General features: G+C 39.1%; 3 protein-coding genes and 2 long non-coding RNA genes across 14 annotated transcripts in view; 3 read left to right on the forward strand and 2 right to left on the reverse strand.

Annotated features, from left to right (window-relative positions):
- ARID1B (AT-rich interaction domain 1B) overlaps positions 1-17,859 on the forward strand; it is a 323,681-nt gene extending 305,822 nt beyond the window's left edge. For all 4 annotated transcript variants that reach the window (XM_064413401.1, XM_064413402.1, XM_064413404.1 and 1 more), the window contains 7 exons: positions 1,996-2,134; positions 3,177-3,349; positions 4,970-5,120; positions 7,663-7,759; positions 11,004-11,793; positions 12,645-12,775; positions 14,775-17,859. In XM_064413401.1, coding sequence (XP_064269471.1) covers positions 1,996-2,134; positions 3,177-3,349; positions 4,970-5,120; positions 7,663-7,759; positions 11,004-11,793; positions 12,645-12,775; positions 14,775-16,487 — 3,194 coding nt within the window. In that variant the 3' untranslated portion in view covers positions 16,488-17,859. The remainder of the gene's footprint in view (positions 1-1,995; positions 2,135-3,176; positions 3,350-4,969; positions 5,121-7,662; positions 7,760-11,003; positions 11,794-12,644; positions 12,776-14,774) is intronic.
- Positions 17,860-27,969: 10,110 nt separating this feature from the next.
- LOC135298114 (uncharacterized) lies at positions 27,970-77,362 on the reverse strand. Its single transcript, XR_010360093.1, has 4 exons — positions 77,317-77,362; positions 76,515-76,565; positions 66,126-66,243; positions 27,970-28,103 (listed from the first exon to the last, which is right to left on the reverse strand). It is a non-coding gene; the product is annotated as an uncharacterized LOC135298114 (long non-coding RNA).
- A 28,225-nt stretch (positions 77,363-105,587) lies between these two features.
- On the reverse strand, positions 105,588-126,464 carry TMEM242 (transmembrane protein 242). 2 transcript variants are annotated; one of them, XM_064413413.1, is made up of 4 exons: positions 126,266-126,464; positions 124,374-124,474; positions 119,588-119,736; positions 105,588-106,796 (listed from the first exon to the last, which is right to left on the reverse strand). In XM_064413413.1, exons 1-4 carry the CDS (start codon positions 126,399-126,401, stop codon positions 106,793-106,795), a joined length of 390 nt encoding a protein of 129 aa, XP_064269483.1. In that variant the 5' UTR covers positions 126,402-126,464; the 3' UTR covers positions 105,588-106,792. The 2 variants fall into 2 exon arrangements, with proteins under 2 accessions (XP_064269483.1, XP_064269482.1); XM_064413412.1 differs by having other exon boundaries at positions 119,599-119,736; positions 126,266-126,449.
- Positions 126,465-126,685: 221 nt separating this feature from the next.
- LOC135296724 (uncharacterized) lies at positions 126,686-136,050 on the forward strand. Of its 2 annotated transcripts, none has more exons than XR_010358747.1 (4): positions 126,686-127,030; positions 127,724-127,804; positions 132,656-132,736; positions 133,490-136,050. It is a non-coding gene; the product is annotated as an uncharacterized LOC135296724 (long non-coding RNA). The 2 variants fall into 2 exon arrangements; XR_010358746.1 differs by having other exon boundaries at positions 126,686-126,834.
- A 9,899-nt stretch (positions 136,051-145,949) lies between these two features.
- ZDHHC14 (zinc finger DHHC-type palmitoyltransferase 14) lies at positions 145,950-240,414 on the forward strand. Of its 5 annotated transcripts, none has more exons than XM_064413410.1 (9): positions 145,950-148,058; positions 199,271-199,431; positions 208,256-208,414; positions 219,264-219,401; positions 222,910-222,958; positions 226,580-226,682; positions 228,390-228,499; positions 230,957-231,059; positions 239,211-240,414. In XM_064413410.1, exons 1-9 carry the CDS (start codon positions 147,808-147,810, stop codon positions 239,565-239,567), a joined length of 1,431 nt encoding a protein of 476 aa, XP_064269480.1. In that variant the 5' UTR covers positions 145,950-147,807; the 3' UTR covers positions 239,568-240,414. The 5 variants fall into 5 exon arrangements, with proteins under 5 accessions (XP_064269480.1, XP_064269479.1, XP_064269481.1 ...); XM_064413409.1 differs by having other exon boundaries at positions 145,951-148,058; positions 199,271-199,443; XM_064413411.1 differs by having other exon boundaries at positions 145,952-148,058; positions 199,271-199,443; positions 219,363-219,401; positions 239,166-240,414.
- Positions 240,415-243,793: the final 3,379 nt, after the last annotated feature.

A 243,793-nucleotide genomic window follows, 5' to 3' on the forward strand; every position in this document is an offset into this window, starting at 1 on the left:
TCTTAATAGCCCAGCATCAGAGAATATGCAGGGTTAGGCAATATCTGAATTTACAGTAAGTATATGTGTACACTAAGAAGTTTGCTTACATGTTTGTAATACAGCAGGATGGTATGTGACAATCTGTGGCATAACGCAGAAATGCTTTCAAGCTTTTTATAAGAATCTAGAATTGTGTTTAAAGCTCAAGGGCAGAAGAATGATCCTGACCTGCTTGGGGGTCATATATACAAAGAGTTCATTTTATGTGAATATGGTTGGTTTTTGTTTTATCATAGCACTAAACCTTTCAGCTAACTGTAGACTAATGTAACTAGTTGTTGCAAATGTTCTTGTTCCTGTATTAATGCAATCAAAGAGCTTTTCCTAACTTTTTTTTGAACCTCATTACTTTGTAAGCATAATTCAAAAATGCCTCAGAAAACTGAGGACAAGAACAATGTGGTTCACACAATGTGGATTTTACATATGCACTTGCGACTGAGACTGATTTCCAGATAGGGGAACATGTGTTACAGATATATATGAAACACATATATAAAAGGTGTTCTTCAGTTAAAAACAAGCTTTGCCTGTCAGGATGATGAGTGTTCTAGGATTCTGAGTCAATTATAGACTACTCTCTTTCATATACAGAAGAAAAACCCATACTGCTTGTTCCAATTTTCACTGTAACAGTAATTTATAAAGTTTTGTTAATTGGTTGTTGAACGTAGATAGGCAGGCACAATAAAACACTTACATGACAGTTCATAAAAATGAAGGACCTCTCAAGCCAAATCCATGTCCTACTCAGTGTGTTAGATTTGTGAATTTTTTCTGTTGGTAATTTTTTTCCAGTTGCATCTAAAGAATTGAATCCTGCAAGTTCTCCTTCCTTAGAATTTCTGCTGCAAGACCTGTCAGATCCAAGGCTTAGATGCTGTTACTAATCCTTACCACCTTCTAAATCATAAAACTGCTATGGAGAACTTTGGGCTCAGGGCATGTTTCTGTTCATTAGTCACATGAAAATAGTAGCTTTGGTGTCTGCTCTGGGAGACTGGTCTGGGTGTATTTTGCCATTAGCTTCACCATTACCAATATCTGATGTGTTAATTTAATGCCCTTACTGCTGCTCAGTCACATCAGAACACAGCAGTATAATGCTCTTCTACTTTTGTTACACCAAGAATATCAAGGTATTTACCTCCATTAATGAGGACACTAGTGCAGATACTCTTGCTTTCTGAGATCTTAACCAATAAGTTTTTGCAGATTAAACAGATTCTTTGCAGAATTGACCTGGTCTTGTTACATATACTTTACCATCTCTGACCCTAACATTTTGTTAAGATGCCCATTTCTATTTTTACAGTTCTTTTAAGACTGTTATCTGTAGCCTCCTGTTAAAATTCTACTTTCAGTTATTGTTTTCTTCTGATCCCAGATTGCCTTTTGCATTTCTTAAATACCATCTTTTGCCATGCAGTCTCAAAGATGACATGGGATTGCAGTGTGCTGCTAATCATTTGCTATGTTTCACCATGGAAATGTCTGCCTTTTAGTGCTAAATAAAACCATGAATTTATATTAATATAGCATTTTAAATTTATGATGAAAAGCTTCTGGCTGAAATACTTCTTATAAACGCATGTGTTGTGATAGTGATTATATGAGGAAGCTATGCCAAAGAACAACCTTCATTTACTCTGTTGTAAACTACAGACAATTAACTTTGTATCTCTGACCTCTGATTTAAATGATCCTTCATCTGGATGATTTCTACCCATGTTGCTTCAGGCAGCAGATTAAATTCATGGTTCTGGGAGAGATGATGGCTATTACTACACAGCATATCCTGATCTCAGAGGATTTTGGGGAAGGTATAAAGTACTGAGATGTATTAAGGTATACACAGGCTTCTGGAGGAAATAACCATTTTTTTCCCTTGATGATTATTATTTCACAGGAATTTGGCTGCTACCTTTTCATAATTACTTTTTTTTTTTCCAGCTAATTCTGGTTCCTTGCAAGGCCCACAGACTCCACAGTCCACTGGTAGTAATTCCATGACAGAAGTGCCAGGCGATTTGAAGCCCCCAACACCAGCATCCACACCTCATGGACAGATGACACCTATGCAGGGTGGCAGGTATGAAAAGGGCTTTGCATCGTTTTTTTTATTGCTCTAGTTCTACAACAGTTTAATCTGGTATTTCCTAACTGCTTTGGCACTCGTAGGATTTTGTGGTAAACCAGTCAGAGCCTGAAAAGTGGCAGAAAAGTATTTATTTTTGAAGGAGAGAGAGGGAAAGGGAGGAGGAAGTAGAGAGAGGTCCACTAGCTTTCTAAACACCAGAGAAGGATCAGACAAGCATCAGTGCAAAGAGGTGCATGTCAGTAGTGGGGAGGAAGGCAGAACCCAACAGCACCTACTTAGAACCACAACCTTCCTCTCCTCACTTACCCTGTACACCTCTGGTCAACAGATCCAGTCATGCTCAGGAAGGAGAGATGTGTGGTTTAAAGGTGTTACTGGAATTAAAATTGTGAAAAGCATATACAATAAGAGTGGCTGAGATAGCAGAGGGTTCAACTGGATGGACCAAGAGATCCCTTTCAGTCCTGTGTTCTGTAGGTCTCACAGACTGGCTTAATCTGAAGTGAAGCTGTCTCACCATTCATTAAGGAGCTTTAGTTCTCTGAAGTCCAGCAAAACAGTTTTTTATGACTTCAGCAGGAACATGACTGAGCTCTGAACTGTGTGCAGAGCCACTCCAAACTTAATTTACTTTGGTTCTTTTTTCTCCATCTGTAATGTTGCAGAAAGGATGGCAAGAACCTTCTTTAGTCATCTTAATTCAGATTGAGTTTTCTAGGTAAAAAAGAACAAAACAGCTTAGTGAAATTTCAGGAAGGTTTAGACTTCTATATGAGTAATAGGAATGCACAAATAATAGAATTAGATTAAAAACTATGATCTCTAAGGTAAGCAGACAAAGAATCTTGAGGAGAAAGTGGGTAGATTCTTTTAAATGATTGTCCATTGTGAAAATCTTTGCACCTTCTTTGGATGCATCCTGCACTGATCACTGGCACAGCATGGTGAGCTAATTGTATTGTAGTCTAGGCTGTTTTCACAGTTCTTACGAATACAGGATGATGTTAATGTTTCTTTCTTCTTAATCTGCTAGGAACAGCGCCGTCAGTGTGCATGATCCCTTTTCTGATGTGAGTGATTCAGCGTTCCCAAAGCGAAACTCCATGACGCCAAATGCACCATACCAGCAGGGAATAAACATGCCAGATATGATGGGAAGGATGCCATACGAGCCGAATAAAGATCCTTTCGGTGGAATGAGAAAAGGTATTTTGTTTCTGGGAGCTTACGTGTTCTTCCCCGTGTCTTATGTAATCAAGATTGTGTAGTCAGAATGAGCTTTTTCACTTTGGTGATTTTGCCGTTAGTGTCCTTGTAGCAAAAAGAGAGGTGCAGTGCAGTTGAGTTTCTGATCTGGTCATATTTTCCCCACTCAGAGTCATGCCCATTATTTTGGAATTAACAGAATCCTAAACATGTTTGTAGGAATAAATTTTGGGAAATGGCATAAATCATAGGGTTAGAATTTATATTTCTTGGGGTTGGTAAGGTACTCTGCAAATCAAGTGCTGGACTTCACTGTTAGAATGTGAAGTGGTGAAGCAACATGCCTGGTTGTAGTAGGACTGGTCTGGGAATTCACTGTGTGAAACTGAGCAAGCCTCCTAATGCTCTCTGTCTCCGTTTACATATTTCTCAGAATAGTAAAGCTAACTTTTTTCTTACTTGTGCAGTCCCTGACAAAAGGTGATAAACACACTCTGAATTTGTTTATTTTTAAAAAGCAGTGTCAGTCAATGTTAAAATTAATGTCAACATTGACTCTGGTCCTTTTGGATACTTAACCTACAGCTTGTTTTGTGGATATTGTAAAAAGATTTTAACATTAATCAATCTCGCATGCATCAGGTATAGGAAAGTAGGAGCAAAGAACACAGGCAGGGCTCACAATGGCTGTAAAGAGAAGAGCAGGTGGAGGAAATGAAGTGTAAATTAAAACTGAGCAAAAGGGAGATATGGCAAGAAGAGGCCCTGAAACTGAGGAAAGAGAGGTGTGATGAAGTGGGGAGATGCTTTAAAAGAGGTAGTTAATTGGATGTGATTTTTTTTTAAAGCCTTTCCTTTAAATCCTTTTGCCTGGACTGTGGACACTAACGTATAACACAGTTGAAGGAAGGGAAAACACTCTCTCCTTTAGATTCACTTTAGGTTTTATATCCATATGAGATTAAGTGGGTGTATTATACTTTCTCATACATTTCACTTCATTCTGTCAAAACAAAAATATCTCTGTTCAGTATCTACTAGGAGGGACTGAAGGCTAGAGTCTCTTCTATTTGCTTGGTGATTTATATTTGATAATAGTGCCTTTTCTTGGACCCATAGAATATGCCCATCCTACCTGAGAAGCTACATTAGGATCCAGTATCCTTTCCATAACAACATTATTGTATATGTGTGTATGAGGGTTTTATGGCAGGAAATAAAAGCTTGATTCTGACAGCTTTGTAGTTCAAACTAGCAGATTTGCTTTCATGTGTTTTGTGGGGCTTATGTTTGTGTTCATTTTTAGCATTGTTTTCAGTGAAAAGAACAAGAGTAAGTTCATCTTCGGCTGTGAAAACCAGAGGGAAGCAGCTGCCTCGTGCCTGATAGCTCAGTTCCATAGGAGATTTTTTTCCTCACTTGCTCCTTAATATTATACCCCTCATCTTGGTAGTGGTGGTGCTTCATGTGTTCTCATTAGACCCCAGAGAGCTTGTTAGACACCTGCTAATTCTCCTTGGCAGTGTTAGGGATCTGAACATTCTCCTAAAATATATCAGTGAAAAGAAAGAGAACTTCAAACACCCAGATTAATAAATTTAATTTCACTGACTGTTGCAGTGCCTGGAAGCAATGAGCCTTTCATGACCCCTGGACAAATGCCTAACAGTGGAATACAAGATATGTATAACCAGAGTCCATCTGGAGCAATGTCCAACATGAGCATGAGTCAGCGACAGCAGTTCTCTTATGGAAGTGGCTATGACAGGAGGTGAGTCAATCTTCAGGAAAAAGCAAAGCCCATTAGTGAAAATGATCCTCTCTCTTCCCTTTTCATTTTCCCATTCCACCTTGCAGAGAACATAGCAGCCTACATTTCCTACAGCATCTTACTAAATCACTGGGAGTCAAACCACTGGTAATGACTGAGTCTAGCTGTTCACAGAAATTAATAAGGAGGAATTGTCACACCTTAGAAATCACTCAGGCTGCAGCAGATCAGCTCGTGGGTGTCTTTGACAGCTGCCTTCAGCTGGCAGCTGGGCTGGGCTGTGATAGCATAAAGTAGCACTTGAGTTGGTCTCCTGGTCGTGTTTTCACCTAAACAGTTGCTGGCTGGCTTTTAATGAAAAACAAAATGCACAGTCTAAATGTGTCTGATTTGTGGTATGTGAGTGAATTGCCTTTGGAGAGTGTGGAGTCTGTTGTCAGAGCTGTAGCAGCATCAGTCTTGCTGTGTGTCCAACAGGATTCTCCTAAGTTTGTCCTTCAGTGAAGTACATGAAATAAATTTGGTCATATTTTGTTTATCTGGGGAAAGGCTTTGGAAACAAAAAGTGGTAAAATCACTGATGTCTAAGCATTGGTAGAGCAAACAGAATGTTCTGGGAATGTTTGGATTATATTAAGTATTCTGGCAGATTTTGCTGCTCTGGCCATACTCCTGCTTTTACTTTCAGTAGGCTATGTACTTAGCTTCTCTTTTCCTGATGGTAGACAGAGCAGTGCAGTGTGGGTCTTCAAAGTGTAAGGGCAAAGTAGTTTTCAGTCAGTAGTTTTAAATAGTAGATGTGTCAAGTAAAACAAATACCATCATGCTGTTCAGTAGGTCACATTGCTGGGGAGTTGGTGAGATTAAGGGCTCCAGTGGAAGGTGTTAAGTCAAGAGAATGTTTCCTTCAAAGGGCGTGATTTATTTTATTAGGTTGACAGTTTTGGAAAAGAAAATACTTTTTACAGAATGAGGTTTCTTTTGTCATTTTTTAGGTCAGATCATGGGCTGGGTACTGAAGTCAGTATGGTACCACCTGGTCAGGGCAACATGGTGCCTTCAAACAGTGGCCCAAGCATGTACTCTCCTAATTGTTACCCTGGCCAGCAAAGGTGAACACTGATTTCTCTGTTTGCAGTACCCACAGTAACCAGCTAACAGCTGGCAGCCCCTGTGAGAGCACGCAGGCAGAGCATGTGGCTTCTTGGTGTGTTACATCTGTTTTGCTCTCTTGTTTAGGCTTTTACCATTGGTTCAGTTTCTTGCAGGGGAGCAGAGGCTCGTGTGAGTGACTTGACTTTCTGTAGTGGTAGTATCAGATATTAGAAAAGGAGTGTACATCCTATCTTGTGTGTCTGCTGCACAGCACAGGACTAGAACATAGTTTACAGGCCCACGTTCTCCAGAGCAGCATTAAATGATACCACTTCTGAAGCTTCCACAATTTCACCTGGCTTGTGGTTATCCTGTGGCTAAAAAACTGAGCATTTAGAAAGTCTTCCCTTATGTATCATATATGGGTACCTTGCTGAATTTTGTCTTGCTGCATATCCTCTTGGACAGCTACAGACAAGGCCCCTCATTTACATTGTTCTTTTAGCTGGTATTAGGTAATTTCTCTCCATCCGTGTCATAATTTTAGGAGATACTGAATTGCTATTTCTTTCTTTCTGGTCATCTCTTCTTAAAAAAAAATTAGTTTTCTATGTTTGGAAAAATGAGGTCCCATTAGTTCTTTTAACATGTCAAGTTCCCAGTTCTCTGTTTCTGTACCTCTCCCTGATACATTACTTCTATAATTATCCTCTAATTGTTGATGTGTTCTCACTGATAGTGTACAGAGAGGAATTACTGACATATTAGCCTGCGATACAGTGCTATTTATCAGTCTTAATGCTTTCCAAGTACTTGATTTCAGCAACCTAAATTTCATTCATATGTGCTAAAAATACTGCACTGTAGTGCTCCTCAGAGGTCTTAAAGACCACAGGTAAGTTTCCAAGTGCAACACAACTTTGTCTCTTATTGTGTATGCTTCATTATGTAGCTTTAATTAAAAATTACACAAACATTACCAAAATTATGAGTACTGGTTTTACTCACTTTAAATTTATATATTCTTGAATAATCCAGAAAGTAGCTTGCTATTAGGCTGGCATTCTAAAACACAAGAATTTTTACCTGCAGCCTTTTAGCTCTACACCAGATACTTCCCCAGCAAGGATGGGCTTCCCATGTCTGCAGCTGCCTTTCTTACCTCTTTGCTGACCAAACCCTCTTCCCATTCCTGACTGCTCCCTCTACATCCCCCTGTTGTATCCTCATTGCTCCTCCTTTCTTTTATCTACTTTACCTCCTTCCTTCCACAACCAGCTCCAGCAGAGTTTACTACCTCAGGTCAGGACCATAACCAGATTGTACCTTCACCTTGTTTCCAGATGGCAGATACCTTTAAGGTGCAAGATTTTCAGAGGAATTTACTTTTCCTGGTGACTTGAAAACTCCAGCAGCTCTAAGTATTGATTTGAATGCTTTATTTTAGGCATGAACCATATGGGCAGCAGTATCCAGGACAAGGACCTCCCTCAGGACAGCCACCATATGGAGGACATCAACCTGGAATGTATCCACAGCAGCAGGTAGTAGAGGGGGAAATGGCTATCTCCATAACATTTGTTTAAAAAATTCACCCCAGGATTCTGTATACATGGAAAAATTCGTTTATACAGTGTATATCTTTTGGTACAGAGGAGCACTGTAATTCTGGTCAAAGTCACAGCCTGTATGGATAAGCAATATATGTGCAGCTGTAGGTAAATGTCTTCATTGCACTGGAAGAATGTAAATTCTAACAGATGTTCTGTGGCTTTGGATGTGCATCAAGTGATTGTCCCAAGTTAATAACCAGCAGACTGGGAAAGTATAAAGCATAGTTAAGTGAAGTGACAAATAGAAGTGAAGTAACAAGTGAAGGAACAAATAAAAAAGCTGTTTGGATGGCAGGTCCAAGGGCTTTAACTTAATGTCATGCAGCCAAGTGAACCCAACAGAGAACTGGAGCAAAGTAAAATGAGCAACACTCTCAATTATTTTCAGTGCTGTGCTGGGTCATATGAAATACCTATCTTTAATATAGATCAGAGCATATTCCAACATGATGTCTCTAGTAATAATATGGTACAAAAACATAGGAGAGAATGTTATTGGTGTTAAAAATAGTTTAAACGTTTGTACATTGCAGTCTCCCCAGCTCCTACAACTCAAAAATACAAATTATATTCATTAATAAATTTTTTTTTGTTACATGCATGATTAATACCTTGTGAGGAAAATCCCACATTAGAAGTCAATATCAAAACTCCACTGACTTCAACAGGATCAGTTTCATTCTGCATGTTATTAATTCAGTTCTAGTCATACAATACCTGAAGTTGGCTTCCAGAATAGAAAGCATTTCCTTATTATAAAAAAACTGAAATGTAAACTAGTTTTCAGCCAATTTCAGACAGTTCTTTTCAGTTTGGGATAGAGTTTTACTAGGAAATTGAGGTCAGGGGTTGGGAGTGCTGTGGGGAGAAACCAAAAGAGATCTTAGATTTCACTGTACTAAAAACATACATAAATTTAAATTTCAGAATTTTTTGCTTATCTCTTTGGTTCATAACATCTCAAAGACAGCATAATGGAAAAACTGTCTTGTTGTTTTTTTATGACGAGCATATGCTAGCAGTCTAGGTGATTTAGTGGGGGAATTGCAAAGATGTATAACAGAACAGTTTGTGATATTCCATGCTAATGTGTGCAGGGAATATGTTAACTACATGTTTGTTTAAGCGAGGAGACAGCTAGAATTGTAAAAATATATTTGGCCCTGTCCTTAGTGCTGTTTATATATTTTGTACAATGACTCTTGAATGCAAAATGCATTAATGCAGAAAAGCAGTGGAGAATGAAGGACAAGGATCCTGACCAGCCTCGGCCTCGCTCTCCCATCCCCTGGGGATTCCACTTCTTCATTTAGCTAAACATTCTGTTGCCAGTAGCTTATTTACAATTTCCTAAATCTTACTCTGTAGTGGTTCAGGAGGAATGTGAAAAATGACCCTTTCAAAGCATTATCTACAACCCTAAGGCTAGGGAATGACCTGCAAAGGAGGCGATTGCAGCATGAACCCCTGGGGCTAATAAAACACTCGGAGCCAGGTTTTCCAGTTCCTGTATGAATGCTTACATCCCAAGAGCTATCACGCAGCAGGTGCCCTGTGTTGGCAGCTTTTTGTCCACTGTGAGGTCTCAGAATTCCACATCTCAGTGGAGAGAGAAACATTGTGCAGTGTCAGTGTCCTGCTGAGCATGTCCACAGGAGGGAGGAGCTCAGGTGCATCACTGTCCTCTGCACTGGGGGCCACTGGGCACTGCATGTACCAGGGAGCTGGAGTGCTTTTAAAAAGGCTCATGCTTCATTCCCAAGTGTGAGCACTGAGTCACTGTGGCAAAACAAACACGACCTTCTTAGGTGTGGCTGCTGCCAAGTCATTTCTTAATGTATAAATTGGCCCCAAGGGTGGAATTCAGTACAGCAAGTAGTTCATATAAGGCTGGAAGTAGGTATGTCTCAGATAGCCAGAAAGCTCTATAGTAAGTTTAAAAAAAAATACTTTCATACAATACAGTAGTTGTGGTTTTATGTACACCAAAGTTGGAAGATGACTTTATGAATCCCAGAGCTGTTTTAACTTTCCCGTATTGAATACAGAGAGAATTTTATCTGATCTTAACTCTAGTACATTAGTATACATTGTAGAATGCTACTGAGTTTCCGGGGGAGCTGTAACTTTGAATTTGCCGTAGATCATATATTCAAAAATCACCCATTTAATTCACATTTTTTGCTTCAGAGCACTCACTGTGGTTTGAACTGTGGAACAAACTCCCACAGGAACTAAGGACCGCTGCAAACCTTAACACCTTCCCCTCAAAGAGCAACATGTCTTTTTTTTGTTCTGCCATCTTAAACATAAATACATTCAAGCTTGTATGGTTTAAAAACCACTCAGCTCTCCCCGAGGTAAAACAGCTTACCTCACACAACATTCCCCATTTGAGAGGGTGAGAAACAAAGAGGGAATAAACCATAGGTGGCAGCTGTTAGTTACATTGCTTAATTCATTACAGAACAGCAGGGTAAGAACCTGCATAAGCTAGAACAGAACGTTTGGATGTGACCATTTGCTGTAATAATCTCACAGTAAATTAAATGTGATTAGGATGATTTGGGAAGAGGATGGTTGCCCAAAGAGCACAATATTCCTTGGAATTACACAGACAAATGCAGCAGATTGTTTTCTCCTATTAATAAATTTATTGTCTGTAGCCTATGTCATATCGTAAGATTCACTGTTTCAGACTTGCATGTTTGCAGCATATCTTGTTGCTTTAACAGTTTATTCAGTGCTTGTCTCTTGAAAAGATTCACTGGGTGGTTTTGAATTTTTTTTAAGATTTTTCTTCTTAATAGACTAAGCATAAGAAAGGAGTGGAAATATTTCAGTTGGTGTTGCCTTTTCATACATGTCTGAGATGACCAGTGAAATGTAGTCTGACAGATGGGGAAGGAAAGGGAAAGGGGAAAAAAATAGAGCAAGCATAAGAAAATTTAGCCCAAGGATAAGCTTCCTTTTAGTATTCAGCTATAAGCATAGCAAAACAGAGGCTTAAAAAGGAAGCGCTGGCTCAAGCCTAACAGCGCTGTGTGCCCGACTCTGGAGTCGGCACGATCCCTCTAGAACTAAGCGCCTTCGGCTTTTTGAATGAGCTTTCATCCAGTGTATTTGTATTGTGTGTGGAGTAAAAGTGACACATCTTTCCAAAATTTTCTTTCAGAACTACAAGAGACACATGGATGGCATGTATGGGCCTCCAGCCAAGCGCCACGAAGGGGATATGTATAACATGCAGTATGGCAACCAGCAGCAGGAGATGTACAACCAGTACGGCAACGCTTACACAGGGCCTGACAGGAGGCCCATGCAGGGACAGTACCCGTATCCATATAACAGGGAAAGGATGCAGGGCCCAGGACAAATGCAGCAGCATGGAATACCTCCCCAGATGATTGGTGGCCCCATGCAGTCATCATCCTCCAGTGAAGGCCCTCAGCAGAACATGTGGCCAACACGAAATGATATGCCTTACCCTTACCAGAACAGGCAAGGTCCAGGAGGCCCCGCACAGGCCCCTCCGTATCCAGGGATGAATCGCACTGATGATATGATGGTACCTGACCAGAGGATAAACCACGAGAGTCAGTGGCCTTCTCATGTCAACCAACGGCAGCCTTCTTATATGTCATCCTCAGCCTCCATGCAGCCTATCACTAGACCTCCTCAGTCATCCTACCAGACACCACCCTCTATGCCAAACCACATCTCCAGAGCTCCAAGTCCAGCATCTTTCCAGCGCTCTTTGGAAAACCGTATGTCTCCAAGCAAGTCTCCTTTCCTACCCTCCATGAAGATGCAAAAGGTTATACCCACAGTTCCAGTGTCACAGGTCACAGGACCTCCACCCCAACCACCACCGATTAGGCGAGAGATTACCTTCCCCCCAGGCTCTGTAGAAGCCTCCCAACCAGTCTTAAAACCAAGACGAAAGATTACCTCAAAAGATATTGGTAAGCATCAAAAAAAAACAATATAAATTGTGATGAAAGGGACTTTGATTCTGGTTTTGGGTTTTTTTTACATTTTAAGACACTCTTGACAAATAGTGAACTTTGGTAAACTACGATGTGATTGTTTTCAATAAAAGTGTGATAACATGTGCATCAGCGAGGATGATGGGTAGCACTCATCCCAGACAATCTGACATGAAATGAAAGTAATATTTTATATGGAGACTTGAAGTCTTCACAAATGCATTAAAAATGAAGCTTGCCTCAGATTTCAAAATGAGATGTGTTAAAAGGTCCTTTAGAATGTCTGTTAAATCACCAGTACAGCATTTAGCTTAGCAAAGTTAAGCTAAATGTTTTTGTTCCATGGAAGCTCATGCTGTTCTGCTCTGAAGTTGCAGTGTCTGCTTTCCTTGAATGGTCCATTAAATCATTCCATAGTATTTTTCCTGTTTGTTTCTCCCCCACTTCTTAAAAAGATCCCCAAGTTTTTTCTTATCTTAAATTTTGGTTACATTTCATCCATTCAAGTTCTCATACTTCAGATTTCCACATTCCTGATAGAGTAGTCTACCTTTGTTTACTGATGAATTGGGTTTGTCCAGCTCTTTAAGTTTGTACGATTGTTTCAGGTTCAGCAGTGTCAGGAAGAATGGCCCTGCCCCAGACTAAGGCTTAGCAGCAGTTACAGAAAAATGAACAGAACTCAGCAGTAAAAATAGGGTCTTAATCAGTAGCCATTTAATTTAAATTTGCATCCTCAGAATATCACAGTTTACTCTTTCAGAACTCAGTAACAGTCTCCAAGGATGCACTAATAGTGTTTTACTTCTCCCCCTTTCTTTCTCCAGTAACTCCTGAGGCCTGGAGAGTGATGATGTCTCTTAAATCTGGTCTTTTGGCTGAAAGTACCTGGGCGCTAGACACTATTAATATTCTTCTGTATGATGACAGCACTGTTGCTACTTTCAACCTCTCTCAGGTAGGTGGGAAAGCATTATACTTCTCAACTTTCCAGGGAAAGAAAAGTGAAATAAGACACCTACAAAAATGCTGCTGGCTTTTCCAATTTATTCTAATTAACATAAATTTTAATATTGAAAAACTTGCGCTTGTTTATGATTGGCAACAGTGAGTAACAAGAGACAGATATAGGTCACACAGAGGAAATAAAGAAGCCTTGAAAAAGGATGTTTCTTGTTGAAAGGAGAATGTAGGAATATACGAATTTTAGCACTGCCAAAAGACTAATGTGTAAACTCACACACATGATAGTATAATCCCTCAAAACAGCAGTATGTTAGTAGTCTTTCTTAATCTGTGTTTCTGTAAAGACTTTGCAATACTATATTAAACTGGTTTTTGGTGACAACTTGTCCTCTTCTGTACTTCCCCGAGAGACCGTGGGATTTTAGTTAATTGCTTATTTTCTGTTCCATCTCCTCTTCCAGCGAATTGAGGTTTCACAGGAATACCAAATTAACAATTTAAAGGCTAAAATCCACTGTCTATCCATAGTATGCAATCAACACAGTATTTAACAGTGTGTGCTTTTGCCTCACTGCCTCCCAGCATTTTTCAGCTCTGCTCTAATACTTTCCTGTTAGGTGGTAGTAATAGATAGCATGCTGATAATTCACATCATCTAAAATTTGTACAAATTAAATATTCAGTTTCTTTCCTCCATTCATTCCTTGGTCACTAATAGTGTAACTCATCATTTTTAAATATAATGAATTTTTTTTTTAAATACAGACACAAATGGTACATTACATCCCACCTGACTTTAGAACTAGGGATATCTATAGCATGATTTATCTCACCCAGAAAAAGAGATCTAAAATAGGTCAGATGAATCATACCCTAGAAATGGCCTGTAAAAGACCATTGATTATAAAAGGAATCAAGACAATTAGGTTAGGTTGTGTGACTAGTGTGGGTGTTTGAAGTTAAAGGAGGTGAATCTCCTCTGAATTCTGACAGAAATTGTGTTAATACACCCTATGCAAATGGCACAGAATACCAGACATATTGTAAATACATATATTCTTTTGTTATGTTTGCTTTGGACTCTGTTTCCAGTGGCAGCCAGGACCATATGATGCCTGGTAACTCCTGTGGTTCTGATAAGCATCGCTTTGTTCTTAGTTCTTTGAGAAGCTGGCAATCATAAGAGAATATAGAATGGACAAAAGGCTACATTTTACTGAAAATACATCAGCCACAATTAAAAAAAAAAACCACATTAAAAGCCAGACAATTGAGCTGAATGCATCATAACAACTAAGAATTTTTAATAATAAAGCCACTAAGTGTAAATTAATACCAGTCTAACTACTGCCTTTCCATAAGAAAGTGATTACAAGTTAATTAAGAAGATTAAACCTAAATGAAAACTGTTTCTGAAGGGTGACTTACAGCACCAGACTCCAATAACAGTTTTAAACTACTGCCAGACAAAAAATGGATCTGTTCCAGTAGAGATGAGATATTAATCTAGGATATCAGTACCTGGACCATGAACTGCAGGTTCCTACGTGACAGTTGGTTTTAGAGACAAAGGAGGAAAGGAAAAATTGCAAACTTTAGGTATCTAATAAAAGTACAAATCAGAAAAAATTGCCGAGTTAGGAACTTCAGTACTCTTACAAAAAATGAAGAGTAATAGGCATTTCCAAGGGGACAGAACGGCTAAGCCAGATGTCTGCTGTGGCTTAAAGGAAACATTAATAAAGTTCTGTACCTCTCATAGCTGTTACAGCTGAAGCAAACAGAGCTGTGATAATTTGACATTATATACTGTTTGGACAGACTCTAGAAGAATTTCTTTTGATTAACTTCAGTCATGCAGGACCTAGCCACAAGTCCACAGCAGGATAAGAAAAATATTCACACATGAATCCATCAATGTTCCTAGTAAAATTCCATGCAGACAAAAATATTTATGTGATTTTTGTGTTCTTTCTTTCTTCTTCCCTCAGTTGTCTGGATTTCTTGAGCTTTTAGTAGAATATTTTAGAAAATGCCTGATTGACATTTTTGGAATCCTTATGGAATATGAAGTGGGAGATCCAGGCCACAAAGCACTTGATCACAAAGCAGCCAAGAAAGATGATAGTCAGTCTTTGGCAGAGGATACTGGAAAAGATGAGAATGACGAATGTATTGACTATTTTGATGAAGATGAGGAGGAGGGGGAGGATGAAAAGGTAGAAGGAGAAGAAAAGAGCATTGTTTTTTCTACTCCTGGTGCCATTGCTGATCCAAGTGAGAGGCCAAAACAAGCCAGTAAATTTGACAAGCTGCCAATAAAGATTGTAAAGAAAAATAATCTATTTGTTGTTGACCGATCTGACAAACTTGGACGCGTTCAGGAATTTGATAGTGGACTTCTCCACTGGCAGCTTGGTGGTGGTGACACAACTGAGCATATCCAGACTCACTTTGAAAGCAAGATGGAGATTCCACCACGCAGGAAAGCCCCTCCTCCCTTGAACTCTCCAAGCAAAAAGAAGGACCTCGAGGGGAAAGGTGAAACTGAGGAGCAACAAGAAAAGAGTATAACAGCAACCATTGATGATGTCCTCTCGGCTCGGCCAGGAGCACTACCTGAAGACTCAAACTCTGGTTCCCAAACAGAGAGCAGTAAATTTCCCTTCGGGATCCATCAAGCCAAAAGCCACCGGAATATTAAACTGCTAGAGGATGAGCCAAGGAGCCGGGATGAGACTCCTCTATGCACCATAACTCACTGGCAAGACTCCTTGGCCAAACGCTGCATCTGTGTGTCAAATATCGTCCGTAGCTTGTCTTTTGTGCCTGGCAATGACACCGAAATGTCCAAACATCCAGGCTTGGTGCTGATCCTGGGAAAGTTGATCCTTCTTCACCACGAGCATCCAGAAAGAAAGCGAGCGCCGCAGACTTACGAGAAAGAGGAAGAGGAGGACAAAGGGGTGGCCTGCAGCAAGGATGAGTGGTGGTGGGACTGCCTCGAGGTCTTGAGGGATAATACATTGGTCACATTAGCCAACATTTCTGGGCAGCTAGACTTGTCTGCTTACACAGAAAGCATCTGTTTGCCAATTTTGGATGGCTTGCTGCACTGGATGGTGTGCCCGTCTGCAGAGGCACAGGATCCTTTTCCAACCGTGGGGCCCAACTCAGTTCTTTCGCCTCAGAGACTTGTGCTGGAGACCCTGTGTAAGCTCAGTATCCAGGACAATAATGTGGACCTTATCTTGGCCACCCCCCCATTCAGCCGTCAGGAGAAACTCTACGCTACTTTAGTTAGGTACGTTGGGGACCGCAAAAACCCGGTCTGCCGAGAAATGTCCATGGCGCTCCTATCGAACCTTGCCCAGGGGGACACATTAGCAGCAAGGGCAATAGCTGTGCAGAAGGGAAGCATTGGAAACTTGATAAGCTTCCTGGAGGATGGGGTCACTATGGCCCAGTACCAGCAGAGCCAGCATAACCTCATGCACATGCAGCCTCCGCCTCTGGAGCCGCCTAGCGTAGACATGATGTGCAGGGCAGCCAAGGCCTTGCTGGCCATGGCGAGAGTGGACGAGAACCGCTCCGAGTTCCTTTTGCACGAGGGTCGTTTGCTGGATATCTCAATATCTGCTGTCCTGAACTCTCTGGTTGCATCTGTCATCTGTGATGTACTTTTTCAGATTGGGCAGTTATGACATAAGTGAGAAGCCAAGCATGTGTGAGTGGAGATTAGAGGGTCACATATAACTGGCTGTTTTCTGTTCTTGTTTATCCAATGTAGGAAGAAGGAAAAAAAAAGAATCTTTGCTCCTCTGCCCCATTCACTATTTACCAATTGGGAATTAAAGAAATTATTAATTTGAACAGTTATGAAATTAATATTTGCTGTCTATGTGTATAAGTACATCTTTTTATTTTATTTTTTTTAACCAAAGTTGCTGTCTAGTACATTCAAAGGTCACACTTTTTTTTTCCATAGATTATCCTTTTCAATGTTCTTTTCCATGTTTGTATTGCATATTTTTTGGGAAGCGAACTAGTGACTTTTTAAAAAAATGTTATGGCAAACCATTGTATGATGGGAAAAATCTCACCACTTTGAAACAAAAAGGTGAAAAATAACCAACATACCAAGTTCCTGTGTGTTTTATTTTTTCAGATAAGGAAAAAATAAAAAAAAACTTGTATACCATCACCCAAAGCTCTGTGCAATAGAAGATTCTAGTGATGTAGGTATAGGGGATCAAGGAGGGTGTCAGTCAGTAGTCAAAATCCAAAACAACACTGATTTCTCCTCAGGAGAAATGGTTACATTAGGCTAGGAGCAAAACAAAACAAAATAAGTCAAGTTAAAAGATTTTTAAACAAAACCTGAAGTTAAACATCAGTTGCTTCCTCACCAGAACTGTCTTGTCTACATCTTTTTTTTTTTTGACCTTCCACAATGACAGTTCTTCACGATTCCTTTAATCATTTTTTAAAATATTTTTTTATTGCCTAAGGGCCGTGATGTATATAGAAGTTGTACATGAAACATACCCTCATTTTTTTTTTTTTAGTACAAAGTTTTTAGTTTCTTTTTCATGATGTGGTATCTACAAAGTGATAGTAGAATTATTTTTTTTTTCTTTCATTTGGGCCATATCTCCAAAAAATAATAAAAAAAAAAAAGAAAAAAGAAAAAACCCAACACAGAAAACCAACAACTGAGGGTAATGTACAAGTTTCTGTATGTATAAAGTCATGCTCTATTTCGGGAGAGCAGCCGATCACAATTTGCTTTATAAATCAAGGTGTGGAAATGGTTACGTATGGATTGATTTAAGAAAATGGTTACCAGTCTACAGACAAAAAATATATACAGGAAAAAAAAAAAGGAAGAAACACAACTTCAAAGATTTTTCAGTGACAAGAATCTGCATTTGTATTTCAAGATAATGTAGTTAAAAAAGAAAAAACTTGATGTAAATTCCTCCTTTTCCTCCGGCTTAATGAATTTCATTTATTCAGTATAAAATCTTTATATGTTCCACATGTTAAGAATAAATGTACATTAAATCTTGTTAAGCACTGTGATGGGTGTTCTTGAATAGTGTTCTAGTTACAGTGTGGGATATCGGAAAGCAAACTAATTACAAGAAAGAGCAATAATGATTATTCTCTTTCCCCTTCTTTATTATTATGACCTTCAAAAATATTACGCTATTGTATCGCAGCAACTTGCTCTTCTTTTAGAAAAGCCTTCTCACGTCTCAGAGAAGCATTTTTAATTATTATATATAAAACCACGAAGCCTCAAAGGGGAAGACATGGCTGACAAGTGATAGTTCTGACTATGCAGGTACCCAGTCTCCGTGCTGTGTTTGGGGGACTGAAGGCAGATGTTAGAAAAAGTGACAAAAGATTTTGTTAAAGCAATAACCAACTGGAAAAAAATCTATCTGTATTCACTACCTGTAATTTTCTCTGTTGGTTAAAGGTGCAAATACCCCAGTGATGTGGGTATTTAGAATAAACACCCACCCACTTCTCGATACTGTATGTGTCATTGCATACTTACGTGGCCTCTTATGCTGGGAGTTCCCCGTTAAAGTGGATCAGGCTTTAATAGAGCACATCCATCGTTATAATTGGTGGGAGATGGCCATTTCCCTTTCGGGAATTATCTGCTTTCAGATACATCCACTCTCACCTGGTGATACCTTGTTGCTGAATATTGTTCAAGCACTAATTTTTGCTATTTTATCTTGGATCATTGACTTTGTTAGTGTGATCATAAAAAGCTAATAATAATCAATTTCCCTGGAATTGCCACATAATTACACTGTTAGTGGATATCCTCCTTCCCTCTCCAATAACAATACAGAGGTGCTTGAAAATTACAACCCCCTTTGGCATACTGCCCATTTTGTTCATATAGATTGCTATAACATTAATATATGTAAGAGAATTTCAGAGACGGGCAAAGTACATACAATTATAAACCAAGTTTGAAACGTGCCTCTCTAGTGTCACGAGAAGTCGTTTCTCTTTCTAGCTTCTCTTACTCAGTAATCTCTCTACTCCTACATCATCTGCTGCAGTGGTCTGTCTTCTTCTTGCACATCACTGCTTTTAGAAATGTCTGGTGAATTGTAACCCACTCTTTATCACAGAGAGAGGCATATTTCAGGGATGATTTTTACAGCCTTTTGCTGGGCAATGTGAAAGTAGAATGCCCTGCTAAACTTATTTCTTACTAATATTTTAATGCTTGATACTGCCCCATGGATACAAGCAGGCTGTTAAATAAAACCTCTGCTGAGTGCTACACACCCCTTTCTGATCAAGGACAGCAAAGGACATCTGTTCTCTTCCCTCTTCAGCTTTCAGACCCAGAGTCCTCTGGGGAAAACTACACCTGTGGCAAAACACTCTCAGCTGTCAGAGGCAGCATGTCAATGCTCCTCAGGACTGCTCCAAGCCTGCTTAAAGAACATGGCGGGAAGGAACACCAGCCAGCCACATAATGTCCACATGTGTATGACCATTCCTGCCACTTTTCCAGCTGGGCCAAGAACTAGCCAAGGAAACAGCAGTGGAAGGAAAAGGTTAACAGTAAGGACTCTGCCTGAACATAATTTTATTCTGTTACAGTAACAGTAAACAGTCTAAATCACTGGTTGGTATTACATCACATTTATCAGAAGAAAGGTGACACATAAGAGCTCCAGTTGCCCCTCTTGTCTTCATATGATTTCATCTTTGCCACAATGTTCTCTTAAGCCTTTGGAGATGACCTGCTCATGGGACTTGTGCACTGAGCATGTTCTGAGTGAGTCCTGACTAAGCATGAGCTGCTGTTGGCATTGTTCTTACAAGAGGTATTTTGGGTCTCAGTTTAGGAAGCAAATTCTACATTTTAATGCAGATGTGATCACTGTGATGAAGCTCAGAGTAGTACTAACAGGATGGACTATTTGAGTTATTTAAGGAAAAGCAGCCAGTTAGTATTTTAGGCACTAATCGACCACAAATACTTGACTAACTAACTGTATATATGTATATAAATCTACCTGATTCTTTGGCAGACCCAAGCAGTTAATTACTTTCAGGTTGAAAGAGCATCAATGTATCTTTACTGACCTTTAGAATCACTTCAGGAATTAAAGTCTATCCCCTTTGACAGGCAAAAAAATGGTTTTGTTTCTTGTTAATATAACTTCCTACACTATTCTTTCAGAAAACCCACAAAACAAAAACCAACACATGAAAATATCCTGCTCAGAAACTCCATGTTTTCAGCTACCCAAAATGAAAGACGGAAAAGAAAAATTCCTGTGTTCAAAAGCCTGTGGGCTTTCTCTTCCATCTTCTTTCGCTGTTTCACACCACAGTCTGTGCCCTCACCACCACAACATCATCACCTTTTGGCATGGATACATCTAGAAAAAAATTTACTTAATTAGAGGAATACTGTAGGAAAAGCATATACACACGTTACATGTTAATGACTTCTGTACAACACTTTAACAGTGCAGTGCAGGCTACGCCTCTTATTTTATGAATAATATGAAAATACCTCTTTCTAATAAAGAGGTGTAACTGAAAAAAACCTACCATCACCTCTACTGTTCTCCCCCATAGAAGAGAGAGGATTTTAAGCATTCATATAGTGCAGGGGCTCAAGCCAGTTTAAAACTGAGGTGGCACATAGTGAAGTCACCTTTCAAGAGGCTGTCAGTAGATTCCTCACTGTGCAGGCAGTAGTGGTGATGTACCTAAGCAAGAATAACACTACCACAGAAGTCAGTCTTTTTAACTAAGAGCAGTCTGAAATTTTGAGTCTGAGTACTCCAGAGAAAGATGGCTTTTATCACCTTTGGCCCAGAATTATCGAACATGTGGAAACCGTGCTCACAGGAAAAAAAACACAGTCCCTGCTGCATTTCCCAAGTTGTGAGGAAGTAACTGCAGGTAGAGAAAGAGGAGAAAATATAAACAAAAGCAACAGTAAACTGAAAAGGCAGGTACTACTCTTGTAGCAAAGTAGAATTCGGAGATCCAGAACATGGCCCCATGCCACTTTAATATTCCTCAGGATAATTTGTGAAATTTCAGGGTGCTCCCTACTTGTCTTCTCATTAAATCTTACAGTTCCCCATGGCAAAGTCCTTTCCATCCATCCCTCACAAAAATTAAAGATTACTGAGCATGAAGAGAGGAGAGAGGAAAATTAAGAGGGGGGAAAAAAAAGGTGAAAAGGCATGGTCATTTGGAGAAAGGCAGAACACAAAGTTGAAATAAAAGTTTATTATGTCCCTTACTCTATGCTTATGTCATTCCAGAGAAACAATTAAACCGAGCTAGGGGAATTTGGCATTTCATTGGTGGCTGGTATAAGTACGATGGAAGTAAAAAAAATCTTTTTTGTGGGAGCAAGGGAAGGAAAGTATCAGTCTCCAAGTGTAGACTGGTAAATTCAAGTTTTTCTTAATTGCATTTACCTTTCAAAACCTCAAGACAACAAGAATGGGGAAGGATTAATACTGTCTGCATTGTTAAATCCACCCTCAGTTGTTTATTTGTGCACTGTCAGAAATGGGTTTGCAAAGTCTGGCCATCCTTTCTGTGAGTGTCAGTAGCCCCAGATAAAGGAGACAGCTGTTCTGGACTGCATACCAAATACAGCCTGTCACGTGCCTCAACTACTCATTTTTGTACTTCTAATTACTAATTCTAACACAAGATAAAATGCATTACATTGCAATGCTGTTGTACAGTATAAGAAATTGTAGGTTTATACTTCACATTTAACTGGCATAAACAAATGAAGTATCAAGATCTTCATCTGATGCCCTCAACAGAGCTACATCTTCCCCTGCATTTGTTAATTTACTTGTTCTGTCATTACTTAGTATATATTGCATTTCCATTAATTAAGCATAGTTATTTACATTGAAAGGGTGATGCAGTGGAATTGCCTAGCTAGCAGAGCAAATCCCTAATGACTTGGGCATCTCTACAGTGTTTATTCAGGTCTGCAAAGAGACTCCTGAAGGACAAACATTCTGACTTTTGCTCCACTATAGAACATTTTTAAAAGGCAAGTTGATGTATTATCATGCCAGGAGAAAGATATGTTTACGTAACATGAAAAATACGTGCTAGATAAAGCTTATAGTACTCTATGATGCTATTCCACTTTACATGTAATTTGGTTACCTGTTCTACATATGCATCTGCAACTGAGAAGAAGAAAAACAACTAAATCATGTTTTACTATGAAATTATAACATAAAATTGCAAAATCAACTATTAAACTTCTTTCCCTCTAAGAGAATTTGGAAAGGAGCAATGTTCCACTGAATATGTTACCACCAGTGAAGCTTACAGTGGACTCCTTCAAGAAGATTCTCTTTTTGTTTTTTAGTATGAAAGATGAAGTTCTGTACATACTGAAACACAAAACCTGATAAATACTGCAATTTAACCATAAAGCTTCATCTGCAGAACTACCACTATGCATTTTATATGCAGTTAGGGAAGACAGACTTGTAACAACAAGTTATTTGTTATCAATATCCTGAGTCCACCTAAAAAATAAAAGTGATTTTCCACCCATTTGTATAGTCATGCATGTTTCACTGGCATGTGTCTCACAGTGCAGAAGAAGTTGTTCTTCTCTTTAGTTCCTTTTTTTTTTTTCCTAATATTTACTCCCTAAACCTCTCCTGTTGCTTCCTTCCTTTCCCCTATGCATTAGTACCAAATAGAGAGTCCTGATTTTTCAAATTACTGAATAGCCTAGGGTTTCTCTGTTATTGATACCTTCTAGTATACAGAGGGATTTCTTCATTGTGCTGAATTAAAAGTTCTTGAGACAGCAGCATCTCCCCAAAGGTTCTTATCCTGTAGGGAAAAGTGACTACAATGGCTCCCAGCCTTAATAGTGCAGATGTGGTCGAGATGTGCCAAGGACAGGTAAAGAAAAGAGCCTCGAGTTACACATTTGACATCCTACACCTTCAAAAGATGGGATTGTTATTTAGAGTAAGCGTGGTCAGGGATACCTCCCACTAACCCCAAGCCCCACCCAGCCTGGCCTGGGACGCTTTCAGTCATGGGGCACCCACAGCTTCTCTGGGCGAGCTCTTCTAGTGCCTCGCCACCCTCACAGTAAAGAACTTCTGCCTTATATCCAGCCTCAACCTGTTCTCTTTCAGCTTACAGCCACTGACCCATCCTAGCAGTAAACACACAAAAGTCTCTCTCCAGCTCTCTTACACCAGTCTCCAGTATCCTTTAGGTACTGGAAGACTTCTTTAATGTCTCAGCAGAGCATTTTCTTCTCCAGGCTAAACAGCGCCAACTCTCTCCGCAGGAGGGGTGCTCCAGCCCTCTGATCACCTTGGTGTCCCTGCTCTGAGCCCGCTCCAGCAGCTCCTGCCTTCCTGTGCTGGGAGCCGCGGAGCCGCACGCAGTCCGCCAGGCAGGAGAGGGACAAAGGGACAGTCATCTCCCTCGCCTCGCTGGCCGCTCCCCACCCCTCCTCCCGCGCCACAGCAGCCTCTCGTGTCCCGCTGCTTTCCCTGCGGCGCTGCCCCGGGCGCCGGGCAGGGCCGGCCCCGCCGCGCTCCCTGAGGGCCGGCCCGAGGGCGTGGGGCGGCCTGGGCGGCCGGGCTGCCTCCCACACGCACCCCGCTGCCAGCAGGCCGGCATTTCACTGCACACTGCTTCCCCCGCTTCCAGCGGCACAGGGTGCGCTTCCCTGCGGCCGGCCCTTCCAGCTGTAAGCACATCATTCAATTACCGTGAGCTTAAATTTATTGTTTGAAATGGCGCTTAGGTTTAATGCTTTTCCAATACTTCTTTCTCATTTGAAATCAATTAATAAAACTCTTTACACGTACTATTTAAATTAAATCTAATTCCAAGCCCTAGCAGAATCGATATTCGGCGGGTCGCTGCAATCCATCCCGCTCTGTGACACGGGGCAGGCAGGAGCGGCCTCCTCCCCTTCGGGCCGCCCCAGTGGCAGCCGGCTCCTGGGGACCCCGGCACCCACCCTGCTCTCGGGGTTCCTGCCGGCAGGATGAGCCCAAGAGTCTCTTTTTCCCAGCCCAGTGGTCAAAGAAAGAGTCAGAATTCCTTGGCTCTGGTTTTCAAGGTGGTTTGTTTTCTCTTTACCTTTTCCTGACCCGCAGAGGTCTGTCCAAGGCACACTGCCCACCCTTGGGGTGGTGTCAGCATTTTATACTAAAATCTACATGTACTTTATTTACCATTATTTTCCAATACGTATCACCTATCTTAGACTGTCTACTTCTACCCTAAACCAATCCAAAAGTGCTAACATCACACAGAAAATGGAGGCTAGGAAGAAGAGGGAAGAAGGACAAGACAACGCCCAAATCCCTCCATCTTGCCTCCTAGACCCCTGTACTAAAAATCCCCAAAATTCCACTTTTCACCCTCTGATAAATTCATTCTCATTCTACTTAAACTTTTGTGACTTGTAACTCTTCATACAAGGTTGGTAATTTGCTCCATGGGTTAAAATCAAAAACCCAAGTGTCTTTGGCTTCCTGCCAAGATCTCCGAGCCCCCTGCCAGGGGCTCGAGCCATCCAGGGCACCCAGAGGGATGTCCTGGGTTCCAACACCTGCCACCAAGTGCCACTGCGTCCCCTCGCACGCTAGTACTGAGGAGCCTTTGTCCCCCTTCTGGAATCAGGATCACCAGCTGAACACCGTCGGTGAGTTGCCCAAAAGTCAATCTGACTTTATGGTTTTACCTGGCTCTGGGAACAGGATTGAGGTAATTTTTGTTTGATGCACTCAAAATCACAGAATCACAGAATTGTCTGGTTTGGAAGGGACCTTGAAGGGCATCTAGCCCCAAAGGCCCTGCCAGGGACAGGGGAACCTTCCCCTAGACCACGTTGTTCAAAGCCCTATCCAACCTGGCCTGGAACATTTCCATGAATGGCACGTCTGCATCGTCTCTGGGTAATCTGTTCCAGTGCCTCACCACCTTCTCAGGAAGGAATTTCTCCCTAATATCGAATCTAGACCTGCCCTTTTTCAGTTTGAAGCCATTCCCCCTATTCTGTCCCTACATGCCCCTGTAAAAAGCCTCTCTCCATGTTTCTTGTAGACTGGGGAAGTGCATGTAAAAGTGCACACACACACACACACACACACACATATATATATATATTTAATTTTTTTCCAATTTCACAAGGAGGTGTTTGTATGAGAGCTCTATTTATGAGCACAGCTTTTGTCATCAGTTTTTGGGAACCAAGCAATTAGCATACTATATCAAACTTAAGCACATACAGATAAGCTTGTTCTAATTTAAAAAAAGAACTAAAAAAAGATCTTTCAGCTCATATTGAAAGAAATATGAGTACTAGTCATTCACTGAAAGGACCACTTTATCATTGTTAAGCTATTAAAAAAAATACAATCCATGCCTCATGTTTACAAGCATCTAGTAATATGCAGTATTGTAAGACCCTTCAGTGCCATGGGAATATATTAAAGACATACCTCTTCATTTTAACAGAAAAAGAAGTTGAAAAAATGTCTTTTGTTCCAAAATTCGTTGGCTGATAAAGAAAAAGTAGCTGGTACCATTTATTATGCAATACTCTAGATCAAACAATGATTTTGTTATAGTCAATTATGAAAAATGCAAGCAAAACAATCATTTAAGCATAAATTTTCATTTTCTAATTAGTTTGTAGGCAGTGGTGCTTACTAGTGTTGGTATCAGCATTATCAGCTGTAGATAAGTGAAAGTTAAAAACACATGGTATTGTTATATCTTCACATTTTTTGAAGAATCTTTTTGCAAGTTCTGTGCTTTTTGATTATTGAAAATAATCAAATATATAATAACTCATTCTTCCATTAACTATATAGCAACAAATGAAGTGCTGCAATATTTTGTTATTTCTGTGGTTTGAAGCATCTGGTGGCTGCACACTAAGATATTGAGCACATTTTGAGTTTTATTTTTTATTAGGAAGAAAACAACATAATTGTAGCAACACATAGCAGGTAAAATAATAGAAATATGAAATATTGCCAGTAAATAGATAAAAACTCCCTAATTTAAAAAAGGTCTCTATAAGACTTAGATCATTCAGACTTTCCATCCAGATTTCTTCCACAACAGCTTGTGTGAGAGATCATGAACTAGTTTGGGTCTGGCTTCATACCTCTCACTGTGATTCTGCTTAGATGTTTCCAACCAGTAAATCAGTCAGTAAATTCAAGTGGTTTGTTCTGAATGTTTCCCATAATGAAAATACATTTGAAAGCAATACATCTTTTTTGAAACTTCTCAATTGAAGTGGAAGTTCAGTCCCCAGTCGAGAAAACACAAATTTTAATTAAAGATTAAAAAGAAGAAATAAAGAAGTGTGTTGACTAGCTGTCGGCAGGGGTAGGAATAACAGAAGGGGATGAAGGACAGCATACTGGAGGAACTTCCAAATCTCCCTGCCACTGATACTCTCTAAGCAATGATAAATGTTACTTCTAGAAAAGAAAAGGCAAACGATCCTTACAATGCTCTCAGTATCACACTATTGCCAAGGCATCCACATTTTTCAAGGAGTTTCTCATGAGCTGTGTGAACAGTACAAGTCACAGTGGCATAACAGTAGGTAACCAGCCATACCTTTGCTTCACCTAGTTACAGCCTTAGGGAGCTCAGAGCTTTATATTTCCCTGGTGGCAAAAGCTCTTTGTCTTACTGGCACATTAACTCAGTCCTGGCCTGCCATTTGTTTTAGTCGAGCTGGCAACATTCATACAGCCTTGAAATCAATCCATAGCCTTTTTATGCTAAAATACATAACATGCCATTGCAATGCTTCTGATTCACTGCTGCCTTTTAGGCAGGCTGGAGGAGCTCACCTTGACAGCCAAAAGTTGCACAGAAACCTCTGTTTCCCTGCTGCCCACACTGGCCTGGAAGCTGCTGGCAGAGCTGGCTTTCCCCAGTGCTGCCCCAAGGCTGTAAGGTGGGGCTGGGCTCAGCACAGCTGTGAGACTGAGTGCAGGCAGGTGTCCATTAACAGAAAGAAGTGTTCCTGCAGGACCTGGGAGTGTCAGGGAGAATCTCTGGCAGCACAGGAGAGCATGGAAAACAGATGGAGTGAGAGCAATGCTGTACGTGCTTTTTCTGCACTGCTTACCTCCTCAAAGGACTTGTCCCACAAAGGCCGTGGGGACATGGGAAAGAAGCTTGCTAACACTTTTCTAAAAAAAGCTTTCACCTGGCTTGATCAGGTTTTTTAAAAGGTTAGCCTGACTAATCTGAATTAAACATCTTCCTCAGAAAATGTGTGATGCTTAAGAAATAGAAATTATTTGGAGGTACAGAGTGGGGCCTGGAAATTGTGAAGATTATAGAAGTTACATTGTGATAGGTTGTTGCTGATATTAAAGCCACCTATGACAGTGCAAGTACATGCTAAAGTCATGTAACATTAAGATGAACTTAAGCATATCTTTAGAGTTCAAAATATCCTTAAAGGACTTTTGTATCTCACAGAAACTTAATAAAACCAAAAAATTGGCTAGCATTTTTGTGGCAACCTCCTGCCCACAGGTAACAGCCGTGGCCACTCCATGCCTCCAAATACCTCAGTTTTAGAAAGTACTTTCCTGTTTTCTGAAGCTCATTTTAAATGATGCAACATCATGAAACAGCAAAGTTATGTCAGTATGGAGGTTTTCAATTTTTTTTATGCCTGTTTCTGTCCTTTCTGCAGACTCTTTAGAGAAGTTGTATCAAAAGTGTACAAAGCAGCCCTTAGTGTGGAATACTTGCTGCTGGCTTCTTAATTCTGTCTTATTTTTCATTGAAATTCAAACAAACAGAGCCTTCATTTGATAGGATACTTACCATACAAAATAATACTAAAATGAAGAGAGGAAAATCCTTTGAACCTCAACAGAGAGGTGAGAACTTGACATTATTTTTGTCTTTGGCTTGAAAAAAGTCTCCTTAAAAAGAGAAGGGAACGTCAAAGTAAACTTCAGTCCAATAGGCTTTATTTTTTTTTTGCAGCATAAAAATTACGTTTTCAAACTCTTTTTGTTCTCATCTGAGTAATACATTACAATGTTTAAATAACTAAATGTATAAATAATAAACATTTTGTAAATCTTCATCTGAAATAGTGATATTGAGGGAAACACTTTGAAGTGCAGATAATTCCCCTCATGGTCTCCTCCCCCCGAATCTTCTTCAGATCTTGCAGAACACTTTGCTGATTCCCCAGAGGCACGTTTGGTCCATTGAAGATTCTAGTTAAAGTAAAGAAAGATGTTTAAATCTTTTAACTGAGTTTTTGGAGTAGAATTAAATTAGAAGTGTACACCTTTCAGTTTCCCAAACTTTTACTGCTCTGTTATTTAAGCTTCAAAGTTCAGTTTACAGCAGAACTATTCATATTTCATATCTCAACTGAGGATCTCTTCCCTTATTTGGTTTTTAGTTCTCAGGCAAGTGGGAGACACAGATGCTATGAGCAGAGTGTATGTGTCTGCATTGTTTGTGAAAAACACCCTGAGGCAAGGCATTCAAGCCTGCCTGTTAGGTTAGCAGGCTCCTGCTTTGGAAAGCTCACCTGGAAACATATGAAAGGTGTTCAACCCTTTGGAAGGTCAACGGCTTTAAAACACTATGTATTTGGTATCTAAAAAGCTTTATGAAAATCTTCCCTTCACAGGGATCTAGGATCTCCTCAGCTACCCATGCTGAATGGCCTGTGCTTTCTCACACTCATACAAATATTACGCAAGAGTGAGCTTAATTATTTATTGTATTAGAAATAACTAAGAAGAGAAAGAAAGTAATTTTTATTTTAAAGTGTCAATTTAGGAAGCCTTTTAAAAATAGTGTTTATAGAAAATAGCAAATGCATAGCATGTTAGGATTACTGATTAGTTTAAAACAGTGAGTACAATAATCCATTCTTTTAATTAGTTTTCCAAATTGCTGGCAAAAATAACAGAGAGATGTTGTCTGTGGAGAGGTAAATGCTTCCTTATAATTGTTTTGGATTTCGCTCTAACCTTTAATGAATTTTTTCTTGTAATGACAAGTGCATTCTTTTTATTCCTGCACTAATGTTAGGGACGTTCAGATGAAAGAATGAGGCATCTGGGAGCTCAGCAGAGTTTTATTTTGACAAATGACCTCACTGACCACGTTGACGAACACCAACTGTACTGGTAAATGGCCGAGCCACAGATGTTCGTGTTTCATACAGCTCTGGCTCAAGCCTTCTCTGCCTCCCTACTGCCTGTTGCTGCCCCTTCCCTGCAGCTCTGCTGGGCACGGGTTTTGTGTGAGCTCTTGAAACAAAATGAGCCAGGGAAACTCACACAGCGTGTTTCCATGGGTTATTATCAGCCACCTTGGCTGATTTTGCCTGAATTCAATGGCCCAGGCTCTCGTACAAACTGCAGCAGCAGCACCAGACCAGCAGGGACACTTCCAGAGCAGGCAGCTGACCATATGCTGCCAGCCTTGGTGACCATGGAGTGTCTTGAGAGGGAAATGCATTGCCACCAGCCTTCCCCTCCCCTTTCCAGGAACATTTAAATACCATTCACAGTGCCTGCTTCCCACAGCAGAAATTCTCAGAATTGGAGACTGTGCAGCCCTTCTGCAAAGCAGTTGTGATTTGCTCCCTCCACTTTATTTCCAGTGAGTGCATTCAATGTGAAGACAACACCGAGTTAAATACTGTCCTAAGGATTCCTTTAGGCTTTTGCTAGTGGTTGCCACAGGCTACAGCCCTGCTGAGAGGTGGGTGTAAGAGCAGGTTGCCTCATGCCTTCCCACAGCTTTTGTGTGTGTGGGTGTGAGTGTGCACTGTGCATCCCACAGCTACATGTCATCAGGAGGGTAGGCAGGATTTTGCAGACAGGGACACAGGGGTCCAGGTAGCAGAGAAGGAGGAGCCCTGGGTGAGAGGAGTTTCTGCATCACCTGTAGAAGGAGAAAGATGAATAATGAAAGGGGCACTGGGTCAGTCAAGGAGGGATGTGGAAGCAGCAGTGAAGGTGTGACAGTATTTTGGTCTAAGAAGACAGATATTCCACTTCCTGGAAAACATGACTTAGAGTATGCTACCACATTACATGAATTGATGGAGCACCACACAGCACTCACTCTTCCTTGGAATGTTGATCCTTTGATCCCCCAAGTAGACTTACCCAATGTCTTGGGTAGGAGGAGGACAGAGATTGTGTCGCTGTGCAAGCTTGTGCTCTCCAGAACTGGTGCACCACTTGCTTTCTTGTTCTGTGGCTGCAGGCACCAGAGGTATCACCCTTATAAACCACAGTGCCTTCACACACATCTTGCAAGATGTGAGAAAGGATGCAGAACATGTGAAAGTGAATGACAGAGGGCAGTCCATCCCCAAGACTCACTTTTTGTAAAAATATGGGCTTCATTTTGAAAGTCTATGAGCAAGGAACATTTTGCTCTTAAAAATAAACAGATTCTCAAATTGCCTTGTGCTGTGCCAAATGATAGTGTAACCAATATTGGTCTTAAGGCAATTTCACTGAAATCATCATGAAGTTTCCCAAAATTGCTTTGCAATAAAGCAAATGGTACAGGGGAAAGTCTTCTGTTAGTCATTTGTACATTCACATAAGCATCAAATGAAAACCAGGGCTTTCCTGGTTTAAATACAGTGTTGTAAGTTTAGGGTTTGGTTTTTTTTTTCTTTCTAAATGTCTTCTGAAAAATGAATTTTCATCAGTAAGTAGTCCTCTCATATCAAAGAAAATGTGGGTTTGTGTATAAATGTTACCCCGCAGATTTCAGAGGCCTTTGAGTTTTTGTGGCTGGGGGAGAGAGAACTGCTCCCTGTGGGGAGAGGAATAGATATGATACTGGAGAAAGGACACAGCAAATATGGCTACGGAGAAATGGATAGAGAAATAACGTGGACATGAGAGAGAAATCAGTTTAATGCTGGTCCTCTTGAGTTTGTCCTATGTTAAATCTCTGGAGCGCTGACTTTTTCCTGTGCTGTTTAGTGCAAGGTCAATGGTTACTAAAGCACTGCATCTATCATTTTCCAGCAAATCCCCCATTCTCACCTCAGTCACTGCTCTCTGATCTATGTTCTCCTCCAGCCTCCTGCCCACCTTGTTTATCCAACTCATGTTTTAGTGCCTCTAGGTGATTCCTGCCCTTCACAGATGGCATGGAGACTAAACTTTTTCATTTCCATTCTTGCTTATTCATGACTTTGTTCTGACGATGCTTCAGAACAAGCAGTAATAGTACAGTTCATTATAAGTCTTAAAAACAAAGCATGTCAGGAATTAAATCAATGCAAATAGTCTTTCTGTGGGAATAACTACTCACCTCAAAGCAATTTTCAGCCTTTTTTAATATTTATTGATTTTTTCCTTCCACCATTACTTTGCCCTGTCATAATGTCCTGTGTGCTTGTTCTGTGTTTTGACCTAATTTAAGACATTATTCTGGGAGTCTGAATAGAGACATTAAGATGTGGTACCAGAGAGTAGAGCTTATTCCTGACTACTTATTGCAATGTGTTATTGAGTGTGCCACATGAAAATAAATCTTACTTTGCTGCTTACAAACTGTGTCAGTATCAAGGGTTTGCAATACTGCAATTACTCCAGTGCAGTGTAATTTCTCTTATATTCCAGGATCTACAGGATCAAGGGGCAAGGCTCCATCTCTTGTTACTGGATAGCAAAACACCATGCTCATAGTGGGGAGGTATAAATAATAGATGACAACATTTCCATTATTTTTCTGCACACTAACTAGGACTGGACTGGACTTATACTCAAGTGTGTTTCTTCTCTGGGCTCCTTATGGTGGCAAAATGGCTCATCATTTTTGGTCACAAATTTAGCTCTCAGAATTTTCGGAGATTTAGTGACTACGAGGAAATGGTCTGGGAGGAAATGAGGTGCAGCAGAAAAGACAAAAAAGATGCCCAAACTAACCGGACAGATACTGCAAAACAGGGGAAAATATCAAGAAGGAAGACAAATCCCGGAGGGGAAAATATCAGAGCCAAGGCATGGATCCTGAAAAAATTAAAAAAAAAAAAAAATTTTCACCCCAGTCATAACCATCAAAAGTCACGAGATGCCGTCAAGTGCAGGGATATGGACCAAAGATAGCCCAATTGGTCCCTATTGAAATCGCAAGATTTCGTTTCCCGCCCCAAAAGGAAATGAAATTTCCTTTCGGGACGGGAAACGAAATCTTGCGTCCCAGGAAAGAAAGGCTTCCAAACACTCCGGAAAGGAGATACGATCAAATGAAATGCGACTGAAAAAAACCAAAAAACTCAGCATTTTCGGAGATTTAGTGACTACGAGGAAATGGTCTGGGAGGAAATGCGATGCAGCAGAAAAGACAAAAAGATGCCCAAACTAACCGGACAGATACTGCAAAACAGGGGAAAATATCAAGAAGGAAGACAAATCCCGGAGGGGAAAATATCAGAGCCAAGGCATGGATCCTGAAAAAATAAAAAAAATAAAAAAAAATTTTCACCCCAGTCATAGCCATCAAAAGTCACGAGATGCCGTCAAGTGCAGGGATATGGACCAAAGATAGCCCAATTGGTCCCCATTGAAATCGCAAGATTTCGTTTCCCGTCCCGAAAGGAAATGAAATTTCCTTTCGGGACGGGAAACGAAATCTTGCGTCCCAGGAAAGAAAGGCTTCCAAACACTCCGGAAAGGAGATACGATCAAATGAAATGCGACTGAAAAAAACCCAAAAAACTCAGCATTTTCGGAGATTTAGTGACTACGAGGAAATGAGGTGCAGCGAAAAAGACAAAAAGATGCCCAAACCAACCGGACAGATACTGCAAAACAGGGGAAAATATCAAGGAGGAGGACCAATCCCAGAGGGGAAAATATCAGAGCCATGGACTGGATCCTGAAAAAATAATAAAAAAAAAAATTATGAGATTTAGTGAAAAGAAGCAAATGGACCGGGATGATATGAGATGCAGTGCAAAGGGCCAAAACATGCCACAATTAACAGGACTGATGTTGCAAAAGGAGGGGAAAATATCAAGGAGGAAGACAAATCCCGGAGGGGAAATTATGAGATCCAAGGCATGGATCCTGAAAAAATTAAAAAAAAAAAAAAAATTTTCACCCCAGTCATAACCATCAAAAGTCACGAGATGCCGTCAAGTGCAGGGATATGGACCAAAGATAGCCCAATTGGTCCCCATTGAAATCGCAAGATTTCGTTTCCCGTCCCGAAAGGAAATGAAATTTCCTTTCGGGACGGGAAACGAAATCTTGCGTCCCAGGAAAGAAAGGCTTCCAAACACTCCGGAAAGGAGATACGATCAAATGAAATGTGTCTCAAAAAACCCCAAAAAACTCAGCATTTTCCGAGATTTAGTGACTACGAGGAAATGGTCTGGGAGGAAATGCGATGCAGCAGAAAAGACAAAAAGATGCCCAAACTAACCGGACAGATACTGCAAAACAGGGGAAAATATCAAGAAGGAAGACAAATCCCGGAGGGGAAAATATCAGAGCCAAGGCATGGATCCTGAAAAAATTAAAAAAAAAAAAAAAATTTTCACCCCAGTCATAACCATCAAAAGTCACGAGATGCCGTCAAGTGCAGGGATATGGTCCAAAGATAGCCCAATTGGTCCCCATTGAAATCGCAAGATTTCGTTTCCCGTCCCGAAAGGAAATGAAATTTCCTTTCGGGACGGGAAACGAAATCTTGCGTCCCAGGAAAGAAAGGCTTCCAAACACTCCGGAAAGGAGATACGATCAAATGAAATGTGTCTCAAAAAACCCCAAAAAACTCAGCATTTTCCGAGATTTAGTGACTACGAGGAAATGGTCTGGGAGGAAATGCGATGCAGCAGAAAAGACAAAAAGATGCCCAAACTAACCGGACAGATACTGCAAAACAGGGGAAAATATCAAGAAGGAAGACAAATCCCGGAGGGGAAAATATCAGAGCCAAGGCATGGATCCTGAAAAAATTAAAAAAAAAAAAAAAATTTTCACCCCAGTCATAACCATCAAAAGTCACGAGATGCCGTCAAGTGCAGGGATATGGACCAAAGATAGCCCAATTGGTCCCCATTGAAATCGCAAGATTTCGTTTCCCGTCCCGAAAGGAAATGAAATTTCCTTTCGGGACGGGAAACGAAATCTTGCATCCCAGGAAAGAAAGGCTTCCAAACACTCCGGAAAGGAGATACGATCAAATGAAATGTGTCTCAAAAAACCCCAAAAAACTCAGCATTTTCCGAGATTTAGTGACTACGAGGAAATGGTCTGGGAGGAAATGCGATGCAGCAGAAAAGACAAAAAGATGCCCAAACTAACCGGACAGATACTGCAAAACAGGGGAAAATATCAAGAAGGAAGACAAATCCCGGAGGGGAAAATATCAGAGCCAAGGCATGGATCCTGAAAAAATTAAAAAAAAAAAAAAAATTTTCACCCCAGTCATAACCATCAAAAGTCACGAGATGCCGTCAAGTGCAGGGATATGGACCAAAGATAGCCCAATTGGTCCCCATTGAAATCGCAAGATTTCGTTTCCCGTCCCGAAAGGAAATGAAATTTCCTTTCGGGACGGGAAACGAAATCTTGCGTCCCAGGAAAGAAAGGCTTCCAAACACTCCGGAAAGGAGATACGATCAAATGAAATGCGACTGAAAAAAAACCAAAAAACTCAGCATTTTCGGAGATTTAGTGACTACGAGGAAATGGTCTGGGAGGAAATGCGATGCAGCAGAAAAGACAAAAAGATGCCCAAACTAACCGGACAGATACTGCAAAACAGGGGAAAATATCAAGAAGGAAGACAAATCCCGGAGGGGAAAATATCAGAGCCAAGGCATGGATCCTGAAAAAATTTAAAAAAAAAAAAAAATTTTCACCCCAGTCATAACCATCAAAAGTCACGAGATGCCGTCAAGTGCAGGGATATGGTCCAAAGATAGCCCAATTGGTCCCCATTGAAATCGCAAGATTTCGTTTCCCGTCCCGAAAGGAAATGAAATTTCCTTTCGGGACGGGAAACGAAATCTTGCGTCCCAGGAAAGAAAGGCTTCCAAACACTCCGGAAAGGAGATACGATCAAATGAAATGTGTCTCAAAAAACCCCAAAAAACTCAGCATTTTCCGAGATTTAGTGACTACGAGGAAATGGTCTGGGAGGAAATGCGATGCAGCAGAAAAGACAAAAAGATGCCCAAACTAACCGGACAGATACTGCAAAACAGGGGAAAATATCAAGAAGGAAGACAAATCCCGGAGGGGAAAATATCAGAGCCAAGGCATGGATCCTGAAAAAATTAAAAAAAAAAAAAAATTTTCACCCCAGTCATAACCATCAAAAGTCACGAGATGCCGTCAAGTGCAGGGATATGGACCAAAGATAGCCCAATTGGTCCCTATTGAAATCGCAAGATTTCGTTTCCCGCCCCAAAAGGAAATGAAATTTCCTTTCGGGACGGGAAACGAAATCTTGCGTCCCAGGAAAGAAAGGCTTCCAAACACTCCGGAAAGGAGATACGATCAAATGAAATGCGACTGAAAAAAACCAAAAAACTCAGCATTTTCGGAGATTTAGTGACTACGAGGAAATGGTCTGGGAGGAAATGCGATGCAGCAGAAAAGACAAAAAGATGCCCAAACTAACCGGACAGATACTGCAAAACAGGGGAAAATATCAAGAAGGAAGACAAATCCCGGAGGGGAAAATATCAGAGCCAAGGCATGGATCCTGAAAAAATAAAAAAAATAAAAAAAAATTTTCACCCCAGTCATAGCCATCAAAAGTCACGAGATGCCGTCAAGTGCAGGGATATGGACCAAAGATAGCCCAATTGGTCCCCATTGAAATCGCAAGATTTCGTTTCCCGTCCCGAAAGGAAATGAAATTTCCTTTCGGGACGGGAAACGAAATCTTGCGTCCCAGGAAAGAAAGGCTTCCAAACACTCCGGAAAGGAGATACGATCAAATGAAATGCGACTGAAAAAAACCCAAAAAACTCAGCATTTTCGGAGATTTAGTGACTACGAGGAAATGAGGTGCAGCGAAAAAGACAAAAAGATGCCCAAACCAACCGGACAGATACTGCAAAACAGGGGAAAATATCAAGGAGGAGGACCAATCCCAGAGGGGAAAATATCAGAGCCATGGACTGGATCCTGAAAAAATAATAAAAAAAAAAATTATGAGATTTAGTGAAAAGAAGCAAATGGACCGGGATGATATGAGATGCAGTGCAAAGGGCCAAAACATGCCACAATTAACAGGACTGATGTTGCAAAAGGAGGGGAAAATATCAAGGAGGAAGACAAATCCCGGAGGGGAAATTATGAGATCCAAGGCATGGATCCTGAAAAAATTAAAAAAAAAAAAAAAATTTTCACCCCAGTCATAACCATCAAAAGTCACGAGATGCCGTCAAGTGCAGGGATATGGACCAAAGATAGCCCAATTGGTCCCCATTGAAATCGCAAGATTTCGTTTCCCGTCCCGAAAGGAAATGAAATTTCCTTTCGGGACGGGAAACGAAATCTTGCGTCCCAGGAAAGAAAGGCTTCCAAACACTCCGGAAAGGAGATACGATCAAATGAAATGTGTCTCAAAAAACCCCAAAAAACTCAGCATTTTCCGAGATTTAGTGACTACGAGGAAATGGTCTGGGAGGAAATGCGATGCAGCAGAAAAGACAAAAAGATGCCCAAACTAACCGGACAGATACTGCAAAACAGGGGAAAATATCAAGAAGGAAGACAAATCCCGGAGGGGAAAATATCAGAGCCAAGGCATGGATCCTGAAAAAATTAAAAAAAAAAAAAAAATTTTCACCCCAGTCATAACCATCAAAAGTCACGAGATGCCGTCAAGTGCAGGGATATGGTCCAAAGATAGCCCAATTGGTCCCCATTGAAATCGCAAGATTTCGTTTCCCGTCCCGAAAGGAAATGAAATTTCCTTTCGGGACGGGAAACGAAATCTTGCGTCCCAGGAAAGAAAGGCTTCCAAACACTCCGGAAAGGAGATACGATCAAATGAAATGTGTCTCAAAAAACCCCAAAAAACTCAGCATTTTCCGAGATTTAGTGACTACGAGGAAATGGTCTGGGAGGAAATGCGATGCAGCAGAAAAGACAAAAAGATGCCCAAACTAACCGGACAGATACTGCAAAACAGGGGAAAATATCAAGAAGGAAGACAAATCCCGGAGGGGAAAATATCAGAGCCAAGGCATGGATCCTGAAAAAATTAAAAAAAAAAAAAAATTTTCACCCCAGTCATAACCATCAAAAGTCACGAGATGCCGTCAAGTGCAGGGATATGGACCAAAGATAGCCCAATTGGTCCCCATTGAAATCGCAAGATTTCGTTTCCCGTCCCGAAAGGAAATGAAATTTCCTTTCGGGACGGGAAACGAAATCTTGCGTCCCAGGAAAGAAAGGCTTCCAAACACTCCGGAAAGGAGATACGATCAAATGAAATGTGTCTCAAAAAACCCCAAAAAACTCAGCATTTTCCGAGATTTAGTGACTACGAGGAAATGGTCTGGGAGGAAATGCGATGCAGCAGAAAAGACAAAAAGATGCCCAAACTAACCGGACAGATACTGCAAAACAGGGGAAAATATCAAGAAGGAAGACAAATCCCGGAGGGGAAAATATCAGAGCCAAGGCATGGATCCTGAAAAAATTTAAAAAAAAAAAAAAATTTTCACCCCAGTCATAACCATCAAAAGTCACGAGATGCCGTCAAGTGCAGGGATATGGTCCAAAGATAGCCCAATTGGTCCCCATTGAAATCGCAAGATTTCGTTTCCTGTCCCGAAAGGAAATGAAATTTCCTTTCGGGACGGGAAACGAAATCTTGCGTCCCAGGAAAGAAAGGCTTCCAAACACTCCGGAAAGGAGATACGATCAAATGAAATGTGTCTCAAAAAACCCCAAAAAACTCAGCATTTTCCGAGATTTAGTGACTACGAGGAAATGGTCTGGGAGGAAATGCGATGCAGCAGAAAAGACAAAAAGATGCCCAAACTAACCGGACAGATACTGCAAAACAGGGGAAAATATCAAGAAGGAAGACAAATCCCGGAGGGGAAAATATCAGAGCCAAGGCATGGATCCTGAAAAAATTAAAAAAAAAAAAAAAATTTTCACCCCAGTCATAACCATCAAAAGTCACGAGATGCCGTCAAGTGCAGGGATATGGACCAAAGATAGCCCAATTGGTCCCCATTGAAATCGCAAGATTTCGTTTCCCGTCCCGAAAGGAAATGAAATTTCCTTTCGGGACGGGAAACGAAATCTTGCGTCCCAGGAAAGAAAGGCTTCCAAACACTCCGGAAAGGAGATACGATCAAATGAAATGCGACTGAAAAAAACCCAAAAAACTCAGCATTTTCGGAGATTTAGTGACTACGAGGAAATGAGGTGCAGCGAAAAAGACAAAAAGATGCCCAAACTAACCGGACAGATACTGCAAAACAGGGGAAAATATCAAGGAGGAGGACCAATCCCGGAGGGAAAAATATCAGAGCCATGGACTGGATCCTGAAAAAATAATAAAAAAAAAAATTATGAGATTTAGTGAAAAGAAGCAAATGGACCGGGATGATATGAGATGCAGTGCAAAGGGCCAAAACATGCCACAATTAAAAGGACTGATGTTGCAAAAGGAGGGGAAAATATCAAGGAGGAAGACAAATCCCGGAGGGGAAAATATCAGAGCCAAGGCATGGATCCTGAAAAAATTAAAAAAAAAAAAAATTTTCACCCCAGTCATAACCATCAAAAGTCACGAGATGCCGTCAAGTGCAGGGATATGGACCAAAGATAGCCCAATTGGTCCCCATTGAAATCGCAAGATTTCGTTTCCCGTCCCGAAAGGAAATGAAATTTCCTTTCGGGACGGGAAACGAAATCTTGCGTCCCCGGAAAGAAAGGCTTCCAAACACTCCGGAAAGGAGATACGATCAAATGAAATGCGACTGAAAAAAACCCAAAAAACTCAGCATTTTCGGAGATTTAGTGACTACGAGGAAATGGTCTGGGAGGAAATGCGATGCAGCAGAAAAGACAAAAAGATGCCCAAACTAACCGGACAGATACTGCAAAACAGGGGAAAATATCAAGAAGGAAGACAAATCCCGGAGGGGAAAATATCAGAGCCAAGGCATGGATCCTGAAAAAATTAAAAAAAAAAAAAAAATTTTCACCCCAGTCATAACCATCAAAAGTCACGAGATGCCGTCAAGTGCAGGGATATGGACCAAAGATAGCCCAATTGGTCCCCATTGAAATCGCAAGATTTCGTTTCCCGTCCCGAAAGGAAATGAAATTTCCTTTCGGGACGGGAAACGAAATCTTGCGTCCCAGGAAAGGAAGGCTTCCAAACACTCCGGAAAGGAGATACGATCAAATGAAATGCGACTGAAAAAAACCCAAAAAACTCAGCATTTTCGGAGATTTAGTGACTACGAGGAAATGAGGTGCAGCGAAAAAGACAAAAAGATGCCCAAACCAACCGGACAGATACTGCAAAACAGGGGAAAATATCAAGGAGGAGGACCAATCCCAGAGGGGAAAATATCAGAGCCATGGACTGGATCCTGAAAAAATAATAAAAAAAAAAATTATGAGATTTAGTGAAAAGAAGCAAATGGACCGGGATGATATGAGATGCAGTGCAAAGGGCCAAAACATGCCACAATTAACAGGACTGATGTTGCAAAAGGAGGGGAAAATATCAAGGAGGAAGACAAATCCCGGAGGGGAAATTATGAGATCCAAGGCATGGATCCTGAAAAAATTAAAAAAAAAAAAAAAATTTTCACCCCAGTCATAACCATCAAAAGTCACGAGATGCCATCAAGTGCAGGGATATTGACCAAAGATAGCCCAATTGGTCCCCATTGAAATCGCAAGATTTCGTTTCCCGTCCCGAAAGGAAATGAAATTTCCTTTCGGGACGGGAAACGAAATCTTGCGTCCCAGGAAAGAAAGGCTTCCAAACACTCCGGAAAGGAGATACGATCAAATGAAATGTGTCTGAAAAAACCCCAAAAAACTCAGCATTTTCCGAGATTTAGTGACTACGAGGAAATGAGGTGCAGCGCAAAAGACAAACAATGCCCAAACTAACCGGACAGATACTGCAAAACAGGGGAAAATATCAAGAAGGAAGACAAATCCCGGAGGGGAAAATATCAGAGCCAAGGCATGGATCCTGAAAAAATTAAAAAAAAAAAAAAAATTTTCACCCCAGTCATAACCATCAAAAGTCACGAGATGCCGTCAAGTGCAGGGATATGGTCCAAAGATAGCCCAATTGGTCCCCATTGAAATCGCAAGATTTCGTTTCCCGTCCCGAAAGGAAATGAAATTTCCTTTCGGGACGGGAAACGAAATCTTGCGTCCCAGGAAAGAAAGGCTTCCAAACACTCCGGAAAGGAGATACGATCAAATGAAATGTGTCTCAAAAAACCCCAAAAAACTCAGCATTTTCCGAGATTTAGTGACTACGAGGAAATGGTCTGGGAGGAAATGCGATGCAGCAGAAAAGACAAAAAGATGCCCAAACTAACCGGACAGATACTGCAAAACAGGGGAAAATATCAAGAAGGAAGACAAATCCCGGAGGGGAAAATATCAGAGCCAAGGCATGGATCCTGAAAAAATTAAAAAAAAAAAAAAAATGTTCACCCCAGTCATAACCATCAAAAGTCACGAGATGCCGTCAAGTGCAGGGATATGGTCCAAAGATAGCCCAATTGGTCCCCATTGAAATCGCAAGATTTCGTTTCCCGTCCCGAAAGGAAATGAAATTTCCTTTCGGGACGGGAAACGAAATCTTGCGTCCCAGGAAAGAAAGGCTTCCAAACACTCCGGAAAGGAGATACGATCAAATGAAATGTGTCTCAAAAAACCCCAAAAAACTCAGCATTTTCCGAGATTTAGTGACTACGAGGAAATGGTCTGGGAGGAAATGCGATGCAGCAGAAAAGACAAAAAGATGCCCAAACTAACCGGACAGATACTGCAAAACAGGGGAAAATATCAAGAAGGAAGACAAATCCCGGAGGGGAAAATATCAGAGCCAAGGCATGGATCCTGAAAAAATTAAAAAAAAAAAAAAATTTTCACCCCAGTCATAACCATCAAAAGTCACGAGATGCCGTCAAGTGCAGGGATATGGACCAAAGATAGCCCAATTGGTCCCTATTGAAATCGCAAGATTTCGTTTCCCGCCCCAAAAGGAAATGAAATTTCCTTTCGGGACGGGAAACGAAATCTTGCGTCCCAGGAAAGAAAGGCTTCCAAACACTCCGGAAAGGAGATACGATCAAATGAAATGCGACTGAAAAAAACCAAAAAACTCAGCATTTTCGGAGATTTAGTGACTACGAGGAAATGGTCTGGGAGGAAATGCGATGCAGCAGAAAAGACAAAAAGATGCCCAAACTAACCGGACAGATACTGCAAAACAGGGGAAAATATCAAGAAGGAAGACAAATCCCGGAGGGGAAAATATCAGAGCCAAGGCATGGATCCTGAAAAAATAAAAAAAATAAAAAAAAATTTTCACCCCAGTCATAGCCATCAAAAGTCACGAGATGCCGTCAAGTGCAGGGATATGGACCAAAGATAGCCCAATTGGTCCCCATTGAAATCGCAAGATTTCGTTTCCCGTCCCGAAAGGAAATGAAATTTCCTTTCGGGACGGGAAACGAAATCTTGCGTCCCAGGAAAGAAAGGCTTCCAAACACTCCGGAAAGGAGATACGATCAAATGAAATGCGACTGAAAAAAACCCAAAAAACTCAGCATTTTCGGAGATTTAGTGACTACGAGGAAATGAGGTGCAGCGAAAAAGACAAAAAGATGCCCAAACCAACCGGACAGATACTGCAAAACAGGGGAAAATATCAAGGAGGAGGACCAATCCCAGAGGGGAAAATATCAGAGCCATGGACTGGATCCTGAAAAAATAATAAAAAAAAAAATTATGAGATTTAGTGAAAAGAAGCAAATGGACCGGGATGATATGAGATGCAGTGCAAAGGGCCAAAACATGCCACAATTAACAGGACTGATGTTGCAAAAGGAGGGGAAAATATCAAGGAGGAAGACAAATCCCGGAGGGGAAATTATGAGATCCAAGGCATGGATCCTGAAAAAATTAAAAAAAAAAAAAAAATTTTCACCCCAGTCATAACCATCAAAAGTCACGAGATGCCGTCAAGTGCAGGGATATGGACCAAAGATAGCCCAATTGGTCCCCATTGAAATCGCAAGATTTCGTTTCCCGTCCCGAAAGGAAATGAAATTTCCTTTCGGGACGGGAAACGAAATCTTGCGTCCCAGGAAAGAAAGGCTTCCAAACACTCCGGAAAGGAGATACGATCAAATGAAATGTGTCTCAAAAAACCCCAAAAAACTCAGCATTTTCCGAGATTTAGTGACTACGAGGAAATGGTCTGGGAGGAAATGCGATGCAGCAGAAAAGACAAAAAGATGCCCAAACTAACCGGACAGATACTGCAAAACAGGGGAAAATATCAAGAAGGAAGACAAATCCCGGAGGGGAAAATATCAGAGCCAAGGCATGGATCCTGAAAAAATTAAAAAAAAAAAAAAAATTTTCACCCCAGTCATAACCATCAAAAGTCACGAGATGCCGTCAAGTGCAGGGATATGGTCCAAAGATAGCCCAATTGGTCCCCATTGAAATCGCAAGATTTCGTTTCCCGTCCCGAAAGGAAATGAAATTTCCTTTCGGGACGGGAAACGAAATCTTGCGTCCCAGGAAAGAAAGGCTTCCAAACACTCCGGAAAGGAGATACGATCAAATGAAATGTGTCTCAAAAAACCCCAAAAAACTCAGCATTTTCCGAGATTTAGTGACTACGAGGAAATGGTCTGGGAGGAAATGCGATGCAGCAGAAAAGACAAAAAGATGCCCAAACTAACCGGACAGATACTGCAAAACAGGGGAAAATATCAAGAAGGAAGACAAATCCCGGAGGGGAAAATATCAGAGCCAAGGCATGGATCCTGAAAAAATTAAAAAAAAAAAAAAAATTTTCACCCCAGTCATAACCATCAAAAGTCACGAGATGCCGTCAAGTGCAGGGATATGGACCAAAGATAGCCCAATTGGTCCCCATTGAAATCGCAAGATTTCGTTTCCCGTCCCGAAAGGAAATGAAATTTCCTTTCGGGACGGGAAACGAAATCTTGCGTCCCAGGAAAGAAAGGCTTCCAAACACTCCGGAAAGGAGATACGATCAAATGAAATGTGTCTCAAAAAACCCCAAAAAACTCAGCATTTTCCGAGATTTAGTGACTACGAGGAAATGGTCTGGGAGGAAATGCGATGCAGCAGAAAAGACAAAAAGATGCCCAAACTAACCGGACAGATACTGCAAAACAGGGGAAAATATCAAGAAGGAAGACAAATCCCGGAGGGGAAAATATCAGAGCCAAGGCATGGATCCTGAAAAAATTAAAAAAAAAAAAAAAATTTTCACCCCAGTCATAACCATCAAAAGTCACGAGATGCCGTCAAGTGCAGGGATATGGACCAAAGATAGCCCAATTGGTCCCCATTGAAATCGCAAGATTTCGTTTCCCGTCCCGAAAGGAAATGAAATTTCCTTTCGGGACGGGAAACGAAATCTTGCGTCCCAGGAAAGAAAGGCTTCCAAACACTCCGGAAAGGAGATACGATCAAATGAAATGCGACTGAAAAAAAACCAAAAAACTCAGCATTTTCGGAGATTTAGTGACTACGAGGAAATGGTCTGGGAGGAAATGCGATGCAGCAGAAAAGACAAAAAGATGCCCAAACTAACCGGACAGATACTGCAAAACAGGGGAAAATATCAAGAAGGAAGACAAATCCCGGAGGGGAAAATATCAGAGCCAAGGCATGGATCCTGAAAAAATTTAAAAAAAAAAAAAAATTTTCACCCCAGTCATAACCATCAAAAGTCACGAGATGCCGTCAAGTGCAGGGATATGGTCCAAAGATAGCCCAATTGGTCCCCATTGAAATCGCAAGATTTCGTTTCCTGTCCCGAAAGGAAATGAAATTTCCTTTCGGGACGGGAAACGAAATCTTGCGTCCCAGGAAAGAAAGGCTTCCAAACACTCCGGAAAGGAGATACGATCAAATGAAATGTGTCTCAAAAAACCCCAAAAAACTCAGCATTTTCCGAGATTTAGTGACTACGAGGAAATGGTCTGGGAGGAAATGCGATGCAGCAGAAAAGACAAAAAGATGCCCAAACTAACCGGACAGATACTGCAAAACAGGGGAAAATATCAAGAAGGAAGACAAATCCCGGAGGGGAAAATATCAGAGCCAAGGCATGGATCCTGAAAAAATTAAAAAAAAAAAAAAAATTTTCACCCCAGTCATAACCATCAAAAGTCACGAGATGCCGTCAAGTGCAGGGATATGGACCAAAGATAGCCCAATTGGTCCCCATTGAAATCGCAAGATTTCGTTTCCCGTCCCGAAAGGAAATGAAATTTCCTTTCGGGACGGGAAACGAAATCTTGCGTCCCAGGAAAGAAAGGCTTCCAAACACTCCGGAAAGGAGATACGATCAAATGAAATGCGACTGAAAAAAACCCAAAAAACTCAGCATTTTCGGAGATTTAGTGACTACGAGGAAATGAGGTGCAGCGAAAAAGACAAAAAGATGCCCAAACTAACCGGACAGATACTGCAAAACAGGGGAAAATATCAAGGAGGAGGACCAATCCCGGAGGGAAAAATATCAGAGCCATGGACTGGATCCTGAAAAAATAATAAAAAAAAAAATTATGAGATTTAGTGAAAAGAAGCAAATGGACCGGGATGATATGAGATGCAGTGCAAAGGGCCAAAACATGCCACAATTAAAAGGACTGATGTTGCAAAAGGAGGGGAAAATATCAAGGAGGAAGACAAATCCCGGAGGGGAAAATATCAGAGCCAAGGCATGGATCCTGAAAAAATTAAAAAAAAAAAAAATTTTCACCCCAGTCATAACCATCAAAAGTCACGAGATGCCGTCAAGTGCAGGGATATGGACCAAAGATAGCCCAATTGGTCCCCATTGAAATCGCAAGATTTCGTTTCCCGTCCCGAAAGGAAATGAAATTTCCTTTCGGGACGGGAAACGAAATCTTGCGTCCCCGGAAAGAAAGGCTTCCAAACACTCCGGAAAGGAGATACGATCAAATGAAATGCGACTGAAAAAAACCCAAAAAACTCAGCATTTTCGGAGATTTAGTGACTACGAGGAAATGGTCTGGGAGGAAATGCGATGCAGCAGAAAAGACAAAAAGATGCCCAAACTAACCGGACAGATACTGCAAAACAGGGGAAAATATCAAGAAGGAAGACAAATCCCGGAGGGGAAAATATCAGAGCCAAGGCATGGATCCTGAAAAAATTAAAAAAAAAAAAAAAATTTTCACCCCAGTCATAACCATCAAAAGTCACGAGATGCCGTCAAGTGCAGGGATATGGACCAAAGATAGCCCAATTGGTCCCCATTGAAATCGCAAGATTTCGTTTCCCGTCCCGAAAGGAAATGAAATTTCCTTTCGGGACGGGAAACGAAATCTTGCGTCCCAGGAAAGGAAGGCTTCCAAACACTCCGGAAAGGAGATACGATCAAATGAAATGCGACTGAAAAAAACCCAAAAAACTCAGCATTTTCGGAGATTTAGTGACTACGAGGAAATGAGGTGCAGCGAAAAAGACAAAAAGATGCCCAAACCAACCGGACAGATACTGCAAAACAGGGGAAAATATCAAGGAGGAGGACCAATCCCAGAGGGGAAAATATCAGAGCCATGGACTGGATCCTGAAAAAATAATAAAAAAAAAAATTATGAGATTTAGTGAAAAGAAGCAAATGGACCGGGATGATATGAGATGCAGTGCAAAGGGCCAAAACATGCCACAATTAACAGGACTGATGTTGCAAAAGGAGGGGAAAATATCAAGGAGGAAGACAAATCCCGGAGGGGAAATTATGAGATCCAAGGCATGGATCCTGAAAAAATTAAAAAAAAAAAAAAAATTTTCACCCCAGTCATAACCATCAAAAGTCACGAGATGCCATCAAGTGCAGGGATATGGACCAAAGATAGCCCAATTGGTCCCCATTGAAATCGCAAGATTTCGTTTCCCGTCCCGAAAGGAAATGAAATTTCCTTTCGGGACGGGAAACGAAATCTTGCGTCCCAGGAAAGAAAGGCTTCCAAACACTCCGGAAAGGAGATACGATCAAATGAAATGTGTCTGAAAAAACCCCAAAAAACTCAGCATTTTCCGAGATTTAGTGACTACGAGGAAATGAGGTGCAGCGCAAAAGACAAACAATGCCCAAACTAACCGGACAGATACTGCAAAACAGGGGAAAATATCAAGAAGGAAGACAAATCCCGGAGGGGAAAATATCAGAGCCAAGGCATGGATCCTGAAAAAATTAAAAAAAAAAAAAAAATTTTCACCCCAGTCATAACCATCAAAAGTCACGAGATGCCGTCAAGTGCAGGGATATGGTCCAAAGATAGCCCAATTGGTCCCCATTGAAATCGCAAGATTTCGTTTCCCGTCCCGAAAGGAAATGAAATTTCCTTTCGGGACGGGAAACGAAATCTTGCGTCCCAGGAAAGAAAGGCTTCCAAACACTCCGGAAAGGAGATACGATCAAATGAAATGTGTCTCAAAAAACCCCAAAAAACTCAGCATTTTCCGAGATTTAGTGACTACGAGGAAATGGTCTGGGAGGAAATGCGATGCAGCAGAAAAGACAAAAAGATGCCCAAACTAACCGGACAGATACTGCAAAACAGGGGAAAATATCAAGAAGGAAGACAAATCCCGGAGGGGAAAATATCAGAGCCAAGGCATGGATCCTGAAAAAATTAAAAAAAAAAAAAAAATGTTCACCCCAGTCATAACCATCAAAAGTCACGAGATGCCGTCAAGTGCAGGGATATGGACCAAAGATAGCCCAATTGGTCCCCATTGAAATCGCAAGATTTCGTTTCCCGTCCCGAAAGGAAATGAAATTTCCTTTCGGGACGGGAAACGAAATCTTGCGTCCCAGGAAAGAAAGGATTCCAAACACTCCGGAAAGGAGATACGATCAAATGAAATGCGACTGAAAAAAACCCAAAAAACTCAGCATTTTCGGAGATTTAGTGACTACGAGGAAATGAGGTGCAGCGAAAAAGACAAAAAGATGCCCAAACTAACCGGACAGATACTGCAAAACAGGGGAAAATATCAAGGAGGAGGACCAATCCCGGAGGGAAAAATATCAGAGCCATGGACTGGATCCTGAAAAAATAATAAAAAAAAAAATTATGAGATTTAGTGAAAAGAAGCAAATGGACCGGGATGATATGAGATGCAGTGCAAAGGGCCAAAACATGCCACAATTAAAAGGACTGATGTTGCAAAAGGAGGGGAAAATATCAAGGAGGAAGACAAATCCCGGAGGGGAAAATATCAGAGCCAAGGCATGGATCCTGAAAAAATTTAAAAAAAAAAAAATTTTCACCCCAGTCATAACCATCAAAAGTCACGAGATGCCGTCAAGTGCAGGGATATGGACCAAAGATAGCCCAATTGGTCCCCATTGAAATCGCAAGATTTCGTTTCCCGTCCCGAAAGGAAATGAAATTTCCTTTCGGGACGGGAAACGAAATCTTGCGTCCCAGGAAAGAAAGGCTTCCAAACACTCCGGAAAGGAGATACGATCAAATGAAATGTGTCTGAAAAAACCCCAAAAAACTCAGCATTTTCCGAGATTTAGTGACTACGAGGAAATGGTCTGGGAGGAAATGCGATGCAGCAGAAAAGACAAAAAGATGCCCAAACTAACCGGACAGATACTGCAAAACAGGGGAAAATATCAAGAAGGAAGACAAATCCCGGAGGGGAAAATATCAGAGCCAAGGCATGGATCCTGAAAAAATTAAAAAAAAAAAAAAAATTTTCACCCCAGTCATAACCATCAAAAGTCACGAGATGCCGTCAAGTGCAGGGATATGGTCCAAAGATAGCCCAATTGGTCCCCATTGAAATCGCAAGATTTCGTTTCCCGTCCCGAAAGGAAATGAAATTTCCTTTCGGGACGGGAAACGAAATCTTGCGTCCCAGGAAAGAAAGGCTTCCAAACACTCCGGAAAGGAGATACGATCAAATGAAATGTGTCTCAAAAAACCCCAAAAAACTCAGCATTTTCCGAGATTTAGTGACTACGAGGAAATGGTCTGGGAGGAAATGCGATGCAGCAGAAAAGACAAAAAGATGCCCAAACTAACCGGACAGATACTGCAAAACAGGGGAAAATATCAAGAAGGAAGACAAATCCCGGAGGGGAAAATATCAGAGCCAAGGCATGGATCCTGAAAAAATTAAAAAAAAAAAAAAAATTTTCACCCCAGTCATAACCATCAAAAGTCACGAGATGCCGTCAAGTGCAGGGATATGGACCAAAGATAGCCCAATTGGTCCCCATTGAAATCGCAAGATTTCGTTTCCCGTCCCGAAAGGAAATGAAATTTCCTTTCGGGACGGGAAACGAAATCTTGCGTCCCAGGAAAGAAAGGCTTCCAAACACTCCGGAAAGGAGATACGATCAAATGAAATGCGACTGAAAAAAACCCAAAAAACTCAGCATTTTCGGAGATTTAGTGACTACGAGGAAATGAGGTGCAGCGAAAAAGACAAAAAGATGCCCAAACCAACCGGACAGATACTGCAAAACAGGGGAAAATATCAAGGAGGAGGACCAATCCCGGAGGGAAAAATATCAGAGCCATGGACTGGATCCTGAAAAAATAATAAAAAAAAAAATTATGAGATTTAGTGAAAAGAAGCAAATGGACCGGGATGATATGAGATGCAGTGCAAAGGGCCAAAACATGCCACAATTAAAAGGACTGATGTTGCAAAAGGAGGGGAAAATATCAAGGAGGAAGACAAATCCCGGAGGGGAAAATATCAGAGCCAAGGCATGGATCCTGAAAAAATTAAAAAAAAAAAAAATTTTCACCCCAGTCATAACCATCAAAAGTCACGAGATGCCGTCAAGTGCAGGGATATGGACCAAAGATAGCCCAATTGGTCCCCATTGAAATCGCAAGATTTCGTTTCCCGTCCCGAAAGGAAATGAAATTTCCTTTCGGGACGGGAAACGAAATCTTGCGTCCCAGGAAAGAAAGGCTTCCAAACACTCCGGAAAGGAGATACGATCAAATGAAATGCGACTGAAAAAAAACCAAAAAACTCAGCATTTTCGGAGATTTAGTGACTACGAGGAAATGGTCTGGGAGGAAATGCGATGCAGCAGAAAAGACAAAAAGATGCCCAAACTAACCGGACAGATACTGCAAAACAGGGGAAAATATCAAGAAGGAAGACAAATCCCGGAGGGGAAAATATCAGAGCCAAGGCATGGATCCTGAAAAAATTAAAAAAAAAAAAAAATTTTCACCCCAGTCATAACCATCAAAAGTCACGAGATGCCGTCAAGTGCAGGGATATGGTCCAAAGATAGCCCAATTGGTCCCCATTGAAATCGCAAGATTTCGTTTCCCGTCCCGAAAGGAAATGAAATTTCCTTTCGGGACGGGAAACGAAATCTTGCGTCCCAGGAAAGAAAGGCTTCCAAACACTCCGGAAAGGAGATACGATCAAATGAAATGTGTCTCAAAAAACCCCAAAAAACTCAGCATTTTCCGAGATTTAGTGACTACGAGGAAATGGTCTGGGAGGAAATGCGATGCAGCAGAAAAGACAAAAAGATGCCCAAACTAACCGGACAGATACTGCAAAACAGGGGAAAATATCAAGAAGGAAGACAAATCCCGGAGGGGAAAATATCAGAGCCAAGGCATGGATCCTGAAAAAATTAAAAAAAAAAAAAAAATTTTCACCCCAGTCATAACCATCAAAAGTCACGAGATGCCGTCAAGTGCAGGGATATGGACCAAAGATAGCCCAATTGGTCCCCATTGAAATCGCAAGATTTCGTTTCCCGTCCCGAAAGGAAATGAAATTTCCTTTCGGGACGGGAAACGAAATCTTGCGTCCCAGGAAAGAAAGGCTTCCAAACACTCCGGAAAGGAGATACGATCAAATGAAATGCGACTGAAAAAAACCCAAAAAACTCAGCATTTTCGGAGATTTAGTGACTACGAGGAAATGAGGTGCAGCGAAAAAGACAAAAAGATGCCCAAACTAACCGGACAGATACTGCAAAACAGGGGAAAATATCAAGGAGGAGGACCAATCCCGGAGGGAAAAATATCAGAGCCATGGACTGGATCCTGAAAAAATAATAAAAAAAAAAATTATGAGATTTAGTGAAAAGAAGCAAATGGACCGGGATGATATGAGATGCAGTGCAAAGGGCCAAAACATGCCACAATTAAAAGGACTGATGTTGCAAAAGGAGGGGAAAATATCAAGGAGGAAGACAAATCCCGGAGGGGAAAATATCAGAGCCAAGGCATGGATCCTGAAAAAATTAAAAAAAAAAAAATTTTCACCCCAGTCATAACCATCAAAAGTCACGAGATGCCGTCAAGTGCAGGGATATGGACCAAAGATAGCCCAATTGGTCCCCATTGAAATCGCAAGATTTCGTTTCCCGTCCCGAAAGGAAATGAAATTTCCTTTCGGGACGGGAAACGAAATCTTGCGTCCCAGGAAAGAAAGGCTTCCAAACACTCCGGAAAGGAGATACGATCAAATGAAATGTGTCTCAAAAAACCCCAAAAAACTCAGCATTTTCCGAGATTTAGTGACTACGAGGAAATGGTCTGGGAGGAAATGCGATGCAGCAGAAAAGACAAAAAGATGCCCAAACTAACCGGACAGATACTGCAAAACAGGGGAAAATATCAAGAAGGAAGACAAATCCCGGAGGGGAAAATATCAGAGCCAAGGCATGGATCCTGAAAAAATTAAAAAAAAAAAAAAAATTTTCACCCCAGTCATAACCATCAAAAGTCACGAGATGCCGTCAAGTGCAGGGATATGGACCAAAGATAGCCCAATTGGTCCCCATTGAAATCGCAAGATTTCGTTTCCCGTCCCGAAAGGAAATGAAATTTCCTTTCGGGACGGGAAACGAAATCTTGCGTCCCAGGAAAGAAAGGCTTCCAAACACTCCGGAAAGGAGATACGATCAAATGAAATGCGACTGAAAAAAACCCAAAAAACTCAGCATTTTCGGAGATTTAGTGACTACGAGGAAATGAGGTGCAGCGAAAAAGACAAAAAGATGCCCAAACCAACCGGACAGATACTGCAAAACAGGGGAAAATATCAAGGAGGAGGACCAATCCCGGAGGGAAAAATATCAGAGCCATGGACTGGATCCTGAAAAAATAATAAAAAAAAAAATTATGAGATTTAGTGAAAAGAAGCAAATGGACCGGGATGATATGAGATGCAGTGCAAAGGGCCAAAACATGCCACAATTAAAAGGACTGATGTTGCAAAAGGAGGGGAAAATATCAAGGAGGAAGACAAATCCCGGAGGGGAAAATATCAGAGCCAAGGCATGGATCCTGAAAAAATTAAAAAAAAAAAAAATTTTCACCCCAGTCATAACCATCAAAAGTCACGAGATGCCGTCAAGTGCAGGGATATGGACCAAAGATAGCCCAATTGGTCCCCATTGAAATCGCAAGATTTCGTTTCCCGTCCCGAAAGGAAATGAAATTTCCTTTCGGGACGGGAAACGAAATCTTGCGTCCCAGGAAAGAAAGGCTTCCAAACACTCCGGAAAGGAGATACGATCAAATGAAATGCGACTGAAAAAAAACCAAAAAACTCAGCATTTTCGGAGATTTAGTGACTACGAGGAAATGGTCTGGGAGGAAATGCGATGCAGCAGAAAAGACAAAAAGATGCCCAAACTAACCGGACAGATACTGCAAAACAGGGGAAAATATCAAGAAGGAAGACAAATCCCGGAGGGGAAAATATCAGAGCCAAGGCATGGATCCTGAAAAAATTAAAAAAAAAAAAAAAATTTTCACCCCAGTCATAACCATCAAAAGTCACGAGATGCCGTCAAGTGCAGGGATATGGACCAAAGATAGCCCAATTGGTCCCCATTGAAATCGCAAGATTTCGTTTCCCGTCCCGAAAGGAAATGAAATTTCCTTTCGGGACGGGAAACGAAATCTTGCGTCCCAGGAAAGAAAGGCTTCCAAACACTCCGGAAAGGAGATACGATCAAATGAAATGTGTCTCAAAAAACCCCAAAAAACTCAGCATTTTCCGAGATTTAGTGACTACGAGGAAATGGTCTGGGAGGAAATGCGATGCAGCAGAAAAGACAAAAAGATGCCCAAACTAACCGGACAGATACTGCAAAACAGGGGAAAATATCAAGAAGGAAGACAAATCCCGGAGGGGAAAATATCAGAGCCAAGGCATGGATCCTGAAAAAATTTAAAAAAAAAAAAAAATTTTCACCCCAGTCATAACCATCAAAAGTCACGAGATGCCGTCAAGTGCAGGGATATGGACCAAAGATAGCCCAATTGGTCCCCATTGAAATCGCAAGATTTCGTTTCCCGTCCCGAAAGGAAATGAAATTTCCTTTCGGGACGGGAAACGAAATCTTGCGTCCCAGGAAAGAAAGGCTTCCAAACACTCCGGAAAGGAGATACGATCAAATGAAATGCGACTGAAAAAAACCCAAAAAACTCAGCATTTTCGGAGATTTAGTGACTACGAGGAAATGAGGTGCAGCGAAAAAGACAAAAAGATGCCCAAACTAACCGGACAGATACTGCAAAACAGGGGAAAATATCAAGGAGGAGGACCAATCCCGGAGGGAAAAATATCAGAGCCATGGACTGGATCCTGAAAAAATAATAAAAAAAAAAATTATGAGATTTAGTGAAAAGAAGCAAATGGACCGGGATGATATGAGATGCAGTGCAAAGGGCCAAAACATGCCACAATTAAAAGGACTGATGTTGCAAAAGGAGGGGAAAATATCAAGGAGGAAGACAAATCCCGGAGGGGAAAATATCAGAGCCAAGGCATGGATCCTGAAAAAATTAAAAAAAAAAAAATTTTCACCCCAGTCATAACCATCAAAAGTCACGAGATGCCGTCAAGTGCAGGGATATGGACCAAAGATAGCCCAATTGGTCCCCATTGAAATCGCAAGATTTCGTTTCCCGTCCCGAAAGGAAATGAAATTTCCTTTCGGGACGGGAAACGAAATCTTGCGTCCCAGGAAAGAAAGGCTTCCAAACACTCCGGAAAGGAGATACGATCAAATGAAATGCGACTGAAAAAAAACCAAAAAACTCAGCATTTTCGGAGATTTAGTGACTACGAGGAAATGGTCTGGGAGGAAATGCGATGCAGCAGAAAAGACAAAAAGATGCCCAAACTAACCGGACAGATACTGCAAAACAGGGGAAAATATCAAGAAGGAAGACAAATCCCGGAGGGGAAAATATCAGAGCCAAGGCATGGATCCTGAAAAAATTAAAAAAAAAAAAAAAATTTTCACCCCAGTCATAACCATCAAAAGTCACGAGATGCCGTCAAGTGCAGGGATATGGTCCAAAGATAGCCCAATTGGTCCCCATTGAAATCGCAAGATTTCGTTTCCCGTCCCGAAAGGAAATGAAATTTCCTTTCGGGACGGGAAACGAAATCTTGCGTCCCAGGAAAGAAAGGCTTCCAAACACTCCGGAAAGGAGATACGATCAAATGAAATGTGTCTCAAAAAACCCCAAAAAACTCAGCATTTTCCGAGATTTAGTGACTACGAGGAAATGGTCTGGGAGGAAATGCGATGCAACAGAAAAGACAAAAAGATGCCCAAACTAACCGGACAGATACTGCAAAACAGGGGAAAATATCAAGAAGGAAGACAAATCCCGGAGGGGAAAATATCAGAGCCAAGGCATGGATCCTGAAAAAATTAAAAAAAAAAAAAAAATTTTCACCCCAGTCATAACCATCAAAAGTCACGAGATGCCGTCAAGTGCAGGGATATGGACCAAAGATAGCCCAATTGGTCCCCATTGAAATCGCAAGATTTCGTTTCCCGTCCCGAAAGGAAATGAAATTTCCTTTCGGGACGGGAAACGAAATCTTGCGTCCCAGGAAAGAAAGGCTTCCAAACACTCCGGAAAGGAGATACGATCAAATGAAATGCGACTGAAAAAAACCCAAAAAACTCAGCATTTTCCGAGATTTAGTGACTACGAGTAAATGATTTGCAGCGCAAAAGACAAACAATGCCCAAACTAACCGGACAGATACTGCAAAACAGGGGAAAATATCAAGAAGGAAGACAAATCCCGGAGGGGAAATTATCAGATCCAAGGCATGGATCCTGAAAAAATTAGAAAAAAAAAAATTATGAGATTTAGTGAAAAGAAGCAAATGGACCGGGATGATATGAGGTGCAGTGCAAAGGGCCAAAACATGCCACAATTAACAGGACTGATGTTGCAAAAGGAGGGGAAAATATCAAGGAGGAAGACAAATCCCGGAGGGGAAATTATCAGATCCAAGGCATGGATCCTGAAAAAATTAAAAAAAAAAAAATTTTCACCCCAGTCATAACCATCAAAAGTCACGAGATGCCGTCAAGTGCAGGGATATGGACCAAAGATAGCCCAATTGGTCCCCATTGAAATCGCAAGATTTCGTTTCCCGTCCCGAAAGGAAATGAAATTTCCTTTCGGGACGGGAAACGAAATCTTGCGTCCCAGGAAAGAAAGGCTTCCAAACACTCCGGAAAGGAGATACGATCAAATGAAATGTGTCTCAAAAAACCCCAAAAAACTCAGCATTTTCCGAGATTTAGTGACTACGAGGAAATGGTCTGGGAGGAAATGCGATGCAGCAGAAAAGACAAAAAGATGCCCAAACTAACCGGACAGATACTGCAAAACAGGGGAAAATATCAAGAAGGAAGACAAATCCCGGAGGGGAAAATATCAGAGCCAAGGCATGGATCCTGAAAAAATTAAAAAAAAAAAAAAAATTTTCACCCCAGTCATAACCATCAAAAGTCACGAGATGCCGTCAAGTGCAGGGATATGGACCAAAGATAGCCCAATTGGTCCCCATTGAAATCGCAAGATTTCGTTTCCCGTCCCGAAAGGAAATGAAATTTCCTTTCGGGACGGGAAACGAAATCTTGCGTCCCAGGAAAGAAAGGCTTCCAAACACTCCGGAAAGGAGATACGATCAAATGAAATGCGACTGAAAAAAAACCAAAAAACTCAGCATTTTCGGAGATTTAGTGACTACGAGGAAATGGTCTGGGAGGAAATGCGATGCAGCAGAAAAGACAAAAAGATGCCCAAACTAACCGGACAGATACTGCAAAACAGGGGAAAATATCAAGAAGGAAGACAAATCCCGGAGGGGAAAATATCAGAGCCAAGGCATGGATCCTGAAAAAATTAAAAAAAAAAAAAAAATTTTCACCCCAGTCATAACCATCAAAAGTCACGAGATGCCGTCAAGTGCAGGGATATGGTCCAAAGATAGCCCAATTGGTCCCCATTGAAATCGCAAGATTTCGTTTCCCGTCCCGAAAGGAAATGAAATTTCCTTTCGGGACGGGAAACGAAATCTTGCGTCCCAGGAAAGAAAGGCTTCCAAACACTCCGGAAAGGAGATACGATCAAATGAAATGTGTCTCAAAAAACCCCAAAAAACTCAGCATTTTCCGAGATTTAGTGACTACGAGGAAATGGTCTGGGAGGAAATGCGATGCAGCAGAAAAGACAAAAAGATGCCCAAACTAACCGGACAGATACTGCAAAACAGGGGAAAATATCAAGAAGGAAGACAAATCCCGGAGGGGAAAATATCAGAGCCAAGGCATGGATCCTGAAAAAATTAAAAAAAAAAAAAAAATTTTCACCCCAGTCATAACCATCAAAAGTCACGAGATGCCGTCAAGTGCAGGGATATGGACCAAAGATAGCCCAATTGGTCCCCATTGAAATCGCAAGATTTCGTTTCCCGTCCCGAAAGGAAATGAAATTTCCTTTCGGGACGGGAAACGAAATCTTGCGTCCCAGGAAAGAAAGGCTTCCAAACACTCCGGAAAGGAGATACGATCAAATGAAATGCGACTGAAAAAAAACCAAAAAACTCAGCATTTTCGGAGATTTAGTGACTACGAGGAAATGGTCTGGGAGGAAATGCGATGCAGCAGAAAAGACAAAAAGATGCCCAAACTAACCGGACAGATACTGCAAAACAGGGGAAAATATCAAGAAGGAAGACAAATCCCGGAGGGGAAAATATCAGAGCCAAGGCATGGATCCTGAAAAAATTAAAAAAAAAAAAAAAATTTTCACCCCAGTCATAACCATCAAAAGTCACGAGATGCCGTCAAGTGCAGGGATATGGTCCAAAGATAGCCCAATTGGTCCCCATTGAAATCGCAAGATTTCGTTTCCCGTCCCGAAAGGAAATGAAATTTCCTTTCGGGACGGGAAACGAAATCTTGCGTCCCAGGAAAGAAAGGCTTCCAAACACTCCGGAAAGGAGATACGATCAAATGAAATGCGACTGAAAAAAACCCAAAAAACTCAGCATTTTCGGAGATTTAGTGACTACGAGGAAATGAGGTGCAGCGCAAAAGACAAACAATGCCCAAACTAACCGGACAGATACTGCAAAACAGGGGAAAATATCAAGGAGGAGGACCAATCCCAGAGGGGAAAATATCAGAGCCATGGACTGGATCCTGAAAAAATAATAAAAAAAAAAATTATGAGATTTAGTGAAAAGAAGCAAATGGACCGGGATGATATGAGGTGCAGTGCAAAGGGCCAAAACATGCCACAATTAACAGGACTGATGTTGCAAAAGGAGGGGAAAATATCAAGGAGGAAGACAAATCCCGGAGGGGAAATTATCAGATCCAAGGCATGGATCCTGAAAAAATTAAAAAAAAAAAAAAAATTTTCACCCCAGTCATAACCATCAAAAGTCACGAGATGCCGTCAAGTGCAGGGATATGGACCAAAGATAGCCCAATTGGTCCCCATTGAAATCGCAAGATTTCGTTTCCCGTCCCGAAAGGAAATGAAATTTCCTTTCGGGACGGGAAACGAAATCTTGCGTCCCAGGAAAGAAAGGCTTCCAAACACTCCGGAAAGGAGATACGATCAAATGAAATGCGACTGAAAAAAACCCAAAAAACTCAGCATTTTCCGAGATTTAGTGACTACGAGTAAATGATTTGCAGCGCAAAAGACAAACAATGCCCAAACTAACCGGACAGATACTGCAAAACAGGGGAAAATATCAAGAAGGAAGACAAATCCCGGAGGGGAAATTATCAGATCCAAGGCATGGATCCTGAAAAAATTAGAAAAAAAAAAATTATGAGATTTAGTGAAAAGAAGCAAATGGACCGGGATGATATGAGGTGCAGTGCAAAGGGCCAAAACATGCCACAATTAACAGGACTGATGTTGCAAAAGGAGGGGAAAATATCAAGGAGGAAGACAAATCCCGGAGGGGAAATTATCAGATCCAAGGCATGGATCCTGAAAAAATTAAAAAAAAAAAAATTTTCACCCCAGTCATAACCATCAAAAGTCACGAGATGCCGTCAAGTGCAGGGATATGGACCAAAGATAGCCCAATTGGTCCCCATTGAAATCGCAAGATTTCGTTTCCCGTCCCGAAAGGAAATGAAATTTCCTTTCGGGACGGGAAACGAAATCTTGCGTCCCAGGAAAGAAAGGCTTCCAAACACTCCGGAAAGGAGATACGATCAAATGAAATGTGTCTCAAAAAACCCCAAAAAACTCAGCATTTTCCGAGATTTAGTGACTACGAGGAAATGGTCTGGGAGGAAATGCGATGCAGCAGAAAAGACAAAAAGATGCCCAAACTAACCGGACAGATACTGCAAAACAGGGGAAAATATCAAGAAGGAAGACAAATCCCGGAGGGGAAAATATCAGAGCCAAGGCATGGATCCTGAAAAAATTAAAAAAAAAAAAAAAATTTTCACCCCAGTCATAACCATCAAAAGTCACGAGATGCCGTCAAGTGCAGGGATATGGACCAAAGATAGCCCAATTGGTCCCCATTGAAATCGCAAGATTTCGTTTCCCGTCCCGAAAGGAAATGAAATTTCCTTTCGGGACGGGAAACGAAATCTTGCGTCCCAGGAAAGAAAGGCTTCCAAACACTCCGGAAAGGAGATACGATCAAATGAAATGCGACTGAAAAAAACCCAAAAAACTCAGCATTTTCGGAGATTTAGTGACTACGAGGAAATGAGGTGCAGCGAAAAAGACAAAAAGATGCCCAAACCAACCGGACAGATACTGCAAAACAGGGGAAAATATCAAGGAGGAGGACCAATCCCGGAGGGAAAAATATCAGAGCCATGGACTGGATCCTGAAAAAATAATAAAAAAAAAAATTATGAGATTTAGTGAAAAGAAGCAAATGGACCGGGATGATATGAGATGCAGTGCAAAGGGCCAAAACATGCCACAATTAAAAGGACTGATGTTGCAAAAGGAGGGGAAAATATCAAGGAGGAAGACAAATCCCGGAGGGGAAAATATCAGAGCCAAGGCATGGATCCTGAAAAAATTAAAAAAAAAAAAAATTTTCACCCCAGTCATAACCATCAAAAGTCACGAGATGCCGTCAAGTGCAGGGATATGGACCAAAGATAGCCCAATTGGTCCCCATTGAAATCGCAAGATTTCGTTTCCCGTCCCGAAAGGAAATGAAATTTCCTTTCGGGACGGGAAACGAAATCTTGCGTCCCAGGAAAGAAAGGCTTCCAAACACTCCGGAAAGGAGATACGATCAAATGAAATGCGACTGAAAAAAAACCAAAAAACTCAGCATTTTCGGAGATTTAGTGACTACGAGGAAATGGTCTGGGAGGAAATGCGATGCAGCAGAAAAGACAAAAAGATGCCCAAACTAACCGGACAGATACTGCAAAACAGGGGAAAATATCAAGAAGGAAGACAAATCCCGGAGGGGAAAATATCAGAGCCAAGGCATGGATCCTGAAAAAATTAAAAAAAAAAAAAAAATTTTCACCCCAGTCATAACCATCAAAAGTCACGAGATGCCGTCAAGTGCAGGGATATGGTCCAAAGATAGCCCAATTGGTCCCCATTGAAATCGCAAGATTTCGTTTCCCGTCCCGAAAGGAAATGAAATTTCCTTTCGGGACGGGAAACGAAATCTTGCGTCCCAGGAAAGAAAGGCTTCCAAACACTCCGGAAAGGAGATACGATCAAATGAAATGTGTCTCAAAAAACCCCAAAAAACTCAGCATTTTCCGAGATTTAGTGACTACGAGGAAATGGTCTGGGAGGAAATGCGATGCAACAGAAAAGACAAAAAGATGCCCAAACTAACCGGACAGATACTGCAAAACAGGGGAAAATATCAAGAAGGAAGACAAATCCCGGAGGGGAAAATATCAGAGCCAAGGCATGGATCCTGAAAAAATTAAAAAAAAAAAAAAAATTTTCACCCCAGTCATAACCATCAAAAGTCACGAGATGCCGTCAAGTGCAGGGATATGGACCAAAGATAGCCCAATTGGTCCCCATTGAAATCGCAAGATTTCGTTTCCCGTCCCGAAAGGAAATGAAATTTCCTTTCGGGACGGGAAACGAAATCTTGCGTCCCAGGAAAGAAAGGCTTCCAAACACTCCGGAAAGGAGATACGATCAAATGAAATGCGACTGAAAAAAACCCAAAAAACTCAGCATTTTCGGAGATTTAGTGACTACGAGGAAATGAGGTGCAGCGAAAAAGACAAAAAGATGCCCAAACCAACCGGACAGATACTGCAAAACAGGGGAAAATATCAAGGAGGAGGACCAATCCCGGAGGGAAAAATATCAGAGCCATGGACTGGATCCTGAAAAAATAATAAAAAAAAAAATTATGAGATTTAGTGAAAAGAAGCAAATGGACCGGGATGATATGAGATGCAGTGCAAAGGGCCAAAACATGCCACAATTAAAAGGACTGATGTTGCAAAAGGAGGGGAAAATATCAAGGAGGAAGACAAATCCCGGAGGGGAAAATATCAGAGCCAAGGCATGGATCCTGAAAAAATTAAAAAAAAAAAAAATTTTCACCCCAGTCATAACCATCAAAAGTCACGAGATGCCGTCAAGTGCAGGGATATGGACCAAAGATAGCCCAATTGGTCCCCATTGAAATCGCAAGATTTCGTTTCCCGTCCCGAAAGGAAATGAAATTTCCTTTCGGGACGGGAAACGAAATCTTGCGTCCCAGGAAAGAAAGGCTTCCAAACACTCCGGAAAGGAGATACGATCAAATGAAATGCGACTGAAAAAAAACCAAAAAACTCAGCATTTTCCGAGATTTAGTGACTACGAGGAAATGGTCTGGGAGGAAATGCGATGCAGCAGAAAAGACAAAAAGATGCCCAAACTAACCGGACAGATACTGCAAAACAGGGGAAAATATCAAGAAGGAAGACAAATCCCGGAGGGGAAAATATCAGAGCCAAGGCATGGATCCTGAAAAAATTAAAAAAAAAAAAAAAATTTTCACCCCAGTCATAACCATCAAAAGTCACGAGATGCCGTCAAGTGCAGGGATATGGTCCAAAGATAGCCCAATTGGTCCCCATTGAAATCGCAAGATTTCGTTTCCCGTCCCGAAAGGAAATGAAATTTCCTTTCGGGACGGGAAACGAAATCTTGCGTCCCAGGAAAGAAAGGCTTCCAAACACTCCGGAAAGGAGATACGATCAAATGAAATGTGTCTCAAAAAACCCCAAAAAACTCAGCATTTTCCGAGATTTAGTGACTACGAGGAAATGGTCTGGGAGGAAATGCGATGCAGCAGAAAAGACAAAAAGATGCCCAAACTAACCGGACAGATACTGCAAAACAGGGGAAAATATCAAGAAGGAAGACAAATCCCGGAGGGGAAAATATCAGAGCCAAGGCATGGATCCTGAAAAAATTAAAAAAAAAAAAAAAATTTTCACCCCAGTCATAACCATCAAAAGTCACGAGATGCCGTCAAGTGCAGGGATATGGACCAAAGATAGCCCAATTGGTCCCCATTGAAATCGCAAGATTTCGTTTCCCGTCCCGAAAGGAAATGAAATTTCCTTTCGGGACGGGAAACGAAATCTTGCGTCCCAGGAAAGAAAGGCTTCCAAACACTCCGGAAAGGAGATACGATCAAATGAAATGCGACTGAAAAAAACCCAAAAAACTCAGCATTTTCGGAGATTTAGTGACTACGAGGAAATGGTCTGGGAGGAAATGCGATGCAGCAGAAAAGACAAAAAGATGCCCAAACTAACCGGACAGATACTGCAAAACAGGGGAAAATATCAAGAAGGAAGACAAATCCCGGAGGGGAAAATATCAGAGCCAAGGCATGGATCCTGAAAAAATTAAAAAAAAAAAAAAAATTTTCACCCCAGTCATAACCATCAAAAGTCACGAGATGCCGTCAAGTGCAGGGATATGGTCCAAAGATAGCCCAATTGGTCCCCATTGAAATCGCAAGATTTCGTTTCCCGTCCCGAAAGGAAATGAAATTTCCTTTCGGGACGGGAAACGAAATCTTGCGTCCCAGGAAAGAAAGGCTTCCAAACACTCCGGAAAGGAGATACGATCAAATGAAATGTGTCTCAAAAAACCCCAAAAAACTCAGCATTTTCCGAGATTTAGTGACTACGAGGAAATGGTCTGGGAGGAAATGCGATGCAGCAGAAAAGACAAAAAGATGCCCAAACTAACCGGACAGATACTGCAAAACAGGGGAAAATATCAAGAAGGAAGACAAATCCCGGAGGGGAAAATATCAGAGCCAAGGCATGGATCCTGAAAAAATTAAAAAAAAAAAAAAAATTTTCACCCCAGTCATAACCATCAAAAGTCACGAGATGCCGTCAAGTGCAGGGATATGGACCAAAGATAGCCCAATTGGTCCCCATTGAAATCGCAAGATTTCGTTTCCCGTCCCGAAAGGAAATGAAATTTCCTTTCGGGACGGGAAACGAAATCTTGCGTCCCAGGAAAGAAAGGCTTCCAAACACTCCGGAAAGGAGATACGATCAAATGAAATGCGACTGAAAAAAACCCAAAAAACTCAGCATTTTCGGAGATTTAGTGACTACGAGGAAATGAGGTGCAGCGCAAAAGACAAACAATGCCCAAACTAACCGGACAGATACTGCAAAACAGGGGAAAATATCAAGGAGGAGGACCAATCCCAGAGGGGAAAATATCAGAGCCATGGACTGGATCCTGAAAAAATAATAAAAAAAAAAATTATGAGATTTAGTGAAAAGAAGCAAATGGACCGGGATGATATGAGGTGCAGTGCAAAGGGCCAAAACATGCCACAATTAAAAGGACTGATGTTGCAAAAGGAGGGGAAAATATCAAGGAGGAAGACTAATCCCGGAGGGGAAAATATCAGAGCCAAGGCATGGATCCTGAAAAAATTAAAAAAAAAAAAAATTTTCACCCCAGTCATAACCATCAAAAGTCACGAGATGCCGTCAAGTGCAGGGATATGGACCAAAGATAGCCCAATTGGTCCCCATTGAAATCGCAAGATTTCGTTTCCCGTCCCGAAAGGAAATGAAATTTCCTTTCGGGACGGGAAACGAAATCTTGCGTCCCAGGAAAGAAAGGCTTCCAAACACTCCGGAAAGGAGATACGATCAAATGAAATGCGACTGAAAAAAAACCAAAAAACTCAGCATTTTCGGAGATTTAGTGACTACGAGGAAATGGTCTGGGAGGAAATGCGATGCAGCAGAAAAGACAAAAAGATGCCCAAACTAACCGGACAGATACTGCAAAACAGGGGAAAATATCAAGAAGGAAGACAAATCCCGGAGGGGAAAATATCAGAGCCAAGGCATGGATCCTGAAAAAATTAAAAAAAAAAAAAAAATTTTCACCCCAGTCATAACCATCAAAAGTCACGAGATGCCGTCAAGTGCAGGGATATGGTCCAAAGATAGCCCAATTGGTCCCCATTGAAATCGCAAGATTTCGTTTCCCGTCCCGAAAGGAAATGAAATTTCCTTTCGGGACGGGAAACGAAATCTTGCGTCCCAGGAAAGAAAGGCTTCCAAACACTCCGGAAAGGAGATACGATCAAATGAAATGCGACTGAAAAAAACCCAAAAAACTCAGCATTTTCGGAGATTTAGTGACTACGAGGAAATGAGGTGCAGCGCAAAAGACAAACAATGCCCAAACTAACCGGACAGATACTGCAAAACAGGGGAAAATATCAAGGAGGAGGACCAATCCCAGAGGGGAAAATATCAGAGCCATGGACTGGATCCTGAAAAAATAATAAAAAAAAAAATTATGAGATTTAGTGAAAAGAAGCAAATGGACCGGGATGATATGAGGTGCAGTGCAAAGGGCCAAAACATGCCACAATTAACAGGACTGATGTTGCAAAAGGAGGGGAAAATATCAAGGAGGAAGACAAATCCCGGAGGGGAAATTATCAGATCCAAGGCATGGATCCTGAAAAAATTAAAAAAAAAAAAAAAATTTTCACCCCAGTCATAACCATCAAAAGTCACGAGATGCCGTCAAGTGCAGGGATATGGACCAAAGATAGCCCAATTGGTCCCCATTGAAATCGCAAGATTTCGTTTCCCGTCCCGAAAGGAAATGAAATTTCCTTTCGGGACGGGAAACGAAATCTTGCGTCCCAGGAAAGAAAGGCTTCCAAACACTCCGGAAAGGAGATACGATCAAATGAAATGCGACTGAAAAAAACCCAAAAAACTCAGCATTTTCGGAGATTTAGTGACTACGAGTAAATGATTTGCAGCGCAAAAGACAAACAATGCCCAAACTAACCGGACAGATACTGCAAAACAGGGGAAAATATCAAGAAGGAAGACAAATCCCGGAGGGGAAATTATCAGATCCAAGGCATGGATCCTGAAAAAATTAGAAAAAAAAAAATTATGAGATTTAGTGAAAAGAAGCAAATGGACCGGGATGATATGAGGTGCAGTGCAAAGGGCCAAAACATGCCACAATTAACAGGACTGATGTTGCAAAAGGAGGGGAAAATATCAAGGAGGAAGACAAATCCCGGAGGGGAAATTATCAGATCCAAGGCATGGATCCTGAAAAAATTAAAAAAAAAAAAATTTTCACCCCAGTCATAACCATCAAAAGTCACGAGATGCCGTCAAGTGCAGGGATATGGACCAAAGATAGCCCAATTGGTCCCCATTGAAATCGCAAGATTTCGTTTCCCGTCCCGAAAGGAAATGAAATTTCCTTTCGGGACGGGAAACGAAATCTTGCGTCCCAGGAAAGAAAGGCTTCCAAACACTCCGGAAAGGAGATACGATCAAATGAAATGCGACTGAAAAAAACCCAAAAAATTCAGCATTTTCGGAGATTTAGTGACTACGAGTAAATGATTTGCAGCGCAAAAGACAAAAAGATGCCCAAACTAACCGGACAGATACTGCAAAACAGGGGAAAATATCAAGAAGGAAGACAAATCCCGGAGGGGAAAATATCAGAGCCAAGGCATGGATCCTGAAAAAATTAAAAAAAAAAAAAAATTTTCTCCCCCATCATAACCATCAAAAGTCACGAGATGCCGTCAAGTGCAGGGATATGGACCAAAGATAGCCCAATTGGTCCCCATTGAAATTGCAAGATTTCGTTTCCCGTCCCGAAAGGAAATGAAATTTCCTTTCGGGACGGGAAACGAAATCTTGCGTCCCAGGAAAGGAAGGCTTCCAAACACTCCGGAAAGGAGATACGATCAAATGAAATGCGACTGAAAAAAACCCAAAAAACTCAGCATTTTCGGAGATTTAGTGACTACGAGGAAATGGTCTGGGAGGAAATGCGATGCAGCAGAAAAGACAAAAAGATGCCCAAACTAACCGGACAGATACTGCAAAACAGGGGAAAATATCAAGAAGGAAGACAAATCCCGGAGGGGAAATTATCAGATCCAAGGCATGGATCCTGAAAAAATTAAAAAAAAAATAAAATTTTCTCCCCCATCATAACCATCAAAAGTCACGAGATGCCGTCAAGTGCAGGGATATGGACCAAAGATAGCCCAATTGGTCCCCATTGAAATCGCAAGATTTCGTTTCCCGTCCCGAAAGGAAATGAAATTTTCTTTCGGGACGGGAAACGAAATCTTGCGTCCCAGGAAAGAAAGGCTTCCAAACACTCCGGAAAGGAGATACGATCAAATGAAATGCGACTGAAAAAAACCCAAAAAACTCAGCATTTTCGGAGATTTAGTGACTATGAGGAAATGGTCTGGCAGGAAATGAGGTGCAGCAGAAAAGACAAAAAAGATGCCCAAACTAACCAGATAGATACTGCAAAACAGGGGAAAATATCAAGAAGGAAGACAAATCCCGGAGGGGAAAATATCAGAGCCAAGGCATGGTACCAGAGAGTAGAGCTTATTCCTGACTACTTTTTGTAATGTGTTATTGAGTGTGCCACATGAAAATAAATTTTACTTTGCTGCTTACAAACTGTGTCAGTATCAAGGGTTTGCAGTACTGCAGTTACTCCAGTGCAGTGTAATTTCTCTTATATTCCAGGATCTACAGGATCAAGGGGCAAGGCTCCATCTCTTGTTACTGGATAGCAAAACACCATGCTCATAGTGGGGAGGTATAAATAATAGATGACAACATTTCCATTATTTTTCTGCACACTAACTAGGACTGGACTGGACTTATACTCAAGTGTGTTTCTTCTCTGGGCTCCTTATGGTGGCAAAATGGCTCATCATTTTTGGTCACAAACTTTAATAGTATGCAAGGAGATATTTGTAAACATAAGTGCCTTTCTAAGCATGTATAGCTAATCATTACTCTGATTTCACAGAGCACCTGTGATGTGTGGTATCAGAAATGCTTCACTGAGACAGTCTCAGAAGAGAAAGAGAGTTTTGCATTGACAAAAATTTGAGGAGAAATTGGATTCACAGGAATGGAAGAGCAATATCCAAACTAGGTTGAGCTCAGAGACTGCAAATAGACAACCCTTGTGAAAGGCTGGAGAGAGAATACAGTTCTTCTTTCTCATGTGAAGGAATAATCTGAAAACAGCCTGTGGACCTTTAGAGATCATCAAATGTACAGACAGTAACCAGTAGGAAACTGGAATTTGATATTACACAAACCTGATATTTTCCATCTGTAGAAGCTCCAGAAAAGCTCTGATGGCAGCCACTGTCTGCTCTGAGGCATTTAGTAACTGGGGGACACATCAGCTCCAAACAGTTCCTGATTCAGCAACCCCTGAGAATGAAGAAATGAAACACTGTCTGTAAGAATGTGTGGCTCCTATTGCTTCATTTACACACTGCTCAGGTCTCAAACCTATTAACACAGCTCCAGGAAATCTTGAATTTCAAATGTCTGACTGCATTGAGCTTTGCACTTGACTAATCAAGTCAAACATTGTCTGCTAATCAGATTTACAGGTGTGAACCTGTCAGCATGTGGGGAGAGGCCACGTAAACATGCAAAGAGATTCAGATAGCTGCCAAGCATTATCTGAAATTACAACCTGACCAAGAGAGCTGAGTATTAGATTCCTCGGTTTCAAGCACACTGATAGAGGGATTGAGTGAATTACCGATATTTCCTTCCACATGGTAACTACTATTTTAAAAATTCTGTTCCGTAGGGAAAAAAATCTTCAAGTAATCCATATTCTTGGATAATCTGTACTTCCAAGTAAAATGCCCACAATGAGAGGCCAAAGGAGGAGGATTGCATTATGTAGGATCAAAAATTGAGATTCTAGTAAAGAAGAGGCACTTTGGGATAAAATTCCCCTTGTACTGTTGCACACAGATACAGTGCCTACCCAGATTCTGGCTCGTGTCCAGTATTGTTTAATTTGTTCATCAAGGACAAGGATGAAGGAACAGAGCCCCTCCTCACTGTGGTCAATACCCCAGAGCACTTTGTGGCCCTTCAGAAGTGTCTCAACAGGCTGCAGTGGAACCTTTTGAAATTCAGCAAAGGCCAATGCAGTGCCGTGCCCCTAGGGAAGGATAACCCCAGGCACCAGCACAGGCTGGGGGCTGACCTGCTGGGAAGCAGCTCTGCAGAGAAGGAGCTGGTGGACACAGAGCTGTCCTTGGGCCAGCAGTGCCCTTGTGGCCAAGAAGGCCAATGGCATCCTGGGGGGAATAGAAAAAACATTGCTGGCAGGTTGAGGCTGGTGATTGATTCTGCGCGTCTCCGCAGCCCTGGTGAGGTCTCATCTGGAGTGCTATGTCCAGTCCTGGGCTCCTCAGTTCAGGAGAGAAAAAGAACTCCTGGAGATTGTCCAGTGGAGGGCTACAAAAATGATTAGGAGTCTGGCACGTCTCTCTTCTTAGGAAAGACTGAGGGAACTGGGCCTGCTTAGCTCGGAGAAGAGACAGAGAGGGGATCTTAGCAATACACACAAGTGTCTTAAATGTGGACATCAAGAGGATGGGGCCAGGCCTCTCCAGTAGAGCTCAGTGATAGAACAAGGGCAAGGGGCACAAATTATATGTGATTGCAACAATGTTTTTCATATGATTGCAAAGTTACTATAAATTTTTTGAAAGGAAATCAAGGCATATTTACCTAAAAATAAAGTCATCTATGCCTATAGATGACTTATAAAAGTCATCTATAAATTATGTCTATCATAGTACCCCAATTCAGGCTCCATCTATAGTTGTCTGTGACCATACTGTACAGTAAAACATTCATGTATTAAACTGGACATTATTAAATGTTTTGTACATCTTCTGGAGAACAGTGCTACCTTCCTGCTCCACATGTCAATGCTTTAGGATGCTGAACCTAGAGAAGTAACAGACAAGTAATTTAATCTGTAATACTCCTAAAAGTGCGCCATCTGTAAACAAAATTATTAGATATGGCTCTGGATAAAGTGCATTTCTAGAATCTGTTCCTGGGATTTGGTTAGGTGGACAAACCCTACAGATAAAATAGGATAAAAGACACATCCTCCAAATTTATTGAAGCGGCACAGGTTTTAACTCTTCTATGCCTTTGTAAAATAGCATGGCCTATAGTCCAGTGTGGTTTACTTTATTTTTTCATTCACTATGAAGCTGCTTTTTCTGCAGTAAAAAGGAATTCTTCCTTTTAGAACTGATGGCAATATATAAATAGTGAACTCTTCCAGCATAGACTGTCAGCAGTCCAGGAAGGCAGCTACATGTGGAGAAAAGTACCCACCAGCACAGAGATCAAGGAGTAGAGATGGGTGTGGGTCAAAATATTCCTCTTGCCCTCCCTCTTCAAGTCTAGTTTATTGCTGGCAGAGACTGCAGGAGAATCTTTGCACAAGATCTCCAGGAAAGTCATTCTACTGCAAATTGCAAAACCTGAACATTACTATAGTTATTACTGTGACGATTGCTCAGTTTAAATAGAGCCCGTGCTTTGCTGTGTGACAACCTTTTATGGAGCTTTTTTATACAGAACTGAGCCTGCTGAGATCTGAGACATTTCAGTATCTCCTCCAGGAAAATTATGGATTGTGAGTTTAATTGAGAAAGACTGATTATAAAGTGATCCCAAGAATTATTATTGCTAATTATATTTCTCCCTTAGTAATTAAAAAACTCAGAAGTATTTTATGCATTGTTTGCTCTCAGTTCCAATGAAAAATATTATATGTTTTCTATGGACCAGTATAAATATTCTATTTAAAGTCAGTAATACAGTTTAGTACCATGGTTAATATTATTTGTTGTATAATGATTTTATACACTTTTGTAATATCTGGGGAAATTTGAGAAAAATGGAGGTTGAGATTTCCCATTTGTATTTCTTCATAGCATTGGTAAAGGTAGGAATTAAGCAAACTTTGTGTCTTCTCCATTTATAAATCGTACAGAGTGCAGATTGACAGCTCTTTCCAGTTTCAGACATAATGGAGGAAGCATACAAATTTGTGGGTAATGTTGAGTAATATTTTAAAGCAAATATACTCTTTTCTAATATGGAAAAGGTGTGACTCATTTTGAATCTTCGTGACAAATCACGCCCTGTCTTCTAGGTTGTGCATATCTATTAATTTAGAAATGTTACAGAAGTGACAAGTAAGGATTTGTTTTAACCTGTGGTGGCCAAGGAATTCCCTCTAAAGTATCTGGGCAATCAGACATGGCTAATTAATGATCAACAATGACTATGAAAACTGCTAAAGTAATGTTTTTGGAGAAGTGTAACTTGACTGTATTAAGTGTAATTGCAGCTGGATAAAATTCTTTGAGGGCTAATTTCCTTATAGTGCCTTTTTTGTGTGATTTTTTTGGTTGGCTGGCTGCCTGGTTGGTTTTTAGGATTTTATTTTTTTGTTTTGCTTTGTTTGTTGGTTGGTTGGTTGGTTGGTTGGTTGGTTGGTTAGTTGGTTAGTTGGTTAGTTAGGGTTTTTCTGGTTTATTCTCAGTGAAATTTTCTTGCACTTTTTTTTTCCCCCAGAAATCTGTTCACATTTCTTTTTCTGAAATGATAATACATACTACATACAAATTCCCCAGCAGCTTCAGTTTCCTCTTGAGGCTGTAAAGATGAAGGCACAGTCATTCCCAGAATGAGTGTTGCCAGTCTCAAAAAGTATTTTCTCCTTTTTTGGCAGGGGATATAGAAAAGAAGACACGTGAAATATATTGAAGGTGAATATAACATCCAGAGTATCTGTTACCTGAACTAATAAAATGCACTGAGCAACTGTTCTTGCTTCACTAGTTTACAGTAAAGAGCTGAATCTCTGAGTTTTATCTGCACAAACTGAAAATGCTAAGCCAACTGAAATCCCATGTGACTTGGACCTTGGCTGGAATCATTGTGTCATTACCTAGAATTTCTTCACTGGTTTTACTATTTTTTAATGGTTTCTTTTCAGTCTGTGGCTTTTGGCATTAGACAGGCAGTTTTCTTTGTAAAAGTAACATTTTTCATCTTACAATTGCTGACAGAACATGAGAACAGAATCCCTGCTTTACTAAGATATTTATCCCAGATTATTCAGAGTTTTTTTAACCTCAAAATCTGTAATGAAGTTTCATAGTTTCTTGGAAGACATCCAAGTACTCCTGGATGTTATTGTGGTTGCTGTTTGCTCTTCTGCTTTGCTTGTTTGTTTGTGTTTGTTTGCTGTTTGATAGTTCAATTGAGTGGAAATAACCTTGTTAATTTAGTGAATTTAACTGAATGGGTCAAGCAGCATAAGAGCAGAGTAAGTACTTACAGTTTTATTTTAGAATTTTTCTAACTATTGATAAATATGGTATCAGCACACATTTACAATTTAGCTTGAGCGGTTTTATTTACTGAGTCTCCATCTCTGCAAGAATCTTTCATGTCTTTACAAAAAGTAAGAGGTGGAGAGGCCTGAGAGGAGTAGAAAATCTTTCATGAACCCAGAGTCTGGAGCATGTGATTACAATGGGAAGCTTGGAGGTGCACATCACAGGTGGATGTGCACATTATCCTTGGGCAAGCTCAGCTGGTGGCCATCCCCCATGCTGGGCAGTTAACTCTGATTTAGCTCTTCCTCACGTCTGCCACTCTGACTCCTGTGACACAAAAATGACAGTGTGCTACCTGCACCTAACTAGCAGAGTAAGAACGATGGAAAAATTACAAGAGCGAGAGAGGTTAGGGAATGTCTTCCAGATGAGAAACAACTACACTAGCATGGTTCTTTCTGGGGAAGCAATGACCAATATTGTTGACAATCCAAATCTATGAGATACGTGGGGAAGTGAACAAGAAATTATTGCTTTTTTTCAACACAAAAAATAGGTGCTGCCACTGGAGCTAGGAAACGGCTGGTTGAAAGCAGCAAGAAGAAATGCTTTTAAAGGAAAGGTTGTAATTTGGATCTCCTCAAGTAGAAGTCAGAATTTTATGAGTTCCAAAAGCAATTAGTTAGATTTGTACATGAGAAATTTGTGATGCAACCTCTGGCTTTAAAAGTGCCTGTGTTCTTATATTGTGCTCCAGGCATCTGCTGTTAAGAGATAACATTGCACGCTAGACAGATTTCTGCTATGTTCTCTCAGTGCTGCTCCTCTCAAGGTGCAATTGTAGCCCGCAGTTCAGATCCATGATTGCAGCTTGATGGCAACTACAACCTCACAGGGTTTGACATAGGCTGAGGAGCCCATCAGGGATCCTGCATAATATTTGGCAGCTGAAAGCTCTTATCTGCAGGGGTTGCAGTTAAGCCTCTGAATTGCAGTGCGCCCCAGTGAATTCAACAGGCAGGCTGAGGCAGACCTAGCCAAGGAGAGCAAGGCTGTCCTGTCCGTGCCAGAGGCTGCAGCCCCTGCAGCAGGGGCAGCACAACAGCAGGACTGGCTGCACCTCAGCCAGCTCCGTCCACAGCTTGCCTCTGCAGCACAGACCTCCAGTAACAAAGCTGAGATGGGCTGAAGCAGCTGCATGCATTGCATTCTGTGGTAATCCATGGTGGAGAGATGAATCCAGGCAACGTTGGGAATTACATCCCAAATTGCTGCAGCTAGGTTTGTCAGATTTCATCTGTCATCTCCCTGAAATGCATGACCTTGGAAGAGTGCTTGTTATAGAGAAAGATTATTACTGATGCAGAGTTTCTCTGTTGTTTCTGCTGGGCCTTAGAAAATTTTCACTGCTCCAAGAAGAGGGCTAAGTCATCAGATTGTGCAGTCTCATTTTTGTTGTTTCTCATAGAATGCTGAGTTACCTTTAAGTAACATGCTGCTTTCTTTTGTGCATTCCTATCCTGCCCAGGGAAGAATGTGGAATGGCTTTTTTAAAAAAACTGGGTGTTTTTAAACTACCCTGTGACCCACTTGTCCTTACAGGTCATGTCAGCCATGACACCACACAATACCTGGGAGCAGGTTATTAATGACTAGAATGTACTGTAAGTAGCAAGTATGCTTTCAGTTCTCTTGCACATCACCAGTTTTCATCTGATTCTTGGGAGAGTCTATAATGTAAAAATTCACTTGGTTGATTTTTAACCTCAGGAGCTGATATCTCATTTGGGAGATAAACAGTGCCAGGGCCTCACTACAGAAATTACTGTGTATCTTTCTCTCCAGAATGATATCAGTTTGTTGTGAGACAGATTTCTGAAGAGTCTCAAAGTTAATAAACCTTTTAAATACATTTTAGTAGCCGTATTACGGGCTCAGCATCTGTGAGAAGACAGGTTATTAAGGGAAGACGTACCTGGCTGAGCACCACAACATTGTTAGACATGTACAATGCAAACAGAGGATGCTTCGTATATTCTTTTCCAAGAAAAGTAGTAATTGCTCAGCTGATTATATTTGTGATTCCTAAACTTTTCTGTAGGTGGGTGGCAGGGTAGCTCTGGTCATCTCTGCATGAATCCAAAAATCCTTATTTCCTGAACTGTCAGTCCCACCAGTTCAGACCCTAAACCATCAATTGACAGTATCAGCCTGGGCAACTCCTTCAGTCCCATCTTCCTGTGTCCCAAATGAGTATAATCGTAACCTGCCCACAGGATACTCCATTGATCCATACAAATGTGTTATTACCTGCTCAGTTGTTTTTGAGTTTTTTTATTGTAAAAGAGATGACATTAAATTTACGATGCTCAGTGATAATTTGTGCAACTAATTAAATCTGCGGTGGGTTGTGCTGCTTTTTTAAGTGCTTAATCAGTCACACAAATGCTACCTCCATTCATGAAAGCAAATGTTAAAATAAATAGCTTCTGATAATTTATGCCTTAAAATAATAAAAAGCCCAAGGAAGTTAAGTGTCAACCTAATGTTAACTTTGAATATAAAACAGTTTGCTGAAACCAGGAAGCAATTAAAACATACTGTTTTATAGAGTCCTTTATAGCAAGATAGTTTTTATAGGTCTGTCTCTGCTGGGATTTTTTTTGGAGGGTGAGCCACAGTTCAGTTTTGCCCAGGAAATAACAAATGGGATTCAGAACACATCAAAAACACAGCAATTTTCAGTAGGTAAGTGTGTGGTGGTGTTTTTCTTATGGGGAGGAGGGAGTAAATAAATCCAGCATGCAAAGCTTGCCCTACTAATTCTTTTAAGGAAAGAATTGCCCTCCATTCAGGGTGTCCAATGTACTCCAGTATATACGTATTTTCATGGATACTGGCTCATCCACGTGTGCTTCTCACACCGAGGTTCTCCTGCCCCTGTCACCTGGTGCTTAAGAGATGTGCTAGTCTTTACTACTAAGAAATTAAATAATTGGCAACTCTGCTTCTCAAGAGATACATAAGAATAATGATAAGTCTGATTATGCTAATAAATATGAAAATCACATAGAAGCAGCAGGCCAGATATAATTCCTTTTTATTTTTCCCCTTTACCATGTATCTCTCATCCACATAGGGAGCCAGTGTTTTCTGTGAATTTATACTTTGAATGTATGCTTTGTTTGATGGGACCCCTGCAGGAACAAAAGGGATTTGAAATTAAATCATACCTGGATATGATATTTCTGTGCTGGAAAGTGTTAGAAGGCTGCTGTCAAACAAGCCTGTGATCTTTAGGCCATTGCAGCTCTAGCTAGGGGTGCTAAACACCCCTAAATCTGGCTAAAGGCAAGGCTTGATTAAGGCCCTTCATACAAATGAAACAGCTGGAAAGATTAGGAGTTCCCTTCACTAGCAAAAGGCTTCATGTAAGGGAATGATTGAAAGTCTGAGTTCACCAACTACAGGTAGAGATATAAGGTGCTTTTTTGGCTTTAATAGGGAACAGAAGAAAGGAAAAGACCCTGGGGCACAGAACAGACTGGGAAGGCAACCTTGGCAATTGTGAATGTGAATATCACCTAAGTTTGTTCTGTGTTTGGAGTCAGAGGATTTCTCTGTAACTCAGTAAAACTGCATCAGAGAACAGACCTGATTGCATCATTCCTTTCTCCTTTTAACAAAAGTTTTTTTTTTGTTTCCTTTCACTGCCAGCACTAACATGTCCCTTGGGCTAAAGAGCATATGCAAATAGCAGAGCTTACTTATGAATTCTTAGACAATGAGAGTATCTGAATAATTTGTGTTATAATTAATTAGAAATGTGTCTGCTGCTAGCAATTAGTCACTCAACATGAGATTTTTGGGGAACCCCTAATAATCCTCACACGAAGTATTATAGGCTGTCAACACTTTCCGGGCTATTAAAGTTTACTGAGTACAGTAAGCATTGCTCATATCTGAGACAATTAGCAGAGAAAATATAGAAGGAAAATTGTCTTATTTGTTGGTATACACTTCTGAAGTTTCCTCCTACAGAAGCTGGCACATCATAGCTATCAAAAGAATGGATCCTCTCTCAAAATCATTGCCACAGCTTTTCTGTGTGACTGAGACACCTGACCTAACATTCAGAATGTCTTTTCCAAAGTCATCAGCCACTTCCCTCCATGGGATGTGGATAACAGTCCTGACTAACAAAGACACTGCTCCCGTTTGCTTTTTGTTGACTTTTCTCTCAGGCATGTGGTGTCAAAAGCTTCTGTTATTCTTCCTGGAGGTAACCTTACTGTGTTTCCATTGTTTTGGAAAAAAAAAAAAAATCAAATAGTGTGACCAGAAAGAAAAATATGATGCACTAGTAATTTTAAAAACATCTTTTGAAAATAAAGTAATTCTTCTTGAGTTTTCCTGTATAGAAGAACTTAAAAATATGAGACCCCCCAAAACTAGAACAGCAAAATTACACCCTGTTTTCTTCCTCAGTAACAGCCTAAATAAGAGATAAAGTAAATAACTTTTTAAAAAATATTTTCTTCAAAAAATACCATACTTTCAATTAATTCTATCTATTTGAAAAATATCCTGTTTTATCGGCTGTATGTACTGTCAGGTTTGATTTTTTTTTTTTTTTAGTACAATGATTGGGAATTAATTTATACTTTTAGTACAAAAGTCCATTATTAGGCCAGGTAGCCCTGTACTATTGGAAATTGCTATTTACTTTTGTTCCAGAGGTCCATTAAATGTGCAAGATGTTTCATTTTTAGTTATGCCCCCATTTCTTCCTACTCTCTTTCTTAGCAGATTGTTGCCATACCCAGACCTCCAAAGAACAGGGTCATGTATGGACCTTAGTCAAGGCTGCTATGAACATCTTTAGAGACATCCAGATGAAATTAGTAACAGTAGAGCAAAATATGTAGTAAACCTAAGTGAGCAACTGAACCTGCTTCCTATATTTATTCTCAATTGTCCAATTGTTATAGAACACGATATGTAAAAACCTCTATATAGTAAACATTCTTTTCCATTACTTTGTTTCACACTTGAGGTAACTAGATCTAACTTAAACCAATTTATGATGACACACATTTTCACTTCAGTTCCCAGACTGAAGCACAGGCTCCATCCATTATTGCCATGACTTCTTTTTAAAGTAATTCCAATTTCAAAATTCCACACATCCATTATTTAAAATTATAAGCATGGAAAAACATCAATTTCAGTCTCTTGACTTTCTGGAATACACTTTTTGCAGACAATTCAGATAAGTTAAAGTAGAATCTTAATGTGTGGTTTTAACCAGACAGCCCTATGCTACCCCAAATAAATTCCCCTAGCAGCAGTCAGTGCCGTGGTCAAAACTTGTCAGAAGGCTTGTTCCTTCTAATTTCCATAGTTCAAAATCTATAGTAACCTAATATTCCCAAGATTACAGTGCCGACTAAATCTTGCCAACTGAATTGTAAATGAAAGGGGTGCTGCCATTGTCCAGCTTGCTCCCATGGACTAACTCCCTTTAGCCCACAGCAGCAGGAGGGCAAAGGACAATAAGGGCAAACCAGAGTCTGGCTGTTTGCAATGAATCAGCACAGGACACCATTCATTTCAATTTCCCATTAAGAAAATTCACTGTATCAAATAAGAATGAAGGACAAAAATCAAAGCAAAATGAAAATTCAGGACAAGTGAAAGGATCAGAAAGAGTATTAGAAAGAAAAGAGCTATAGTGGAAAAGTCCAAGTATATGGGTTAAAGCAGATGTGGTGGAAAATTCCTTTCTAACAGTGTAAAGTATTAAGAGCTAGTTAGGTACAACCAATTAAAGTTTCTTTACTACTAAGTATAAGGACTGGTTCTTAATATTATCATTTTTACACTTCTTGGTGGATGGAAGGCATTTTTCAAACATGAAGGAAATGTATGACCTTTTATGGCCTACTGGCATAACATTGGCTTGTCCTAAGAGTGTGTCCCATCGATTTTAATGCCACTTCTCAGATGAGCAGGTTTATATAAAAGAATGCAAGTTTGCATATCTGAGTCTTGAGTTAGAAAAGAGACCAAAAATGAGTTGTTAATGAGCATTATGAAATATTTCAAGTTAATATTTTTCCCCTAATCTCATATTGTAATAGTCAGAAAGAAATCATCTGCTCTGCTAGAAATTTCAAACATCATTTTCTTGAAACAACAAATGGGCTATTTAGATTAAAGGCTTTTCATACAAGCCAGAAGAATCAATGATTCATTCATCTTAAGAATTTTGGAAAATATTTGTTTACTACTTACATTTTGTATTCCAACTTTTCTTTAAATTGTCATTCTGTTTTCATTCTCAACCTAGATAAATAAAATAATTAAAATATGTTTGTATATATTTTATTAACAGCTAGAAACGTTTTTTTTTCTTCTAAGTAAATATTGTCTCTGACATTCTTCGTATGGGAAAAACAAAAAACAAAGGAGAAATTACAGCAGCTATAAATCAGCTTTGGGGGTTTGATAATACATTTTCAGGGTTGCTTTCTCTGTCTCACATCCTCATAACAACTCAGTTGGCATGCAGCTTTGCAATCTCATCTTTTTCCTCCACTCTCTTTTCCTTCCCAGCATAATATACTTCAAAGGAGTTTAGATTCTAAGCAGTGTTTTGCCAGGTGTACAAGCCAAAGACTCATCTTTTAATCCTTTACATTGACATGATCCAATTCTGCAGATTAAAAATTATTTCTTTCTTTTATTGTATGGGCAGAGCAATGAATATTATTGTAGAGTTAGTAAGTCTAAGTGGCTATGCTGATGAGCTAACTTAATCCTTTGGAAGGGGATAATAGGGTAATAAAGCACGAAGGAATAATCTTAGTCATGTCTCTCTGGTATTGTGACAATTGCACCCTGTTCTAAAGCAGTCTCATGTAAAGCCACCAAAGAAAAAAATGACTGTAGTCGTCAACTGCACAGATGAGGGAAACATCCGTGCCTGTGTCAGTCATTTTAATGAGTCACAGGAGGAGGGAAAGTGCAGGAACAAATTAAACACAACAGTATTTTTCTCCCTTCCCCCCCAACAAAAGAAAGTGAGAATAGTTACAATTTCATTTGCTTCTAAAGCACAGCACTTGGGTAATAAACGTCCCCTGCAAATGTGCTGAGCAAACACCTCCGCATTCATCAATATGCGGGAGCTGTTTATTGCCTCATAAACTTGGAAGCAAGTGATATTGTCTCCTAAATCAATGGTTGCGTGGACATCCTAGGCACTGTAGGAGAACAGTACATCCAGACAATGCTGATACTTAAATTAATGGTTCTAGTAATGACTGAAAGGCGCTTTGTCACTACTAAAAAAGTTAGATATAGATTGAAAGTATGCCTAGGACACAATGTATATATGTTGTGACAGGGATGTGTGTATGTATGTGTCTCATTACAGTTTTTATTACTTTGGCATAAAAACTTACTACTCCATGCAGTTTTGATTTAAATGTGAGTTGAGCTGCCAATACAGGGTCAAACTTGGTTTAAGCTTAGTTTATGTACAAACCCAGTTTCTAAATGTGTGGGGAATATGTCTTGGATTGTGATGCTGTGTTAGCTTTATCAATTTCAAACCAGATTAAACAACTAAGAGTAATATGAATTCCATGGTGTCCATTATCTGAAAATTATTTATAAACACTATGACATTAGCTGCCATTGTACTGTAGGATCTGCACTGTCTAAAGCTGTTCCTATCTTCTTTATCTGAAAGGAGAGAATGCACAGCTGGAAGGCATTGCTCCTGCCTTAATGTTCAAGGTGCAAAGTCAGTATAGGACAGGGTGTGACAAGAATGGAGGAGGGACTGACCAAGTGATGTGTTTTGCTTTCTATGCCTTGCAGTGTCCATATTGCAACAAGAAAGACTAATTGCTTCCTGAGCAACCGTGGCTTTACTAACAGCAAGGAAATGCAGCAGAATGTGAATTAGACTTCCACGTAAACTAGCCACCTCACAATATGCCATGGGTCCCAGGCAAACCTGAGTAGCTCATGCTTTTCATGATGTTGAGGAAAACTAATTTAGCAGTAATCTAGGTACACTTACCCTTGCTGCTGTCTCATCTTTTCAAGGCAATCAACCATGCTGCTAGATCACCCCCTATCTTGCAGAGAAACAGCACAAAGGCACTGAAACAAAAAATACTCCTTCTCATCCCCTCCTCATCTTTTACCTCAGAATTATTTACAATTACTAATGAAATACTAATGCTACAATATAGTGGAGGTTTCCCATCTTCAGATTGCTCCAGGCAGATCCTACTGTGTAAGGGAACAACAGTACTCTATTTGAAATAATTTATACTTATTTATTTATGGAGTATTATCTCCTGATAAATTACATTTCTGTAGATCTTATGTAGGCATTTAGTACCACAAGTTTCACTTCAAAAAATGATGTGCTACTTCTGATGTCCCAGGAGGGCGCAGGATAAACTCCTTACCAAGCCTATATACTATTCTGATTTTAATCTTTTACTTCAAATACTCTTTGAATTTGCCATGTCCATTGGAGCATTAGAATTGTTTTCTGATTAGCAAAATGGTTTTTTGGGTAAATAAAGTTCTATATGGGCTTTCTTCAAACTTCGCAAAGCAAAAACCTTTTTTTTTGTCATGTGAGACTGTTATGTGCAAAAAGCAAATATTTTGCTAAACATCAGACCTTTCATAATACAACAGCTTAAAATGAAAATAAAATAGTAATTTCCAGATAAAGTCGACAGGAGCCCAATTCAGATTTCAGATTTTTTTTTATTACATCATTACTAGCATTCAAGCAGTGCTGAGAAAGAGTAAACCAGCTGAATAGCTTTATTCCACTGTCTTACATATTCTAAAAGGGGTAATAGTGAACAGAAAATTAAGCATGCACATGTAATGTGACACAGTTGCAATGAAGCGTAGCAAAATTTCAGGCTGCCTGTGCAAATGCTGTGCACCACTGAGTCCTGACTTAATAGCCCTCTCTGTGTAGTTCTGTTGCAGCCTGGATAGAATACTAGGTATTTTTTTGATTTATCATGTCACTAGAATGCAGCTGATGAACTACAGAAAATCCAGGAATGGGAACAGGAAGATGAGCTTACCTGAAAAAAAAAACAACCAGTCAAGTACAGGCAACTTAGTGAAAGAGTACTGAGATGAAATATAACAAATATTTTTATAGGGTATGAATGCTAAGGAGAAAGAAAAATTACCTTATTGCAAAGCAAAGAAAAAGATCCAGAAAGCCTCTTTAGTTTTGGAGTATGATGGAGTACAATCCCCAAAGGAGTAGCAGAAGACCTATCCACCGGGAATTTAAACAAGTTTTGGCAAGACAATAGCAAATTAATATCAAATTCTGTTATCAGGCTATGGTTTTGGTGATGTAACAGCATCTCCCTCTTGCTTCCTCTCAGGGAATGAAATAAGTGGTTCAATAGTATTTTCTTGCCACAGAGAGGAAAAAAAATTCTATTGCCTAGTGAAGCAGCAGCCCAATATTTGTATTTCTGCTAGGGGAAGCATTGTAAGATTTTTAACAGGTGAAATACATCCCTTCATATAGAACTGCCTCTGGTGTTGTCTTCTCATTATGGAGAAGGCAGTCTTCAGGTAGAGTTCAGGGTGTGGCACCCTTGGAATATGCAAGAGGGGTGTTATAAATCCTGAATATTTAAGAAGTATATGTATTTGGTACTTTCTTGAAACAAAACCTATTTCATAGCTACAAAATAAACAGATGCACAGCTATAGTATATTGTGCTAGTGTATTGTGGGTTCCCAAGCACATCTGCAGGATACTTCTCTTTCCATAAAATCATCCTGAGCCTCATGCAGAAAATTCACCCCACTTGGTAGCAACAGCTTCTTCTTTGCCTGTAATGGCTCTGAGTTCTCATTGCCTGTGTTCTCCTTTCAATTTCATTTGCAGTCCCTGACAATTTTGATCCTCCTCTGTTCCTTTAACAGTCCTTTATGGACATGCTGTCTCCTCCACCCTTTCAGCCCTACTCCTTTCATGATCTTGCTCTACCTGTAGTTTCTCGATCCCTCCTGCCCTAATACTCATCAGCTTTCTGCATTTTCTCCTCTGGTGCTTTTTTAAACCATCTAAATTAGGTACATTTACGCAGGCAACATTCCATAAGCACTCTTTTAGTTGGAAAGGGGCTGTACTACTAGAACTTAAGTGGATATATTGCCTTTGACTTCAGTGAGGCCAGGATTTCAATCTTAAAATGCTCACATTTCTCTACAGGAAATTATGAAGTCCCTAGACAGTACAAACACAGTTATTTGTGCCGTACAGAATGTAGCCTGGTTATAAGAATGTCACTTGCTTGGCTTTTCAATCCTACCAGAATACTTTGACAGGCTTTCTGCAAAGGTTAACAAAAGTTAGATAAATAAGGGCTTGGTGCACTTAGATGCTTTATCATTCCATAATGTGTCTGGCTCTATCTGTGTATTCAGCCAGAAGAATGTTGGCCATGTTCCTGTCTCGTTTCTAAATGCTGGCAAGCTAACTGTAATCAAGGTATTCCTTTTAACAGGATTGACTTAGGGCTAAATGGAGCTCTCTGCTCCTTGCAGCTTTGGGTCCTTCAAAAATCAGGGAACATTCAGCTTGTGAATAAAAGTAATAGTTTCTCCCTCAGTTTCTCCCTCACTACCTTTGTTTTCAATCCTTTTCCCATGTTGTTTATGGAAACTTTCCCTTCACTCCTTATCTTTTAGTATTTGTTATTCAGTCTCTTCCTTCCTCAATCTTGAAGGCTGTGTGACATTCAGCCCTTTTCATTCTTGATGCCTGATTTCTCCTTCCTCTGGCCATTGTCTTATCTCTTTCTCTAACCCTAAAGGACATATTATGGGAGAGGAATAGAAGCAATGGATGCTCAGGGTAAATTAGTCAGAGAAAGAGAAGACTGAGGGAATATTAAACAAAAGCGGTTGATAACACCCAAAGAAAGAAGAATTAAAATAACACTTAAAAGAAGAAAACAAAGAGAAAAATGAAGGAGGGAGTGGGAAAAAAATCTTTCAAGTTGGGACTGTAATCAAAGTTTATATGGAAGACTTGGTCAAACTTCATGCAGAAGAAAAACAAACAGAAAATGTAAGCAATGTAAAAAAGTCATGGAGAAAATGTAAAGAAGTCATGGAGACTTCTTATTGGGCAAAAGAAATGTAGCAGGAGGAAAGAAAATGAGGTAAGGAAATTAAAGTTCAAAGCTGTTCCATTGCAAAATGATTCAGATTTTGATAGAACTGTTACATTCAAAAGGTACATACAAGGTAATAGGGGTGTATAAAATAATAAAATATTTAATAATTATTTAGGCAAGACACATATCATTTTGTCCCTGATTCAACACAGCACTCAAGCCCTGGGTTAATTCCCATGAAGTCAAGCAAAACTAGCTATTTTACTAAAATGAGTCTAAACTCCCTCCAGATTACTCAAAATGTATTGGTTGAATATTCTGCACTGAGAGTTTGGGATTTGTGTTGTTCAAACACAGGAGCTATCTCACGGCTTCTTAGTGATTTTAGTGAAATAAATAAATAGGAAAGGGCTTGAAGGAAAACGTGGAGCTAGGCTGGATAGTTGAGGGTACAACTTTGTGGTCATGTAGCCCCAGGAGGAAAAAGTTCCTCTTTCCTTCCTCCCAGCAGCAGCTTTCACTCCAGTGTCTCCTTGGTGTCCAATCTCGTTGCCCAAAGCTCTGACACAGTCAAAGCAGATGGCATTTTACTGGTGTATGGTGTCTCCAGCCCCCTGTGCAATGCTCCCACCCAGATTTTGTTCCAGAGAAAAGCTGTGCACCAGGTCTGATGGACTCGGGAAGCACATATTGCACTAACAAACAATTGAAGTTCACAGGATTCTTACCCAGCTGAGCACTAACACAGCACTGAGTTTCATTTTCAGTGTTACAGCAGCTTTAGTCCCTTCTTTGTCCTCCAGCCTACTGGAGATGTCACTGCTGATATTCCATCTCTGCACATGCCCTGGGTCTATCATGCAGAGACCAACCAATAAACCATTCACTATCCACAGCTCTTCTGCACATGAAGTCACATTCCATATTTCAGGAATTGGTCTGATACCTTCTTTACTCTGATATGATTTGGTTTTTCAGGGTGGGCTGAGCAGAGCTGGGAGCAGTTTTTGGCAGAGATAAAGTTGCAATTGAGTTGTGATAAAAGTGAATAAATGAAATTTCATCAATTTGTTGCCATCTCAAAACATATCTAATAAGGGATTCCGCAGAAGAGTTGATGCACTAAACCTCACATACACCTCAGCACATTTCTGAGAAATTTGTAAATTAATCACATAGAATAATGTTCTGGTTACCACCTTGTCACACAGTGTTCACATCAACTCCCATGAGGAGCTGAGTCTCTCCTCTGAAAATCAAGTCAGTATTTTCTTCCTATTTTTTCTTTCCTATTCCTATTCCCTAGGGAAATGACATCTTGAACACCTGTGGGTCAGGAGCTTTCAGGAGCTTTCACTTTCGACTGAACAGAAAGGAAGTTTTTCAGTGGGCAGCAAGGGAGATAAGAAATCTTCTAATAAAGATTTCACTTCTCAGTGAAATAGGCATCTGTGCAGGCAGGAAGCAGGTTGGAGGCATACTGGCAGCAGATAAATCCTCCAGCTCCACTTTCCTTATCCCATCTCTGCATCACAATACATTGAGTTGTCATCTGCCATTTGTGTATTCATTCTAATTCTTTCTGCCTTGTTATTCTGTCAATTTCTTAATCTATTTACACTGACTTTATTTTCAGTGTGTCTATTGTGACAGCAAATCCTAGAATTGCCTTGGGTGTTGTCTGAAAATGGCCATTATCAAATCATAATGTCTACCCAGATGAGGAACTGTAAGGGCCCTAGGCATCAGTAGGAGTCCTTAACAGCTGCCTGCAGTTTAGACCTGCATATCAATTTCCACCTTGGAGGATCTGCTGCAGTATTATAAGGTGAATAGGCACTGTGTGTATTAAAATTTGGATTAGTGGCTCAACCAAAACGTTCACTTTCCCTCCCTCTCTCTCTTTGTCTCTCTTTTTTCACATTAATAAACTTGCTATCTCCATCTTTTGTTGGTAAACTATATAAAAATGCAAATGATCCAGAATCCAATTAATTTCTGGAAGGTTGCAGCTGTTTTGGGCCCTATTCACAAAGACATGTGGTGTGCGTGCGTGCGTGTGTGTGTGTACGCGTGTGTATGCATCTGATTGCTAAGAAAATCAGGCCTTATTATTGAAGCCTTGACTCTCAAAATTTGAGCTATTGTTCTTTGCCAGTGCTGATGCAAACAGATAATTTCCAAATTGTATTCCACGTTTATTAAAGTGGTAGAAAATGTGGCTAATTTCAGACAAAGCTGAGAAAAGGTGGAGCTTGAGAGCTGAAATAGGAGATCTGGGAAATCTGTTTCTATTATAACAAAGAAAAGTTTATCTAATATCTCAAAAAGCATTAATTACTGTGAGGCACAGGCGAACACATTGTGGATTTCTTCATCTGTTTTGTCATTCTTCATTGCTTTATTCTACTACTGTGAGTTGTTTGGCTTCATTTGGTGTTTTGTTTTGGGTTTTTTGTTTTTTGCTTATAGCTAACGTGTAGTTATGAAATTGAGACCATCTTGGGAATAATTTTCATTACCACAGCCCAGGCTTTGAACAGAAAATTTTCAGGGCCAGACAGTTTGAAGCAACATATATAATTGTTCCCATTACTGGTTGAATTTGGGCAAGATACTCAGGACTGATTTTTCAATCCATATTTTTATATCAAAGGGCTCCATTTATGTCTGCCCACTTTGCAGCTGAAGCAACAACATCAAAACACACATTAACAACATTGTAAGCACGTAGGTCTTGATCTCCTGTATATCTGTTCCCTCACATTAATATGTTATCCATGGGCAACTGAATAAACAGCATCTAATTTTCTATTATATTTATGTCTTTGTCTGCTCTTGTCTGCCTTCTCTACTGTCTAATACAGGTTCAGTATACTTCTGTCACTGGGATACTAGTACTCTCTCTCCTCTACCTAATGAAGCCCAAAGGAGTTTAATATCCATGAGACCTCTTCCCCTGTGCTCTTCTATCTATTTGTTTAAGTTGGCCAACAGTTCAAAATTTATGCAAGTGAAGGGAGACAGGGCTGATAATAGCATGATCATAGAACAGGCTGAAAAGGCAATTTTTCCTTAGCTGTAAAAAAATCTGGGAATCTTATATCATTTATTCTTAAAACAAAGGTTTGGTATTTTTCTATAACAGTCAATAAAGTACAGACACTGATGGTAAGGAAAGATGATCTTAGAAACATAATCTGTCATCTTTATTGTTACAAGCATTTGGTGAAATTAAAGCCATCATGGAAGTCCTACATTTCAGGTACATGGGAGCCTATTAGACATATGTAGAGCAAGCCCTTCTCAGTTTATTACAGTCAGCAGTTTCAGCAGCGAGTGCATGCAAGGCTAAATTCAGCCTTGTGCAACGAGCTCGTGTTAGGTCAGAGCACCATATAAATCCCGCTTGAGCTCTAAAAATAGAATTCCAAAGTGGAATTTAAAGCCCTGCGGTAGCGTCTGGTGCAGGCAAGAATGTAACGAAGAGGAGGCAATTTTTGCCAAGGTTGTGCTAGCCTCCCTAAATACAGTCCCTCCCACCAACCCACAGAGGCAGCAATCAGACTAGTTTCACCAAGCATGGCTTTTCACTGAATAAGGTGCTGAGGTGCCTTGATTAATAAGAATAGGCTTCTTTATGGGCAATAAACTGAAGGTTGCTCTCTTCCCTGGGACAGAGGTTTGATCAGATAACGGGGGGTTGAAGTTAAATATTTCACAGGGAAAGCTTTTCTTCTTTTGGCTTTGTTGTGGCTGATAGTGTACAGAGATAATGCATATTGGGAGCACTGATAACAGAAGGAATAAGCAGATCTACAGCAAGAAAAATGGCAGAGAGGCTCCCATCTCAAGCACAGTTCTGGAAAGCCTGGGAGAGGAGAGACAATCGATAAGGTTATGTGTGGATCAGCTGTAACCACTTGTCTTTCTGCCAAAGCAGCCTTCAGTGTTAGTGCCCTGCTTACCTTTGCAGGGCAACATTAGGGTGTAGTCCTTGTGCAGGGTACTTTATTTCCACTGTCATGTAATGGTCTCTGAATAAAGAGCAGTAAGGGTTCAGGTGATGTCTTCTTTCCAAAGCCCAGTGAAAGCACCAAAGAGTTCCCAAAATTGCAGCTCTGGTACAGGCAATAATACAGAGAGCAGAAGCAAACTCTTCTGCTACTTTCTATAGTCTGGATCACATAAATTATTTCCCAAAATGATGCAATATTTAAAGTCTTAAAACTGAGAGGTTCCTTGCATGCAACGGAGAAGAATTTAGAAGAGTGTAACAGCTCAATCTGCTGATGCCATCTTTATAGCAATTTATTTAAATCTCTTTTATATAGCTCCCCTGCCTTCCCAGCCTTCTCTCAAATTTAGATCCTTTTCTTCTTTCCCAGTTGGCATCATTATCTAAAATAATTCAGATTTCATTGTAGTGAACAAAGTATAGATATTTCTTTAAGGTAGCGACTACACTGGAAGATTATTGGAGATCCTGGCAAGTAGTCCCAGATCACTAGATAAGGTGATCTCTGTCATAATTCATTTGAGAGCAGAATGAGGAAAAGTATGTCCCTCTTGAATAAGAAATGTCCTGTTAAAGTAATCAAAGAAAATAAATTGATTCATCTGAGTCAAGCAGAAATATCTGAAACTATATCATTTTCTTACAGGGCTTACCTCTGTAATGTGTGCATTGCCTTCTGCCAGGGCTAGTTATCCTTAATGTGTATTGACACAGTTCAAGATACCTACCATTTGTCTGAATTGTACAACACGTGTGTTATTCATTCCCTCATCTTAGTTAATCATCACATTTTGAATATCCCAGGTGCAGCAATATTTTAGAAGAATGTAAGATCATATTAAGAGCTGTTACTAGTAAGACCAAAGGCTCAGCACTTATTTCTGCATAATACTTGCTCTTGCTGCTTTCCAGACTTCATCTGGAATTGTTCATCCTGAATAGATGTGGTCACTGCATTTTCATAACCGTCAGTGCATGGCCAGTCTACTTTCTTAGCTTCCCCTTTTACTCTATGCATCCACAGTATCAGGAAATTATTTTTACACATCTACCACTGTGGTTGTTTTAAATATGGTTCTTAATATCTTCATTTGATGTTCCCTGGTATTCATGCAGGAAGGATCAAGATGCATTCTTCTCTTTGTGTTCATGATTTCTCAGATTTCTGTCATATTCTTACAGGTCATCTTTCTTTCCAGGATAACATGTGGCAGCAGCTCTTGTTGTAGTTGCTGAATGGCTTTCCTTAATATGATGGCTGCTTTACTGCTTTGATCATTTTTGTTGCTTTTCTCTGAAATTTTCTGTTTTACCTGTATCATTTTGAAAAAAGGGACCTGACAGTATTCAGCACACACTATTCAGTGTGGGGTTGAGTGATGGTTTTCTGTAGCAGCACAGTGATGTTCTCTGTTTTGTTCTTCATTTATTTCCTAATGTTTTCTAACATTTGACTTGCCTTTGTGACTGCTATTAAGCATCAGGTTGACATTTTCGTAGGACTATCTGTCATAACCCCAGATCTATCTCCTAAGTAGTAATGATCAACTCCATCATATTAATATGTGGAGTTAGAATTGGTTTTCCCATGTGCATTGCTTTCCATTTATCTACAGTGAATTTCATTTGTCACTTAATTGCCCAGTCACTCAGACTCATAAGGTTCCTCTGGTTTATTTGGTCGCTGCTTGCCCTTGCTATCTTTAACAGCTCTGTATGATCATCAAACTTCCTGGATTCCCTATTCACCCACTTTCCCAAATCACTTATGAATACAATGACTGTCCCAGTTGCCAGCACAGATCCCACTGGAGCCGCAAGGGTGAAACACACTCCATTGCAAAAATTATTAATTCGCTTTTCCTCTGTTTCCTCTCCATTAAAGAGTTTCTTATACATGTGGGGACCTTTCCCTTTATCCCATCAATGCTCAGCTTTCTTATAAACTTTTTATGAAGGATTTTTAGGAGACCTTTGGAAATCCAAGTAAATTATGCTGACTGAATTAACACCATGCTGCCAACTGAATTAACACCATTAACACATTGATGTCTTCAGAGAATTCTCGTAAATTTGGAAGACAAGACTGTCCATTATAAAAGCCATGTTGACTTTCCCAAGTTTGTCAAAGTTATTACCTGCTCTTTCTTAGGTTATTAATAATTTTATCAGCCGAAAAATATTATATCTTCATAATTATTCCAACAAGTATTTATTGGAACACTGTCTGGGAAGTGGTTTTCTTGATGGCTAGACAGGAAGGTTAGTAATACTTTCCCTGGGATATGTGCTTTTTCCATGTTGAACCCAGTCCTCTGCTATTTGATGGACACCACAAAGATGGGTGTTCTACTCAGTGTGAAGGGACTACAGGTATCTGCTACAGCACTCACTGCTTGGAGGCATCTGCATTGGTGCTCCCATACAGACCTGCATGCATCTCTACACAGCAAGAAGATCCAGTTACCTCAAATGCATTAGAGACTTCTGTCACTCATGTCAGCAACAGGACAGGGGTGAGGAAGGTGATGTAAAAATCTCCCCAAAAAGGTCGCTTGTAATCCATGCACCTAAAGTGTTATGCTAAATATTTATGAGTGTTAAGCACTGTCACTTTATCTATTTACTTTTTCTGTTTTGCATAATGCAACAATAACCTATTGATTTGTCATGATATAAATACAGCACTAGGAATAAGTCCTCTCTGTTAAACCTACCATCATTTTATTCATCCTGGTAGAAAAGACTTAGGAAACAGTGATGAAAAGTACCAAGGAAAAAAAATACATTTTTAAGGCTTTTTTGTGTGCATGTGTCTGTACTCTATTAATGTGCCATCTGCTGCTAGGATGTAGATTCATTTACCATTACAGTGTTCTATAATGATTACCTTTTTTCCCCCCTCAAAAGCCACAAAGGGGCTAAATATAGATTTACTTAAAATTGTAGGAAAAGAGATGGTCCTTGCCCTAGACACAATGGTTCTCTTGATTTTGAGAGCATTACCACTGGCATTAAAGGTAATTTACTTTATCTGATGACAGTTTGCTGAACAAGATCTTAAGTTTTAATAGGATCAAGACATAGATGGTAAGTGGAGAGAAGCATTGTGGGTGGAATTCATCCCACCCCATTACCCCTTCTTTAAGTAAGAACAAATTGAGCCCAGAGAAGATGTATCTAGGAGGTGGGTGGAGTTAGAGGGCATCAGCACATCCAGTCTCCAGGCAGGAACAGAGTCTGACGCCCTCCTGCATTTCCCCTGGTGGGTTGTTGCCCTGCTGTAGTACAGTTGTGAGCTCATTACTCAGATATATGCTCCTCTCCTCTCTATTCACCACTGCACTTCTAATTACCCTCTAGTTTATGATAGCTACTACAGGCTCATGCAGCAGCTCAGGGTACCTGTTCTGTCAGCCATCCACCATTTACACAGCAGAACCTTTTTTTATGTCTCATACTATCACGGGTAAATTTCATAGAATGATAAAGCCCTTCACCAATCAAAGCACCAAGTGTTAGAGGAGAAATTGGTTTCTCATTCAGAGTTATGGGACTATTATGACCTCCTACATTACTGCTGGTTCATTTGCAATCAGCTTTTTCATTATCTTTCAGCTACACCGGACCAGAATTATGTTAATTGCCCATTAACTACAGTTGGGTGATTCATTTATTCTTTTAATTTAGAGTATCGAAAATGGATCTAACCTCTATTTTGCTTTTAAAACTTTCTGATACAATCTCTGCCATTACTGAGGTGAAAGTGAAAACAAGATATCAATAAGACCATGTCCTTCACAGGGTATGGAGCCTCTGTGGGCAGCACAACATCCGGTATTTCTTACAAAGTAGTCTGCTAAGAATCACAAGTAGGTTTATCGACAGAGTTCCTTTATTTTTCTCTCATTTTCTCCTGGTGTAGAGTTTTCTGCATGTACACTGAAGTGTCTCGATTTTGTTTTTTCTGTTATTTCTGTGTTTTTTCTGTTATTTCTGCCTCTTTTAAAGGAATCGGCCTTTCAAAATTATCCTCTACCTAGCAAAAATTTGGATACGCCTTCCACGTGGCAAGCTTATAAAACATCTGTGGAGTTTTCTGCAGTTGGGCTGTGTAGCCAGTCTTACCCATGTTGAGAGTAGATGGGAGGGAAGTCAAGTGTCAGTGAGGAATGGAGTCATTGGGGCAGCTGGAAGGTCTGGAGAAAGTATAAGAAACTTTGAAATGCCAAAGGAGGAAAAAGGAAAGTCATGTTGGATCACACAGGTATTTTGGTAGCCAATTTCAATTATAGTTTTAAATGGACCAAGTCAGATGAGCACACGGGGGTATGTTTTTCTGTGACATTCAAAGCAGAAGCATCTTTGAAAAATCTGACATTTGACATGACAGTTTTTCTGCTTTTTAAACTGGAGTTTTTGCACAAAGAAAAGTAAGGTAGAGGGAGGGAGCAGAAAAGTATGAAAAAAGCAAATAGGCAGTGTTTTACTTTTATCCTTCCTCGGGGATTTAAAATTACTTCTAATAGATTGCAAATACTACACACTTAAACCATAATCATTTTCAACTGAAAAATGCAATGAAATGGATGTAGTTTTTTGAGTTACATAGATAGATGTAAGTATTTATGATAAATGTCTACATTTCACAATGTATGAAGTCAAAATTTGTCTCTTTTTTATTCCATCCTTTTTTTCTCTCCACTTTTTATTACTTTGCTTTATTCTTTCATTTTCTTTCTGCAGGTGTTTGTTGCCCATCTCTCTATAACATCTGTTTTCCTTTCAATTAACTTCTAATTTTCCCTTTTCTATACATATTTGGACCTTGACTTTTTAAGGCTTGTACAAAACTGCTCACATTAAAATCAAATGTATTTTTATCACATGAATTCAGTGTTGCAGGACTATGAATAAAGTATCGCTGGTTTACTACTAAACCCTTGTTTTTCAACAGAATTAATTGGGTGAGTATTACTGTTGTTTTGTTTTGATTTGTGGGGAGCTTAATTTGTTTTTGTGGAGGGTTGAGGGGGTTTTCTTGTTTGTTTTTTATGAGGTTGTGGTTTTGGGGTTTTCTCTTTGTTTTTTTGCTTATGTTTTGTTGGTTTGGGTTTTTTTCCTCTCATCTCAGAGAAAGATTTGTAAATAAAGTAGAAGTGTGTAGATCTTTATTTTTCTGAATGCTGAAGGGTTGCCTGCACAGGTAATTTAATTTTTGATGGTTTTTCATGTCAATAACTTTTTTGTCAAAAAGACACAGTGCAGAAATATGTCTTAAGCCATATTCTCATTTCCATGTTACATGGTTTGTCATTTTTCAGCATGGCAAAACCCACAAGATAAGTCTGATAATCAGTATCACACAAACCATGCACAAAATTCACAAACTTGTTTTCTGCTCAGCCATTTTCTACTCATTACTGTGAATTACATCCACAAAGAGCAGGTGCATCTCCCACAGTCACTGATGTGCTCTGGAAGTTCAGAGGTTAATTCAGCATCTTCAAACATGGTTGCTGCTTCCAACAGTCTCTTGAACTTCTGTTCATGTAGCATCACTTCCCAAGCTCAGTCTTGTTGTTCTGACCACAGCTGTCATCTTTTTGGAAAGGTTTGGAAAGGCCTAGTAAATCAATTGCCTCTGAATTGTAACTGGAACATCCAAACTACTTGTTGGTCTTTCAGCATCTTTATAGTGAATCACACCACCCTGCTCATGGAGCTAAGCAGTATCATGTTGCAGAGACATAAGTTCAGACAAAGGGACAGCCAGAAGGAAGGAATAGCACAGATAAGCAGAGCAGCCCCAGTGTGGCTCAGCCTCTCAACGTGGGCAAATTTCCTCCAGTAGCTTACATCAATGCAACGAAATTACTGAGACAATGAAACTGCAATGATAAAAAATAATGTAAAAGATTAGGCTCCAAGAACCACTAATTTAGCTGCTTTTGCATGGGCAGACTGTTTTGTCACCCCATGTTTTAAAACCCAAGAGCCTAGAAGCGCTTAGCGAAGCTGCTGAGGTGTGTGTCTGCTGGAACTTGTTGATTTTGTTTGCACACAGGCACACACACCCTGGGATTAGCTCAGTTGGTCTGAGCATGGTGCCAAGGTTGTGGATTTGATCCTTGAATGGGCAATTCACTTTAGAGTAGGACTCGATGATCTTTGGGGGTCCCTTCCAAATCAGAATATTCTGTGATTCTGCATTCAACATCTTCTGAACTGAGGTTCTACTCCCTGGCTGGGATTGAATGATTTCTCTATTCCTAAACTATTTACCTGTAATCATCACAGTAATCAATGTTATAATCCTGTCTGTGTCATAAAACATGCAGAATGTAAGACATGGAGAGAGTTCAACTTTGCTTCTGGAATCTGAATTATTTCATTGCTGAGAATTTTCATTTTTAAAATGTAAACTTTAATCTTGACTAAATGCTTTTAATATCATACCATTCCATGTTTTAAAAACATGTTCCATGTTTTTAAGTGTTAAGGTTCGGATGATTTAATGGGTCCATTTAGCTATGAACTACGGGGGAGAGGGTGATATTCCCGGGCTCTGTGAGAGGGAGCAGGACGCGCTGGCTGCAGGAGAGCAGCATCTTTCCATATTCGGATGCTGCTCTCTGCTGGAACACTGCAGCCCTACAGCTTCGTGTTCTCCAGCGTTACTCCTGGAGTGACTCGTCCCAGGCTCACTGGGAGTGACACAGGCAAAATCAGGTTGCTGTCCTGATTCAGAGGCTTGCTTGCTCTAAATACCAGCTACAGCGTTTTCCTGGCTGCCCCCCCGCCCCGGAAAATATGGCATGAGAGGTATCCCTGACTTCTCTGCAAAGCTCTAAGAACAAAGCATGATTACCTCTCATAATATGTGGCAGTGATGCTGCACAGAGCCCCTCTGACCTTCATATCAGCCCCGAACCCACGTAAGAAGCTGGTCCAAACCCTAACTTCCCTGCATCTCTATTTTCATGGATACTATCTGCTTGGGTCTAATTTCACTTCCAGCTTTCATTTTTTCTCTGAAATCTATCCCTGTCTTCTTGGCAACCTATCCTTCCCAGGGTGACTGCATAGCTCAGGAGGAAAATGAGCTGACTGGACTGTTCTGTAAGATTAGTGCCAGCTATTGGGGTTTGTAGTTCTGACATTCCTGAATTTAGTTTATACAAGATGACTTTTTAGTCATAGTTTAGAGGGTAAGTACAGAGCTGTGAAAGAACGTAATGCAATGCAATCAACATGCCAAAAAGCCAAAAGAAAGTGTAATTTATGCCAATTTGTACTACCTTGATGGCTAAGCCCAGCAGAATATATTAACAAACGATACTTCTACATGATGCCATCTGCTATAATTTAATGTATAATCATGCTTTTAGTACAGAATACTAAAGGATGGTTTAAAAACTTGTAGAATATATCTCAGAATTACAGTAATTTCTATTGAACCCAATTATGTCTCATAAAGCTTTGTTGATTTGTTTTTTCTTTCCTAAAGTGTAGGCTGTTTTCATAAAGGACTGTTTGATTCTGGTTTGCAGACTGCATAAACAGAAGGTCTCATAGGATAATCAGCCACATTTATCCTGGAGCTGCAATACGTAGTCCTCCTATTGGGCAGAAATAAAGCAGGATATTTACTGTATGAAGAGTTATTACATGTAAAAGTACAAAATTCGGTTTCACATTTTGTGATAAGCACAGAACAGCCAGCTTTCTCACAGAACTCAGATCTGATTTTGAACCAGCCTGCGCTATTTTAGAGCTTGCTTCAGAGCCCATATGAAGCCTGTCATTTCAAACCTGCACAAAGTATGGAGCTTTTTTATTATTTGAGTTCTAAATACAGCTTGATGGGGTTTAAATCACAGGAAAATGGGTTCTTTCCTCATTAGAAACAGAATTGTTGCCACTTTCCTGTACAGTCTCATGATATTGGTTTTAAGGGTTCTTGTTATCTTTATCAAAATTTTTGTTTACTGTCAATTTAGAAAACTATTGAAAAACTTGTTCTTGAACCTTTCCAAAATAATCATCTCATGCAAAGGATTAGTACATTCAAAAACTCTAAGTGATTGCTTCTAAGATATAAAACAAGTTTATACCTTTCAGCTGTAACTGAAACAAATTATTGTGAACATTTTATTGTATTTTGAGCTGTGGTAAATTTTGATCTTTATTGTTTATCTCCAAAACAAGGAAATAAAGCAATGTATTATAATGTTTTGCTGCCATCTGCATAAAGACATTCTGGAACCTCAAGTATGTGTTGGGCAAACAAATACATTTGACAATTTCTCCCAAATCAAGAAGCTGATTGATGCCAAAATAAACAGAAATAGACATGCTACATTAAGATATGGGGATATTATATGACCAAGGAATCACAATAAGAAAACTTTTTGCTTGTTTGTTTCTTTCAGTGTTCTGTATTTCTTTTAAAGGAATCTTAGAAAAAAATGACAGATATATTACTCAAAAGTGTGGTTGCTATGGATGTATTCATAGCATTTTAGCACAGATATTTTTTATCTTGTATAACCTGAAAAAAATCCCACAAATTTCTTTTAAAAAAAAGTTTCTTTTTAATTTCTAAGCCATACACATTAGCATGAAAGTTAAACCAGTTTATACCAGTAGAGGATTTTATATGGTGTATAGCACCCCTGTTTCATTATTTCATTGTTAAAATAGTTTATCAAGTACTATTCCAAGAACAAAAAAATAAAGATATTGATACACAGGTCTTAGGAAGTAATTAAACAAAGTCAGTTTTCTTTAAAAATGAGTGAAAAGTGGCTAGGAATACATTCAGCCTAAAAAGCCAGAAGGAAGTTCTCAGTTATAAGGGAAGCTCATTCTGAAACAGATTTTCAGTGGGTTGAGTCAGAATAGCAGCAACTAAATCCCATCAGCTTGTGAAGAATATAACGTGGTCCTTGCAACCAGAGTCTTGAGAACCCAGGAGGTCTCTTCCAGGGCTGTGCCCCTAGAAATAAGGTGTGTGTTTGTAGAGGGAGCAGCTCTCTGTAAATGGCCAGTATTTCTTAACCACTTCTTTCCAGTGGTTTTCTCACCTCTTAGAAGTACAAGCTTAGAACATCTGTGGATCTTGTTACTCAATCTTAAAACCACAGCCCAGGTTGTGGTTTTGCACTGTGCTGTGTGCAGCATAGCAGCTGACAGTGATAATGGATCATCTTCTCGTTACACAAGTTTTCTTTAATTAGAGGAATTGAAGGTTTTGCTCCTAATGTTCACCTCCTCATCACCAACAGGTGGAAACAGCAGATTCCTGAGTGTTGACCCTGCTGTTACCTTGAGATATGTCTCCTACTTGCCCTGGATTTCCTGTTCTTCCCTGAATTTTTACAGCACTGTTGGGGCACAGATTTGGTTCCTTATTTATCGTCTTTCCTCATTTTTACATTACTAAACCTGCAGGATTATGATCAAACCAACTGTTGAGCTAACTTTGGTTTTGGAAGATGCTGGAGGAAACATCCCCAAGTATGATGCAGAGTGATCTCTTGTCCCATAACCAGATCAGCTGTGAAATATTGATCTGGATATTATTTTCCTCCTGTGGCACATTTCAGGGTGGCTGCAAGTTCTACTGTATTTATAATGTCTTTCTTTTTCCTCATCTGCATTCTGGCAGATCTGAGCAGGCCTAAAGGTCACTCTGCATGTAGCCACAGTAGCTTTTTAAAAAGCTTTGAATGCTAATCCAGTTCCGAACTGCTTTGCATTTGCATATTTGCTTAATCAGAAGTGTGTAAGGTCAGCACAGAGAGCTTCATTAGGATATTCATGGCTAAAATTGCTCTCCTCATCACTTCTCTTAGAGTGTTCAGCCCAGCTCTGCACAGGTTGCACACCTCCCTCATGCCCCTGCTGGAAGTGACAGCAGAGATAAAAACAGATCCAGAAACAAGTGGGCAGGATGAAACCCTCTAGCAAGTAAGGGGGCAGAGAGAGCTTGTGTATGCCAACTGTGTTTTAGGCTGTGCTATTTTAGCTACTGAGACAATCAAAACCAAGTCTGTTTGGGAAAGCAGAAGCACAAAGCAAAGATAAGGAAGCTAAGAGCTCCAGATGGCTGGAAGCAAGCTGTTTTAAAGAAAACGTTATTGTTAGTCAGCAATGATGGAAGAGTGCAATACTTCTGGGGCTGGGTTCAAATTCACCCCATGGAATATTCCTACCAAGGAGGCTGCAGAAATCTGCAGCACCTCCTGGTAATTGACTCCCACTCGTGCAGCTGTTCTATGGAACATATCAGTTTCAGGCAGTTTGGTATGAAATAGCAACCTTTGCACACCTTTCCTTTAAGTATGTCAGTGAGTTTTCAGTGTCCCTAGTCTCATCATCTTTCACATTCACCTGCTGCCCTGCTAAGAATTTTCATCTTACTGAGGTCATCATTTAATCCACATTCCTCACCCACTGCAAACATCCCTTTCTTAATTCCTCAGCTGCTTCTACCCTGATTTCTTCTACCAGTCACAGGTACAAAGCCTAACCATAAAAATATTTCATAAAATAAGAGAGAATTTAGAAATGGGGAAGAGAAAATGCTAACAGATATATTAAAGGAGACAGGTACATGACTCTTTTAGAACGTGAAAACCTTAGGAATGTCAGGAAGTTGCACTGCAATATATGCCATACAAACGTTTGACCTTCTGTACCTCTGCCTGCCAAATAAGAGGCAAACATCCCTCATGTCCATTTGGCTGGAAGGACACAAAATGGCCTTGTGGGATACTTTCCTTACCTGTTTTACTACTAACCACACACATTGACTTCTATATGGGATGCAAAATAGTGGGAAAATTCTGTTTGAGTCCAAGTGCAAGTAGTATCAGACAGATATTCTGTGCTGAAATTTTCACAGCCTTGTGAACAGACAACCATTTCTTTTTGAGACAACTTAGAGCTATAGAATAGATAGTTAAGGCTTTCAGTGTTACATTTCGGAATGAATAGGAACTTTTACAGCTACTGCCCATTAGGGATAAATGCAAAGGCTATTTTGTGAAGATGTTTGAATACTATTTTCTCAAAGAAGGGAGATGTTAATAGAAACTTTCTATTCAAATTTTAAGAGGATGTTACAGTGACTGTGAAGGCAATATAAGAAAACTTGTAGTTTTGAGAGTACAAAGACCATTAGTAGAGTTGAGAGGAATTAGAAAACATACATGTAGACAAACTGAACATCTGCTAGAGATGAGATGGCTCTTTAAATGGAAAGTGGAATAATGCTAACAGATGGCCAGTAGGACAATAAAAAAAAGTAGGACTTGATTCCAAACATTGTCTTACAAGAATAGATTCTGGTGTTCATTACATAATATTTTGGTCAGATTTATTTTTCAACATTTTCTAAAAATTAATTATCGTATCTCTGCCACTCTCATAGCTTTCCCCTTTTCTTGCTATTTACCCTTCCTCTAAAGTTTCCTATTTCACTGGTTCAAGCTTTGCCTGTGTTTTGGTGAGATTCCACTGATTGCAGAAGTTTTGGTAAAAAGTGATTAAAGCCTGAAGAATGTAGCTTGATACGAAAGTAACTGTAATGAGTTTTCCTGTTTGTTAAGGTCATGATTTTTACAATAAAAGGTCACAGATCTATCTTCACCAAGATCATGGCTTGCTTGTCCCAAACTGGTCCCCATCCTCTACCTTGTACATTGTGTCAGCCCAAGTGAGGAATTGTGATGCGCTAGGTCAGGGAACCAGAGCAGCTGGAAATAATCCCTTTGGGAGAAATTATCTTTCTGCTTGAGCTGTCACTCAGCTGCACTACTGATACTGCTAGCTGCGCTGAGGGGATGGCAAGGACGTGGCTGCAGGAAAAAGAGGCTTACAGGCTACTTTTTCATGCAACAGCATCCTCTTAAATAAATGTCCCATTAAAGCCTCAAGTGGAGCTAGAAGCAGTTGTAATAGGAATAAGCAAATGTTCAAGGTTGGCACATCACTAGAGAGAGGTCATAAGTAGAACAAATACATCTCCACTCTAGCCCAAACTGTCTCTTTTGTCAGAGCCTAACCTAGAAACAATCTATTTTCTTAACAACATTTGAAATGACACATTGTTGGAAAAAGCCCATCATTCTTGAGAGATTTTTGCCCTTGAAAATATTTGGGCTGAAGCTTTTGCAGTTTGTGTGATTTTTACCATTATTGTACTCAGACTGCTTTTGTCATTTAGCCTTGAATTTGAAGAGCCAAATACAAGCTGTGTACACTCCCTCCTCACTTCTGCCTCCCCCACCTGTAGGTAGGGGCATCTCGTCAGTGGAATAGGCTGGATGAGTTGGTTTTCATACAGCAGGGTCTAGATTTATGACCTATCACCTTCAGCTTGTGATAGAAGGTTATATGTTAGTTTATGATGATAAATAAGCAAAGAACAACTTCAGAAATCCTTCAGTTTTCCCCTTTGTTTCCCTGACTATAGAGACATATTCTTGCCATGTATCTCAGGGATCTCTGGTGACCAATGAGACATGATAAAACATTGCAAAAAACCTGCACACATCCATGATTAAGTAAGCAAACAGAAAAAAACCCCATGAATTTCTACTGTTAGTTCACATTTTTTAATATTTTTCTTTAGATTAAAACACTCTGGTTCCACTTACACAAGATAGTCCCAGATTATTTCAAAGGGAATGTGGGCTTCTCCATTAGAGAAGCGTGGGCAGTACTGCAATAAGCTGCTTGTGTAATAAAGGATTTTTCAGGGACATTTCTTCAGTTTAATGGCAATAGAGCTTACAAGAGCTAAAGATCTGGCAACTCACGAACTAGTCTGTCTGTCTAGAGCTCAGCAAGGAAAAGAGTTCTGAAATAGAAATCTTTTGATCTTAAAATGACAAGATCTGAATAGTAAAACCCCCTCTCATAAGAAACACAGGCTGTAATTATGGCACATCTATTATTTAAAATGTTCTTGAAAATTCACATAAAAGCTGTTCAAAACAAAGTAAAGCATTAGGTCAGGGAGTGGTCTGTAATACTGGGAAAAAGATTAAATACATTTCTGCCTTCTTTATTCAAGCATTTGGTTGTCATAATTGCCATGCAATATATAAAATGTTTAGTCCAAATTACTTGATTCCTTCCCTGTAAAAATGGATTTTAATTTATTCTATTTTGTTTCAAATAAGACCCTGTGCATGCATCTGCAAAATCTTTGCTGAGGCTCAGGTCTTTCCCTTCCTATACAGCCTCCACCCTGGACAGCTGAACTGTATTTGTGCCTGATGGTTGGCAAATCTGGCAGAGTCACTGCTAACATGTTAGCCACAGCTCTTATAAACAAAATTCTGCAGCGTAACTGTCTCACAGCAGACATCAATTAACCCAGGAAAACGAGTGAGCTGGAGCTTAGTCGTATTTGATAATTAATGTGTGATGGTTTCCAACCAAAATTAATATAGTGGTGGAGTAAAACATATGGAATAATGCTTAAGCTTACATCAAAGGCAAATATTGAATACATTAGGATACATTATCTCTACTCTTTCTGGAGTATACATTATGTTCTGTTAAGATGTGATGTTCTGAGTTTCTGCCTGGGCTTCTTAGAGAATTTGTGTGATGGCTCACAAATGTGTTCCCCAGTGCCCTCCTCTCCAGCACTCTTCCAATTCAGCTATCTTTTTTTTTGTTTGTTTTGTTTCAGATGAAGCATTAACAGTCATTATCTGTCAGTGGAATAAAAAAAGAAAACAAAACAAAATCTTTAAGACCCAACACCTTTTTTTTTTCAGATGAAATTTGATTTGATCTTTCCTGGGTGGCACTTCTGATGTTATCAGTAGGAGAAACCTTCAAAGAAAATGGGTATCAAGCCTGAAACATTACATAATGCTGAGTTGAAAGACAAAGTGTTTTCTGGAATTTTAATTTTTTTTAAGCAGCTGGCTTTAAGTGAACACAGCCATCACTGTTATAAAATATTCAGAGCCTCATACATATCAAACAGAGACAGAGTTACTAGGGCAAACAAGCTCACATATCCTTTAAACAAACACTTAGAATTTTTCCTGAGCCCACTCTAGGTCCTTACAATACCAGTAGGTTTAATTGATTTTTACCCGGTCCCCATTTGTTCTCTTTTTTATGGTAATTTCCAACTTTCCAGGACCCCGCTGGCTTTGTGAGGAAGCAGGTTGGCATGCAGTCATGGGACCCAGAGATGAAAAGACTTCTCCATGATGGGTCATTAGCCATTCCACTTGCTGCACCGTAGCTCATTTTCCCATTCCTAATTGATCATTCCATTGATCAGACATTACGGAGATGGCTTAGGAACCCAAGCCTTAGCTTTGAAATGCCGTCGACACTGCAATTACCTGAAAGTCTTCAAGGGTGCCTGCAATTTTCAGACAGTCAGAGGCTCAGTTAATCAAAGATTCTGGCTAATGGAAAGGAGGGAGAAGAGCTGTTTCAGCTGGGCTCCCTAAGGCCAGGACTTTCAAGAGAGATGTGGAGAGAGAGGAGAAATGTGCCTGTAAATTTTTCTGTGCAAAAGTCTTGTGGGGTACCAGTGCATGCTGAGAGGAGATACAAAAGCCTCCATGCTGAAGATGGGTTGGCATAACTTGCACAGGTGCAACAGAAACACTTGCTGAGCCATCCCCAGCAGTAGAGGTTGCTGCACCCAGGAGTTTGAAATACTTCAGACTGTTCCGTAAGATAAATGTGACATTAAAATGTGAGGTCTCTACTATTTTCTCTGGCATTGCAGATCCTGCCAAATAATGTTTTTCCTCTGTATTTGCTAATTATTGCCCTACTGCCAGTTAATGTGCATCGTGCTCCAGGTGCGCACGCTGTGGTATAGGTCATCTGCTCCGAAGGCAGGTTTTCAGTGGTGTGTGCATTGTGGTACAGAGGATAAGATATTTCCCTTTGAAGGCAGTTTATAAACCTTACTGGGCTTCTTCATGATGAAAGGCACTATAGATATATAAGAGATCAAAGCTGTGTAAAGATCAGTGGTATTTGTTTGCATGAGGTTTCTCTTTCTGTTCCTTCTGAGGATTTTGAGCTTCAAAGTTCCGGCTTTAAAGAAACTCAAAACCCAAAAGAAAACCCTAGCAAAACCCACCATGTTATAGCTGGTTTGAGGTCGGGCCAGCCAAGGGCCACAGGATTCCAACATGGACTCAAAAAGCTCTTCTCCAACATTCTCTATCTGGTAGCAAAAGCTGACAACCAGAAAATTGTTGGTCTTTCTTCATGACAGTAGAGTCCAGAGCAGTAAGTTTTGGAAGGAAAGAATATGCTGCTTAACAATAAAGAGGGGAAAACCAGCTTAACTCAAACCAAGTGTTTCAATTTTGACTTGTCAGCCTGCTTATAGCAAAGTTATTATCATTTGTGACTATACAGTAGCAATTGGCCTAAAAATTCAGATGACTTTATTATACAATTTGTGGTATAGTTTTAAGGTGCACTTTATTTTTCACTTAAATGTTTTAACATTGAGAACTTTGAAACATGCTTCTGCAGACATCTATAGGAATTGGGAATAGAAATCCAGTACATTAATTGAAAAGAACTGGCTGCAGAGTATTGGTTTTGACTGCTATGTACTTTGATATCACATTAGTGTTTGGCATCAAGTAAGTCATCCCTGATATGTGAGCTTCTGTTTTTCAACAGGATCACTGCAGTAAATTTTATTTAATTCATAGTGTGTTCTAATAAATTACAAAAATAAACTTGTGACCCGTAAGAACAGATTTCTATAACAGAGCCACACTATGGTCCCACAGGACGTACCAAGACATCACAAATACAAATACCTAATGTAGTAAGGCAATTTTTTTAAAGGCAGATAACCCTGTGTGCCCAATCTGAAAATCCTTCTCCTCTAAAGGGCTGCAAAAAAAGTGCTTGTCAGTATTGTCTGCTTATTATCAATAAAGCTCTTACTGTGTGTATCTAAAATCCCCACATCTAAAACCATTTCTCTTTTTTCTTCATTCCTTTTAAAGAAAAAAATAGGACCTAAATGAAAGGAGAAGGAAAAGTAATAAAGAACTGGTATGGATCTACATATGTCTCTGTAGAACAACAGCGTATGAAAGCAATGAACCAGACCACGATATATGAGTGAATCCCAGACTTTCTGCAAATCATCTCCACAGTACTCTTGAGATAAGTCGCACCAAATAATAAATAAGCTGCGTAGCCAAGCAGAGTAGAGAACAATAACCTGTCCAGTACATTTTATCAATTTTAAGTCATAGTCCAACAGCCAAGGGGAAGGATAGGAATCAGGAATAGAGTTTAATCAGTTGCTATTGCTTGCAAGAACTCCAGAGGCCTTACAGAAAAGACAAATGCAAATCAAGTCCAGTGGTGCACGATAAAAGTAAGTTCAGTCTTGTGGTGAAAATGTTTCTTCTAGGGAAGAATACAGAAAATGTTTCTCTACTGGAAAAATCCAACCAACCATGAAAGTAAATGTTCCCATTCTGAGCTGGCTTTTTGGGGTTTTTTTAAGGAAGAGCAAAGCAGAAAGCGTTGAATTTGAAATAGGTCTTCATGTCCCAGGAGGCTATCCTGGGGCATATCTGACACAGGCGGCATCCCTCTCCGCTGTCAAAACTGTTCCCCCTTTATGTTAGATATTCTTGAACTTCACCCTTTCCTATCCCAAGTGAATAGCTTGACCACAAAATTGTCAGTCAGCTCTTCAGGTTTTTTCTGTTTCTCTCCAATGTAGCAACCATTGTGTTATTTACATTCAATGAAACAGCTTCAGCAGGAGCTAATGAGGCAGATGCTGTCCCTGCACATTCCTAAACCATACATATGGCAACAGAGTTTTAGTCTGGGAAATTTTCCTGTGGCTGAGAGGGCTGTGCTGCAGAGCAATTGGCAACTGCTCAAACTCTTTGGAGTGAGTGAGTGAGTGAGTGAGTGAGTGAGTGAGTGAGTGAGTGAGTGCTGCCCTCCATCCTCGGGACAGGAAAGCCTTGCACTGGCAGGTGAGTGCGGGCGAGCCAGGGTGAGAGCTGCAGCCACAGAGCAGGAACTGCACCCAAACTCAAATTGCTCATTGTCAGCTACCTCCTCCCTGCTCTGCTGATGATCAGAGTAACAGCTCAGATTGGAAGGAGAGCAGGATCCACACTTGTCAGGCTGATGAATAACTGAACAGATTCTCTTGAAGCTCCAATTAATAGCAAAAAGTCGTTCACAGAAACACGTGTCCAATTAAATAAAATTGATGATTTTGGGACATGAAGAATTAAAAATTTCTTAAACTATCTACATAACAGGCTACAAAATCGGATTTGTTCCCTTCCAGAACCTCAGGATTAGCCCTCAAATATGCCTGACTAATGCCTCTGCAAATAGTTTTATTTAAATGTGAAAGGAAAAATAACTTGTCTTGTTCACTCCATTCTAGATTTCTAGTGATCAGCACCCATGAAATGGATTGCTTATGGTGAGATGATATCTTTTTTTGTGCCTTCCAAAGTCTGTGAAGAATGTCTTCCTGGTCAATAGGTTGATTTAAATTGTATATGCTCCAGAACATAAATATGATTATTTATCATACTTACCCAAGATAATGACAGTAAAGAAGACAAGGCCAAAATTCTTTTATGATTTCCTCTCTCTCACAGCCAGTGACATTGAGCACACAATACACAGATGGCATGCCACATAAAGGATCACATTAGCTGTTAAACATTTTTTCTTCCCATTAACTAATTTAACAATATGTCCACACAATGAAAGAAATAGACAAATTACAGAAAACTTCTGTCAGCTTAATCCCAATTGCTAAAACAGACCATTTGCCCAGATGGGATTGTTTTCTGACCTATCAGGTTTGAAACATCTAGAAATTCTTCAACCACCAGCCCAGATTCTTGCAGTGTTGATTCAGCTCTTCATCCTTAATTGCATTTCAGGCATGTAACTCTCTGGAGAGTCTTGACTGACAGCCTAAATATTGAAGGCTACTCCGTTCTGTGTGCATGTTAGGTGACCTGAATTTTCTGAAAAAATGAGCTCTTAGGAGCCTGGTTTAAGTCAGTAGATGCCATAGATGACAAAAATCACAGCAAAACCCCTGAGATTTTTTTTTTTTGCCAGATCAGGCAGTGGACCAATTTAAACAAACATTCCTAGTTTGTTTTAATTTGCTGCCTTCTAGAGCAAATACACTGTTAGTGACTTGAGGGCTGATGGTACTGTGGGAGCTCCCTCTGTAATCACAAGCACAGCAGAGATGGGCAGGCTCCTGATCTTTTCCCATCATCGTTTGTTTTCCTATTTTTCTTTTTGCTTCTAAGCAACACAGGAGTAGGGAGGAAGCTCATGGATTGTTAAGCATTAGCCTACAGGTTAATTTTAAGAAGATACATGCCCTCTGTTATTCCTATAAATAAATGTGACCAGAGAGTTGAGAAAAATCAGCGGAAATGTAAGAGAGACCAGGCGAAGGGTAACTTGAAACAATTTGAACTCACTGTGGCTATTCTACATTACACACACTGAGTAACAGTGTTGCAAACATCACCTTACTTCAGTGTAACTTTTTGCACAGGAAAAGTTGATGATGAAAGTAAACTTTAGTTTGTTCTTACACTTTCTCGAAAGAGAAGGAGAGTAAGCCATTTTTAAATAAAAGAAAGCAATTGAGGGGGACACTGACCCACTAACTTTTTTTTCACCAATGTCTACTTCTAGTATTTAACTTTTGAAAATTGTTAGTTTTTTTTAGTGTCTATTTTCTGTCTATTGTTGTTTTTTGCCTAATTTTATTTCCTCAGTTTACATACACTATGGTATCTAGCAGCTATTGGTATACTAAGTACTTTTCCCTCTATTTGTTCACCTTTTTGTTGTGGTTTCCAGTAACTCTTTGACAATTAGTTTCATAGAAAGAAAAAATGACCCATCACAAAACCAGCAGAATGTTCACCGAGTGAAGAGAGCTGCACAGTGCAGTAACAAATATCCAAGATCTCCCGTGTTTTTCATGTCAGCTGAGACTTGACTTATGCTTGCACTCTTCTACACAAACCCTTATCTAGAGAAAATCCATTTCCAGCCAAAAGCACAGAATAAAGTTTGGAATACGACAAGCTACAAATTCCTCTCTCTTTGAAACATGTTTAACGTTCAGCCTTACACCTCAACATGGATTTATGTTATCATCTGTACTTGCCCTGTAAACGTGATTCTGTTTTAAAGATTTGTCTGTATATTTCACCGAAGCATCTTTTGCTCTTCAAAGCTGTGTCCTTGTTACTGGGTACCCCCAGATTTAATTCATCTGATCTGTCCTATGGATTTTTTTTTTAATAATACAGTTGCACTGATCCAGTAGCTAACCATTTCCAGAAGGGAGAGTTCTCTTGTGCCACGACCCACACCTACCTAATCCTCAGAGCTCTGAAATCCAGAAGACCACTCATTTTCCTTCTGAGTTTCTCCTGAACTGTGTCCACATGCAGTCACCGTGCTGTTGGGGGTAAGCAAGGGTAGGACAGCTCTCTCCAAAGGCAGCCAGCAGGCAGGACAGATCCCATGCTTTGTACAATTTCAGGGACAGCCACTCACTTCAGGACAGAGCAAGCCACCCTCTGGCCAGCCTTGCTCCACTGAATATGCAAGGCACTTTGAATGACTGATTCAGGTGAGCTACTTAACCCAGATAAAGATGACCCAAATCCCACCTTAGAATCTAAAAGTAATCCTAAGGACATCATGCAAATTTATTTAGTCCACTTCAGTATCTGACCAGCTATAATGACACAGCTGCTAGTTAAACTTAAGTCAGCACTAATATGCTTAAATGTAGCCAAAACAGGTATTACCACTCACATGAAACTATAATAAAAATATAAAAACAGTACAATTTTTAATGTGTGATGGCAGTATTCAAATACACAAAATATTTAATATTGAATTACAAGCATCAAGCTCTGGAAAAGATGTCAACTATTACACTTTAATTGTTTAAAGGTATTATTTTAGTGTCATGTTTCATAGGAAAACTATATTTCTGTATTATTCATCTGACATTTAAAGCTTTTTTATGTTCTTTCCTAGGAATATAAAGACTTAAATCACAAAAGACAAGTTTTAAAAGGACTTTATTAAATCTGACAACTGACTAACTGGACTTCGTGCAATTAATAAGAAAATGTGATAACTGAGTAACAAAAGACAGTTCACTGGTGGCACTTTTTTTTATTTCTGCAGTTCTACATATCTTCAGTTCTGCAAACACATTTGAGGACGACATTACCCTTTCTAGTTTACTCCCACACTTCATGAGATTACTGCAGTGTGGAAAATGTCACATTGCTTCTCCTGGTAGAAGAGCCACAGAAACGACTGGGACACACAAAATTAGCCCTGCCCATACACTTTCTTAGCTGAAAACATGTGCGTAGGCCTGACTGGGTGTCTCACTATTTTATATCTCTTTCACTTACTATTTCAATTGATATACAAATATAGTAGACACATTTATATACACAATCAGATTCATTATTGTGGGATCCAATTTTAAAAAGTTAATACTGAGAAAACAGTGAACTTTGTAGAGATCTCTTCTGATGTTCTGCAGAGGAGCTCATAGATCATGACTTGCATATTGGGTTTTAAACTTACTCTTCAGACATATAAAAATTATTTAGATACTTTCTCTGTTGTAAATTCAAATGTGTCCTTTATTTTTGAAGAGTGTACTATATGCTTTACTCTCAGGCTCAGCAAGAGATCTGTTCTGATTGACTTGATGGTTATATTCCTAACAGGACAAGTCACTGAAAGTACTGTTCTTATTTCCTAGAGAAATTTAATAAAATTCTTCTTGAAACGCAGGATGGGACAGGAGTCTATTGGGATTATATTAATACATTTACTAATCAAGATTAATTTCTTCTCTAAGTCTTCGAAAAAGTCTTTTTTCCAGATGAATCCAGCTTATCTTGGAGGGTTCATTTTCTCATGAATCAACTAAACCAAACATGCTGAAAAGTACAGTATAAATTGGTTTGGGTTGGTTTGGTTTGAAATCCCTTCCTCCTGGATGTTAACTGGCATTCCCAGATTCAGTCCACTCAGTCAGTAACTTGCTCAATCCGAGTCTTCATTGTTTTTCCAGAGGGAACACTTCTGCTACTTCCACTCCACTCCTGTTCTTGCTGGAAGAGGTATCTTCAAATGGCTCTGAGTCTTTCACTTGGATTTAAGTAAGTTTTCCCATTCAACACTGGATTCACTATTTTTAGGAATTGCTGGAAAAATTGACTGCATCTTACTTTGGAATTCTTTCATCTATAAAAGAGATTTTAAAATAAAATCAGTTAACTGCTACTAAGGAACAAATAAAGTAGCACTATGTACCCCAGGCTTATCCCACAAAACAATCTGTGTGAGGTAAAGAATAAGTAAAAAGCTTCTAAAATAATAGAAAAGTAGGACTTCCCCCTGATTATGTTCGTTCAATTAGCAAAGTGAAAAAAAGCATTAAGGGACCCACAACAATCACCTCTTCTAATGCACCACACTGGGGTGCCTCATTTGGAGTGCTTGCCCGAATGATCCACTGCTGTTACATGAATTATTATACACACACACACACTTAAAATATTTTTGTTTGGAGGAAAATTACCTCCATGGAATGTGCCCCTATTTTGACTACAGTGCCTTTTTCTACACTGGTAATGGATGAAAGGTCCAGTAGTCTGTTCAAGTATTTTAAAACAAGAGCTAAAGAACAATGCTGTTCAGCTCTGACAGCTTAGGTTTATCCCACCATGTGGATAAAGGTGACAAAACAAAGTCTCATTCAAACGTATAGAATAGTAGGACAGAAAACAAGATTCATAACAGTATATGGGATGAAGCTTTTCTTTCACTGCTGTTAAAATTCTGTGGAAGAGGAAGTATTTCTACATTATATAGATATGATATTTATAATTTATACTTATGCTAAGAATTTTATCACCAATATCTGATTCAATAGTCCTGGAATGCCAGAACCAAACATCCATTTAAATAAAAATCACTTCTATCAGAATATTTAGACTCAGTGAGCTTCTTTCTTCCAGGAGTTTTACATTTATTTTTACATATAAAATATATTTTTAAAGGATAGGCATGGAAAAACCAGATCAGTGAAAATCCTGTTACACAAACAGCAGGATGTACAAGGGGAAGTTTTGGACTGCTATATTTAGGAAGCTCTATGGCAGAATCTATGACATTCACACAGAGAAGACAGGATGTGGTATTCAAGCACTAGATGCAATGACCTCTTGAAGAGCAAATGCAGTCTCAGGCAATATGTCCCACAGAGAGGTTCCAGGAAATCTAAATATTCCAAACAGCCACACAGGCATCTACTCTCAGATGCCTATGTTTTGTGTGTTATAGGTCATCAGTATTTATACAAATACCTCTGGGTTGTTTTCTCTTCAAGTCCTTCTGTGTATGAATAATTCTGACAAAGAATTGGTACTTCTTTGCAGACATGCTACTGGAATACAATTATTTAACTTACAGCTGATACAAAGAATGAAACCATTCACAAATAAATTACCAGTAAGACAGTAGCTAACTATGATGGATGAAAGCCTTTCAGAACCCTAGTTTTTGTGTAATAATGCCTGGGTACTGCTAATCAAATAAAAATATATGTTATATAAAGTAGGAGGAAAAGTCAGAGCCAAATTATCCTTTTCTCTTTTTCCTGATTTTGTTCCTAAGTAAAACTACTTCACTCTCTGTTTTATATTTCATTCTGATTAGATAGTTGTTTTGATTAAGTATTCCTTCTTGGTTTTTAAAGATCTTGGCTATCACCCACAATTGTTCCTAAACTAACATTTTTGCTTCTCATTTCAAACTGAGCAGCTCTCATAGACAGCTAATGTTTCCAAGAATAATAAACACCAGTATCAGAGCTGACGCAGAGGAACAGCCCAAATTACATTAAACAATTGCTGCCAATTCAATACAAGTATTTACAGTAGGAAATGTTTTAGGAGCTTTGGCTTAGCTGTTTTTTCCAGTCCTATGTAATTAAGTTATCCCAGCTCACTGATGGGCGGAAAGCATTCAATTTACTTAACATTTTTTGCTTCCTAAAGAGTGATTTAACTCTTCTACTCTTTCATCTCACTCTAAGTATTATCTGGGTGTTTGGAACACAGGAATGGTCAAATACTAAACTGATGTAAAATGCTGTGGCTCTGTTGATATAACCAAAGATAAAACACTCAGCACCAGCTAATGATCTGGTGCAATGTGGATTTTCTGGCTGCTTCTAAACTCAGACTTAAATTTCCCTTAGTGATAAATTTGAATGATGCAGTCATAAGCTCTAAAAGACACCTCTCTTACTACACTGAAGATGCACAAAACCAAAGGGAAACTGAAAGTAATTGTATAAAGCCTCCAAAAAGAAGATGAAGGGTGGAGCAACTCAGAAATCTGCAGTGATTCCATTCTGACAACCACCTCATAATAATTAACATGCCAAATCCTAATTCTTGAATGCAAGAAGCAGTCTTGTCTGGGAAATAAAACACTACAACTTGGTTCTGAAAGAAAAGAAGGTATTTATTTAGACAGCACTGAAACACTGCTAGCAGCTGCAGATTTAAGAATATTAGATAGATTTCTGTCCCCTCAGAACATTAATTTATGTTCTGCAGGTAAAAGCAACTAATTTCCTGGAAAAGCAATTTTTCCTTAACACATGGATCAGATCTGAAATATTCAATGTCTTTCTTTTGCTTTTAAGACTCCCTGAGAAATTTCCTCAACCTTGTCTTCTCAGACTTTGATGCTTATTTGTAAAACCACTTTGAAAGTGATGCCAGACTCAGTGTCTCATTTGCCACTTCCTCTCCCACCTGCCCTTTCCCACAAGCCCGCTCTGCACAAAAAGAGTTTTTCATTGCAATTCACAACTTTGACCATGTTTATGTTTTTCCACAGATTTTCCTCCTTTGTGACTCCTGGGCATTGATGTATTTCAATAAATCGCGATGCCAAGCTGATCACTACTGTGCATTGTATTCTCAGTACCACTTCAGGCTGTCAGCTCTTTCTCAGTGTAACACTTCAGGCTGTCAGCTCTTTAAGAAGGACATTTTCTGCAGTGACTGGCGTGGGCCTCATTAATACCTGACTTCACAGCAAGTCTAAAACGGGGCAAATTTCTTCCTGGTACAAATGTCACAGCTACTAACTCTTACTAGAAGTTTTCATTTCTATAGCCCTTAAAAGATACTGCACCTGATTATTTCTCTCCACAACAGTTTTTGAGTTCTCACTAGTAAGACATTAAGCAACTTAATTAGTACCAGTCACGGACTCCTATTTCCCCCCTCTCATTCCAGTCCAATGTTTCATTAGGGCTTTGATCTGGACCTCCAAGGTACATTCCCCTTTCCTGTTCCACTAATAACATCAGCTGCCGAGTTTCTTCCTTCATTTACACATTTGTACTTGGTGCTCTCCCAAATGCACTTCCAAATCCCAGTCACTGTCTTCCCTGAACTCAGCATTCCTCTAAAACTCACGTATCTTAAACCATGGAGAAAGCTTTCAAAGAGAACTATTCTCTGATGTCACAGAACTGGTGGATACCCTCATAACCATGAAAATCACATCCCTAACTTCCTGTCCTTTCTCTCCCACTGACAATGTGCGCCTGCTTACAAACCATTCTAATACCCCATTTTAGGCTGTAACTTCTTAATGGATGAACTTTATGATCTTAGAGGTCTTTTCCAGTCTAAATGATCTGACTCTTTCAGTCAGAGACATGGAATTCAGTCTTCTGGGCCTTGACTGATCAAACTCTATCTAATATACTTTTACAATTAGAACTAAATTTGGCCTCCAGACTAACTCACACTGGCTTCCAGGTTGTTCTTGCTTGCATTTAGTTGACACTGTCATACTAGGCCCATTGCAACTTCAAGGTATCCTTGCACTGAAAGTAAAATTTGTCCACTAAACATTCAAGTTAGTCCTTCAGCAAACTGGGCTTACCAGCACCCAGTCCTCTGGCAGTGTGGTGAGATTCTTGTGAAGATGATTAATCAGCTTTATGTTCTATTAATACTGAACACTTGAGGGGTGAGAACTGGGACCTTGTCTTTACTTGCTTTAACTCTTGGGACAAACACACTTCTTGATGAGGGAAATGCTGCAATTAGGAATCTGTCTTGCCCTGCCTTTTCTTTTCAGCAGACGTGCAACAGGAGGGGTCTCTTCTCTTCTCTTCTCTTCTCTTCTCTCCTCTCCTCTCCTCCTTTCCCGGAAATCTCCTCCCGTATTTCCTCCAGATTCCACAATACTCATGGCAGTGGTCTCAAATCAAAAGGCTTTAATTTAATTACAAGAGGTAATGTGCTATGTACTAAGCACTGGAATGTTTTGCATAACTCACTGCAACGGCTGCCTCTTCATTACTGTCAGCCACACTGGCACTGGGGTACTCAGTTCAACTGTGGTAATTCCTCCAATTAATAGTGCAGTAAACCAAGCACTAAAAGCTGAATGTTACCTCCTCCTGCTGCCTTCAGTACCACAGGCCACTCTCAACTACTGCTCCTGAACCTACTGGTACATGAACAATTTGTAACACATTTCTTAACATTCCAGCATGCTCCATTCCTGCAGGCCACCCTCTGAAGTGAATTCCACTCATGTGAATTTTATTTTTTTGTCATAGATATTACAGAGTTTTACGCTGTTTTTTCTTGCCAAATAAATTACAGTAACTGTTCTACCTCTGTCAGGCTTCTTTCTAAAAGGGTATCATCTACCTTACTGCATTAAATAATCTGTAATAGCTACAGATCACTGTTATTTTCTTATCTTAACCTAATGATCCTGCCTCAGATGGCAAAAATATGGGGACCTAAAAGCATCTTCCATTTAATAATCTCTTTTTAATGTACATCGTTGACAGAATGTCACACAAAAATTGGGATAGCACTATTACTGAGAGCACTTACATGGCCGTTCATATTAAAATGAATGGAAGAGGGGCTAAAAGAGTCTATTTCATTCCTAGAATGAAAGTTTTACGAAGAAACGTTCTCTTTAATGTCTGACATTCATAATAGGCCAACGCAGACTCCAGGAATTATTAGTTTCCTATTTTAGTACTCGTATCAGTAAGAACTGCTTACATTAGCTTCCAAGTGAAATGAGGTTAGATGCCCTGAACTGGAATATCAAGTGGCAGCAGAATGCACTATGTACATGCCCTCAGTTCTCCTCAGCCACCATCCATTTCACAAGGCATGAAGATGAGGCAGGCTGCCCTGGATTTAAAAGCATCAGTGAGGATTGCTCTTGCCACCTTTTCCCAAATCTTAAAATGATTGCTGTTGCCCTTGTTAGCAAATGATTACCAAGGGCCACATACAGAAATAGCAAGTTATTTGTAGAAAATGACAAGTGCTGAGCCCTTGCAGTACTGGAGGAGCAGAGCAGCCAGCCTGGCAGCTCAAGGTGATTGTCCTTCTCTCAGCGTAAAACGGGGCACTCACTGAGGGTCACTCTGTGCCAGCTCTGGAATAACATGTTAAATAGAGCTCTGGTTCACATTCTTACATCTTGCACTTCACTGGAAAAGGCATCATGAACGTTTGGATTATGAAGAACTACAAGTCCATGAAAATGGCCCTGAGAGTATCAATCCTGGCAATAAACAACCTAATATTTCCGATGTACTCTCATAGCACCCTGCTCAGCACCACTTTGCTAATTCCAGCATTTCAGGCTTACACAGAGAAAAGCAGCAGCAGAATTGTGTTAAACCATCTGGAGAAGTCAGGAGTTCACACTATCCCCATCTCATGGAGCCTTACACACGTGCCTAACCTTGAGCACCCTCGGTGAAATCAGAGGGCTATTTGCAGTGCCCAAAATTAAACAAACACATAAACACATCTTCCCACAAATTTATCTCTATAAATCCTGTGTAAGTGGGTAAAACATGTCCTGTGCTTTTTAGAAGAAAAACAACATGAAGATAACCTAAGTGAACTTTACAGGGAGAGGGGGAGAGGACCTTTATTGTTTAGAGTGAAGCTACCACAGCTCCCAAACAATTTTAAGTATGTAGTAGCCTCCCACAGCTACTCCATATTCTGTCTTGAATTACTGGCGAACTACAGAGAACTGTCAAGTCACAGGGGTCAGGCTGCCTCTTATTGGGTCACATGAAGAGATAAAACACATGAAATACTTTCCTCACATTACTTTTCTATGAGTGCAGAAGATATGTTCCTCATTCATAAATGGGAAGAGAGCTGATCTACATCACAAACATGTTCTACAAGCCTCCCTTTGGTTTAATTTCTGTGACTTAGATCCCCAAGTGGGAAGAAGATGCTATTTCAGAAAAAAAGCCTAAACAAAGTAAAACTGTTCTGGCTTAAGGCTAGATTATTTCGGATTTAACAAAAAGGAAAAAAAAAGGACATGGTTAGCTAATTATAATTATGTTCAATTATTTTATTCACAGAGACAGTAATTTTGTAAACTGGATTCTGAAAAATAAGAAGGAATTTCCTTAGGCTCAGAAATACAGGAGTGTTCGTTTCACTTTTATACATTCCCATGTTGGTATTTCAGAAATAAATGTGAAACACTTCGATTTTTGTAGTATAAGGTGTCTTAAACTAAAGGCTTTTGTGCCATGCAGAAAAATGGAATGTGGCTATCACTGAAGAATGTGCCATTTATTTCTGCAGAATCTTACTTTCAAATCTGGGTGACTGGAAAGGACATCCACATGATTAGTCTATTATGGTGTATTAGTCATTGCCCCTTAGTCACCCTGGGCAATTTGAAAAATTAGTCTCGAAATAATTTTAAATTTAAAGTAGTTAAATATCCAAATTTATAAAGCTAGCTGGTTAATGGACCAAAAATCTCAGGATGAGTGCCCCAACCCTATAAACACTTCTGTCCTGTAATCTGGATTTCTGAATTAAATTCAAAAATACGAATTGTCTGCTGAACAACCTGAGTAATTTTTTTCCCTTGGTATGTCCAGGAATTAATTATATATATCATCCCCAAGTGAGATTCAAGGCAGGGGAAAGGGCCACCAAAAACCCCAAACTCCTCAGTGAGGCTTCAGCTTCATCACCTTGACAGGGGCTGAATTCCAAGCAGGAAGCTGTCAGGGGCAGTGTGACATGCAGAGGCAGGCAGGGACAGCCAGATGCCACCAGGCAAGCAGGGGTCTCATCCCACAGCCATGGCCACACACCACACAACACACAGGATGACGCCATGGAACAAGATGTAGCACAAGTAACTCAACCTGTCAGAGAAGCCTGGATTCAGGTTCTACCCCTACGTGCACAGTTTGCAGCTACACGGGGCCAACACAGGGATCAACCCTCTCATCCAGGTAGGGTGACACAGAGGCATTTCAGACCACAGGCTTCCCAAAGGGCTGGTGGCAGCCAACAGCTGCGAGATTCTCCCAGGACACAACAGTGAAACTCCTCAAGACAGCCACAGTCACAGCCTTTCCATTTCTTGAAATACTCTCTTACAGCTGGCCCTATTCATAAAGCAGATTGTAGCAGCTCTGCAGTACAAAATTATGATGTTAATCCTTGAATAAGCACGCTGCCTTATCAAGTAAACAGTGAACGCACTGGTTTCATTCTTTTTCCTTCTTGAATAAAATACTAGCAGTACATACATGTGGAGGCAAGTCTTGTCCAAACCAATTAGGCAATATAAGCAGCAGAAAAAAATCCAGTACAAACAGGGGGAGGAAGTGCTAACTTGTACTAGTACTCCATCTTCCTTCTAAGAGCTTGAGTTTAAATAGGCATTGAGTGAATAAAAGAGCATTTAAAAAATGGCAGATTTGATTTCTATAGAAAGATGTGATCATGAAATAGCAAGGAAAAGGAAAGTTTCTATTATGCTATCAGATACAAGCACAATAAAGAATAGAAATTTCATAAATAATATTTTTGTGAGGATTAAATACAACAATAATTAAAAACTTATAACAAAATATTTAGGAATTACTCTACAACGACCCTAATTATTTTAGGCGGTATGGTGCTTTTATACCAACATTTACTCATTTATGAAATAGAACAAAAATTTCAGCCACTGCAATATGCATACACTGGGATTTATAAACCTTAGTACAATTTACAGATGCCATATTTGAAGACTATGCCTCCATGCTCTCATCTTCTGTTTTAAATTAATCCATCCTTAAAGCCAACACTCTTTTTGTATTTATACTGTGCCTATGACTATACTTTCACAAAATTATAACAAGTGTCTCTCAACATAAGCAGGGGGATGTTATTTTTATGCTTAGAAGGGTGATTCAGAGGTTAGATTTTTTATGGAGAAAAGCAATTCACTTAGGAAATGTTCTTACCATCAAAGCCACAACAAGCATATATTCTCTGCATTGCTTTTAATTGTTTTAGATGTCTCTTTATGGCCATGCAATTGTTTTAGACTCTTAATATTTTAAAGGTTAAGATCAATGAAAAACAGGATATTTCATTAGGAGACACCATAAAAGTGATAAACTAATATTTTATATTAGTCACAAATTGCTAAGCAATTTTTCTAACTATTTTTCCACAGAAAAATGTTTCCAGCTTTCCACAGAACAGCAACAGTCAGAATCAAACAAACCTACACATGAATCATCCCAACCCTTTTCGTATGGGACAGAGAATGCTTTTATTTTTGAGGAAATGAAACCTAATTTATTGAGGACATGAAGAACAAGAAGGCTTTTAAAGCATAATTTATCTTGTTTGTTAATTGTTGTACACTTCAGTCTACAAAGGCTAAGGGCATTGTTCTGCTTTTAAAAGAAGGTTCATAATTGCTGGCAGCTTAAAAAAAAAGAAAAAGGAACATCAGACATTAGTAGGTATGTTTTAGTATCTGCCAAGTACTCTATAGCTGTGAGTTTAATTTAAAGGAAAGGTTTACAACTCCAAAGTTAACTTCTAAAGAATTGCAGAAAACTTCTAGAAAATTGTCACCTGCTGTAGGTGACCCTGCCTTGGCACACGGATTGGACTACATGACCTCCAGTGGTCCCTAGTTATTCTGTGATTCTATGACACTAAAATTTTTCCCAGTAATAAAAAGATGTGGTGGATCATAACACTAGCAGAACAGGTAAATAAAATAAGAAAAAAGCTAAATTTTGGAAACTTCAATGAAAATACTTGTTTAGTTCAACTGTAACAATGGCATGTTTAAGACATTTTGAATATTTTACTTATAAAAATTTTTACTGTGTAAAATGTAATTTATTATTTAACTGAAAATTTTAAATTTCATTTAACAGCTCATATGGAGAATGTTGAAATAAGATGTTTCAACTACTATTCAATTTTAAGATAAACCAGAAATGATAAATTGGCAAAAACCAACCTTTTCTTCAAAATTTCTTTCAATACTTCTGTGTTTTGCACCAGCAAACAGCCATCCCACTGCACCAGGAGTGGTCACCTACATGCTCTGGACGCTGCAAGCTCAAAACCAGTAAGGTAATTCCATGGAAGATAATACCACCATGTGGAAGTTGTTCAAGAGCAAATAAACTTGTTGGAAACAATGGTGTAGTTTTATTTCAAGCCAGACTTATTTCAAGCTTGGGTTTGACATGGCATGTGTCTTTCCACATGGTAAGGTGCCTCAGAGAGGAAGGCTGCAGGTACATCCAGGTTCAGATCAGGAGTGCTCTTTGGAAGCCAATCTCCCAGTTGCCCAATCTCCCTGGGCATGAATCTGTGTAACTACTGCAGTCTCAAAATGCACGACCAGCAGTTTCTGAGAGTGACACAAATCTCAAGAAGCATTCTAGCAGTGCAAGTAACATAGTCCAACTGCCAGCAGGCATTCAAGCCATGGGGCAAGGCCAGGGTCAGTCCAGATTCTGAAAATTCCTGGAATGGCTGTAGATATCAGGTCCTTAGCCTGATAATGTCTCACTGCCCTAGTGCTGCTGGTCGATAATACTCACTAATACAGAAAGTTTCTATGCTCAGAGACAATCAAAGGTGGTAGAAATTTAAATATTTTCCCGAGCAATTGCAAGAAGCAAGTTTAAAAAGTCTGATTATCACTGACACCTGATTATTTTCTGCAAGAATTACAATATAAAAGTATATAAGCACCATCTCCTAGGCTCTAAAAAAAGATTTCTTTTATGCTTTTATAACTTAAACCATTATCTAACTAAGTCCTCATTGAACCATCACTTCTTCAGTTATAATAAGAGTTGAGGGGGACTTAGTAGCATTTATAACTTATCAGCCTGTCACCAGATTACAGCAGCAGTAACTGCAATCAGGGAATGTTAACAACCTAACCTGAGACAGCGTAAAATCCTTTATATTCCTTACCAAGGCATAAAGATCACTTACTTACTCTCACCCCTGGGTTTTGATGCTGGCATAAAAGCAGCAGACTGTAAAGCTATAGGGAACCACCTTTAACAATAAAGCCATTTAAGAGCTGGAAGCAGGCCTGTCACAGCTCTGTTTTAAGAACTCATGAACCACAAAGATTAAATAAAAATCTAGAATCACCAAATCTGGTGCATCACCTCAGTGCCTGGAAGGAACAGCAACTGGCTTCTAGGACAAACACAGGCTGTCTCAGAAGGTGTGAGGATGAGGCATCCTGAACTGTGGCTTCAGTTTCCTTCCACAACACAAACTCCTGAGCAGCCATGCCTCTAACACAGATTAATTACAACTCATCCAGGAACTATCACTTTGCTCTTCTCATTTCATCTCTGACTTTGAAAGCAATGGCAAGATAATTTAAACAGCAACAAAGCTTAGGATAATACATATTTTATCAATGACTCACTGTCCCATCAATAATTCACACTGACGGGAAACATGTATCCCACCATGAGAAGCATTTTGGCACCGATGGCCAGTGCGGCCGCTCTGCTGGGCCGTGCGTGGGGCAGCACGGCTCGGCAGTGCAGCACGGCTGGCCTGAAGCCCGGCTGCCCGTGGGACACAGCGGCGCTCCCGGGATCAGGGATGAGCCGGCCCGCGGCGCTGCCGCTGCAGCTCCGGCCCGCGCCACCGGGGGTCGCTGCGGGGCAGCGGCGGCGCCCGGCCCCGGGGGAGCCGCGGGAACGGGGCAGGAACGCAGACCCAGAGGGCAGGAACACAGACCCAGAGGGCAGGAACACAGACCCCCCCAGAGGGCAGGAACACAGACCCAGAGGGCAGGAACTGAGACCCCCCCAGAGGGCAGGAACAGAGACCCAGAGGGCAGGAACGCAGACCCCAGAGGGCAGGAACACAAACCCCCAGAGGGCAGGAATCGAGACCCCCCCAGAGGGCAGGAACAGAGACCCCAGAGGGCAGGAACACAGACCCCAGAGGGCAGGAACACAGACCCCCCCCAGAGGGCAGGAACACAGACCCCAGAGGGCAGGAACACAGACCCCAGAGGGCAGGAACACAGACCCCCCCCAGAGGGCAGGAACACAGACCCCCAGAGGGCAGGAACACAGACCCCCAGAGGGCAGGAACACAGACCCCAGAACCCAAACGAGATTGGGGCGCAGCAGCGCCCGTCTGGCTCAGTTCTGCCCTCCAGGTGTGCGGGAGAGGCTCGCCATCGCTTCCTGCCGGGCCGGGCGCTCACAAGGCATTCCCGGCCGTGGCACAAGGATCAGGGCCACCCAGTGACACCCACTGCACATCCCACTGCCCTCACGGCGGGGCGCGGCTGCCGTGGGCAGCGTTCAAAGCACACAAAGCACCGAGCACATCTTGCACTGCACTGCTCCAAGCTCAGTGACCAGCTCTGCTCCCCTTCTCCGGCCCAGCCAGGCCTGCCCCGGTGTGCTGCGGGCCGGCCGGGACTGGAAATGCCCCATTGGCCACGCCAATCCTGCGTCAAGATCTGCTGGCTCTGTTACTCCTTTTGGTGTGACTTCTTCAACCCATCACATCTCATTTTCCATTGAGGCTTCTCATACTTTACTTTTTCAGATGACGTGAGCCATTAAACACTTAACAATTCAATCTTACTTGGAACTCCCCTTCAAACCCTGCAAGTGAAAGTCAAGTCCTTTATTCACCAAGATCCCACAGGAACTCTGCAAAGGATTTGAGAGAGCGCTGGAGCAGAGGTACTCCTACATGCAAATGAAGCATCCTTCTTGTTTGCTCAATGAAACACCTGCACTGCTTACAGTCAGAATTTTACTATCCTTCACAATGTAATACTGAGGAACATAGTAGTACCATCTTTCTCCTTTATATATGCTTTGCTGAATATATAAATAATTGCCACATAAGGTAAAGGAAGTCTATTCATTCCTAGTTCTAAAGAGGATGCAAACAGCTCTCCCAAACATAGCTGCAGGGGACTCTTTAAAAGTGATGGCTCATTACTATGGGGCAAACAAAAATGCTCACATGAACTTTAGTGTTCACATTCAACACTGTGAAATACTGGAACATAATGAATTTACTGAAAATTGCTGTAGCTGGTATCCTGGCATGTACAAATGCTTCTCGAGCTTCTTTGTCTTGACACATATCAAGGACCACCATTCTAATGCACAGGATACTGACTCTTCTGTCCCCTTGCTGCTTCTAGAAAGCAAGCTGGCTCCCTTTCAGTTTTTCTTACATCCTCTGTGCCCTGATGCAAAAAATAGAACTTGGACAAATAACTGTATTGCTCTAAAAATAGGATTATGGGGGTAGCCTTCAGTTCGATAAGCAAAGTTAGCAGCTACTATTTTAGTCTCTTATTTAGAACACTGGCTCTTTTGTGAGGTAACTGAAACATCTGTGAAAATAAACAGAAAGCAGGACAAAACTGTTCCTCCCCCTAAACTGTCTCCTCCCACAGCATGCCATTTTTTGCAGATGTAAGAACACCTTCCGTGTTTGCATACATTCTGGTTAGTCATTCCTCAGGTGTAATTCTTATGTAACATAATGAAGGTGTAATCCTTAGGCTGAAGTAGTATAGAGATACCATCCCACGATGCATTACCAAGGAAAAATATGGAGTTGAGGGGATCATACTTGCTACTCACACTGTGCACGCCCAGAGCCTTCCAGATGGCAAAACTCAGCAATCCAACCCCGCACCATGCATAGAGTGAGCCCCAGCCTAGGGCTCGTAAGGCCAGTGATGAACCACTCTCTGGTAGTGCAGCTGTGGCAGTAATTCCCTAGAGCCAAAGATAAAAAAGTTCATGACGAAGTGAACAATAATTGGGAAAAAAAAACAACCAAAAATAAAAACAAACAAAAAAAGTTAGTGATTTAGATTTTTTCCTGACCTGTCAGTTGCACTAGTGTGGCCACAGAAAATCTTACGGCTGCCAGCACACCTCAAGAGCCAAGAAAGGGGCTTTTCCTATCAGGAAAAGACTTCACAGGTGCCAGCTGGGGATGACTTTCATTGCCCAGAAATACCAGTCAGTTGTTCCATGGGCACAAGAATCCAACACTCAGTTATCTCACCAGTCAAAACACAAAACTGAATCTAAACCAGTCACTTTATGCCAGTGACATCTGAACATAATCACTGCATGTCATTGATTCTGGTGCTTTTTCATGGGGGGCAACTGATGGCCTTATAGGTCTTTATCTGCACTTCTGGAACCTGCAAGAACATGAGCAGATTTCATCTGGACACAGAAAGGGTATTGCAGTGACCCAGGGACTAATTTAAGAGGGCTACAACTCTGAAGAAGCTCTGGAAACTATTAGGAAAAGTTTTGTAAAAGCAAATAACAACATTGAACCCACTTCCCTGCAGAGTTCACCAAGCAACAACACTGAAAATGCTGAGTGGTCTCCACACTCCTCATTTTTGTCAGAAGACACCTACAAGAGTAGGTGGCTTTAAGATACTGCTGCCATAGAAGTTTGCCATGAGACGTGCCCTGAAAACACAAGCACCTTGAAAATGCTGTCACTTGGAAAAGCCACCTCAGGCCAAGAATGCAGCCTTGGCCAAGACTGGGTCTCAACCATAAGGAAGCCTCTCTGTCACAGCACACAAATGGACACTGCAGCTTCCAGGGGCACCAGGCACCTGCTGGGTGGCATCAATGCATGTGCAGCCCACAGTCCCTGCTAGCCAGCTGCTCTCACTCACAGTGCCCACCGTACTGCATCTGTCTGGTACAGCAAAGCTTCAACCTGGGCAGCCACAGCAGCAGTGACACAGACAGAATTCTCCTGCTCACTGTGGCAACTGCCATTCAGAGGACTTCTTCCCCCTCTGAGGGATCACTGTTCAATTGTTCACATGCAAACACAGATTTCAGAGGGTAATTGCTAAAGATTGGCATTGATGGTCCTTACACAACTCAACAGTTCTACTTAACAGGGTATCTTGGAAAAAAACAACTAAGTATTGTTCAGGGGTAACATAAATGAGATTGCACACATAAAATTATAAAAAAAACCCCTTCATTTATAATCTAAAATACTGAAAAGCAAAATTAACTTGTGGAAGGATCAAAAACATTTTTCTCTAAAATATGCCAAATAACTGTTCTTTCTTTCTCATGACAATAAGTGGGGGGAAATATTTTGTATTCTTGCTTTTAAAAGCTTTAAATTTTTAACTTCTTTTTAAATGCTTCTCTTTCTTCTTTGATACAATTAAACATACTTAATGTCTACCACTATGGTCAAATAGCACCAGTAGTTTTTCTCCTCTTGGCTTTGTATTTATTGAAATGTTAACATGATCCTTAGACAATCCTCAGCACTGCACTCTCCCCTGGAATTCAGCTGTAGGCATAGCTACCCAAGGACAAACATGAATTTGGAAAGGGCACAAGCCAAATGTATCTTGACCCTTACTTATTCCAATTTGGAGATCCCAAAGTGGAAGCTGTTAACAAAAACAATGCTCTGCAAGCAAACATGCACAAACAGCAGAGATCTCTAGTCACGCTGTAATATCAGGTCCTATTATCTCCTTACCACAAATAATGAACTATTATAACTCCTTCAGTAGAGACTGCTCTGAGTATTGAAATGCTGATTACTTTTGACATTTTTCCTGCTTCCATAGTCTAACCATATATAACAACACTGAGAAAAAATGGTCCCATTTAGAAGATGGGAAATGAATGGACAAAAATATCCTCTACACAGAATCTGTAAATAGGAGTCATTATCTGTGAAAACTACTGGCAAAAACCCCAACCAACTACTATTTAAATGCTTGATTGTCCCAGAAAAATAGTGGTAAATGGAAACGACTGATCTGGTTTTATTGACTGCAGCCAGACAGGGCTCAGTCACAGGCTGATTCCTCAGGGTACTTAAGTACACAGATAAGGGTTTCTGTAAACAGGACAGCTGGTTAAATGATTATCAGATACAGTGTTCAGAGCATCAAGAAAGTTGATTAATGAAATGTTAAAAAAATCAAAAAGGACAATGGTAGCATGGAAGAAAAAGATGACAACAACAAAAAAAATTTAAGAGAATTGAATTTTATTCACTAACCTGTGTTCAAATTCTTCTCACAACTACTCCTATGTATTTTTAAAAAAAACCATTCTTTTATTTAAAAAATGAGCTTTTAAACAATATTGAGTCTTTCCAAAAATACGCCAAAAAAACCAGGGCAGAATTAACAGATTTGTTTTCCAAAGATTTGTTTTCCAAATATATGCTGCTTTTTTCATTTTGTTGGTTGCTGTTGTTTTGTTTTCCTCTGGAACATATAAACAGGAAGTGGGAGAAGGAAAAAAAATCATTGCTTTTTTATTCAGACACAGGCCTTGATTGTGTAACTGCCCCTTTGTGTGCAGAGTGTGTCTAAAAGGAAGCAGTGCCTAAAATAAAGTGTGTTCAACTGCTTTGGTTGATTGTATTCAGTGTGTTCACTCTTTTGTGTGACCTAATCCATTGTGAAATTAAACACCTGGATAAATGCTGGTAAAACTGGACACTTCTCAAAAGGAGGCTGCTGCAGCTGAGCATTTAAGTTTAACAAAAAAAACCCCATCAATTAACCAGGATCATATCAGCAACCCATATCACCAATGGCATATGTATTGGTGGCTTCGCTGGAACAGGAATAAAATGCCAGAAACTTAGGGCTGGTAGAATTAATTCTTTCAACACCAGTGCTGGCTGATGTTGGCTTAAAGTACCTTTCAAACTATGGCCTCACCTTAACAAGGATAAAAATAATATTCAGGCATTAAACATCTAAAAAAGGTGAAATCTTCTGTAGTTATTATTATACAGGATGTATTATTAAAAGTTACTTGCAGTAAGTAACCATAAATTTAAGTAAGAATGCTAAGGCAAAACCTCATTGGTACCTCAGAGAGCTTCTAAAGAGAGCTAAGCCATTCTCAAAGTCTAGTCCTTCCTTTTTAAAACTGCTCACTGACAAGTACCTTAACAAAAAAGTATCTTTGTACACTCTGGAGTACTGAAGTCAAGGGGCCCATGAAATCACAGATTTTTTTCTAGCAAACTGTTGTAATTCCTTTGCACAAATAGCAAAGATACAGTTTTCAGCAAAGATCAAAATCATATAGATCACTTGATGACATTTCTAGCATATATATTCTCAGATATCAATGCAATGTCACTCTTGATAAATTTCACTCTGATAACAGAACAGCTCAGACACCAGGAATATATGCAAGCTGGAAAAATACAGTGCTCAAGAGAACAGAAGATGGTAAAAAATGAGACAATTTCTTTATTGCGATGTATTTCCACAGCTTGTGAAATAACTTCTCATGAATTTTTCTATTTTGTCTATTTCAAAAAAGAAACTCATGCTTATCTTTTCTGTAAAGGCAATGGATGAGTTATGACACAGCAGCCTACAGAGGAAAGTAGGAAAGCAAATGCAGGCTCTCATGCTCTTTGACCAGAAAGGGAGATTACGAGTGATCAGGAATGAAGGTTCTTAGATAAAGTACAATGGAAGAATTTTTTTTCTCTTGATATGCATTGAATTAACTTGATGTGTTATTGAATCATCGCTTTTAAAATAAACAAAATTGATCAGTTCTTAATTCCCTAAGAGCATCTGTAATACATGTTGCATTTTAAAAGCTTGGTGGAGATGAGACTGATCAATTTTAAGGGCCTATTTTTTACACTTTTGGCAATAACAAAGCATTAGTGAGGAAAAAAGCGTCCTTCAATTAAACATGCTGTGTTTCAAGCTAACACACCAACATGGTGCAATTGCCAGCTCTGCTTTGCAGTTCTTTTCTTCAGAATGCACAACTTGGTCCAGTTAGTAATTGCCTGAGCTCAGATTCATTTTGGCCATGAGATCTCACAGTCCCACAGTGCTCACTCTCATCCTTCTCTTTACACAGTGAGATGGGAGTGGAGATCTTTAATCTGACTAAATGATCCCACTTACACATTCCACAGCTTACAGACCTTCTACCTCCTCATTCCCATCCTCACTGCAGTCACCTCGCTTCCAGACTCACTGCAGCACTATGAGACTGCTTGGTGAACTGGATCCCTGAGGTGATGCAGGCTCATGTCTAAAGTGTTCTCACATCACAGAATTAGAAGAGATCAGTAACTGTATTTTACTAACCAGAAGTATGATTCCAGCAAACAGTGTAAGCATTACATATTTTAGCTAATCTCAAGTACTAAAGTATTTAGCAGGGCCAACTCTGAAAAGATTTTTAAATTAATCCTATGCCTGTACTGAGTTCAATTAAATCTGGTGCTCTTATCATCGACTCTGCCAAGTTCCACGTATACCAGCATGTCTATAAAGCATTCAATGCATTCTTATTTCCTGTGCATCACTACTGGAAAACAGCTTAAAAGAACAAACCTTATTGAACCAGTCTGGGTTCTTCTTTTTTGTCATTGCAAGTGTAGTGCCAAAACCTGCTATCATTCCTGCTGTAGCAACAGTACCTAGAAAAATTCCACCTGCCGAGAAAAGTTGAAAAATAAAAATCAAGACTTTGTTACTTAAGGAGAAGAAAAAAAACCTACCTGTTTAGAAAATAAAATCTGAAAATGTACGATCTGTTAGCACATGCTGAAGTGAAAGGCCCAGTTGTCTACATTTTTTATGCTAGCTCAGTACGACAAAATAGCAAGACAAAGAATTAGTTCTGTGAAACAGACACTTTGAAAATAATGGCATGTGTATGTATTTTCAAGCCACAAAAAAATTCAAATCCCAGGATGCTTTTTTTGCAGTACTTTGACAATCCACTCATTCCAGAGCCAGCCTACTAAAATCATCTTGTTCTACGGTGATGCCTCACCCTTCCCTAAATGGGAAATGTAATTGGTTTTTTTGCATCACTTCTGATTTCAAATGGCCACCACCAGTTTCTCTGAAGACCATTACATAAGCAACACTTGCTCTTCAGCTTTATGTTTTAAAGCCCTATTTAAAAAATTAAAAATAACTGAATTATTTTCATTTATAAAAGAAAGAAAATTACACTAGCAAAAGCTATCCCAAGAAAGAAAGCATGCCTTGCTTTTCAGTGCTTCCAGTGTTTCAAAAGTCATTTGAGGTACTCTTGATCCTTTCTAGCTCTTGCACCAAAGGCACATGTAGCCACACATACTCACTTTTAATAAAAAAGTTTGTTATTAAGATTCACTGCACTTTAGAAACCAACCTGAATCATATTAAAATTTAAACATTTCAGGGGGTTACACATTCTTCCTTTGCAGGTATTGATACCCATTCTGTTTCCCCTTTCCTAACACCAGTTAGGTAATTTTAAAATGGTCTGAATAGGAAATAGGCAAAAATACAGCTAAGTTAGGTCTCACTTTTAAAAAAGGTACTGATCTGATTACTGTGATGAGGAAGTTTTTTGTACTCGTGTCAGTGAAATCTGTAAGGTGCCTCCTCTGCCCGAAGCACAAAGACTTCGCACCTTGGCCAAATGATGCAGTCCACTAAGTTTTACATTTCCAGGTCAAGTAGCCAACACTTCCCCAATTTCAGACACAATAATTGGCAGAGGTACGTCCATCCCCTGGACGGCTCTGCCCGGGAGAAGCCCCGGGCTCATCCCGGCGCTGGGATGAGCCCCGGCCTCCGCTCCGCCGGGGGGCGCGGGGAGACCGAGCAGACACCGGGAGCAGCCCGGAGTTAGGGACAACAATGACAATATAACACAAACGTAAAGCCGCACAGCGCCGCCAGCCCGCCGCCCTGCAGCTGTGTGCGGCTGCGGAGACCCTGGCTCTGCCCTGGCCGCGGTTCTCCCGGCTCGGATCCAGCCCGGGACACCGGCTCCTTCCCTTAGGGAATCCGCAGCGCTGCCTGGAGCCCGCAGGAGCCGCCTCGAGCCGCCTCTCCCCAGTGCTCCTGCCCCTGGGGCCCGGCAGCGCGGAGCCCTCAGGGCTGAGCTCCGGGCCGGGCAGCAGCGGCTCCGCTCGGCGCCCGTGCCGCCCGCCGGGCCCGCGGCGCCGGGGCAGCGCGGCTCAAGGGCGAGCGGCACCGCCGCTCCAAGGGCGAGGGGAAGGGCGGCCGGCGCTGCAGGGGCTTCCTCGCTGTGCCCAGAAGCCGCGGTGAGGCCGCTCCCAAACGTCTCTCCTTTTCCCCAGGGGCGGGAGAGAGGGACAAGACCTGCGGCTGCGGCAAGGGGAGCACGGCTGGGGACGGTCCCAGGCCTGCCGCACACGCTGCTGCTCGTCCCTGACCCGTGCAGGGGGAGGAGGAGGACAGGAGAGGAAGGATGTCTGCACCTTTGATCAAGAAGAGCTTGTCCTGGGATGCCGCAGAGCTCCCAGCCCCCCGGGGCAGGGACAGCCCGCGCCCGGGGTCCAGCGGCGCTGCGGCCGCAGCCCCCTCATGGGCGGCCCCGCCGGCAGCCGCCCCCATGCCCAGGGCACGGCAGGAGGAGGAGGAGGCGGCTGCAACCCGGAAGGAAAGGGAGCTGGGCTGGGACACGCAGCCGCCGCGCCTCCCGCTTCCCTCCGCGGCCGCGCCGCCGGCCGGGACCCAGCGGCATCGCGGGCCGAGCCGCCGCCTTGGGAGCAGCCTCCTGGCCTCGGGGCGCGTCCAGCATCCCCAGAGCCCAAATCGCGCAGGAGTTGTCAAAGCCTCTTTTAAATCGAGTCTTTTTTAGCACACTCATAAGGGTTTTGATTTTGGGGTGGTTTTTTTTTTTGTTTGTTTGTTTGTTTGTTTGTTTGTTTGTTTTTTGGGGGGTTTTTTGGGTTTTTGTATGTCCTGGGGACAGACCACGTAGTGGACTTTACCAAATAAAACTGGAAAACACTCTTTAATTCTTGAAGAACGGTGTTGCTTTAAAGTACGTATTTTCGTCCCAAATTGTCGTTCTTTCAAGTTATGTAAATCGTTTTTCACGCTACGAGAACATAGAATTGGGGTTTTTTCATCTCTGTGCCACCCTAATTCTCAGCTGCTGATGAATATAAATTCATATGTGATACCTAATTTTATCACTTTATCAAACAGTGAACTAACTTAAGATTCAGTATGGACAGGTAAAGTGTATTTTTAGTTATAACAATCAGTACTTGAACAATAAACAATGAATGTAAATAAATCCAAACCAAGCGTTTCTTCCCCAGCTTCCTGCTTTGTATCTTTTAACATAATTTATAGCATGTATCTAAGGGTCTAATTATAGGGACTGGGTTGCTAGGCAAAAAATTAGTATTTTGGGAAACTTCCTGTTCATGTTACTTCTAAAAACCAATCCAAAGCTGTTTCCTAATAGTCCATGTGCTGTGTAAATTAAACAATATTTTACACAGAGAGTCCATCACTAACTCATTTTTTTTCTAATCTGGACAGCAGGAAAATTACTCCTTCTTTCCTCTAGTCTTCTTTTTCCCATTAAAAAATACCCCAAAATCCTGTCTGCGCTTTGGAATAGAATTGGACTTTGCCACAAATAATAACAAAACCTCCTGGAAAAGCTTAGAGAAGTACATCTTAGAAAAACTGCAGAGTGACAATGGGAGAAGAAGAAATTACTTTTTATGTAAAGTATTTAAATTTATTAGAATGCATAAAACTAAACCAGGAGCATGCATGTAATTTTGATTGTAATTGGTGTCAAGATCATCACTGCATCTGATAGAGGAATCCTTGAACTATGAGAGAATTAGGTTATTGTGTCTGTTGTATTATTTTGTGTCTTTGATGTTAACAATCCTATATTTTCTTCTCAGGATAGTTTTTTGAGTTCACATCAATCAAGACATCACTTTCTTTCAAATTTTTCCAGAACCAAGAAGAAAGACAAGAGAAAGGTATAATGGTGTTATTTAATCCTGGTTTGAACAATGCCAAGAATCTATATTTAAGAGAGTCAGATCAGATCTGTCTCTATTAATCTTTCACAGAGGCTGAAAGTGGAGCATAAAGACCACGAAATCCACTCTGAATAACTTAAAATTCTTAGTGTTGTAAATTCTACTTGCTTTAAATACCCAAGAGATATTCAGCAGAATTGTGTTCATTTAGGTTACAGTATTAATCTCTTCTTGTTGTATAACTGAATATAATAGAATGCTTTTTTTTCCTTTTTATTGCAAAAACCTTAGTAAGCCAAAAGCAGACAGTGAGAGGGAACCAATGTGTTCCACTTCAAAGGATGTGTAAATCTGCTCTTGTGATTCTGATGTTATGGTTAGGAATTTCATAACAACCCCTGGGTTTTAACAAAAAATTGGTAACATGGTGCCTCTCCTATGGGCGTTCATATTTTTGTACAGTATTGGCGAGGGAGGAGTGTGGAGGGTAAGCAAGAGCACAAGGAAGAAAATAAATTTTAAAATAAAACCAAAGACACAAGTTAGCATAAATATATTCCCTAAGAGATTTTTATAACCCTTGCAAACACGCGGCATTGCTGCCAATAAGCAGCTCTATGAAGAAATAGAACCCCAGTGTGCAAACTTCTTAATGTAATGCTGTGAGATATTTCAGTCCTGGCCTGTGTGTCTGCTGCTCTCCTTCCTCTCCAGTGCAGGGCTGCACAGTGGTACCTGGCCATCTCCACTAACAGTGAGATCCACTTGAGCACCAAGCTTGCAATTTAGGTGTTCAGAGGCAAAGAAGCTAGCTGATAAGCTGGCTGGAACTTACTAAAGGCAGTAATTCGTTATGTTCACTAAGTTATCTGTCTGATTTAGCCAAAAGTCTTGAGTGCCACTGCAAAATAATGTTGTCACCAGAATCCTGTTTGGAGTTTGAAAATCTAATTCAAAACATAGAGGAGGTTGATTTGAATACTGGTTAAACTGACATGTTCAGTAACTGAACTGGATTATGGAAAAGAACTTGGGAAAGAGCTGAACACTGGTTTTGGAAAGAGAGAAAAATGCAGCAGTTGAGCTGCCCTTTGGCTCTCAGGAGAGCTGAGTTTTATTCTCTGCCTGACTCACTGGGGTCATTTCCTCTATTTATGGCAGCTTTGATATTCCTGAAAGCACCATGCAGCATCAGCACTGTGTGCAGGCAGGGGCATGAAGAAAACAGTTACATATTTCCAAACAATTTTCTAGTCTATTGGACAAGAAATTAAAGTGTTCTGCAGCTGTGATTTGGTTTCTGCAGAAACCTCTGTTTTTATAATTAGCTGGTTACTGTTGTGTATCTCCTGAGGATCTGGTGGCTGAAATTCCCATGTTGAGAGTCTGTCCTCAGATCTCTCGTCTCACTACAGCAAAAATCTGGTCACTGAATAAAGATGTGTAGACTTTAATTACAGAAATACTGACAAAAGGCAGTGCTCATTTGTCAAATGTACTCACAATTGTAAGAAGAGCCTTGCACTGGAGAACCAAAAGACACATAAAAAATACTGGTTGAGCTGGCTTCCCCCACTTATGGAGGGGTACTTTTTGTTTTGGAGGTGGTGAGGAGATTAATCATTTTGCACAAGGTTTTGCTGTGGTTCTCCAGCAAAGGCAGGGGCCGAGAAGCTGGATCTCCAGATTTCCAGCCACCTACCCCAGTCCCAGAGATACTTCTCTAGACTGCAGTTTGCTTCTTCAGAATATGCAACACTCTTCCTTAATTTCACTTCTACGTTTGGGTATTCAGGAGTGCATGTGAGGCATAACTTTGGACAAGACTGGGCGTGCAGGCATGCTGCAGGGACACCACAGCAGCATTGTTTGTTATGGCCACAGCCTGGCCACATTTCAGTAAATGGCAAAAGTCCTGTTGGCAATCTGGCCAGAGTTCCAGTTATAAATCCCAAATTAGCATTTGGGGATGATGACATTATGGCTGGTCAGAGGCACACTACAGATTTCAGAGCTGTTGATAACATATCAAGGCTGTCACATGCCTTGGACAGAATTCAGGTAGGGCTGCAGAGATGAGAATGCTTAAGTAAGGTCTTCTTTCATATGTCTGTATCTGTTTGTTTTCTCTTCTTATCCTTTACTGAATTATATGTTTTATTACCTGCTCAGTTTTTATAATACTCCCTCTTGTCAAGTAAAATATGCCTATATCTGTTTGTCTTTGCCCATGTTTACTAGAGAGGAAAATCACAGATCCCTTCCCAATTCCTGTAGTATTCCTACTGTCTTTAATGACCTAGCAAATATATTTACAAGTTGTTTTTGAATTTCACTGGGTACCACATCTTTAGTGATCTTAGTATGTGTTTCATCATAGAACTTTTAATAGTTACTTTGCTGTACCATATTAGAAAGACCTCTACTGTTGTCCAGAAAAAAAAAAAAAAAGTATTTCTGATTGAATTTAAAAAAAAATGAAACAGCAAAAATTAATTACTATTTCCATGGTGTCACTAGAGCATGGCCTGGTACTTGTGTCTCAGCCCCTCTTACTGGAATGCTGCAACCTGAGATTAGCAGCAGGATCCTGAACCACCAGACCATCTGACCAGCTTCTGCTGGGTGACAGATTGGGAGCAGGATTTCTACTGAGAAAATCTGCTCCTGGCTCATGTGGCCACAACTAGAAACTTCCAAAATTGTGGTAAGACAAAGGAGGTTTCTCTCAGTGACAGTCCAATAGACAGAGTTGTCCATTCTGTGTGTTACCTGCTGTGGCTCTAGGAGATGACTTTTTGGGTGACTCAAACAGGTTCCCACAAAGACAGTCAGGCTGAGATCAGAATGCCTGGAGAGATTGTACAGTTTCTTTTCAAGGAAGACTTCATGAGGATAAAGCTGAGCACACAGCTTGAGCCTGCTTTGGGAAGGAGTTTGCACCGACTTGGGTGTCTGGTTTGACTCCTTCACAAATACGTTGATGGGCAAGGGCAATTTCAAGCTTGGCTGTGATGGAAGACCCCACACCACTGTGGCTGCAGGGTGGGAGGGATGTGCTTTTGGCACGCACTACTGTAAGGCAGCAGAGGGCCCCTTAGAAGCTGCTGCGTGGCATGAGCCTGTGGGAACGCTGCTGTGCCCACCCTGTGCCACTGGCCATGCTCATATGGCCAGTGACACCAGTTTGGGGACCCGCAACAGTGGTGTGTGCTGCAGAGGAAGAAACTGGACTAGCATTTCATTTATTGTAGGGAGGTGGCCACTATAAATTTGACTTGTGTGTGTTAGTAGTATGTCACCTGCTGAGAAAGCCAACTGTAGAATTAATTGTCAGGAATATGTGATGTATATTTTTCCTAATTGGCCTCAGTGCAATTATATCCAAAGGCCCTTTTCACAGTCATTCACAGAGCTTAATTGGTATAGTTTAATATTACAATTTAAAAAGGCCTGGAAGGAGAGCTGGTATTAGGCTAGGTTCCTGATGAATTATAATTATCACTCTGTGTAGACGGATGGAAAACATTTCTAATTAAATTAGTCTTGTTACATAAATTAATATTGTCCTCTGGATAAAGCACTTCTGATTTCACATCTAAAATATTTTTAAGAGCACCAAGTTTGTGCCAGAATTTTACTTGGTAGGTCAAATTGTCTTTTAAAATTACTTGACTTTTCAGCATCTTATGATAGGTTTCTGCATTGAAGATATTTGGCAATGACAGAATGATTCAAGCAAATAAAGCAAAATATAATAAAAATAAAGCTATGCAACTAGCATAATTTCCTAGTTCTATGAGCATAGGGTATTCACAGTCTGAATGACAGGAATTCATAGCATGACTGTCACACGTTTTCTTCCTGTATTAATTTCATCTCCGTCTGAGGGTGTTTGCGAGACATGAACCGCTAATCTAATACTTTGAAAACAGGAAAGCTCATTAGCAGCTCTAGGGAAGGGAGTGAGATGGGTGAGGAAGGTGCAGGTCATTAAAGGTTTAAAAGTAAAGGAAGTGTGAAAGTTTTAAGAAGGATTACTCCACATGCAATCTGTTTGTGCTCTGCAAAAACCCAAAGATTTTTGTGTATCTCACATTTCTTTCTCATTATTGAGACCTGCAGTGAATAAAGTAAACAGGCGAATGGAAAGGTGTCAGCTGAAGATGTCAGGCTGCATTTCAAGGAGTGGATTATAGTCACTTTCTGATGACCAGCAGCTTCATGGCCTAGTACATGCAGCCAACATGTCAGGCCCTTTCCAACAGGCCTCATCAGATGTTGAGTTTAAGTTTCCAGAGCAGCTGGAGTCTGTGACTCCAACAGGATAGGTATTTTTCAAGAGCATAAAGTGGGAGATAGATGGCCACTTTCTGGCAGAAGATGGTGGGAATATTGTGTCAAGACACTCTGTGCATATGGAAGACCATTCCTGAATTTTTCTGCATGTGTGCAGCTCTTGTGTATGCAGTACATTACAGCTTACTATATATATCAAAATTTGGCACTCATGTATCTCCCTAAACATTGCATTAATCCATCTGTCTGTCACCATGGTAACAAGGCTCCCTATTGATGATTGAAGAAGAGCTGAACCATTAAAACTAAAAGTACACTGTTTAAAAAAAAAAATCAGTAGGCTCACTTGGAATAGCACTACAGAGACACAAATGGTCAAAAATAGGCTAACTAATATTTTTTATGCATTATTTTTATAGATTATGTGTATTATGGATCTGAAGTAAAGCCTGTTATTGAAATGATCCTTAAATCTGATTTTTGCTTCTTCATATCTATTTTTTATATAATCTGCTGAACTCAATATTAAAATTTGTGCATTTTTTTCAGAAATTTACATGCTCCATAGTCATTCATCCCAGAGGATGGAAAGATGAAATTAATATCTTAAAAACACTACATACAAAGCAGGTTAGAAATATCGCTGAATATTTTACTGCACTTTTTCTTTCTCTCTCTCTCTTGCTTCCACACTTGTAACTTTGCCAAAATAAAATCAGTAAAGTGCACGCATTCATTAAAGGATCAATGTCTAACTGAGCACTGTTAGTTAGTTGGACCTGAGACTTTTTGAGAATCACAATATTGTGGAAACTCTGACATGAATTACTGGACTTCATAAATCCTTCTTGGGCAATGTATTTCCATTTCTTATTACGCTGGCGCCATGCATGCTATTAATGGTAGACTTGAGTCTATAATTCTATTAGGCTTTAAAGAGGTCTTTGATTTTAGAGCCAAAATAGAACTTCAAGCTAACAGCTGACTTCTTCTCTCCTTCTCTGTTCATTGGATGGCACTTTTGGTGCTCTAGAAATGAGAGGACTAGAGAAAGAAATGGGAATACTGCATTTAAGAACACTCTGTCACATTCACGGAACTGAAAGTATGAGCATTGTTGCTTATGGCAAAATTGATACCTGGTTTAAACTATGGCTCTGATCTTATAATAAACCATTGGGTCAGGAGGTAGCTCACAAGGTTGCTTTATCAGCCCCATGAAAAGTTGACAGGTTTGGAAGGTCAGATGGGGTCATTGCTCTGTCTGTGCCTGGGGATATGGGGTTTGTACATGTGTATGTATGTTGCATGGATGTTTATCACACAGATTTTATTAAATGTAATGTCCCACTGGGCAAACATGGATGGTTTGCCCTGTTACAGAGGATATGAGTCCTTGGAAGACATGAAAGATCAACTGAACCTGGAAGATCAACTTGGTAGAACCAGGAGGCACAGATGCTACTAAGCAGCCTAGAGTTCCTGATTAACATCTGACATTTAAAATGCTTTCAGCTTAGAAGAAGCCACAGAAACTTACAGGTGTGGAGGAAAGCTCCCTTGCTCTCTCTTTTCTTTTCTCACTTCCTCTTCAGGTGGGTGAAGAATTGTGGTCCCTTGAACTGACAAAAAAGGGTATTTCTGTCTGATATGAAGAAGACACGAAGCAGCAACTGAAGAGAGCCTTCCTAATTTCATCTTTGACAGAAAATATAATTCTGAACTTTATAAACACCAGGGTTGTGACATGTGGGTGGACAAAGACAAGATAAAATTATCTGACAACAAATGCTTTTGGAGGGCATAAAAGTGGCATTTGGCCATGCAGATGATGGACCCCTGTGATGTATGTTGTGATCTAATTTGTGTTCATTCCAAGCAGTACATCACTAACACTGGATCCAGCAGGCCTTCCAAAACAGTGGCAGCTACAAGCACAATTTCTCAGTGTTCTTCCAGTGAGCTAAGCTGTCTCAGATTTTAAGGAGATCTTTGTTGGTCAATACAATTTATTTTGCTTTCCCAAATGTTAAAACAACAATGTAGTGTGTTCCGCTGATACAATTAATTTCAAATAGTTTATTATATAAAGAATAATACAGAGCAATAGCATTCCTAAGCATGGAAGGAACTTTGCTTTTTTACTTACAAAATTATAAATTGTACCAACTTTTAATTAAAGCTCAAAAGAGTGTGGAAATATTCAAAATTCAAAATCCTTACCATTAAAAATTAGTATTCCCCTTCTTATTATTACTGAAAAAAGAGTATGCTCTCTCAAAGAGAGAATTTTCAAAGAGTAGTCTTATTTTCATGATTTTTAGAAATCACACCTTTTCTCTTTGATTTTATTTTAATTGCATTTTTCAAGATCTGGACAACATCTTTTGTCACTCCAGTGAATTCCTTCCTCTTTTGAAGGAAACGTGAAGATTTCCTTTCCTTCAAAACAGGAAATTGTATGCCATTGTGACAAAAACTTGGTTTGAATCCTCACCGAGCATGAGAGAGTTATTTCCCCACCAGATGTATTTCTATCTTCAAACCATGCAGTAGTGATGTCCTCTCACTCCCGGTAAGAGAAATTTGAGTGACTATAGAGGACATTCTTCTGCACTGCTGGTGGCTTTGGCTGCTAGTCAAATACCATGGAGTGTTTATTCAAAATCTGGTTTTGCACCTTCCCCTTTTAACAACGACTTTCACCCTCTTGAACCCCATCCAAGGAGGAGCCGTGTGGGTTCTGTCAGTCCATCAAGCAACAGAACCAGCCCAAGTAGCTTCCAGCCTGAGCACCCCTTATCCATGGTGGCAAAATCCAGTCTTTTCTGAAGTGGTCTCTGCATAGCAACACTAGATGGAGACTTAAGACATAAGCACCTGGGTTTATTTAATTCAAGGGGGTTAATTATGATGAGTTTTTCTACTTGTGGGAAGTACTTAGATCTACATGTATTGTACAACATGTTTTTATAATTTAAAGTTTTCTGCTTGCCATCCATTTTGAGTGAAGTGTTTGAAGGCAGGTGTTTTCTTCCTTCATCTCAGCTCCATGGCTGGCCTCCTGGAGAGGGACAGTAGGGAATGTGGGCTGCCTCCCACATCTGGCAGGGATATGGAGCAGGAACAAAGCGGTGAGATACAGCTGATCTGCCCAAAAGAGTTTGGGTTTTGTTTTTGGGTGAGCCTTTCAAGGTACAGGCCTGATCACTGACCTTCAAAAAGAGCAGTCCAACTCCTCAGAGGCAGGGGAGGAGCTAATCTTACCAAGTGTAAGAAGATGGGGAGCTGTATCCTTCTGGTAGGTTGGTGGAGAGAAGAGATAAACTGGTGGTTTTCATGAGTTTGGAAGGAGGTGGGAAAGGATGTGGGAGGATTGGTTTCTTTTTTTTTTTTTTTTGTCTTTTGTATGGAGAGGAAACTTGTATTTGTCTTCTTGAGGAGGTGCAGAGGAAGGAAAGAAATGAGTATATTTTTTTGGTTATGTATGAAGAGATGAAGAGAACAATTGTGCCCTGTAAGCACTGGTTGGAAAGAACATTCAATAAAGTAATTCCTTTCTTGCCCTGCAGATCCAGGGGGTGCTTATGAGGCTGTGTTGTTGCTAGCACATATTTGCCTACCATCCCAGGGCTTAGAATTCCCTAGAGGCAGCAGCACTGCTGAGATAGATATAGACAGACTGAAAGACATCATTTTACCAGGCTATTCCACATTGAAGGGTTCACCAAACCCTGCATACAGAAATGGTGTGGGAAGTATCCAGTCATAGGGATTCTCACAGAATCTAGAAAATTGACATTCCATGAATCCTGGCAATCCACGTAGTCAACAAGCTGAGTGCACAGTCCTTCACAACACAGCATGTGTGCAGGTTGGTTGGGTATGGACACTTCATCCAAGATAAAAAAAAACCAGCAATGCCTGAAATAAACACAAGTTCTCCAGCTTTGCAGAAGCTGAGGTTCTGCAGTGGGGGAGAGAGAGCTACCCACTCTGGAAGAGTAGACAGTTGACAATGACTGATATTTTTTCTCTTCGGTGTAGTTGTAAGAACTGCATAGACATATCCTGTGGGAATGTGAATCCTGTCTTTTGTTCTCTGCAATGGAGGAGTCCACACTGGGCAAGAGCTATCAATATTTTCACTGTTGCTGAAGATTATGTAGGGATATAAGCTGTGGAAAATGGCTTTGAAGATCTTGACTGAAAACAGACCCTTGGATTTGCTGAAGCTCATCTGTACTAGATGCCTCCTGAATATGCATGGCTGCCCAGAATTCCAGTTCCTGCTGAATGGCAGGTGCTAACTCTGAGACAGGCATCTGGCATGCAGAGAGCTTTTGATTATCTGCTGCCTGTTCCAAATACAGACCATAACATGGTGCCACAGGGAATGTTAATCTTTAAGATGCAAAACCTCATAAGTGATGAAGTTACTGAAAAAAATGTATTTCATATAAGTCTAGAAGCTCTTCCAAGGTATTGAGATGTGATATCTGGAGTTGGCTTATCTGGCTCAGGCAGGCTGAGGAGAGGCCTGAGATGCTGTCATGATTTCTTGAGCTGTTGCACAAGGAGCAGGCAGAGTGGCAGCCAGCAAGCAAAGCAGAATGCCAGGAGGTGGGGTGTGTTTGTAGTGTAGGCTGCACAAAGGTGACGGGTGTGCGCTAGGCTTGTTGTGAGCAACATGCTGTGGTTAGGGACTGCGGTCAGAGCAGACAATTGCTGAGCGTTGTGCATCATGCATGACAGGCAGGGCTGTGGCATGCAGATAAAAACAGCGTGGGATGGATTTTGCACTAAAATAAGCTCTGAGTGTGAAGAAAGCCAGCCCAGCTAGGGCTCTCCTAGTGGAGCCAGTCCGCTAGGAAAGCCCTAGCTTTGACCTGTGTGCCAAAAGCTACTCTGCGCCAGATGGCTTGGATGAAGAGAATCACAAAAAAAAGGGAAGTTAAATTGGGTTCTCATAAATCCCCGTGAGCTGCCCCTTCAGGCCACCAGTTATTTGCTTTTTGTTAGAGTTTCTCTGTGGAAGAAATCTTCCTAATTGCAGTTATCTTCAGAAGTGGAAAAAAAAATCAAGTTCTTAAAGATTATTTCCCCTCACAAGGTGTTCCTTCTGAGTCCCTAAAAATCCACCTGCAGTTTCTCCCATGGGCAGTGAACACCAGGCTTTTCTGCTGTTGATGTCCTCTGTCCCTAGTCCTCAGCTCTGAGTAGCCACCTGAAGATTCAGCCATCAACTTTACCAAGTATTCATCATCTCTGAGGCATCAAGGGCTGATGCTGTTTACATGAAGGACTCTCAGTCCTCCTGGAAGAAGACTTCATTCTTCTATATGAAACCCCACTTAATCATTTTTGCATATAAATATTTATGTTTGTATCTCAATGTTAATTTTTTTTTCCTGTTTTATTCCCTCTGGTATTCTGGACCTACACTTCTCTTAATCAAATAAAACAGACCAATTCGGAATGCCTCCAAGACTAATCTTTGCATATTATTTATTGCATGAATAATTTTCTGTAGAATTCTGAATAGTTTTCCTGGATTTGCTGGTTACAGTTTTATTGGTTTAAAATGTAATTATACTCCAGACTGCCATTTGCTCATCAGAATTAATTTAGATGAATGCTAATAGATTAGCACTAGAGTTAGATTAAACTAACTCTACAAAAAATCAGATTTATAAACTTGTTCTCCTATTATGGTGTAAAAAGCATATGTTCTTAAGTATTTACAATCATTCTCAGAACCTTGGCCAAAACATTATTTTGACCATATGAATAATCCCCTAGCTTTACTTATAATAAATTCCTGAATTTTTTAAAGGATAATTATTGGTTAAAATAATTAAGGTTAATAAATATTACAGGAAAAAATAGAAATAGGTCTAATGACACCCACATGGACAATTTGAAGAAGACAAACTTCTGAGAACTCTTAAAAGGGAGCCATTATGTTGATTTCAATATGAAATATACATTTATTAAGTGAAAATCAGATTTCCATTAGAAGATGTACTAGTAGGAGAAGTAATTGCTAAAATTCTGCTTCCATAAACATGTACCTAGTCGGGCACACACTTCTCAACAAAGTCCATCCAATTAAGTGTTCACAGAAATATCAGAATGATCACTATAGTAAATACATGAACAAAAATAGAAAAAAAAGTTTTTGTTTTATGCCTCTGACCACATTTGTGTATGATCAGTATCACATTTCTGTTGATTGTCAGACTTCCTTTCTCTACTGCAGTGTTGTCAGCCATATGATTCATGAGTCATATCTAGTCCTTTGTATACAGAGCTCATTGAATATTCAGATTCCACAGAGTATAAATTACCAAGTAAATGAACTAATTTTTTTATTAGTTTCGTGAGGGGGAAGGGAAGGAACTCAGGCTTTCCAAATTTGAAATTAATTCAATCATTGCAGTGCTGCACCCCTGAGCAGCAGTCCTGGCTTATTCTTCCAAAAACAATAGCTCTGAGAGGTGTAAAATTACCTGTTCCTCCTTATTCTTTTTACTCATTGTTTTATGTTAGGAAGGTGGGAAAGAGGGGTTGGTATGAAACCCCAGACCAACAGTGCTGTTAGCTGAGATAAAGTATATACAGTCAGGGAGGGCAGGTCTCAAATATTCACAAAACCAAGTGGAAGGCAGAGAAGGGAAAGAAAAGAAAGGCTCAAGAGAAAAGCAATGATATAATACTAAATCTTCCCCGTTAATGATGCTGAATGTGACAATGGAGAGATTTTCACAAGTAGTTAGCTCCATTTTGAGATGGCCTAGTTAAGTGTTTAATGATGCAGGTAGCCCCACTCTGGGATTCACAGAAGTCTCTAATTGCCTGATTCTTCCAGAAAACCTTCTATGTATTTTGTGTTAATCCGTATAAGACATCATGGATGTGTTCTGACAGCAATGGATGGTTCTTCTGTAAATGCTCAAAATGTGTAGTCCAAAACAGTGAAACAGCCCACAACTACTTTATGAAGAAGGCTTTTCTCAAAACGAGTGTCATGCTCCCACATAAGCTGGATGGAGTCACTTTCTTGCACTCCACAGCAAAGCATAAGTTCCTACTTTCCCACAGCACTGTGAGTGGGTGTTTACTGAGGCAGCAGAGAAGAGAAGGAAGAGGCACGAGGAAATATACACAGAGGGGGGCAAAAAAGGTTGTATATGAGATAAACTGGAGCATATTTTCAATTGTTTTGTCAACCAGAAGTACAGTTCCTTCTATAGCCTCAAGCAGGAAATAGGAGGGAAAAAGAAAACCTGTAAAAGGGATATTTTTTTAAACAGGAGATACTAGTTAAAGAACAGTATCAAAACATTTTTACTACATTAATTAGTTAATTAAAGTAATTGTAGCTGACACCATCCTTTTAACTGTGTGACCCTTTGTAGGTGTGTTCTTTGTTTTGTTTCCTATGGGAACACACTTAGGCAATTGTTTTAAGTGTCAGTCGGACTTCTCTTCACAGAGAATAAGTTAAAACTTGCTCAGCAGAATGGAAAAGAGAGAAGAGGCTTCAAGTTTAACTATATTTTTTAAAAGTTTCTAGAAAATCAATGAAAGAAAGACAAATTGATGCCAATGCTTTTTAAAGTACTTGGGTGTGATGCACTACCACCCCAGGACAGTCATGATGAGCTGGCTTATCTAACAGCCCGTCACTACGGGATGCAAGGGCCTGCTTTCCCTTCCTTTTCTGTCTTTAAGCTTTATCTTGTGTCCTTTGCCAGCTCTTGCATCCTATGGAATGCCTCCATGAGTACATCTGGTTGAGCCTGAAGTTCAGTGGCAGCCTAGACCAATCCAGCTGCTGCCTACAGTCCTACTCTCTGCCCCTTTGCTTTATATATATTCAATTTTATATAACAGATATTTTTTTTCAAGAGGAAAGCTCTATTTTCTTTCACTTCCCTTTCCTTGGGCATTCTGTTCCTGCCCCTCCCTTGTTGCAGTCCTTTGTCATGCTTTGTCACGTCCTTTGCCAAGTCATTTCAGCATGTTAAAGCAGCAGAAAATGAATTTGCTGAAAAAGGAAAAAAGTGAATAGTTTGGGATTTTTTAAAATTCTGCTGATATTCTTGTACTGAGACAGCTCTGCAAAACATCTGATAAGCTCTGGTGACACTGCAAGGGAGAGGGTGAAAGGGTCTGAGGAAAGGACAGGGCAACAGCCACCCTTCACTGCAGGCTCAGGTGCAAGGAAATGTGGAGTGAGAGAGGCTGTCCTCCCTTGGTGCTGGTGAGCTGCGAGCTCTGCTCAGCACTCGCCCATCTTTTGTCACTTCACTTTTGGTCCTGTGGTGGCAGCCAGGTGTCCCTGGGCAGCCTGTGGCCAGGCTCCTGTTAGCCACAGTGCGCGGTGCTGGCGTCACACGGGGAGCGGATCGTGGGGCTCAGCCGGGCAGCTGTGATGGGAAGAGGAAATCCAGCTTGCTTCATCCACTGCCCACACTGACACTTGTCTTTACATTAATTGCACAGAACGCAAAGAATGAGACCTGGCTCAACAGGAGGGAGCTGGAAACAGCCAGAAAACAGCCAGAAACTGAAAAGCAGGTGTGCGGTAAGGAGTACAGATAGGTGTGACCCATCATCATTTCTTATTTCTCTGAAGTGCTACGTTCATTTCCCATACATATTCCTAAAGAAAAAAAATAAATATAAATATGTTTTAAAGAGGAAGCCCACTGGAAAAAAAAAAAAAAACAACTGGTTTGATGAAATGGGCTTAGGATATTGGAAATTTCTGTACAGTACTGACTTAATAAACGATGCTGTTCTGTGTCTATAAGGCTCTTCACAGAGAAGCAAAGCAGCAAAGAAACTGTAATTCACTCCACTCTTTGTGCAGTGTATTCTACTAACACATGATGGAAGACTAAGGAAAATTATTTCCTGGCTCCAGTGAGGGAACTTTCAGTGTGACTGGTAACACTGGGAAATGTGGGGGTTTTCCTCATGTAACTGCACTTTCTTGGCCCTTTCTTTTGGCTGGCTCATGTTCTGTGTCAGCCTCCCAGAATGACAAATTTTTTTTTCCCTTCAGTCACTTTAGAGCAAGACAAAATGTTCAATAGGCTTAAAATACCACACTGACAACTTCATGCAATGCTCATCTTTATTTTTTCAGTTGAATTTGTAAGATTTTGAGGCTGTCTGCCTTCATCTTTGGAAACAGTCATTGATCAGGGAAGCATGGCCAATTCCAAAAACTTATGGATTTTAACTGCATTTAAAGAAGAGTTCTCATTTTATTCTGCTGGAATAAATTTAAATATCCATCAATTCTGATTTCTGTCCAAAGCAATGAAGTTGTATGGTAGAAGGCCAAAGTCAGAAGTTGAAAAACTACCAAAATATTTCAGACTTTATATGATTAGGCAATTTCAGATTTTTCACTTACAAACAACTGTGTTTTTAATGCTTGGAAACAGGGGGGAAAAAAAGCCACCCCAATCAAGAGATATGGTTTCAACATACAGTGGATAAATGTAAATACAAAAATTGATTCTGGTCTCCAGAACTTGCAATGAAAAAGCTCTGTTACCTTATCTTGCCTTCTAAACTCATACACTGCAAAGAAGTAATATATGTTGGATTTTGTTAGAAGGCTGAACAATAAATGACAGTCATGGTCTTTCAAAAGCAAGACTTAAGAGACACTTAACAGCTTTTTGGACCTAAAACCCCTAATTTTTTATTCTTTAGAGAGATTTTGATGTGCATTCTCACTGTGTTCCTGCCATCCTGCCAGCTTCTATGAAATGTATTATTTCTAGTTTGAACAAAACCTTTTTCAAAGAAATTAAGTATTTTCACAAAATGAATAGTTGTTAAGACTCTAAAATGATGGCAGGGAGAGGTAACTTCTGAAAAACAGCAGAGAAAAAGGAGAAAAATATTTGGTCAGAAAACCAAGTACATAGAAAACTCTTAGGATTATTTTCTCTTAACATTGTAAACTGGCATGTACGATGTACCACAGCATTCAGCAAGTACGGAATGTGCACGACACTGTCAGTGTCTTGCATGGTAATGGTTTTATTGTTACTTTGTTTGAATTTTTTTCATTTATTTTTCAAAATTAATTGTGAAGGGTGTCGAAAATGTGCCTATAAAAAGTGTCCACAGCAGTGCCTAACTTACTTTCTATCTGTAAGAATAGCAGGACTTTCAGTTCAATATTTGACACTTGAAGTGTTTTACATATTTGTTTATAAAAGCCCCCTTTTTTGATTGGAAGCAAAAAGCAATTTGGCAGTGTCGGATATACGGTGTACAGAGACCCTATGTCCAAAATGCTGCAGTTTGCTGGTTTGTGTTTATTCAATCACTTAAATACTTTTCCTGATACTGCTTCCAATACATTCAAGCAGATTCTAGCAAGAAGCATGCTAACAGATATTCTATATATGTAAGGTGACATGTCATCAGAGCAAATTAGCTTCCCTCTTGTTTCAAGACTTGCCCTTGTGACACCTCCACACTGTAGACAGGTTAAGAGACAGGAATTTTCAGCAGCAATAGCTTTTTCATTAGCATTTTCCAAACATAAAGATAGTCTGTCTTGGTTTCTTTTAAGCTAGGTAACATTGCTGCATCATACTAATCTTTTGCATGAGATCAACCTGAGTCATAGCTAAGAAATCAGAAGAGTACATACTGCAACACTTGAACCTACAAAGATTTTTGAAAGGAGAATATTTGTCATACCTACTGTAAGATTTCAACTATTTAGTGTCTCAAACCAATTTTAATTAACGTGAATAAATAAACAATAAATACTTTGAGGGATAATGTTGAATCATGTGAAATATCACTATATTTTGTGCTTTTTGTACAGGAGTTTTCAAATTGTTTTGAAAAAAAACTTCAAAGAGGTATTGATGTAAAAGATATGATTAACACTTTAAATTCCAATGCAACACAAGTACTGATTAGGGACTAAAATAGGCTATTGCGAAAAGTACAATGTGTAGGACTGGATGATCCTGCTAGAATCAAAATAGATTCACTATTGAAAATAAAAGTGTGTTTGTTCTCTGAGTTTGACTTTTAGAATTATTCTTTCTGGCACTCCTCAAATTCCTTTATGTATTTCTCTCAGTTAATATGCCTGAGTACACTTCTCAACTGCAATGCCTTAAAACCCAAGGAAAGACTGTGGCATGAGACAGCAGCTTGAATGAGGTGCTGGTATTGTTTACAAGTGTTTCGCTTTTGAAGAGTGTTTCTGAAATTAGCCTGAGTGCTACCTGTGAAGATAAGCCAACAATGGCATTTTTGCATAAACCATTAGCTCTATTTGTGAATGTCTAAAATATTCCGTAATCTCAGGAGAGAACAGTGCCATTTGACATGATACAGTCATTAATATTGTCAAAGCACTGAAGACAGAGCTCCAGCAATATGCTAATAGAAACCTGATGAAGACTAAAAATGCTTGTCAGTGAACCAAAAAAAATCTGTCAGCAGCCTTCTGCATACATAGGTGCTGTATTCATTAAGAAAGAAAGAAAAGTTATTAGCTGTTTATAAAGACCATTTCAAAGAATAAAAACTGCTGTGATATCTAAGTTATGAGATTGCAGGCAAACTGTTGACAACAGGCACTACAAGAGGAGGAGGAGATGGGAAGGAATAATGTAGCAGCATCTATTATATGTGTGGAAAAGGATGCCAAATGCATTTTCATGAGAAATGATATCAGAAGCTATTTTTACTTCCCGCTGCCAAAGGCCTACTTCTTTACACCTTGCAGAGGGAGACACCCCCCATATTTTTCCCATGTGTCATTAACATTGCCAAAATTATTTCTGTGTATCAATAAAATGGATTGTAGAATCACCAGGAGAGTGTCTACCAGGCATTCTGTAATTCGGTTACCAAAGTAATTCATTTCCTCCAAGGAAGGGGAAGTCACCCAGTGCTGGCCAGCCTGTTCCACAGTCCCTTTGTTATCAGGCACTGTTTATGGATAAAGAATTAGTTTATTGTATTAAAGGGATAAATATTCAATTTCAAAATCCAAAATGAAATTATGAAAACAGAAAACACATTGCCTGAGAACTCAGCTGCATCCTTACGTGGTTTTGCTGTCTCTCCTAGGACAACATTCAGCCATGAGAGATGCAGGTGATTGTAATCAACTTTTTTTCTCAACTTTTATGAAAAGTTTGCTCAGTTTGCTTGTTGTGGCTTTTCTGAACTGTATTGATTCCTACCACACGTCCCAAACTAGTCCATTCTCTATAGCTTACACAGCTCTGCTAGTAAATTGCAAAACTGTAAAAGATGAATCAAAGTGCATCTTTGTTAGCACTGGTTTATGCCTGCTTACCCATTACACATCATAAAATTATAGACTCATTTAGTTTGGAAAAGACTTTTAAGATCATTGAGTTCAACTGTAAAACTGGCACTGCTAAATCCACCATGACCCAAAGCACCACATCTACAGTCAGCGGTGATTCCATCACTTCCCTGGACAGCTTGTTCCAATGCTTGACTATATTCCTAGTGCAGAATGTTTCCTAATATCCAACCTAAACCTTCCCTGGCACAACTTGAGGCCATTTCCTTTTGTCCTGTTGCTTGTTACTTAGGAGTTGAGAGAAACCAACCCCACCTGGCTACAACCTCCTTTTAGGTAGTTACAGAGAGCAGTGAACTCTCCCCAAGCCCCCTTTTCTCCAGGCTGAACAACCCCTGCTCCTTCAGTTGCTCATCATAAGGTGCTCCAGACCCATCACCATCTTCATAGCTCTTCTTTGGATGGACATGGAGAACGTACTAGGCAGAAACAACAGCAAGCAGCTTTGACAGTGGTTCTGCCTTAACTGTGGGAAGCCTCCCTGGGCTTTCTGCAGGCAGCCCTGCCACCAGTGCCCATGTGAGAAGGGCTTGGTGCAGGGTGGCATTTATAGGAAAGCTTTCCCTTTGCGGCTCATACCTTAGCCTGGAAAAGAGGAGGCTCAGGGGAGACCCTATCACTCCCTACAAAAACCTGAAAGGAGATTCTAGCCAGGTGGAGGTCGGTCTCTTCTCTCAGGCATCCAGCAATAGGACATGAGGACACAGTCTTAAGCTGCCCCAAGGGAAGTTTAGGTTGGACATTTGGAAGAAGTTCTTCACAGAAAGGGTGACTGAACGTTGGAATGGACTGCCCATGGAGGTGGTGGAGTCACCATCCCTAGAAGTGTTTCTAAGGTAAGACTGGATGTGGCACTTAGTGCCACAGTCCCGTTGACAAGATGGTGTTATGGACGTGATGATCTCAAAGGTCTTTTCCAACCTAGCTGGCTCTGTGATTCCAGCAGCAGAATGGAGCATATGGATGCCGCCGGTGGAGCAGTGAAGCCTTGGCACAGCCGAGAAGCGCGGACAGCAGCGCTGGCCCAGCACCGGGGCAGCCGAGCGCTCCGGGCGGGTGGGAGAGGAACCACCTCTCACTTACACCGGCTGACCCGGAACGCGGCGCGCCTCCCGACGGGACGGATGAGGGGCTCCAGCGCCGGCCTTCCGGCCTGAAAGACAAACTCGGACGCAGCCCTCCGCGGCGGGGGAGGGCACGTAGGGCTGCCCGGGGAAAAGCGGGGCCGTGCGGGGGGCGACGGATGCGGGGCAGGCCGGGGACAATCTCCGCCCGCCGAGAGCCGCCGGGACGGCTCAGCCCGGCCCGGCCCCGCCCCGCCAGAGCGGCTCGGAAGGCATGCTGGGGCTTGTAGTCCCGCGCGACGCCATCCCGCCTCCGGCGGCAAAACTACAACTGAGCGAAACTACAACTCCCGGCGGGCCGAGGGGCGTGTCTCGGGCGCCGTGTCCGAGCCCTCACGGGGCGGGGGCCGATCCCGCTAGGTCGGGCCGCGCGGGCGGGGCTTCTCCGTGCCCACCGCTCGCTGGCGGGACTCGCCCGCCCTCGGCCCGGCAGCGGGGCAGGACGCGGCTGCCGCCCGGGGCTGGCGGCACACACCGCTCGCGGCTCAGCGGAGCGTGGGTCGGGGGCGGCTCGGCTGAGCGGGAGGCGGCGGCAGCGGGAGCGGGGCTCCAGCGCGGACACCCTCTGCCCGGCTCGCTGCCCTGCGCTTCCAGCCCGGCCGGCGGGCGGCTGCCTGCGGGGAGGTGGCGATGGAGGAGAGTTAGTGCAGTCACCGCGCTCCAGTGGCCGGGGAGAGGGCCGGGCCGGGCCGGCTGGTGCGAGGGACCCGCTGCCCTGTCGCCGAGAAGCGGCTGAGTGACCGAGCGGCCGGGAGCGGCGGAGGGTGCGCGCCTGTGTGGTCCCGTCCCCCGCCGGCTCCTCCCGCGGGCGGGCGGGCGGGCGGGCGGCCGGCGCTGCGGTGGTTACCGCCTCCCCTGAAAATGAAGAGGTGGTGGCAGCTGCTGCTTCGGGGTCTGGCTGCCGGGGGGAAACCTGGATAGAGGCTCGTAAAGAAGGGTGAAGAGAAAGTCGCCGCTCTCTGGTTCGCGAAGGGGGAAGCCGGGCGTTTTTCTCACCTCGCTGCGGGGCCAGAGCACAGCGAAGCCAGGGACGCCGGCGGGAGCCGCTCTGTGCGCCGGGGGAGGGGGCGGGATGCGGGGGGGGCCCCGGCACCGCCGCGGGCCGTGGGCGAGAGCCTGCGGCGGGGCGGGGTGCGAGCGGCGGCGCTGAGCCGGGCGGCGAGGATGGTGCGGGGAGGGAGAAGTCCTGGCAGAGAAATAGCGGCGGAGAAGCCTCCCTGTCCCCTGCCTGCCAACCTCCCTGCCGCGGGGCCGAGGCGCTGGGGAGCATGAGGCGGCGGCGGGGACCTGTTGTGTAGGGAGAGGCGCGGGCAGGGAGGATGAGGAGGACCCGCTCCCGAAGCGCTGGTGTCTGTCGGCGAGCGGCCGTGCCCCGGGCTGCCACGGGCTCGGGAGAATCCCTTCCTGTGGAGTGGTGACAGGGGAGCTCTGCGCCCCTGGCTCTGCGCGGAGCGGCGGCCGCTTCCCGCTGGACTGCGGCTTCAGGAAGAGGAGAGAGCTTCAAGTGTTCTTCGGAAGCTGGAGTTGCAGCCTGGTTCCTTACTTGCCTTCTTTTTTCTTTTTTCTTTTTTTTTCCCCTCCCCTCCCCCTTAATGATTTGTTTCGCGTGTCTCTCGAGGGAACGAACGTCTTAGGAATGGTCATTTTTAGCAGTGGAATCTGCTGCGCAAAGGAGGATTATAACAAATCTCTATGAATGATAGACTCGATTGCTAAACCTTGCCTTGACCAACCTTCTGACCCTCGGAGAAAACTCTCAGGGTTTGCGTGGGAAGGAAAAAACCTTCCCATTTGAAAATAAACTTCATTTAAAAAGACTGATTTTTTTTTTTTTGAGAGCCTAACTGATTTATAATTACTTTTTTTTTTCTTTTTGTCCTGTTTTGTGATAAGTTGTTTTTAAAAGGATTGTCCTACGTGGCTGTTTTGTGACTGGTGGAGGAAGGAAGGATCCCTCCCAAGCGTTTCTGATATGACAGCTTTGGTTTCTGAAGAGTTAAGTGGTGTTTGCATGATACACCTATTGCTAGACTGGTAGCAGACTTTTCATCGTTTTATTTGCTTTTTTATTAACTGGGGCTGGTGGAGAGGGCTCTCTTGGACAGAAACATATTTGCACATATATATTTGTATATATTTTTGGTGGGGTTCTCCCCACATTTTACTCTTTCTTGATGACTCCTGGAGGTGGTAGTGGGCCCATGAAAGACTGTGAATACAGTCAGATCAGCACACACAGCTCTTCGTCTCCCATGGAGTCTCCCCATAAGAAAAAGAAATCAGTTCCCAAGAGAAAATGGGAGGTTTTTCCTGGAAGAAACAAATTCTTCTGCAATGGGAGGATCATGATGGCTCGACAGACTGGAGTCTTCTACCTGACTCTTGTTCTCATCTTGGTCACCAGTGGACTCTTCTTTGCATTTGAGTAAGTGACTTTAAAGTCTTCATGTATTCCTTCTCCTCCTCTAGTTATTAATTTTCTGGCTGAAAGCAAAATTAACGTTTTTATTTAGGAGAGAATGCTGACTGAATTCCACCAATATTGATTTATATGATTGAAAATACCATCTGATAAGATGCTGAGGGGTGCACAATACAGTTTGGGTTATCATACTCTGTGGAAAACTAATGAGAATTGAAGTTGCTTTTATACCACAGGTTTCCAGCTCTTGCTGGTGTTGAAAGAGGAGTGTAAAACAGCAGGTTTGGGATGACCAGGAAATGATGAGGCTCCTCATCTGTCAATTACTCCGAGAATCAAAACTGACACATGCAAAAATACTGACTCTTTGTCACAGAACTGAATGCAAGAAAAACAGTACTTTTCATTAGTAGATTAATCTGGAATGATTTTGTTTTCTCTTGACATCATTTTACTAGCCTGTAGATGAGAATTCTGCAGTGAGAAAAAAAAGAGCTGTACAATTTTGCATGTACCTAGCTTTCCACCACTAGGTAACAGCATTACTTTTTCTTTGCAATAACTTGTATGGGAGTTTAGTCTTAGTTTAAGCTACATTTGCTTTGGGGGCTTTGACTGTATTTTTTAAAGTAAGCTTCTGGCGTCCTTCTAGGGCCTTTTTCTCTGTAGCTCTGGAGTCCTTTTCATCTGTATAAAGTGAACACACAGTGACAGCAAATCAAATATACTGATTTTTGCTCTTATGTTGTAGTAGTTAAATTAACTACACATGGCAGTAAAGAGTTAGGTACTTGATGTGAGCAATATTGTGTAACTTTTCTTTACTTACTTTTATTTAGGAACTAAGTACAAAGAAGTTCACACTGCTAAAACACTTCCTATAAGAATAATTAAGTTATCTTAAAGGGTTAGTGCTCCTTTGCCTGCTTTAAATTACTGTGGTTTGACTTGTGGCAGTAAAATATCTTCAAATTAGTTTTTTTCTGCAGTAATAAGAACTGTTATTTATAACTAAGCTTCATTGCTGCCTCCAGAAATTATTTTGCTAAGCACTACAGTGGAAAACCAAAGGTCACTCATTACTTGGTGTCTTCAAGCAAGAAGATAAGGGCATTAACAAACCCTAAATTGTACCTGTTAAGTGCAGATCATCTTAACAATAGTGATAGCAGTAAAGAAGGTAAAAATGCTCAGCAGGTAACCAGTAGCTAAATGCATATGTGAGCTCAGTAGATGAATTGTCATTAGCGGGCTCCAGATCAAATGTGAATCTTCTGCAGACATTATGAAGCAGCTTGAGTATCATTTGAGTAGTTGAAATAACACAGACAATGACGGTATCCACTCTGCAAGTGTGTTTACTTTGCTGGTTTAAAACAGTTATTAAAGGTGTAACCTTTGATTGTATGATCATATTGCATTAGGACTGGGTGCTACTCTCTTCTGTTTGCCATGATTAAGCTTTTGGAAAGCTTTTCTATGTGGGCTGACACTGCTGTCTGTGTGCAGTCTCATCACCTTCAGCACAGCCTCTGAAGCCTGCTGGACTCCGTGCAGATCCCAGAATGTAAATGTAGCATTTGAAGTATAATGTTCTATAATCAGGATTGTACAACTGATTTATTAAGCCGCCATTTGCAATTTTTTTAATATGTTTTAACACTTTGATCTTTCAGAGATACATTTTCTTTGCAGCTGCATGATTCAGAACTGCTAAAACAGGATGAGCTGCTAGCTGTTCATCACCTTCTGATTTCATCACTACTGTGAGCTACATGCTCTACCAGAGTTGAATTCTGCAACTTCCATTGTGTATTGGAGAATATTTGCAGTGTAACCATATGTGATTGACAAGATTTTTAGTCAAGGATTTTCATATATACTTGGTGCTTATTCTTACTGGCAGTCTTGAGGCAGGGAGGAATCTTGGGCTTTATATAACAGAACTGTATTAATTCTCTGTGTGTGTACTGGTCTTGGGTCATTCTGGTATCACTTGCACTGCTAAGGAAAATCAAAGTAGAAGGTGACAATGGTATTTCATTTTTGTAATGATAAGGTAGATTTTGGTCTTTAGAAAGCCCTTGCATTGAAAAATTATTACTCATTCTCTGAAGGCTAATTAAACCCCAAATCTAAAGACTGTGAGAATGGTTTCAGTATGTCTGTGGTAGTTAAACTGCAGAGAGTTGTTAATGTTAGAAAGAGGGGAGTCTCTTAATGAAGAGTGTTACTTTCAAGCAGTTTTTACTTGTGTCTGTTCCTAGTAGTGTAAAGTTACTATTTATTGATCAGTGATAACATCCTGAGTGTTAAGTGTCACTGCCATTATTGGCTGGTTTGATTATGGCGTTCCTCATTAACCAGCCATTTATTGAATATGACAGAAATGTCTTTCCATCCTTCGTGTGCCTGTGGAGCACAGTGGTTTTTAAATGAAGGTGTGCCCTGTGTGTCTGAAACATAAGGTCAAACTGCCATTGAAGAGGAAGGTATCCTGTATGTTCTTGGAAATGTTTGGGGTTTTTTGCTACAGTGGAAATAAATTATTTTGTTCCCTTTGGTTTGGGAAACTTGAAAATGGGTACTCATGGTTCAAATCATTCCCTAGTTACAGGCTGGGAAGTGGGGGAAGTAGAAAAGATTACTTTGACAGCTAATTCCTTGGAAAGCATCATGCTAACATAAACAGTTGCCCTTTATACTTTGGCTTCGTTTGTTCATTCAGTGTGATTTCCCTCCCTTCTATTTTGCTCTTTACATCCATACCTCCAGAGCTGTATCTCATGTGCTTTGGAATACTCTTCAGGGAAGAAATACATTTCCCAGAGTCAGCAAATCCTGTGTCTCCAAAAGCAAATGTATGTCATGCATCTTGACCTGTATAGCTTTTGACATCGAGTCATGCCTTTGTAATCTTTGTTTCTTTATATTTATGCTTTTGTGCTTTTTCTCCTGCCTACTTTCTGCAGGTCCTGCTTTCAGCCGGTTTTATTCCTTTCTCTCTGTTGACTTTTATCTCTCATATACTCAAAGTACATCACCACTTCTTCCTTTTATCATTTCACTGTTCTTTTTCATTTTCAAAGAGATAAGCCAGAATTTGCTTAAAAGAAATACAGCAAACCATGAGTTTTCAAGCAGGTAAAATATTTATAAGTCCTGCTTCCCTCCCTTTCCAAAGGATGAGATTGCAAATAACAAGCAGTTTTATTTCTGTAACTTGTTTATTAAATGTAACATGAATGATTGCAAGCACTTACGGGTCCTAAGAGGGATGCTGTGCTGAGGTTTTCTTAAGAATGATGCCTATTTTAAATTGCTCAAGATGAGACACTACAAATTACTGAATTTGTCTTTGAAATTTGGCGATGTTACTCTACCTTGAAACTATTTTTCTAACCCTAACCTTGGGTTATTTAGCTGTTTCTTCTTTTTTTCTTGTAATTCTGGCCTTGTGTTGCATTTTGGTTTTTTCCTTTGCCTTGCTCCAGTACACGGAGATGTATATTTTTCCAAACTATTTAGCACTCATTTATCAAGGTAGCTGCATTTAAAGCAGAAAACAAATTCCACAGAGCAAAGATAGCATCTGTAACTGAAGGGCAGATCTGTTGCTGTGTGTAGCCAGTTCAACCATTGCATTTACATGTATGTGAAGTCCTTTATTCGTGCAATAGAGGCAGAACTAACATACTTCATACTTACTGCACTTAGCTAGGTGTACATATTCAAAAGAAATAAGAGCCTTTTGTGCTCATGGTCATTTGGGGTCCTGTTTCTGTAGGTTACAGGAAAGCAAAATGGAGACTGACACATTTAATACAGTAAGATTTGTGGAACAAACGTATTGTTGTTAAATGGCAAATCTCATGTGGATGCACAAGATCACAAGTTCCAGAGAGGTGGCTGATGACCTCAGCTATGTTGCTACTGTGAGTTGCCCCTGGGTGCTCCCTTTCCTCTTGGGTCTCGCCGGGCAGGTAGCAGGAAGGAACAAATCTGCACCTGGGCTGCTTCAGCTCAGGCAGGCAAATTAAACTTCCCATAAAACGTGGGTTTAAGGGAAGATGCCGACTGAACTGAATTGACTCCGGCACAGTCATGTTTTCTTCTGTCAACTTATTTGCAGGGTGAGTGGCTCTGGAAGAAGGTTGAAACAGATGGTAGGATGCTGGAAGGGCTGAAGCAGTGCAGCTTTTTTCTCTGTAAATGTGAATCAGAGCTCTATCACTTCTGGTACCATTTGACGCTTGTACTGATTCAGCAAGCTGGAGGGTTTTGTAGTTTGTTTGTTTTGAGCTAACTAACACTTGACATTTTTAATTTTTTTTTTTTTTTTTAGTGAGCATTTGTGTAATTGCATTTTCTTGCAAAAGATGTATGCTGGAAAATTATTTAAACTGAGGCTGTTTATGTGCATACGTGTGTACAAACCATTGATTTCTGTGCTCTCGCAGTTGCTGGCAACCTGCTCCATGCCTCCCACTTTGAAAACCGGTGTGACTGGAGGACATTCATGAGTCACACTTTCTGATGCTGTGTGTGGATTGTTCAATATTGAACTTCTGTGGTGGAGTGGTGTAACTTGCTGCTCACTGCGACAAACCTCTGTGTGTAAACAGTGATGTCAGGAAGCTGAGCATTTTCACTGTGGTATCAACAGCCCTTCTCATCTTATGGCAGGTCTTTTCTGCTCTTGCAAGAGGTGGTCTCTTAGCATGACATTATATGCCAAGTAGGTGGAATGTTCCTCTAGTAACCTCCTTTATCTTTGTTCCCATGCTCTTAAGACAAGTAAATTACTTGTGTCACTTGATGACCCTGTCCTTAAAATGAGTTCTTAGAAGAAAGTGCTACCAATCCAACTTCAGCTGTTAGAGGCTGCTCTAAACTTCTAGGGCATTTCTAGTTGAAGATATCAAAATGGATTTTAAAGCAAAAATCACAGTATATAAACTAAAGTTATTCAATGAGAGAACTGCATCCTTTTCTATGTGGAAGGCAGTCACTGCCTACTTGTGCATGGTGACATAGGTGAGTGCAGTGTTGAGTAGTGTTCTTTTTACCCAGTTTTACTTTGTTGTTTGGTTTTTTTTTTCTTAAACCTGTCAATAAAATTAAACCAGAGGAATATTTCTGTTCCTTATTTTGTCATGCATCTCTGATAACTTAGTGAAAAAGACATGTAATATAGTAAGTCTAATCTTTAGGATTTATGCTTTGTATTGAGCAAATGCTTTCTAAGGGACAGTATGCATTCCAAGCAGAATGTTTATTCTTTGCACTTAATTACCCTGAGGATATTAACTGTCAGAATCAAATATCTCCCATGTACTAAGTATATCTAAAACTTTTTTCTTGACGAGGGACTTTTCTTCGTTACAAAATAAGAATCTCCAAAGTTTCTCAGTGATCTGAGCAAGTGTGTCTGCTGAAGTTTCTCCCTGGGCAAAAGAGAGTAGTTTTGTACTACCATATCTCAAAAGTAGCACGGCGCTGAGCAGGTATGTCAGTATAAACTTGTAAACTTACTTTGAGTGAATTGTATGATAGAAATTGAAATCATTCTGCCCAGAAGTTAACTAATGGAATTTGATATTAGATCATGCACTTCTCTTTTTCAAGGCTAGATCTATTTACATGGAAATGGACAATGATTAAGTGCTTCGTTTTTCAGAGTAAAATTCTGTGAGCGTAACAAAAGGAAGGATAACCTCTTATGTTTTCAGAAGTTGTGTCTTTACTTCCCCTGAAACTGCAGAAACTTTTAGTGGTTTTGTAACGCTAACCTGCTTTTCAAAGCAGTTTTTTTCTTTCTTTATGAGGGTGTTTGGTTTGTTGTTTTTTGTTGGTTTTGTTTTGTTTTTGTTTTGGCTGGTTTTTGTTTTTTTGTTTGTTTTTTTTTAATTCAGTTCATGGCCTTTATCTGCTGTTTCATGGAGAAGTTTTGAACACGTTTAAAAATTTTTCTACTTACATTTCCATCTTTTCTTTGGGGAGGTGCAGAGAAATAAAAATAGGGACTATAGTGGTGTAAATAAGATGTTGGCTTCTCAGATATTGTATCATTTGGGGATCTTGAGAAAATTATTGTGTAGCTTTGAATCATTAATACACATGCATCTTCAGAGAGAAATGTAATATTAACAGTCAACTTTGCCACCCAAAGCCTTGGGAAATTCAGTCACTGCTGGTGGGTGATTTCTAGGCTCACCATAAGTGTCATAGATAGGCATAAATCCTTACCTGGAATAATTTATATTCATTCCAGAGAAGGTGGAAAAAGGTAATTTTAATAGTTTAGTTCTTTTATGTGTGTGTGTGTGTGTGTATGTGTATATATATATCTATATATATACACAGATACGTGTGTGTTTGTATGTATAGATTCAAATGTTTACAAATGCTGTGGCTAATACTTCTCTACATCTTGAATCTCCAGAATGAGTTTTGACTTGTAATCTTGTGACAGTTGTTTGATACAATCTATCTTAATTTATCATTGAAAAGTTTGAGGTTTCCATTGTTGATATGTGCATATTATGCCTGTTTTATTTCATCCTTCCCTGAGTAGGTGCTGTTGTCCCTTTGTCTGAATGGATGTGTGTTGAAGGTATAAAATGTATCTTTTGGAGACTACTGTAGTCCTGTTAAATAAGTTTACACTACTGAAATCTCTGTCTGTTCTTCTTGGAAGACTGGTATTGTCATGTGGCTATCTGGAAGTCTTCTCATATCAACTCTGCAGGAATTTTCATTTGTGTTTTAAAGGAAAGATGGTGTTTTTTCAAGCTGGTTTCTCAGGAATCATGTTATATGTTTAGGTTCATGTGAAGTATTTGTTTAATTCATGTTGAAAATTGGACTAATTATGCAAAAAATACCTTTGTTGCTATATGATTTAATTTCTGTCATAGCTGTCATGTTGCATTATTATTTTGTAAATGGCATTTCATACAAAACAAATTATCTCAGTGGATCTGGATGACCAAGAAATTTTCTTCTGAGTCTGGGCAGGGGGAGGGATGGCAAAATACCATATTAAAAAATATCTGGGTTTTTTGTAGATTTTAACACCTAAGTTTTACTTTTTTAGTTTGCTGGGGTCTTTAACTACTTAAGTTTCTAATGGAAATGGTCTCTCCATTCTGGTGCAGCATTGAACTGTTGACTGTAGCACTTAAACATGAACTAATTAAGGAGAAAGTGAAAATTGCTGCAGAAGAGGAGAAATCTGAGAATATTTTTAACTTTCTAAGCTGCATGCTTGATTAAAAAAACCCTACAACACCAGCTTAAAATACTGGAACATTTTGAAAAATTGCTTAAAAAGTTGAACAGCTTTATCTAGGAAATTGTTCTTATCCTGCTAGGTTGTTCTTGCAAGTGAGGCTGTAGTAGCTGATGATCACTTCGGGTGCAGGCTACTAGTAAAGGCTTGCACATAGTGCAAGTTCAAGTTCAAGCAGTGCAGTTTATCTTTCATGTGGCAAAGCTGATGGAGAAAAGGGGAAAATCTCCTGAAGTCAGCTGGAACTACCAAAAGTTTATTCAACTTCATATAGTTACAGCTCATTTGTTTTTCAGAACTTAATACAAAACTGTAAAGTAGATCAATTTTTTACAAATCAAAGAGACAATTTGAGAAATCAAGGTGAAGCCTATATGTAATAGCCCCAAATAAAATTGTTTATGTTTGTCACGTTGCAGAAGTACTAAATGGTACTAACATAAAACATACTTAAGGAAGGGTGCTGAAGTTGTTTTGAAGTTTCAGTTTGGGGAGACACACGCCCTGTCCCTTACTGTGTGGTTTCTGTTTGTATTTGAGCTCCTGCTCCTATGGCAGTGAATAGGCAAAGGGGCCTTTCTGCAGTGTGCATCAGTGGAGCTCTTACCCAAATGGATCCTAGAACTTCAGCTGCTAAGCTGACAGTGTGCTGTAGTGCTATGTGATTATATCTGATGATACAATTCTGTGTATGATCACTTCCATTTCATCAGTGTCCATAGGGTTTATTCACATTAATGTGGGATGGTGCCTAATCAGGTCTTGCATAATGAGCTCGGTTAATGAGATCACAGCTGGTTTTGTTTTATGTTTTTTCACCCCTGCTGTCCCCTGAAGTTGCTTACTGCAACAAATACTGGCAATGTGCACTTGTTGTAGTAAATATGCAGTCAGTTCAGCTGTTTCTATAAATTTTACTCTTATTTAAAACAATAAATTTTGAAACAAATCAAATAGAATGCTGAAAATCAAACTGAAAACCAAAAACATGAACTCATAAGCTGATGTAGACAAAATCTGAAGTGAATTTTTTAGTTTAAGTGCAAGATAATGTTTTTACACTGTCTGCATTGAATGAATCTATGAAAATCGTTTGAAGGCTTTAGTATACATTTCTTGTACATATGATCAATATGTATCAGCTCTTAAGAGCAAGGAACATATATGAGAATTTACTAGTATTTTAACATAAATACTTAGTATAATACTACAAATTATGAATGTAGATTAAAAACATGCTCCGGAGTTGGAAGCTTCCTCTTCCCACCACCTTGCAAAAGGAGTACCCATACAAAATTTCTCTGATTTTGATAAATTTTGTATCCCCTCTTTTTTGGACTGTATATCACTGTCTGTATCAGGAGCTTGCATGTCCATTGTGCTTGTGAGGTACCCCACTGGTTACGAATGCCATGATTCTGGGCAGAGAAGCAAATGTCAGATCAGCCTCTACTCTAAATTTTGCTGGCATGCTTGTTTGTGTACATGGTGTGGGTTTTCATGGCACATCTCTGCATGTTCCTTAGTAAACACTTCTATTAGCAAAAAGAGCTTTCTAGTGTTCAGTTAGTATATGGAAGAGTTAGAATTCCTTATTTGGAGCTGTGTAGAGCAGTTAAAAGCACTACAAAGAAAAGTAAAAGCTAGAATAGCTGTGACTTGTCTCTCGTTAGCACTGTAACTCATTAATAAACTTGCTTCTTGAGTGTGGTTTCCTTAGAGTTGAAGCTCATAAGTGTCTATATGAGGAAAAATAGAGTTTTAAAGATACTTTTATTATTTAGCATGATTTGAACTCTTTCCAGGGCTGAAAGGCACTGGGTGTGGGAACAGCAAGTAAACTCTATCATTAGTCAGGGTAGATGGGTTCACGAAGTGTGCTGCATGGTGTGATACCAAAGGTTGGAGTGCATGGTTAAAAGAGGATATTCACTTCTCATTTGCTTCAGTGCATTAGTTTGGGGGAATCCTATTTAATAAGTACCTGACTGGGGAGAGGAAATGAAAAATAGAGCCTTGGACCCTTCTCAGTTGTATTCAATGATAAGACACAAAATAAATTACCTTTAAAACGGAAGAAAGAAGGGTGGGGTTTCTTGATTTATTTTTTTTCTTTTGTGTGCTTGCCTGCTTTGTTTTGATTTGTAAGGTTTTTGGTTTTTGGGGTTTTTTTTGCTGTGAGGATGATTTGGCATGGGCATAGGTTGCCCAGTGAGATTATGGACACACTGAAAACCAACCAGATATAGACCTGAGCAGTCTCCTCTAGCTGACCCTGCTTTGATCTGGAGAAGTTAGACTGAATTTTCAGAGTTCCTATCCTACCTCAGCTGCTCTGTGTTATCTGTGAAAATCAGAGAACTTACCATAACACAGCAAAGCAAGATGTTTTTCATCTAGCAAGGTAATTTTAATCTTCTTTGGATGACTCATTTATCACCTGCATACTTTGAGACCTTCAGTTTTATCTAGTAGTAAAATGTGAACCTGAAGTCTAAATCTAACAAAAGTGAAAGTCATAGCTGTTCTTTCTGACCCTTCTCTTTTCTCGCATTTGACTGTGGCTTTCTCAGTTCAAAGAGCATTTTCTAACTGTTTTTTGAGGTTCTTTTCCTGTTTTTTTTTCTGCTCACCTCTTTTCCTCACCAAGCTTTTGCCTTCTACTATTCATCTGGCTTTTGCTGAATTATAGTTACTATTTTTTTTTTCTTATAAATAACAGCACTAAGTTTAATAAATTTCATACTGAAGAATGTCTCTATATACAGTTGTTCCAGCAGTGTTATATGTTCATCAGGTTGCCTTAGTCTTGCTTTTGTAAACTTTTCTCTCCTTCCATCAATATTCCTAGACACTTGTTCACTTTAAATAGGCTAATATCACTGTTACTGTAGAAGGCAGTAAAGTTGAAAGACTTAATTTTTCCCTTTCCATAGCCATAAAAAATGAGAATAATCTTTTTTTTCCTCCCCCCTGTAATCTGTATAGTTTGCCTATATCATTATGCAGATATGTGAAATCATGGGATCTGTCTCCTAGTGCTTGAGCCAGGTCAAAAGGTCCTTCAGATCCTGCAGGTTCACCTTCCTCCTTGAGCCTGCTACTTGACAAAACCAGCTTCAGATCAGCTTCTGTACCTCAAATGATAGTGTGTTCCAGCTTCTAAACTGCTAGATATGAATGAAATGGTTTGTCTGAAAAGCTGCTAAAGCTGGATTAGTTATCGTTGGGGAATGGAAAACACCCTAGATATGTCAGATTAGTCCAAGCTCCCTTTAAAGGGTGATTTGCTTAAAAAATTAAATGTGTAAATAATTCCAGCAAGGCAGGTGTCCAGTTCTGGATTAAAAACTGGAAATGAAATAATAAGAGAGGAAATCTTAAATGATACAGAGTGTATTTTATTGAAGCAAAATATATATATGTGAATCTCTATGTTCCATAGCAGCTATAAGAATTAAGTTTCTTCAAGGCTGGTGAAAGCCAAGGGGAACATCTTCCCATACCACATATCCAAAGCACTGTCTTTTTAGAGTGAACTTCATGTCTGTAGACCTGCCTGCTTTGTTTGAGAGGCCAGAAGTTGACATTCTGCTCAAGAATTCAAACAAAACTTGAGAGTATTTTATAGGAGCATCCTAGTTTCCTTTCTGTTTACAAGTCTCCATTGCAGGAAGATTAATCTGATGGTTGTAGAGTGCTGAAGAGGACAGACTCGCCTCTTCCCTTCTCCACACCTCTGATGTCACTTCTTTTGTCTTCTGCTGTTTTTCCCACCCAATGATGAGCCACTTCAGGGAGTTCCCTTCCTGCACAAAGACTGTCCTTCCCTTCTGCCCACACAAAGAAAAACTTTTTGCTGCTTTAAATCACTGGGCTGAATCTGAAAATGCAGAAAAAATGTTATTACTAGTGGGACGCAGGAGGTTGAGAGATCATCTCCACTGTGATTTGGAACTGTATCCCAGCTTTAGGAAATTTGTTAAGTAGTCTTGGCTCTTTGGCGTCTGTGAGGGTGTGAACAGAACATCTTAGTTGCTTAATGAAAATGTACGGAGTTTGGACTTTTTAACCATACTTTTTCTGAAGTAACTGGGTTGTAGTTTGTAGGACTTGAACTGCAGCATCTTTCAAATAGCACCCCTTAGTTGTTCATGTCTTAGAGATTTTCTGATTTTTTTAAAAAGACATCCAATTTGTAACACAGCAGGGGCGGTAACTGAAGCAGTGTTTCTTCCTGCATCATTTCTTGGGTAGTCTGTGTCTCCCATTTCCAGACTGCAGAGCCAATGTATTGTATTGCATTTGATAGCAGAGCCTATGGAAAGCTCCATGAATGCTTCTTGACTTTAGTCTTTATAAAAACAGCTGAGTTAGCTCAAAATATGCTAAACTGAACCAGGATGGGAGTACTGTCAATCCTTGCCATTTCTCCTGGCTTCAGCTGAGATAGCAAACAGCATAGGGAATAGCATGTTTCCTCACAGTCCCATTTAGTTGCCTGCTTGGGTGGGGGTTTTGTTTTGATGGTTTCTTTACTGTTGTAAACGTTGAAACTTTCAACTTAGGAGGTTGTAGGAAGGATGATTTCCATTAACTAATGGAAATCTGAACAGCTGCATGCAAGAGACTGTTGGAGTGTATGTCTCTATTCACAGTGCGATTTAAAAATGGCCTTTAAAATGATTTTGTTAAATAAGACACCTAAAGCTAATTAGAGCAGAAGGAATTGTCTATAGAGCAGAAGACGGGGAAGAAGCTGTGGACTGAAATCTGACAGAGATTAATATAATTCCATTTAAGACCTTGAAAGGGTAATCATTCTTTTACAAGACCCAAAGCTCAGAAGGCTTTCTTCACCTTGAGGTGTGGAGGCTTTGAGACTTCTCATCACTGATGAGATCAGTGTTCATCTTTAGAGTAGAATATGGGTTTTTTTCCTCCACAGACTCTTTTAGGATCAAGATGCACTCTGCATTGTTTTTAATACTAGCCTCTGAAAGCTGGAATCTCATTTCCAATACTTGAGTATATCACAAGTAGTGTTGTGGGGGGCAGAAAGACATTGCAGAGGAAAGCCTACAAGGACTGGGTGGAGTAAAATAATTTTGCTTTTTTACTCAGCTCATACTCGAGAAGAGTTTCGGAAACAGGTAATTGACTATGAATGTGAGAATCCAAACAGTCTGATTTGTGAGAAACAACTGACATACTCGAGTCTCAGTAAGTGAGACTGTTATGGGCTGATATCCAGCTCCAATGAAAGGTAAACATGCCCTTCCCAATGCACATACCTTTCTATTATTGCATCCTAGAAAACTTCAACCAATAGTTCAGGTTGCTGAATGATAGTCTGAAGGTGCATTTACCCAGTGGTTGACTGTGCTTGGTGAAAGTGAGTTTATTTTCTGTTCTGAAACTTTTATAAACAGTTGTTGGCACTGGTTCTTGCTGTTGCAACAAAGAAATGCTTTTTGCAAAAGGAGATCAAAAGTTTGTTACTTCTTAGTTCAATACCAAAGAAGAGACATTTTATTGAAATAATACCATCACATATAATAATATTTTAATTTCAGCTTTATTATAAGTGTTATATCTGACTGCCCAGTAAATGTCAGAAATTTGGGGAGTGTATAATTTGTTAATGAAGTTGATCCCCACAGATAAGAGTTGCATAGTTCTATTATTCATTCAGAATAATAGAGGCCAGCTATACTTGTCCTCATATTCTGATGTAAAGATGGACAGTTTTGGAAGGTTGTTCAATACGTGCAGAAGATTTGAGGGTTGAGAGGGAACACAAAGTGAAGAACTGAACTGTTGTAGTATTTTCTTCTGGAAATACATTTCATATACTCAAGGGAAAGTTGTTTTGTTTCCATATTTAGTTAGTACCTATAGGTAAGGCAGTAGTAACTTTGAATGTGCATGCTGGATTTTTCAGTTGTTACTGTATCCAGTACTGTAGACATAGTTGGACTGTACTCTTAAACTTATGCATATTGTGTCATATCAACATCCCTCTCACCTCAGAGCCTGAAAGTAGAAGATAAGCATATGAAAAATAAGTGTGAATAGATACAAAATGTTGACAAGACGTGATGAAATGCTGACAGTCTTGCTTCATCAGTGCAGAGTTAAGAATGCTGGGAATGATAGCATGGGACATAGAACTTTGTTATTTGTCTCCTTTGGAGTTTGGTTATTTATACAATTGTTTTAAGAGTGGGTCAAGAAAGTGAGCTGTAATGCACAGCTATTCTAGTAGTGCTTTGACGTTTCAAATTCTTTTTTGTGGTTTTTTTTTCTTTCAGTCCAGAAATACTCTTCCCTTTTCTTACCATTCTTGATTTCTCTTGTGCTAATCTTTCATGACAGGGAAGCTCTGTAGTTCTGACCGGCATTGTTCTTTTTTTGACTTCCAGTATGATAATGGTGAGAGAGAGACCTGGGAGACTGGCTTGCAGGTTACGTGTAGAAGAGATAGCGGATTATTCTGACTCTTGGTTGTACATAGGCAGGACTCTGTACATAGGCAAGTGTGGTGATGTCTCTAAGATGTGTGTTGTGTTGTCTTCATAAAAGTACTGACATTTGCCAAAAACTTGATTTTTAACAAGTAAAATTTGATACCTGTGCCTCTGCTGGACATGCCTCTCTGAGAGCAAGGCAGAACTCCTTCACTGAAATTACAGTTTTGAGCAAAGCCAGCCTAACCACGAGTCTGGTAGCACGGCTGGTTTTGGGAATTAAGCTCTGCTCTGTGGGGCTGCTTTCACCTGTGGCTGTAGGCAGCATAAATGAAGAAACTCTTTAAATTGCTTAATTCACTACTTGCCTTCCAGTTTCTGCAATCTCAGGTTCTGTACAGTGTTATTATGCAGAAATCATCTTTGTGTGAACTCCAGTTCATCTCCAGAACTGTCCCACCTAAAGGTGTAAGGGAAGCAGGATTTTCTGGAGTCATTTGAAGTGGAGATCTTAAAACTAAAAGGCATGTGACAGAAGAAGGGGAGCCTGGCAGAAGAGTATCAAATTTAACTTCTACAGGCATGCTGGCGTTTTATTTCTTTTTGGCAGTCTTGAATATAGCAGTCTTACAGTTTGTTTTAGAATAGCTTTTCTGTGTGTAAGTATTAGACCAGTAAGTTCCAAAACAGGCACTATTTCTGTTCTTTTCCACATACTCCCTCCCAAATCATTGTCTTCCCTTCTCTTCTGTTGTAGTGCTGACACCTTGCATGTGCTGGTTCTTTACTGTTACGTTCTGCAGATTGATGCTTCTTCTTCTGGGTCTTTTCAGAGAGCCATAAAAGGGGCAGCACTGCCTCTTCTGCTCAACAGTGTAGTTACTGGAAGAAACTGGGAGATGTTCTTTGCAGGCAACAGAGTACATTTGTGAATGAATGGAATTGGTGTTCTGTGCAGGAGGCTGCTGCTCTGCTGTATGAAACAAGGTGGCTCGATGCATCACCTGTTTTTAACATGGTGCCTAATGCATTGTACAGAATACTTGATCTCTTGTGGTTAAACGCTGCTTGTATAGGAATAAAAATACAATCCCTACTTTGTAACCCTAAATACTGAAACTGCTTTTCAGTCAGAGTTCTAAGCAAGTTGCACAAGTGCTGCTGTTTGATTTAAGTACACATCAGGTGTGAAATATGTGGTGTATGAAAGTGACCAGTGAAACTGCCTAGGTCTTGATGACATGGAATTCGTAGCAAATGTAGGTTAGCAAGGTCCATGATGCAATGGTTTTTAGTGTTTACACTTCTCATTTTGTGACCGTTTTATGTGCTTAAGACGCTATTCTTCACAAGGTAATGTAATGCAGGTAGTTTGATAATTACACCAGCCCTATATTGGCTGGGTTTGATTTTCATATTGCAGTACTTCAGAACCTTCTTGCTTGCTATCATTTTTTGTCATTACTTCCAACATAATTCCTGTGTTCTGATTCTGACAATCAGCTTTCATTTGTGCTTTTTATATATCAGCATTAAGTATTAATTTTGTTTTGTTTTGTTGGTGCAGAAAACTTACTGCTTCAGCTTTGGTCATATATCATAGTTCTAAATTTATTTTCAGTTTGTAAGATGACTCTACCTTTTGAGTAGACAGCTTGTGTTGACGGAAGTGGACTAAAGTTCATTTACCAATGGAAGAAACTGAGGAGATTAGCTTGGTTCTCCAGTGACAGCTCTGGTCTAGTATGGATGAAAAAAGAATAAATACATCAATGTAGTGTTTAGTAGTTTTAGAGGGTCAGGTGTTCATCAGACTACAGGCAACTCAGAGGTGTGTGTCTGTGTGTGACAGACATGCTGGATGAAAATTTTTGTTCCATTAGAGATTTTTTTCAGCTGTTGGTGAGCAGGCTCAAAACCTAGTTAATACTAAACAGCTGTCAGGGTGGAGAAGCAAAACTACTTTTGCTTTGCTGTTTGTTGTTATTTATTATTCCAGTCTGACTTGGGGTAGGTTTTTTTTGCAGTAAGATTGGCACTGGCTGCTTCCTCAGCTAGTTATGAGGGCTCCCTGCCATTTTCAGTTTATTTTTCTTGCACAAAGCCTGGGAAAAAAGATGAACCTTTTTCTGAAGGTCACTGTGTCCAGCTGTCTTTCTGAGCAATGGGAGTGAATGCATTTCAGAACTACTGACCCTTCATATATAATATTGTGCCACTGACTGCCCTCATTTAAAGCAAAGGCCCACAGGACACTGAAGGGATTGCAGCAGTGGTGGAGTGAATGAGGAGCATGTCCTGTTAAAGCAGCTGAATGCCATGGATTCTCGTACTGGCAGGTTCCACTGGAATTCTGGAATTTTCTTTAAGCAAAAATTTGTCCATAAACAAACCTTTTTCTTTATTTGATGACAGCAGAGTTTTAAAGGAGAGTTATCGTTTTCTTCTGATAAAACATCTACTAAATTTTACTACTGTTGTGACTTTTGATACGTGAGGCTGTCTGCTGGGTGAGCTTGAGTCCAGTAATCTGCATCTGTCTCTTCATCTTGTGGTTGTGAACACAGCTATGTCATCAGTTTAATAAAGGCAGATCTGTAGGGTGGAGTTTGACACATGAAAAGGAGAAAATGTCCACTGAGAGATGCAATATTTGATTTTTTTTTTTTTTTTGGGAGGCACTGTATTTTAAGATGGTATCTTCCCAGGTTTTTTTCTACAAACTTATTTTTTTCACATGCTTATACATAAAATTGTTCTTCAGAATCTCTGTTTTCAGTTTGTATTCTGCCAGCAGGACTAACACAGTCAAACCAAACCCTTCACAACAGTACATTTCTCCTTGCAGCATTGCTTGGTTAGATGCAGGATAGCAATTCAACAAATTGTGTGCTTTGTGCTGTGCAGAGATTTGTAAAAAGAAACCTATTCTTAATGAGAGGCACTGAACTATGACAAATAGGGCTTTAAAAATCCATTCAGAAACCAGATTTGATCTGATTATTCTTCTCAGATTTGAGTGATGATTTCTGTGAAGTGAAATCTTCACATATTTGGAAGACATCACAGACAATATTTATGATGTGTACAAAAATTGTTAAATCCTGTTAGCATCAGTGTAAACTGTTACTGTAGATCAGAAGTGGCATGTATTTAATTGCTTGAGCATGTTGCTTTTACTGGAGAACTCACTCTCCTTCCTAATAGTCCTGATGGTGCATGGAGTGAGACAGGCAATATAATGAAAGATACTGTGTTTCCTCAGGTATTTCTTTCCTAACAATGGATAGATTAGGTTGTTAAATTGAGAAATGTTTTGGATATTTCTGTTTTGATTTCCTGAATGCCTTCCCTTTTATTTTTCTCAAAAACAGAGAACCCATTACTAAAACTGGCAGTTTTCTTAATCACAAGAATTTATTCCTTCTCTTCCCCTTCCCTCTCATGGCCTCAGATAACTTTTAAAAGGCTAGGGTTTGTTTTAGTTAGAGAGGATGATGCTGAGAGAGTTACATTTATTCCTTTGGTTTTGCAGAAGTATGGTAAAAAAATGGTTCTCCTCATTGCTTAGGATGTGACAGGACATTGACTTTTAAGTTGCAGGAGAAAGAATTCAGGTTAGAGCTTAATAGATGTTAGGAGAAAAGAACCTTAAGTATGGATGGGAACTGAAATATATTTCCTAGGAAGATTGTGGAATTGTCATCACTAGAAGCTGTTTGCAAGCCATGGTAAATCTGGAGAGATTTGTGATCTTTCTTGAAGAGTAACTTCCAAAGATGGTTCCACTGCCATTATTCATGAATATATCTGTGACATACTAGAAGGATTTTATCTGGAACTGTTGTTTTTCGTGTCTTTATTAATAATGCAGCACCGCTGGGGGTTGGGAGGAGGAGTGTGCTGTATATTGAGCAGGATGTAATTATGTCAGTTACGTAATGCAATTATTACTACGTAGAGGTGATATTAGAAAGTGAACTTTCAAAAACAGACATGCTGTTGTGACTCAAATAAAAGTTTTAAAAGGAACCTACAGTCTAGAGTTTAGAGTAATCATAGTAGACTCTTTATGTGTGAAGAAATCAATATAAATATTCACTGATGTCTTAGGAAAGGTAATTCATGAAGTATGACATGAAAAATTTCATAGGTTGCCAAATTGATTGGATGATATTTTCCAGTCTTAATACATTTTAAAAAATCATTTTGTTATGAAGCATGATCTGTTTGTCTGTTCATATTAATCATGTAGTTGTAAATACATTTTATTGTTAGTAGGAAAAATCACACCCCACCTAGTGAACATACAACTTGCTTATTGCCCACTAAGGTGATTCTTTTAGTCTGTCTCTTGCAAAGCCCATGGGGTTTTTGAAACAGATGGTACTGTAGTCCTGGGCATATTTTTTTCAGATGTTACCTATGATATGTATTTTGTTGTAGTAGGGAAGAGTTGGGGCCCTTTATTCCCCCTGGAAGAATAATGACAGATGAGAAGAGCTTGGTGATGCCCACAGCTACTTTGATGGCTAGAGGCAGGCTGCATCAAGTCGTTAGGAGTGGTGTTTAGCTCTTGCCTGCCTGATTTCTTGAATAGTGTGTGCACAGTTTCTGGGAAGCCCTGGAGCTGGATATGCACACTTATCAGCTGTCTTGACATGTGACATGGAAAGGGCTAGTGCCTGCAGCCATATTCTGCCACTGGGGAAGCTTATACAGTTACCTTATTAGAGACTGTGTGGCCCAGTATCCAAAATTTATTGAATTAAGATCAAAGGTAGGATGAAACTTAGAAAATTTTCAAAGGGCTTTCATGTGATTTACAGAGCTCTAAATATGTGAATTTCTAAATTATAGTGTGTGTCACCTTCCCGTGAGTTAGAGTAGCATTGGCAAGAGATATATTAAAATCAGTAGTGTGTGAAAATATGTTTTACATGGATTACATAAAATAAATGCTTATGGAATCTGTTCTTACTCTTTGCATTACTAAGCTACTAAATTTTAATGAACTAGTACTTAGGATTATCTTAGCAGGTTTACCTATCCTATGTTAGCTTTGGAATCAGAATGAGTCATGAAAACCTCAATTTAGCCAGATAACTTAGAGACAGACAAAGGCAGGCAACCAAAGCAAAGGCAAACAAACTGCAGGACTGATCTTGAGTTGACTGGGCAGAGAACAGACTGACCCACAATGGCACACGGAGGGTAATTTTTTTCTCTTGCACTGTTGAAGTACATCTGGGACAAGGCTTTTTATAGAAATAATCTCTTAAATACATGTGAGACCAATTTGAGAGTGAGAAAACACCTGGATCTTGCAGCATGGCTGTAATTACTATGTTCTATTTGGATGTTCAGGTAAGTAGTTTGTATAGGTAACAACTAGCTCTGAACAGGTTGTTTTGCTGGTCTTTGACATCTGGTTGGTGTGCTGTAGATAGTTGTTCTCACTCACTGCTGCTGATAGTCTCTACAGCACTCAACAAGCAAAGACCAGCTGACCTGGTCTGTTGGTTAGAGGTCACTTGTAACTTGTTTCCTAAGGTGTGGAATCCTGCCCTCTTGCTACTCTCTATGTGTGACCCCAGCTGTGATGGTGCATTAAAAATGAGAGAGAAGAGCTCTGTGTTATGAGTGGATGCCAAACTATTTTACTTTGTGTGCGCTTCTATTTTGTGGCTGTAATATTTTATGTTATTTAAAAAATATTCAGCGATTAGCTAACTGTATGGGAATGGTAAAGCTTTCACAGCTGAATGTTAAAAATTTGTGGGATAGGAAGGGGTCATAATTGCCTGGTATATTAATTGTGCATCTGTCTGAGGAGGGAAAAAGGATATCTGTAGATTGTAAGTTCAAATATATTCCTCGCACTCCCCATCTCACGCCTGTTAAAAACACTGCTTTTGAGGCATCCTCTTCACTGTATGAAAACTCTGAATGAGTTTCTTTGTAGGCCTGTCTTGTTTCCTGACAGTGGGACTTGGCAACTAATTTCATCGTTGTCCTGTTTTGTTGGGTTCTCTTCCTTTTTTCCCCCTAAAGCCTGGTGTACTGTGGCAAAGACAAATTTAAGGTAAATAGTGTTACCTATTTTTCAGAAATGGTAATTTAATTGATTGTAGTCTTTATTGAGGTAGGGTGTATAAATAGGAGCGTACTGCTGCGGGTGATGCTAGACAAATCAGTTAGGGCATGGTGTTGCCCTGATCCATTTCAGTTGGTCCTTCCAAGAAGTTTTCTGAGAAATGGAATTGATATCGGTACTGGAATTACTACTTGGATATGTTTGAGAATTAGCCAATGGAAGGGATAGGGCCATAGTTCTCCTGCTATCTTTCTTCTGCTTCCATTGACTGATAAATATACATTTTTAAACCTTTAGTATTAGCTGACAAATAATGATTCATATCTCAAAGATTAGAAAATAGCGTAACTTGCAGAATAAAGATACAATACTTGCAATGGTTTGGTTCTAGATTCATAGCTATGCTTGCATAAAGTTTGTGTGTGTTTATCAAGAACATAATGTTCTATTTTTTCTATTAACTACTTGAATATATTTTAGTGTGTTGAATTTTTGACAGAAAGCACTTCAATTTTCCGTGAATCTAGGAATATTTAGAAATAGATTGAAAAAAGTCTACTTGTAAATATTAGGAATACTTGAAAAAAATACCTTTTAAGTAGATTTAACCCCCTCTTATTTATAATACTTCATTGAGATCAACCCAAAATCATGTAGTAGTCTTTATTCTCAGTTGGTATTTTCAGGTGTATAACTTCAAGTTAGGTGAAAACTTTGTGTTAAAGAGACCTAGGTGTCTCAGTGCCTTTAAACCAGCAGGCAGTTTCTTCATATATTCTGCTTTTTTTTTTTTTTTTTTTTCCACTATGTAAATAGCCATCATAGCTTGGACTGGCTTAGTGACCTGGAGCACTTTCTTTTGGGCACACTTGTAGTTTGCTTTATTTACTTTGTTGGGTTTTTTTCCTGACACTATCTTATGTTAGATTTAGGCCTCATTTTGAGGTGCGTACAATTGGTAAAATTAATTGGGAAGTCTGCTTCTTATATGTCATTTCATAATGATAGAATTATGTCTTTGTTATTTTAGGTCAAAAATATAGTCACCAGAGTACTCCTCTTCCTGGTTTGGCAGCTGTTAATACTTGGATTTTGTATGTGAGGTTTACCAGCATCACAGAGTTTGATTCTGGAAAATGAGTAGACTAGATGGTTTTGTGTTTCCAAAAGCACTGATTAAAAAAAAATTGCTATAATTATAGTTCTTGGGAAAGAGAAAATAGGCCATCACTATTTATAATAGCCAGTTTCATTACTATTGAAAGATAGTAATATTTCTGTGAGTACTATCAATTGCAGAATTTTCAAAAAGACAGTGGTGAACTCCTTTGATATAAGACAAAAGGTTATGAAATCAATGATATGTAGGAGTTGATTTTTTTTCATTTACCATTGGAACTTTTAAGGTTTGAATTAGGTTTACACTGAGTAACTGCTGGCACAGTCAAGGCAGAAACATAAACTTTTTGATGAGCAAGTTCATTATTCATCCCATGCGGCCGTTCTTTCCTTTTTTTGAAATCCTATGTGGATCTTTTCTAACTTGAAATATTTTGCTTTATTCTACACTTCTGTATGTTATAAAAGATTTTTTTAATGCAATTTTTTTTCTGATTCTTGTCTGTAATACAGTCCTCTCTCAATCTATGAAAAGTGCAAATTGAAATTACTTCTGATCATTTTCCTAACTTATTAAAATGCTACTGCAGAGTCCATGAATTTGCTTTCTCTGATTTTCCAAAGTTAAGGAATTTAAGTATGAAGTAAAGCTTTCTTCCAGGTTTTTCTTTGGAGTTTATCTACTAATTTGTTGCTGATTTAATGCAGCAATATGGCAGATAGTTTAATTAATTACTCTTAAGTGTATTAAAAAGTCATACAAAAGAAATCTGAAAGAGTTTTAAATTAATCAGAATGGGTATCTGTAGGGTATTCTGGAAATCTAAATCAAAGTTGGTTTTAGGTATCTTTTGGAATGTGTATTGCTATTGTGTCTTCTATGTGCTGTAGTTGGGGTTTGAGTAGATCCAGTACTTTGGCTAGCTGAGCCAAGATTGTTGTATGGAATTTGTTTAAATAGATCTGGGTCTTCTTTTCTAGCAGATAATGAAGATTATATTAAATCAGCTGTAAAATCTCCTTTACAAATGAGCCAGTCTGACATCCTTCTCAGTGGAAAAATAGTTTGACTTTTCATGATGATTTATTTTGTCGATGCAAACTATTTACAATATAAGCAGTATACATGGAAATACTGTTTCATTTCTGCCATGCCTCTCTTAAAGTTTCTGGAAAGAGCCCAGACTGTTTTCAGTATTTGTTTATGGATGAGATTATCCAAAGATAAGGGCAGGGAGAGGCAGGACTATAAGGACAGTTCATTTCTAAACCTCAACAAAACAGTCCATGTGCCTTGGTGAGTTGGAGATGAATAGCAACAAATATAATCATGAGTGACACAGAATAGCATAAAGCCTATTACCATCTGGGTGTTGGCAGCTTGGATACATCTGACTGTGCAAGTCTTGATCTCTCAGCCTCTTTCAGTGACATCTTATTGCAAGTATCTGGCAACTCAGGTTTAGCAAGACTAAAACAAAACAGCTTCCTCTTTCCACATCTTTGATCAGTAGTAGCAGTAAATGTACTTCCTATAGATTTTTGGCTTGTTAGCATTGAGTGATGGCCACTGGACATGCAATGACACAAATGGATTTCCCTGACTTGCCTTTTCTCATTTGTCATGGCAATAACAGCAGTAGATTTTGGTCTTGTGTGTAGGCAGTGGGAAATACTCTGTTTCTTGAGTACTTTGTATGTGTAGCCCCCATCTCCCTTGCTGCTTGCACAGTGGTTTACTTTTGGTGTTCTGCCAGATGTTTGCTGGGATTTAGACATTTACAGAGGAAGAGGGATTTGTAAAATGTCCTCTGTAAACTCATGGAAAGGTATACAGGAAATGCTCTTATAGATGACATGCTTTATATTTGTAGAATGTTTATAGAGAATACTGTGGTTTTTAGAATTTTGCTGAAAGGGAGTAAAGGCTACCTTTGAACTAGTGAAGGAAGCTACCTTTGATTAGTGAAGGAAAACTAATTTGGTGCTGTTTTATTTCATGGCTGTCTGTAGACCCTGGCATCTGGTTGTGGAGTCCTGTCCTGAATTAATCAGTAATGTGTGGTGAGGAGACTGAAAGATGTTAAAGCAAATCGACTTAAAGATGAAGAAAAGAAGTGGTTTGAGCAATTTTGTGGACCAGTTGTAGTTTTTATAAAGTAAGCATGGTTTTGTGCTGCTTTTCAGAAAGCAGGAGTCCAGATCCAGGGATTCTTCTGAATACTGTAATTACTAAAAATCTGCTCTTGCATAGTTGCTTACAGGAGAAAGCAAATGTTTTTCTTTGTTACAGTCAGCAGAAATGTGAATAACTCCTGTCAAAGTAAGAATTACTCTAAATTATTATGTTGGGTGTGTCAATCATTCTGTAGAGTAAATAAAGAGTGGTCTGTTTTGGCACAGTTTCTTCATAAATTTAGCCTTGTTATCAAAATTGGTTTCCTCCTTCCTTGCAGGCAGCAAATTACATTGCATCATACTTAATAGAAATGCAGCAGAACACACAATCTTATTTACCCAGTTTCACAATAGCCACAATTATTTTTCCCTTATATCTTCAAAAACTCTTCTTTTTTACCTTGTCAATCTGTGTTTTCATTGCTCCTAACATATATACTCGGAAAAAGGTATTTCTGTTTATAAGTGCAATTTTATAAGAAGAAAGTAGTGAAGCTGCTTTTTTAAGCTTCGTAAAATCCTTCTAAGATAACTGCATTTCCTCTGTGGGAAAATGCCATGGAAAACCCTCAGATATAATACCTGCCCCCAGCACCCTCTTACCCTTCTCCCACAGTATCTCCACTATAAAAGGTTTTTAGTGGAGTACTAACTTCTTTGTCATCTCTGCATTTTGATTTTAATTAGAGCAAGCACTTAGTTAGATGTTCTTTAGTTCTTTGTACTTTCTCAAAATTGTGTGGAAGGTTTGTCCCAGTCTTTTGGAAGTTACAGAAAAAAAGCTGGAAAAGAGAGAGTTAGATGGACAGCATGATTGTGTGCACTCTAGTCCTTAGAATGTCTAAAATGGTTAAACATAATTTCAGTTCTTCTTCCCCTTCTTTGTGTGGTGGAATGCCCAGCAGAGAATTTTGAGGGGTTTTGTATACGTGCACACACTGTACACAGTGTTTTAAAGTGAGGTGAATATATTCAAATGGTATTTAATATAAAATGTAATTAATGTGCTTTTGTATGTTTCCTTTATTTTCTCTGTCTTGAATTCTTTTAATCTGAAATAGATAGACAGTTGAAACTTTAAAGTTTTTTTGAAAACTGGAGCTGAGATGGCATGCTCTCTCAGTTTATGCCTGTGATCACATTCTGAGTGGAAGGAGAATGTGCACAAAATCCTAGAAGTGCCGATCATGCACAAAGAAATGTAATACAAGTGAAAGAGTGATACTGCCTTGGATATACTCTAAGCTGAAAACAGCATGCCAAATGCAACAGTTTGAGTTTTCATCATGTCTTCCCAAAATAATGTCTTTTTTTACTCACTGAGATAGTTTTAGGCTATTGGTTACAATCTCAACACTAAGTCATATAATAGTTAATATCTGTCTCTCTCATGAAAATATCTGTTTGCATTTGAATGTTCTTTTGTATATACTCTAAATTATTAGGAAATATGTGAGAGAGTTCTGTAATTGTTTGCCCTGCTTGGCCAAGAGATTCTGTGGCAGTTGAAGAGGCTGGATCTGCAACTAGAAAGAGGAACTATTGCAGCTGATGTCACAGAATGTTTCTTTGGAATTCATGCTGTTACCTGTCTTTTCCTTGTGTAGGAGTTCAGAGACAGGCAATGCTTTGGCTGCATTGTGTGTGTCTGACTGAGACAGATGCCACATTTTCACTTTGAGAACCCTCTGAACTTGCATGCATAATATGTAGTTAAAATTTGATTTAAATGTTAGCTAAGCCATATAGATTATGCTGCTTAGGTTTAATGGTATTGAGCTCTGTAGAGGACAGAGGAATTGGCAAGTTTGTTTTCAGCAAACACATGTCATCCACTTGGCCTAAACAGGATGCTTGTATATATTTTTAGCATAATTGACTGTCTTTCTGGTAACTTCAGATATGTAAACTCCTGGTTGTGATGTATTAATGAGAGGTTTTTATTGGAAATAAATGGTCTCTTAAATCATGCTACTGTTTCTTTTGCTTTTATATAACAGCAAATATAAACTGTTGCAGCTTTCTCATAATAAAGTTGATCTCTATGGGGTTATTGTACAAGCAGACTTGGGTGCACAAAGATGTTCAGATACCTGGCTTCCTGCTGGAATCACTAGAAATTCAGAGAGACACCTCAAATACATTTTGGAACCTGGCCACAGGTAGTTTTAATGCTTTTAGGCCTCATGATAGTTATTTAAAGTGATCACTAGGCGAACTCTTCTTTAAATGATTACTTTATTATTTAGAACTGTAAGATTCTCTTGTGAGATATTGATATGATAGCTATGTATCACAGCAAGAATAACCATATTTCAAAAGTTTTATGTAGATCTGTATATACAAGCAAAGTTTTTTTTTGCTTGTTGCCAAAGTGCTGTACAATTGTGTCCTTTAGGGTAACTTGACTTTGCTTTAGGAGCTGTGAAAGACAGTTACTGTTTTGGTAAATAGCCATGGTTTGAATATTATATTAAGCTGCCTGCTGACAGAAATTATTTTAATTGAGAATGTAATTAAAAAGAAAAAATAAACAAGACAACAACAACAACCCAAAGCTGCTCTCCTAATTTATTTAACCTTCTTTAAAAAAGAACATCAGTGTTTGTGAGGGAGACGAAGATGGAGGAGTAAATAGGATCAAGTACATAGCAAATTGAATTTGAATATAAGGAAGGAGGATGTTTAGCATCCTAAGGATGCTATTCTACCTTGTGGATAACACCTTTGAAGGAGATCTTTACCTTTGGCAAAGAGGATAGTGATGAACTTTTAGGGTGTGGGCTTGATTAAATTGCTTGTAATAGTGTATTTATTACATGGTTTTCTTTGGGAGAATTCTTCATGGAGTTTGTGGCTAGAGAAGGGACCATTAAATTGCCAAGTCTGGCATCCTTTACATAGAACAAGTCTTTATCTTTCATTCAGGTCTCCTGATAATGAACCTTTTGACATAACTGACCAAAATGCAATTTCAGTTTTTGCTTACCTAAAATGCATTTGCCAGAAGTATATCCATCCTTCATTTAAAGATGTCAAGGGGATGAGAAGACACCACTTTTTGTGCTAGTTTTACTCTCACAGTTGCTTCACTTCCTTGTTTGTAGGAAAAAAAATGTACTTCTGCATTATGGCAGTGATTTGAAATTGATCCTGACTTTTCAGGTTGATAACATGTTTAACAGCTGTATCTGTAGAATAGGAATGCATATATGCACACAGTATATACATAGGTCCATACGCTCTGTCTTAATCCCATTTAACGAATTTTTTTGTTTGGAAATTCTGCTATGCCCTTTGTCTTTTGCATATGATATATTAATATAGTACAAAAAATGGCAAATTGATTTGAACACATGTTTTTATTGTGGTTTTATTTAGTACAAATATTTTAATGCAATTCTGTAAATTAATTAATAGAAACCCAATTATTTCAGCTTTTTATTAATTATCTTTGCTCTGAATTTGTGGTACAGAGCTTCCATTAAACAGCATTATCAGAATAGGATTGCACAAATAACTGCCATAGATTTTAATAACTTCTCATATTTATTTATGAGCATGTGCTAGTTGGATCTATAATTCTTCTATAATTCTTTTTTTTCCACAATATTCTACAGAAGTTGTATTTTTATATTTATATTTTTGTCTCAGGTGTTCATGTCCCTAGTATTCATCAATTCCCACACTATATGGGGGCTGAAAAAGCATTTTGGCAGTGGACAAAATCCCTGATGGCTTTGCAGACTCCTATGAGAGGGTTCTTTTCAGCCAGGTTTTGCGTTATTAGAATCTGACCCACATAGTATTAATAGACCTTCAAATACGGTGTTATTTTCCTTTCCCTTCATTATGTTGCTGTCTGGCATGCTACTGCATTAAAGTGCAGAATTGCTTTCAGTATGTATGTTTTGGTAGACATTGGTGTAGTTTTCTGTCTTGTTTGGTTTGCTTTTGGTCATGTTGTGTGTCCTCCCCCTACCCTGTAACAAAGTTTTGGCCTTTCACAGGTAATCCTCTTATTTTTAATATGCTGACCTACATTTTTCAGCCAAGTATATATATTTTAGAAGCATGGGACTACTAGCCATATTGTTGACGTTATTTTAGAATTTAGTTGTAGAGTAGAGCTCAGTATGGTGTTGAGATCTGGGTAGTATTCCTACCTTACCCAGGTCTCTTTTGGTTATTCTCATAAAATCAGAATTTCTGTAAGTCACTACTTCTGGGATTTTTTTTTGTTTGACTTAAGAATCTAGAACTTAACTAAGAAAAATGCTCTGAGTTCTCATGTGCAATTGAATTAATGGTAATTTTGTGTTAAGTAAATACAAAATTCTGCTTTTATATTTAATGAAAATACCATGCAAGTACACTTAGTCTGGAAGATATGTTGCTGAGTGTTTCAGTTTGACACCCAAACCTTGAATGTTTTTTGCCTTTCTGTGCCTGAATTCTTCCATCTCACATTTTGAGGTAATGCTTTATAGGTTTTAGGGATGTGTTTTCAGGACAGTGTTTTGTAAGATGCTTAGTTGATTCAGTTATGAGCATTATTGAATACCACACCAGGAAACTAAGGAGTCCACCTTTTCACAAAAACTTGAGTAGTGCTCAGTAAGAAGGTCTCAAACTGTATTTCAAATGCTGAGAAGAAAACAAAGTACTGAGTTGCTGCTCAGTAAATGTGTGTTGATTCTTCTTTTTAACTGAATCAGGGAGCAGCCTTGTGGGTGGTGGTAGGATGTAATTCTATAAATAAAACTCTCCATAATGCATGCACAGAGGGCAAGGGCAGATCAAGGCTCCCAGGCATCTTGCCCATTGCTTCTGGCAATGCCTTTGACATTTGCTGACTTTGGAGTGCTTGATTTTGCAGCTTGATTTGTCTCTAGGCACGGTGTGTGTTCCAAGCTGTGTAACTAGGAATAGCCTGCAGAACCTACAACACGAGTGAGATATGGACGGAACAGCTTTTAAAAGTTGATTTTGACAAGGGCCATTGTAAGGTTGAAAAGAAAAATGTCATGCCAGAAAAAAGGTCAGGCATTTAAGAACAAATGACTGATATACCAGTGTATTTGCAAACTGTGTTTAATCATTGCTGTGGACAATCCATAATTTATCTGCTACTAAGGAAAAGGAACATGAAATTTTCTTCTCAGAATGAGCAATCTAGTGTGGGAGCTATTCATCAAAGTTTGAATGTCAGAAAGGTCATGGGAAGAGATTTGTAAAATTTTCATAATTCCAGAAATAACCCCTTTGGCATCCAAAAAGAAACTTGAGTCTTTAGGAAAGAACCTAGTGTATCTGATAGCATCCTGCAGCAGGGTGGGTCAGCTCTGTGATGGATGTTCTGTTCAGCAGGGCTGTATGTTTTCTCATACCTCTCCCTTCCACCCTGTGGGAAGGAAGGCGGAGATAACACGTACGTTTTGGGACACAAACAGAATTCATGCCCTTTGCTGCTTAGGTCTGTCTTGTTTTGGTTCTGCTATTCTGTATGAAAACCAACAGTATACTTTAGAGGCCCTATATTAAACTTGCTGTTAATTAAGTTCTTCAGATAAAAATCTCCCCGCTGGAGATTTTTGAATTGGGAGGATTTAAACTGAAGCTCTCATACAGGGCTTCCTGCTGTAACATGCTGTGCTCTCTATGAAGGCTCTACATAACAGAAATGTCAGAATATGCAATTTATTTATCAGCCTGTTTGTTAATATTTTCTATTCAAATGTTTTCTACCTCTCTTCAGTTTTGTCATGTCTCTTTCCTGTCCTTATTTTTAAACACATTCTATCTCAGAATGGTTTTCCTAATATATTTTTTTTCAAGTTCCAACTCTTAAACTTCTTAACATCTTGTGATTGCACATAGGAAAAGGAAATGTATTTCAGAGATTTTTTCCCTTGGATTAGATATGTCAAGATGCAAAGTATTGGTTGCATATTGTAAATGTCTGTGACGTACTCTTGGAAAATTCTATTTCCAAAGAGATTAATGTGAAGAGTCAATATTATTCCCTTTTTGCTCAGTTTTTTTTCTCCACTCCCCCAAGAGTTTAATAATCTCTGATCAGTATTGATGTGGGTAGTAGCAGAGAATATATTCTTTTCAAAACAAGTACCAGGAATAACTTTATTTTCTTTAAAAGCAAAGTATGTGGCTTTGAATACACAAAAAGGACACAAAATGATTGAATTGTTTTGGACTGGAAGAGAGCTTAGAGATCATCTGTTCCCAGCCCTGTTCCACTAGAGCAAGTTGCACTAAGCTCCATACAGCCTGACCAGGAACACTTTGAGGATGGAGCATTAACCATGGAGCAGTAAGTGTGCATTGTCAGATAAAGGAACACTTGCTGCATAATTGGTAGGCTAATACAAATCTTGCAGGGAAGTATTTGATGGCAACAGGCAATATTGCCATGAGTAAAAAAAAAATCCTCTAAAAGAAATTTCCTGTAAAATAATCCAGGCAGAGAGTGGAGGCCATTCAGGAGCATCTTAGCTTCTTCCCTTACAGTTTTCACTCTTTGAGTAGAACCAGCATGTAACAAGGTTTTTGAAATGTTCTCTCTTCTGTGATCTAAGGCTATTGATATAGTTCATACAAAAATGTGAAGCTTTCAGAAAAGAGTGTGGTTTTAATAGCAAAAGGTTCAGTTTGAAGCATTTTGAGGACAAAGATCACAATGAACAAAAATTTCATTTTTCTATAGAGATTAAAGTGTGGCTTCTGTTTGGTTTTTCAATAATACCTGGTGTTGCATTAATGTTTTGAATTTTGCCTGGTTTTTCAACCATTTAATCTGTCTGCATCCACTTTCATCTTCTGTGTAATACTCTGTGCCATTTTTTCCTGTTTTTCATAATCTAGAGTGTAGCCTGGCAATTTTGTTCTTCCTGTATAGTGCTGAAACTTGTAGTAAAAGATTGGCACAAATGTAGCAAAGTCTTTTCTTGAAAATTGATTTACAGAGGAGTTGTGAATTTACAGTCATATGCTACTGCTGTATGAGTGTATATAGAAAACAAGTTTAATTGTAATGATATTTTGAAGTGCCTTGACCCTTCTGAAAGTGGCTCCAGAAAGGATGGAAACTGCTGTTCTTTGTCTGAAAGGAATTAGCAGAGCTCAAGAAGTGCTGTGTAATGTTTTTTTTTGATGATTCATAGCACATTTTTTAGCCAAGGAAAAAAAAAGTTACTTCACAACCTGGTGTTTTGAAAAACGATCAGAGAAATCGAGGAGGTTTGTTCTGGAATGCATCACTCCTGCTGCAAAGTTAAAATACATTTAAGTGCACTAATCAGAATTTATTTTTATGTATTTTGTTTTTTAAATAATTCAATTCTAAATTTAATTTTATGTTTTTTTGAAGATGGGACTTACCTTATGATAGAACATATTCTTTTTGATGGATTTTTTAGGGCCAAAGAATAATATGACTGTTACAACTTCTGGAGTTGCGCTGTCGGTTTTACATCCTTTTACATGTGTCATTGCTGCTCTGCAACAGACTTGCTGGTTTTAAACCAATTGCTGAATTGGAATAGTCAGGTCTGATGAGGGAAAACAATGTCAGAAATACTTCTTGTGAGCTTGATTTATCAGATGTCCTGTGAGAGAATTTCCAACTTTGCTCAGGCCAAATATATTTTTTATTCCTTACAGTACCATATAGATTGTGATTAGTAGTACCATAGTGTGAAGATACAGCTCTAAAGCTCTCTTGTTGGAATGGACTCCTACGGATGTTCAGACTTAGAGCTAGCCCATGTTAGAAGAGGCAAGGTTCTTTATGTTGACTTTTAATATATTATTTTTTCAGAGTATTGTCAAATTCCCCCTTTGTAGAGGTTTAGGTCAGCTTTTTACAGTTGGTTTAAAAAAAGCATGATTCTGGCACTGCTAGTGCTAAGCCTTTGCTTTGAACCTTTTTTCATTTTCCTTCCTCAGATTTCTCAAATTCCCTGCACTAGCTAATGCCTGTGTCACCTGTCTTTGTTCTTCAGAGATAAAACTTCAAATTAGATTTTGGATTGCTCCATAGCTAGATACAGTTACACTGGAAATACTTCAAAGCTCATTGGGACCATGGGGGTCAGAACACACGTGCATGTATGTGTGTGTGCACACAGATGTGTAAGGATGTATGCATGTGTATCTCTACGGACTTGTGTGTGATACTAGATTCTTATTCTTGTTCAGGACAGGAAAATATATTTTTATTCAAAGACAAAGAAGTCTAGTGAATTCCTAGGGGCTTGTGAGATTTACACATGCAGCTATTTCAGAAGATTTTAGAGACTGTATAAATTCTGTGACTCTGCATGAGGGGATGGATTTTAGTGCAAAACATCTTTAATTCTCTGTTTTGCATAGGAAAACAGAGAATTAAAGATATTAGGAAGCTATATAGGAAGATTCTTATTATGGTAAGAAATCAAGATGCTTATAATTTCATATACACAATCCAGATATCTAATCTCACTTGCAAGTCCTTGGCCGTCACCTTTGGAAGCTTTTATAGAAGACTAATTTGAAATTTCTGTAGCTAAAAAACTCTTCAAGTTTGGATGATACTTAACATAATGTGTTGTGGAGTATTTGATGTATCCTGTTACTGTTATTTGGTATGTGACTGCCAGCTTTTTTGATTGCTTTGGTAGCAGCATGATGTAATGTTGTGCTGAGAGTGAAATTAGTGTTATTTATAATGAACATTTTTTCTAAGCTTTTAGTAGTTGTATTTAGCAATACCATGAGTAAAAATAACATTTTGAAGTAGTTTTGAGGAAGCAAAGTGAAATATTGAGGCAAAATGATGACTTAATGGCTTACTGCTTTACAATAGTGGCTGCTATTACAGCAGGATTTTTTCAAGTAGGAGTGAGACAGCAAATGTAGTACTAGAAAAAAAGACCTTAAATCTGTTTGTGTTGGCTGTCTACTGGGGATGAATTTCATGCTCAGCCAGAGAATATCAAAATGAGCGGCTGTAAATACCCTTGCAAAGTCTTGGCAAAGGTTGAACATGAAAACAGGTATCGAAAGAATAGTAAACTTCCGAAGCTTTGGGGAAATACTAGTGTTTGTTTCCGAGAGTGAGGCAGCAGTTTCTTCAGGTTACTGTTACCCGAAGAGAGCCGTGATGTTCCTAATCCACTCCCGCCGCTGTGCCTATGGCACTTCCCTCTCCCGTGCTCCGCTTCTGATGCTCCATGGACGATGCTGTGATTTCCTGCTGCAGCTGGAAGCGCCCTTTGGCATCCCGTTGCCAGCCCTTTGCCATCCCTTCAGCTGCAGAGGGAGCTGGGCCGGCTCCCAAGGAGGCTGGCACGGGGTGGGCAGCAGGACTGGGCAGTGCAGGGGGCGTGGGCAGAGCAGGACTAATTGACTCCTTCTGTCACACGGAGTCCTACCTTTGTCTGTAATCTTTCTGCTTTTTCATGCTACAGGGCAGTCATTTTCCAAATACACCCTGCATTAAAGTTCTAATTTTGCACATTTCAAAACCACATGGCTGGTCTGTCCCACCAAAGCTGCTCTGCAAGGGATCAGATTTCCTTGATCTCTGGCTGATGGGGATTTTTTTAGGACTTGCAGATTTTAGACCTCACCTTTTAAACATATCTTTTCCCACTTGCACATTACAGTGACTTAAAATTCTTTTTACTGAAGTTGGACTTTTTAGCGTTCATATTTTGCATAATGTCTTATGAATATGCCTGTTGTAACTTATAAATACTCTGAATGAGTTTCTTACAAACTGCACTAATCCTTTCTTGTGAAGCATTCAGTACAAAATGTTAACATAATTTTCTGCCTCAGCTCCTGGTTGATCTTTTTTTTAATGATATGCGTCTCTTAAGCTAAGGATTAGTATTGGTTTCCTATAAATTAAACAATTTAGATGAGGATAATTCTTTTGGTGAAAAGTCTTTAAATGTGCAGCTTTAACATTATTATTAAAAGTTTCTTACAGACAGAATTTTACTATTTTTATATAAGTTAATCATTATTAAGAAGATTATTATTTAATGTAAGTGAGCTTTTTCCCAGGTTTTCAGGAGTTCATCAAGAATATATTTTTAGCTCTTAGCAAAAAAATGTAAATTTGAATGACTGTAATCAAGCCTAGACTTTCCCTAAGTCACTTTACTTGCTATAGATCAAAGATACAGACTTTTAAAGTTGTTCACTTGGGGGTCATTTTCAGCTTCCATCACTTTCTCTTATCTATAGATTGATTTACTATTATGTGTGCCTTGGTTTATTTTGCGTATGACTGAATTTATATTTTTTCTTCTTTTTTTCTGAAAAACATAATTTTTTTCTTTGAAAATTGGACTTAAGCTGTTTTCAGTGAAGCTAATTAATATCTTTTCTTAAAACGAAGTTGCTTCATAGCAGCCCTTTTAATAAATTAGGGTTGTTCACTGTTGTAGTAATCTAGGATCAGTAATCTGCTTTTAAAAAGTGTACTAATTTGAGAAAAAAATCATTGAAGCAGGCTGTCAAGTAGAGGGTCAACCACTTCATGTTGGCTTTTTGACTTACATGTGGAAAATCTAAATTGCCAAAGCAACTAGGGTAAAAATGTGATTGTATTGGCAAATGCAATGGACTATCTTCTTCAGAAATTCCTCTCTATTCTTTGTCTTTTCTATTAATGGGTTATTCTGCTTTTGTGAGCTACTGTTATGATTTAGATGAGGTAGAGGTTTTTGGCAATCTGGAGTAGAATAAGGGTTTGGGTCACTGTGCAGGTATTTTTGCAAAGAGTGTGGGACCTTGAATTAGGCAATATGTATCTGGATAGGACAAGAAGCAGGAATTTCTTTTTAAGTATTAGTAGTTCACCTCAGTTGATCAGTAAATATGGAAAGAATAATAGTGGGAGATGAGACTTTCATTGTACTTTGTTTACTTTCTTCAGTTTGGTCTTTCAAAGTGTGTTCTAAAGCACTTTTTATGGTCATTAAGGCAAATTCAGAGTTCTTTTCAGAATTGGTTTCAAAATGCAATTATTTGTTGCTTGCTATTAATATGGTAACATATAACTACTTTCTTAGACTTGTTACAAAAGCTTCCTATTTAATTTCTGGTTTAATATGCTGCTTTATTCAGTTTTCTGGATTATCATTACCGTTATTTCGAATTTTCCAGATTGTATCTTCCAGGCCATATATATTTAAATGCAAATGTCTGTTATTACTCTTCTGACCTCTCCTGAAAGAGTCATTCAGTTTCAGTTCTTTCATGAACTTACCTGTAGTGACTACAGTTCCTGTCAGTATTGGTTCCTCTGCTGTCCTTGTAGCTGGAGAATTCTTTAACCCTATGCTGTGTCTGTGTAACCAGCTTTCACATGGGTGTGGAAACCAAAACTCTGTTATTACTTTTTGGGACTCCCAAGATCCAAAACCTGCATACTGACTTTCATGCAAAATCATGTTATAAGCTTTAAGTTAAAGCTCATACACACAGGGGGAATCTGTATTTCCTTCCTAATGCCTCTGTTAGACATTTTTGCTTCGGTGAGTAGAATTACACGTAAATTAACCTAAAGTGGATTGGGTGATTTACCTATAAAGTATAAAGCTGCTTCAACTTGCTTACGTCTTGCCTTTAATTAAGATGATGCAACTCTGAGTGTGAATAAGACATGATTAAATTCAAAGTGCAGTTGATAGTGTCTTTCCATTCTACTTTGTTAGACCAAGCGAAAAAAAGCACCAAAAGAAAGGTTGCTGGTTGAAATAATGCACAAATCTAGTGTTAAGTGTCACCTGTAAAACACATGAAACTCTGACTATATGAGGATTTTTATGAAGTGTATTTTTGTACTTTGTCAACAAGATGGCACTTGCTGGTCATTGCCACTGTGTTGACCCAATTTACTCAATATCATGTCCCTTAACAAAACTAGTGGTGGTAAAAAGTAGTGGTGGTGTGCAGGTAGTTAGTATGAATTCTTTAAAGAATAAAACCTTGTTAACTAAGGATTGTCTGTCTTTTGGATGTTTGTATTTCTTCAGGGATCTTTCTTTTCTTTTCTGAAGCTCCAGGCCATGCAAGGACATATATTTTTGTATGGCATTCATCATTCACTGCACTGTTGGATTTTGGTGGGTTTCTTTTTTCCCATTTCAGACTTTGCTATTGATTGCACAGTCACAGAGTGAGCTGCAGGGCAGAGAGGGAAATGTACTTTCCTGTCACTCAAAATTTGCTTTTGTTGGAAAGGAAGCAGTGCTGAAAGGAACAAAAATGAAGCTATTCAGTTAGTGCTGCATTGAAAATGCCTTTCCCCCAAAAATTACTCTTTTCTCTTTTATTATAGGTTTATAGTGCTGGAATATAGCTCTTTCCTGCCAGTTTGTGATAATTGAAACCACAGCATCCCTCTGTATAAAGCGGCTCTCAGGTGTAGTCTCTGTAGTTGTTTCACTGCTGAGCAGAAGGAATTGTCTGGAATCTGCAGTGTTGGAGCACTGAAGCATTTGTCAGGCGCTGAGATAGTCTCATTACCTAAGTAGGAATAAAAAAATTGGTTGCATTTTTATTTATATGAGCTGTTTATCAGGATGCATCCCCGGACAGCCATCTTTTAAAAGTTTAATTTCACTGTGAGCACAAGGTGCTGTTTTATGGCTGCTCTCCACGTCTCATGGCTAATGTGCACGGTGGGTGGAAGGACAGCCAACACTCAGGACCCTTCAATACTTACAACAGGGATTCATCTGTTCACAGGAGAGGGCTGTGAACCAAGGGAAGCTTTTAGTTTTGAAGAAAGGGGTTTTGGTGCTTCCCAGCTCAAATGGTCAGTAAGCATCACTACTGAGTCCATTTGCAGTCCTGCTCCAGTGTTAATCCTTTCCCAATTTAGAGGTGTTTGTGTCATCTTAGAGATGGCACTGAGCATTTGGCTTTTGGATTAGGCTCATGTGATTCATTCTCTGTTTGCTGAGGTTGATTTAATCAACTCATAGAGGCATTGGGTACAAATAGAGATTTGTCCAGTTTCTTAAGCAGAGATTTCTAACAGTAATTGTTGGAGGGACTGATGTGGAGATGCGCTTTTCTTGCAAGCAGAAGGTGCAAAATGCCTGATGTCAGTATTCAGGATTTAAAGAAGAAAAGTAAAAAAAAAAGGAAGTTTGAAAATGGAGGAGGTCTTTTACCCATGGAATCATAGGATTCTTTTATAATTTACTTAAGCCTAGAAATCATAGTTTTTGAAGTATTATCACTAAGTATATGTTGTAGTGTGGAGAATATATATCAACACTAACAATTTAACTGTTGTTCTACCTCAAGAAGATTCCAGTTCTAGTAAGTAAAATCATACAGCTAATATTTTTGCTTGACACAAAGGAAGTTGCAAATTAAACAAATTTTATATCAAGTAGCAGTAACTCTCATATGATACCAACACTTTTTCATTATCTAGGATTCAGAGAACTGCTGTATAACAAAATCAACAACAAGAGGAAGGAGCAAAATCAAACTTCCCTTGTTGCTATGATGGTAGTGATAGAATTTGCTTTGTAAATATAGTTCATATCTCTGCAGATGACTGCCTATTTTAACTTAAATAAGGGTTTTGAAGAGGCTGAGTGGAATTGGGATTTCTGTTTCAAAAAAATTTTGTCCATAAAATTCTGTGGAGTTCAAGAGCAAAATGTTGAAGGGGCTAGGGATTTTTATGTGCTTTGGCTTATTTTTTTGATCAGTCATCTCAATTATAATGGGCTGCAAGTATTGCTTAATAGCACCTATTCATATTATCGCTGAATGTCTGATGCTTTCCTTTAAAGTTCAATATTACTACATAGTACTTACTGTGCTGGAGTCAATCCTATGCTGTGCCTCAAATTAAATGGAGGTATCTGATTTTTCCTTGAAAATATTTCAAAGCTTTTCTCTCTTGTAGCTGTGTTTACAGTTTAACTGAATATTATTTCACATCTCTGAAAGTTGGTGATCATCTCTTTATTAACAATCAACAATAAGTCACAGACAACTCTAAACAGTGAAACCCAGCATTTTTAAAAACAAACAAACAACCATCTCACTTCTCACTCTAGTGCTTACTCCCTGGAACATTGTGTCAGCACAAGGCAGGAGTGGAAATGACTAAGCAGGCTGAGAGGAAGAGGAGCTTCATTTGGACTCTCGACAAAAAGTTACTCTCAGCATGTTGGTGATGGAGGAAATTACTTTGGTCTGTATGGACTACTGTTATTCCTCACAGTAGCAAATAGATATCTGATTGCTTCAAGGCTCAGAACCTGAAATTCAGAAAGTCTAGGGCTTTTTTTGAATGAAATTACTTTCTTGTAACATGCTTTTTTCTCAATATCATTCACTCTACAGAAAAAAAGAATTCACATATCTCTAGAAACTTTCTACCCCTCAGAACTTTGAAGTAATTTCCTTAGTTATTGTCTAAAATATTGACAAAGATGTGCTGCCCATACTTGGAAAGAGACTTCCTGATGTGTCTGTCAGCATCAGGTTCCTATTAAATATATTTGAAAACCAGTGAAGTTCTTGTTTGAAGCTGAATTGTATCCTTTTATAAAGCAAGATTAAAACTTATGAAGGACAAACACCTTGTCCATTTAGGAGAATCTGGAACACTTTTGGATTGATAAATTTTCTTAATTTTTTGCAACCATTGTATTTTTTTAATGAGACAACTAATAATCGGCTTAGTAACATATGGAGTTTCTATTTTAAGTCCTCCTCTTTTTTCTTCCGCTGTTGTATTGTGTAAGCCAAGCAGTGTTTCCTGTTAGTAATTATTTGTATTTCAGTATTACCTAGAGATTCCAGCTGATTTGCTTGCTGCTTAAACAGTATTTTTGTACAGTAGTGTCCAAGACCATCATCAGGGTTCACTGGCAGCAAAAAAATTCCCCAATAAAAATAAATAACCAGGGGAATTTGTATAATCATACAGGATTTGGCACATAATTTTGTCTTGAATGTGTCCTGGATAGGTGTATGCTCCAAAACAGGAGAGAGATCAGAGTGTGGTGCATTGCCTTTGCACAAGGTCACACAACAGAATGCTGGCTGATCCAGGAAGCCAGCTTAAGTGATTCCTGGTCTCCTGCCCCATCCACTGAACTGTTTCTGACCTCTATTGTAATGGGCCTCTTTTAGGTGGATCTGTCTCCTTTTTGAAAGAAAATAAAATATTATTTCATCAACCAAAAATGAAGTCCAATGCATATGTTCAGTGTCCTTCAAAGGCAACAAAAGAAGCAAAGATGGATTTTTCATTTAGCAACAGTTGGAGGATACAGTATTGTTTCTGCAATACTCATTAGGTCTCCAGAGATTGTTTCCTAAGGATAGAAAGGCTGAGGAAGTGAAGGCATTGGCATGGTGTCGAAGCAGCTGCAGAGGGTTGGCTAAGCTACAAGCATCTGACTGCGGAGTAGTTCAAAAAACAAGGAATGCTTCTTTGTTGTTTTGAAATGCTTATATAGTTTTTGGCTAATTTTAGCATGAATATTATAATGTCATGTACAAAATAGAGACAATTGCACTGTGGGGTTGTAATATAGCATGTTAACAACTGGGAGGTTTACACCATATCTTTAAAAAATATTTTCAGTACTTATTTTTGTAATCTATACTTCCCTAGACCAGTTTGGCTCTAATAGACTGCTTCTGGCCAGTAATGCTATCAGGGCCTTTGTTTGCCCTTTGCTTACTTTTGCTGATTACCTTGGCATAGAGATTTAATATTTAATTTAGTTCTTCAGTACCATATGAGAAATACCTTGAGAGGTTTTTGTCACGGGCGGTGTGCCTGCAGATTTTCCAATTATTTTTGTCAATTGTATGTATGTTTCCTTGAACAAGAGAGAAAGGGTTAATAAAGTACGAATGAATAAAACTCTCTCAAAGACTGGATTCATATTGGCACTAGGTCCTATTACAGTTAGTGTTAATCGTGTTCCTAAATGCTGTCCTTTTCCTGGAACCTTACCCTAGGGTAGGACAGACTTTCAGAACAAGTGTTTACTTTTTTTTTTTTTTTTAGGTCGCAGAACAAAATACAGCTGAAGATGCTATGAATAATTATCACTGCTGTTGAGAAGCAGCAGAATGTGTTCATGTTCAAAGAGGGAGATTTGTGCTGTCCTGAGGATGCTCACAGTGAGATGATCATCCCCTCTGCGTAGTACATGAGCCTGAAACACAAGCCTGGCAGTGGTTCTGGGTTGGCAGATGTGGACTGTTACATTTTAATGGCTCTTTAGCATTCTGACAGACTGAAAAATTGCAGAGAGCTCTTATCTTAGTGTTTCTCAGTGTTAGTGAGGATTCAGACACCAGTAATAGGGCTCTTATGAATTTGTGGCTATGAATTTTAATTCAAGAGTAGTTGCATTAAAAATCTTTTGGGAGAATGAATACAGCTGTACTGGTGACTTGGTATTTGCTATGCTGCTTGCTCTTTTAAGGTTTGTAGCTTTTCTGAATAGGATAATTGCAGTCGTAGTTCTTGCATGTTTATTTCCCTCCAGCCCTAGTATTTTCTGCATATTTTAAACAAGGTTGTTAGTATGTATTTGGGACATCGAGGTTATTAATGTTATATTGCAGTTTAGGACAAAAATGTAATGTTTAGTATTTAAATTAACATAAAATTGAAATAGAAGTTTCTCTCTAGATTAGAGTGTGGTTTAGGATAATGTCTTGTTTTTGTAAGATGTGTAGTCTTCAGTCCTTTTTTCATCATTCAGCAAAATCTCATTAGAATCTTCTGTATCCTTGTAAGCTTTGACTTCATGGAGAGAATACAAATGTATCTGACAAACTGTCAAATATGAAAGAATGGAAGTGGTCTAGGAAAAATGGGTTTTGTATACTTGTGAAGAAACACAAGCTTGTGCTCCTGGTCTGTCCTTTATTTGTAAATAGAAATTGCTTACTCTGCTGCAATGTTGGATGTACACTTTGCTCTGTCATTTATTCACTGTGAGCTTTAGTGTAATTTTTAGAACTAGGAGCAAGATGCACCAAGGTTGTTCCTTTCTGAACACTTGCAGACAGAAAGTGCTATAAATCCCCATTATGTTGCATCTTTTCATAGAAAAACTATTCAGAAACTGGGCACAAACCTGAAAACTCCTGAACTTTGTTGTCATGTAAGGGATTCAGAAAGGAAGGAGGAGCGACACATTGGGCATTTATCCTTTCATTTAGTGTAGTTATTTGAAGTGACTCAAACAGCATGCTTCTTGGTTCCATGTAGCTCATGTCTTTGGCTGTAGTATGTTCTGCCAACCTGAAAGGCCAGCTTTGCCATGGAGAAGAGATGCAATCAAAAGACAAGTCAGAAGAAGCTGTAGAAAGTTACCAAACTCTGGATCTTCCTCCTCATTATGGTCTGTTTGTGTTGCTGTGTATGAAGCCACTGATTAATGCAGGGGAGCAGCTTCTCTTTAAATTCAGTTGCAAATATCCTCAGATAAATTGGGACAATGGTGGGGTGTTGTAAAATCTGCAGCTCCCCTCTGGTGCTGTAGCATGAAGAACGTGTGCATTCAGATTTGGCAAAAGAGCCCAGGCAGCTTCTCAGGCAGGAGAGTCTGAGGGATTGGCAAAGCAGCAAAACTTGTTAAAGACAGAAAACACCAGGGCAGAAGGTGGAGCTCATGATGTCAATGCTTGAAGGACTCAGTGAAATAGGTTGGACATTGCTGATGTACATTTAGAGATGGTGCACTACAGTGATGTAGACTGTAATGTGATGTCATTTTGTACAGCCAATTGCAATCTTCATTTTATTTTAGCTTCTGTGCAATTGTTTTAGGTATTCAAAAGATTTCCATTTCTGTTTAGCTTTGTGCCTCGCTGGTTTTCTCTTTATGTAAAAGTGCCAAAGTGAAGAGCAAGAGTTGGTGTGGTATTTGCATTCCAAACTGTGGAATGGTTTTTATGTCAGCATCTGAAACTGGAAGGTGGACAGCAGAACATATTTGACTGTGGAAAGATGGAGAATAAAGCTTGTGTTGCAATTCCAGAGAGTATATTCTGGGAACAATGAAGTAACTGAGCTTTTCTCTGATTTTCATGGCTGGTTTGCCTTAGGGAGAGAGTTCACATCATTCCACTTGCAAAGCTGTCTGCTGATGTCTGTATGAACACTGGCAAAAAATGTATTCTTTCAGTGGGGAACGTGTCCTATACAGGTGCTAACAAGTTGCATAATTGAAATGTTGGAAGAAGAAAAGAATTTGAAATTTATAGTCACAGTGGATGTAACAAAGACCTTTGCTTTGCTTTACCTTCTTGTGACAATTTTTAGGAGTTTTGGCAGTCTGACAAAAATAGACAGATGTTAAACTGAAGAAATAAATTACACTTTCAAAGAAGTATAGCAGTAACACCCTGTGTTTGTTTGTCTCCTCTACCTGAAATCCTATTTTAGTTTACATTAAAACTAGGGGTAATGATAATTGCTGGACAAAATTGCATATTAGTTGGGAAAAGGCTTGAAAATCTCAATGAAACAGTTGTAAAGGAAATTTACATACGACAAAAAATTTAAACTGAGTGGGAATTTTGAATAAAATATTTTTAAGAAACTGTAAAAACTTAGTTCATTTTACATTCAGATCTGGTTTACGCATTAATCAAAATATTTGGTTAGTGTATGTCATGTAACTGTAAAGGAACTGTAGTTCTTAGGTGACGTTTGTGTGAAGAGCATAATCTTAAATGTGGATTTTTTTTTTCTTGTTGTACTTGTGATGGAATCTTCTGCGATATGCTGAACTTTAAACCATCCACAGGGATGATTTTCATCCTTAGTTTTTAATTTTTTGAGTAACGTTTCTGTGATAACTTCATTGTACTTCTCTGTGCTTTTCTTGATGTAGCTGACTTAAGAGAAAATATGCAGGAATATGTTTTTTTCTTATTTAAATGGGTGATTTAATCACCTTTATTTAATAAAGAATTATTAATTATTAATCACCTAATTTAATATAGCATTGAGGTATGGTAGAAATAACTTCTGGTGAATTATAGAAGTGTTCAGGAAGAGAATATGAAATTAATAATTTTGGTCAATGGCTTTTCCCAAGAGGAAAGTGCCCCTTGGTGATGTGTTTGTGGAAGTACAGAGAAAAGTGTAATATGATAAATGCACTGATTTTCAATTTGAACATGCTTATCTAGGTTTGATAAGTATTTAACATAGAAGTCTAAAAAGAGCATTTAAATGTCTTCCAAAAAAAGGAAATATTCAGACTAAATGTTGCATTGCTCAAGCACTGGAATCTTTTCTGCACACATCCCTGAAGGTAATCAAATGCTATGACATTGCTAAACTCTGGTAATTCAGAAGCAATCTTTCATTTTGGTCTATTTCTTAGACTTTTCATGCCTGGTCTTCTGTGACTTGCACTCAAATTCCAGTTCTAAGGCAAACCAGTAAAAGGCTATTCCTAGGAGTTTCAATTATATTGCTAATCCAAATATTTGTTGTGGTGATGCTCTCTGTGTAGATGAAGCACTGTGTGCTTTATTTTTTCTATGAAATAAATTATTTGCCTCAAGCTGGTCTTTGCAAGTTGATATATTTAAACTGACCCATTTTTAGATATGGAGATCTGGCACTGCTTTGAATCATGAGTGCAAATTAGTTGTTGGGGTTTTTTTTTAGTCTGAAGTAGCCTGCAGTATGCCAGTCTGCCTCTCCAATGAGTGCTTAGTGTGGGACAAGAGATTCACATGAGACTGTGAGGAGGCAGCAGGAGAAAGCAAAGGATGCCATTTCAGGTAAAACTCCTCCAGCACTTGTGGAGACCCGTGGCAGTGAAGTTACTACAAACAAGCCTCTTGAGTCTTTTTATGATCGAGTTGCTGAATTGCTCAGCTCTGCTTTTGGGAAAGAGGTTAAGCTCTCTTGATTTTTTCCTCCTCCTCCTCCTCCTCACTTTGTTTTCAGTTGCTTTATTTATAACCATATGATATATACTTTTGATATGTAGGGTGGGTAGCATTATCAGTTCTCCATTTTTATAAGTAAAGGATCCCTAGGAAGTGCTGTGTCTGCTTTTCAATGAGTATTCAAAGGCTTTTATTATAGTGGCTTTCACTGAGAAGTTAAGATGTAAATATTTTTTCCTGTATTTTAGATGAAAGTTCATTTGTGTGTTCTGTACAAAAGACTTGTGATACAGAGAACTGCAGAGGAAAGAGTAAAAAAAATAATAATCTAGGATGAATGAGTAGCTGTGTGGTGTTTAGATATCTGCCAGGTTAAATCAAGGCAATAAGACACTGGATCCACTATTCCTAAGACTATGGTTATGCGTGAGATTTCCACTTAGCAGCTGAGTGGGTCTAGAAATCACAGTTGAGCTTCATCCTGCCCTCTGTGTGTTCCTACCTGTTCTCTGGCACTCATTAATTGCAGAGGCAATTAAATTGTTTTGGAAATGGATCAAACAGAAGATGAATGTTTTTGGGAGTTTTTGAGTTTGGTGGTCTTGGTTTTTTAGAATTTGGTGGTTTTGGTTCTTTTTGGAAAAGGGAACAGATGAAGAACAATTATTCTGTTTTAGCTCAGCATTAGCCAGCTCATTTGTGCCATAGAGGGTAAGTGACAGTGGAGTGTGGCCAGAGGTGGGGATTGCATTGACAGGCTTTTGCCCTTTAGCAAGAGCTGGGCTTTCCATCTAGCCTTTAGACCTTATAGACTGGGAGGGTGAAAACAAGCTATGGCTCATTGAAAGCTCAGAGTCCAATAACTGGCAGCAGCTTATTTGTGTGTGCTTCAGTTTCCAGAGGGTGCTGTGAAAAATCACCTCGAAGCTCACACTCCTTTAGGGACTCAGTGTCAAGTAAGGCATTTCCGCTTGTTTTGTCCCAGTTTTCATCTCAGTTCATTAGTACTTGGGATTAACCTGTGGTTTAGTTATAAAATCACATAACAGGAAATAATAAGAAGTAGTAAGGAAGCGATATGAAGCACAACAGGAAAGAAAGTGTTCTATATGGGCTGTTTAAAAGAAATTACAAGTTTATGTATTTAGTAGAATTCATTGATTGGTGGTCTTACACTATGAAAACCAAACCTTGCACTTTATGCAAAACTGGAAAATTTAAGTACAAATATATTTTTAGCTTTTCAAGTAAGTAATTAGTCAGGGAACGGAAATAGCAATAAAGCAAGACTGCAATTTGCCGCATGTTTGGAAGCAATACCTTTTCTAAGTTTGTCTTTTGAGGATATGTTATACCTGCATTGACTTTTCATAAGTCAGGCATTCGATGCATCTACCAGTTTGGTAGATATTTCCCATTTTCTTAGTATCTTGCTTGGAAATTTCTGGCCAACCGTTGAGGGAGTCATAGTTTTTAAAATAGCGTTTTGTAAAACAAAGACGTTCCTTATCTCTAGAACAAAGTAAAATGTAATTGCCCTTGCAGGAGCTTCAGTAATCATATCTGTTTTGCAGACAGGTTCATTTTGCATTATGCATTTTATTTATTCCAGCTTTAAAGTTTGACAGTGGATCATTAGAGTTAATTCACATAGCAATAAAATTTGGGAGGTCATGCAAGGCTCTTATTTTGATTGTTGTATATCTCCTTGTTAAACCCTTGAGATCTTTACTTGTAAGAGAGAGTTTGTGGTTATATTCTACTATGTCCTAATCAACAGTGCTTGCTTTGCTTCATCCGAACTCCTACATCCAAATCCAACCAGTGTAAATCTTATTTCAGTGGTAATGCATTACAATTTGATGGAGTTGGTGTTAGGAGTTCCATTGAATGCTTGCAGGTTTGAGCCAGAGGAGAGAGGTCTCTGAAGTCTTTCTTGATAATTACTCATGGGTTTGAGCAGCTTTAAAGACTAAACCGCATCCAGTTTCTGAATGAAACTTTGAAGACCAGTTGTTGAGCTTTTGCTGTTCAGGGTAATGTTAAGTTAATTTATTTTGTAAGTGCTTTGAAGCACTTACCTTGTTAGGTTTAAGGATCATGCTGGTTCAGTAATCTGTGGGATTTCATCATAGTAATCTTCTTTGTTTTAAGTAACCATTTCTACATGGTGGTAGAGGCTAGGACAGTTAGTTACACACTAGAATCACTACTAGTTTATATATGTTTCCACTTTAAAATTATTTTCAATTGGAATTAATTTTAAATGGAGTTAGCCCCCAGAAATACAGCAAGTATCATAAAAATAAGATGTATCTAATAGTGTAAAACAGAATAAACTGGCAATGCCTCTCATCTGAATCCATTCAATAAATATGCCTTTCTGATTAAGACATAATATTTGAGATTATTAAGATGATGAGGAGGTAGTATTCTGGCTATTTCTTCTGTTCCTGTTGTCATTCTGCCTTTTGTTTAACAATTATTCTGTTTTCCATAATCTTCACATGCTTGCAGCATTCCAGATTTCCTGAATTTAAAATGAAGCAAATTGTCAGAAGAGTGATTTTTGTCTTGTGTTTTATCAAGTATGATTTTGAAGTTGCTTTACCATTGTACAATGAGGGAGTGTATTATTTAGAAAGAATGCTCAAAACAAATAATAATGAAATAAATTATTTTTTTAAAAGAAAATCTCAAATCCTATTGAAATTAGTCTGTGTGTTCCTTAATATCCCTTAAAACAATTCAATAGGGATTTTAAAAGCTGTACAAAAGAATGAAGCAGATGTAAGAAACTAATGCAAAACTTCCTTAGCTAATCTTGTTAGGAATTTACATTACTTGGACTAATCTGTACTCCAATTATACCACATTTTTTGTGCCAGCAACGTGCTTCTGCAAAAAACAAGTTAAAAGAAGGAAGCCTCCAAACTCCACAACAGTGGGGTTTCACTCTGATCGTTCTCTTTGTCTTGTTTATCTTTATAAATTCTTTATCAGCCAGCTTCCAAGGTCTATGCTGTGCCCTCACGTTTTGCCCATCTTTGTCTTCCTCTGCCCGTGTGCTCTTCATGCATGTCCTTGGCTGCACTGGCAACTTATCATTAGAAAAATAAGTTATAAGCTATTTTTGTTCTGCTAGCCCAGAGTCTTGCTTTGCCTTTAATCTGTCTATATATGGGTATTCTGTTGCCATCTCTAAATTGGAAGAGGTCAAGGTTAGAACATGGTTTCAAAGGAGGCTGTGGTCTGAATGAAAACCTTACTGACAGCTGCTGAAACTGAGGTCTCCTCCTGCTGTCCAAATTTCCCTCTCCCTGTAGTTTTGTGTGTGCTTCTTTTTCCTTTGCTTTGTGCTAATAGCCTTTTCAAGTTCATGTTTGATTTGCTAGACAAACCAAAGTTGAAAGAGAAGTCAACTAAATGGTGTTATTTTCATACATTTTAGTAAACTAACTTCACTCACAAAAGAACCTGATGAAGATTTGTGTTGGCATAAGGGCAGAAGTTTGGGACAGTGGCTTGGAGCAATGATGCAGTGGAATTGAAAGGAAGGGTAGGCTGAGAAGAGCCATAAATGAGAGTGGAAGGAGAAACAACAAACCCCTTGGGCTAGTTTAAAGAAAGCAGCCCTGTCTCATTCAGATGTTAACTTGTAACACGTGGAGCTGAACCCAGGGTGGCCAGTGCCAGCCTTGTGCCTTCTGCTGGATATCACCTGCATGCCAATAACCACTGGTATATTAAACAGGCAGTACATGAGGAAATAGAAATGAAGATGATGTAGGAAAAGAAACAATTTTATTTCTTTATGTTACATCGCACAACTATATTTATATTTTTCCTAGAGTACATATATTTTATAACTGCTACAAATAGTTTTATATTGATGAACATCTTGACATAGAGTATTCTCTTAACAGTCTTGCAAGCCAAGCTTGTAGGGCTTTTTTTAAAATTAGTGTAATTAAGTGTGATAGCTGTTTCATCTTCACATTAAATTTGTACTTTTATTGTTTTCTGCATGCCAACTGAGAAAATATGAATTTAAATCTTCAGTGTATAAAGCCTTGGGTTTTTGTTTTTTTTTTTGTTTTCTTCTTAAATACAGGCTCAGCCCCTCTTCAGATACCTCTACTGGATAGATTTGTCATTTACTGAGTGTCCCCATCAGTGAATAACTGTCAGTGAACCTTTCAGGAAAGTCATCCTCTTTCCAGGAAAAGCCTTCAGGAGACTTCTTTTCTTTCCTCCTCTTTTCTAATGACAATGCTTGAAAGTTGTAGGACTCTGACTGTGCTTCTCAGCACAGTTTCTAGATGTATTTTTCTGCTGATCTCAGTAGCCACAGGGAGTACGGTTACACAGTTACGAGGGCTGCTGGGTGGTAAGAGTTGCTTTTGTACTTCCCCTGCATCCTTTGTTCACAGGGGTGATGCTTGATAATTATCTCTTCTGTGCCAGGGTGTTTTTATTTTTATCGAGCTGTGACAGACTAGTCTTCCACCACATTTTATTTCCCTCCTACACTCATGCAGACTCTCACACGATACTTCAAAAAAGCAGCTGAGAAGCCAAGCAAAAAGCAGGGCTAAAAGTATCAAATTTATCAATTAATTCGAAACTCCAAGTTATGTTACAGTTTTCTGTATGTGGATCCAACACTCTTATTTGAAAAAGCTATTTTCACAGTAACAGTTTCTAATAGGGCCTGTGGTCTAGTAATATTTTCTAAAAATGTGTTTTCTGGGATAGACCTAGTCAATGCTTGCTGTCCTTACAGATGCTGATTTAAAGCAACTGTTTTCCCCTGTCTGAGATGTAAACTGAGGATGTCAGTTCACATCTAATCGTCACCAAGTGCCCCTTGGAAAAGGTTTGTCACTGCTTGCTCTGCAGTAGGACAGACATCTGTCCTGGAGCTCTGTGCTGTTTATCAAAGTGTTACTGGCGGAGGACAGGTCTCTGCACAGGGATTCCCTCTGCAGGGAGAATTCTGAAATTTGCTGTCAGGAAATACCCACTAGTGTTTGCTTTTAAAAAAAAACCACTGAAAATACCCTTCAAAAAAGATAATTCTTGTAATATCTGAGGGAAGTTGCTGCCTGAAGGGATGCATCCTCAATTAAATTAATTAAGGAAACTGAGCAAACATGAGGGATAATCTGTTTCTCTGTTTAGTATTTGACAATTCTAAAAGTAGTAACACTAGAAGTGTTTGAAATAATAATGACTTAATGTAACAGTACAAATACATTTGTTAAATAAGCATGCAAGTGTATTTCTACAGATTTTTTCACAATTTTCAGCTGAGATCCATGTTTTTAATTTGAAGGCACATTTAATAGATTTTTTGATAACTCAGGAGAAGTAAGATTTTTTTTCCTCTTTTTTTAAACAAATGTGAAGAAAAAAGGTGGAATGGTATCTGCTGGGGTTTTTTTTGGTTTAGTTTTTTTAGATTTATCTCACAAGTATTTCAAAAGTTAATTGGATATTTTTAAAGGAGAGTTGTCGTTGAGCTCTCTGCAAGCCCATGTAATATTATATGGTCTGTACATAAATCAGATTGTATTAAATGATCCTGCCCAGACTTACTGTCTGAATCTCTGTAAGGAGCTGCTGTAAGAAACTGGTTTCTCAGCTTGAAATAATTTTTTAATTGGTGGAATATTACTTGGTTATTATTCCCAAAGATGCCATCTTCAGTCTGTTCTGCATTATTGCTGAATTAATTTCAATTCAAAGGTGGTAAAATACATGTTATTAAACCTTGAAAGTGACTTTAGGCGGAGCAGATTACCTCACACCTGCTTGTTGTGAAGATTATACAGGGCTTTGAGGGCAGGGATTTTTTCACTGCAGGTGGACTTGGTTCAGCAAGACAGAGGCAGATTTTTCCATGCTTTTTTACTATACTGAAAACATCACTTTTCAGCAATGTTGGGCTTTATTAGTATTTCAGTACATCAATTTTTTCTTTCTATCAATTTCATTTGAAATTACTGTTAAAAGGAAACATGTTAGACTCATGATGGCCCTTAGTTTCCATCTTGTGAGTATCAGTGAGAATTTGTGTATGTAATGCCATTGCAGGTTTTGTGTTGGCGAGTGTTGAAATTGTACTGTGCCTACTGTGCTACCCTGAGATTATCTCATGCTACCTTTCACACACATACAGCTCTTGTTTGGTCAACAGACTTCAGCACAATTGCAATTTCTTGGCTATGTGTAATGAATAATGCAATAGAAGAGTGAGAGAACTGTGCTATATTTAGTGTTCATTAATGTACACATTCCCTCTAATCCTTTTAAAAATATGTTCTTGCAGCCTATTTGTACTCTTCTCTGAGCACATTACAGTGGTTTTGATTTCAGTAGTCCTTTGTGGCGAGAAATAAATTGAGCAGTAGGACATTGATGCAATGTGAAAGCTTCTCTTTGGCTGTTCATTCTGACTGGCTTCTCCTGACATGAGAGGAGCAAGGCTTATAGCTACCAAGGCTTACATCTTGCTGTTGCTTCCTTTAGCTAGCACTGATATCATAAATCTGGGTCTTTGAAGATTTTCATTAAAGCATACATTTGAAGGATGTTTCCTAGCATTTCAGCAGTCTGTTATGTGAAAGCCCAGTGTCTCTTGGGCCTCACCATTTTTAATACCCAGGTGTCTTTTTAATCTTTCGTAACTTGTGGTACCTCTGGTATTGCATTAATGTAGGGAGAGATGATTTCCACTTGTTATGGTGTACACCGTGTAATGCATATGGACTCACTGCATCCATGAAACCCTCTAGGTTTGGTGAAGCAGCCACGTATTTTTAATAGGGTTATGCGGGGAGATAAATGCTCTGTACATGGCAGCTGGTCTGAAAAGTGTTTCCATTCTCTCCCCATCCTGTTACAGAAGTGATGGACAGTGGAGCTGACATTGTCATCACTTGCTTAGAGTTAACATTCCACTGAGGTTAACTGACTTGCAGTGCCAAAGCTTGCACGTCTGAATCATCATTTAAGGCAGTCAGCAGAAATAGGAAAGATAATGTTAATTAAACTTGATCAATACCTAGAAACGTTAGATGAAGCCCTAAGGCCTAGACTTGTTGATTTTTGACTTCTGTTTTTAGGCTTATTTTATGACTTCTTGCACAGGCATAAGAAGTACATGAAGCCATCTTGGTATTCTACCCACACCTGCTTAATATAAGAGCTATGAAGAGAGTCTTCAGCCTGTGTGTTTTCTAAGATGGTGCTGCAGTGCTTCTGTAATATCCAAGTGTTCATATCGCTTCTTTTTGCAGAGCTGTAGAGATACTTATTTTGTGTATTGGTTGAATTCCAGTGTTTCTGTCCATTTTGATTTAATTATATGTGAAGCATAGGGGAAAATTTGCTTAAATTTGCTTAATCCAGCCTTAAACTCTGCATGTGTATTGTAAATCTGGTAAACATAGAGCCATTTTTGCCCTGGTCATGGGCTGTTGATGTTGACATAGACATGCCCCTGGATTGTTTGCTCCCAGGTTTGTTGAACTGTTACTTGTATTCTTACTTTGTAAATGAATAAACAAATTTACTACATTACAAGAAATGGGTTAAGAACGAAAATCAGTAGAGATGTTAAAATATTGATATACACCAAGACTGTTGAAAGAATGCATTTCATGTTGTTGAGCACCAACTTTCTGGTGGATGATAAATCCATTTTATAGACTTAATTATGTATTTCAGTGTGGCTTATTTCTTCATGTTATGGGCTTCTTAATGTTATTTTCCCTTTCCTCTGTCTGCCCAATTTACTTTTATGTAATGGGGCAGCAGGTGAAGAAATACATAAGCTTATAATGCTCTGATAAAAATATTTTATCTTCTTATGTAAATGAGTATTGCATATAGTGAGGTCATTATTACGCTACTTGTGCCTTTATTATATTGAACATGTTATGAAAAATTGCAGAAGACATAAACAGAAATTTCAGCTTCAATAAACATTCCAAAGCAAGTAATGCATCAAGAGAAGAAAGTGAATTCTTCATATGCATTTATAGAGGCAAAGAGTTTTTGAGAGCAAGTTGCATTATTTGTTGTTGATTGTTGACTCTTTTTCTTTTTCCAGTTGCCCGTATTTGTCAGAGAAGATTACACCTGCTATACCTGCAATTGGTGGGATTCTTTTCTTTTTCGTGATGGGGACCCTGCTGCGTACTAGTTTCAGTGACCCTGGTGTCCTCCCCCGCGCAACACCAGACGAGGCAGCAGATCTAGAGAGACAAATAGGTAACACCGAAGGTCTGTTGTCTCCTCGCTCTCCTCCCGAGGGTGCATGTGCTGTGTGAAGGCAGTGTGCTGCTCTGCTCCTGGGAGGAGTCACTCCTGCCTTGCCGCAGGGATTGTTCTGGACCTGTAATGTCTGATGTTGCAGTGATTCCTGTGGAAAGATGATCAGTTCTTTACCAAGAAACTAAACAAAACCCTGGCATTTTACAGTGATAGTTATTACTGTAAATACTTCTCAAGTCTGGTAGAAATCTCTCTCTGATACATTAGAGAATATATTTTAAGTGTTTTTGACAAGAAAGCTGATATTGCAAAAGATTGTGCATTTTTAAAACAGTGTATTCTCTGAATTTAACTGAATTTAATTGTTATTTATGCTGCAAAAGAGTCAGATAAGTTTTTCTGTTAATATGCAGTAAAAATGTTACTTTTTTTTAGTAAAGCTAGCATGATTAAAGTATAGAGCTAGATTTTAACCATACTTGCTTAGCAAGAGCACTGTTAACTAAATTCTGTAAGTGGGACTTCTACAGGTACAAATATGCTGAATAGCTAAGTGTGCCACCTGGATAAGAGAACGCAGGATAAGTTTGCAGAGCTGCTTCATAAATAGTGGGTTTGTGTGCTTACAACCTTACTAAATGCTACTAAATCTGCTTTGATGTGATAGTCAGTAGAAGTCTCATTTTTTTAATGCAGTTTCAGAGAAATGCTCACTCATGTGATTGAGAAGACAGGTAACAGGTCTAGAGACATGCAGTATCCTTGATGTTTAATACCATAGTGCAGTCCTAGGCTTTTTATGATAGAAGTATTAAAATGTTTCCTATTTATCTGAATTTCAGAAGTGCATAAAAATGTGGAAAAATATAATTAAGCATTCATTTAGCACCTTTTTGTAACCAGTGTTATGGTTTACTTTTACTGATCTCCTTCAAGGAATTCTTTACTTAGAATAAGGTACCACCTTTAGTACAGTATACCAGTACAGGTTCCTGTTCAAGGAATTGCTTATTTGCCCTGTGTTCACAGAAACATTGATCTATGTCAGGAAATAAATTATTTCAAATAAGCAGCTCACAACAAGAATTTTATGTTGTCATATGTCAGAGTTTTGGCGAAATACAAAACTAAAAATACAAATTGAATATACTAGAGGGGACAATCAAGATGTTCCTGTGTGCAGCAAGTTCAGAACTTGTGTTTACAAATTATAATTCTTTTTAAATGGTACTATATACTTGTTCACAGGTTGAGGCTGCTGAGCTGACCAAAGCCATTGTCTTTTCTTCAGCAGTAGCAAAAGCAGTACTCTTCCAAGAAGGGCCAGTGGAATATTGAAGCAAGGAATTACAGTGGCAGCAAATGTGGAGTTCCAAGCATGAGGGCTTTTGGCAAGTGTAATAGAGGAACAAGCTAGGTAGCTATAAGAAATCACTCTGCCCTAAAATTGTGATTCTGGATTCAACAATGAAAGTGGAAAGAAACATTTTTGTGCTGTTACAGTATGGTTTTTTCATGTGCCTGTGAAAGGTATCCTAGTGGAGTGGTATCTGTGCAGCAGGAAAAGCTGAATGGCTCCTGCAGTTGAAAACTAGATTTTCCAAAACTATCGTGCAGGCTGGATTGCCTTATAACTTGCTGTACCTTTCCACTTGAGGTGTCTTCTAAAAATGGGGTGCAATGTTAGCAGTAATTTATTTTAGACAAGGAAGTTCTTCAGATAACTAAAAATAATGCCTTTACCGAATAGTTTCTTTGCTAAAATATATTAATGTATCCTCTCCTATCTGTAGCTTTTACTTTATTAAAATCGTTCTTAGATACTTGAGTTTTACCCTGCCCTACTGGTCTTTTTGGAAGCAGTCTACCAGAAATTATTACAGATGCTCTGAGAAACAGTTGTGTCCCAAGATAAGGAATTGTGATTTAAGAATGATATTTTGAAGTTCTCTTGAAATGTATCAAACTTTATTTTTTTACATCAGAAAGCATAGAATAGGATGAGCTGATTAGGAAGAATGGTTCTCAAAAGAAGACCTTCTAAAGAAGCTGACAGTACTTTGTCCTTTCAGGTGACTTTCTGGGAACAGGTTGCTCATATTAAGAGGCAAAAAACGTTTCTACCTAGGCTAACAGCCTTTTTCAGGTGAAGAATGGGGGACTAACAGAGATGTGATGCTGCTATTTCTCCCCCACTGTGTACAGGAATGGAAAGCAGTTATTTCTTGAGAATTTGCTGTGTTCATAGGTAAACAAAAAGTGAAAATAAGTGAAAAAAAGAAGTCAAAAAAACAAAAGGAACTTCTAATATTAAAAAATACTGTATTTCATGCAGATCATCAAGCTGTCCTCATATAGAGGAAGTTAGGAAGTGTGATAAGAGGCCATTTGGACTGTATTTGATTGTAGTCAAAAATTCACTGTTGTCAGAAGTGGAGATAGTTCTTAAAGATCAGTGTAAAAAGATGGCGCAAGTGTATTGGGAAAGGCAAAAGGAGAATAAAGTCAGTTACAATCAGCAAGGAGCAGTAGAAGACAACAGGACAGGTTCTATTAGAGGTCAGGGGAACAAAGAAAAGCTGAAGGCATGCTGTGTAATTGGAAAATGAGAAATAGCAGAGGACAATCTGTAGGATTCAACACCGCTTTGATCTCAGAAGATAACTTGTATGCTTCTTGATAGCTGATAGAAAGAGAAGAAAGAAAGCAGTTGTAGTTTAAAAGTCTGTTATCTACTATCCTGTATCTTTATTGGTTTATCTAGTGTTCTGCTTTAATAGAAGTCTGTCTGGAAAGACATGCTACATGATCAAATTATTAGAATTTGGACTGTCAAAGGGTTGGGGCTTGTGGCTGTTTAAGTCTCAAAACAAAGCAACAAAGAATTTCAAGAGAAAATCAAGTGTAACCAATCTGATATCCTTCATTGGAAGAGTAACTGTCTTGGTGGGAAAGCAGAAGATGTGCTTAATTTTTCACTCTAATTAAGCTCTTGATGGTGTGCTGCATATGATTCTTTCTATATAAGTTCTGGAAAGAAGTTCTAGATTAAATTGCCACAAAGTCAGTAGGTATTTTTTCAAAAAGACATTCTAGCAGCAAATGCTAAGTGCTCAAATAGGACCTTTCAGAGACTGATTGTGGGCTCATGAGGAATCTGCTTAACTCTGAAGTTGGTGCTGAGATGGAGAAATATGCAATCACTGGGTTTGATTTTTTTTTTAATGTATTTTAAATAGTTTGAGCAACGTTAGGGAAAAACCGCAAAATGCATGAATACAAGTGGAAATCAAATACTAATGGAAAGGGGTCTAAGTGGTGAATGGTGCAAGAAGAGGAGACGTGAGTGTTATTTCCAAACAGATTGGGTTAGCACTGTGATATGACAAAAAGGAGAAATCGTTTTTGTTAGAGGAAGAGTGGTTACATGAACCAGAAGAAGGGACATTCTGGGATAACCAGTGGTGATGAGGGCTCAGTTCACTATCTGGTTTTCTACAATACATGTAAAAACTCAAGAGAAAGGCAGCTAAACAGACAAGATTGGAAAACAGGACCTGTAAGAATATTTAATCCATACATGCATTTGGCCTAAGAGAGAGGAGAGGCAAAAGTCTTAAAATACTCTATTTTTCTGGGGTTTTCATATAATGTAATTGAACAAAAGCAACTAGATATGAGGCTTATATAATGTAAAATCACTGAGGGAAACTTTATTTACTATGAAAGTGCTATAATTTCTCTGAACTGCAGCAGGATTTTTTTTTCTTTAAATGCAACATTAAATGTACTGATGTAGTATTTCTACTTCAATTATAACTTCCATTAAAATTGAAAAGTAATTTTTCCAGGGGTACCCTAGCTGTAATTACATTATTGTCATGAAGCATATAAGCATGGCTTCTGCAATCACAATAAAAATATTATCTTGAGTGGGGCTTTTTCTTTTATGGAAACACAAATACTAAGAGCAGCCTTATTTTGTAGCCTCTTTGCTACAAGTTACATGTCTTTCTTGGAGTTAAGTCACTTGAAGTGGAAAAACTGTAATCTTCTGAAAATGAAGGCTTAGAAGGATAACCCAGTCTAGGAGAATGGGTTTTGTAAGGCATTTGTCCAGTTGATGTATACAAGTTTAACAATTCTTCCACAGTATCAATCTTGTTTGCGTTGGATAGGTGATGCAGATAATTGAAAATATGCTTATGGCAGTTTATTCCTTCAGCCTTAAAATGCTTTGGATTTTTCTTCAGGCTGTCATAAGTTACAGGTATCTTCCTCATTTAATCCGTACAATTAGCCCAGGCCAGTTCACAGGACAGCTTCTGCTTGCTTGCTTTTGTGTTTTCCAAGCCCTGAACTCAATGTATGAGCTACACCGGCACACTGTCTCTGCAAATTGGCTGTCTAATTTATGCTCAAGACCACATTTGAGACTCCTTCAGAATTCTTTGCCTGTCTTTCTTTTGTTTTGAAATGCACAATTGGATTTCATTATAGCCTTATAAAATTAAATCCGTGCCACAGCACAGGCATTTAATAGAACTGGCTATGGCCTGAACAAATACATACCATTTGTGGTTATCACGTTTTGCTTTCTTTACAAAGGTGGGATATCAGCTTCCTAGGCTTGTAGTTGTACCTGATACTGCACCCTTAAACAGCATTCTTAAAATAAATATAGTGAAATTACTTGGTGTGTCAGGTAAGTCTTAGAAAGCTCTTCCTGTCAATACTTCTTTCCCTCAAAAAATCACTAAAGATTATATTTCTTTCTGGGAACGAGCATACCATTCACACGAAGTTTTAGGCTTCAAGAAGACCATGAAACTCTACTTTTAAGAAAAGAATAAGGCAGCAAGTCCTTAAATTCAGGAGCAATATGTGTTTGGTATCTCTTGATGGCTATCAGATTAAAAACTATGTGAAGAATGCAGTTAGCAGCTGCTGGTTTCAGTCTAAACCACGTTCCCAGTATTGTTTGTCCCTGAGATTACTGTCTGGAAACAAGAGCATTTTATTTAAGTTCTCTTCCCTCCAAGAAATAAATTACTCTTTTGTCTTGTAGCCCACTGTTGTTAAACAGATACCTTAAATTTGAACAGCTAAACACATAGGAAGACATTTCTTAGAGATTTTCATTGTTAGTTGGCTTTGTTTTGTTTTGGTTAGAATTTTTTCTGTTGTTTTTCAGATGTTATGGGTTATACATAAAGATTCTTTTCATTACCTTTTCATTTAGTCCTCAGGAAACATTAGAATTATTTCAGTTTGCTGACTTCTCGTTTAATATTGTTTGAAGATTGAAATTGTGTCCTTTTAAAGTTGTCAACAAACATTGCATGCTATGGTTATGAAGCTTGTATAGAGACAATGTAGAACTGCCTTCTAGAGGCTGTTTGTCTCAAGTTCTTAGGAACAGTGGCCAAAAAATCCAACTCTTAATTGAGCAGGAGAGTCCTGGTGATATGTATGCAAACTTGCAGCTTCTGTCTTTCGTCAGCACTGCTTATTTGTTTGTAGCATAATAAATTGAGAAATCTAAGCGAAGTTTGTTGTCCCATTAGAAGGTTGCTAGGTTGTGCTGTATCTCCATTAAATACTTGGAGTATCTTTCTTGGAGCAGTTCAGGTCTCTCAGTCCTGCAAGGTCATGAACTGCTTGCATGGGTGTTTTGTAATTATAGTAATAAAAACGCTGGAGCCCCATCTAGTGCATGAACAGTTAACCCTGCCAGAGAAGTTACAAAATGTGTCAGAACAGGGAGGATGGATGCAATCCCATCATTGGGTAAATTTTATCCTCTTTGTGAAAGATCTTGCATTACTACATCGGTAATAGGTTGGATGAGTGAAATGTACTAGTGATCAAACACAGTTTATGTGGGGAAGGTGATTCCATAAAGGTTAATCTTTCTGTTCCTCAAAGAGACCTCATACATTGAAGATTTAACTGTGTTAGACCCCAAGTATGAGCAGTTGAATTGAAGGCAAACTACAGTCTGAAAATTCACAGTGAGACCAGGACATGTTTAGCACATTTAGGTTAGATGAATTGTATTAAATCCAAGCACATTTGACCTTCCTCTGCAGCTTGTTTCCAGGAAAAAGATGTTAGTAAACAGAAAGACTGGAACATTCAGGTTTGATTATGCAATTTAGGATTTTGAGAAAAATTCTCAGTCCTTGGAAAATCAGCAAGACTGTTTACATTGATTTCATTTGCATGAGCTTTCACCCTTGGATTTCAAGATGAATTTGCCTCGGAGAGCTAGGATTTACTGTCTCTGTGAACTTCCCTGCAAATGTTTGGGAGGAAGTCCTCTTAGAAGATTTGTGTTGTAAATAAAATGGGCTGGACACTAGTCTCACTTCTCCACCAAAGAAGACAGAAGTTGCATTTGAGATTCTGCCACAGCCCATTTAAAATAATTGTGGTGCTGAAAGGGAGGGGAAATACTGGCTTTAGTCAATGTGCCTTTTACAAAATAAATGTTTATCTAGGAAAAAGAGCATTTTCCCTCTAAACAATTCTCCTTGTCTGGTTTAAGTAATTTTCTTTCAATTATTATGTACATACTCAAGAATAATAAGATTTTGTAAAAGAAAAAAATCTGAAATATTAGTATCAGTATTTCTAGCATACAAAGCTACACCTAGATGAAATTCAGGCTTTAGTAGTATTTTTTTATAATTATGCCCCTAAATTTGAGTATCAAATGAAAGTATTTGAAATGAAAGTATGATGAATGTGCCATGCCAGCATTTGTTAAATAATTCAATTTAAAAAAATTATTCACTAAAAAAAAAAAATTAGGGCTAATGACCTATATTTATGTTCACAGTTTAAGTCTTATCTTGCCCAAAATATGGTCAGAAATGGATTTAACATTGTGTTTTGTAATGCCCAGAGATTTCTAGGACTGTGATTATCACAAACCAATTCGTTATAATGTCACCAGAAACTTTCTTAATATAAAATGAATTAGAAGAAATTCTTCCCTATCTTCTGGATTTAGGTAATGTCCATGTCTCTCTAAAGCATTAAATACTATAAGCAGAGTTATGCTGCATCTTCCAAAGAACATATTTTCAGCTTATACTCTGAAATACACTGGTAGCATTACTTACTCAGAAATATTTGTCAAGTAGTTTTGGTCTTGAGGTCAAAATCAGTATAACTGCTAGTTGTGGGAACCATACAACAATCTGTGTTTCCACATGCAGGTTGTAGGACCTGGCCAAGCATCACAAGCACATTTCAGGAGTTGCTTTATATCCAACACAAGTGAATGTCTTTACCTCATCAGGCTGTAGGAGGCTCTTTGTATGCTGCTCTTTTTTAGTATTCACCACTTTGTTCTCATAATGGATGCTTAGGAGCTTCATACCCAGATTCCATCCATCTCAGCTATTGCTCCCTTCATTTAATCCTCTTCTCCATTAGTGTTTTCTGAAGTCTGGTTGTTTTAATGGTCAAGTTTACAGTAGTGTCCGACAAAGACTTTTATTTATTGATGCATATTTATGGATCATATTTATGGGTGAGCACTTTGCAGATGAGAACTCCTTAAGTTGGATTTGCTGCCAAATCAGCAAGTTGTATAATTGCACCTTTGCTAGCACAGCTGTGCTGTTGCCAGTTTGAATGCCTTGCTAGGTGGGAGACTTTCTTGTTGACCTTTCGGAAAATACATCATTTGTAGGCTGTGTAATTGACAGAAATCAAAATTGTGGGTGATATTTCTAACAATTTGAGCTCAAATAAAGTAATAGTTTTTTTAGTAACAAGCCCCACGTGAAAGTGGGACAACTTAAGACACAGTTATTGCAGTGACTTGACTGTGACTTTGAAATATATTTTCATTCATATATTGGAAAAATATTTTATTTTACTTCCCTGTTGTCTTAGCTGATCTGTTTTCCAAGTGTTATAAATTTAGGGGTTCCTTTTCCACTTCTGTGGTTTGACTTGATTGTGATTACAGAAGAACAGATAAACCTAGAAAAAGGCACCACTTCTACATGTTGAAGTTTCAGAGTAAAGCTCAGCTTGGGCAAAATTGAACTTTATTAGCCTAATCACTCCTTTAGATCCTGGAAAAATTACTGATAATATCCTAAAATAAAACAAAAGGAAGCTTAGAAATAAAACCCAAAACTCTACTACTTGTATCAAACAAGGTAGTTGGAAACCAGTTTTGTGCCACAGACAAACTTCAAGGTGTGTAGAAGTAACACTGGGAGTTGGGCGTTCAAACTTCTAAACAGCAAAAGCTGTAAGATACTTTGGTGAGTGTGCTCTGTTGTATCACAGCATGCAGAGATCTCATCATTCAGCAGGCTCAGATGACAGAGATACTGTTGTTTAAGTAAATGTGCAGATTCCCTTCTAGGCTGTAGAATTTCTGCAGCATTTCTAGGGAGATGTTTTGTTATTACAGGAATTCTGAAAAAATTAGGAATAGTCTAAAGGTAACTTCCAAGTTTTGCTGTTGTGCGCAAGTAGTTATCATTGTCTTTAATATGTTATCTAAGGACTGTTGGGGGTATGAAACTAAGAATTTTGGGATCAAGGTCATTGTCAGCATTTGAGAATTGGGTTTGGATGGTTTCTTTGATTCACATTAATTGGCTTTGGATGCTATTTACAATGAAATGTCTCTTTGCTGCTTATTACTCGAGAATTAGAAGGGGAAATTTGTTTATTTTAAATGTGCAAATATGAATTTGAATTTTGCTATAGATTGCCATTAAGGACAGTTTTGTGCATACATCATAGCTCACATGCAACATTTCATGTCTTGTATTTTCCTGCTTAGATATAGCAAATGGCTGCAGTTCAGGAGGATATCGTCCCCCTCCCAGAACAAAAGAAGTGATCATCAATGGACAGACAGTGAAACTAAAATATTGTTTTACTTGCAAGATTTTCCGCCCACCTCGTGCCTCACATTGCAGCCTTTGTGATAACTGCGTAGGTGAGTAAAAAAGAGATATGGCATATGTTCAGTTTAGTAGCTTATATATTGTAATGAATACTTTTCATAGGCAACAGGAAAAAAACAGTGACAAGATTAGTCATGAGGTGACTTGCTCTGTTCATCTTCCTTTCCTACAAGATCTGTTAAATGTTAAGAATTTTAGAGGAGGCAGAGAAGGAGACTTGGCCTAGCAGATGTTGCTAGTCCAAGAAGGGAGATGATTTTCTGATGCATACATCTTTCCTAACCTGCCCTAATGATAAAGAACACACCCAACTCGAATAAGCCCACATATAATGTCCCATGACCTTTCCAAGCTTTTTGGGAGTCTCAGAATTGTTTTTTTCACCAAACTAAATTGAGGGCAAGGAGCTGCTTCTCCAGTCCATCACTAACTAACTGTAAGGCACGGTTCAAATGTTTAGGGCTGTATGACCAAAATACACACTGTAGGTGATTCTTGCCATTGAGCAGTTTTATGACTAGATGTACTTATGTCAGAATCCATTAGAAATTACTGGGCAAACATGCTATTTTGAGAGTAAGTACATGTTGTCAGGGCCTAAGCATATCTCATAATTATGGGGTTGGTTTTTTTTCTCTCTGAATATCTTGTCCTTTTTCATTACTGTTTTCCATGGAGGTCAGACAAGGTGATTAAGATATGCTTAGATTTAAAAGTAAACCAAAAAACCCCTACCAATCAAATCTGAGTGGTTTCCAGTTAATTAGATCACATTTGCAGTTCAGTGCAGTTGATTAGCACACTGTTGAGTCTGGATCTTATGCATTCAAGAAAATAATGTAGAAAGATGTCTCCAGCTGAGAAAAGTAATTGCAGCATTCAGCAGTGATATTTTTAGATACAAAGCAGTCATTGGAAGAATTGGAGTTTTATGTTTAGATGATACTCATTTAGGGAGTGCACTTACATCAGAGGGAAAAGCTTATTAGCCTTTTGGCCCTATAGAATTGATTGGTATCTGTAGATGGTTCCTTCAGTAAATAAATTTTTCTGATGTGTTAAAATTTTGTAAGTGTTGCAAAAGCTATTGAGCTTGCTTTTATTGAGCAAGTAGGGATGTTTCTAATTTGCAGTTGTTACATTGTGCAGAAAAATATTTTAGCAAATGTGTAATTTTAAGACTACGGTGTTGTGATGCTGCTCAGCAAACTGGATAGTATGTAAATACAGTTGTTGACCAGTGTGATAAATAAAAGTTGAAAAGCTGATATCTTTACCAAGAGAGCAAAAATAAGAACCAATTCACCTGTACAACCTGAAGCTTATTTTAAAATAATGGTGTGTTTTTTTAATGCACTGGTATAAAGGATTTTCCAATAGGTTGTTCTGTAATCTGTGTCCTTTTCATACCACATCTTGAAAATCTATTCTGTAAAACATAAAATTAGTGATGGCAGGGAAACAACTTATACAGTCTTCTGATCATATACAGTCTGTGATGAAAAAACAAATGTGAATTATTATGAATATTTATCAGAAAAGAGTGAGCAAATGACTTATATAGCTGAAATGTCTGCTCATAAGACAGGTGTGATCATTGTAATTTCCTCTTGCACATTTTAAAATTTGGAATTACTAGTTTTAAAGTAATTAATTTGCTGTGGTTTTTCTCCTCAGTGTTTATAGTAGGAATTAGAGTAAATTGACTTTTTCAGGGTGCACTGTGTAGTAGCTTTGTTTCCTGATTAGATACAGGTGTTTGTCATATAAATATTTGGATGTACTGAATGCAAAAAGTGATATCTACAATTACCTGCAACTAATTTTTTATTAAAAATAGGTGTCAAGAAAATTGGATGGCTCGTGTGTCTGTGGAAATGTAACAAACTGAGAGTGGATACTTAATCAGAGTGTGTTATACAGTTTGCCACCACTTCTAAGTTAGTATTGTCTATATGATGATGCTTTTATTTAGTTTCTGAATAAATCTTTTAAAAGCAATGAGTATTCTTGTGCCACTATTTGTTAGTTCCTTACTGATTTAACTAAACCTATGCACAAGTAGTTCTACTTCACATGCATATGGATATTTAAGTAACTTATACTATTTAAATATAACATATTTAAGCAGCTCACTACCAGTATGACCATGCATTCCTTTTTACCACATAGTTTCCAAAGATTTTGCTGCAGTTACAAACCAGCTGCAGAGACTCTGTGGTACAGGAATGGGGTCTGTCCTCAAACCAGCACTGCTCAGAAAAAACAGTGTGCTACTTTTACCTAAAGGTGTCTTATGATACTTGGCAAATCAATGTAGTGTGAAAGAGAGGTTCTTTCACTCTGAGTTTTCTATTAATTTTTTTTATTCTGTAAGGAATCTATTGCAACATTTTAAATATGTAAGTACATACAAAAACTTACTCTTTTTTATTTCTATCTAATTGTTTAGTAAGCATATCTGTTGTTTGACGTTGTTTGACATTGTTTGATTTTTGTTTCATCAGTTTTTTATAAATATCTCTGTAGTATTTGTAGATAAAAATAACAACAAATAGATTAAAATAAGAAAAAAAAAGAAGAAAAGAGATAATTTGAGTTCTAGCCATGGTAATACTTCAGACTCCTTTAATCTACAGTATTTTCCTAGTAGTGTCCAGAAAAATCTCTATTTCATACAAATGTCGTTTGTTCCATTTATGTAATACCTTAAAAAATTTGGTTGAATAAGTGTTCCCTGAAGCACATACCTTGGGGGTGTTCCTGATTTGCTTTCTTTACTACCTCTCTGAATGTCAGTTGGAAGTTAGCCCTTCAAGGGTTTTGTGTACCATTATGTTGCTCAAGAATTACAAATGAGTTAAACATAATATGCATCTGAAAACAAGAGATAAAGACTTTAGAATAAAAGTAACCAAACCAGACATAAAATCTGAGCTCAAGGTACTTATTGTTGTATCTTGACAAGAGCTTTTGATGGCACTATGTAATGCTAGAAAGAAGGCAGTGGTTGGACTTGCTGCTGGAATGACCTAATGGTGGCTTTTTAATTTATTTTTGGTCATTGGAACATGGACTGTGTAATATCCTTTTGTTTTGTTTGGTTTTAATAAATAATTTTTGTTTTGTTTAATTTGACTTCTATGATGAAAGCTGAACAAGAAGCAGGTAGCTATATCTAAACAATATGGGGAATAATTTCCAAAACACATGTAACACAGACAGTGTAAGATAGTGAGAATTACCAGTTTGTTCTGGGGACAAGCTTTTCTCAGTAGTTACTCCAGATACCCCCATCTTCCTGGCTGAAGAATGCCAATTACTTCAAAAACAGGCTGAGAGGTGGCATTGTAACAATTTGACTTTTCTGACACAGACAATGTTTCTGAGAACAATTTCTCAGGACTTTGTAGTACTTTATGAGCAATGTGTATGTCAGGACTTTGGTCTGCTTGGTTTAAATTCTATGCTGTAGCACTCTTTCTTCATTACCTTATTATTTCCTTTCTTGCCTTCACTTCCTTTTCATGGCCTTTGCTTATTTCCTTCCTTACATTTCCTGCAGTGAATAGAGTACAATTTTCACTTCATTTTGAACCTGTTAAACCTTAGCTCCAGTTGTCTTGAAATTACTCTTTTGCTGAGTTAAAAGCACAAATTTGGTTGCTTTTCTTTTTCTTTCGTCTCTTATGTATTTTTCCCAGTTTTTACAGGTGAGAAATCATTTGGACTCTTTTTGTTTGGGTGCCCCAAAAGGAAGAACAAGAAGCTGCCAAATGGAGTACACATGAGCACTCTCAGAAGTGATGTGTTATTTATGATTGTGCCATTTGTGAAATTAGGTGTACTTTGGAAATTCAGGGAGCATGGCATGTGCGTCAGGGTTTCTAAATCCTAAGCCAATGGACTGCAAAATATGTCAGTCTCTTTAAGAAAGAAAATCGTATTATAGGTTACTTAAGAGAGGTTGTGGCTTATGCATTGGTCTGCGTATGAAAAAATGCAGAGATGATCAGAACATCTGACTGTGTAAATGATGTTGTAAACCTCAAGGTGTCAGAGTAAAAATTAAAGAGAGAAATTATTAGTTAAAAACATTAGGAATGTAAGAAAATAAATACATATTTACAGTGCAGTAACAATTTGCAGAATGGTTAAAAAACCCAACTCCATTAAAAGACAGCAGTGGAAGTGTGTAAAAAATGCGCTTTCCTATAGAAAAGAGAAAAAATTAATCCATAAACTTTATGGATGCTGTTACTTGGTAAGAATACTATGCTTCCTCTAGTGACAAATTTGGAGTTTTAAAATCCTTTCCTCCACAGTTGGGCATGTGTCAGGCACTTGTGTGGGTCTGCCAGGGTGTATGTACTCAAATGGGTCTGTAAAGAGAGATTGTTAAGGAGTGAGGTCCTTCACTGTGCACTCTTTGTACCTCTCAAAGAGCAGCCATTCCAAACTGCTGCTGCTCTGCTGCTGCCTTTGAAAATATCACTATTAATGTGCATGCAGTCAGAGGAGTTTGTTAATTAGTCAATATTTATTATTGGAGGGTGCAGTGAAGTGATCTATGTGACAATACAGTTTAATTACTATGAGCTATCCTAGGGCAACGGCTGGATGTTTTCCTAATAAATCAATTGCTATTTTTATTTTGAAAATTAAGCATGTTTATTTTCTTTTTGTGAATAGCAATAGTCTGCTAGTATTAAAGTTGATTAGCATGCAAAAAGTTGTCCTTGCAACTTATTTTCTTAAAACCCCACCCAAATAACATAGCTGTCTGGAACAGTTTAAACAGTCATGAAAGTGAAACACATGTTAATTAGCTCTTGTGTTTATTTTTCTGATTGACTTTTTGTTGTAGATACCCATGCACATTATTAACTTTTTTCATTAATAGAGGTCCATCTTTCCCAGTGTTACATTACTGTTTCAGTTTTTTCAATTTGCATCACCTTGTAGAGATTAGTCCAGAATGTAATTTGAAGTAAACTTTTGGTGAGTGTTTCCCAAATGTTAACATGAGGCCAGAAGATGCTTTCTTTCTGTTTGGTTTTCATGGGGTGTTTTGATTTGGAATCAGTGTATGAAAGTGCTGAAGCTTGGTGATTTAAAGGATCCATTGTGCATTGTCCATAACAGATGTTCTAAAATAACATCAGCATGCCTATAAATGTAACTTGCAATTGATCTTTTGTTATTCACTGCTTTTTTCATTTAAATTTCTACTCAGATTTCATTCCACAAAAGTAACAGCAAAGGTATTGTCAGGGAAGTGGATGGTGTGTAAGTTAAATTGATCCAAGTATTTGATTGCTGTTGCCAGCTGATGGCAAATCCTATCAGTGGGGGTGGTTTTTTAAAATATTATTGTAAAAATAAATATTATTTAAGAAAATAATTTCCTTGGGAGTGATGATTTCAGTCAGTCAAATTGAACATCACAGCTAAGGATAGTTTTTATAAATATGCTATGATTATTGAATATAAATTTCTTTGTTATGTTAAATTATCAGATATTTTGAACTGACTGTAAAGGACTTAATGGTTATATTTTCCTTTCTGCCTGTGTGCATCACTTTCAGCAGTTGGGATTGGACTGCTGTATCTTAGAAGAAAATAAATACTCTTTGTATTAAAACATGTTTCTCATATAGACTTCTAATAACCTCATTTGTTTTCTTAAACATTTCAAGAGCAGTCAAATTCTGAAAGTACTACTTGTTGTACAAAATATCAAGTCAAGAAGCCTGAATAGATGTGATCATATCATGACATCATAGTCCTTCAAAAAGCTTTAATTGTCACCATTATAAATACATGCAGATGTGTCAGTCTCTCTACATAATTACTCAGTGTGAGTCCTTGACAATGGACATTGTAGTCCTGTGTTGTACTACTGCTCCTATCAAAAGTAATTTTGAGTAATCATGCCCCAGATGGTTGAGCTGTCATGTGACTTCTTACTGATGCAGGATTTGCATGGTGGGCTCTTGACTCTTTCCAATCATGGGATACATATTTGCACGTTTTAAATAAAGATGGTAACATCCAGGGAATACCTTAGATTTCTGCCTTTATCCTACAATGTTTTACTTGCACAGGGTTGAAAAATTACTGAGTGAATTCTAACTTTTGCTCACTGGAATCTCCTAGTAACATGACCTAGATATTTTTGCACCTGTCGACATCTTGTCTTTGAGTCCTACCTTCACATTGAGCTTTAGAAAATGTGCTGGTGTGCAGTGATCCAGTTGAGCAAAGAAAAAAGGAAACAGTTAATAAAGACTGCAAACTGAAGGGACAAGCTGGCCTAAAAATGTTCCATTTTAAAATCCTTTTGCATTCTTTGTAAATTATTAGGCTTTCATTAAATGTTTTGAAAAGGGAAGAAAAGCATTTGGGTCATTTTGTGCATGGTTTCCTGGAGCGTAGTGAATGAAAAATGGAAGCAGAACATTTAAGTATTTAGGAGTCTACATGCTGTGCTGTGGAAAAGTAGAGATTTGACTCTTTGGTTCTGAGCAGCAAGGAGCATGCTTTGGTGTGGCTCCTGAAGGAAACGCTGCATGTGTAAAACCATTGCTTAATAAAATGGGAAATGTTCTCAGTTTTGTTTTTATCTGAGATATCCAACAGTTAATGTTTCTTATGCAAGTTTCAATAGAAATGTTTCAGGGAAGGTAAAAAATGGAGAATGTATGAAGTATAGTGTTTTTCTGTCATCCAGTTAGCATAGATTATTAGGTGAGTGTTAATCAGACCACTTGGGTGAGTGTTAATGAGAACACTGAGTCCTGCTGACAGCTTGCTGCTTCCAAAGGGATTTGAATGTCCTCCTCTTTATTTCTTTCTTCCTTATTTCCATGATTCTCTTGTTTATGCCTGTTCACAGACCATTTGGTAACACAGGCATTGGTAAGTCAATTTTTCCCACTCATCAGTGAGCAAAATAATTCTTTTTTTTTTCTTTCCTGCTGGTCCAGGGAACTGACTTGATTCATCATCAGCTTAGGAAGAAGAAAATGGGATGAAGTGGCAGGAAAGGCAGCATTTGACCATCTCTTTCACTGCTATGGTTTTGGATTGGCTGTTATCTTGTGAAGCCTCATCCTTTGGATTTAGTTATGGGGGTTCTGTCTATCCTCAGAAATTATTATTTAAATTCAAAGATGCTGATCACTTGGGAAAAAGTAATGAAATACTCTTCGTTACTGTTCCTGACAGTTCCTGAAATTTCTTACCTCTTTGGTTTTCTGTGACTTGTACGGCAGCATTTATAGTCTCCATTTACTCATCTCCTCTTTTCATTGATGCTTTACCTTATAAACTCTTCACACATTTTCAGTCGTTTTTAATTTGCTTCAGGTTTTGATCTCAGACCCTGAAAAATTAATCAAAACTGGATTTCTCCTGCAGTTGTGATAAGTGCTAACCTGTAGTAAGGTTGGTGTCACAGCTAGGCTGAATTAACACGTAGCTGCTTCTGAAGGTGTTATTTCATTCCTTCTCTGGCAGTGTTCTCAGTGCTTCACTTGGACCCACTTTGGTGTTTGTCTGATGAGGTGATCTGAGGAGATAGGCAAAAGAAAGCCTCCGTTTTAGGTTCATCTGACTCTGTCAGACTTCTCCCTGCTGGGTAAAATGAGCACCAGGCTTGGCCTAAGAATGGAGAACCATGAACACACTGGCAAAAGACTTCACAGAACTGCTGAAATGGTAGAAACTGGGCCATCGATCACATCACTGGTTCTTGATTAGGTAGATACAAGATACAGCTGTAACATCAAGAAGGCAAATATCTTGCTCCTTTTGTTTGCACTGGAGTGTAGGAGGATGATATATCATAATGTTTCTATCCACAGAGCACTTCAGCTTTTTTCATCCCTCATTACCAGTTCTTACATGCTTACATTAACAAGAGTTGGTACCAATGTTTTAATTGTCTGTTTGCCTCAAATGTTTTTACATTGACCTTGCCACAAATGTTTGTTTGAATACAGTAGTATGTTAACTATCTAGAACTGCATTCGTGACCTCTTAGCAGTCTGTTGTTCACAAGAAGTTGCACTTCTATTTGCTCTGCATTTGAAGTTCATGAGGGCTGGAATTCCAGTTTTTCTCAGCATCAGTAGTTTTTCATTTCTCAGTCAAGTTGTCTTAATTTTGCTGCCAACATTGTCCAAGTGGAGATGTCAGAGATTCCTTTACAAAATCATTGGTTGTTCACTTGTCAGGCATCTGGAATGCTGGAGGTGAACCTTAAGACACTGTGTTACTTCTTCATTAATGCTTACTAGGTCATGTGTTTTTCTAAGAAAGAAGGAACAGCTCCAGATTTAATAGATTTTATATTTCTTAACATCATTAGAAGTTTCTGCTTAGCATTTGCCTCTTCATTTTGCTAGGGTTGGCAATTTTCTCCTGCATTAATAACTAAGCAGAGCAGCTCACAAGCTTTAAGGCTGTTATCTTTAAATTGCGTTTACATATTTATATTCTGCTGAGTGAATGTCTTGCCTTTTAATATACTGTTTTGTGGCACATGTCACATGTCGTTCTATTTTCTGACTGAGAAAAAAGAGACCAAATTTATTTATCATAAGATTCATGTAAACCTTTTAATATGACTCTTTTTTCATTAGAGTTGATTCCAGTTTAATACTGTCCTACTGGTTTTTGTATCCAGCCTTTTTGGTCCATTCCTCCTTTGTAAATATCTTAGGTAATTACTTAACTTCAGAGTAATTAGTAAAGTATTTACTGAGAAAGCAGAGCTTTTCAGTTCACCAGGAAAGCTTGAAGATGGAAATTCAAGAGGACAAATAGGTTAAAAGCACAGAGTCAGTCCTCAGTAAGGAATGTGTGCATGTATAGGAGCATGAGTTTATAGATGGAGGGGTTGTGTGTATGTGCGTGGTTTTTGTCTGCATTTATCCATCAAACAGATGTCTGCATGTATCTAAATGTTATTTCGTGGCTAGGAACAGCTTTATGTCTCTCTCTGTTTTATAATTCATTTCCCTACTGTGTCAGCATAGAGGAGAATGAATTTATGTATACAGAATCCATCTTCCAAGACACATAATGCATTTTTTTAGCAGTAGGTTACAAAAATACCCTATGATTCTGTTTTTTAAAATGGCTCTGTAGCTGTGTTTCTTTGTGGTGTGTTTGCTTATGAGTTGTATGTATGAATGAATTTAAATGAAGTAGAGTGTTTATCAGAATATGAGGGTTCATTCAGAAACACAGATTTAAAGACAAGCACTTTTAAAATGCAATATCAATTTATTTTGGGAATACAACTGTAATGCACTGAGAAAAGGTAGTATCACCTACCCAGAGTATTTAGTTCTTGGTATTCTTAGCAGTACTCCCTCAATCACAGTATTATGAAGCCTTATCCTAAGAAAGTTCAATAACTTCACCTTGAGTAGCCTTGTTGGAATTTGAAACAGATTTATGGCAGAAACATGTGGTCCAAACAGCTGTCACGCAAAACCATTTTTACAAAAGCCCCTGAAAGTCTCATAGACTCAGAAATCTGTTGTGCATGTTGTTTTGACGTTTTGAAAATGAAGATAATACTAAATACATCCTTCAGGAAAAACCTCTAATATAGGCCTTTAACATAAATCCACAAGTAAAATAAGCTGGTGTGCTTGGTCAGATGTGCCTTTCTAACACAGCACTCAAAGGACTTTGGATTTATAGCTTGCCTTTCCTGTGGAATTACAAATAGTTTGATAGTACGTCAGTGGAGGCATGAAAATCACAGAAAACAAACCAGGATTTGGACAAGGATCAGAGAGTGAAAGAAAGAGTCAGCATGAATGCATCTGTCTTAGGGTTTTGGATTTGATTAAAAGAACCTTAAAATTCTGTCAGTGTAATCTCTCCAAAGTAAAGTTAGGAAATGCAAGTTTGTTTCCTGGCAATAGCTCTGTTTCATTGCCCAACATATTGGGATGTGGAGGGTGGATGCAGGCTGTCTGGGGAGAAGCAGAGTAAGCCATTCCCCTCTGCTACTTTCCAGCACTGAGGCATTCCCCCCATGTTGAAAAATTATTTTAATGCCCCTTGTTTAGACACTTGTTTCTGATCCACCCTGGCCTTTTCCTATCTCATGGACAAGTTCTCTCAGGGAAATAAGGAGTAAGGGTTTTGCTTACAAAAGGAGACAGAGCCTATAGTGCAAAGGGGAACAGAGCATGCAGATTACCAGGTTTTATATGATGTATTTAAATTTTAACATTTAAAAATGTTTGATGTGAATGATTCTGCGATTTTCAATGATCTTGTATGACAGCGTCAACTCCAAGTGGAAAAATAAGTGCTCTAGAATGAAGAATATCTTGAACGAAGCAATAAAAGGAAGTGGGAAGGTGTAAATATTTCATGCTGCAAATGGATGGATGATACGATAGTAGGCATAAGTCAGAGGTGTGATCATGACAGATGTAAAGGAAAGAACCTTGGAAATTCCAATTTTGAGTAGAAGATGCACTGAAGGAAAAAAAACCACCTTGTTTTGAAAAAAATCAAATACAACTGAGTTGCTAATGCTCCATGTGACAGTGGATAAATACATGCTTGCTGGTCTGACTGCACAGTTTGTCACTATAAGGCTGCTAGTTTAACAGGAACTCACCTCAGCCATGCTTTGATTTCTTTAAAAACTGTAAGGTTTCATTCAAGTACTCCTTTTTTTTTTTTCTGTTTTTTGTTCCTTTCTAAATAAGAACTTCTCTGTGGCTACTTTGCAAATGCCAGATTAATCATGAGTTTTAATATAGTGTTCAGAGAGCATTTTTTTGAATAAACAGCATTTTATTAATTGTTTTCCATTTTTTTTTCTTCTGCCTCTCATTTCAGAACGGTTTGATCACCACTGTCCCTGGGTAGGCAACTGTGTGGGGAAAAGAAACTACAGATTTTTTTATATGTTTATTTTATCTCTGTCCTTTCTGACAGTCTTTATATTTGCATTCGTTATCACCCACGTCATCCTTCGTAAGTATGCTGGTGAAATCAGATTACGTATGTAGCCATTTGCTTGAGTTTTTTAAGTTAATATTTTGATCATTCAGGGTTTATTTATTTATTTATTTGTTTGTTTATTTGCCTTTTCTCTGAAGCTTCACAATCCCCAGTGAGTCCCATTCTGGTCTATAGTAGGCACTGCTCATAGTAGTCATTGGCCTGGCACTGGCTTTACCTTAATGCAGTCTTAATTTTTTTGGTTTTGATATTTTTTTTGTCCTTTTATGGATGATTAATTGGAAGAGCATCATATATACTGTATGTTTAAGTGTACAGGTAGTATAATTTACCTAAAGAACTTTTGTGTGCTTTTTTACTGTAAGCATGGGTCACTTGCCATCCAGACAAAGAGGTAAATTACTAGAAAATAGATTGGAGCTATACTTTTTGTAGTTTCCTGCTTAGCTTTACACCATTCTCAACCCAATTTTTACCATGTGTTTTTTTCATTTGCATAGACATTCTGAGAACAACCAGTTCATAACAGAGTGAATCAGAAATATTAATGAGTTTGAGACTGATTTTTATTTGTATTCTGGGTTGCATTTGAGATCAAAACTCTTTTAGGTACTGTCTTTTGTTTCCATACCCCTAACTAATTTTGCTGGCTCCTATATGGTGATGATGGTGACAGGTTGCATGACTTGTCTTTAAGCACCTTTTGTATGTTGGTATTTTTAACCCATTATTGCTAAAAGAGCATTCTGTATTTTTCACTTATTATATAGAATATTGCTTTAAAGAGCGTTTCTTTAACCAGTTTAGAAATGTGATCTGTTTATTCCTTTATATTCTGTATTGCAACAGAAACCTGATAGAAATAATAATTTCAGTATATAACACACAAAGTTATCTTGATAATGATAATATTCAGAGAATGTTTTACTGGAAAAAATATGTCAAATTGTGCTCAATTTCTAAAATTGTTTACAGCATGCAGGGAAAAGTTGTATTTTAAAGAGCAGAATTCCTCCTCTTATTTGTTATTTCCAAAACTATGATGCAAGCACTGAGAGGCCCTCCTATAGCTAGTCCCTAAGCTAGAGCTGGGATCTGTACTTCTGAGGGAGTCTGAATGAACAACTTGTTTACATTACCAGATACAGCATTTCTAATCCCAGTTGAGAAAAGCAGAGATAAGATGTATATATTGTTTAAAAAAGATAAATTATTGGAAAAGGAACATCTGCCACTACTTAAGTGCTTGTTACTTATCTGGGCATACATGAGCAGATACATGCACACGGGTTTTTTCTGCAATCTTTGCTAGTGTTCAGTAGTTGAAAACATTCCTAGTCTGACAATGTAAAGCTATTTTTGACAGTATCCTACCTTTGTTTCACAAGGACTTCAGTGCTTTTTCTTTAGTTTTCAATATGTGAGTTACCAATATAATGTCAGTATTTCGTGTTATGTATGTTAAGTAGGTTTATCTAGTGGATTGGAAATTTACAAATACCTAACTCTTGAGTATGATTTAGACAAAGAGCAGAGTAATTAATTGTGCTTTTGTGTGGTTGAGAAGCACTTGAACATTGTGTAGGTGTTACAGCTTACGTATAGTAAATGTTAAATACTGAATTGCCTGTCAGCTGCAAAATATTCTTGCCATGGAGGTTCATCTACCTAGAATGAGACAAGAAAAAACATCCTTAAGCTCTAAAGATTGGTCAGTCCTCAAAGGCAATGGGAGCAGGTATGAAATGTGATTAGTTCCTTGAAGTTTGATTGATATACTGAAGCTTCAAGCCCAGCTCTCAAATTTGTCTGCTATAAATTTGTCTTGACAGTGTCCAAAAAAGAGTTCTTTAAAAATAAGTTTTTCTTACCACTCTACTCTCTTTGTGCCTACCATACCTCTAGAAGTCCTCCTGCCTATCTTTCTAATAATTACCACTCAACAATTTGTGTTCTGGTTTGTAGCTCTTCAGTTCTTTAGCTGATGCTGACCATTAAGCAGGATTCTCAGTTACTGAATGTGAACCTTTACTCTTGGCATAGACTGCTTTTTGTTAGCGTGGCTGAAGGAAGTCTCATTTCTTTTTGCACTATATTTCAAAGTCATACATAAGTCCTGGAAAAATTATTTTAATGCCTCTTGATTTAGACAAATTTTTAAAGTTTGTATATTTTTTATAATGCATCTTGCAAGCTGGCATTTTAAGATTTTGGTGGGCCTAAGTAGTGATGAAGATACATGTTTCTTTTTCTGTGGCCTTCTGAGGCATACATTGGAAATTTGTTCTTTCTAGGTTTAAGAATATGTGCACATAACATTACTGAAGACAATAAAACTAATTTGTGAATCAGTTACTCAAGATTCTCTTCCTTCTCCCCAAATTGAGCACATTTCCAGTAGTAGTATCTGTCTTTACAGTTACTTGTCTCTCTTTGAGGCATCAGTATTTCACCTGTTTGTTTTGGGCACTGGAAGACTGTGACTAGCAATAGGGTATAGAAATCACACCTATCTGCTGCCATTGCCATTAAGGATGCTAAAAATAGTAAGAAGGCAGGGAAAGTTCCATTAGTCTTGTACTTTGAGACTAAGAACCAATTATAAGAGTCTGAAAAAGCTCAGAAATACAAGGTAAGTAACTTCCCACTTATAACAATAAAAAGTAAAACTGACCAGGTAGGTATAGAGAATTATACCTATATTTCTTTCTTCTTGTCCAGACAAGATTCTTCTCTCCATACAGATCTTCAGATTAATTTAGCTGAGTGGAAAATTTTTGTTATGGGGAAAACTTTCAACCTGATGCACTTAAATAATTTGTGTTCTACAGTAAAGTTCAAACTGTGTGCCTGTAGCTATGTCACATTAAGGCAGTTTCTACAACAAATTCACTTGTTGCAATCAGAAAATTGTGAAATCACCCTATTTTATTAATATCTCATGGTTATGGAACCCAAGCGCTTTTTTACTTTGCATGCTTCTACACTTCCAGATGATGGGCTCATGCTTCCTTTGAGCTATTTTCAGCTACTAGATTGTCTTTTATTTGCCCAGAGAGAATAGTAACCTATTAGAAAAATCTTCTGTGTAAGTGCAGTAGGAGAAGAATTATAAATAAGAGAGCATCAAAGGATGCAAAGTTGGGAATCTGAGTTTATAGAATAAATTTTCCAAGTCAAAAATTACTTTGAAAAATGGTGTTTCAAAACGAAACAGGAGGTTATAATTTTTGTTTCCATATTAGGTCTGAAAAGGACAGGGGTAATCAGAAATCTTGTTCATGGGAAAGTATGTGTGCATCAATTTAGTATGACTGAGAAAATATCCTGCAGATTCTAAACCTGATAAGGACTTTTTTTGATGTTGTTGCTGCTGAGCAACATATTCTCAGCTTCATATTAGTAAATCTATTCTATGATTATTTGGTTATCTTCAAATGTTAATAATTTTAACTATAGTAAAAACAGCCCATAGTCCAGTTTCTTGCTTGGCTGGTAATTTTGGGTTCTATTTCTACAGGTTCTCAACAAACAGGGTTCCTCAATGCTCTGAAGGACAGTCCTGCAAGATATCCTTTCCCTGAAACATATTGTAGATTTTGTTGCAAAATAACATCTGAGATGGTTTTGATGTTTCCTTGCTGTTGTTGACTTGTGCTTTTAGACTTTTATCAGTTAATGATTTCATCACTTCCTGCGCAATAGGATTTCTTGCCACATTTTGGATGTAGGAAAGAGACTATAGCCTGGGGTGGTTTTTATTCTTTGTGTTTTGCAGAGCAGTGCTCTTGAAAAAGATCTGTAGTTTCCATGTCCATTAAATATGCTTCATATTTTGTGGTGGAATTCATAAATACATTTTGCACTATACACATGCTGTGGTTTCACTAAAAGCATTCAAGGATTGTTCTGCTTTTGCAACTGAAGGTATCCAAAATGGCTGATTATTTTCAGGATAGAAAATGTAGGTTTTGGAACAACAGAAACAACATGCTTTCCTTGAAGAACTCAATTTCTGAAACTGCTGTTTATGTTTTTAGATAAGTCATTGTCAAATAGCAACTTGCATTAAGTTACATAGCACTGTGTAAATTGTATACACAGGGACTACAATTGTTGTTCAGCCTGGAAAAGACAAGGCTCTGGGGAGATTTCATTGAGGTCTGTCAGTATATAATGAAATCTCATAAGAAAAACAGAGAGACTTCTTAGCAGAGCCTGTGGTGACAGAAGAAGGTTTTAAGCTGAAGGAGAGAGGATGTAGACTGGCCATAAGAAAGTTTCTGCATGAGAGTGGTGAGATGTGGGAACAGGTTACCCAGAGATTGGGCTGATGCCCCATATATGGGGCATATATGGAAATGTTCACAGCCAGGCTGGATGGGGCTCTGAGCAACCTGGGCTAGTGGAAGATGTCCCTACCCATGGCAGAGGGTTTGGGACTATATTACCATTAAGGTCCCTTCCAACCCAAGCCGTTCTGTGTTTCTATTCTGTAAATGCTCCATGCACATTTTATCACTTCATGGGAGCCTTTTGTATATTTACTACTCAGTGAGAATGGAGCCAGAAAGCAGCTAACATAATAAGAAACGGGAAACTCATGAAACCATTGGTTAGTTTCTGTACAGACAGTAAGCTTCCCATTGCTTATGTATATGTTTTGAATTATTCCTGTCTGAATAAACAGTTTTCACCTCTCATAAGGACACTATAAAATAATTCTTTCCCATTTGTCCGTTGTGCCTCACACAGTTTGCTTTTCCACACAAAGATAGGAAGAAAAAAATGTCATTTTTAGTTGTGCATAGAGACCTCTTTCCAGGTGATTTTCCCAAGTGTCAAATTGTTTTGTGTGCTTGTCTTCATCAGGTAGAATCACTGAGCTTTTTAAGCAAAGCCATGTTCAGATTTTTTTAAAAAGCACAAACAAACAGTTCTAAATAGAGTAACAGTAGCTTCCTATTAAAACAATTGTAGTCAATTCTTACAAAAGATAATTCTTTCAAACTATTTTCAAACTGAGAATAGCTTTCAGTTCTCTTTAAATCAAAAGAGAATTGCTTATGAATTTGAGGATTTTTGTACAGGAACAGTGGCCTGGAATTCACAATTTTTGTTCAGAGATGTGCTGCTTTAAAAGGCTTAGTAGTACATCCTGCAGAAATGCCTGGTTTGATAGTGATGTTGGACAATTTAAAAGCTTGGTTACAATTAATAACAGTAAAAAATTAAATTGTCCAAATAGTATTGGGAATGCTACTTTGGAGCCACTTGATTCAGGCACAGAGAACATGGCCATTTCAATTTTGCTAACAACTCTGTGCAAGATACTGAGGGGAAATATACTGTATGATGCTAGTAAGATACTATATCATAATATGCCAATGTTGTACTTTGCTGAGAATACATTGCTTTTTTGTGTTTGTTTTGCAGTTAATGGACTTAATTTGAATTAGTGGATTCTGGTTAATTTGACATAAACTACCCCGATATTCTTGAGTTGGTTTTGGATCATTGTGTGGGGAACTGAAAAATGTCCCTTCCTGTCAGGAACTGAAAGAGGTCTTGAACTGGAAGGAATTCCCCTCTTTTTTCTTATTTTTTTTCTTATTTGTTTCTTTCTTTTTTTTCCCCAGTAGGAATTACAACATGGAGAGAAAACTCACTTTTCAGTACCCTTTTGAGTGTAATTGAGATGAGGAACATCCTGTCGGTGATATGTTCAGGTTGCAGGGAACTCTTTTCCCTCTAAGGTTCTTCTTTTCTGACCTGGTGAATCTTCCACCTGGTGTGTAGATTCTACCCAACCATGCTCATCTGCAGCCTTCTTTACTATTTCTACTCTTTCAAAGCCCAGTTTGTATTGTGCATGATGTTTTGGGCTGTTTCCTTCTTTTACACATTTTGGAACCCTCTGCCAAGAATCTGTTTCCTTACCCGTTATCCCTTGTACTCCTTGCTTGAGCTGTGCCTGTTGCAGACACTCAGAGTTTCTGTCTTGTGCTGGTTTGGCATCACACAGCCTGAGGAGGAAATGAGAGGCAGAGTAGTGAACCTGCTGCTCAGCAGTGCACTTTGCTCATCCTGCTGCTTTTGGAGCAGATCTGCTCAAAATGCAAATGGCTCTTTCCTGGCTTTAAACCACTCTGATTGAAATAGATCCAAGGGAAGATTATACAGACACTTGAGGTATCTCCCAGCTCATTATGGGTGCGCAACACTGCAATACAAAACTCTTTACTTTTAACTAATGTTAGGATTTTTTATTGCAACTATTTATGTTCATCCATGCCATTTCCAGGCCGTGTCTCTGTGTAATGGTCAGGAGCTGTCATATTTTTCTTCTCTTGATAGGTTCAGTAATAAGGTGTATTTTCTGTGTTCTAAGGCTGCGTCCTCATTCTGGAAAATTTTGAGTTGACGTTGTCTTGGAAACTGACTTCACTAAAGGTTGATATGGTTAATATACAGATTATTTTTATCCTATTCTTCTCTCATCATTTTGTTCCTCATGATTAATTCTATGTATTTTTCTAGGAACCAAAACCTTTTATTCTATTGAATCATGTTCCCTTAAAAAATCCCAAAAATATTGAAATACTATAGAAAATAGCATTCTCAAAGCAGTTGTATTCTGAGTTCATGGCTGGCTGTTTTGTGTAAATAAATAAATAAAAGCTGTAGAAGAAAGCCTTCTACAGAAAGTTTGGAAAGTTCCTCTTTATGCTTGATTCTGTACAGTTTAGAAGCAACTTTACTGTCTTAATTATGAGGTAATGACTCTAACTTTAGAGTTAAAAGAATTATACAAACTATATTAAGTATGCAATGTTGAGTACTGACTGTGTGCATGTGCACAGTGGAGGTGAGGATGCTCATGCTGGACATGTCCCTGTGCTGTTCCCTGTAAGTCACACATGACGGCACCCTGCGAGCTGCCACCCTGGGGTGTGCAGCCCTGGACACTGCACCTCACACCCACAGGCTGCTGGCTGGACACACACTCCTCACCGTGTCTGCAGAGTGCTGTGGCTGGCCTAGGCAGATGCCTAGAGTTTCTTTTTTTCTGACCCCTTTGAAGTACTCCAGAGATCTCAAAGGACTTGTGAACTACCTTGTATTTTGTGACTTTAACTGTTATTGGATTTTTTCCCCCATTTGTGTATATTTCCTTGACTTTTAATTACTGTGCTGGAAGCTGTGGTGTGTTTTTTCTCAGTATGGTCCATTGTTGGCCTCTCAGGTTTTCATACGTATTTGATCAGCTCCAATCAAACAACAAATGAAGATGTAAGTTTGTAGTATATTTCTACATATGTATTTCTAAACAGTAATGAGGAGGTTTTTCTCAAGTTAGACATGTCTGCATCATTTTGTGAATACCTCAGTAGAAAAGAAGGAAAGTAATATGGTCATGCTTGATTCAAAAGATCAGATGAAATCTTTTTGACAATATTTGTTGAGGTTTGAAAATGGGCTCATTATATATGTAGTATTTCCATTATGGTTTACATATATAGGATCTCTGTCTTGAAAGAGGAAAATACAGGAGGGAGAAGACAAATAAGTGTATTTTATACAGTAGGAAATTAACAAGTTCTTTTCAGTATCTCCTTTTCACTGGGAGTGGTAAATATTCTTTAACTCAAAAATTGCTTACTGTGAAACTTGAAAAGTGTGTTGAATTCTCTAAACAAAAATTTTATCCTTTATGTTATCTTGCCTCTGAAACTTTTTTGCCATTCTGAGGTCCTGGCAAGGAGTATATGATTAATTTGAAGTTCAACTTTTTCATTTCTACAGCTGTCTATTTTGCATATAGGATTCCTTTGTTTTGGTGTTGAATTATGCTTAACTGTGTGTAGAGTTTTCATGTGTCCTTCCCTAAATAAAAGGTGAAATGTGTAATGAATGAAAGGAGAATATAAAATCTGCTATGGAGCTAATGGTATAGAAGGCTTTTGAAAATTTAATAAGTGATATAACAAAGCACTGCAAGCTTTAAGTTATTTTACTGTAATTTCCTGTTGTGCCTTTTTCATAGGTATCTGGTAGATATAAAAGTAGCATCTTTTGTTTTTGTCAATTATGTTTTGTTATTCTTTAAGGTCACAGTTAAAATTATAAATATCAATCATCCAGAAAAACACTTCCCAAGCAAAATCAAAATGAATTGTGCCTCAGCATCAAGTATCAAAACAAGTAGCCTGACTTGGAAGAAATCTGCCTTGTTAATAAGACAGATGAGATACCCAGTTATTCCTCGGTCATTAGATTTATGCCAAGGTTGTCTCTCTAGATGGACTTAGTGTGCTTCCACCCTCTTCCCTCAAATAAATGTCTCTTCTGGATTGTTGAAAGATAGATAGCAGGGAACTACAGCAGTGGAACATGTCTGAATATCAAGTAAACTGTTCAGTAATTTAATGTAAAACATAAATTCCCAATTGAATACAGCAAGACATTTTACTCAGGCTCTCAAGTATCTCACAAACAGAAAAGCAAACTAGCTAAGGGAAAATGTAATAGGCAATAAAAGGTAGCAATGACTGCATTTGCTTTATGATATTTTAGAACCTTTTGTGAACTTTAGGGAAGATAATGTTGTGTGATATTGTGCAGTTTGAAAACTTACCCAAGAGGATGGAAAAGAAGCACTCAGTTGCTGGCTTTAATCATATTTTGCAATTGAGCCTCTTCTGTAAAACATGCTATAATATTTGTAAAATTGAACTTGGACCATTATGCTTAGATGCTGAAATTCCTGTTTTGAGTATATTGATCTCTTGAGATTGTGGGTTGTCTACATCTGTGGAGCTAAAGCATGTGCTCGTATGGTCCAGCCTTCATAACAACCCAGAACTCTTAAATTGTTTGGAAAGTGTCATTATGGATTTTCTGTGGTCTCTTCTGCAAGTAGCATGTTGAAACTTTAATTTCTCACAGCCATTTTCTGTATTGTATTACATGTGATGCATATTGTTCATATCTCTTCAGATTAAAGGATCATGGTCAAATAAAAGAGGTAAAGAAAACTATAATCCCTACAGTTATGGCAACATCTTTACTAACTGCTGTGCAGCTCTCTGTGGGCCCCTTTCTCCAAGGTAAGCGTATCAAAAGTATTGTTAGCATAAATGAAGCCATGTGATGATTAATGAAAAAATTATTCTTCTTGATTATTTGAGTTTATTCAGCAGAATGAAAGTTTTAGATTAGTGTCTGTTAGAAGCTTTAAGTTTTTCTTCAGTGGTAAAGAGATAAGTTGGTAAATTGTGTTTAAACTAAGTTAGTGATCAAGTCTTGTAAAATTACATCAGAAATGGAAATAAGTTTGTTTGTTATTTGTACTTTCACCACTGCAGTTAATACCATAGAGCAATAAAAAATTTCTAGTAGTTATCTGTTGCATGAAGGTCAACCTGGAAGTTTATGAAACTTTTACATACCCAAGAAATGTGACATGAGTTGAGGAGAGTTGAGGAACCTTAAATCTACAACTGGCTTGAGAATTGTTGATTTTTGTCTTTTAACTCTGCAATGTTGTATTTAAATGGACAGTATTTTTTTAAATTTAATACTGTTAACATATATATATTAAACTGATTTTGGTGGTCTTACACCAACACAATTCCAAAGAACATGTAATGGATTATGTTTTGCTGAATACATTTTCACCTCTGGAAGTCTGAAATATTTATATATTTCAGGTTGGAGATGTGTTTTCATCTTGAAGAAAATGTAGTACAGAGCTGAGTCTAGAGAAATAAAACTGGAAGCCAGAAAAAACTTAATTCTTTTCTTATTCCCGTGCTCAGTGATTAGGCAGTTCATGTACTACATGCACATAGAGGCCCATTTTCACTGTAGAGAGGGGCAGAAAAACTTGTAGATAATTTTGTGGCCTGCTCCTTGGTTGGTGTGTTTTTCTTTGCCTGGAATTGCAAAGTTATGAATCTGAACAAGAAGAAAGAAAGTAAATTACTTTATGGTCCAGAGTCTCAGGGGTTTGTTTGGAGTGAGATTTCTGGCTTTGCTGTCAGGAATGTCAGAGGTGGTTCTTCCATGAGCAGTCGGAGTTTAACGGGGGAGACTGACATCTTTTCCTAAAGGGGAAACAGCAGAATAGAGGTTTCCACATACAGGGTTACCCCTGGTGAGGGTGAATAGCTTTGTTTCTGCTTCCTGCCTGTATAGATGTTGCCTGAAGCCAACCTTTTAATTCTGAAATTTTGCTTTTGATAAAAGTATGTGACATAAAAGCTCGATGCCACACTTCAAATTCTTTTGACTCCAAATGGAAATCTTTATTAAAACTACAGCATGTTTCTCAGTATATGAAATAGTATATTAGGCTGATAAAAGTAGCAGCACACAATTGGACCAGGCTGGCATTGACTCATGTGATTTAGGAGAGTTTTTGCATTTTTTCCTAAATTCCATGTAGCAACATTACTTATACAGACATTAACGTGTATATATAGAGGTTCTGCAAGGAGGTATTTTGTGACCACAGGGAAAAATTTCCTGACTGTAACATGTAAATTATAAGCTTGTGCCTTTTACTTTTCATCTCAGCTATGCCCAAGTCACTAAATATTCAGTTTTTTCCTGAAATTCTGGAAAAGTGGCTTACCAGTAATTTCAGCTCAAAATTCAAAACCTTCAAGTACCTTTGAGCATGGAATGCAGATGAAGAGAGGGTCCATAAATAATCAAAACTTATCTCACTTATGTTAAAGATCCTTTATAATTTTTAAACCTATGCTACCAAATTCAGAATGTATTTTACATGTCGTCAACAGTGACTTTCAAATCTTAATTTGATCCTTGGCTGTCAGCATAGGTCTAACCAGTATTCTGGTGCAACAAATTATATAGCTTCTCTAGGCATCTTTAATCTTTAACTAGGTTGGATTATTTCATTCTGTGTATTTGGTTTTAATCTTACACAGATTTTTTTTTTTGCTTACATTTAGTAATTTCTCCACAGAGCATTTTCTTAGAAATAAGAAGTTTTATGAGTGCATCACTGTGGTAAGCACAGTGCAACCCTATAAAGCAGTGTTAAGTGGCTGTCATGAAACACCTGGCAAGTTAAGTTGTCTGTCAGAAAGAAAGATTAAGTTTTCTTCATTCCTGCTAAATTTTGTGATTAAGTAGTTTCAATTTAGATGTGGAAGCTGGTAAAAAAAAGGAATCTTTAAAAGAGATACTGAATCAAAGTGCCCTAAGTGAGTTTTGTCATTTGTTTTTTCACCTGTGGTTTAAAATTCTTTGGTTTTGTGGTATCTGCTGGTAATCTTCTAAGTCTATGTGATAAAAATCAAAAAAAAGTAGCAGTGTGTGAGCTTATATGACAGGCAGTATCACAAAGAACAAGTACCTGGTGAGTAGAAAATGAAGTCCAGTACTTCATTTGACTAAAAGGTAACATTAGAATCTGTTGGTGAGGCATTAAGGTCTGTTGTATGATAGAAAGTTTTTATTTCTTTCTTTTGAGAGGAGCTAGTTATTGATCAGCAATGTCTCTAATACTTCCCTTTACTGTGATTATTCTGTAGCTTAATTGACAGAAGAGGATTTATACAGCCGGATACACCGCAATTAGCAGGACCATCAAATGGCATTACCATGTACGGGGCCACACAATCCCAGAGCAACATGGTAGGAATCATCCCATAGTGTTGTTCATCAGGATTCCTGTGAATGTTTTTCTTCTCCACTTTCATGTGAACTAATCAAGTAATAACTAACTGGATACAGCTGACACACTGGGTGGAATGAGTTCTTTAATAACAGTAAAGAAAAAATACCCCAAAGTCCAAGGCTCTTTTTAATGTGCGTTTCACACAGTGTAATAGTTACTGCTCATGAATTGTAAAAAAAAAAAGAGTCTTTTCTATGATGTTGATTTATTGAATATACTGGCATTTTGACTTTTGCTGTTGACACCTACTGTGTTTTGAACTGGAATATTCAAGTATCATGGACTTACTCTGGTTCATCATTTTCCAGCTAATTATTATTTTGTGTGGCACTTTCTTCATACTCTATTTCCTTCTTTGCTTATGCACTGCGGTTTTGCATAGATTAATGTATTTTGAAAAGCAAAGATGAATAAAGAGGAGTTTCTAGGGGAGAAATATTTTGAAGAAAGAACAGGAGGACACTGAACTCGAACAAAAAATGGCTACTGAATTGATACAACAAAACTTCTTTAAACATCTTTGAAACTGTGCCAGTAGTATTTACTTTGGTTTTTTGCTGGTAGCATTAGCTATCATAATGGAAGATAGGATTTCCAGTGCCAAGAAGAGAATAATTGGAAAGGGATCTTTTTCTGAAGGCAACCATCTTGCATATGTGCCTATGTCTGCATTGTTGTCCACATATCTTCACTTTATGTGGGTTCTAATACTTTCCCAAAGAAGATGTGAGTTATGGATACCCTTCTTCTGCCAAAAAAAGAGAAAGCCACGAGGCCTTCTGACATAGTTCAGCCTTTCTTTTGAACAAAAGAAGAAAAGATGCACTCTTCCAGACAGATTAGTTTTAGTCTCACTCATAAACTTGTATAAAAATTTTGCAGTAGTTCCTAAGCTGATTTTACTTAATGTTTTGAGAATTAAATAGATTTGTTAGTCTCCCTAATAAGAAAATGTATTAGAGACATGGTATTAAATCTGAATCTTCTGAGGTACAGTTGAGCAGACCAAGGTAATGCTCTATGTCAATTTTACTCAAAATATTGTAACTCTGAAGAGAGAAAAGTGAGTTAAAAAAAAAAAAAAAGAGAAAGCAAACACTAGAAATGGGCTGAGGTCTTTCAGGGATTACCCAAACCTTCTTATTTGTGAGGATCATAAACCCACAATGTGTCCATGGCATTAAATTGTCTTTGTCATTGCAAGAATTTAGACACTATCATTATTCCTAGATATTAATGAGAAAATCTTTGCCAGTTTGTGAGAAAATTGACTATGTTTGTCTCTAGAAATGGAGAAATCTGTTATGGTATTACTTTAAATCAAACGCGTAGCTGTCACAATTTTAGAGTATAATACCTCTAATTACACAAATTCTTTAAAGATTTCTTCTTATATCCTGGAATGAACTGGAAAATAAGCTTATATCCACATGAGCTGGGAAAAGCCTGTGTTCTTTAACAGTTATCAGAGTTGCTCAGAAATGTGCAGATTTCACTCCTGAAAATGACCTCTTAGAAAAGCTTGAAAAATGTAATGTGTCTTGTTTGGTTTGAAGGAGTATTTTGGAGGACTGTAATGCCATTTTTCTCAGGGCATCTTTTCTTTTCATCTGTATCCAAGACCAGCTGGTTTCTAAGGACTGCTGGCTATCAGCAATAAAATTTCTCCCTTGAGTTTTGTTGTAAACTGTTAAAGACTGGCTTAGTTTACCCATCTCTCTAACACTATTTTCCCTTCCCTGTTGAAGGGAATATACCTGGTACTGGAGCTGGTGTTATGATTTCAGATAAAGACAGACAAAGTGAAATTCCTTGACTTAAAGGGGCATGTGTAGATCATAGCTGTAGACCATAACACTTTTTCAGTCGCAGAAGTTTGGCCGTTTATACATCATCAGAGATATTTATACTACTTTAGCTTTATTTATACTACTTTAATGCTTTTTGATTACAAGAAATAAATCAGTAGAAGTCTGAAGTGTGTTTCAGTACACCTTTGTGGTGTGACTCTCTTGATTTTGTTGCAGAATGTATTATGTCAGCTCTTCATTCTAGATGTTACCCTGCTTAATACACAGTGTGCTAAAATATCTCTCCTCATCACTGATAAAAAAATAAAGATTTAAATCAGCATATTCTCTCTCACTTGTCTTCTCTTATTCCTTCCCTCTTTCATTTCCCTTTGTTCCCTCGAATATTTTACAGAATCAGCTAGGTTGGAAAAGACCTTTGAAATCGAGTCCAGCCTATGACCAAACACCACCTTGTCAACTAGACCATGGCACTCAGTGCCACATCCAGTCTTTTCTTAAGCACCTCCAGGGATAGTGACTCCACCACCTCCCTGGGCAGCCCATTCCAATGTCTAATCACCCCATCTGTGAAGACCTCCTTCCAAATGTCCAACCTAAACCTTCCCTGGTGCAGCTTAAGACAATGTCCTCTTGTCCTGTCACTAGTTGCCTGGGAGAAGAGCCCAACCCTCACCTGGCTAAAACTTCCTTTCAGGGAGTTGTAGAGAGCAATGAGATCTCCTCTGAGCCTCATACTTAGGCTAAACAACCCCAGCTCCCTCCGCAGTTCCTTATAGAAGTCAGTGACTTGTGTCTTTCTAAACAGAATTCTTGTGTTTCACCCAACAAGTCTCTTGTCCCTCATTAAGTCTCTGTGGGTTCCTTAGTAAAATACTCTCTTTTCATTTATTTTAATTAATCTTTTAGCTTAGCCTCATTTTTGCAGTTCAGTTCAAAATAAATATCATGCTAAGTGTAAAGTTGCCAGACACTGGTTTTCAGCACAATACATTATCTCTTTTTCAGAATACCATTTGTGGGGCACTCTTTCTGTATTTAATAGCTTTTGTGGTAGTTTTGCCTCTGAGACTTTGAATATTTAGTACAGCATCTACCCTACTCATGTTAGCGACCCAGTTTGTCACAATCTCAGAAAATCAGAGCTTGATTTTGTTTTTTTTCTAGATCTTCATAGAAGAAGTTTTTCTCATGTTCTCTCCGTAGTATCTACTTTGTTTTACTAAAAGCTGAATCTCTGTTTACTTCCCTGAAGGCTAGAAGCACATACAATTATTTTCCTGGTGCATTCCCAGTGTTTTTAATTTCTTTTCAATATAATTTGAAATTAGTCTGGTAAATTCATTAGCCAGCTTCTTAATATCCTTATCCACATGAAAAGCATGGTCACTTGGAACTCGTAATCTGTAGGTCTGGTAATTACCAAAGTATTTCCCTATTGCATTTTATTGCTGATTATTTTTATGAGCTCATTATCAGTTTGATTACCCAAGTATTTTCTTTATTCTAAAGAATTTTTTTGTATGAAGCACAGTATCTCACCCATTATGATATAACAATTTTCTCTGTAATTTATTCTTTCTTTTATTTTAAAGCTTTTTTTGTGTGTGTGTGTTCTGAAAAAAGTTTTTATTTACCCATAAACCCATGAATTACCACTACTTGGGTCTGGACCACTGTAGTACTTAGTTTTTTCTTAAAGCTGCAGTTGATTCTTGGGTTTTGATATAGGGTATTTTATTCTTTAGTGATCCATTAGGGGGAAACACAAAATTTGTCTCATTCCTTGAATTTTTTTTGAGGAATTAGTTTGGTTTATATTTACTATGATGTCTCTAGGAATTCTCTCATGCCTTATAAAATTATAGACTTTGCTTTGGTTTAACTCCATGTCAGGACAGGTTTATTTCCTTGTTTTTAAGAAATGTCCTTATATTCTTACATTCCTAGGCATTTCTTCTTCAGTGTATAGGTAGTTCTGTGTGTCCCAAATTGCCTTGTTTCTAATTCTCCATTTCCTTTCCTGGATGCAAATTCTTTAGTGTTTTCTTACATATATGTACTGCTGAAAATTGTAGGAATTGTACTGCATGCACAACATTTATTACCAGTGATAACTGCAGGAAAGTCCTCTCCCACATGTTCACTTAAGTATTTCTGTTACTGATCTGGAAATAGATCCAGCTGACTCAGGGAGCATTAACTCTGACCGTCCTTTGCTTTTCATATTTGCATTATTAGGAGTAAGTTTTTCTATCATGACAATAACAGAATTTGCAAGGAACACAACCCCATTTTTCTGGGAGTTTTGCAAGTGTGTTTCCTTGTATATTTATTGATGTACTTCCCAGACACCCAAAACAAAACTCGGGCTCTTACCAAGTCAACATTTCCACTGTCAGAGTTGACAGAAGTTTTTCCTTAAGGCATTTTACTTCACAGGTAAAATGGGTTACAGGCACATGCAAGTAAATAAATTTCAGCATTTGCTTTGGGTTGAGATATGTTTTGGGAGCAATTCTTTTGATAGTGCATGTTTACTGCATTTTTATTCACATCTCAGAGCAGTGTTGGAGCACATGAACTAGATTTATTGTAGAAGATACATCCCTGGAATGCACCCAAGCTGCTCTAAGAATTCTCAGACTTTCAGTCCATAAGAACAAACAGTCTCCAATCTGAAGTGAAGTCTCTGGGCCAAGTGTAGCTTCCTGTTTGGCTTCAGAATTGTTTCATAGATGTACTCATCATGAATCTCTCTCTACTCATCTACTAGCTCTGTACTGCTTGATAGTGGAACCATTGATTTTGGGGGCTTCTGGCTCAGCTGTTGCACAGTATCCACAGCACATGGATTTTGATTGTGGAATCCTACACCTGCTGGGAGCAGTTACACAGCTCTATCCCTCCACTCTTCACCCCTCTGTTGTGCCCAGAATATGGCATTTCAGCATTCTTCCTGTACCTCCATGCCACTGTCAGCCTCCTCTGAACTCTGTGTTGTTTGTACTTTATTCAGAGATTGTGAGACTACTCATCCTGCTTTTTTCCATCTTCTGAGAACTGTAACAATTCTTGAATGTTACTAACATTTAGGAGATTTTAAACTTAAGTTTATTTAATATTTAAAGTAAATAATTCTGATTATTTCAAAATAATCAGATTTAGAAATGTGAAAAATATATTGCCATGTACAACAATGTTATCATATTTTCTGTGTAGCTTAGAAAAACAGATTTTCTTCAGGAAAAAAATTTTTCCTTAGTTGTTTGTATTTATTGTGAAATAAACAGTATTCTAGGTTTTGTCCAATTTGCTTCAATTTCTGCCTTTTTATGTGGAAATAAACAGATATCTAAAAATTTCTGTGCATATATTTAGTTGAACTTCTGTACTTGTAGAACTTATTAAACTTGTCCTACCTTCAGAATCTGCTGTCTTGGAAACAGTGGAAATTTTAAGTGAAAAATAAAGTCAGCATATCTGAAATAAGAAAATGCTAGTAGAATAATTTCTGCAGTAGATTTTTAGTTATTTAGATTTTAGTGCTCAGCTTCCTTTTTGTTATAGTCATAGGCTTTTTCGTTTTATTTGAAATTCTCGTGTTGGATAGTTCATGTGATTAGAAGCAGCTAAGACTTCCTGCCCTAAATTTCATTCAGTCAAGAAATAACGAAATTGACAAAACAAACCACCACACCAACCCTATAGCAAATATGATTTCCTTGCTTTAGTTTTCTGTTGGCTGTTTGGACTCAAGAATAGTCTACCTGTGTATTATGTGTTGTTTCTATGAGATGTTTTGAGAGCCTCATAGAGCCACATACTTTTTCTGGCTTAGACCGTGTAATAGTTCCCTTTCTAGAAAGTTATTTACAGCCTGGATTTTCCTAAGGATTTTGTACTGATCACTGTTGAACAGACAAGAAAAAGAAAACCTGAAATTTATCTAAATTAAAGGAGAGACTTTAGGGAGGTGACAAGTGCATGGAAAATTAAGAGATATTTAGTACCTGAAGTTATAACACTATCTAATGGAGCTTTATGAGGCTACCTTGTCTTTTTGATATTAATTTAACTGAAATGCAGTAGCATTCCTTAAGAAGAAAATTAACTCAGACTGTACAATGAGTTCAAGTAAATTATCCTCAGCTAAAACAAAGCTGTGTACTTGTATTGCCTGGAACACATTAATGATTCCCTTTTGAAGATCAGAACTGAAGGTTGACTAAAGCAATAAGTCAGCTGCTAACATTATTTGTTTTCAGTGTACCCCAGTGGTTATAAGCATTCCTTTATTATTTAACTTGTTCTTTGGCTACTGCCTTTCAGAGAAAAATAGGTTTTGGTGGTCTTTTTGAAGTTTGAAAATTCATTTAACATATTTTTAAAGTGTGCATAGTAAGGTTGGTTGAAGTTTTAATTTAAATAAGCAGGCGTGAATAACAGGATATTAATCAAGAATTAATTATTCACACTGAATTACTAATTGAAAGCTTGACTTTAAAAGATGCTGACAGTTTTCTTCTTGGTAAGGTAGTTAAGCAAGGTTATGGCTTTAAGCCTGTGAGTAATCCCTCTGAAATGATAGGGAACCACTTTAGTTGTTTGGCTGGGGCTGTTCATCATTTTGCGGGGCAAAGATTGCTTGCAATTTATATGAAATCAATTTATGTAACAGGAGGTCAGTCCATTTATCTTTCTGAAAGCAGAAGTCTTGGAAATATGCACCTGAGTAAGGACTGAGCTTCTGCCTGTCAAAAGTAATTGGTCTAGAAGTCCTAAACCACTTAGATGTGTTTTAAACACTACCTGTCTCTTATGATCAAGTAGTCTGCTTGCACACTTGCTGAATGTTAGGCGTGTGCATCCCTCATTAAGCTATTCAGTGGTGAAATTGGAGAACCTGAAAATAGCAGTTATTTTAATTAACCATTGATAATTGTGGTTTTCATCATACAATAAAGGAGGCAAAAGTCTTCCCATGAGTTTTCAGAGTGTGGCACAGTGGCGTATTAAACTCAAATGGGTGTTTTAGGGAATTGCCTATTTTGTAACAATATTAGTAACAATGGTTATGGTCAGGAATATCTGAACAGATGATGGATCTGTAATATGTAGTAATTTGATAAAAATCGAAGATGTCAGTCATAGAGCAGAACATATTGCTTTAACAGAATACTTGAGATAACAGTGAATAGGATGTCTTACCTCTGGAGATATCTTTTATTCTGCTTGCTTGCCTCCAAATGTCCTTCATTGCATTTGTAGTTGTATTCACTGATTGTAGAGGTTTTTCTTATTCAGCAGAGCAGTACTTTGGCAAATGAATCGAAAAATATTTTGAAAAACTGTGATGTTATAACTGATCAGGCAATTAATTAAATAATTTTTTTTCCTTAGCTCTCAAAAATCATGCCAATTCATGTTAAAAAAACTTAATTTGGCACTAGGTGTACTACCCACTTAGTTAGCTGGACATTACTGAAATGCATACCTGTCTTTTCATCTCAGGGAATGATGGGTAATATTGTATAAACTGTTTTTAGGAAACAGAGCCAAAAAAAACCATTTCTGCTAACACTCACTGAGCTTAACTGGATTTACATAATGCTGAATTTGGCTTATTATTGAGACAATGCTTGCCAGAAAATGTGTGTTTTGTACCTTGATTCGTCACATTGTCAGGATTAATCAAGAAACAGCCTAAAAATCAGTAAGGTTGATCTCAATGCATCTGCAGTGCTGCCTGCTTTCTACACATCCTCTGGAGTATGGAGTATAGTGTAGGACATTCTCTAGAATTTATATATAATGTATTAAGTTGTGAGGGGAAAAATTTTACTCATAGAGCTTTATTACTAACTGTGTAAGATATCTCTGTCAAAAGAATTCTAGTTCTGGAAAACCTCTGTGGTAGGTTAATTCCTACATGTGAGGAATTCCTACAGTTAAAGGAAAAAATTGCCTAGTGTTTTTTAAAGAACCCTTAAATGAACACTGTGAATGTATATAATAATTTTCTTTGATAATAATCCAAAGCATTGGCTCAGTTATGCATGTCTTTCTTTTTTTTTTTTTCCTGGGCAGCATGCAGTGGGATGTTTGGGTGGCTAACCATGGAATGATACTAATGGCTTTCTTTTTTTCTCTTCACATCCCATTCTTTTCCATACCTTTTTATCCATATTGTCCATTTTTTTTATTCTCTGTTCTGTTTTTATATGATTTTGACACCCTTCCATTCTACAGTGTGACCAAGATCAGTGCATTCAGAGCACTAAATTCGTTTTGCAGGCTGCTGCCACCCCCCTCCTCCAGAGCGAGCCAAGCATAACTAGCGAAGAGCTCCCTTTACCAGGAAAGACTTCTCTCAGTGGGCCTTGTGCAACTCTGACTCTAGGGCAACCAACACCACCATCTTCTATGCCTAATCTCACATCAGATTCAGGTTTGACAGACATCATACCATTAAAAGAGGAGCACGAAGGCCATCAGTTCCTCACTCCTGAAGAAGCTCCGTCGCCGCCCGGGATGCTGCCGAGCGGGAGCCCCATTGCGCACAGCCGCACCATGCACGTCCTGAGCCTGGCCAGCCAGGACTCCTTGCACGAAGACTCGGTGCGCGGCCTCGTGAAGCTTAGCTCGGTTTGAGCAGCTTTTCTGAACATCACACCATTCCCCGGTGTCTATACAGATCTGTGCTTGGCAGGAATGGCGCTGCAGTACCGCTGTAAGGCTTCGTAACATGCCTGTAATGGAAACTTTATCACTTAATGGAGTCTACTAAAAAGGACAAGTTATTTTTTTCAATGGAGCTATGGCATTTTTTTGGCCAGGTTGTTAACGGTTGTGCTTTGATGGTGACTGCGTTTTACTTTTAAATAAAACCAGAAAAGGTCAATAATCTCGTTTCCTGAAGCTGGGGTACAGTGAGTTGGAAGCCAGCCTGTAGCAAACACCATGTACAGTACAAAAGAGAGAGATTCTTGGATGTAAGTGTCATGCTCTGTGTTCTATGCTCTTGTAATACACACTTGTTACGGCTTACCACACCTGTGGCCAGAATGATCTGCACTTACGTGTTATGCTACCAATATTTGAGATAGAAAATTGCCATTCCATTTGTTAATACAAAACAAAACAAAAGACTGCAGATGTGGATTTGCATGCCACGCTACAGTATGTGTTACAGTGGTGTTGGTATTAAGAGAAAGTGCTGCTTTTTTATTTGTGACTTTCAAAGTGCTGTTTCGTTTAAAGACAGTACAGCAAACAAATTAATGGACTATATTTTTTGAATTTATTAAATTTTATTTTAAATTAATCAGTGGTGCCTAGAAGATGATGAATTACTGATTTGATCATGTTGCATATCATTTAACCTTATGTTTAAGTGTTTAAGTGAGGTATTGTGTTGTGCCATACCACAAGATCCTTCCACTCCCTAATGTGATACAATTACCTGTGGACCTCCAATAAAATGACATCCTCTATTCCATTGGTGTGTACAGTTATCCTTGCACAGTTTTCATGGGGCAAAGAGGGGGAAATCATGACTTGTTGAGATAGTTTGTAAAGATTTTACTGGAATATGTGTACATGATAAAACTAGAGCTATGGAGGAATAGCTGGTTACAATTAGGATTGCTTCACCATTTTTTATGGTTTTGTTTGAGCTGTGTATTTGTTCCCAGAGGAGGTCTTTATTTGGAACCAGTAGAATTAACCTCTGCTTGCACTGTAATACAGTGTGGCTGAAGGGTGAGGGGCTTAAGGTTCAAGACTAAGACAGAGCTTAGTGAAGTAATCTTAAATGAATAATAATCTGTAGCTCTTTCCCAGCCATTGTTCGTCATTTGTATTTGTCCTTTGAATGGAAATTTTGATTTCATGAAATTCTTTTGTGCTTTTTGTTTGCCTGTTTAAGTAAAGCACAACTAAAAGATTGAAGAGAATTTTATAAGTATTTTTTGTGACAGCTGAAGAGAACCTTTGTTAAGCTGAAAAACTGTAATAGCTTTAATACTGTATTTACCTGCTTTTCAGGGTGTGGAGCCTGGATTATTCTTTTCCTAGGACAAATTGCGTACAGAATGGGCTTTATCTGATGTTTCTATGGCATGGAAGCATTTACCAGTTAAGAAATGTAACAGTTCTGTATTGTTGACCATGGTCATTCACTGACTCCCAGCTAAAAAATCTTTTTTAACTTTTGTTGTGGAAATTGAGAACAATCAGTCTGCAGAAAATCGTGCACCCGTGCTATTGAAGATTCTGACAAAATACTGACAAAATCCCTATTCCTGTAAGCTTTCATGAGCTTCATTTTGAGTCTGTTTCTAAAACTGATGATGTTACCTTGGGCCTGATTCAGTGTGTAGAACATAGCAGTGCTTTCTGTCTGTAAGTGCCACAATGGGTCCACCAAAGAACCTCAGGCAGACAAATCTGTCCTAGTTATTTAAGCCACTGAAGAAGCTCTGGCAGACAACTCTGTCCCAGCTATTGTAAACCACCTTCCCCATATTTTCCAGAAGCTGGGACAGTCTGGAGTTCTTTCTACCAGCCAAAGCGTAGTGACAGACATGTCCCACTTGGCTGGTCTCCCAGTAAGCCATGAGTTTCAGCACTTCTGTGTCTGCTCTTGAAGAAGTCAGTGATGCTCATCTTGATTCACCTTTCCCTGGCATGGCTTCTTGGGTATGAAGCCATGAACATCTGCATTAAAGCAAACAGTGGATTGAGGGCTGGAGATACTGCTCTGATAGACGTGGGTAAAGAATCCCAGCTTTGAGTTTGTAGACTAGTACTTGATGAATCATTCTCTTCTCTAATAGGTGTCTGTGGGTAGTTAACTGTGGATGCATTACTCACTACTTAGAAGGGCAAGTCAAATATTTTAATGTGGTATCAAAACTTTCCATTTGTACAAGTCATGATGAGGATGATTATTTTAAGGAAATTGTTCTTTTTAAGTTTCCCTGAAATAGCAGATGGATTTTATGTTTCCAAGAATACCGGCTTCGTGACAACATTTGTATGTCACTGCCACTAGGGAGTAGTGAGGAAGGCTCTGTGCACAATAAAATTAGTGTCAGTTTTAACATGAAAGGGAAGGGAGGGGGACAGGATTAGAGTCTTATGCTGTTTGCCTTGTGCTTGTGCTTTTCACCATCATTCTTTGAACCTTCTGTTTTGTTTACATGGGAAGTGTAAGAATTACGAAACATGGTGGAAACAGATGTGCTGCTTCAAACATACTTGTCCAGGTGGTTTCTTTTAGTTTTTGAGATGACACTCCTTTTTTCTAAACATACTGCCACTGTTTTTAAATTTGGCTTTTGAGAATATACTGAATACTTTGAATTTGTTTATACATTTATGCCAGCCCCATTTCAAGTCTTTTCCTCCCCATCTGTCTGTTTTAACTGGTGACATCTTGAACCTCCCAGACGTGCCTGCCTTGCGAGGACATCTGCTGGAAGGCTTCGGAACTAAGTGCTAACCCATCCGGATCGGTGATTGCAGCCTTTGACTGACGGCAGTCAGTGGTTCAGCAGCAGGTTGATCACAAAGGTACCTCTAACAGGGTTTCTAGATGCTTCCCCTCACCTCCATCACACCTGTCTTCAGTTCTGGGCACTCCCTTCGTTGGAACTTGTGTCTGTATCTGGAATGAGTCAGCAAAGTAGCTATTCATCAGCTTCTCTACAGATTTGATTGTTGATCATTTATTTTGAAATATGATTACAGAGCATGCACACTGAGGATCCAAAATTATCATCCTTGTGAGTACTGCAGAGGGTTTTTTCTATTTTTATTTTCTGTGACAGTATACTACTACTAAATAGCTCTTTCCATGTTCGATTTATAAATCTAGAATAAAAATTGATATTTTCAGAAGAGTAAATTATTTTTTTCTTAAAAGCCTGAAATCTTTGAATATGTAAAAACTGGTTAGTCTATCTGATTTTAAATATTTATTCTGCTTTGTTTTTTTAATAATATTTTCCCCTTCTACTTGTCTATATAATCTTCTTTGTAGAATGAAATACAGTGCTTCATTAATTTTTTTAAGGTTCTTTATTTTTTGTGATTTCTCAAAGATATTTCTATCTTAAAGTGAGTTTTGTATTCATAGCAGTTAAGCAGTAATGTAATAAATGTCCAAGTGTTGCTGTATTTTCCTGTTGTAGTACATCCTTCGGTAACTTTTCGTCCCTTCCTGTGAACTCATGATACAGGTAGATGTATTTCTGCACTCCTTAAAAATAATCTTATAGATGGAAGATTAGCTGTTTTGCAACTTTGTGCATCCTAGACAATGTTCCCAGAAGATCTCATAAACCCATAAGACACGGGTAAGACAAATTCATAAGACATGTCTTAGAAATGTGATGACCAACTTGTGGTAATGGAGATTTTTTCCCTTTTTTTCAGTCTATTCAGAGATTGTAACAGTTCACAGTAACTAAATGGTTGCTAATGTTCAAATCCTAAACAAAGGGGCTTCACTGGAGAACCAACAAAACTGAGCTTCTATTTGTCTTTTAGATCCCAAATTCAATACAATTTGAAGAACAACTCAGCAATATTGTAGAGAGATCTAGTCCTTACTTTAGTTGTATTCTGGTTGCTATGTGGAAACTGTCATGTATTTGTTGACTTTTTCCTGCTCTCCCTTCCCCTCCTTATCAGCAGTGTTACTCTGAAGCTGCATGTGCTGTGTTTGACCATGGGCCATTCTGAGTCTTGGTATTAAAAGCCAGTTGCTGCCCAAATGATCCTGTTTTAGGGGCTGACATGAAATGAATTAGTATACTTCAACACAATTTCAAATACTCCTAGGCCCAAAATATGAATGAAATGTGTTTTAG

Source organism: Passer domesticus, chromosome 3, assembly GCF_036417665.1.
Source record: "Passer domesticus isolate bPasDom1 chromosome 3, bPasDom1.hap1, whole genome shotgun sequence".
In the NCBI taxonomy this organism is placed as follows: Eukaryota; Metazoa; Chordata; class Aves; order Passeriformes; family Passeridae; genus Passer; species Passer domesticus.

Excerpts from the sequence above, each read along its gene's own strand:
- TMEM242 (XM_064413412.1), bottom strand. The coding sequence starts at position 126,401 with ATGGGGGCGGCTGCCGGCGGGGCCGCCCATGAGGGGGCTGCGGCCGCA. Across the intron at positions 124,475-126,265 it reads CAAGCTCTTCTTGATCAAAG|GTGGAATTTTTCTAGGTACT; the intron begins GTGCAGACATCC and ends TTTTCTCGGCAG. Across the intron at positions 119,737-124,373 it reads ACCCAGACTGGTTCAATAAG|GGAATTACTGCCACAGCTGC; the intron begins GTTTGTTCTTTT and ends CTTTGGCTCTAG.
- ZDHHC14 (XM_064413406.1), top strand. The coding sequence starts at position 147,808 with ATGACTCCTGGAGGTGGTAGTGGGCCCATGAAAGACTGTGAATACAGT. Across the intron at positions 148,059-199,270 it reads GGACTCTTCTTTGCATTTGA|TTGCCCGTATTTGTCAGAGA; the intron begins GTAAGTGACTTT and ends TTCTTTTTCCAG. Across the intron at positions 226,683-228,389 it reads ATCAAACAACAAATGAAGAT|ATTAAAGGATCATGGTCAAA; the intron begins GTAAGTTTGTAG and ends ATATCTCTTCAG.